The sequence below is a fragment of the Sus scrofa genome, chromosome 6 (assembly GCF_054392235.1).
Source record: "Sus scrofa isolate SSC_HxYL_T2T_F1_AM1 chromosome 6, Sscrofa_HxYL_maternal_Yorkshire_Landrace_v2.0, whole genome shotgun sequence".
Classification (NCBI taxonomy): domain Eukaryota; kingdom Metazoa; phylum Chordata; class Mammalia; order Artiodactyla; family Suidae; genus Sus; species Sus scrofa.
Genome location: NC_139388.1, coordinates 103,091,774 through 103,380,131, shown reverse-complemented (window position 1 = coordinate 103,380,131; position 288,358 = coordinate 103,091,774). Strand labels below are relative to the sequence as shown.

The 288,358-nt window shown below is 39.8% G+C and overlaps 3 protein-coding genes and 1 non-coding gene across 9 annotated transcripts; 3 read left to right on the top strand and 1 right to left on the bottom strand.

The window, feature by feature from the left end:
* The first annotated feature begins 53,873 nt into the window (after positions 1–53,873).
* On the top strand, positions 53,874–87,286 carry NDUFV2 (NADH:ubiquinone oxidoreductase core subunit V2). Its single transcript, NM_001097475.2, has 8 exons — positions 53,874–53,977; positions 63,508–63,573; positions 65,539–65,601; positions 65,687–65,803; positions 70,870–71,038; positions 72,864–72,973; positions 79,615–79,691; positions 87,131–87,286. Exons 1-8 carry the CDS (start codon positions 53,924–53,926, stop codon positions 87,222–87,224), a joined length of 750 nt encoding a protein of 249 aa, NP_001090944.2. The 5' UTR covers positions 53,874–53,923; the 3' UTR covers positions 87,225–87,286.
* A 4,475-nt stretch (positions 87,287–91,761) lies between these two features.
* Positions 91,762–209,261, top strand: ANKRD12 (ankyrin repeat domain 12). 6 transcript variants are annotated; one of them, XM_021096064.2, is made up of 13 exons: positions 91,762–92,048; positions 116,000–116,137; positions 131,490–131,637; positions 140,151–140,219; positions 145,280–145,420; positions 150,271–150,471; positions 152,144–152,286; positions 163,880–164,027; positions 187,462–192,161; positions 199,753–199,851; positions 203,412–203,555; positions 205,343–205,438; positions 206,450–209,261. In XM_021096064.2, exons 2-13 carry the CDS (start codon positions 116,051–116,053, stop codon positions 206,633–206,635), a joined length of 6,162 nt encoding a protein of 2,053 aa, XP_020951723.1. In that variant the 5' UTR covers positions 91,762–92,048; positions 116,000–116,050; the 3' UTR covers positions 206,636–209,261. The 6 variants fall into 6 exon arrangements, 4 of the variants coding, with proteins under 4 accessions (XP_020951723.1, XP_020951722.1, XP_084820177.1 ...); XM_021096063.2 differs by having other exon boundaries at positions 145,280–145,426; XM_084964051.1 differs by lacking the exon at positions 140,151–140,219.
* An 18,881-nt stretch (positions 209,262–228,142) lies between these two features.
* Positions 228,143–277,302, top strand: TWSG1 (twisted gastrulation BMP signaling modulator 1). Its single transcript, XM_003127831.5, has 5 exons — positions 228,143–228,342; positions 229,669–229,825; positions 252,252–252,351; positions 271,886–272,152; positions 274,259–277,302. The coding sequence occupies exons 2-5, from the start codon at positions 229,703–229,705 to the stop codon at positions 274,438–274,440; spliced, it is 672 nt and encodes a 223-aa protein (XP_003127879.1). The 5' UTR covers positions 228,143–228,342; positions 229,669–229,702; the 3' UTR covers positions 274,441–277,302.
* Positions 253,433–253,536, bottom strand: LOC146402716 (U6 spliceosomal RNA). Its single transcript, XR_014808796.1, has one exon. It is a non-coding gene; the product is annotated as a U6 spliceosomal RNA (small nuclear RNA).
* Positions 277,303–288,358: the final 11,056 nt, after the last annotated feature.

Sequence of the window (288,358 nt, the reverse complement as noted above, 5' to 3'; positions counted from 1 at the left end):
GATTTTATGCAGGAGTTTATTGGGGGTCACCACCCAGGAAAGAAAGGGAAGCAGGACTGGGCAGAGGAAGACGGTCAACAGCAATTCATTTGCTATAGAGGCTCTGCTGACCCTGCAGGGAACTGTGGGGTTCCTATGGCCCTTCTGATAAGCTTTCCTTTGCTGGGAATTTGAATTGGCAAGATCAACCCCCATCACAGAGACTTACTAGGGTGTGTAGGAGCTCAGAGGCCCACAGGTTTACTAGCACCTGTAGAACAGACCTCCACCTGGTAATGCAGACAGCGCTGGCTCATGTGACCGCTTAGGGATGCCAAAAATGGTCCATCACAGACAGACCAGGTGTTCAGTGTAACAAGGACACCTGTTCTCCTTGCACGTAGCTCTGGAAACAATTCCAGATGTTATCGAGCACTTCAGAGCTTGATGCTAAAGTTGTAAAAGAATTACTTAAAAGTTGTTCTTCCAGAGAAGGGCCCCCCTAAGGCCGGACTCTTTCTGTACCTGCTTCATGATTGGGAATTCCAGTTAATTTATAAAGATGTGGTTCTTCCGTGCCATTCACATTGGTCTTCTTAGCATTGCTTTGAGCTTACTGCAATATTTATTGCTTGTTTGTTTTTGCTTTTTAGGGCTGTACCTGTGGCATATGGAGGTTTTCATTCTAGGGGTTGAATTGGAGCTGTGGCTGCTGGCCTAAATACCACAGCCACAGCAACACCAGATCTGAGCCATGTCTATGACCTACACCACAGCTCAAGGCAACTCAGGATCCTTAACCCACTGAGAAAGGCCAAGGAATCAAACCACCACCTCATGATTCCTAGTTGGATTCGTTTCCAGTTTCTATCTCTCCAACTACGGGAACTCCTTACTGCAATATTTGTATTGGGATTTTTTTTTTTTTTTTTTTTTTGCAAAAACATGTCTTTATTTTCCCTAAATTAGTGTATATGAAAACAAGGGAAGTTGCTTGCAGGCTGACTCAAATTGGTCTACATTAAAATACTGTTATGGGAGTTCCTATTGTGGCTTACCAGTAATGAACCGAACGAAGATCCTTGAGGATGCAGGTTTGGACCCTGGCCTCATTCAGTGGGTTAAGGATCTGGTGTTGCTGTGAACTGTGGTGTAGGTTGCAGATGAGGCTTGGATCACGTTGCTGTGGCTGTGACAGCTGCTGCAGCTCCGATTCCAGCCCCTGGGAATGTCCATATGCCAGGGGTGCAGCCCTAAAAATGACAAAAAAAAAAAAAAAACCGTCAAAAGATACAGCAGAGTTATCCTAGTACCTTAGGTGTTTTTTGTTTTTTAGGGCTGCACCCCTGGCATATGGAGGTTCCCAGGCTAGGGGTCAAATTGGAGCTATTGCTGCTGGCCTATGCCAGAGCCACAGCAAGGCCAGATCCGAGAGGTGTCTGCAACCTACACCACAGCTCAGGGCAACGCCGGATCCTTAACCCACTGATCAAGGCCAGAGATCGAACCCACAACCTCATGGTTCCTAGTCGGATTCGTTTCCACTGTGCCACGACAGGAACTCCAGGTTATTTAAAAAAAAAAAAAAAAAAAAAAAAAAAAAAAACTTTAAGCCAAGTCTTTTATGAAGACAATAACAAGGGAAAACAATGCACTTAAAAAAATTGCTATATATAAAATGAGTAATTTAATTTTGTTTCGCATGTGCTAACACAAAGCTTGGAGGACTACAACAATGAAAACTAATTTTTGCAGATACTCATTACATTTTTCCACACTGTTTCACTACCAGTGTGTATTATACAAAAGAAAATGGCTTCACAGATGCCGATGTTTTACATTTTCATTTTAAAAATTAATTTTGGAGTTCCCGTCGTGGCGCAGTGGTTAACGAATCTGACTAGGAACCATGAGGTTGCAGGTTCGATCCCTGGCCTTGCTCAGTGGGTTAAGGATCCGGCGTTGCCCTGAGCTGTGATGTAGGTCGCAGTCGTGGCTCAGATCCCGCGTTGCTGTGGCTCTGGTGTAGGTTGGCAGCTATAGCTCTGATTTGACCCCTAGCCTGGGAATCTCCATATGCTGAGGGAGCGGCTCAAGAAAAGGCAAAAAGACCAAAAAATAAAAATTAAAATTGATTTTATGTAATGTAATATATTTTAAAGTTTTCTGGGCAGCTTCTGATGCAGCAAAGTGGTTCAAGTCCCCCTTGAAGGATGCAAAGTATCGGGTTAGTTCTCCATTGCTGCTGAAAAAATTCCCACAAACTTAGAACAACACCCATGTTCACTGTTCTGCAGATCGAAAGTTTGGGTGAGCTTGGCTAGGTCTTCTGCTTGAGTTCACCTCTGCACTCAAGGTGATAGTCAGGCTTGGCTCTTAGCTGGTTTGTTCAGTAGGACTGAGGTTCCCATTTCCTTGCTGGCTGTTGGCCAAGGGGTCACTCTCATTTCTAGAGGCCAGTCTCCAATCCTTGTACATTGCCCTCTCCATCTTCAAGGCCAGCACATGGTGTCATCTTGTTAGCTGTGTGACCTTGGACAAGTTGCTTAGCAGCTCTGTGACTCCATTTCCCCAGCTGTAAAATGGAGGTAGTAATATGTTTTACAGATGTGCTGTGATGGTTAAAGATGCCAGTCCCTGTAAAGATGCTTAGAAAGGCCCAGGCACTCAATAAATGTTACTGCTGCATGAGACAGTTAAACAGTGACTTACATGGAATGTGTAAGCCAATTAAATATTTGTTGCTAAAGAAACAGAACATTTGTACCAATATCATTCTGTTGTTCATTTCCTTCTCCTGGCCAGAGAATAATAATGGTGGGTGTACATGTGTAGTTTCTTAACAGGAAGGAAGAGGACTCAGGTAGATTGAGCCTACTGTTGGCCAGGAACAGTTCTATGTATATTGATTGTTTTACCTTATTCTCACAACAAGCCTGCAAATTGGGTATTTTATCCCCCTTTTTTTTTTTTTTTTTTTAGGATGAAAGTTACCCAAGTGATAGGCATGGAGTAGGATAGTTACACAGGTGGTTGTAGAAGTCCCAGTAGGTGACCACAGATGGGGAACTTTGAGAGACCACTGTAAGTTAATGATACCCCAAGAAAGCCATCAGAATGAAGCAGGCTTGCTTATTAACTCTAAAACCACAAAAGCAGGAAAGGGCATTCCCGTCGTGGCACAGTGGTTAACGAACTCGACCAGGAACCATGAGGTGGTAGGTTCAGTCCCTGGCCTCACTCTATGGGTTAAGGATCCAGCATTGCCGTGAGCTGTGGTGTAGGCTGCAGACGCGGCTTGGATCCCAAGTTGCTGTGGCTCTGGTATAGGCCGGCAGCTACAGCTTCGATCAGACCCCTAGCCTGGAAACCATATGCTGCGGCTGCAGCCCTAGAAAAGGGAAAAAGACAAACAAAACAAAACAAAACAAAACAAAAAAAACCTGGGTTCAAGTCCCAACCAGGATTTTGGCTGGGTTTGAGTCCTAATCTGGGTTTTGGCCAAGTTCAAGTCATAAGCGTTGTCAGTTTCACAAAGTTAAGTAATTTGCTCCAAATCACAGTGCCTAACGGTTCTGGACGTCAGTTGAGTTCTGTCTGACTACAGCAGGCAGTATACCAACTCAGATGTCCAAAGGTCTGCTCTGAATACAGACACCTGACTCCCTGGGGTCACCAGAGAGAGGACATACTGAAACCATTGTGGTTGAGGTAGTTCAGTGCCAGGAAGAGCCACTTTGAGACTTGTCGCTGTATGAGACTTGATGGTTTTCCATTTAAACAGGGCATCAGCCTGAGCGTAATACTCCAGATTAAAGCTTTGCTTCGATTATTAATTGGCCTATTCTAGGAGAAAGTAAGTTAGAAAAAAAAAGTGTGTTGGGACTTGAAGTATAAATTAATATAGATGCCTCAAAACAGGATAAATTAATATAGATGTCCTAAAGTGAGTAGGGTAATAATTTTGGGAAATGTAATGACTAAGAAATGAACTATCACTAGTGTTGAATTTTATTTTTATTCAATCTTTGCAAAAACTACCATTTAGAGAAACCCACCTATTCTCTGTCATTTGGAGGTTTTTTGAAGGCACTGTTTTGTTGTATTTTATTTTATTTATTTTTTGTCTTTTCTAGGGCCGCTCCTGCAGCATATGGAGGTTCCCAGGCTAGGGGTCTAATCGAAGCTGTAGCCACCAGCCTACGCCAGGGCCACAGCAACATGGGATCCGAGAGCCGCGTCTGCAGCCTACACCACAGCTCACGGCAATGCTGGATCCTTAACCCACTGAGCAAGGCCAGGGATCGAACCACAACCTCATGGTTCCTAGTCAGATTTGTTAACCACTGCACCATGACAGGAACTCCCTGGAGGCACTGTTTTAAATGTTCAAAAACAGAAGCAAACAGTATGAGAAAAGTAAATGAAGAAAAAAATGTCTTCTTTTGCTATAGAAGTACCTGTAACAGATTGCTGATTTGGACTAAGGGGCTTGGAATATGTTTCATTTATTTGCTTGTGTAACTTTTATATTGTGGTGAGTAAAGGAAAATTGGAATAAGAACAAGATGATCTTTCTGTTTTGTCCTAAAAAAGAAAACAGCAAGAATGAGTACTGCCCTCTTTTGGTTACACATCTTAGCTTGTTAACCTGGAACAGCTGGCAGAATATGTTAGTCATCACAAAGTGGCCTGGCCTGAGTCAAATTTTAGACTAATTCCTCATAGTATCTTTCTTCTGCAAAGTAATCACAAGGCTTCCAAACTCTAATGTGTCTTTTAATCACAGAGAAACAGTGCTGATAGGCTGTTTAGCTTCTAAGGCAGCCTGCTGACGGTTCTGATTGTGCTTCGCCATTCTAAAGCATTCAGTGTGGACAAAGAGGAGACTAGAAGAACTTATCATTTAATCATTAGAGCCAATTTCACAACCGCCCCAGGGGCCAAGAACTTAACAGAGAGGCTTGATGCCCTTAGAGGAATGCTATGCAGAGGCTGCCAGGTCCCCATGGCAGGGTTTCGTCTACACCAAGCAGGGGAGGAGGAATAGGAAGTCTGGGCTCGGAATATGCACATTCCAGAAATGTTCTATGTTTTAAGGAAACACTGTGCTGCTACTTTAGAAGGAAACTGATAAATTTACCAGGGGGTCCTGTCTGTGGCCGGCCTCTCACTGTGTTAACTGCAGGGAAACATAATCACTGCTGCAATGTGACATGTGTTTCATGAATAGTGGTCCTGAAGAAAAGTAGGTAGAGGTTATATATCTTTTTTTTTAACTGAAATGTAGTTAATTTATAATGTGTTAGTTTCAGGTGTACATCAAAGTGATTCAGCTATACATGTATGTATATATATTCTTTTTCAGATTATTTTCTGTTATGGTTTATTGTAAGTTATTGAGTATAGTTCTCTTTGCTATACAGTAGGTCCTTGGTGTTTTATACATGTATAGTAGTGTGTATATAATTCCAAACTCTCAATTTATCCCTTCCCCCACCCTTTCCCCAATATCACCTTTGGTAACCATAAGTTCCTTTTCTACATCTGTGAGTCTATTCCAGTTTTGTAAATAAGCTCATTGGCATCATTTCTGAGTCTACATATAAGTAATATCATATAACATATTTCTGACTTACTTCACTTGGTATGATAATATCTAGGTCCATGGCTGCAAATGGCATTATTTCATGCTCTTTGCGGCTGAACTGTATTCCATTGTGGCCAGGGATCGAACCCACATCCTCACAGACACTATGTCATATTCTTAACCCGCTGAGCCACATGGGAACTCCTCAGAACCTTTCTAATTAGTCCTGTGCATTTGTGGAAGGGTGACACCCACCGGGATGATGCCCCCCTCCGTGTTCCCTTAGAACACCGGTACCTTCTCAGGGTGCTCTGCGCCCCTCCCCCAGCACCTGCTGTGGGTGTCTGCTGTCTGGTTCCCCTCTGAGCATCAGACCCACCACTGAGTAGGTGAGGGAGTCTCATAACAATGTGAATGGGAAGGTTCAGCACTCCACCAGCCTAGCCAGTCACAAATTTCTTAAAAGTAAGTGCAAAAGGATTCTCTTTGTAAAAAAAAAAAAAAAAAAAAAAAAAAAGGTCTTGCATTATTTGTGCCCTGGCTAAGTGTCCACCCCTAAACCAAAGGAGACTAGGATTCCCTTGGTCTTCAGCAACCCTTATCTGCTACCTTGACTCTGAAACTGATCTTTCCATCTGTTGCCATCATTTACTCAGTCCCAGGGGCCTTTACCACACTTGGTGAGGAAAGGAGTACAAACCAGTTGAAAATTAGCCCAAGTCCTCGGCTCTTCACGGTCACTTCTCTTCATTTTCCCTATCACGTGCTTCACTCAGAAGGCAGGTCCCTGGGAGGAAACAGAACCCCTTCCTTGTTGGTCCTGTGCACCTGCCCTGATCCCTTTTGTTTCACCCTGAGCTACCCCTCACCCCAGAACAGGGCTTTTGACAACTCCTCTGAGAGATGAATCTGTCAAGAAGGGTGAAGGGTCTGAAAAATTACCCAGCTTAGACTCTCACTGTTTCATGGATGCTAGAAGAAGACATGAGACTCTGGGTTCAGAGACAAAGGACTTAGTTCTAATGGCCCTGAAAACAACGTCAGCTCTTTGCATTGGTTCCCTTTGCCCCCACATGACACAGAGATTATGCAGTGGTCCCGAATGACACCTGCCCATGCCCAGCAGCTCAGGGTCAAGTGCCCAGCACGTGATAAGGTAGCAACCAAGCCAGCCCCTCCCTACTGTTACCCATTTAATGGGCCATGTGACCAACCAGAGACACTGCTGTGAGATAGGAGACAGATCAGCCTAGGAGCCAGGGGCCCTCAGCACAAATTTGCAGGGATGGTTAGAGCCAGGAAGGACTGCTTCTGCCAACAGGGCCATGTACATTGTATCATTCCAAGCTTCCCTTCAGCGTTATCTTAATCCCAAGGCCACAGCACCAAACACTCAGCCCTGGGCTGCTGTTGAAGCCCTACCAAACGTTGATTTACTGCTGAAGGAAAAACAGGATGGTGGGTTGTCCATCTGGCTCCCTGTGTTTAAACAAAAACACTTAAAACTTTGCCCCCCCCCCAGTCCTTCCATGGTTTCAGTTCCTGTTGGACTGTTACATAAACTCTCAGTTCCTCTTAGATTGTCATACTGAAAAAGAAACTGCACCTACTCTCCAATCTGGATAAAGAATTCAATATAAAAAGGAAGATATGTGTAATAAGAAACTCCATATGTCCAAAAGCAAACTTCTGGTTCTTTCCAACCTGCCCCCTGTCCTTCCTCCCCAGCAGAAGGCAGCCCCTTCCCCCTTCACAGCCTGCAGAGCGAGTCCACACTCTGACCCACCGCTCCAGAGCCCCCAACAGCCATGCCCCATTACTTCTTTCTTTGTGGCTTCAGTCTTCACCTCTCAGGCTGATTCTCGATCCAGCAGCCAGAGTGGTCCTCTAGCATGGAAAGCCATGTCCTACCATGCTTCTGCTCCAAACCCCCACTGACTTCCAAGAGCCTTCAGAATAGAAAGACCTACTTGGTTCCACATAGCCTGCAGCTCTGCCTGCCCCCTGACCTCTGACTCCTGTCTTCTCTGCCACCACTCCCATCCCTCCGCCTGTTCCCGGACCCACCAAGCCCACCAGTCCAGCCTCTGCTTGGTGGCTGCCCCAGGTGCCAAAGAGCCACCTCTGCTCCCTTTCCGGCCACCCTGTACCCTAGCAGCTACTTTATTCTTCTCCCTGGCACTTGTCACCATGTGGCACTTACTCCCCTGTTGTTATCTGTCTCCTCCCTCAAGAATGAGGGCTGTGAGTCAGGCTTCTGCTCACACGTACCTTCATCCTATATACCCAGTGCCAAGGACACTGCTTGCCCCACACTGGCTCCCAGTAAATGGTTTCTGGATTTATTAACTCAACAAGTTCTAATCATCTACCTCTTCCATTTGCAGTCCAAGGGGGGAGAGAGACAAATCCACATGAGCTCGTAATACAGTGCTCTTAGTGCCACCCTGGAGACGTGTAGGGTATTACAGGGCCATGCGGGAGGCTGCACTTGTGGGGAGCCAGATGGGAAATTTTTTAAAATAAAGACTCTCAGGTGCTCCCACTGTGGCACAATGGGATCAGTGGTGTCTCTGAAGTGCTGGGACACAAGTTCAATCCCTGGTCTGGCACAGTGGGACCAGGCATTGCCACAGCTGCAGCATAGGTCAAAGCTGCAGCTTGTATCCGATTCCTGGCCTGGGAATTCCATATGCCAAAGGGCAGCCAAAAAAGAAAAGAATCTTAAAAATAAAAAGATAAGGGGGTTCCTGTTGTGGCTCGGCAGAAACAAATCTGACTAGTATCCATGAGAAGGCAGGTTTGATCCCCAGCCTCACTCAGTGGGCTAAGGATGCAGTGTTGCCATGAGCTGTGGTATAGGTCACAGATGTGGCTCGGATCTGGAGTTGCTGTGGCTATGGTATAGGCTAGCAGCTGCAGTTCTGATTCAGCCCCTATCCTGGGAACCTCCATATGCCTTGGGTATGGCCCTAAAAAGGCTAAATAAATAAATAAATAAAAAGATAACTCTGAGGAGCTCCCACTGTGGCTCAGTGGTAACGAAACTGACTAGTATCCATGAGGACACAGGTTTGATCCCTGGCCTCCCTTGGTGGGTTAAGGATCCAGTGTTGCCATGAGCTATGGTGTAGGTCGCAGACTTGGCTTGGATCCCATGTTGCTGTGGCTGTGGTGTAGGCTGGAAGCTGCAGCTCCAATTGGACCTGTAGCCTGGGAACTTCCATATGCCGCAGGTAGGGCCCTAAAAAGATTTAAAAAAAAAAAAAAGATAAGGACTCTCAGAGAAGCCCCTGTGAAATCCTGTCTGCCCCAATTTGACACCCCAGCAGCATCCCCACCCATGAAGTTCTGGCGTTTTTATTTTAATTGTGATTGTCCATGTGTCAAAAGTGATAACCAAAAAGTGGGAGGAGGGATAAATTAGGGAGATGGGATTAACATACACAAACTACTATATATAAAATAAGATAATAAGGACCTACTGTTTAGCACAGGGAATTCTACTCAATATTCTATAATAATCTATATGGGAATATATATATATAACTGATTCACTTTGCTGTACACCTGAAACTAATACAACATTGTAAGCCAGCTATGCTCCAATAAATTTTTTTATGAAAAAAAGGTTAAAAACAAAACAAAAGTGATAGTCCAGGAATGAACTAAAACAATGCTAAATCAACTAAAACAGTTTTAAAATAATTGTAAATTAGAGTTCCCTGGTGGTGCAGTGGGTTAAGGCTTTGGCATTATCACTGCTATGGCTCAGGTTGCTGCTGTGGCACAGATTTGGTCCCTGTCCTGGGAATTTCCAAATGCCACAGGTATGGCCAAAAAAGAAAAAAATTTTTTTTGATTATTTTGAATTTAAGTGTCTTTAAAACTTTACTGAGTATATTCCAGTTATGCCAAATTCTCTCTTCTAATTATTATTCAGATGAATGCGTTTCACAAAATTATTGTTGTATGTGCGTAGAACACCGTACACCTCAGACTGGGATTTAACCCATGTGCCAAGACTCAAACCCTCCAGAACCCAGATTAGGACTTGAACCCACTGTATGTTAACTAAAATCACATACCTGGTCGCAGGACTGACTGAAGTTCAGGTTCTTTATGTCTCAGCATAGAAGGGATTCAGGGAGAGGCAAAGTAATAGTTAAGAAGTGGATTTACTGAGAGGTGGGCAGAGCATGGGCCATCTAGGTGGTGAAGTCTTATGGGCTGGGCAATTTCCTAGGGTCATGGGTGGGAGCATTATTCCAACTATTTCTGGGAACGGGCAGAGGGTTTCCAGGAACTGGGTCACCGCCCACTTTTTGGCCTTTAATGGCCTCAGAACTGTGGGTGTGACATTCAGCTAATGTTTACAGTGAGCTACAGTGGAACTCAAGGTCCACTGGAAGCCAGATCATCCACCACGTTGGACCTGGTTGGTTCTGACCAGTTTTTGTCACAGCCTCAAGGACATGTCATTCTTTTAAGGGTTGGGCCCTGCCCTCTTTCCTCCTGTTTCAACTACATAATCTTTAAAATATATCCCTTTTCATGGACCATCGCTTCACTCGCACACACCTCTCCAGTGCACAGTCTGTGTGACTTTCTCACCCTCCTTCATCTGCCCTGTTTTTCTGCCATTTCTGGTGATTGGCCTGTCTTCCAACAGCAGCAGTTCACATAAGCCACCAAACGGAATCTTTGCCTGCAGGCCCAGGGCCATAAAGGCATCTTCTCTCATCATTTCCCTCCATTTCTTTCAGAACTTCCTCCTTCTTTTGTCCTCTGTTCTCAGAGGTTCATGTGTCTTTGTTGGTTGAGTTTGCGGGGTTTTTTGTTTGTTTGTTTCACTTTGTTTGGGGTTTTTTGGGGGAATATGGGGAGTGTATATGGCTTATAATTTCTTTTCCCAAAAGCCCCAGAGCTCTGCCCTGTGCCTCTTGCCCTATCACCACCACTTTGCTGAGCTTCCTCTTCTTCTAGATCCACGGAGGCAGAAATCTTAAAACCATAATCCCCTCAGATTTACTGAAAAGGAGAGCTAGCCGCTAACGTGCATTCAGTACTGAGGATAAGTGCTTTCTGCATACATAGGTGCATCTCCTCTGGGAGGAGTGAGCCCCTTGTCTGAGGACCTGAGCACTGGGTGGTGGAACAATTTTATTTTTCTTTTCAAGAGTAAAAATTTATATTTTTGAGGAACTTCATCTGCACATTTTAAAGAGAGTCCCATAAGAAAGCAAAAATATTAATGTCCCCTTATCCGAGAAATAAATAAGAAGGGCATAAATTTTCTTTTTCTTTTTTTGCCTTTTTAGGCATATGGAAGTTCCCAGGCTAGCGGTCCAATCAGAGCTGCAGCTGCTGGCCTACACCACAGCCACAGCAATGCCAGATCCGAGCCGAATCTGCATCCTACATGGCAGCTCATGGCAACGCCAGATCCTTAACCCACTGAGCAAGGCTAGGGATTGAATCCAAGTCCTCATGGATACTAGTCGGGTTCTCAATCCATTGTGCCACAATGGGAACTCCTAAAGTTTCTTTTTAAATCATGACACTTAGAAGTTTAGCACCAGCATCCAAAATTTAAGGAAGGGAAGAAACTCATATTATATATTTCAGATTCCTCTGGCTAGAGTTCTCCCCATGGGATATGGTATTCCATCTTTCAACTCCTATTACCAAAACAGTAACAACCAGGGAAAAAATACAGACCTAGTGGTTGCTGAAACTGGAAAGGTCACTCCTGTCTTCCTTTCAGGCGTCCCAGTGTCTCAGCGTGCTAGAAAAATGGCTGGCATATTCCTCTTGTAGTTGTTTAAGAATAAAGAATAATCAGGAGTTCCTGTCGTGGTGCAGTGGTTAACGAATCCGACTAGGAACCATGAGGTTGTGGGTTCGGTCCCTGCCCTTGCTCAGTGGGTTAAGGATCCGGCGTTGCCCTGAGCTGTGGTGTAGGTTGCAGACGCGGCTCAGATCCCGCGCTGCTGTGGCTCTGGCGTAGGCCAGTGGCTACAGCTCCAATTCGACCCCTAGCCTGGGAACTTCCATATGCCACGGGAGCAGCCCAAAGAAATAGCCAAAAAAAATAAAAATAAAATAAATAAAATAAAAAGAATAAAGAACAATCATAAACATTCTAAAACCCACATATTGGACAGTTAATCTTCCACTTTGCTGTTTGGGTGTTTCTCTGGTGTTGGTAATAGCAACTTTAAAAACTGAACAATGTGAGAGTTGTGAGTTAAGTTTTATTTGGGGCAAAATGAAGGACTATAGCCCAGGAGACAGCACATCTGAGAGCGCTGAGAAACTGCTCCGGGGGGATGGGGGCAGGATATATAGGAGTTTTGCAACAAAGGGCAGGTAGTAGGAACAAAAGATTAATGTTAATAATAGAAAACCAGGGAGTTCCCATCATGGCGCAGCGGAAACAAATCTGACTAGTATCCATGAGGATGTGGGTTTGATTCCTGGCCTCACCCAGTGGGTTGGGAATCCAGTATTGCCAAAAGCTATGGTATAGGTTGAAGACACAGCTCAGATCCCAAGTTGCTGTGGCTGTGGCCTAGGCCGGAGTCTACAGCTCTGATTCAACAAGGTCTGGGTTCACTGAAATCATTTCTATGTGTGCATCAGTTCTCTGGGGCCGGCATCCTGTGCTTTCTCATCCTCAGGGCTCACCTTGGGGGTGGCTGATGACTGTGACATCTTTTGTTTACAGATAGGGCAATGTTTTATTTCTCAGTAAGGCCACAGTCTTCTCTATGCTTTGTCTTATTTTTTGAATGATTCTTAAATTCTTTCGGTCACCTGTTGATGGTGAAGATGCCTGGGGTCCTGTGTTACTAACCTCCGCTCCAACCACCATGCGCCTCTAGTCAGAGAAGCTACAGGTAACAAAGCCATGGGCTGTCTCGAGCGATCATGAGAAAATGATGCTGTGTAGGATGGCAACATTTGGTCCTTGTGTTTGAGGGAAGGGAATGGGTTACTTTTAGGATGGCTGCTTTCCTAGTTCCCCTGGCTTTGCTCTGGGGTAGCCCCACCCATTGGTTGAGTCGATGCTGGCAAAGTGCCCCAGATTTGGTCCCGGGAAGATTCGGGTTAGCCTCAGTGACGAGCCCAGTAGTGAGGTTCTCAGTGGCTTATAGGACCTGCCTCCCTCCCACCCTCCGTCACGCATCTGACCCAGGACCAGGCTTTCTGTTGTCTCAACAGCCACCTGACTCACCAGGTTCTGCCCTGGTCTCTGGGCTTCCTACATATGAAAGGCCCCAAAGCCTCCTCTCCTGGGGTTCAAGCTAACCTTGGCCTGAGTTGGCCAGGACGAGTCTTCCCTGGAACCCACCGCTCCCGGAAGTGGCTATGGTTCTGGCTCCTGGAAAACCAGAGGCTACTTGTCTTCTCCCTCCACCCCTTTCAGTTTGTCCAAAATACTCATCACCAGAGCCCTTGTTCTCTTTACCACACTGTTTCACTGGCATCTGGGGCCACAAGGGCCCGGTGACCACAGTGGCAGGTGCCGCCATGGGGACAGGGGCACCAACAGCAGCTGCTCTTCCTGTGTGAAAGCTTGGGCCCCGGTCGACCCACCACCAAGTCAGAGTTTCCAGCCCGGGGGACTTTTCTAGTTGTCTACTCATCTGCACAACAGAGATGACACCAAACTGGGGACACCCGAACCCCTCCCAGCCCCAGTGACCCGCTCTCTGTGATGATTCATCTGTGGGTCACACACCGGCCCCACAGGGGACTGCCCTCCGGAAGAGACTGTCCCAGGACCATCTCACAGGATTTAACAGTTTTCACATCTTTCCTATACTGCACTCACAATTTTATCAATGTTTAGTACTGTCTATCCTATTTTTTTTTTTGTCTTTTTTTTAAGGGCCACACCCTTGGCATGTGGAAATTCCCAGGCTAGGGGTCAAATCAGAGCTACAGCTGCTGGCCTACTCCACAGTCACAGCAATGTAGGATCCTTAACCCACTGAGTGAGGCCAGGGATCGAACCTATGTCCTCATGGATATAGTCGGGTTCTTTACCACTGAGCCACGATGGGAACTCACTATTCTTTTTCTTTGAATCAACTCAGCTCTTCACTTTACATTTAAGTTACTTCTGTACTGTCCTAAACAATATCATTTTCAAGATTAGTCATCTGAGGTGCTAGTTATATATTTTCAAGTGCACATTAACTAAACAGATAATTATGAGACCTGGAGTCCATCATTGTCAGTGTGATACAACTGGTTGTTCCAGGAAGTTCTGGCCCAAGAAGATAAGGCTGTAGACCAATAAATAACTTCACTATTTGCTTCAGAAAATTCCTGCAAATGACTTTATTCAGGTGACCAATCTGTTTACCTGAACAAACCATCCTTAGATACCAGTTCACTCCCTCAGACCCTCACCTCACTGTGTCCTCCAGTCCTGAGCCATCATGTCACAAACTGTGCCCAACCCAGTCCAACCTCTGCTTCGAAAGACCCACCTTCAATAGCGTGAGCCCAGACCTCAAAACCCTATAGATATTCTTCCTTGAACTTTTCCTTCTGAGACACAGCTCAACCCATCAAAGTGGTGGTGTCCATTTTTGCAATAAGTCTAGAAACAGCTTTGCTTGCTCAGTGGCTTCTTCTAATGATCTTCCGGGAGCTGAAGGTCAGCAACTAGGAACGTTTACCATGTTCCACTGCACAGCCTGAGCAACAGGAGTGACACTCACTGTGTGTGTCAGGACATCGAGGGAACAGTGGTCCCTCCAGCACTCCTTCTCCCTGCTTCCCACCTCCTCCCTCAGGGCCTCACCACCAAGGCCTCTGGGCACATCACCTCCCCCACCTTCCATGGCTTCCAAGCCCCTGAGAGCAAGACTCAAACTAAGGGGAAGGCAGTTACAGGGGTGAGCATATCATGCTGTAGTGAGAGTGGTAGAGCAATAGGCAGCCTCCATGGTTTTGTTGCCAAAATCTCGGCTGCCTCTCTGCACAGATGCCAAATAGAAACTCGGAGACAGAGCTGGAGGAAACAGAAAAAGTCCCTTTAATTGCAGGCAAAGAGGGGAGCACAGCAGGCTAGTGCCTCAAGGACTTTTCCCCCTCTGGGGGGTAGTAAGAAGTCTTAACAATGTTCAAAGAGCAGGGAGTGATCAGCTCAGGGACATTTTCCTGATTGGTGTGTGACAGGGTGATTAGGAGTCAGCATCATCAACCTTTCGGTTCCAACTGGCCTGGGGTCTACAGGTTCTTGTGGGCAGTATACCATTGACTTCTTCCACCTGGTAGGGGGCTTCAGCACCTGCAAAACAGCTTCAAGGACACAGGCACAGAATATTATCTACAGTCCTTGAGGAAGAACTAAAAGTCCTTGACTTTGTTGAATGGCTAAACTATTATTATTTTGTCTTTCTAGTTTTCCTTGTTCTCTGTATTTTCTCACTTCTCTGATTAAATTGATTCTTTGACCAAGAGTTTTCTATAGACAAAAAAGCAGGCGGAAGACATGAGTGGGGATCCACTCTGGGAAGGCCTCGAAGGGTCTTGCTTAGTTATAGTTTGAAAAGATTGTTGATGTAAAAAAAAAATTGAATTCCCCGGTGGCACAGTGAGTTGGGACCCAGCATTGTCACTGCAGCAGCTCAAGTCATTGCTGTGGCACAGGGTCAGTCCCTGGCCCAGGAACTTCTACATGCCATAGGTGCAGCAAAAACAAACAAAAAAAACCCCACCAAACAATGGATTGTTCATGAAGTCATTACATTGGCCACTCTATGTAGCCAAATTTGAAGGAAATGTGGAAATTCATGACTCTGATACAGAGCAGTACACACCCAGGTAGTTGTTTATATGGTGGGATTTGAGAGTACCAAAAGGGCTCTCTGCCCCAAATTTCTTGCTTTTCTCCCATTTTCCCACAAGGCACAGGTTTTATAAGGTATACAATTTTAACTTTAAGTTAAGGAAAACATTAATTTCTTAACTTTTTAAGGACTGCCTTTATGGTCCTTTGAAGACATAAAATCGGGGGCAATACCATGATACCAACCATTTGTCTTTATTGGTCATCGTCATAGTTTCAGATGTTATAACAAAAGTACTACTGGGGGTTGTGTAAGACTGGGAGCTTAAACAGCAACATTTATTCTCACAGATCTGGAGGCTAAGAGTTCAAGAACAAGGTGCTGGCAGAACCGGTGTCTGGAGAAATTCCTCTTGCCAGTCTTCTCATTGTGTCCCCACATGGTGGGGGGGTGTCTGTGTCTGTTCTTATAAGGGCACTACTCCCATTCATGGGGGCTCCACCCTCATGATGTTATCACCTCCCAAAGGCCCTGCCTCCTAATACCATCACACCAGGGATTAGGCTTCAATTCGTGAATCTTGTCAGGATTCATGGACACAGGTTGGAAAAAGAATTTTCCAGACTCATAGAAAGAGGTGAAAAGAGGAGTTCCCGTCATGGCACAGCAGTTAATGACTCCGACTAGGAACCATGAGGTTGTGGGTTTGATCCCTGGCCTCGCTCAGTGGGTTAAGGATCCAGCGTTGCCGTGAGCTGTGGTGTAGGTCACAGACGTGGCTCCGATCTGGTGTTGCTATGGCTCTGGCGTAGGCTGGCAGCAACAGCTCCAATTCAAGCCCTAGCCTGGGAATCTCCATATGCCCTGGGTGCAGTCCTAAAAAGACAAAAGACAAAAAAAAAAAAAAAAAAAAAAAGAATTTATTGCGATAGGAGATGCTGCTAGCATAGCAAGACGACTTCCTGATGATCAGGGAGAACCAACCCCAGGCACATGGTTGTGCCAATTTTTATAGTCCAGGGAGAAGAGAGGTCTCAGATATACCTGCTGACCTGCTGATTGGTTGGGGAAAGAGGGGTCTTACAATATACTTGGTTGGGGTGTATAAGGAGTGTATATGGGGATAGGGGTGAGGTGAGGAGTGGGCCACATAACTTTCCTAGTAGGGAGTAGGAAGGAGTAGGACAGGTTGCTCAAGGTGGAGAAGGGGACATTACAATGAAACAGGTGGGGACATAAAGGTCTGGTAATTCTTGTCTTGGCCAGAGGCTTGGAGTTCTATCTCCTTGGAGAGACCCTGAAGTCCCACAAATTTGGATGGTGTGGTGGGGTCGGGGGGCCACAAACATTCTGTCCATAGCAACCATTTGCTGTGGCTGGGAACTGTGTCAACATGTCTACCTGTATTGCATGTTTTGATTTTTTTTTTTTTTTGGTCTTAGTTTTTTTTCAGGGCCGCACCCTCGGCGTACGGAAGTTCCCAGGCTAGGGGTGGAATAGGAGCTGTAGCTGCCAGCCTGCACCACAGCCACAGCCATAGCAACGCAGGATCCTTAACCCACCAAGCAGGGCCAGGGATCAAGCCATGTACTACTCGAATTCCTTACTGCTGAGCCAGGACAGGAACTTCCCATGTTTTGATTCTTAAAGCCCCCTGGGAATGGGAGGTACTACTATCCACAGTTGAGAGATGAGGAAACTAAGGCCTCACAAGGTTTGCTTACTTGCTAAGGTGGCCTGCTGGAGTAGCCTTACCAGTTTCCACGTTCCCAACATCCAGTGAATGGATTCACAACATGAAAACATCTGGCGCTGGCGTGACCCCCTTCTTTTAGCGTTCTCCTGGGTTTCTTACTTCCTCATCAGGACACCCCCTGAGAGGGCAAGCCAGGTGCTGTTTTTAGGGACAGACTGTCAGTTCCGGGTTCCCTTGGGGAAGGGAGGAGGAGGGGCTGAGGAGGGAGCCTGCTGAAGGGAAGCGGCATAAAGTGAAGCTGGACTCAGGGGTTCAGAGTGAGGCCTGGGGGGGCCCAGAGGCCGCAGGCAGGCAGGTGAAATAGGAGGATGGGGTCCGAGGCTCAGACTCCCAGTTATAAGACAAATGAGTGATGGGGATGGAATGTGCTGTGTGGTGACCTCAGCGCACACTGTGCTGCACATTTGAAAGTTACTGAGAGAGCAGATCTCAAAAGTTCTCATCATAAGAGAAAACTGCATAACTGAGAGTTCCCATCATGGCTCAGCAGAAACAAATCTGACTAGCATCCATGAGGACCCAGATTCGATCCCTGGCCTTGCTCAGTGGGTCAAGGATCCAGCGTTGCCATGAGCTGTGGGGTAGGTTAAAGATGCGGCTCAGATCCCTAGTTGCTGTGGCTGTGGTGTAGGCCGGTGGCTATAGTCCCAATTCGACCCCTAGCCTGGGAACCTCCATATGCTGTAGGAGTGCCCCCCCCCAAAAAAAAACTGCATAACTATGTGAGGCTACGGATGATAACTAGACTCACTGTCCAAACTGAATGAATCTTCATCTGTCACTTCCTAGTACTACGAAGTGATAATGATCCTGGCCACCATTACACCTGGATCTGCTTATTTACTTAGGGCAGTCTATCATAATAAAATTCTGCCAACAGTTATTATAGGGAAATATGAAAAATTCCTAGCACTGTAGCCAATAGGGCAAGTAAAAGACTATAAAGTGACATACGCAACATTTTAAAGTACTTATTTATTACCATTTTTCCTGCATATATCTCTGTAACCCGTGTACCATTTTTTAGAGGTTTCAGCTGGTTTGTTTATGTTTTTTTCTTTTTTGGCCACTCTGAGACATATGGAGTTCCCAGGCCAGGGATCAGATCCGAGCCACGACCCACACCACAGTTGTGGCAATGCAGGGTCCTTTAACCCACTGTGCTAGGCTGGGGATTGATACTTCATCCTGGTGCTGCAGAGACCTCACCAATCCTGTTGCACTGGGAACTTCTGATTTATTTATTTTTTAAATCACTGCAATAAATGCTTTGGCATAAAAAATTTGAAATTCAGGATTATAAACTAACTCCACTGATATGCTATGTAAGATGAAGCACTCTTAAAAAAAAATTACTAAAGCATTTATAGGAATTCCCTGGTGGCACAGTGGGCTGAGGATCCAGCATTGTTACTGATGGTGGCACGGGTTTGATCCCTGGCCTGGGAAGTTTTATACTAAGGGTGCAGCCAAAAATTAAAAAAAATGTAATTAAATACAAAATTACTGCTCATTAAAAATGCAAAAAAAAAAATGGCATAATGGGTTAAGAATCCGACTGCAGTAGCTGGGGTCTTTGCAGAGGTATGGGTTCAATCCCTGGCCCAGGAATTTCCATGTGCCATGGGTGTGGCCATTAAAAAAAATTACTGCTCTTAAAAATGCAAAAGGAATTCTTTGATTCCAAATTAGGGGTCAGGAAATTTTCTGTAAAGGGCCAGATAGTAAATATTTCTGGCTTGGAGTTCCCGTCGTGGTGCAGCAGAAACGAATCCAACTAGGAACCATGAGGTTGCGGTTTAGATCCCTGGCCTCGTTCAGGGAGCTAAGGATCCGGTGTTGCCGTGAGCTGTGATGTGGGTCGCAGACATGGCTCAGATCTGATTTGCGATGTCTGTGGCATAGGCTGGCAGCTGTACTTCCATTTGACCCCTAGCCTAGGAACCTCCATATGCCTCCGGTGTGGCCCGAAAAAGCAAAAAGAAAAGTTAGGCTTTGCAGGCCAAGAGGAGATAGGGTTTCACAATATTTACAAATATACAGCATGATGTTGCCCACCTGAAACTAATGTTATATGTCAATTATAGCTCAATTTAACTCTTGCAGCTGGGTCGAAACTTCTCCCTGGGCCTGCTCTGCTCACACAGCACCCTGGTTCTGTTCTGGGTGGTCACTCCCCCAGGATGGAATCCCACGTTGAGAAGAAAACCCACAAGAGACCCACGTTCTCTGTAAAATAAAGCAAGCACTAAGAAACAAAGAAACAAACCAGAAAAACACTTCCAATGTAATTATAATAAGTTAAACATAGTCATAAACAGAGTCAGAGAGTGCAGAGTTCAGCTCTCATTGCACTGCCCTGAAGAAAAAACAATCCTTACTGGGATTCAGGCTCCACTGTAGGTTTTAAATTCTTGTAGGGATATTGCAATTCTAAGAAAAATCTAGGGTGATAAGGAAGACAAAAACTATTTGAAATGGTGTCAGTGGAACTTGCTGTTTCTGTCTTTTTTTTTTTTTTTTTTCTTTTTACAGCTGCACCTGTGGCATATGGAAGTTCCTGGGCCAGGGGTGAATTGGAGCCATGGCTGGGGCCTGCGCCACAGCCAGGACAACACTGGAACCATCGACCTACACCGCAGTTGGGGCAATGCCAGAGCAGGGCCAGGGATCAAACCCACATCCTCACAGAGACAATATCAGGTCCTTAACAAGCTGAGCCACAACAGGAACTCCAGAACTTGCTGTTTCTTTTTTCCCCTGGTCTTTCAATTTTAGCATTTCCATTTTTAATTATTTTTTATTTTTATTATAGTTGATTTACAATGTTCTGTCAATTTCTGCTGTACAGCAAAGCGACCCAGTCATACATATACATATACATTCTTTTTCTCACATTATCCTACATCATGTTCCATCACAAATGATTGGCTATAGTTCCCTGTGCTACACAGGAGGATATCATTGCTTATCCACTCCAGATGTAACAGTTTGCATCTACTAACCCCAAACCCCCAGTCCATCCCACTCCCTCCCCCTCCCTCTTGGCAACCACAAGTTCGTTCTCCAAGTCCATGAGTTTCTTTTCTGTGGAAAGGTTCATTTGTGCCATATATTAGATTCCAGGTATAAGTGATATCATATATGATATCATAAGTGACATCATATCATATGGTATTTGTCTTTTTCTTTCTGACTTACTTCACTTACAATGAGAGTTTCTAGTTCTATCCATGTTGCTGCAAATGGCATTTCTTCTCTTTTAAGGCTTAATAGTGTTCCATTGTGTATATACACCACATCTTCTTAATGCAATCATCTGTCAAAATGGACATTTGGGTTATTTCCATGTCTTGGCTATTGTGAATAGTGCTGCAATGAACATATGGTTGCATGTGTCTTTTTCAAGGAAAGTTTTGTCTGGATATATGCCCAGGAGTGGGATTGCTGGGTCATTTGGTAGTTCTATATGTAGTTTTTTGAGGTACCTCCATCCTGTTTTCCATAGTGCTTTAACCAATTTACATTCCCACCAATAGTGAAGGTGGGTGCCTTTTTCTCCACACCCCCTCCAGCATTTGTTATTTGTGGACTTATTAATGATGGGCGTTCTGACTGTTGTGAGGGGGTACCTCATTGTAGTTTTGATACAACTAACTAATCTCTAATATTTAGTTACGTTGAGCATTTTTTCATGTGCCTGTTGGCCATCCATAGGTTTTCTTTGGAGAAATGTCTTCATGTCTTCTGTCTGTTTTTCAACAGGGTTGTTTTTTTGCTGTTAAGTTGTATACTTGTTTTTATATTTTGGAGATTAAGCCCTTGTCAGTTGCTTCGTTTGAAACTATTTTCTCCCATTCCATAGGCTGTCTTTTTGGGGTTTTTTATGGTTTCCTTTGCTGTGCAAAAATTTGTCAGTTTGATTAGGTCCTGTTAGTTTATTTTGTTTTTATTTCTGTTACTTTGGAAGACTAACCTAAAAAAAATTTGTAAGGTTGATGTCAGAGAATGTTTTGCCTATGTTCTCTTCCAGGAGTTTGATGGTGTCCTGTCTTGTACTTAAGTCTTTAAGCCATTTTGAATTTATTTTTGTACATGGTGTGAGGGTGTGTTCCAATTTCATTGGTTTACATGCAGCTGTCCAGTTTTCCCAGCAGCACTTGCTGAAGAGATTTTTTTCCCCCATTTTATATTCTTGCCTCCTTTGTCAAAGATTAATTGACTGTAGGCGTCTGGGTTCAGAACTTGCTATTTCTGTTGGCTACTTGGGTTGTACACCTGCATGTGGTGGGCACACCATCTTATTCACATGTTTCTCATGATAGCTCCCCGCAGTAAGAACTAACAGCTTCCATTCAGATTAAGACGCTGAGGCCAGAGGGGCTGACATGCAGTGAGCAATGTCTGCACTGGAATTCAGTACCAGTCGACCTGCTCCGAAGGCTGTGCCACCTCATGGGGGTGGGGGCCTTCCAGATCAGTCCCCCTTTATCCTCACATCAAAGAGAAGGAATACACTGGGCAGTTCCACCCCTGTGCCAGCTCATTTACTGCCTCAGGGCGTCTAAACCACCTTTTTCAGAAACAGAGAAGTATGTTTACATATAGGGAACCCAATTCATTTGAAATACAACAAAGATTTTAGCTTTCATTTGATTTTTTTTAGAACACCAGAGCAGAGGCTTTTGAACTTTTTTGAACTTGTGCCACAGAATGAAAAGTGCTTTTCCTCATTCCCCAGTACACACAACACACGCGCATGTAACAGAAGTTTCACATAGCAACCAACACTCACTGCACGTGTGAGAAGCAAGACGATGTTTAGATTCTGATCTAGTCTGTCTTTTCTTTCTTCTTTTTGTTCATAGTCTTCCTGAATAATCTTTTGTTTGCTTGTTTGTTTGTCTTTTTAGGGCCACACCCTTGACACATGGAAGTTCCCAGGCCAGGGGTTGAATTGGAGCTGCAGCTGCCAGCCTACACCACAGCCACAGCAACGCCAGATCCAAGGCATATCTGCAGCCTATGCCACAGCTTATGGCAACACTGGGTCCTTTGACCCAATGAATGAGGCCAGGGAGCAAACCCACATCCTCATGGATACTAGTTGGGTTCATTTCCACTGAGCCACAGTGGAAACACCAAGCCTTTTGTGTGTGTGTGTGTGTGTGTGTGTGTTAAAAACACTTGACATGAGATCTACCCGCTTACAATTTTAAGTGTATGTTGTTCATTACAAACACACTGCTGTTCAGCAGATCTCAGAACTTGTTCATCTCATGTAATTGAAACCTGACCTTTTGAACATCTCCCCATTTCTCGCCCGCCCCACCCTCCCCTCAGCATCCACCACTCTCCACTCCAGCTTCTGTGTGTTGGACTATTCTGAATTTCTCCTGTAAGTGGAATCCTGTGATGAAAAACAGTATGGAGACTCCTCAAAAAAATGAAAAATGGATATTTTTATGTTTAAATGCTGGACCCAACCCCCGCGTTGATGTTAGGATCCACTTGCATGTTGCTACCACATTTGAAATACACTGCAAAGGGACCTGAATTTGTTTTTTGCTTTAAAACATACGGTCAGGTTGCCTCAGCTGGTATCAAAGACTTGTGAAGTAGGTAGGAAGAGCTGGGGGAGGAGGACAAAAAAGGATATTTTAAAAATTATTAATGGCAACTTGTCGGAAATATTAACATCCTTATGCATTTTTAATTCTTGAAAAGAGGAAGAGATGCAGCTTATAAATGGGGTTTATTTTTTACTACGCGCTGATCAAAGATTATGAAATACCCGATTTGTATCACTAAACAGACATTTTAAGGCCCAAACTGAAACTAAAACTCAAAGGGGATTTCATCTTCTGTGTCCCAAACAATGTTCATCAGCTCCTTAGTCAACGGCTAATAAGCTTCTCAGAAGCAAGTGCACCACGGCATGGCTATCATTGTCCACTAGGTGGCGATATAGAACAGGAGTAGCCCTTTCCTTATTACTGACACGTAGCCTGCAAAGGAATTTAGAAACCCAGGCTTGTCCAGTAACTCACATGAATTCAGCCTAAAAGTTTACTCAGTGCTCCAGGCATGTTTCTGCCTTTTCTTGGAACATCCCTGGATTTCAGCGTCATTCTTGCTGACAGCCTAGCATTTAAAATTAGTAATGTTTTGGCTATTCCTTGTGGCAGTAAGATACATCATAATGTCTGTACTTAAATCTGCAAATTTCACATATGCCATTAAGTTTTGTTTCTTGCCCCTTCCATGTAACATTTAAGAAATACTGTGGCTCCTTCTGTCCTTTCCCACTGCTATTTCTATCTCTCCTTTCTTTTCTTTTTGCTTTTTCCCTTTTAGGGCTGAACTCATGGCATATATATATATATATCTCCTGACCTCCTGGGCTAAGGGTCAAATCAGAGCTGCAGCTGCCGGCCTATGCCACAGCCATAGCAACACCAGACCCAAGCTGCCTCCCCAACCTACACTGCAGCTTTCAGCAACACTGGATCCTTAACCCACTGAGCAAGGCCAGGGATTAAACCCACGTCCTCATGGGTACTAGTCGGGTTCTTAACCTGCTGAGCCACAATGGAGCTCCAAAAATTTCTATATATCTTAGTTGTTCTACATGATGTAAAGCTCTTAAAATTCGTAATGGATATTCTAGTTCTTATGGTTCAGCTGAAAAGAATCATCTCAAATGCATATCAGCAAGCCATTTTCCATAAAAGAACTAATAGCTGTTAAGTTAGAAATGTATCATAAATGAAAATGTATTTTTTTGCAGTGTGGAAACAGTCTTTTGAAATAATGGCATGTATGAGAGATTTAAAAATTCTCATAAAGTGATGCCTGTTATAAGAAATATTTATGAATTCCTGTTGTGGCTCAGCAGGTTACAACCTGACTAGTATCCATGAGGATAAGGGTAAAATCCCTGGCCTTGCTCAGTGGGTTAAGGATCCGGCATTGCTGTAAGCTGTGGCATAGGTCGCGGAGGGAGCTCAGATTCCATTGCTGTGGCTGAAGTGTAGGCCAGCCGCTGCAGCTTCAATTTAACTCTTAACCTGGGAACTTCCATATAGAGCAGGTGCGGTCTTAAAAAGAGAAAAAGACATGTTTATAATTACTTGGAAATCTTGCTTATTTTTACAACATTTTTGACATTCATAAAGAGAAGATATCGATGAATGATTTTTTCTTGCCATTTACTATATTTGCACATCTTTTGAATTTTTATGAATATATATTACTTTTACAAACAGGAAAGTGAGGATGTTTTTGTTATAAAAGTAGTATGTAACTCTGAAGAAAAACTTAGATTTTAGTATGGCATAACCTGGAGAATTATTACTTGTAGGTCTGTTGAATGCTCACACAATTTAAGTTCTGTGTAAGTTAATCTTAACCGTGAATAGCTGATTTAGGAAATAATATTTCTGAATTTAGGTCACTTCTTCTGTGTTCCTATCTATAATTAAATATCTTCCTTAAAGTGGAAGGAATATCAAGTTGCTCATTATCCTGATGGTAATACAATTAGTGAGACAACTCATATTAGCACATTTCATTGTTAAAAACAGCAAAATCAGGAGTTCCTGTTGTGGCTCAGAAACAGCAAAATCAGGAGTTCCTGTTGTGGCTCAGTGGGTTAAGAACCTAACTAGTATCCATGAGGATGCGGGTTCCATCCCTGACCTCACTCAGTGGGTTAAGGAATCCCAGGCCACTGAACGCTGTGGTGTAGGTCACAGATGTGGCTCAAATCTGGCGTTGATTTGTCTGTGGTGTAGGCCAGCAGCTGCGACTGCAACTCAACCTCTAGCCTGGGAACTTCCATATGCCACAGATGTGGTCCTAAAAAGAAAAAAAAACAACAACAGCAAAATCATTATATTTAATATTTTACCATTCTTCACACCACACAGTGACCCACCCCCACATGGTTGTCGTAGGTTTAAAGCATCAGAAGCACTTTCATTTACATTAGCTCATTTTGTGCCCTAATAGCTGTATAACATCGGTGAGGCCTGTGAAGGTTCTGAAATATAAAACCTCCACATGAGGTCCTCATCTGATGGGTTCCAGAGCCAGGGGAGGACCGACCATGATTCTGAGTTCATGCGCTCTGCCTTTCACTTCCGTGGGGTTGCAGACGGTGCCCCAAAACTCCCTGTGTGCAGATGAGGAAGAGCAAGTCTTTCTAGCAGGGATCTGAAGTAGCAGATGCTCCGTCTTGCTCTTTCTTCACCTGCCTGTGGGGAATGGAGTGGGGGCAGGAAAGATTTAGGACAGGCTCACGTGCCTGGCATGCTTACACCCAACAGGGCGACAGCTGTGGGGTGGGCTACACATGTCCTATTGACCCAGGTGCCCCTGTTGACTTGCAGCTTTGTCCGTCAGCTTTCAACCTGCATCTCCCTGAGGCATAGTCATCTGTTCACCCAGCAGATAAGCATGAAAACGGATCCCCTCCTGTGTGGGGGGACTTGTGTCAGGGGCTGTGTCCCCCATACACAGGGTTGAACAAGCAGATGGGCTGCCTGCCCACACAGACTTTGAAGTCTAGCAGGAGAGGCCGACCAACATCTCGTCAAGTAAAGGCTTTACGAGATGATAATGGTGAGCTATAGTTCAGATAGGGGGAGTGTGTGTCAGGAAGTTTCTCTCAAAAAGCGTTCTCTCTTTTTTTTTTTTTTTTTTTTTTTTTTTTGGTCTTTTTTAGGGCCACAGTTGTGGCATATGGAGGTTCCCAGGCTAGGGGTCAAATCAGAGCTGTGGCCACCGGCCTACTCCACAGCCACTGCAACTCGGGATCTGAGCCGCGTCTACCACCCACACCACAGCTCATGGCAACGCTAGATCCTTAACCCACTGAGTGAGGCCAGGGATCAAACCCTCATCCTCACAGATACTAGTCAGGTTCGTTAATCACTGTGGCTGTTGTGTAAGCCTGAAGCTGTAGCTCTGATTCAGCCTGGGAACTTCCATATGCCACAGGTGCTGCCCTAAAAAGAAAAAAAAAAAAAGTTATGTTTTGTCCCAACCACAGAGACAAGCCATAGATGAGTTTTAAGTAGAGAAGAAACATGATTTGTTTTTAAAAGATATGCTGGCAGCTTTGTGTTTAGAGTGGAGTAAATCTCAGGTGGAGGTAGGCTCAGAGGCACCTGGCAGTCCACAACAGGTGGTGGCCACTGTAGGGCAGTGGCAGGGAGGTGAGGGAATGAGAAGCCCCTGGCAGGGGCTGAACAGCAGGTGGGGGGTGTTCCACCAGTTCAGACACAGATTTCCCAGGGTGGGACACCAGGCGACATCCCAGCGGAGATGTTAAAGAGTCATCTGGACATGAGTCCATTGTTGAAAAGGGGATTAGGCTGGAGCTGTCACTTTGGGAGACGTCATCCTAGAGACGGTACTAAAATCCAGGAAAAAGGGATGAGACCACATTGGGAGAAATAGTGCATGGAAAAGACTAGAAGGCCCAGAACCCAACCCAAAGAAACCTCTACATGAAAAAGTAGGCAAAGAAGAAGGAATCAATAACAGAGTTTGAAAATAGCCCTAGAGAGTTAGGAGAAAATCCAGATGAGTGTGGGGTCTCCCAAGCCAGAGAAGATGCTGATATAGGATTCAGATGCTGCCAAGATGAGGAGGGTGCCCTGTGTCCTGGGAAAGCACATGACACAAGTTCAAAGGGGAGAGCCCTGCATATTAGAAATACAGTTTCAACTGGAAGCAGTGTTGTCCTTCTTTACTTTCAAGGGGGGCCTTTTACTTACATGACTATAAAACTGGCCGGACTGGAATGTTTTGTTTCAGAACATTCAGATTTCAGGGCCTTCTATAGCTGCCAGATTGATACCAACTGTTAAGACCACTTTTTTTTTTTTTTTGGCCACGCCCACAGCATGCAGAGATTCACAGGCCAGGTATCAAACTACACCACAACAATGACCCAAGCCACAGCAGTGACGATGCCACATCCTTAATCCACTGCTCCACCAGGGAACTCCAGTACCACTTTTTTCCCTAACATTCAGTTATGAAAAATGTCAACCATACAGAAACATTGAAGGAATTATACAATGAACACTCATGTTTAACCTGGATCTCACAATTAACATTTTGCTATACCACATGTCTATCCATTTAACTATCCCCCTATCTATCCATAATTAATCTTAAAAATGCTACATTTCAAACTAAGCTTCAGACAAACAGAAGTCCGGAACCAAATGGCTTCACAGGTGAATTCTACCAAACATTTAGGGAAGAGTTCTACCCTTCTCAGAGTTCCTGCTATGGCTCAGAGGGTTAAGACCCAACATAGTGTCCAGGAGGATGTAGGTTTGATCCTTGGCCTCACTCAGTGGATTAAGGATCCAACATTGCCACAGGCTATGGCGTAAGCCACAGATGTGGCTTGGATCTGGTGTTACTATGGCTGTGGTGTAGGCTGGCAGCTGCAATTCTGATTTGGCCTCTACCCCAGGAACTTCCATATGCCACAAATGTAGCTGTAAAAAGGAAAAGAAAAAAAACAAAAACCTATCCTTCTCAAAATATTGCAAAAAATTGCAGAGGAAGAAACAATTCAGAACTTATTCTATGAGAGAGAGAGAGAGAGAGAGAGAGAAAAGCCAGCATCACTCTAATACCAAAAACAGATGAAGATATCACAAAAAAAAAAAAAAATTACAGCCTGGTATTGCTGATGAACATGATGCAAAAATCCTGAACAAAATATTAACAAGCCAAATCCAGTAATACATTAAAAGGATTATACAGTGTGATCAGGTGGGACTCATCCCAGGATGTGAGAATTTTTCAATATTTGCAAATCAATCAATGTAATATACCACATTAACAAACTGGAGAATAAAAACCTCATGATTATCTCAATAGATGCAGAAAAAGCTTTCAACAAAACTCAACATCCATTTATTGTTGTTATTAAAAAAACAACTCTCTGGAATGTGGTCATAGAGTGAACATACATCAACATAATTAAGGCCATATACAATAAGCCCACAGCTTATATCATACTCTACAATGAAAAGCTGATAGCATTTCCTCTAAGATAGGAACAAGGCAAGCATGCCCACTCTCACCAGTCTTATTCAACATAGTATTGGAAGTCCTAGCCATGGCAATCAGACAAGAAAAATAAGTAAAAGAAATCCAGATTGGAAAAGAAGAAGTAAAACTGTCATGGTTAGTAGATGGCATGATACTATACATAGAAAATCCTAAAGATCCTACCAGAAACTCCTAGAGCTCATCAATGAATTTGGCAAAGTTTCAGGATACAAAATTAATATACAGAAGTCTTTTTCATTTCTATACACAAACAACAAAGTATCAGAAAGAGAAATTAGGGAAACAATTTCATTTACCATCACATCAAAAAAAAAAAAAAAAACCCAAAATGCTTAAGAATAAACATACCTAAGAAGGTAAAAGGCCTGTACTCAGAAAACTATAAGGCACTGATGAAAGAAACTAAAGAGGACACAAACAGAAAGAAAGATATACTGTGTTCTTGGATTAGAAGAATTTATTGTGACCATACTACCCAAGGCAATATACAGATTCAGTGCAATCCCTGTCAAAATACCAATGACATTTTACACAGAACTGGAACAAATCATTCTGAAACTTCTGTGGAAACACAAGAGACCCCAAATAGCCAAAACAGTCTTGAGGAGGAAAAAAAGTTGGAGAAATCATGCTCCCTTACTTCAGACTATACTATAAACTTACAGTAATCAAAACGGTATGGTACTGGCATAAGAACAGACACATAAATCAAGCAAACAGAACAGAGAGCCCAGAAATAAGCCCATGCACTTATGGTCAGTTTATCTATGACAGAGGAGGCAAGAATATATAATGGAGAAAGACAGTCTCTTCAATAAGTGGTGCTGGGAAAACTGGACAGCTACGTGAAAGAATGAAATTGGAATATTCTCTGGCCCCATATACAAAAATAAACTCAAAATGGATTAAAGACCTAAATATAAGACTGAATACCATAAAACTCTTAGAGGAAAACAGGCCAAACACTCTCTGACATAAATCACAGCAATATTTTTTTGGCTCTGTCTCATAAAGCAAAGGAAACAAAAGCACAAATAAACAAATGGGACCTAATTAAACTTGGCTTTTGCACAGCAAAGGAAGCCATTGGCAAAACAAAAAGATAACCAACCAGAATTCCTGTCATGGCTCAGTGGGTTAAGAACCCAATCAGTATCCATGAGGATGGGGGTTCAGTCCCTGACCTTGCTCAGTAGATTAAGGATCCCAGGTTGTCATGAGCGGTGGTGTAGGTCGCAGATGTGGATCTGGTATGGTGTTGCTATGGCTGTGGCATAGGTTGGCAGCTGCAGCTCCGATGTGACCCCTAGCCTGGGAACTTCCATATGCTGCAGGTGTGGCCCTAAGAAGAAAAAACAAAAAGAAATAAGATAACCTAGTGAATATCCAAAATATATAAACAGCTCATACAACTCAACATCAAAAAAAAACAACCCAATTTTAAAATGGGCAGAAGACCTGAATAGATATTTTCCAAAAAGGACATGCAGATGGCCAACAGGCACATGAAAAGATGCTCAACATCGCTAATCATGAGGGAAATGCAAATCCAAACCACAGTGAGATGTCACCTCACACCTGTCAGAATGAATATCATCAAGAAGCACACAGGAATTCCCTGGTGGCCTAGCGGTTAGGGTTTTGGCTTTGTCACTGCTGTGGTTTAGGTGGGTTCCATGGCTGGGCTGGGAACTTCCACGTGCCCCAGATGTGGCCCCCCAAAAAATGATAAGAAAAATCAAGAAACAAAAGTTTTGGACATAAGAAGATTTTACAGCTAAGCACTCTAGTGTCTATATCACTGACCAGAATTCAATCTGTTTATGGTTCTGTTTCTTTTCCAGTAAAAATAAAAAAGAATGAAAAGCCCAAACTGAAGTAATGCCTTTTGACAAATGCATACCCTGTCTACCTGTCCTATTAAATTACGAACACTGCCTCACCCCAGAAATTTCGTCGCTGCTGCTGTGTCTCTCAAAGGGGTGCAGGTGATGTAGGTGAGGAGCCTGGTCCTGGAAACAGAGCAAGTGTTAATCCCCTTCTGCCCAGGGACCCTGCCACCCCGTATAGATTCACCCACATTCTCACCAAGATAGAAATAGACACTGAACTCTTCCTAAAAGTGCTTTTGTAAACATTTCACAATACACCCTTTGTAGAGAAGGACAATGGTGTCCAGTGAACCAAGCCCAACCGGGGAAATCATAATTCCTCACCCGAAATCCTGCTCTGCTGGTGCTGAGCAAGCTGATGCCACAGTCCTCTAATCTGTAAAACAGGGCTGGTGACCATCTCTGTCTACAAGGGACAGTTACTTTGCTGTGTTAGTGGAGGAGCTAACAGAGCCCTGGGGAAAGGACACCACTGTCGGCTGGAGCCATTTAGACTAACCCACCCATATGCCCACAGTTGTCCCAGGAGGCCGGCCCTTGCCGCCTCCCTGCCAAGGGGAGCCCTGTGGGGCTGAGGTCCGCATCACGGACAGTCTGTGGGCAGGGCTGCAGCTGCCCAGACTCAGCATGGGAACCACTAATTACGTCTTGCTAGCTCAAAACCTATTGTTAACCCTGGGAGAGGCTGTGGGCTTCATGTCTCTGTTTAGCCCCTTGCTTTTGTTCTCTTTTGTCACCCTGGGTTTTAGGAAGATCCCACAGGAACTGGCTTGATGGGGTGCAGAGAGGGTTTCTCAATCCGCACCCTGCGAAGGATTAAAGGCGCCCAGAGACATAAACTGAAGTACCAGCAACTTTTAAATTTTAATTAAAATTTTCTTGAGCCTTCTTCCCAAGCTCTGTGAGAGGTGTGATGGTCTCCCCAGATTGACTTATTAATTCTTGAGATTTTATAGACTTGCTCTCACATCCAGTTGCAAAATCCTGCCGTTGTTGAACTCGCATCTCTCTTGTCGGCATCTTGTCTCTGCTTTGGAATTCAGCCTCTTTCTTCTCCCTCCCCCATGACGACTTTCCCAAGCAAAGCCTGTGAAAGCCCACCTCCCTCTTGAACCTCCTCTTTCCCTTCTTCTCTCTTGACTCCCAAACTCTGCCGGATGTTTAGATTCGGATTGGTTTAGCTATGACTTGACTGCCTTTCCACTCCCAAGTGGATAATCAAGGTATTTTTCTAAACAAAGGTGGTTGTTGAGAGGAAGTCTGATGCAAATTCTTTGAAATGTATATATACTTCTATATTCATATGTATACACATATGTTCATATACACAAATACACATGTATACACACATAATACATGCACACTTATACATACATCCTCCGTGAACGTTATACACAATACATTGAAATAAATAATTACATGACTGTGTATAATTACATACATAGCAGCCACTATCTGTACACACACACACGTATATATCCTACAACATATGTCTACACAGATCTGATCTACCTTCACTAAGGAACTGGTGAACTCCAGCCTCTGCCTGCTCCTGTTGGAATCGTATCCTCATCTTTTTATTTCTGCATCTCACAGATCCTGCTCTTTGATTGAAACGGATCCCGACCAGTTTGCACTGTTCGGTTTAGAACACAGGAGACTGGAGCTCTCTGTTCAGTCCCTCATTTGTTCAACCACACATCCACTCAACAGGCGATAACACAGCCCCCATGACAGCCCTGGGGTGGGATCCTATAAACGAAAAGTGATGTAAAGGAGGGAGGGGCCCCTGTCCTCAGAGACTTGAAATCCTGCTGCATGTGTGGCCCTTCACACACAAAACCAAGCATCCTCACATGCAGTTCTCATCAGAGGAACAACAAATTGGAGCACAGAGCTGGAGTCTCATAGTGCACAGCAGCGCTGCTGTTTCAGCAGAACTAGCAGGAGGGAAAAAGCCACTGTGGTCAAAAGAAACTGCTGGCTTATGGATTTTTTTTTTTTAATTACAATTTGCATGCTCTTGTAACAGCATTAGTTCTGCTTAGATGGCAGAGTGGCTTGTCTTAGGCCTGTTTAAAAAAGAGGTCAGGTGAAATGACTGTCGTAACAGCACCAAGCTAGTTGAAAACCACTGTGTCTTTCAGATGAGATGAAAAAAAACATACTCTGGAAATTCTTTCCCCACTAAACATCCCTTGAAGTCGTCTCAGAGACACACACAGAGGTGACGTCTTCTTCTCTCCCGAGTAGAGTCCTCAAGGAAAACAGCTTCCCAGCTCTGGGTGGTGGACCAGCCAAGTGCTCCAGCCGCCTGGGTCACTCTGATGTCTGCTACACGGCTGTGTTTGCGGTGAGGGACTTAACCCTTGTGTGGCACTTCCCATCTCTCCCCTCTAGTTCTGCAATTTTAACTGAACTCTACACTGAATCATCTAATCATTTATAACAGTTTTAAACACTTTGACACAGAAATTAGTAATGGCTGGATACATATGCAGAAATCCATGCCATGTTTGTTGCAGGGCCTCTTCATAAAAGCTGAGTAACTTTAATCCTATGTGCTGACAAAGATGATCTATATATGCCCTTGATCATTTTTTTAATTCAAAAATCAAATGTATACTTAATATAACCATAGAGGAATTTACATATGAGTTTCATGACAAATAGCAAGTCTTAAGATACTGAAGGGTGATATTCGTGAATGCAGAGGAAGGATGTGATGGCCTGTTTCTTGACAGTAGTGGCATTTGGTAAATGACTCCAAAATAGAGTGGTGCAGGTATTCATTCACCTTCCATCAAGTTCGTTAGAGCCTTTCTAGGAACCGGTTCTGCTTTTCCGGAAAACTTCTGTGACAAAATTAAAGTTATTTGCTAGAGGCAATATTGGTGGTCTTAATTTGAAAACATTTAGCAAGATGAACCTAGCACACTGAATATGACGCTATGAGACGCTGACTTGTGCCTCGGTTTCAAAAACTGGCAATTCTTAGCGTTATACTCCCCCAGACTGCAGAGAACTGGCTGTTTCTGGGAATTCCTAACTTCTCACATGATGCTTCTTTTTACTGTTTACTTAGTCACACTGCTCAATGAAATGAGGGAATTACGTTCTAACTTGAACATCCTTTGTGTTTATATATAGATACACACACTTTTATTTTTTATTTTTTTTTAGGCCCGTACCCGAGGCATATGGGAGGTCCCAGGCTAGGGGTCGAATTGGAGCTGCAGCTGCCAGCCACAGCCACAGCAACGCCAGATCCAAGCCGAGTCTGTGGACTTACATCACAGCTCACGGCAATGCTAGATCCTTAACCCAAAGAGTGAGGTCAGGGATTGAACCCGCATCCTCTTGGTATTAGTCAGGTTCATTAACCCCTGAGCCATGACAGGAACTCCAAAGCAGATATTTCAAATTCTATAAATTATATCCAGATCCAGTATTAGTCCTTTTTTAAAATTTGTTATTTTTACATATTTTTTATTTTTATTTATTTATTTATTTTTTTGTCTTTTTGCTATTTCTTTGGGCCGCTCCCGTGGCATATGGAGGTTCCCAGGCTAGGGGTCGAATCAGAGCTGTAGCCACTGGCCTACGCCAGAGCCACAGCAACGCGGGATCCGAGCCGCGTCTGCAACCTACACCACAGCTCATGGCAACGCCGGATCGTTAACCCACTGAGCAAGGCCAGGGACCGAACCCGCAACCTCATGGTTCCTGGTCGGATTCGTTAACCACTGCACCACGACGGGAACTCCATATATTTTTTTAAAGATTACCTTCCATTTACAGTTATTATAAACTATTGGCTGTGTTCCCTGTGTTGTATGTACAGTGAGTTGTATGTACAATGTGTTGTATGTACTTGAACCTGTCTTACAACTAATAGTTTGTGCATCCTGCTCCCCACCCCTACACGACCGCTCCCCCTCCCCCATTAGTTTGTTCTCTATATCTGTGAGACTGCTTCTTTTGTGTTATATTCTCTAGTTTTTTGTATTTTTTTAGATGCCACATATAAGTGATATCATATTTATCCTTCTCTGTCTGACTTATTTTACTAAGCCATCTAAGGATGGCCCTCCAAGTCCATCCATATTGGTGCAAATGGCAAAATTTCTTCTTTTTATGGCTGAATAGTATTCCACTGTGTGTGTGTGTTTGTGTGTGTGTGTGTGTGTGTGTGTACATACATCTTTATCCATTCATCTGTTGATGGAACTTAGGTTGTTTCCATGTCTTTGCAATTGTAAATAATGCTGCTATGAACATTGGGGTGCATGTATCTTTTCAAGTAAGTGTGGAGGTTTTTTGTTTGTTTGTTTGGATGTATACACAGGAGTGAAATTGCTGGGTCATATGGTACTTCTATTTTTAGTTTCTTGAGAAACTTCCATACCGTTTTCCACAGTGGCTATAGCAATTTACATTCCTACCAATAGCGTAGGAGGGCTCCCTTTTCTCCACATCCTCGCCAAAACTTGTCATTTGTGTTCTTTTTGATGATGGCTGTTCTGACAGGTATGACATGATATCTCATTGTGGTTTTGATTTTCATTTCCCTGATAATTAGTGATGTTCTAGTATTAATTCTTTAAGTTGGCCTGAATGCTGGAATGTCCTCTCCTTTTGTGATGCTATGTCATAAACAAGAGAGGTAAACAGGGGCTCTCGATAAATGATGTTGAAAAAATCAGGAGTGGCTCTCCTGGGCATTAGGATTTCAGGTGACTTTTGATGTTTAAGAAACTAGTTGAATTCTAACAGTGAGCCTGAATTGTTCATGTAATCAGAAAGATATTTGTAAATAAATAAAATTAGATCCTTACCTAACACTCTTTGCACAGAGAAGTTCCAGAAAGAATAAAGACCAAAGTGTGTGAAGCCAAACTTTTATACTATTAGAAAAAAATGTGCAGATTATTTTCAAGAACTTGAGTTAAGCAGAATTTCTTAAGCCAGAAAGAGCATGAATCATAAAGAAAAAGACAGAACTTTTCTTGTAGTTTTTAAATGATGGCAAAATTAAAGTTTAGCTTAAAAAAACACGCCACAGGCTAGGAGAAGATATTTGTAACATGTATTACGAAGCATCTAAAAACATAAGGAAATAAAATGAATAAGCAGAAAAACAAAACCCCCAATTTTTAAAAATCGGCAAAACATATGAAGAGGAAAGAGAAAAGAAAAACGAAATTCACAAAATATCCTCCTTATTATACTTAGAGAAACACAAATTAGATACCACTTTATATCCCTCTGATTGTCTATGAAATGTCAAACCTGACTATATGCGATATTAAAAAGGATGTAGAAAATTGGAAGTTGCATATTCTACTAATAGGAGTGAAAATGAACACAACTGTTTTGATGTCAAATTATCAATATCCAGCAAAGCTGAAAATGTACATTCTCATGATGTAGAAAGTCCTATGTAAAAAGAGACAGCTACGAAGAGGTAGGAACAACCTAAAATCCATTAGAGGGAAATAAAAAATAAAATTTGTATTCCCAAAAACATTAAAATAGCAGTTTTAAAAAAAATGAACTTGGCCTCTCTGTGTTTACCTTATTAACATAGATCACAAAAACATATTGAGAAGAAAAAAAGAAACAGGTGGCAGAAAATTTAAACAGTATGATAAAAATTATGTAAACTTTAACGAATACTATATACTGAGGATAGATACACATCTGCATAATAAATAGAGCCATTTCCTGGAAGATACAATCCAGGGTTGTCTCTGGGGAGAAAAGCAGAAGAAAGCAATTTAGAAGAGGAAAGCAAAATGGACTTGAATTTTATCTGAATATTATATTATTTTTATTTATTTATTTTTATGGCCCAAACTGCAGCAAATAGAAGTTCCTGGGCTAGGGGCTGATTCAAAGCTGCAGCTGCCAGCCTTCACCACAGCTTATAGCAACACTGGATCCTTAACCCACTGAGCAAGACCAGGGATCAAACCCACATCCTCATGGATGCTATATTGGGTTCTTAACCCACTGAACCACAATGAGAACTCGATATTACTTTTATTAATAATGCCCCTGGTGTATGTTGCAAAACATAAAAGTAATGACTTCAGGCTCTCATTCCTACTTGTCTCAGAGCCTACGCGGCTAACCAGGATGCCCCGGCATGAACCTAGTAGCTAGTGGATTGGGGATTACATTGGAAGGCGTCTGGCTATCAGCACCTTTTGATGAAGATGTGCATCTGTCGGTGTACACAGTGAAACCTGTCTACTGAACGCTGCTATTTCTTCTTTGCAATGCAGGAACTAGAAAACTAAGGTGCAAATCAAATTCCACAGGAGGGTTTAGAGGCCAAAATGTGTTTTCTTTCATCCTGTAATGGCTTAGACTTCCAACGGTTAGGTGACTGTGACATGTCAGTTTTCTGTCGGAGGCATCTGCTCAGTCTGTTTCAGACCCTTCGGCGGTGGAGCTTGCTTTATTTAACCTTGTCCTTTGTGAACTTTGGGGTGCTCTTAGAATCATCATTAGTCTAAGCAAATTTCTGTCTACAGGTTAAAAAAAATTTTAATGGAAATAAATAAATAAATAAATCTGTGCCAAATCCTTCAGAGATGACTGTATTTGCATATGGAAACTTTAGGAGTTCTCTTGTGGTGCAGTGGGTTTAAGGAGTGAAGTATCAATGCGGTGACTTAAGCCACTGCTATGGCTTGGGTTTGATCCCTGGCCTGGGAACTTCTGCAAGCCAAGGTCATGGGCCAAAAAGAAAGTAAATAAACATTTGTGTTCCCACCGGGTTACTGGGGATCCTTCAGTCTTGGTTTAGGTGATATAGTTGCAGCCAGTTGCAGCAGTGGGAAAGGACCCTATTTTCAGCCTTTGTTATTCAAGAGTTGGGAGGGCTTAGGAGGTCAAGAGGCCAAAGCAAGAATATAAGCACCTCTCCAGGACCTCTCTGGACCTTGCTTGGGCAGAGGTAGGGAATGATGGGGTGACTAAAATCTTCTCCCAGCTTTGCTGAAGGAAACCAGGCTGTGCGTTGATTTATAGCTGTTAGCAACTGTTTTCTTTGTCAATATTCTAAAAATGTATTGAGAAGTTTGCATCATTAAAAAAAAAATCATCTCTCAACCCAAAGATAAGGGGAAGATGTACTTAAGTAAAGTAGAGCTTGTATTTTTCCTTTCTAGATTTCTAGGTCAGTTTAAGGGTACTTGATACAAGCATCATAAGTGTGTGATTAAATAGCTACATTTCTCAGAAGAGTCCTCTGTTATTTTGTAACCTCCCCTCCTTCCTAACTGCCTTAATACAAATTTAGCTTTATAAGTGTCTCTTGGAAATGGAACATTCCGCAAGTTCTATGTATTAATTACTACCTGGAAGGAGTTTCTGCCGTGTCAGGACAGATTAGAGGCGTCTCTGGAGCACTGGCCCAGCACAGTCTGTTAAGGATCCACCATTGCCATAGCTGGAGCATAGGTTGCAACTGCAGCTCAGATCTGACCCCTGGCCAGGGAACTCCATATGCCTCAGGGAAGCCAAAAAAGAAACAGGGAAAAAAATGACTTCCTGGGGCACCCACAGACATGTCCTCTTAGAGCCCTTTGACAGGTCCCTGGACACAGGGCTGGGACCTTGCAGGCACGGACATCTCCTCTGCACCCTGGCCAGTCTATCTTTTGTTTTTTTGTTTTTCCTTTTTTGGGTTTTTTTTTTTGTTGTTGTTGTTGTTTTTTTTTTTTGTCTTTTTGCCATTTCTTGGGCTTCTCCCGCGGCATATGGAGGTTCCCAGGCCAGGGGTCTAATCAGAGCTGTAGCCACCGGCCTACGCCAGAGCCACAGCAACGCAGGATCTGAGCCGCGTCTGCAGCCTACACCACAGCTCACGGCAACACCGGATCCTTAACCCACTGAGCAAGGCCAGGGATCGAACCCGCAACCTCATGGTTCCTAGTCGGATTCATTAACCACTGCGCCACAACGGGAACTCCAGCCTATCTTAATCAGTTAGTACCAGAAGGTCATGATGGCACCATCATGAGTCTTGGCAGATTTAGTATTTCAGCACTGACATTTGGTTGAGCCCTTCTGAGGCCACGGCTCCTCCAGCCCCCCTCTCCCCACTGCTGGAGCAATCTCATCCTTGCCACCACCCTTGACCTCCGCCAGTCTCCAGGGCCAGTCAGACATGAGGCTGGAAGCACATGGACCCAGCTCCTCATCACCACGCATTCAGTTCTGAGTCTCTAGTGGGGCTCCACTAGCTGGCACCACGAAACCCTCCCAGCTCTGCTTCCCCACTGCCTCTCTCGGTCCCACCTGTCTGGTGAGCATGCACATGCCTGTTCTCAGACATACCGGCCAGCTCACCATCCCAGTGATGACTCACCCCACGGCTTCCTCCCTCCTCTGCCTGCGATGCCTCATTTCAGCAGAAGCTGGTGGCTGGTACTTCCCTGTACCAGCATGAGTAAGAAAGGATGAAGTGGGGTCCTGGACCATTCGTGTTTCTGAGAACACCCCACCTTCTTCTGTGTTCCAAGTGAGTTCTGCTTCCTGGGGCTGCAATGGCCTCTCGGGGCAGCCCCAGCTCACCCAGGCAGAGGAATAACACATCTACCTCTACTCCCACTCTGCATCCTATTAACACGCTATTTCATTTTTAGCATTTAACTCTTCATTTACATTTCACCGTGAGGGAGGAACCATTGTCTTCATTGTACTGATTAGAAAATGGAGCAGAAAGCCTGGACAGGTCGCCCTTCTGGGAGGCTGGGACCTGAACCCAAGCCAATGGGTTTTCAGAGCCCATGACCACCACCACTGTCCTCAAGGCCCTGGTTGTGGACTTGTTCCTTTTTGCCTGTGGCCTGAGTCCATGTGTTTTCTTGTGGTCAGCATTGTGTCTCTCCAGGAGGGGGGCTGCTCCTCCTCCTTCCATCACCACCCCTGACCCAGTCCAGCTCCCCAGACAGGGTCCCCATCACTGCTGGCTGCCTGGACATCCAGACATAACCTGCACTCACCCTCATGGTGTCACCTGTTGGGTTGGGGACTGGACTCCTGCAGGCCAGGCCTCTCTGGCCAGCTGCTGACATGGACAGTGGGGGCTCAGCCCTGGAGCCTACTTTTCCCTTAGCCCCAGTGTCATCCCACTCTAGTGAGCAAGTCAGCTTAGAAGTCCTGCCCCTCCCACCCTGCCTTCTTCTGTATCACTCTTCATCTCTAGTTCTCCATGTGCTCCAGCAAGATGGTGTCAGCAGCGCAAAGGCAACAAGACTCTGACTTACGTATCCTGTCTTGGTTTATTTGTGCAGCAGGGTATTTAGCTGGGTTTCCCCAGAAGCCAACATTGAAGTGAAAATCTGAGTCCAAGTAGTGAATTTGGATGGTGACCCAAGAAAGTGTACTTGAGTGGATTACCCCTGGGAGTCCCCGGGTTCAGTGCCGCTGGGGGGCTATGGTGACAGCTAGGACACACACAGCACCCTACCAGCCAAGGAGGGTGAGGAAGCCTGGGGATTCTTCCTCCCCGTCACGTAGTCATTGGTCAAGGGCTGCTGCACTTCTGGCTGAAGCCCTCACTGGAGAGCAGTGCTTGCCTGCCGTAGATTATTCTGAAATGTTCTGCGATGACAAGCACTTAGGGGTTCTAAGCAGAACACAGGTGGTAGTAAAAATAACACTCAAACCTGCTGTTTTGGTGATTCTGGAAGGCTTCTCTAGGAAGTATGCAGTGTCACAGTGAATACCACCCATGGAAGTCTTCCAAGGCTTCTTACCTTAAGCTTCTGCCTTGTGCATCAGAGCCTGTAAAGGACTGTTCTGGCTGTCCCCTGCCCCCACCCCATCACACTGGGTCTTTCTAAAAATGAGAGGTCTGGGAGTTCCCGATGTGGCTCAGGGGTAATGAACCCGACAAGTATCCATGAAGACACAGTTTCTATCCCTGGCCTTGCTCAGGAACAGGGAGAATTTCCATATTAGTTATCTATTGCTGCAAACAAATCTCCCTAAAACTCAGCAGTTTACAGCTCAGTGGGTTAAAGATTCAGTGTTGCCGTGAGCTGTGGCATGGGTCACAGATGCACCTTGGATCCCACATTGCTGTGGCTGTGGCCTAGGCCTGAATCTGCAGCTCTGATTCAACCTTTAGCCTGGGAATTTCCATATGCCTTGGGTGTGGCCCTAAAAAGACACACACCCCCAAAAAAAAAAAAAAAGAGAGAGAGAGAGAGAAAGGTCTTTCATGTATATCCTGCTCTTTTACTAATCATGAGGATATAGTTCACATTCATATTTTTGAGCCCTCCCCTCATATGAAAGGGGAGGAGCTGGGTGCTTAAAAGAGCACTAAGTATGAAATACTCTCCCTACCCTCAAGGATCACATCATCTAGCTGGGCTGTACAATAGATATCATTGTTCCTCTTTTCAGGAAGAATATGGGGGTGGGAAAGACTTTAGAGCCTTTCCAGGTAGAAAATCCAGGTGAAAAATGAGAATGGAAATCAAGCATAAGACTAGAAATAAAATGTTGGAATCAGAGTTCCCCCTGTAGCAGCACCAGGATGCAGGTTCCATCCGTGGCCCAGCACAGTGGGTTAAGGATCAAGTGTTGCTGTAGCTGCAGCATAGGTTGCAACTGCAGCTCAGATCTGATCCCTGGCCCAGGAACTCCATAGACTGCAGGGCAGTGAAAAAAGAAAAAAAAAGCCAGAATCAGAGAATTGAGTTCCTGATTTACGTCTCTGCCAATTACTAAAGATGGCACTTTTAACACTGTGTTAGAAGTGTTCTGTGTGACTCCATCTACCCTCTCCACTCCTTAGGAACAGGGAGAGTTTCCATATTAGTTATCTATTGCTGCAAACAAATCTCCCTAAAACTCACCAGTTTACAGCAAGATACATTTATTATCTCACAGTTTCTGTGAGTCAGGGATCTGGGCACAGCTTGCCTGGGTCCTCTTTCTCAGAGTCTTTCACAAGCTGAAATGAAGATGTTGGCAAAGATTTGAGCGAGTCTCATCTGAAGGCTCAATTGGGGAAGGATCTGCTTCCAAGTTCACATGGTTGTTGGCAGGATTAAGTCCCTCATGGGCTGGTAAACTGAGGGTCTCTGTTCCTAGACTTTCCTAACCTAATGGTAGAAGTGACATCATTGCCTTTGCCATATTCTACTGGCCACACTTAACAGGAGGAGATTATTTAAGGCCATGAATGTAAGGAAGTTGGGGTGGTTGTGGACCATCCTTTTTTTTTTCTTTATAGGGCCGCACCTGTGCCATATGGAAGTTCCCAGGCTAGGGGTCAAATTGGAGCCGCAGCTGCTGCCTATGGCATAGCTCACAGCAATGCTGCATCCTTAACCTACTGAACAAGGGCCAGGGATCGAACCTGCAACCTCATGGACCCTATGTCAGGTTCCTAACCCACTGAGCTGCAGCAGGAACTCTGAGGGGAGGCATGTTATAAGTCTGCCTGCCATGATGTACTTACTTATACTAGGTGCTCAGTAATGTTTGTTATTTTGCATCTTTATTATTTCTAAAAGAACAAGTTGCAAAACTGCATCACCGCAAAAAAGAAAAGTTAGATTTCAAAGGGGTGAACCATACAATAGGAGAGTTTGGGGTTGTCCATTCCATTCTCTTCAGTGGACTGATCTACTTAAGAATCTAGTCTCTTTTTTTTTTTTTTTTTTGTCTTTTTGTCTTTTTGCTATTTCTTGGGCCACTCCCGCGGCATATGGAGGTTCCCAGGCTAGGGGTCCAATCGGAGCCATAGCCACCAGCCTATGCCAGAGCCACAGCAATGCGGGATCCGAGCCGCGTCTGCAACCTACACCACAGCTCACGGCAACGCCGGATCCGTAACCCACTGAGCAAGGCCAGGGATCGAACCCGCAACCTCATGGTTCCTAGTCGGATTCGTTAACCACTGCGCCACGACGGGCTCTCCTAGTCATGTATGAATAGCTGGACTGTGAGCTCCTTGAAGGCAGGACTGTGTCCTTAATCTCAATATCATCAACACCTACTGTCCCCTTCCCTGACATGTGAAAGGAGCTTGGCAAACACTGAACAGATTGAACGGATCGAGGAATGGTTTAGTGAATAACCAAGTCTGTTCTTCTTAGGATTTTTTCCACCCGGGTTACACATTTCACAAAATAGTATGCCAATTTAGGAAGTAGTCACGGAAAGAGGAAGCTTACTATTGAATCTAAGCAAATATTTGATTGAATGAATGTCAACAAGGCAGTCCCCACGTTGGCGCTGGCGACTACATTTTTCAAATGTAGTACCTTTCAAAATGCTAATCTGAAAGAACCTGTAATGTGGACAAACAGAAACAGTATCCAGTAAAATCTGCACTTGCTGTTACCACGAGATTGATCTTTATAGCACATTCATTGAGCAAGTAGAATTTAGAACCTAGGTTTATCTAAGGAGGTTCACTAGCAAGAGTTGAGGTGCTGCATATACTCTAAGTTGAAACTTCTCACAAAGAGTTTGAGCTGGAGCTTTGCAGAAGAGTGAATCTGTGTGAAAATCAGATCAGTGCAAACCTTTCTCTATGCAATGTAAACTATACATTTTTGCAAAGCCCTTGGAAGTATGAGGTTGCAGTGGGGTTTAAGAATGTGCTGTTGTTTACTTCAGATGAAATGCTGCTTAGAAAAGGAAGTACTTTTTTTTCTTTTGAGGGCTGCACCCGCAGCATATGGAATTTCCCAGGCAAGGGGTAGAATTGGAGCTGCAGCTGCCGGCCTACATCACAGCCACAGCAACCTGGGTGTCTACAATCTATACTGCAGCTGACTGCAACACCAGATCCTTAACCCACTGACCAAGACCAGGGATCAAACCCACATTCTCATGGATACTAGTCAGGTTCTTAAGCCTCTGAGCCAAGATGGGAACTCCAGAAAAGGAAGTTCTTTTATTCAGAGAAATTAATCTTTGGTCTCAGAACTGATATTGAATTTTTCATTTCTCTCTCTCCCCCAAACCCCCTCTATTTTTCTCTCTCCATCTCTATCATTTCCTCTATCTCAAGGAAGAGTGGTTTCCTGATTCTGTACATATAAGATATGTATGCAAGGTCACAAATATTACTGGCCAATTCAGCCTTCTTATCCTGTTTTGGGTGATTTACACCATGCATATTAATACTCACATTCCTTAGATGTTGATGGATGAGTAAGAATCAGATTGTGTTTTTCATAAGAACAACAGGGGGGTTCCCGAGAGCTACAAATTCTGCAAAACAAATCCCTTAAGTAAATAATGGAAAATGATAGTTTATTTTAAGTCCTTTGAAACGTTGAAAAATGATGCAAAAGGAAAGGGCTCATCTGTTCATAGCCAGCTTTTGACCTTTGACTATATAAACACAAGAAACACATGAGCTCCAGCTAGGACACAGCATTGCCACTCTGCTATCCAGATGAACAAAACAAGCCTTCCCATTAAGTGTTGTGGAGCATACAGGAGCACCATTCCACAGAACATTACATTTATTCTTTATTTTTAAAGAAGAGGGCAGTTATTAAGAGCTTGGCCCACTCAGTAATTTTTTTCAATCTTTAAAGTGAGGGTATTCATAGTTCCCATTGTGGCTCAGCAGGTTCTCTGAGGTTGCAGGTTCAATCCCTGGCCTCACTCAGTGGGTTAAGGATCCAACATTGCCATAAGACGCAGTGTAGGTCACAGATGTGGCTCAGACCCGATGTTGCCATGGCCATGGCGTAGGCCTACAGCTGCAGCTCCAATTTGACCCCTAGCCCGGGAACTTCTATATGTCACAGGTGCAGCTGTAAAATAAATAAATAAAGTGAGGATTGGACCAGATTTTTTCAAATGCTCTCAAATGCTGACACTGGGCTGCCTCAGAATCCATACAACCACTAGCATCCTTCCACTGGCCTGGAACCACAACCCTTTATTGTCTGGACATTAACAACCAGAGTCAACACACATTATGCAATCTTGCCCAAATTGAACTCCTCCCACAAAGGACCATGAAGGCCCAGCCCCAAGATCAAGTGCCTTTGTTACCACGCCCTAAAATGACTCAGTAGGAAGTGGGCCCCAGAGGAAGTAAGGACATGTCTCCTGTGACCTTTCCTATTTGCAGGATCAGTGTAGGAGGTTCATTATTTGCATTGGGGCCTTTCAGCTGCTCTCCAACAATACTTATCTTTTACCTCTTTCAGATAAAAATGTGCCTCTGAGAACCCTATTTATGGCAAATCCCTAGGTAGCCTCCAAATGTCCATCAGCACTAACTCCCTGAGTTTAGACTTGGGCAACTCCTTCCAAATGCCATTCATCTTGCACATACACTCTGTATTATAATCATTTCCCTGCAGAAGTCTTCCCAGAAGGGCCTATCGTTTTCTGCATTGGTATTTTCAGAGCCCTGCTGCCTAGCACATAATAGAGGCTGAAAATACATTTGTGCAACATGTGAATGAATGAAGATCTTTCCTGATCCTTTTCACCCTATTCTGACCACCTCATCACGCAGCTTAGGCTATTTATACCAACCATATAAGAAAAGCAAGCAGGAATTCCCATCGTGGCTCAGTGGTTAAAGAACCTGACTAGCATCCGTGAGGACACGGATTCAATCCCTGGCCTTGCTCAGTGGATTAAGGCTCCAACGTTGCGGTGAGCTATGGTGTAGGTCACAGACATGATCCCATGTTGCTATGGCTCTGGTGTAGGCCAGCAGCTACAGCTCTGATTGGACCCCTAGCCTGGGAACCTCCGTATGCTGCACCTTTGGCCCTAAAAAGCAAAAAAAAAAACCCAAAACCAAAATGTTAATTAAAAAAAGTTAATTAAAATAAATTAGGACAGTAAAGAAAAAATGCAAACCACCTTCAATCCCATCAAACAGAGAGAACTCTAATATTTTGATGTGTACCCTTCTACATTGTTTTCTGTGCACATACAAAAAGCATGGTCATGTTATACACGACATTCTGTAAAATTTTTAAATTCGACTTAACCTATCATGGGCTTTTCTCCTTTATGATAAATACTGATTATTGTTTATTGTTTTTATTTTTTATTTATTTATTTTTTGGCCATGCCTGTGGCATGCAGAAATCTCTGAGCCAGGGGTCAAACTGGAGCCACAGCAGTGACAGTGCCAGATCCTTAACCAGTGGAGTCACACAGGAACTCCTCCTATTATTTTTAAATTTGTGGCCATTGTGTGGCTGTGCTGTAATTTGTTTAATCAATTCGCTATTGATGATGATCATTTACACAGCTTCCAGGATTTCACATATTATGAATAACACCATGAGATACATATGATTTTGTAGACTTTTCCAATCATTTACTTAGAATAAATTCACAGAAGTAGAATTGCTGGATAAAGGGTTTACATATTAAGAAACTGAATACATATTGCCAAATTACTTTCTGGAGAGGCTGATCTTATTTGCATTACTACACTGCTGGATAAAAAATCAGTAATGTATTCCACACATTACCAATACTAGCAATTAGCAGTCTTAAAATTTTGCCAATCTACTAGCCAAACATTATATTAATTGTTATTTAATTACTTTGATGATTTGACTGGAAGCACTGATCAAATTTTAAGAGAAAATTTCACTTGACCCATGTAAGCCATGAGGATTCAGTCGCACATTAGGGAAGTAACAAGTCACCTGAATTTATTGTTATTATTATTATTATTTTGTCTTTTGTCCTTTTAGGGCCACACCAGTGGCATATGAAGGTTCTCAGGCTAGGGGTCCAATCGGAGCTGTAGCCGCTGGCCTACACCACAGCTCATGGCAACGCTGGATCCTTAATCCGCTGAGTGAGGCCAAGGGTTGAACCCACAACCTCATGGTTCCTAGTCGGATTCATTTCCGCTGTGCCACGACGGGAACTCCTGCTTATTATTATTTTTTAAACAGTTTGTTCTTGGAGTCCATGTAGTTAAGTTACTGGCTGTTTTCCCTTTGGTCCCATATATCCAAGGTTAACTCAAGAAGAATTTGAAAAAAAAAAAAAAAGGAGTTCCTGTGGTGGCGCAGTGGTTAACGAATCCGACTAGGAACCATGAGGTTGCGGGTTCGGTCCCTGCCCTTGCTCAGTGGGTTAACGATCCGGCGTTGCCGTGAGCTGTGGTGTAGGTTGCAGACGCAGCTCGGATCCCGCGTTGCTGTGGCTCTGGCGTAGGACGGCAGCTACAGCTCCGATTCGACCCCTGGCCTGGGAACCTCCATGTGCCGCAGGAGCAGCCCAAGAAATAGCAAAAAAAAAAAAAAAAAAAAAAAAAAGAAGAATTTGGAAGCACCCCGTGAAGAAATTATTCACTGTCCTTCCATCCCCTCTCACCCTGGTGTGAAAGAGCATGAAACAGCCCTAGCCCTTCTTCAGTGTACCACTGTGACCAGTGACTCTTCTTTATCCTCAAAATTCCTGCCTGAGGGGCCCCCCTTTCTTAACCCTCAGCTCCTAAAATGCTCTCTTACCCAGCAATAAGCTTGTCCCCTGCTTTTTTCCCTTCCTTTGAGTTTCGACTTTATAACGACTGGCTCTCCATTGCTCTTCTTCCCTGAAAGCAGAACTGGGTCTGCATTTCACATTATTCATTAGAAAACCCGTCGAGGTGGCAGGTTGGCACTGTTAGAGCGGGCAAGTGAGAGGCAGAGAATACCGTGATCTGCCTGAGCCAGCCGTAATAAGTGGGCTGTGGCCTAGGAGATGGTTGTCATTTAGAGTTCCTGACTAAAGTGTGCCTCAGATGGAGGAGACCACCTGTTAGATACTGGAAAGAACTTTGAGCCCAGAACTGCCTTATTCCTTTTCCATAAACTGATGATTTAATGTTCCAATTATTCTTTCCAAAATTAAGAACCAAAGCTTCACAGAATCTATTAAATGATGAGGTCAGAATTCATATCCAAGTCCCTCTGATTACAAAGCTTATGGTTTCCATTATCACTTTTTTTTTTTTTTTTTTTTTTTGTGATTTCTTGGGCCGCTCCCACGGCATATGGAGGTTCCCAGGCTAGGGGTCGAATCGGCACTGTAGCCACCGGCCTGTGCTAGAGCCACAGCAACTCAGGATCCAAGCTGCGTCTGTGACCTCCACCACAGCTCACGGCAACACCGGATCCTTAACCCACTGAGCAAGGCCAGGGATCGAACCCACAACCCCGTGGTTGCTAGTCAGATTTGTTAACCACTGAGCCACAACGGGAACTCCGCCGTTATCACGTCTTTAGTAGCCCTGTTTGTGATGCTTCAAATGGAGAAGGAATCATAGGAATGGCAGTGCCAAAGTTCCCATATGTGGTCATTCTCCTAGACTTTATTCTAGCTTCTCTGGCTCCCAGTCCCCCATCTCCCCCACCCCCCAAAAAATGTACATTCTGTAATTAAAGCGTTAACCACTATAGTTAGGGCTTATGGTAGTAGCACTAACTTAGAATAGCGGAATATACCTAATCAGGCAGCCATAATGTCAATTATATGTCTATCACCAAGCCAACTTCAATCAGGCGTCCAGGGTTAGGCCACGAACATTTGAAATCACAATGTCCATGTTGATCTATGTGCAGAAACAATGACTTTGAAAGTGGGAGGAAGAACAGGGGTTTTTCAAACAGCCCCCACAATTCCAGCCTGAGGACTCTGGGAAGAATAGCCAATTGTGCAGAGGGAGCCTATAGAAAACAAACTCACATTACTGGGTACGAGAGATATTAATCCTGATGTTTGCACTTGAGAAGTATTTGGGTTAATGATAAGCCAGAGTTACCCTGGGCATTGACAAATCTTTTGGACTGGTGAACAGAGTGGTGTCAAACCAACTAAATGCATCTTATTTTCTGTATCATTGTTGAAAAATATTAACAGGATAGACACTCCCTTAACCCTGCTCCTTAATATTTCTTTTTTTTAATAATGATTTTTATTTTTTCCATTATAGCTGGTTTACAGTGTTCTGTTGATTTTCTACTGCACAGCAAGGTGACCCAGTCACACATACATGTATACATTCTTTTTTCTCATATTATCATGCTTCATCACAAGTGACCAGACATAGTTCCCAGTGCTATATAGCAGGATCCCACTGCTTATCCATTCCAAAGGCAATAGTTTGCATCTATTAGCCCCAGATTCCCAGTTCCTCCTACTCCCTCTCCCTCCCTCTTGGCAACCACATGTCTGTTCTCCAAGTCCATGAGTTTCTTTTCTGTGGAAGGGTTCGTTTGTGCCCTATATTAAATTCCAGATATAAGTGATATCATATGGCATTCGTCTTTCTCTTTCTGACTTACTTCACTCAGTAAGAGAGTCTCTAGTTCCATCCATATTGCTGCAAATGGCATGATTTTGTTCTTACTTATGGCTGAGTAGTATTCCATTGTGTATATATACCACACCACATCTTAATCCAATCATCTGTCAAGATGGACATTTAGGTTGTTCCTATATCTTGGCTATTGTGAATAGTGCTGCAATGAACATATGGGTGCATGTGTCTTTTTCAAGGAAAGTTTTGCCTGGATATATGCCCAGGAGTGGGATTGCTGGGTCATTTGGTAGTTCTATATGTAGTTTTCTGAGGTACCTCCATACTGTTCTCCATAGTGGTTGTACCAGCTTACATTCCCACCAGCAGTGCCGGAGCGTTCCCTTTTCTCCACACCCCGTCCAGCATTTGTTATTTGTGGACTTATTAATGATGGCCATTCTGACTGTTATGAGGTGGTTCCTCACAGTAGTTTTGATTTGCATTTCTCTAATAATCAGGGATGTTGAGCATTTTTTCACGTGCTTCTTGGCCATCTGTATATATCTTCTTTGGAAAACTGTCTATTCCGGTCTTTTGCCCATTTTTCAGTTGGGTTGTTGGCTTTTTTGCTGTTGAGTTGTATAAATTGTTTGTATATTTTAGAGATTAAGCCCTAGTCGGTTGCGTCATTTGAAACTATTTTCTCCCATTCTGTCAAATATCTTTTTTTTTTTTTTAATTTCCTTTGCTGTGCAAAAGCTTGTCAGTTTGATTAGGTCCCAATGGTTTATTTTTGCTTTTATTTCGGTTGCTTTGGGAGACTGACCTGAGAAAACATTTGTAAGGTTGATGTCAGAATGTTTTGCCTATGTTCTCTTCTAGGAGTTTGATGGTGTTTTGTCTTATGAGTAAGTCTTTAAGCCATTTGGAGTTTATTTTTGTGCATGGTGTGAGGGTGTGTTCCAGTTTCATTGATTTACATGCAGCTGTCCAGGTTTCCCAGCCACATTTGCTAAAAAGACTGTCTTTTTCCCATTTTATGTTCTTGCCTCCTTTGTTGAAGGTTAATTGACCATTGGTGTCTGGGTTTATTTCTGGGTTCTCTATTCTGTTCCATTGGTCTGTATGTCTGTTTTGGTACCAGTACCACACTGTCTTGATGACTGTGGCTTTGTAATATTGCCTGAAGTCTAGGAGAGTTTTTGTTCCTCAGGATTGCTTTGGCAATTCTGGGTCTTTTGCAGTTCCCTATAAACTTTTGGATTGTTTGTTCTAGTTCTGTGAAAAACGTCCTGGGTAATTTGATATGGATTGCGTTGAATCTGTAGATTGCTTTGGGTAGTATGGTCATTTTTTGCAATATTAATTTTTCCAACCCAAGCCACTCCTTAATATTTCAGGCATTACTCCTCCCGTTCTTTGGTTTTGTGGCTAGGTAACAGAAATCGGGGATTCCTGCTAAGTCCTCATTTACTGTTAGATGTCCAGGAAATATACACATTCTCTTTTTTTAATATATCAGGCGGTTTATTATTTTGAAAGATCTAATTCCTCTTCTTCTTCTTTTCTTTTTTTTTTGGCCGTACCTGCAGCATGTGCAGGTTCCTAGGCCAGGGACTGAACTCATGCCACATCAGTGACCGTACTGGATCCTTAACCCACTGTGTAATACGAGAACTCTGATATACACCTTCTTTATGGATTATCACCTCCAAAGACACAGGTCTACCACGCAAGACCCCATCCCATGCTAATATTTACTGGCACTTGCTCCAAACTAGGTATTTTTTTTTCTTTTTATGGCTGCACCGGTGCATATGGAAGTTCCAGGGCTAGGGGTTGAATCAGAGCTGGCCTACACCAGAGCTATGCCAGATCCCAGCTTCATCTGCAACCCACACGGTAGCTTGCGCCAATGACAAGTCCTTAACCCACTGATCAAGGCCAGGAATCAAACCCCCATCCTCATAGATTTGGGTTCTTAACCCTCTGAGCCACAATGGGAACCCCCTAAGCTAGGTACCTTTTTTTTTTTTTTTTACTTTTTTGGCTTCCCTGCAGCATGTGGAGTTCCCAGGCCAGGGATCCCATCCCAGTTGTCGTTGCAACCCAAGCCACAGCTGTGGCAATGCTGGATCCTTAACCTACTGTGCTGTGTCCCAATGCTCCCAAGATGCTGCCAATCCCATTGTGCCACAGCAGGAACTCCCTAAGCTAGGTACTTTTAAAAGAATGTCATGGGTGTTTCATTTTGTTTCATTTTCCCAGGTATTTCATAACTCATGCCATTCCCATAGTAGAGTCACAACTAGGAAGCAGCCGAGGTCAGACCTGAACCATTAATTTGATGCTCCAGCCTGTTTTCTTTCTTTCTTTTTTTTTTCTAGGGCCACAGCTGTGGCATGTGGAAGTGTTCAGGCTAGGAGTCTAATTGGAGCTGTAGCCACTGGCCTATGCCAGAGTCACAGCAACACCAGATCCGAGCCGTGTCTGCGACCTACACCACAGCTCACAGCAATGTTGGATCCTTAACCCTCTGACCGAGGCCAGGGATCCAACCCGAAACCTCCTGGTTCCTAGTTGGATTCATTTCCGCTGTGCCACGACGGGAACTCCCCCAGCCTGTTTTCTTAACTATCATGGCAGGGATGTCAAGGAGACAGAGAAGTTTGCTGCAGGAACATTTGGGACCCTTCCCAGAAAGGTAAGAGTTCTTTTTCTCCCTCAGAATGTTGTCATCTGCATCTGATCCTTGGAACTGTTGCAGCCATCTTGCAACCGTAATAGGAGTCCCAGCTGAGGATGGTGGAGTAAAAGATAGAAAATGTTAGAGTACCAGGGAAAGAAAAACAGATCTCAAGCAAGATTATTGACCAGTAGAGTGCCTGGGAGCCCTGAGCAAGAGAAACTCAGTGTTCCCTGCCGTTGAGAGAGAATCAGGTTTTATAGGTTGGGGGTCATGTGCTGAGTTCTATAGGTCTGGGATGGCAGAGATCACAATATAAAAATTTAACTTTCTCCCTGGGGCTGTCTTTGTCCTCGGAAAGTTAACCACTTCATGAGCTTGGTTGTTTCACCTGTGGAGGTCTGATAAAGTGGAAACTGAACGTCTGGGTCTGGGTGGGTCAATGAGTCATGCAGTCATCCTTTTTTAGGGCTTCATTTTAATTTCCACCTAAGAGAAAAGCACTCAAGCTTTTAAGGACATCCTTGAGTACCTGAATTGTCTAATCTTGGAACTGCTCTACCTCTAGAATTCTTTTCACGTGAGTTCATGAACCCAGTACTGTTTCATCTACTTTGGTTAAGTCTCCTGTTATGTGGAAAGCACCCTCACTGGATATATATGCATTTAAAGCCCTGGTGACACACAGCCCTCTTAGGCCAATAAAACACCATTTGTAAGATTTTCACTGTCAAATATCCAATTCCTTCCATATGTTATGTACAGTACAGGTTGTTGAACCAAAGTAGTTGGGAAGAGTGGGATCCTGCACCTCTGATGGTTATCATCTGATGGTGATGATAGAGGAGGCCGACTTGGGGACAGTATTACGAGAACCAATCTGGACCAGGAGGTCAGAGAGGGCGCTAACAGAATCTGGTAAAAGCATGCACTCCACATTTAAAGAACCCATGCCATATCAGTCAATAGCATCCATTTGTAGGTTTCTACATATTTAATTTGTGATATGTTTTGATTTTAGTTGTTATATAAGAAGTATAAGAACAGCGTTACATGTATAAGAGTGTTGGGTGTATCCGTATTTAGGAAACATTATAAGAAAATAGCTTCAATCAACATTGAGGCCCCAAATATTTTTCCTTTTTAAATGTGGACTACTGAAGCCAGTTTATTTATTTATTTATTTATTCCTTTTTAGGGCTGCACCAACGACATATGGAGTTTCCCAGGCTAGAGATCAAATCAGAGCTACAGCTGCTGCCTAGAGCACAGCCACAGCAATGCCAGATCTGTGCTGGGTCTGTGACCTACACCACAGCTCACTGCAATTCCAGATCCTTAATCCACTGAGCAAAGTCAGGGATTGACCCTTCATCTTCATGGATGCTAATCAGATTTATTTCCACTGAGCCACGACAGGAACTCCTATTGAAGCCAGTTTAGAAGAAGCTAACTAGTATAAAAGACAAAGCAAAGGAATGGGAACCAAGGCATTTGGTGTGTCTATTTCTAGCTGGCTGGTAGCCCTACATGACTCGAATTCCCTAACTTGTAAAATATGATTCATAGGACTTGCTATGGGATATTTTAGAATTTTTTAAATAATGAGGGATTAAAAAACAAACAAACAAAAAAAACAAAAAACAAACCTGCACTAATGTGAAAGTTCCAGAAATCATTCAGAAGTATATTATGGCAAAGAAAAGAGGCAAAAAGAAGGGAGTGGGTACAGGACATAAAAGGAAAGGCCCTGAAGGGAGAAATCAAGAGGCAGTAAGCGCCTGGTACACCCTCCACAGCAGGAAACAGCACTCTACATATTATAGCTATTAGTGAATAAGCACTTGCTGGAATTTCCAAAGATGACCAAACAAACACCAAAAAGGAAGTGGCTTTTTTTTTTTTTTTTGGAAAGTTTTATTATGGAAAAATTTCTAACATGTTCAAAGTACCGAGAATAGCAATGAGAACTACCACGCGGCTTCAAGTCATCACTCAGGGCCAATCTTGTTTCCTTTCTACCTCCCACTCTGCATTATTCCGAAGCAAATTCCAGATATCTTATTATTTTGCCCCTAAATATGTAAGCATGCATCCCTAAAGCAAAAGAGTGGGAACCAGGGCATTTGGTGTCCATGCCTAGCCCTCTGCGTGGCAGCCAGCCCTCTGTATCTTCAATTCTGCAAATTCTTCAATTTGTAAAATACGATTTATAGGGGGTTGCAACGAAATTTTTTTGTTTTTTAAGGAACTGCAATCAAAAATAAGGTTAGGAGTTCCCGTCGTGGCGCAGTGGTTAACGAATCCGACTAGGAACCATGAGGTTGCGGGTTCCATCCCTGCCCTTGCTCAGTGGGTCAAGGTTCCGGTGTTGCCGTGAGCTGTGGTGTAGGTCACAGACGCGGCTCGGATCCCGCGTTGCTGTGGCTCTGGCGTAGGCTGGCAGCTACAGCTCCGATTCGACCCCTAGCCCGGGAACCTCCATATGCCGCAAGAGCGGCCCAAGAAATGGCAAAAAGACAAAAAAAAAAAAAAAAAAAGGTTAAATCCTGACAGGGCTCCAGTAGGGTAGCCCACCTCATAAACTCCGGTGCGCGGGGCCCCTAGGGGACAACGCCCTTCAGGGCGGGATACAAGGCAACACCCCCCGGGACCTGACCTCCTAGGGCGCCGGCGGGTTCTTGCAGCGGCCATTGGCCTCAGCCGTACCCGCGCGCCCCTGCCGCCCAGGGCGCGCAGGCTGGGCTCGGGGGCGCGCACGCCGTGCGTCCCGGCGCTCGCGATTCCTCCTGGCGCGGTCGGAAAGGCCCGCAGTTTGGCCCGCCATGTTTCTCACCGCAGCGCTCCGGGCACGGGCTACGGGCTTCACCGCCCAGTGGGTAAGGAGGCTCGAATGTGCGCCGGCGCTGCCGCTGCCCTCTCCCTCTCTCCCGGCCTCCTCTAGCGGCCGGCACAGGGCACGCCGGGCACGAGACGGCCTGCGGGCGACGGCAAGGACGCCGCGGCCTTCGCCCGCTCTTGAGGAGGCCGCGCGTCCGAGGACCTAGGGAGGGGCGGTGGGGAGGCCTCCTCAGGACGGGAGGCCCGAGTCAGTGCGCGGGGCGTCCCAGGGGCGTCTGGAACTCGGCGGGTGTCTCCTTGGGCCGCGGGAGGGCGGCACCGGCGTACCCTTGACTGCGACTGTGCTGCGTGTTGGAACCCAGGGCTCCCTGCACCTCGCACCCCGGGCGGCGAAGCCTCTGCCGGCTCCTGAGGTCTCAGAACGTCACGCTTTAGACAGCGACCTTGGAGCTCAGGCTGAAACACTCGCTTGCTCTGACTTAAAGATGAACATTCCAGAAATGACGATGATGATGACGGGGCGCTTACGGGAAAGAAAGCTTTCTTTACCTGCACCAGTAAAATAGAAAGGTTGAGTCAGTTTTCAGCCGAACGGAGGGGTTAGTGCACAGCAGTATAGGATGAGCGCAGGGCCTTGCAGTTAGACCTGAGTTTGGATGGAGGCTTCACCGCCTTTTCTAGTTTTGTGACTGGACTGTTCTCACTTGGTTTCCTCAGTTGTCAAATGGGAATATTTCAATTTGTAGAGTTTAGTCTTTCAGTAAAGTTTGAGATTCTACTGTTCCTGTTGGGTTCCAGGTGTCAAGGTGGAGAATAATGGTAGGTGTGACTGCTTTCTGTGCACCAAGCACTGTGTTATTTACCTTCAAAACCTAATTCGTGAGGTTGGTACTGTTACTTCCCCATATTACAGTGAAATGGATTTAGACAATCCCTGTTCTTGTAGAGTTGATAGTTTTATGGACTAGGAACTTAAGGTAGTAGGTATTGAATAGTGTAAAAGTATAGTTAGGTGACCCTTGAACAGATTTGTACTCAGTGGTCCACTTATAAGCGAGGTCCCCCCACCCCGTAGCAGTAAGTACAGTACTGCAGGATCCTGGGTATGGAGAAACCTCATATTTGGAGGTCTGACTCTTAAGTTATTATATTTGGATTTTCAGCTATTTCGAGGGTCCACACTTCTAACCCTTAGTATTGTTCAAGAGTCAGCCGTACAGTGTTAGAGATATGAATAAGATCATCCAGTTTAGTTTGAAGGTGGTGTAAGATTTTTCCTGTAAGTAATAGGAATAGATTGGGGATGGGGCCAAATGGATAGGGAGGGTGTTCTAGGTGGAAAGGACAAGATAAGAAAAACAATATTAGGAACAGCAAATATAATAAGTTCAAAAAATAAAAATCGCCCATAGTTTTATCAAATTGAACATTAACAAAATGTTAACATTTTGATATCTGCACATAAAGGACCTTACAGAAAAATTTTTTTGTAAAAATCAGATGGTATTGTTCATACAGTTTTGTAGCCTGTTTTCTCCCATTATACATTTTGATTAGCTTTGCTTATGAATAAACTTTTTATTTAAAAAAATTTTTTTATTTTTAAGGGCTGCACCTGTGGCATGTGGAGGTTCCCAGGCTAGGGGTTGAATTGGAGCTGCAGCCGCCAGCTTACGACACAGCCACAGCAATGCCAGATACAAGCCACATCTGCTCATGGCATCGATGGATCCTTAACCCACTGAGCGAGACCAGGGATTGAACCTGCATCCTCATGGATGCCAGTCAGATTTGTTTCTGCTGAGCCAGGATGGGAACTCCCATTTTTTTAAGTTTTTTTAAATTTTTAAAAAAAATTTTTATTTTAATGGCTGCTCCTGTGGAATATGGAAGTTCCCAGACCAGGGATTGAATCGAAGCTGCAGCTTCAGCCTTTGTCACAGCTGCAGAGCAACACTGGATCCTTTAACCTACTGCACTCAGCTGGGGAGCAAACCCACGCCTCCACAGTGACCCAAGTCAGATTGTTAATCCACTGTATCACAGTGGGAACTCCCTATACTGTCATTTTTAATGCTGCATAGCATGCCATTGTGAGGATGTTCTATAATTTATATAACCAGGCCCTTTTAACCCATTACAAATAGTGGAATATCAGAATGACCTAGCAAAAAGCAGGAAAAATGTGAGTAAAGAGGTCTCACTAATAAAGTTCCTTTCCTGAAAGGGAAACTTTTAGGAGTTCTCTTGTTGCACAGCAGGTTAAGGATCCAGCAATGTCACTGTCACAGCTTGGGTTGCTGTTGTGGCATGGGTTTGTTCCCTGACCTGGGAGGAGCCCCCCCCAAATAAAGAAGGCTTTAAGGAAATCATTTTCAAAGAAATTGCGTATTTTCTTGTAATTTCTGCTTTATTAGCTAGTTGCCAGTTATTTTAGCCACAGGCTTTTCATCTTGTCATTGCTTAACAAATACCTAGAATTTAGTACTGTGCCTGGAAGTCACTAGTTATTTGACCTTGAGCCATATTTCTTAAGCTCCTTGAGCTTTATTTTTCTTTTCTGTAAGTACAGTAGTACCTCGTTGAGTGATTGTCAAGAATTGCCTAAAAATTATGAAATATGGAAAATAGGTACTCAGAATAGGTTTATTTCCATCTTTCCTTGAGTAATTGCCCATGGCTTTCTGTAATGTTGACACTATTTTATGGCTCATCATTGCCTCGCTACCAAGCCACTGATTAGCTTTGGAGGAACAAGAGGGTTGTGGTGGCATTTTCAAGGATTGTGTTTTCATTTTGTTCTTTTTTTATAGTTTATACTTAGATCTTTTCATTCATTGAAGATATTTTTCTTTATGTCCTTAGGCATGGTTGTAGCAACTTTGAAATTATTGTTTGATAATCTTGATTGTCTTTTTTCTTGAACATGGGTTATTTTCCTTTTTCGTTTAATGTCGGGTAATTTTGGATTGTATCCTGGGTGTTGTGAATGATCTAATAGAGGCTGTAGATTTTTTAATTCCTCCAAATAATATTTTTTTTTTGTCGCAGGCTGTTAACTTGAACTCAGTCTGCAGTCCAACTTCCTTGTGGTTCAAATATTGGTTCAATTCTTTTAGCAGGACTGCATGAAGTCTGCGTTATGTGCATGCATGGTTTGGAGTCGGGCTTCCTCTCTCTGGCTTTTTCTATTCTGGAATTTCCCACTTGCCTATACCTCTCCTTTTCTAGACCCTCCCGTGGTACTTCAGGACATTAAGGCTGCAGGCTTTCTCTTGGAGTTTTAACTGCCCAACATGGGATAGACTGGGGTCTGCCTTTAGGCTGAGAGATTTGAGGGATAAAAAAGAACCCTCATTGGCTTCTTCTAAGTATAGACTCCCTTCTTGTGTGTGCCTGCATTTGGCGGTTCTTCATTGTCTTCAGAAAGATTTTTGTTTTTTAATTTTTTAAAAAACATTTTGCCGGAGTTCCCGTCGTGGTGCAGTGGTTAACGAATCCGACTAGGAACCATGAGGTTCGGTCCCTGCCCTTGCTCAGTGGGTTAACGATACGGCGTTGCCGTGAGCTGTGGTGTAGGTTGCAGACGTGGCTCGGATCCCGCGTTGCTGTGGCCCTGGCGTAGGCCGGTGGCTACAGCTCCAATTCAACCCCTGGCCTGGGAACCTCCATATGCCGCGGGAGCGGCCCAAGAAACAGCAACAACAACAAAAGACAAAAAGACAAAAAAAAAAAACAAAAAAAAAAAACACACAACATTTTGCCCAGAGTAACCCACTGGTTTGGCCTGGTATCTACTCAGCCATACTAAAAGTAGCGTTCTATGGTGGCATTTTTCTTCATAAAAAATTTTTTTTTCCTTCTTAATGGCCTCGCCTGCAGCATATGCAAATTCCCAGACTAGGGATTGAATCGGAGAGCTGCAGCTGTTGGCCTGCGCCACAGCCACAGCAGTGTGGGATCCAAGCCGTGTCTTCAACCTACACCACAACTCACCACAACGCTGGATCCTTAACCCACTGAGTGAGGCCAGGGATCTAACCCGAATCCTTGTGGATCCTAGTCAGGTTCGTTATTGCTGAGCCACAACGAGAACTCCTTTCTTCCTAAGTTTTAAGTTTTGTAGAATGAAATGTTTTCCCATTCCATTAGAGAATCCATTGATTTTGCAATATCTCAAGGTATCTACATTTTGGCTCAACGACATTAAAGGAGTGCTTAAAAAAGAAAGAAAGAAAAAAAAGTGAGGTTAGGGGGGTATTTATATTTGTTTTCTATTGCTCCTGTAACAAGTTACCACAAATTTGGTGACATTACACGACACAAATTTATTGTCTTATGATTCTGGAGGTTAAAAATATACATACCATGAGTCTCAGTGGGCTAAAATCAAGTTACTGGCAGAGCTGCCTTTCTTTCTTATGATTCTAGGAGATAACCTGTTTCCTTAGTTTTTCCAACTTGTAGAAGCTGCCCTTATTTGTTTGTTCATATCCCCCCTCTTCCACCTTCAGAGCCCACATGGGCAGGTCAAGATCTCACATGACATATATCACTCTGACCCTTCTCTCTCATTTGTGTATCCTCCTGTAACTTTGCTCCCTCCTCTGCATTTCAAGGGCCCTGTGATTACCTTGGACCCATTCTGACAATCCAGAATAATCCCCCTATTTTTAGGTTAACGATTATTAACCTTAATTCCATCTGCAACTGTGCTTGTTTTTTGCTGTGTATACTGACATATTCACAGCTTCCCAAGTTTAGGATGTGGGTATCTTTAGGGCCCCATTATTCTTGCCTGCCACAGCCTTGAATAGCTTAGGGGAAACAGAAAATGGACAAAATTTTGAGAAGCCTATTTGGTGAGGTTCAGTAGGCCACTATTACTATAAATTCAAATCTTTATATTTGAGATGTGAACTCATTCTCCATTTTAAAGATATAAACCAAATGCTAAACACTTTATCTCATTTAATCTTCTTAACACTTTAAGGTAGATACTCCCGTTATTTTATAGATGAGCAAACCTAGATGTAGAGAGGCAGAGCAACCTCCCCTAAGGTATGGTAATTTTTTAGGTAAGACTAACTAAAATGTTTGGACATTTCATTTCTATGAAGTATTCTTCTCCCTAGGACTGTTGAGTGTTATTTGTATCCACAATGGATTTTAGACATGTAAAGAATGCTTTCTTTAAATTATGGGCAAGATGGCTGAAAGTAATCATGAATGTTGTTGCCATTAATATGGTAATCTTAATCTGTAATGCTCCTTTAATACCTGAGTTGTTCATGAAGCTTTGTTGTGCTATAAAATTTGGCCAAATTTTTCTTGTGAATTCTCTCATAATGCTAGTAAAATCACTTATATTTCTTTAATCTGAATTATTGTTTTTAATTTTTAGTTAAATTATTGATGGAACTTTATTTGGATTTGTAAAAAACCCCTATAATAATTGAAAATATTAACAAAATTTTAGTAGTTAATGCATGTCCTCAAGTCAGAAAAACCTGTTTGACTTTTCATTTATTTAGCTGTGATCTAGGGAAAGTTCTTTTCCTTCTGTCTTTGAGCCTTAGTTTCCACATCTGTAAAACAAGGCATGATAATAATACTTACCTGGAGGTTGTTGTGAGGAGTAATGAGTTACAGTATTTGTAGCACAGTATCTGAGACAGAGTAAGCATTTGTGTTATCATTATCCTTGAAATGATTGGCTATTAACCATAATTATTAACCAATAATCTTTTAAATTTTTTCCAATTTTTGGCTACCCCATGTCAGATGGAGTTCTTGGGCCAGGGATCAGAGCCGAGCCACAGTTGTGAGCTACACCGAAGCTGTGGCAATGCAGAATCCCTTAACCTACTCTTGCCAGGCTGGGGATCAAACCTGCATCCTGGCACTGCAGAGAAGCTGTTGGTTCCCTTGGAGACATCATCTACTTTATTAAACTAAAATGCATTAAAAAACTTTTATTCCTCAAGAGTTTTTGATAATGCAAGAATACCTACTCTGTGTGTATCATGGACAAAGACTTTTGGGGGAGCCTTTGGTTTTCTCTGCATACTTTTGCTCTAGACAGCTGAAGGAAATGGCCTTTGCTTGAGCTGGCAGTCGGGGAGTCTCTGGTGATAAGTAGGTATTGAGTAAATATCCGTGAACAAAGGGAAGAAAGTACAGAGGTGGCCGGTGTTACTTTTTCTTTACCAGGAGATGTGACCTCTGTGCAGGTGTAAACATATATTGTTGATTTAATCTGTAAATGTTTGGGGTAGTCTTAAAGGTTTATTTCTTGTCTGTGTTGGTTGCTAATAAAGGAAAAAACTTTTTCAGTTGCCTGGCCTTAGCCCTGTCTTTTTTACTAATTAGGCTACTGATTCTGTCCATTTTGTTTGATAGCTTCCTTGTCCTTTCTTAAGTTCCTCTGGTGGCCTTTTATAGTGCAAATGTCTGATAGAACTGAAAAGTGAGCAGAGTTGGATACTATTAATGTTTGAGCAGCAGAAAAAAACTAAAAGAAAGAATGGGGGTAGTTCCTGTCGTGGCGCAGTGGTTAACGAATCCAACTAGGAACCATGAGGTTGCGGGTTCGATCCCTGGCCTTGCTCAGTGGGTTAAGGATCTGTAGGTTGCAGACGCGCTCGGATCCCGCGTTGCTGTGGCTCTGGCGTAGGCCAGTGGCTACAGCTCCGATTTGACCCCTAGCCTGGGAACCTCCATATGCCGCAAGAGCTGCCCAAGAAATGGCAAAAAGACCAAAAAAAAAAAAAAAGGAATGAGCTCGTGTCCTATTCTTGGGGAGTGGGTGGAAGAATATAACTTTTTTTTTTTTTTTTAATGGTTGCTCCTAGGCATTCAGAAGTTCCTGGGCTTGGCCAGGGATTGAATCTGTGCCACAGCACTGACCCATGCCACTGTGACACTCACGCTGCTAAACTTTGCGGTTTTTTTTTTTTTTTTAGGGCCACACCCACGGCATATGGAAGTCCCAAGCCTAGGAGTTGAACTAGAGCTGCAGCTGCCAGCCTACACTACAGTTTACAGAAATGCAGGATCTTTAACCCACTGAACGAGGCCAGGAAAGAACCTGTGTCCTTATGGACACTAGTTGGGATCATTACTGCCGAGCCATGATGGGAAATCCAACTTTGCAAATTTTATAGCTGTTAACTTACTTAAAATTGCATGTTTTTGGTTAGTAGTAAGTTTATTAACTATTTGATTTCTGTGATGATTTTTCATATTTACCCATTTTTCTTATTGATTTATGATCCTTTCAGACTTAACTTTTTGTCATCAAATGTGTATAAAATGCAAGTCATCAGTGTAGTTAATGGATAAACTCTCAAAGGCAAAAGAGCTGTGGAGGAAAGAACATAGGACAGAACTGAGGACAACCTACCCTGAGGGAGTGGGTAAAAAGCCAGTAAAAAGGAGTTACATCATGGCTCAGTGGTTAACGAATCTGACTAAGAATCATGAGGTTGTGGGTTCAATCCCTGCCCTTGCTCAGTGGGTTAAGGATCTGGCATTGCCGTGAGCTGTGGTGTAGGTCGCAGATGCGGCTTGGATCCTGTGTTGCTGTGGCTGTGTTGTAGGCTGGCGGCTATAGCTCCAATTTGACTCCTGGCCTAGGAACCTCCATATGCCTCGAGAGTGGCCCTAGAAAAGGCAAAAAGACAAAAAAAAAAAAAAAAAAAAAAAAAAAGCCAGTAAACGAAATGTTAGGTTCAGAAGTTAAAAGAGGATTAGATACTTTCCCAACTCTTGAATTAATCCTTCCTATGTTATGAAGTCCTTTGTTTTCTCTCAGAATTTAATTAACTCAACTGTTACTCAAGATAATTCTTTTTTATTGTATTTTTTCATTAAAGTATGGTTGATTTACAATGTAGTTCCAATTTCTGCTGTACGGTAAAGTGACCCACTTGTGTGTATATACACACATACACATACACACCATCCCTTTCTCATGTTATCTTCTGTCATGGTCTGTCCCAAGAGATTGGACGTAGTTCTCTGTGCTGTACCATAGGACCTCATTGCTTATCCATTCATTCTAAATGTAATAGGATTATTCCTTTGATTTAAAATCTTCTCAGCTGAAGTAATGGCAGGGACTGTCTTCTAAATTTTAGCTTCTGTTAATTTTTCAAAGCTTTATGCTGATATTGTTCTTATAGTACTATTTGGAATTTATGGCCTTAATTTTTATGTTTATTTATCTCAGTCCAGATTTTGGACAGCCAAATTAGGGGTATAGACATAACCTTGTATTCAGCACAGATTGACTTTGAAGTGATTTGGGAGAAATTATTAGAAGTATAAGAAAGTAAACTGTGTCCTTTGTTGCATTTATTTTAAAGAAAATTTGTCATATATCTCAGACACATAAAAGCAAAAAAGAACATAATAAACACTGTCTATCCATCCACTTGCTGCCTAAGAAGGAAAACAATATTAACACAGTTAAAACCCCTTTGTATACCACAGCTGATCAAATTCTCCCCCCCACACCTGAAATGGACATTTGTCACTCCAATATTTTATATCTGTGTTTTACATTCTGTACTTGGGTCTTGTTATTAAAGCAAATGTTCCATGTAAACTTATTTTTTCAACTGAAATTTGGATCGAGGGAAAAGAAGATTGTGCTATAGCACTGCTTTTACTTCCTTCTCTGTTACGTTTGCCTTTGAATTGTCCAGCTCTTTGCCAGTTCCATGCTTGGTTTAATCCAGTGTTCTACCATCTGTGGTTAGTAAACTTGGAAATCAGAGGATTTCTGAACAATAGTTGAATTGCTTTTCAGGGAGGAGCAACTGTGCGAAGAAAAGTGAAATGCAATGGAAACAGTAATCAAATGGATTGCTTCCAAAACAACTGAGTATGGTCTATCTGCACAGCATTATAGTTTCTGAAACTGCTTTTATGGCTGAAGTTTCTAAACTGACTTAGTAAAGAGTTGAAAAAGGGGATACATTTGACTCATTTGTGCAGAGTATATGACTCATTTGTACAGAATGAAAACATGTTTATGAAGGTTCACATTAAACAAAATCCGGCATCCAACTTGCTTGAGACAGAAGTGAAAGGCAGTGAATTAATGGTACATGAACTCTGCAGCTGCACTCCAGAAGAATGTAGTAGAAAGGATACGTGACTCGGGAGATCTAAGTTGTCCTAGATGTCCCACTGACTCTTGTATGTGATCTTCCACAAGTTAGTAACCTTAACTTTTTTGTTGCTGTGCCAGTGGCATACAGAAGTTACTGGGCCAGGGATTGAACCCATGCCACAGCAGTGACAATGTGGGATCCTTAACCCACTGAACCACCAGGGAACTCCAGTAAATTTACCTTTGGCTCTCCGTTTCCTTATTCTTCTCTTGAAATAGGTATCAACAGGGTATAGGGTAGTAGGCCATATCTCTTAAGATACTTTACCTCTGTTAAGTTGGTTCTATTTAAAATTTTCTATTTCTCTTATTTTAAATTATGGATCTTAAAGTACTATGAAAAATTTCTTAAGGCTTTTGATTTATTAAGCTTCTTTAAAATTTTAGGGAAGACATGTAAGGAATTTGCATAAGACAGCTGTGCAGAATGGAGCTGGAGGAGCCTTATTTGTGGTAAGTAATTACTTAGATTTCTTCAGAATGGAAAGACTTGGAAATTTGGGCAAATACAACATAATCTTAAACACCATCGTTTTTGGTGTGTACTGGCCATTGTGGGGATTTAAATATAGTTGATAGAATTTACCTTCATTTTGAAAGTGTAGTTCTAACTGAACCTCTCAAGTTTAAATTGGCAGCAGGGCAACTTTGGAAATACGAATTTAGATTATTCCAACATGAAATAACTGAACCTTAACATGATTTCTAGTCACATTTTGGTTTCTTTTCTTTTTTTTTTTTTTTTTTAATCTTTTAACTTTTTTTTTTTAGGGCGGTATGTGGAGGTTCCCAGGTTAGGGGTCCAATCAGAGCTGTAGCCTCTGGCCTACACCACAGCTGCCGTGACAACACGGGATCTGAGCCGAGTCTGCAATCTACACCACAGCTCATGGCAATGCTAGATCCGTAACCCACTGAGCAAGGCCAGGGATCAAACCCAGGTCCTCATGAATGCCAGTCAGATTCGTTTCTGCTGAGCCAGGATGGGAAGTCCACATTTTGGTTTCTTAAAAATCATTTATCTTAGGAGTTCCCATCTTGGTGGTTAAGGAATCCGACTAGGAACCATGAGGTTTCCGGTTCAATTCCTGGCCTTGCTCAGTGGGTTAAGGATCTGGCGTTGCCGTGAGCTGTGGTGTAAGTCGCAGATACTGCTCGGATCCTGTGTTGCTGTGGCTCTGGCGTAGGCTGGTGGCTACAGTTCCGATTAGACCCCTAACCTGGGAACCTCCATATGCTGCGGAAGTGGCTCAAGAAAAGGCAAAAGGACAAAAAAAAAAAAAAAAAAAATTAGCCCACTGAAGATTCTGAGGCTGCAACTTGGGGAATCCCAAAATGACACTGGTTTGACATGCATGAATTTTAGTATTATGGTGAATGTGTTGGCTATTGGCCTGGTTTTGATTTCCAGGCTTTAACTACAGGTAGAGGTCAAGGAATTCCCCAGCTTGGTTTTAAAGTTCAGAAAAGCTCAGATAATGTATCCCCTTTCTGTGACAATGTGTGTTTTTCAGGAAATAATATAGTATTTAAATGAAATTTAGTGAACTTGTATGATGATTTAGAGTTAGTGGTATAGTTTTGGAAAATGAATTATTTCTAGGCTGAATCTTAATAAATTAGTTATTCATACTATTAACAAGTAGATTCCTGTTTTGTATTTTATCTTTGTGTAAAAAGATATTTGATATCATCCAAAGTTTCCATTTTCTTTACTTTTTTATGTCCTTGAAAAAGCAGAAGTCTGAGCATTAACATATTAAGAGATTCAGTTCTGTGTTCACCATACATATAAAACATTAATTGATATAAGTGTTAATCTCATTGTGACTCATTTGATTTCCTGTTGACAAGCCATTTCTTGTCAGTGTTTGAAGAAGGCCTGTTCTTTTTTGGAGAAGAAATAAAGCTTGCTCTTGACTAGTTTCTCTTGTGTGGGGAAGAGATGGTGTTTTTGTAGTAGATAGTGGGTCCCTAAGGTAATATATGTCCTTTGACAATCTGATACACTCTCTTTTGGGGAAAATGCACATATTTTCACACTAGAAAATTTGTGTCTTAATTTATAAGGCTTCAAATAATTGGTAATTTTTTGTAATTAAATTACATTAGGAGATCCTGTTGTCTAATCAGGTTGGATAGTGCTTTTTTAGGTTTTGGCCCTAAAGCTACTTCTCATAACCTATAAAGGGTGATTTTGAAAATCTTTCTAAATCTTTGGATTTTGCTAACATCATACTCATCAAATGTGTATTTAATAATTGCTTTAGCCGTTCTTTTTGATGCAAGGATAAATTGTATATCATGTTGGAATTAAAGTGAAGAGATTAAATGATCAGTAGTAGTAAAGTACAAAGTTACTCACACTTTTGAGAGAATTTTGATAATTTTAGAAAACATTTTCCCCCCTTTGTTTAGCACAGAGATACTCCTGAGAATAACCCAGATACTCCATTTGATTTCACACCAGAAAACTACAAGGTATGACTAAATTAATGTTATAATTAATTTACAAAATATTTAGTGTTTTCCAGACACTAAAACAGGTGCTTTTTCTTTGGTACAGAGGATAGAGGCAATTGTAAAAAACTACCCAGAAGGGCATAAAGCAGCAGCTGTGCTTCCAGTCCTGGATTTAGCCCAAAGACAGAATGGATGGCTGCCCATCTCTGCCATGAACAAGGTACTTTATTTTTGCATTAGTTTGAAAAGAGGAGAGATTGTGCTTGGTAACTTCCTTATGTAGAAATTCCTCTCACAGTCATTAATGTAGCAGTCTAGGAGTTTGGAGCCCTTGAATCATTTGTGTGTTTTATACCTCAAATTACATTTATGTTTTTGTGGTTCCCTTTCTAATGCAGAGATCTGAAAGGGTAGAGCTTTTTATCCTTGCAGGAAATAGTAAAGGTGTTACAGTGAAAGAGATTTTCTTTTTTTCCATCTTTGAGAGAAATGGCAATAGTAAGGTAAAAGGTCCCAGATGTGTGTAATTGGCTGTCAGGATATTCTGAAAATGAATGTACTGTTTAAATGCTAAAATTACAGAGAAAAGGATCTGCTCACAGCTATTGTGAATCTTTTTAATATTTTGCATCTTTGGCTGCAGGCTTTAACAAAAATCCATGTAATACATGGTATTTACAGCATTTGATTATGGCACCTTGGAATCAACAACCTATAGAAATCTTATGGGTGACTCATTTAAATAAAGTTAGTATATTCATGCATACTTTAGGATTCATTTTTTTCTAATAGTATTTTCAGCAGTAGTCCAAATTTCAAGTTTTTTCACATCTTATTAGTATAGGATGGTATTTTGTAACAGTGTATTGTTTACAAAAGTGTCTTACAAAACTTTCTATTATTTGATTTTTATGAGAAGCATACAACCGATAGGCCAATGTGATACAATGGAAAGTATCTTTTATTTTGAATTAAGAGATCTGATTTTTCTCTGGGCTGACTTCTTCCATCGCAATGAAGATTTTAAACTAAGATCTTTCAGTGATCACATAATGATTTCTAAGTGATGGAGCTGGGACTGAATCATTTCGAGTTCTGTGCATTTTCTTGACTGTTGTGGATATTCTGCTATACTTTATTCTCCTTTTCACTTTCTAAGTTTTATTTGGTCTAACTATTAAGTTAGACCACTACGTTATCTTTCTTGGAGTATAGAAATGTCCTCAGTTTATCAAATGGAAACCTGTATGCAAATTTTAGCTCATCGATCTGTTTTTATTTTTGTTTATTTATTTATTTATTTTTTGATCTATAATTTAAAAAAATTTTATTGAATTATAGTTAATTCACAATGTTGTGTTAGATTCAATATACAGTAAAGTGATTCAGTTATACAGAATATCCTGACAGCCAATTACACACATCTGGGATCTTTTACCTTACTATTGCCATTTCTCTCAAAGATGGAAAAAAAGAAAATCTCTTTTTTTCAGACTCTTTTCCATTATAGGCAATTATAAGGTGTTGAGTATAATTCTCTGTGCTGTACAGAAGATCTTTGTTGTTTACCTATTTTTATGTTAGTGTATATGGGTTAATCCAAACTCCTAATTTATCCACCATCGCCTTTGGTGACCATAAATTTGTTTTCTATGTTTGAGTCCATTTCTGTTTTATAAATAAGTTTGTGTCATTTTTTTAGACTCTACAGACAAGTGATAGAGGACATTTGTTTCTTTGACTTAATATGATAATCTCTAGGTCCATCCATGTTGTTGCAAATGTCATTTCATTCTTTTTTATGGCTGAGTAATATTTATACACACAGACACACACACATCTTCTGTATCCATCTGTTGATGGACATTTAAGTTACTATAAGGTCTTGGCTAATATAAATAATGCTGCAGTGCACATTGGGGTGCATGTATCTTTTTGAATTAGAGTTTCTTCCAGAAATATAGGAGTTGGATTGCAGGATCATATGGCAACTCAGTTTTTTTAAGGAACCCCCTCACTGTACAGTACATAGTGGCTGTACCGGTTTACATTGTAGGAGGGTTTTTTTTCTCCATACTCTCTCCAGCATTTATTTTTTGTAGACTTTTTAATGATGGCCATGCTGACTGGTGTGAGGTGGTTCTTCAATTTCATTTCTCTAATAATTAGTAATATTGAGCATGTTTTTCATACGCCTGTTGGCCACTTGTATGTCTTCTTTGGAGAAATGTCTTTTAGATTTTTTGCCCCTTCTTTTTCTTTTGTCTTTTTAGGGCCACTCCTGTGACATATGAAAGTTCCCAGGCTAGGGGTCTAATCAGAGCTGTAGCTGCCAGCCTACACCTTAGCCACAGCAACGCCAGATCAGAGCCAAGTCTGCGACCTACACCACAGCTTATAGAACACTGGATCCAAACCCACTGACCAAGGCCGGGGATTGAACCCTCATCCTTGTGGACACTAGTTGGATTCATTACCACTGAGCCACAATGGCAACTCCTCTGCCCGGCTTTTTATTGTTGTTTTTTTTAATCTGTGTGAGCTATAAATTTTGGAAACTAATCCTTTCCTTGCATCATATGCAGTTTTCTCCTGCACCATAGGTTGTCTTTTGGTTTTGTTTATGGATTCCTTTTAAGATTAATTAGGTCCCATTTGTTTATTTTTGTTTTTACCTCTATTAAGAAGTTGGATTGAATAAAATATTGCTGCAATTTATGTGCATAGTGTTCTACCTGTGTTTTCCTCTAGGAGTTAGTATCTGCTTGTACATTTAAGTCTTTAATCCATTTTGAATTTATTTTTGTTTATATGTGGTGGTGGAGAATATTCTAATTTCATTCATTTACATGTAGCTGTTCAGTTTTCCCAGCACCACTTATTAAAGAGGCTCTCTTTTCTCCATTGTATATTCTTGCCTCCTTTGTCATAGATTAATTGACCATAGTGTGTGGATCATTGATCTCTTATTTACTTTTTACTGTTCTCTAATACTTGTGGACCCTTAGTAATTTTTTTTTTTTGACTGTGAAGCAAGTTTGGCTGGTATTAAGTAAACATAGGTGCTTATTTTTTTCAGTAAACCATGTATATGTTTGGGGTTTTTCTAAATTCCTTACATTATTTTTATAATAGCCAGCTTTCTAAGTAATGCTTTGGGTACGTTTCTAATTGTAGACACTTCTTTTTTTTTTTGCAAAAATTTATGTTTTTAATAATGGCAAGCTTGTTTGAAGTCTTGCTTAGTGGTAAGCTTAGCAGAACAAAATAAATGAGAAACTAATGTTGAGAACATTTCAAAAGTGTTGTTGGAGTTCCCATTGTGGCTCAGTGGTAGCGAACCTGAGTAGTATTCGTGAGGATATGAGTTAAATCCCTGGACTTGCTCAGTGGGTTAGGATCTGGCATTGTTGTGGCTGTGGTATAGGCCGGCAGCTGCAGCTCTGATTCAACCCCTAGCCTGAAAACTTCCATATGCCACAAGTGTGGTCCTAAAGAGCACACACACACACACACACACAAAGTATTGTCAAGTTCTATTTAGAATTAGGTGTGTATGTGTGAGAGGCAAGAAGTAGCATATAGTGAAGATTCTTTCCAGGGGTTGAAGCTGTGACATAACGACCCAGGTCTTTGCAGTGACAATGTCAGGTCCTTAACCCACTGAGCCACTGGGGTACTCCTACATTTGAGACTTTTAATGTTATTCTTTCTTTGGACACTTTCTCCTTCAAAGAAAAGTCCAACCATACAACAAAAACAACATCCAGAGGCTCGTGCATTATTTCCTTAACCATTACTAAGGCATAAGGGGTGCACAGCAGCATCCTGGGGAAGCTTTTTAAAATTAGACACCAGGGCCTTGCAATTGTTTCAGTGGCACAGCTCTAGCATGTGGTTTTTTTTTTTTGTTTTTTTTTTTTTTTTTTTTTTGTCTTTTTAGGGCCTCACCTGAGGCATATGGAAGTTCCCAGGCTAGGGGTCCAATCAGAGCCACAGCTGCCAGCCTACATCTCAGCCATGCCAGATCTAAGCCACATCTGTGGCCTATGCCACAGCCCATGGCAACACAGATCCTTAACCCACTGAGCAAGGCTAGGCATCAGTCTCTCATCCTCACAGATACCAGTCAGATTCGTTACCACTGAGCCACGGTGGGAACTCCTAGCATGTGTATTTTGAGAGAACTCCTCAAATTAGATCTCCTAGAAAGTTGTAGCCAGGATTATAGTCATGATAGACTGTATATGGACCCCCGAGGCAAACAGCTTAAAAACCTTGCTTTCCTTAACAGATTTGACCTGAACAAGAGAGTTGTGCTCAGATAGAGTTTCCCTTGGTCTGAATCTCAGTATGTCAAAACAGATATTTGATGTGCGGAGTTGGGAAGTACTAGTCTATGAGGAGTGTTTTAGTAGGAAATAGGATTGGATTGTTCATGCATGCATGTTTGTGTGTAAACATGTAAACCAATACAAGTTAATAGATGAGCTTTAATTTTCAACCTTTTTTCTGTCACCATACTATCTTCATGCACTGTGTCAGCAGTAAGGATTTTTTACTTACTTAATTGCTGTATCAGTAGCAATTAAGGATTTTTTGAAAAATTCGTGAAAGATTGAAAAAATATGATTGTTTAATTTATTAGAGTTTGGCCTCCAAATTTTTGCTATTTAGTAATCTTAAATTACAAAATATAAGCATTGAAATGATCAAAGTAGAAATTCTTAATAATGAAAGACTTAAAAATTTAGAGAACAAGAAGATCCTTTTGGGGGTTTCCTGTTGTGGTGCAGTGGTTAACGAATCCGACTGGGAACCATGGGGTTTCAGGTTCCATCCCTGGCCTTGCTCAGTGGGTTAAGGATCCAGCATTGCCTTGAGCTGTGGTGTAGGTTGCAGACTTGGCTCGGATCCCGAGTTGCTGTAGCTCTCAGCTCCAGTTAGACCCCTCACCTGGGAACCTCCACATGCCACAAGAGTGGCCCAAGAAATGGCAAAAAGACAAAAAAAAAAAAAAAAAAAAAGATCCTTTTGCAGAGACTAGGAGGAGGAGAAGGAAATGCTATAATCGTTAGGCTATGGACTGTGTGTGGTTTAAGTGTAAAAATTGATGGATGGTCTTACAACCTCTCAGATACCAAATACAGGTGTAGTTTCTGCTTTTGAAGAACTTTTTTGGTTTTTACCAAATCGAGGAAATATTGAAATTATGCTTTGTACAACATACCGAAAGCTCAATTAATAACCATTATAATCATATTATTTTGAAATTTTCTTATTTAGGTGGCAGAAATTTTACAAGTACCTCCAATGAGAGTATATGAAGTAGCAACTTTTTATACAATGTATAATCGAAAGCCAGTTGGAAAGTATCATATTCAAGTCTGCACCACTACGCCTTGCATGCTTCGAAACTCTGATAGCATACTGGAGGCCATTCAGAAAAAGCTTGGTATGAGACACATTATATTTATAACTTTTATGAAAAAAAAATTGTCTTTCTAGATTTGACCTATTTCTACCTAAATTTTCCAACTTTACCCATTATACTGGATCTGTATTCAACAGATAAATTTTTATGTTACTGTGTTTGCCCACCAATGTTTTTTATTTTGTATTCTTCTTTAGTTCTTAATCCTCAAGCCTGAGTTTTCACCTTTTCTAATCATTGAGTATGTTTTAGAAGCTTCTTGAAGTTGTAAGGTTTTATTGTTTAGAAAATTAAGTTTCACACAGTATGTGGTAGCATGTGGCACATTAAGAAGTGACTGTCTTGTCCTTGTGTCCTTCCAAATAAGACCTGGGGCAAACAAGATATGAGAAAAGGAAGTATGCTTCAGGAAGGAAAATTTTGGTGGAATAAGATGTTATTAGTAGCCTTTACAAAATTAAAAGAGAATTTTACTATGTGAACTGCCATTGCTGCATTTACCACTATATATAGTAAATGAAATCAAAGGAGATGTGTCTTAATTTTCTTGTTACTGAGTATAAAGGACTTGCATAATGAAAAAATATTTGGGCAGCATAGACGTATATAAAACAGAAGCTGGAGTTCCTGTTGTGGCTCAGTTGGTTAAGAACCTGACATAGTCTCCATGAGGATGTGGGTTCGATCCCTGGCATCACTCAGTGGGTTAAGGATCTGGTTTTGCCATAAGCTGCAGCATGGGTCACAGATACAGCTCAGATCTGGTGTTGCCGCGGCTGTGGCTTAGGCCTCAACTGTAGCTCCAGTTCATTCCCTGGCTGGGGAACTTCCATATGGTGCAAGTGTGGCCATAAAAAGAAAAAACAAACAAAAAAACGGAAAGCTGAAGTCTGCTCAGAAGTCACACCCCCCGCCTCTGAGGTACAAATTCTAATAACAGTTGGGTATGTTAGATTTAGGTTTTATGTTGTTTTAGTTATTTTCATTATAAAAATACATAAATGTAATATGTCTGTGTTTTCTTCTTGCACTTTATTTTGGCTATAACAATATATCTGCCTCTTTTCTATTTTAAGTTATTCTGTAATTACTTCATATATACATATCTTTGCCTACTTGTCCAATTGTAAGGTTCACAAGAAGTAGAATTGCTGGGTCACATTTTACTATAGTTTTCCAAAAATGCCTTCGCTGAAGATATGAGAGTACCCGTTTTCCTAAAAATTCTTTTTTTTTTTTTTTTTTTTTTGCTCTTTAGGGCCACACATGTGGCATATGGAGATTTCCAGGCTACGGGTCTAATTGGAGCTACAGCTGCTGGCTGACGCCACAGCCACAGCAATGCCAGATCCAAGCCACATCTGCGACCTACACCACAGCTCATGGCAACGCCAGATCCTTAACCCACTAAGCAAGGCCAGGGATCGAACCTCATGGTTCGTAGTTGGATTTGTTTCCTCTGTGCCACGACGGGAACTCCTTCCTCACATTCTTAATGATCTTTGACATTAGCAGTTTTCTGAGTCTGCCAGTCAGATACTATGATTGATTTTAGTAAGTTAATTATCACACATAATTAAATAATAAAGTTAGGTGCACTGCTGTGTAACAGTAAACACTGGAGACGAGTCCCCTGAAATTTGATTGATTTTAAAGGAATAGGTCCACTTAAAACAATCCTTGAATGTTCTATAATAGTTACAGAGTTGTTTTGTTTTAGAAATTTAATGCTCTTAAATGCTTTTCTATATGCTTCTGTAATATGTTGGGTTGTGTTGTTTTTTTCTTAAACTGTATTGCAGTTAAAATAGACCCTGGTCCTTACAGTAATTATTTATATTTTTAGGAATAAAGGTTGGAGAGACTACACCTGACAAACTTTTCACTCTTATAGAAGTGGAATGTTTAGGGGCCTGTGTAAATGCACCAATGGTTCAAATAAATGACAACTACTATGTGAGTATTTCAATTAATAGAAAAGTAGTATGATGTCATATTTAAAATATTTTAAATATTTGGTTTCTTGTCCTGTGGATGTTGGTTTCTGAATTAGTCACTTAGAAGAAACTGTTGGCATAGATATATCTAGGAGTTGGTTTTTTTATTTTCTGGTTTCCAAATTTTATTAAAAATCAACAAGTAGAGGAGTTCCCGCTGTGGCTCAGCAGGTTAATGATCTGGCATTTCTGGGGAAGTTCCAAATGCCATGTAAAAATTAAAAAAAAGTTAATATTTTTATCATTTAGTTCCAAATATTTTTAATTTTTATTTTTTTGTCTTTTTGCTGTTTCTTTGGGCGGCTCCTGCGGCATATGGAGGTTCCCAGGCTAGGGGTTGAATCGGAGCTGTAGCCACTGGCCTTTGCCAGAGCCACAGCAACGCGGGATCCGAGCCACGTCTACAACCTACACCACAGCTCACGGCAACGCCGGATCGTTAACCCACTGAGCAAGGGCAGGGACTGAACCCGCAACCTCATGGTTCCTAGTCGGATTCGTTAACCACTGAGCCACGACGGGAACTCCCCAAATATTTTTAATTTTTAAAATTTTATTTTTGCACAGAGAACTCTACCCAATATTCTGTGATAATCTATGTGGGAGAAGAATCTGAAAGAGAATGGATGTGTATATGCATAACTGAATCACTTTATTGTATAGCAGAAATTTTCACAAACTTGTAAATCAAATATACCTCAATAAAGCTTTAAAAAAATGACCTTTTTTTTTATTTTAATTTTTGGCTGTGGCGTATAGAAATTCCCAGGCCAGGGATTGAACCTGTACTACAGCAGCTATCTGAGCCGCTGCAGTGACAACACCAGATCTACTGATAGCCTACTGTGCCATAAGGGAACACCTAGTTTTGGGGGTTTATTTTTTGGTCTTTTTAGGGCTGCACCACGGCATATGGAGGTTCCCAGGCTAGGAGTCTAATGGGAGCTGTGGCCGCTGGCCTACACCACAGCAACGCCAGATCCAAGCTGTGTCTGCGACCTACAGCTCATGGCAGCGCCAGATCCTTAACCCATTGAGCAAGGCCAAGGATGGAACCTGTAACCTCATGGTTCCTAGTCGGATTCGTTTCCATTGTGCCACGACAGGAACTCCTGAACACCTAGTTCTAATAAATGTTTTTAAATTTGCATTTTGATTTCTTCTTAGATCTGTGTTTTTTAGAAGTGTTCTTCATATGTATGGAATTTTCTAGCCTATCTTTTTTTAATTGCTTATTACCCTAATTATATTACGGGTTTCACTCATAATATCTTGCTAGCTCATAATTCTTAGAAATTTGTTTATGGAGGAATTCCTTTGTGGCACAGCGGAAAAGAATCCAACTAGTATCCATGAGGATGAGGGTTCGATTCCTGGCCTCGCTTGGTAGGTTGGGGATCCAGCGTCGCTCTGAGTTGTGGTGGAGGTCGAAGACATGGCTGGGATCCTGCATTGCTGTGGCTGTGGTATAGGCTGGCAGCTGTAGCTCCAATTTGACCCCTAGCCTGGGAACCTCCATATGCTGCAGGTATGGCCCTAAAAAGTAAAAATAAAATTAAAAAAAAAAAAAAAGAAATTTATTTATGGAAATTCTTTTAGGCTTGCATTGAAGGTAGATTGTTTTTCAAAAAGGGATTCTCTTTGCTTCTCTCTTGCTCCTGGAAATACTACTGGCCCAGAAGAAATCCCCTCTCTTTGTATCCTCTTCCCCCAAAGTGTGAGGTTCTAGATTAGCAGGGTTTTTTTGAAGGACAATTTAATTTTTAATTGACCTTTATATTGAGTGTATAGCTTTTGGGAGTCTTAACTTCCTGTGGTTTGGGCAATCTCTTGTAGCCTGGGGCTTTGTCCCTTGACCCTATAGGCAGTGAAACCCAGAAGCCAAGTTTGTTTGGTCTTCCATTTGTCTCCCTAAGTTTTCGTTGAGTTTTTTAGTTAGCGTTTTGATATTGATAAAATTTTACAGTTTTTGCTTTTTATTTCATATAACATTTTTAGTTATTACAACAGAATGTTGTCAGGGTACCTAGCCTGCCATAATGCCTGAAATAGAACTCTTAATTTTCTTTAATGAAGATGAAATTTGATTTCTAGGCTGTTTTCATTACTTACTTTCTTCATTTTAATGGTCAGTGACTCAAATAGCTTATCTTGTTTCTTTTTCATACTTAAAAAAAAAAAATCCTTGAAAAATATGGGAACAGTTTTCTCTTTCCCACATTTCTACTCTTTGCTCATAATCATGAGGATTTTTTTTTTTTTTTTTTGGCCATGCTTGCAGCAAGGGGAAGTTCCCAGGCCAAGGAGCCAACCAAGCTACAACAGTGACAATGCCAAATCCTTAACTGTTAGGCCACCAGGGAACTCCCATGAAGATCTTAATTTAAGTAGGAATTAGACAGTTAAGGTTTTGTATAAAGCATTGTAAATCTAAATATAGTAGCCTCTTTCCTTACTCTGTGCACTGATGCAGAAAGGTGTCTTAAGAAGTTTCCAGTTAGTATAATGCAATTCTATTTATGGAAATTGATAAGATAATGGGTGAACATTTGTATGCTAGTCTATCTCTAAAATACCTGAAAAGAACGTAAGCCAAAGTATTAACAGTGACTTCCTCTGAAGGGCAAGATTATAGGAGAGTTTCCTTTCTAGAACTCCTCTAATGTTTGAAGATTATAATGAGTTTGTATTGTTCTTGCAACAATAACAAAAAGGTAATAAATAAATTAGTGAAGTAGCCTATGGATTTATGCAAGTGTTTCTTTCAGTTAGTGGTATGGTCTTTGGTAAGGTATTTAACTGTAACGGATCTCAGTTGACGAGTACGTAAAATGAAATAGTCATGTAAACGTTGATGGGATCCTGCTTAGGAAAAAAAAAATCAAATACATTTAGAGGATGCTTGGGGAGATTTGAATGTAGATTTGACATTTGTTTTATTAAGGAATTATTGTTATTACTTAATTGGGTGTGTTAATGGTATTATTTAAGAACATTTAAAAATATTCTTAGGAAATATCTGCTGCAGTTTTAGGGATTAAGTGCTAAGATGTCTACAACTTGCTTTTAAATGGTACAGTTAGGAGTTCTACTGTAGCACAGTGGGTTAATGATCCAGCTTGTCTCTGCAGAGGGCTGGCACATAGGATCTGGCATTGTCACGGCTGTGGCATAGGTTGCAGCTCTGGCTTGGATTCTGTCCCTGACCTGGGAACTTCCAAAGGCTGTGGGTGCAGCTGAAAAGGAAAAAAAATGGCACAGCCAAAACAAAAAACCAAAACCCCTAAGTGCCTATGTGTACATAATTCATATATTGCAAGGAATGTCATTATTCGTTTATCATTTTTATACTGAAGAGTTGGCTTGGGCATAAAATCATTAGACAAATTTAAAGGTTTCTTCTAGATTTGAGGTACTGGGCAACCGTTGAACCCTAAGCAGTTTGAAAACAGCTTTTTATTTTTATGAATGTTTAATCATTCAACACATATTAAAGACCTTTTATGTGGCTAGGCACTGAAGATACAGTATTGAATCATGATTTCTCTAGCATAAAACCAGGGGCCTAACAACATTTTAAGTACTTAACAGCTTTGGAGGGGAGAGGGGATATAATGTAATTTAGGCATTTTTCTCTTAGTTTAGTTTTGCCCCATTCTGTTTGTACTGTCTTTTGATTAAACCTAGGGTGCAGCTAGGTGCAGGAGTGTGTCTGTGTGTTTTTTTTTTTTTTTTTTGGTCTTTTGTCTTTTTGTTGTTGTTGTTGTTGTTGTTGTTATTGTTGCTATTTCTTGGGCCGCTCCCACGGCATATGGAGGTTCCCAGGCTAGGGGTCCAATTGGAGCTGTAGCCACCAGCCTACGCCAGAACCACAGCAACGCGGGATCCGAGCCGCGTCTGCAACCTACACCACAGCTCACGGCAACGCCGGATCCTTAACCCACTGAGCAAGGGCAGGGACCGAACCCGCAACCTCATGGTTCTTAGTCGGATTCGTTAACCACTGCGCCACGACGGGAACTCCTGTGTGTTTTAATTGTACTTGTTAATTTAAATAACAGAACCCTTTCATGAGGTAAGAATTTTATACAGGTGCACAGTATCCAAAATACAGAGCTGCTCTGGTTGAGATGGGAATTGGAGTATCAGGATCATTAAAATAAATGTGTCAAAAATAAGGTTTTTACTTTTCCATTTGAAAATGAAGTTTAAAACAGGGTGAATTTCACCTGGGAAAGAAAGACGTTATCATTGAGGTACTGGATCTTTAGCTTAGGGATAGATATTAGGCATCTCTTTTTTTTTTTTTTTTTTTTTTTTTTTTTTTTTTTTGTCTTTTTGCGTTTTCTAGGGTAGCTCCCACGGCATATGGAGGTTCCCAGGCTAGGGGTCTAATCAGAGCTGTTGCTGCCGGCCTATGCTAGAGCCACAGCAACGCAGCATCTGAGCTGCGTCTGCAACCTACACCACAGCTCGCAGCAACGCCGGGTCCTTAACCCACTAAGCAAGGCCAGGATTTGAACCCTCAACTCATGGTTCCTAGTCGGATTTGTTAACCACTGTGCCACAACGGGAACTGCCTAGGCATCTACTTTTAAGTTACTGTGAGTGCTAGTGCTCATTATTACTATTGATATCTCACTGTTTCTTCAAGGAGAGCAGTTGTTGAGCATGTGCATGGCACTATTCTTTTATACGTTTTTTTCTTTTAATCTTCAAAACCCTCTGAAGTAGGTTTTCTTTTTTTCTTTTTTCAGTGGGTTTTTTCTTTAATTTCCCCAATACATTATTTTTTTTCCTGCTGTACAGCATGGTGACCCAGTTACACATACATGTATACATTCTTTTTTCTCACATTATCATTCTCCATCATAAGTGACTAGACATAGTTCCCAGTACTACACAGCAGGATCTCATTGCTAATCCATTCCAAAGGCAATAGTCTGCATCTGTTAACCTCAAGCTCCAGTCCCTCCCACTCCCTCCTGGTAACCACAAGTCTGTTCTCCAAGTCCATGAGTTTCTTTTCTGTGGAAGGGTTCGTTTGTGCCCTATATTAAATTCCAGATATAAGTGATATCATATGGCATTCGTCTTTCTCTTTCTGACTTACTTCACTCAGTAAGAGAGTCTCTAGTTCCATCCATATTGCTGCAAATGGCATGATTTTGTTCTTACTTATGGCTGAGTAGTATTCCATTGTGTATATATACCACACCACATCTTAATCCAATCATCTGTCAAGATGGACATTTAGGTTGTTCCTATATCTTGGCTATTGTGAATAGTGCTGCAATGAACATATGGGTGCATGTGTCTTTTTCAAGGAAAGTTTTGCCTGGATATATGCCCAGGAGTGGGATTGCTGGGTCATTTGGTAGTTCTATATGTAGTTTTCTGAGGTACCTCCATACTGTTCTCCATAGTGGTTGTACCAGCTTACATTCCCACCAGCAGTGCCGGAGCGTTCCCTTTTCTCCACACCCCGTCCAGCATTTGTTATTTGTGGACTTATTAATGATGGCCATTCTGACTGTTATGAGGTGGTTCCTCACAGTAGTTTTGATTTGCATTTCTCTAATAATCAGGGATGTTGAGCATTTTTTCACGTGCTTCTTGGCCATCTGTATATATCTTCTTTGGAAAACTGTCTATTCCGGTCTTTTGCCCATTTTTCAGTTGGGTTGTTGGCTTTTTTGCTGTTGAGTTGTATAAATTGTTTGTATATTTTAGAGATTAAGCCCTAGTCGGTTGCGTCATTTGAAACTATTTTCTCCCATTCTGTCAAATATCTTTTTTTTTTTTTAATTTCCTTTGCTGTGCAAAAGCTTGTCAGTTTGATTAGGTCCCAATGGTTTATTTTTGCTTTTATTTCGGTTGCTTTGGGAGACTGACCTGAGAAAACATTTGTAAGGTTGATGTCAGAATGTTTTGCCTATGTTCTCTTCTAGGAGTTTGATGGTGTTTTGTCTTATGAGTAAGTCTTTAAGCCATTTGGAGTTTATTTTTGTGCATGATGTGAGGGTGTGTTCCAGTTTCATTGATTTACATGCAGCTGTCCAGGTTTCCCAGCCACATTTGCTAAAAAGACTGTCTTTTTCCCATTTTATGTTCTTGCCTCCTTTGTTGAAGGTTAATTGACCATTGGTGTCTGGGTTCTCTATTCTGTTCCATTGGTCTGTATGTCTGTTTTGGTACCAGTACCACACTGTCTTGATGACTGTGGCTTTGTAATATTGCCTGAAGTCTGGGAGAGTTATGCCTCCTCCTTGGTTTTTGTTGAAGTAGGTTTTCAAATGAAGAAGTAAACTTGGGGAAGCTGAGTAACTTGTTTAAGATTGCTAGCTAGTTAGTAAGCATTGGAACTTGAACTCGAATGCAGAACTGTTTCCTTTCAAAGCATTGCTCTGTATCACCTCTTCAGCTAAAGCTCCTATTTCATAATGCATTTAGCAGTATATATTATATATAGGAATTACTCAGATGCCACTACCTTGGTAACTAACTTGAGGACTGAGACAAATAACAAACTGGTGTTAGGGGTTTATGCTGACTTCAATAATATGTCATTTTAATAAGACTATTAAATTTTTTTTCTAGGAGGATCTGACACCTAAGGATATTGAAGAAATTATTGATGAACTCAAGGCTGGCAAAATCCCCAAACCTGGGCCAAGGTATCCTTTTATTTCTTTTTAATCAATTTTAATGGCTTAAATCTAAATTAGTCTTTCATACAAACTTTTTTTTTTTTTTTTTTTTTTTTGCTTTTTAAGGCCACATCTATGGCATATGGAAGTTCCCAGACTAGGGGTCGAATCAGAGCCACAGCAACATGGGATTCCAGCCACGTCTACAACCTACACCGCAGCTCACGGCAACGCCGATCCTTAATCCACTGAGCTAGGCCAGGTATTGAACCCGAATCCTCATGGATCCTGATTGGTCTCATTAACTGCTGAGCCACAGAGTACTCCCAAACTTAACTTTAAAAATTGCATACCCTAAATTCATAGGAGTTTTTCAGGAGCCTTGAATAGTACCTAAATCAACTTGTCATTTTAAGCAGAGAGATTTTTTTTCCCCTCTCTTAAAACGCTATCAGATAATCATGGTATCTACTTGGATATTTATAGAGAAGGGAAATTTACTACAAATTGAAATCTATTCCACTGTTTAATAAAAGTTCATTCTGCCAGAATTTGACCCAAAGTCTGTCTTCCCTCTTATTTCTACCTAAAGGACCAAAGGTTCTATCCTTTGAACAAATACAAGATTTTTTTTTAATTGATGTAGCTGATTCATAGTGGTGTATAAATTTCTGCTGTACAGCAGTGAATCAGTTACACATATATATATTCTTTTTCATCCTCTTTTCCATTACAGTTTATCATAGGATATTAAATGTAGTTCCCTGTGCTCTACAGCAGGACCTTGTTGTTTATCCATCCTATATATAATAGTTTGTATCTGCTAACCCTAAACTCCCAGTCCACCATCTTCTACCCACCCCACCTTGGCAACAACAAATCTGTTCTCTGTGAGTCACACCCAAGATAATTTTATCTTTTCCAAATGACAACTCTTTTGTACATGAAATACCTATCTCATCTTCCACATATCTTTTTCTCAGGTTTAATATCCACGGTTGTTTCATTGATTTTCCTCTTGTGACATAGTTTTGGTCTTTCTCCTTTGTAAGTCTTCTAGTTGGCTAATGGCTCTTAGTGTGACACTTAAACTAATCCCAGTACTTGGAAATACGTACTGAGCAGTGCAGAGCATTGTCTTCTTTGTTCCAGACATTCTCGTAACAATACAACTTAGTTATAGCAATTCTGCCTTTAGATACATTACACCATTAAATTGTACTTAGTCATTCAGAATGGCTAGACCTTTTTCAACATAAGCAGTGTTTATCCAGCTTGCACCTATCCTGTAGTTGTATTATACTAATTATTCTTCTTTCAGTTGTGAACTTGATGTCTTCCTACTTTTTGTTATAAACAGTTCTCTGGGGTTGAATTATTAGTTCAGGAGGTTATGCATGGTTCTGTAGTCTGCAAGAAGTACTGAGAAGTACTCAGCCATTGTTCTGGCAGACCCTACCTAATAAGAAATAATAACACCACCTAATAAGAAAAAGAGGTCAGTTCAGGATAACTTTAGTTTATAGTAAAGGCAAGCTGGCCCCTAAGAAACATACACTTCTTCCAACACTTGAATTTGCTTAAGAGGTTTGGCATTCTCATCATAGTTTCTTACTTTCATGGGTTATACTTAAAACATTTTTAGGAGTAAAAATTGCCATTTAGGAGTTCCTCTTGTGGCTCAGTGGTAACAAACCCAGCTAATACCCATGAGGATGCAAGTCCCTTTGCTTCACACAATAGGTTGAGGATCTGGCGTTGCCGTGAGCTGTGGTGTAGGTTGTAGACTAGGCTCAGATCTGCTGTGGCTGTGGCGTAGGCCAGCTACTGCAGCTCCGATTCAGCCTCTAGCCTGAGAACTTCCATATGCTGCCAGTGTGGGTGAAAAGCAAACAAAACAAAACAAAACCAAAAAACAATGAAGAAAAATAAACAGGTTAGGGGCTAGAGAATGATCGGAGTACATTTAGTCAGGAGATACTTCTCTCAGGTGGTGATTTAATGACCTGAGTAATAGGCCCAAAGGAACCAAAGATCTTAAGGAACAGCATTCCAGAGGGAGGAGAAAGAGGATGTACTAAGATCCTGGAGGAAAAATAAGTAACAGTATCATTTGAAGTGAGGTGATGAAGGAAAGTGGTAGAAGATGTCCGAGAGGTAGATGGGGACCCAGGTAATTTGGGAATGATATGAGTGATCCTATTAAAATTATCATCCTAGTTGCTGTGTAAAGTATACTTTAAATTAGTGGTTGTTGTGGGGCAGAGGAATTATGAGTGATTTTTAGTTTTTTGGTCTGAGCATCTCAGTGTTTCCTTTAACTAAAATGGAGATTTGGGGTAGAGCAGGTTTGAGGAAGAAAAGTCACTTTGTTTTGGACATGCTAAGTTTGAGTTGCTTACTTGGACATCCATGGTGGAATGCTGAAAGGGAGATCTGAGTTTGGAATTTAGGGAATAGATTAGGGAATTATTGGTTTCTCAACCTATTTTTATTTCCTACTTATTACGTCTCATTTAAGAAGCTGAAATAAATCTATTTAGCTTTAAGTAATTGCAGAGCATCCATCAGTGGTATATGTAAAGATTGTACTTGGACATGGTAATTGTAGAATGTCTTCCCAGCATATGAAAACAATTTTCCTTCTCCTTCCCCAAGTTAATTTCTTGGATATTGAGAGAGACTGTGATAATAGTAATAAAAAAAAGTACAGTTACAGTTATTCTTTAAGTTAATCAAAGCTAATTCTTTTTTATTAGTATTTGTGCAATAAAGCTCTCTGCTTAAATATTTGAAAGAGCAGCTAGTTGTGAGTTTTTGATTAATGAGAGAAATTAAACTGGTTCAGTAGTAACTGATTTCTCAGTGCCACCATCAGGTGTACTCTGGCCAGAATTAATAAAGATTGCTATCTCTGTGGTTAATAATAAAAGAAATGCTTTTTTATTATTTTTGGTAAATGATGGCTAGAAGGAAAATATTAAACTGATGGTCTTTATGTTGATGTTAATAAATATTTGCATGCTAGACATTGTTCTTATTTTCAATTAAAGTACTGAAAATAATTTGTAAAATTGCTTTAAAGTTACTAATAGAGGTTTTTTAGTATGGATTAGCAAAAAATAATTTTCTTTTATTTTTATGTTTTTGCTTTTTAGGGCATCACCCATGGCATATGGAAGCTCCCAGGCTAAGGGGTCTAATTGGAGCTGCAGCTGCCGGCCTGCACCACAGCCATAGGAATGCAGGATCTGAGCCATGTCTGTGACCTACACCACAGCTCATGGCAACACCAGATCCTTAGCTCACTGAGCAGGGCCAAAGATCCAACCCCCAGGAACTCCAAGAAGTACTTTTTTTAAACCCATAAAAGAATGTACAAAGGCCAAGTTTTCTAGAATGTAAATGAGTTAAAATGATGAATGTGTAAATGTTGTTGGAATGGCTGATAAATCAGATTCACCTTTTGAATTGTAATGAAGAGAACAAGGTATTTAATATATGGCATTTTAAGCATACCAGGGAAATCACTTTTTGTTTCTTACTAAGTGAAAATCCTGGTGTAAACCGTGGTTGTCAGGTGAATGGATAGGGCTAGATCACTGCCTTGCTGGTGTTCTGAGGCATGTTTACAGATAAAATAGGGAGGAGGTTATATGATTAGTAGTGAGTTTTTAGGCTCTACTGGAGGATTTTATAACCTTTTTAATATTGTGCATTTTGTGAATGGTGAGGGCAGGAGAAAGTTTGCAGGTAGGCATAACAGAGGGCTGGAACCCCCGTTTTTCCTAAAGTATGTTAATGGGACTAATTTCATGGAACAAACTGTGGGAAACTGGACCAGATTATTCTTTTTTTTTTTTTTTTTTGTCTTTTTAGGGCCACACCTGTGGCATATGGAGGTTCCCAGGCTAGGGGCTGAATTGGTGTTGTAGCCACTGGCCTACACCACAGCTCATGGCAACACCAGATCCTTAACCCACTGAGCAAGGCCAGGGATCTAACCTGTGTCCTCATGGACATGGATACGAGTCAGATACGTTTCCACTAAGCCACGATGGGAACTTCCAGATTATTTTTTATTTATTTTATTATTATTTTTTTTTTTTTTTTGCTATTTCTTGGGCTGCTCCTGCGGCATATGGAGGTTCCCAGGCTAGGGGTCGAATCGGAGCTGTAGCCACCAGCCTACGCCAGAGCCACAGCAACGGGGGATCTGAGCCGCATCTGCAACCTACACCACAGCTCACGGCAACGCCAGATCGTTAACCCACTGAGCAAGGGCAGGGACCGAACCCGCAACCTCATGGTTCCTAGTCGGATTCGTTAACCACTGCGCCCTACGGGAACTCCAAGATTATTTTTTAATTTACTTTTTTATATGAAATTCCATAAACCTGTGAAGAGATAATGTAGTATATATATGATTAATTCTGTTTATTGTTCTGGGAATTTGAGCTTTTTTTTTTTTTTTTTTTTTTAATCTTTTGTCTTTTGTCGTTGTTGTTGCTATTTCTTGGGCCGCTCCCGCGGCATATGGAGGTTTCCAGGCTAGGGGTCTAATCGGAGCTGTAGCCACCGGCCTACGCCAGAGCCACAGCAACGCAGGATCCGAGCCGTGTCTGCAACCTACACCACAGCTCACGGCAACGCCAGATCCTTAACCCACTGAGCAAGGCCAGGGATCGAACCCGCAACCTCATGGTTCTTAGTCGGATTCGTTAACCACTGCGCCACGACGGGAACTCCAGGAATTTGAGCTTTTTAATCCTTGTGTTGTTAAAGAGGGTAGCTGAGCTTAAACTACAAGAATGAACCTAGTAAAGAAGATGAAAGTTTCAAAATTGACTAGTCCAGGAGTTCCTGTTGTGGCTCAGTGATTAAAGAACCTGACTAGCAACCATGAGTATGCAGGTTCAATTCCTGGCCTCACTCAGTGGGTTAAGTATACAGTGTTGACATGAGCTGTGGTGTAGGTCGCAGATGAGGCTGGGATCCCAAGTTGCCGTGGGGTAGGCCAGTGACAACAGTTCCGATTAGATCCCTAGCCTGGGAACCTCCATATGCTATATAGGTGGGTGCAGCCCTAAAATGACAAAAGACAAAAAAAAATTATTGATTAGTCCATTATTTCATTGACAAAGAGCACTAGATGTAGCTGTATTGCCAGTGGACATTAAAAAAAACAGGAATTCCCACTGTGGCACAGTGGGTTAATAATCCAACTGCAGGAAGTTGCTTTTGTGGGTCACCAGGTTATGAACCTGACTCGCATCCAGGAGGATGTGGGTTCACTCCTTGGCCTCACTCAGTGGGTTGAGGATCCAGCAATGACGTGAACTGTGGTGTAGGTCAAAGATGAGGCTCGGATCTGCTGTTGCTGTGGCTGTGTTGTAGGCTGGCAGCTCAGCTTAAATTCCACCCCTAGCCTGGGGACTTACACATGCCAAAGGCATGGCCCTAAAAAAATGCAAAAAAAAAAAAAAAAAAAAAAAATCCATCTGTAGTGGCTGGGGTCACTGCAGAGGTGTGGGTTCCATCCACTGCTCAGTTCAGTGAGTTAAAGGACCTGGAGTTCTTGGAGCTGCCGCATAGTCACAGCTGTGGCTCAGCTTCAGCCTCTGGCCTGGGAACTTTCCTATGTCATGGGTGTGGTCATTAAAAAAAAATTGCAGATACAGCAGAAATTGGCAAAACATTGTAAATCAACTATACTTAAATTAAAAATTACACAGGGAAATACTCTTTATTAAAGTTAAGTATCATTTTGCTACTTGCCCTACAACTTTAATTTTAGGCTCTGACAGCAAACAGTGACTGCTTTTTGATCTGATTTCCATAATGAACTTATAATGTAAATATATTAACTAATTGCTGACTTCATAGGTATTCTTTAATAACACTTCCTAATTACTTGCATCATGTAATAGCTTGAAAGATCTTATAAATGATCATTTATTTTCCTGTCCCCTCAACAAATGATTTTCTAGGGCTCTAAAAATAGACTTATAAGATTGATGACAGAATGTGAAGGGCAAAGCCAGAGGGAATAGAAAGATTTAACTGAACAAGTTCTTCAACTAAATTCTGTGGCAGAAACAAGGTAAATGAACAAAGCCAGGGAATAGGGTGAAATAGGAGTGGGTGTTGAGCTGAGCTTCAGCAGCAGAGGTCATACAGAACAGAGGTTGAGTTTGAATAATCTTGTGAAATAATCCTGAGAAAGTCTTGTATGGGGGTGAAAAGATGGGTTCATCAACTTATACACTGCCTCTCTTCATAGAACTACATGAGGACCTGTTCCTATTACCTTTTTTTTGTGTGTGTGGCTGTTGGAGCCACCCTAATCTGGAACCTGTTTTTGAAAAATTAATACTAACAATTTAGCCTTTAAAAACACAAAACAGGAGTTTCCATCATTGTGCGGCTAGTCATTGGGGAGGTGTGGGTTCGATGCATGGCCTGGTGCAGTGGGTTAAGGATCTGATGTAGGTCAGAGCTGTGGCTTGGATTCAGTCCCTGGCCCAAGAACATCCATATGCCACAGGTATAGCTATAAAAGTAAAAAAACCCAAAAAACCCCATAAAGACAGATTTTTGTCCTCACTGCTTCTGAAAGACATCCTCTCAAATCTTCACATCTCTTAAGTAATCCAGTTTTGTTTGTTTGCTTTTGGTTGGCTGCACCCATGGCACGCTTAAGTTCCCAGGCCAGGGATCAAACCCATGCCACAGTAGTGACAATGCTGGGTCCTTAAGCTGCTGAGCCACCAGGGAATTCAAGGAACCCAGTTTTTGTGTTTCCAAATATAGTGTATATTCCCTGTGACAGTGGATTTCAATCAAAATAAAATTCAAATATAAAAGAATAAATGTAATGCTGTAGTTTATGAAAACTTTTTTTTTTTTTTTTTTAATGTCTTCTTGGAGTTGGGGTATTTTGCAGTAGTTCTTAGCTCTGATCTTTTGGGCAGATACTGAATCCCCTAAACTTGGTTTCTATATCTGTAAAATATTTTGGTCAGTATCATGGCATTGTTCTAACGATAAATGAGCTAGTGATGTACGTACACTGCTCAGTGAACTAGTTTTAGTGTTATTTTTATACTGTTCACATTTCATATTTTTAAATATGAGTTTTTATATTTAATTTTAGGAAGAGAAAATCTAGCAGCATTTTTAATGTTTGGATTAAATAATCCATGCTAAAGAATCTATAGATGTATGTGTAACTGGGTCACCATGCTGTACAGTAGGAAATTGACAGAACACTGTAAACCAGCTACAATAAAAAAATCATTATATAAATAGCAAATAAATAAAATAAAAATAAATAATCCATCCTAATTCTTAGGGGAGAAACAGTTAACCAGGTTGTTGTGAGGTAACAATTACAATATGTTTTTAAGTAAAGATTTATGAATGGTAATCATTAACTGTTAATTTAATGTTACTTTTCCTTTCAGGAGTGGACGCTTCTCTTGTGAGCCAGCTGGAGGTCTTACCTCTTTGACTGAACCACCTAAAGGACCTGGGTTTGGTGTGCAAGCAGGCCTTTAATTTATATTCAGCTGTAAATATGTCACTGGAGAAATAAAGTATGAACCTCCTGTCTACATAAATTTTTTATATTATTCATTTCCATCTGTGTACACCTTAGGGGTAATCTGGCACCATGTCAGAACTTCAGAGCACCATTTTAAAGTCTTCTGCTATCTTTAGCTAATAATAACTATGAAGACATTGCATAGTCTAGTAAAATTATTTCAACATCACCCATTTTCAACTGCCCTGTCACTAATCAATAATAATAGGTTATCGTGAAGTAAAAATTCTGTCAAATTGCAAACACATTTTGCTCTCCCCATCTTAAAACATAGCCAAATCTTTTTTTTTTTTTTTTTTTGTCTTTTTTAGGGCCACACCCGTGGCATATGGAGGTTCTCAGGCTAGGGGGTCTAATGGGAGCTGTTGCTGCCGGCCTACGCCAGAGCCACAGCAATGCCAGATCTGAGCCATGTCTGTGACCTACACCACAGCTCATGGCAACGCTGGATCCTCAACCCACTGAGCAAGGCCAGGGATCAAACCCGCAACCTCATGGTTCCTAGTCGGATTCATTTCCACTGCACTATAATGGGAACGCCCCACTATTAACATTTTATTATGCATTTCTCTAGTCCAGCTTTTCTCACATACACATCTGTGACCTACACCGCGTTTTATGGAAACGTTGGATCCTTAATCCACTGAGTCAGGCCAGGGATCAAACCCCCACAACCTCATGGTTCCTAGTTGGATTCGTTTCTACTGCGCCACAATGGGAACTCCCTGTTCATCATTTTTGAAGTAGAAAAGTACAAAACACTTGACATCATCTTGGCTATTCTGATCCTGCAAGTATACAAAAACCAATTGGGGAAGAAATTGGAAATACAGTTAGGAAGATCAGTGGATGTGTGAAATACACCTTTCAGTTGCAAGCATATATTACAGCTTATAAGATGAATACATATTACAACTTACAAGAAAGAATAAAAGTTTGTGTATTATGTTCAAGAAGCTAGCTATGAGTTTTGCATGAAAAAAAATTAATAGGCAGCTTTAATTCAAGGATAAATCTAATCCATTTGTTTCAGGATTTCTCAAAGTCACTATTTGGCCTTGGTCTTATGACAGACTAAGTGTGATGATTATTTATTTTTAAGACTGTGTTTAAAAATTAATTTTTTATTTTTACCTAAGAAGGTAAACAGTAATTTTTCAAGTGGTACAAGGTAACACAATGAAAATGCCTCCCTGCTGCCCTAGAGACTTCAGGTCTTCTCACAGGCAACTACTTTTTACTATTATTTTTATTTCTTTAAAAAATAATCTGTTAGCTATTAAGCTTTTAATTTAAAATTATGAAAACACATAGGTACTTCATTAAATTAAAATTACCATTGTAAAAAGTGTCTTACACTCTGACAAATTTTTTTTTAACTACATGAAAAGTTAGGAGTGGGAGGTTTCAGATACTGGGTGATAAAATAAGTTGTGTTTTCAAGATAAGCACTGGCTATTAACTTTTGGAAATCCTTTCAATTTTAATACAAGAGCACTTATTTTAATAATTAGAATTTAATAATTATAAGATTAGCTTTTAAAAACACCTGGCAGGTAAAAGTTCTTTACTATAATCCAAGAAGATTCCAAGTGTAGATAAACAGACTGATTAAAATTTCCTCAGAATTACTTGCTGTAACTGGATGGAGCTACTGCCCTATAAATCCTACAACACATAACAGTCATAAGAGTATTCACTGCAAAAGCATTACATCTATAGATGATCAGATGGTAAGCCATGATCAGAGATTGTGTTTTTCATTTATTCATGAAATAGGGCAAATTTTTTGAATGATATAACTGGATGTAGTAGCCAAACATAATAGTAGTTGATTCTAAAGGTGAGAGAACTAAGTTGAAAGTAAATTCTCCAGATGCCTTCTAGTTATATCTCAAGTATACACATTTTAAGTGTCTGCTAGTAGTAACCCTAAATAAATGTGATAATACTTAACTTTGGCTAAGAGTGATGTTTAATGCTTGGCACAGTGGGTTAAGGATCCAGCATTGTCACTGCAGTGGCTTGCTGCAGTGGTGCAGGTTTACTCCCTGGCCTGGGAACCACATGCTGCAGGTGAAGCTAAAAGTAAATAAATAAATGAAATAGTAAGAACTAAATAAATGGGGGGAGAAAAAACCCAGTTATTTTGCCCACTTGCTGAAGATAGATTCCAGGACTTGAGCCAAAGACAGAACTATACAATTAAAAGCCTTAGCAATTTACTAATCAACTAGTCCCAGCTTCTTTTGAGGCCTCTAACCACAGTATCTATAATAATTTATTCATACTTCTAGTTTTATACTGAAAAGGAAAATTGGCTCCTCTTCCCTTCATAAATCGCATTTGGACCTTTCCAATAACAAATGTTGGTTCATAACTGTCGCATATAATCTTAATAGCTTTATTTTTTTTTTTTAATTTTTGGGAGTTCCCAGCTTGGCTTAGCATAAAATGAATCTGACTAGTATCCATGAGGCTTCAGATTCAATCCTTGCCCTTGCTCAGTGGGTTAAGGATCTGGCATTGTCATGAGCTGTGGTGTAGGTCAAAGACTTGGCTAGGATCTGGCATTGCTGGGGCTGTGGCGTCAGCCAGTGGCTACAGCTCTGATTCAACCCCTAGCTTGGGAAGCTCCATATGCAGCGAATGTGGCTCTAAAAAGACAAATAAATAAAATTTTTTGGAGTTCCCATTGTGGGCTCAGCTCATTAAGGACCCGACCTTATCTCTGTAAGGATGCAGTTTCAATCCCTTGCCTCAGTGGGTTAAGATAGGTCATTGAGGTAAGCTACAATGCTGCTTACATCCTTGTTGCAGTGGCTGTGGCGTGGGTTCCAGCTGAAGCTACAATTCGACCCTTAACAGAGGAACTTCCATATGCCAAAAGCGTGACTGTAAACAGAAAAAATTGTTTCCAACTTAATTTTACATGAATTTTTTTTAATATACAGATAGTGCTCTCTTCAAGTAGTCAACACAGTGCCTTGGATTACGATTGTCTTTTGAGTTTTTCATGTGTTCAGTGATTTTTTATGTAATAAGGTTGTGTGTATACTTGCCTTAAATTATGGTTAATTTCAGCAAATTCAAGATTAGCTACCTTTCAGTTTTGAACTGAAACTCGTTTACCTCTGTAGAAATAGCGAATGTTACAGCCACCTACTTCCTATGACAAGGAATCAACGATTTGAAGAGAAGTCAGAAAAGAGTTGGTTACTTGTATGTTTCTTTCCTTTGTATTTCAAGCCATAAATATCCAAATTAAATGTAACAGTGTTCCACTTCTAGCCACAAGGTGCTCTCTTACTAGTCATACTGAACCTGAATGTGGGAGAAATGAGGAACCTAGGAAAGGAAAAAATAATGATCTTTAATGCAAGTTTGTGCTTTATATAGTTATATGTTTGGATTCAGCTTCCTCCTGTCAAGTATGAAATACATCATATGCTGACTTAATGACATAAATTTGTAAATGCACTCATTAAGTCACAAAGGCAGCTGTAGTTTTAAAGGCCACAACCATAGGGAGAAGATGGTTTCCCTCCAATTACACAACCCTTTTGGTCGTTAAAGGCATGCGCAAATTCTCGCGGATTAACCTCGATGTAAATAAAAAACGTCCTGAAGAAACTCAGACTGAAATGGTTTCCCTCCGATTATGTAATCCCTTTGGTGGTTAAATAAGGGCATGTACAAATTGTCGCGGGTTGACCTCCCGAGGAAGTCAGGGTGCCGAGGCGGCGAGTTCTCCCCACGCGCTCTTCTACAGCCGGGCAGTTCCCGTGGGTGGCCTCTCGGAAAGGATAAATGCACTTAAACTCGTCTGATAAGGTCATCCGAAAGTGTCGATGGGGAGGGGCGTACTGCAAAGCCTATGCCATCCCCACAGGAGATGCACGCTGCCGCGCTTGCAGGACGCGCGCCCAGGGCCCCGCTTGGAGCAGGTGAGGGGTGCGGCTGGGGCCCGAGGGGTCCCTGCTCCCACAGGTGCGGCCGGCTGGCGCGCAGGCGCACTACGCCCGCCTGGCCGGACACCCGCCTCCGCCTCCAGCCGGCCCGCTGCTCGCTAACTCGGCTTCCCGCCCCGCAAAAATAACGTGTGAATACCCTCTGTGGACAGAGCCTCTTCTTCCTCGCCGCTGCCTCCGCCGCCATTTCCAGAAGTGGCCAGTCACAGCCACGGCCATGATCGCCGCTGGGCGCGACCTCCGCCCGCGCCGCTCCCCGCAGGGGTCCCTCCCTTCTGGGGCAGAAGACAGCGGCGCGCGGGGTTCCGGCCCGCACCCCCGCGTCCATTTGGTACGCCCCGCTCCCCGCCCCCGGCTCGGGAAGCTTCTCGCGGCGCCGCCACAGCGGCGGGCCCGGGGAGGGGGGTGGCGAGCGGAAGGGGCGGTGGGCGGGGGCGGGGCGGTCACGCCGCCCATCCCGTGCCCGCCGTGTCACGTGCCCGTGCCGCGGCCAATCGCCGGGCGGCGCTGTGCGGGGAGCGAGCAGGCTGTGGTGAGGGACGGCGGAGACCGGAGATGTTTTCGAGCCCGGCCTCGGCGGCGTTCGTGGCGGTTACGGCGACAGCGAAGACCACGACAGAGACGGCCGCGCCGAGGCCCTCGTACAGGGGGTAAACCCTCCTGCGCCGGCCGTGCCTTGGGTCCGTGAGGGCGAGGGGGGCGTGGCGACAGGCGAGGAGGAAGGAGGGGCGCGGTTTCGAGCCCCGGCCCCGGCGCCCGGGAGGAGCCCCCCAGTCGCGCCCGCTCCCGTCCCCTCGGCAGAGCGAGGTAGGTACGTGCCCGCCGCCCCGCCCACGCTAGCGGGACGGGGGCCGTAGTCGCTGCAGGCGGGAGCTGCTCGGGCGGGGGGGGCGGGGGCCCGGGCGGACGGACGCCGCGCCGCTCCCGGAACATGGCGGGGCCGCGGAGCGTGTGCGTGCGAGGGTGCGCGGCGGGAGGGGGCGGGGCTGGGCGGGGCGGGGGGCGCGCCGGCCGGGGCCCTGCCGCCGGGTGCGCGGCGGGGTCGTGTCCGGGCGCGGCTTGGCGGGCGCGCGGGGCCGGGGCTTCTGGAGCTCGGCTGGGCTAACTCGGTGCGACGCCTGCTCCAGGATCCCCAAGCGTTGAGTAAACGCTGGTACAAAGAGGCCGCCGAAGCCTGGCTGACAGCTGTTTTAATAATAACAGGGAGGGACAGTTTAGCACGGGAAGTTGACACTCGCACCGGTCGAAACCGTAGGAAACCTTTCTAGCAGCGTACCCATCAAGATCGGTTTCCACTAGACTCCCGCGCCTACCTTGCCAACGCGGGGAAATGGGTTGGGGTCCAGGCATCTGGAACGCCTTGGAACCGCCTCTAATCTTCAAGTAGAAGTGGACCAGTGTTATTTTAAGACGGTTTATGTAAATTATAAAAGAAGGCGAACTGGTAAAATAACTACTTTAACATAAATTGACTGCTGATTAAAAACATATGCTTCTTTAGGCCCTTAAAAATCTTGAGCTCTGATCTGTTTCAGTTTCTTCAGTCGTTATACAAAGGGTTTCCTGGAGATTAGCTCAGAACTGGCAGAACATACGCTACATTGATGCCAAGTGGCTTAAAAAACAAAATGAGATAGTGTCGACTGTGTAAGATCAAGTCGTTGTATTAACTAGTCTTGTTGGGAAAAGTCTTTAATTTGGGCTAAACGCAAATACATGTAAAAATGTTCCGTAGGCAAGAGGGGACGGTTTTACTACTTAAAGATCATTTATAGTTGACACAAGCACTGACTCAATTTCTAAAGGTCCGCAGACGGTTGACTAAGTAAGGTCAAGCTTAACTATTCAGGGTGTGTGTTCTGTTTTAGAGATAGGAAGAGTGTTAAAGTGAAGTAAAAAATGTTAAGGAATATTCGTGGAAGGAAAAGAGTAGAAAAGCAGGATGCCTGTAATGTTCTTAATCTTTATGGTTTCCATAGTTGTTGTTAGGATGGTTTTATGAAAAAGCAGAGCTGGGAGAGTGGAAATCTCTGGGTGTGTATTCCATGAAGACTGAGGAGGAGTAAAGAGGAAAAAATACTTAGATGAGAAAAAATTTTGTAGGTGAAAATAATGTTGTGCAGTCTTTGGTTTTAGTTCTTTAATATCAGGAAGGGGGGAAACTTGAATTTTGTTTGAAATTGAGTGCCCAGCTGGTGGAATTTAAAAGGAAGATATTTTTATCAAGATGCTTATATGTTAAATTTTTTATAGAAGTTGAAAAATGTAACTGATATTCTTCTGAGGTAGGCTAGAGAAATAGTAAGGATATTTAGGAAACTTCATTGGAAAAAAGGTTTTTATTTTAAAGAATAAAAATAATAGTAAAAATGTTCAGTTTTTTGGTATTAGTTGACTAGCAGTTAAATTTTCTTTAAACTATTCTTTTATTTTACCAACATTGTTTTAATCTAAAAAGAGAATGTTTAGTGAGATTAATCATTTCCATCATAGTCCATAAGAGGTATAGACAGCTTTATGTGAATAAACTTGATGCTACTGAAGCAGCATGTATCAGGCCTGAAGAATTTATCCAGTAATTTCAGTAGATTGTTTAAGAGCTATTGACACTATTTTCTAACCTGGAACTTGTTGCTAAAGCTGACATCAACACATATTTGTAAAATGCTTATACTCCGTAAGGACGCTTTTTATTTACATCGAGGTTAATCCGCAAGAATTCGCTCATGCCTTTAACTACCAAAGGGGTTGTGTAATTGGAGGGAAACCGTTTTCTCCCTATGGTTGTGGCCTTTAAAACTTAAATTTATCCTTAGATCCGAAGGGACCTCACATTTTCTAACCTGTTTCCCTCGTTTTGCAGATGAAAAAATAAAGGCCTGCTGAGGGGAAATGACTTATTGAAGTCAGCCCAGTTAATTGAAACAATCTGTGGTTTGGCCTAGAGATTTTGTGAAGATGCTAATCTGTCCATTTCTTTAAAAAAGTAGTTTTATAGAGTAGTAGAAAGAACAGGGAAAATAAGTGAGGAGACAGGAATTTAAATTCTTGATTTGTCACTTTTTAACTGGTTTTTGACAAATCATATTAACTTTAAGAACTGTGCCTTTGTAATCTGCAAAAAAATAATTTTCCTACATAATTTACAGGATTGTTTGATGGAACATGTGATTATATATGGAAAACACATTACATACTGTAAATTTTTATACATACAAAAAATGGTGATATTGTTTTTGAAATAAATACCGTCCTTACTACATTATCTAAGGTGTCTAGATCCCTAGGTTTTTGCTTAGCCTTAGCTTCATTGTTTTAAGCACCTGCTGTTTTATAGATTATAATTCCCTGTAGATACATTTTCTGATTCCTACTTAGTTCTAATCTTAGTAAAGCCTCTTATGAACATTTTAAATATTGCAGTTGTTAGAGCCTAACTTCCTCTGGAGAATATGAAGTTTATTCATGTAACATTTGAAAACATTCTCATATACATTCATGCATGCATAATGTTTCTTTAACAGACAGTGGCTTTTAAAAAGTAATAGTGAAAGTATCTTAGTAGCGATGTTAATTTGTCTGTTGCTACTTACCAGATATGGCAATAACTGGAGATTATTTCCTTCCCTTAGCTTTTGAATAGTTCATGTTAAGGTTATCTTGTAGATCTAAAATATATGTGTAGAAATGTTAAGACAGAGTTTTTGTTTGTTGTCTTTTGCCATTGGGTTTAAAGACCTTTACTTTTGCTTTAAATTCGTAATACTGGAAACCAGAACATCAGTATTGAAGTATTTTGTAGTGTTTCATGGGTTATTTGTAACCTTGAAGCTCAAGATTATGAGCACTTAGAATATGCATGTTTCTGTGTTCACAAGTTTTAAATGAAATATTTCAGATAATTTTCCAGACAACCTCATAAAGAAGATACTATGGCTGAGGAAAATGAGGCTTTGAACTGTTTATGTGGTGTGTAGATATTCGTAGACCTAAAAAAGTGACAGACTCTGCTCTCCCCACTCTTAACCATTTCTCTGCTCTGCCTCTCATGGAGAGTGTTTAGCTGATTTTGAAAAGATTTAAGGCAGTTTTGTTTGTTTGTTTTTCCCAGACTTTGTGAAAAATTCATGGGGTCAGGATTCTACCTTCTGCTGTGTTGGTGAAAAAGAAAAGGAAAATACCTTATGAGAATTGTGGAAGATAGGCAAGCCTTTTTATGAGCTGTTGATACTGGGTTTTGTTTTTTGTTTTTTTTTTTTTTAATGTTATTTGTTCAGAAGTAAATTAGTCTTACCAGCTACAGAAGGACTACAATTATCATTATAAGAGGTTCTTTTAACAGACTCCACCTTGATATTGATCATTGTTCTAAGAAAATGTACTTTAAACGGAGTGACTGAAGAAAAAAGTTAGCTAACCAAACTCATTTAGGACTTTTATAAAGGAACTTTAGGAAGGATCCAGGCAGAGTAAATATGAGCTTGTTCAGGTTAGAAAGTAGCAACCAAAACTAGATTTTCTGATTAGTGAGAATCTTCACAATTCTAAGAAATTCAAATTCAGACTTAAATTCTTTGAAAATTAGGTTTAAACACAAATGTTTCCAAATTGAGGTAAGCAGAAGTAAATTATGAAGCTGCATAATATAAAATCATTTCTTTTTCTTTCGCATTTAAAAATTGTGTCTTCTTTGTCCAGTCCCTTAATATTTTTTTTATTGCACTAAAAGTTTTTAAAATATATATAGTGGTTTATATTTCTCATTATCAGTTTGTGTTTGGACTACAACTGGAGGAAATATCACAGATAAGAGTAAATGCTATATTTTTTAAACTACCTTATTGCTTGAGAGTGTTGTGAGAATCCTGTAGCTTCGCACAGTTCAGATTGTTGTTCTTCCTACATAGGAGTTTTGTTGGTATTCTGACTTCTAATAGAGAACAAAAACCATGCATGCGTGGTTTTCACTTCCTAGAAATAGCTTGTATTAACCCATCATAAAAGATAATGATACATGAAAAATTACAGTGCTTTGTAGTTCATGAAGTACTGTTTATATCCGATCTCCTGAATTTCACAATTATTCTGAGATCAGCAAAACTTCCACTCATCTGATGATATTGAACCTTGGGTAGGGTCCAGGTGAAACTTCTCTGTAGTAATGCTAGATTCCTTTGAAATTCACTCATGAAAGAGAATCCTTAGCAAATCTAAAGGAAAAGGAAAGAAACGCCTACTTTTTTTTCTCTTTTCCACCAAAGCCACATTGTACACAGCTTTCTTTCAACTGTATTCTACCACTTCTGAACAAGAGCTTGTTAAACAAGCAGGGTAGAAATAAATACTGAAAACATTCTTTATACTACTTTACTGTGGTTTTAACTAATGATGTCCTCTAGATGAGGAAATTAAAAATTTACAGAATTTGCACAAAAATGTTGTAACTCGGAGTAGAGCCTTGGCTTGCATTTCAGTATTATGTACTAAAGTCTTGCAGCCTCTGAGTAAAAATAAGTCCTTTTTACCAGAGTTTAATTTTGGCTATTTGGAAGTTACTTGGTGATCAAAGAAAAAAACTTACATTGAGTTCTGTGCTCTAGGTACTTTCAAATGTGTTATTTTAATGTATGATAAGAGTAGATATCTAATTACAAAAAAAACTTCATAAAGTTGTCACTGGAATGTCTCCAACTCTAAATACTGTTACTCAAGAACTAACTTGGAATTTATAAGTGCTATATAAATGTAAATCTCTTACTTTGAGAGAAATTTTTTAAGATCAACCCAGTTCATTTGTAGATTGATAATTGAGGTGATCACTCTGTAGTGGTTGTTCAACCTTCAGAAATTATCTCTGTCTTCCAGGATTCATAAAAATGTCCCAAGGATGAAGATGAGTGTTCTCTTTAAGCTGCAGTCAGAAAGGACAAAAAAATAACTCTTTACCAAGCTTCTGTTTGTCCTCGTGCTATTGAAAGTAAACAGGAGTATTTAACAGTAGATTGGCTTACTCACTCTTCCTTTCCTTGTCCTTTTCCCTCTTCTTGGCTCTTCCTTCCCCTTCAGGTTCAATTGCTCTTTTGCTTTGCAAACATCCAATGAAAGTAAATCCTTACCTTTCTGTTATTTGTTAACAATTTAAATTTGTGTCATTAAAATTATTACATTACCACTTTTCATTTTACATTCAAGGCTTTCATCTTTGATTGTGGTATGAACATATTTGATTTTAGCTTCAGGAATTTGGATCATTAGCTAATACATGGAGAAATAATCATTTGCCTTTTCTCCTCTGTGAGAGATAACTTTGTATCCTTTGGTCAGAGACATACTACCAACATTCTGTGATTGATAATGGGCTCTCCACATAACCTTTCATTTGCTCATTATCATGACCTTGTGAGGTTTATCTTATTCCCATTATACAGATAAATTTAAATCAGTGACGGTATTGCTCTCTTACTGCACCTTCAAAGAAGTTGTTATTATTAAGAGAAAAAGGATAACACTATAGATAAAATTTGAGCTTTTGGGGGAAAATGGTTATTTTGTGTTTTGTATTATGGATTTTAACATGAAGTGAAAGGTCAATACAATCTAAAAATGTTGCAGAATATCTCTGGGTGTTGAATAGGAAAGTAATTGGAATTTTTATTTTTCTGTATTTTCAAATTTTGCCACAAGCATTATAGAGATAATCAATTATTTTATTTTATTTGTCTTTTTAGGGCCACACCCATGGCATATGGAGGTTCCCAGGCTAGGGGTCGAATTGAAGCTGTAGCTGCCGGTCTACACCACACAGCCACAGCAACATGGGATCTGAGCCACATCTGCAACTTGCACCACAGTTCACGGCAATGCCAGATCCTTAGCCCACTGAGCTAGGCCAGGGATCAAACCTGTGTCCTCATGGATACTAGTCAGGTTCATTTCCACTGAGCCACGACAGGAACTCCAGAGATAATCAAGATTTTAAACCACACATGCTTAGTTAAATTTTAAATAAATGTTTCTATTAGTGGTATTGCATTTAGTCTTATTGAGGCAGGAGTTTAGGAATATGTAAGCAGAGACAATATTATAGTTTGTTTTTTTGTTTTTTTTTTTAAGGGTTTACACTCTGAACAAAACATAGACATGTGAAATTAGGAGGGCAGTATTGTTCTTTAATTATCCAAATTGTTTTTTAGTTGGTGTGGAAAGGAACACCGTGAGCCCTTAAGGAACTAGATCATGCCTGTCTTGTTACTCTTGTACCCCAGATTCCATAAAGGATCACCCCAATGCTAATGACAGGAAAATGGTCCACCTGGCTTAAGAGGATGACCCCGGACCAAGGGAGAAAAGAGGGGTAGCAGATGAAGGCCATGATTGCTAGGAAGCAAGGCTTAATACAAATGAATTTTCAAGATGGGGAATAATGTAATATAGATTTTTTTAGAAAATATTTCAAGAGGTTATATAGAGTTCACATAGGAGACAAGAGATCATTGATAAGGTGCTTCGGTTTTAAGGCTTTAGGTGCCAATGCTCAGCATGTATCTGAAGACATTCTCTGCTTGTATAGACCTTAAAATATAGCTGGAAGAGATGATTACTTCAAACAAAGAACCATAGTAACAGGTTTGGTAAACATTTTGAAGTTACATTGCAAGGTCTTCAGTGCAGAGACCTATGGCTTTCGATTCTGAGATAGGTCTGTCCAAAAAAGACTAAGAATCACTGATTTAATTTTGTTGTAGAGCTAATTATATTCTTAATGGTCCTAAACTTGTGGTTTTAGCTTTTTTTTTATAGTATATTTCTTTTCATAGATAAAGCTGTTTACTATCAGTATCATCAGTGAAATTTGCCTTTTTTACACCCAGTTCATGACATTTATTTCAGGAAATGTTTTATTTTGAAAATAAAACCCAGAGCACAGTATTCTTTGCCATTGGGGTTCGAGTTTTCACAGTACTGCTCTTGTTACTTACAGCTGTTAGAATATAGTTAGTTTACTCTGTTCTGGTCCATATTGCTTATTATTTGTCTCAGCATACTTTGGTGGAGAAACAGTTTATAATCCTAAATTGCCCTGACTGAAAGAGCTACCGATAATACCTATTACTCTCCTAAACCAGTTTAGCGCATGTTTTCTTTTAAATGCCCCACATGTAGTAATTCTGAATTCTTTTTTTAATTGAAGTATGATTGATTTACAATGTTGTATTAGTTTCCGGTGTACAATTTAGTGATTCAATGTTTTTATGGATTATACTCCATTTAAAATGGGCAGTTGTCCTGAATTCTTGTGCATAGTATAATAAGTAGGTTTATTTTGGAGTGTGCACAGGTTACAGAGGTAGCAGATCAGAACTGAAATGAGGCCCAAACAGTTCAGCCCTGGTGTGAAGTTGTATGGAAACTATAATTTTGGCCATAATAGAAGTAGTGTTGGTAGCTCACACTATTGTTGGGTCAGGGTGGGAATGGTGTGATATGTGGATCAGAAATAATACTTCCATAAGCACTGCTCTTGTTAGGGTACTGATTTCAGCTGCCTCTAAGTGCATAAAGAGTTTGGGTGTAGATAGAGATGATTTTAGGATTTCAGGCTTATGTTGCAGAAGCTATGGTTATCATAAACTAGTCTGGATTTCTATGTCCTGCCCTTCATCCCAAGTCTCTCTGATTTTTTGTGCTACTATTCAAACTACAAGCAATTATCTAAACAACTCAAAGTCCTTTCCTTTCATTTAAGGCTAAAGTATGTATCATTTTTAAAGAAAGCAGTAAAAATGAGTTAAGGCATTACTTGGTATTAATCTGTGGGTAGTGCTGAGTATGATGCCAGATGTATGTATGATCTCTGCATAGATTGGCAGCTTGTCTTTTGAGGGGCAAAGTTAAAATACCAAAACCTTTTTTATTTTGAAATATATCAGATAACCTAAAAAGTACAGGAGTTACCTGGTGGGTCAGCAGGTTGAGAATCCAGCATTGTCATTGCTATGACTCAGGTTGTTGCTGTGGCTTGGGTTCATCCCTGACCTGGGAATTTCCATATTCGGGAGCAGCCCCCCCCCCAAAAGTGCAGAAAATAGCATAATGAGCCCCTGGTACCCCTCCCCAGCTTTAAGAATTAAACATTACAAATTCATTTGAAGCCCTCTGTGTACCTTTCTTGAGCCATTTCCTCATTTCCCCAGGGAATTTGCTCTCTTCCTTTTTGCAGGAACTTTTCCAGGGGTGGCTTTTCCCTTTCCCTAGACCTGTGTACATTTGTTTCTTTCTTCAGAGGTCACCACAGTCACCTTTCCATTTTAAGTCTATTGCATGTTGTATGCAACAGAGCAGTCTGACCAGGGGAGTTGAGAATAAGTATACATGAGGTAGAAATCTACCTTAAAATCTAGACAGTGTAATTTTAGGCTTTAGCACTGCACTATATGCAGAACAAAATGGGCAAAGTAGATGTGAGAGTAACCTAATGAAATAATCATTTTAGGAAGATTAGTTTGGTAACACCAGTGTGGAGCAGCGGTCTGAAAAGGAAGTGTGAGTTGCTAACTGATTTTTTTTCCCTTCTGATAACCCTTTGTTAGTGAGATTTTGTTCTGCTTCCAAACACTGTCTTGCAAGAAGAGAAGGGAACTGGTGGCAAAATGCTTAATTAGGAGTGTTTTTCATTTTCGGGATTTGGGGGATTGCTTCTGCCCTGTTGACAGTGAAGTGAATACGTAGTGGCTATTAGATTTCTACTTTCAGTATTGGTGATTTTTCCATGTCCCAGTGCCAGAGATGCAAGTCAAGCTGCCTGACCATTTTCTTTGGGCTGTTGCAGCCCTCTGCTGGTCTACAGAAGTTGCACAGTTTAGAGCCTTGTAGGGCTGGAAAGAGGTCAGTAAGCCCAGCAACTCATTTTTAGAAACGCAGAGCCTTAAAAGTCATTTATGCCAACTCTCTCCATTGCAGAAGAGTTTTTATATACTGACCTTAACAATTCTGGAAATAAATATATATAAAGATAGCTATCAAAGGCAAATAAATAATTATAAATACAACTGCCTGTATTTCTTTCTTTAAAAATTCTAAATGTATTGTTAGAATGTAATCTTTTAAGGTCCAGTGTTTGACAGTAAAAAAAATCTTTTTGCCACTAATCTCTTTTGTAACATAATCTAATGAAGTAATGAGAATTTTCTTTTCCTTTCTTTTCTTTTTTTTTTTTTTTTGGTCTTTTTAGGGCCATACCCGTGGCATATGATGATAGTTCAGAGCTATAGCCACTGGCCACAGCAAGAGAAATTTTTTTTTTTTAATTTGAGGTATTGTTAATAAAAAAATGAAAAAGTAATTTAAAAACTTGAAGTATTGTTAAGTTGTTACTATTAGGTAGATTACTATTAGGGGATAAATATAACAGATAAATGCTAATTGCTTCTTTTAAATTATTGTCAAAGCATTTTTACTTCTTGTTGCTAGAGCCAGAAACTTGATGGTCATTCTAGCCGCCTTGCTCTTGTTGACTCCTTCTTTCCACCACACAGTCTGGTTGTTACACTTGTCCCTGTCTCTCATCTAGTTCCTCTTTAGTCTGAATTCCAAAGTTTCACCAACAGCACCTTTTAAACATGCTGCTCAAATTGTGCCACTACCCTTTTTTAAAGCCTTAAATTGCTTTTATCAGAGTTATCCTGTGGTGCAGTGGTTTAAGGATCCAGCGTTGTCACTGCAGTGGCTTGGGTTGCTGCTGTGGCTTACTTAGGTTTGATCCCTGGTTGGGAACTTCCACGTGGCACAGGCACAGCCAAAAAAAAATTTGCTTTTGTCATTACAAAGACAGTGACAAGGTGCTTCATGTTGTGATCCCTTCCTCCTTTCTTAAGCCTCATTTTCTACCCTACTGTGCTTTGGTTTTTGCAGTCCTTTCAGTTCGGCCTGCTCTCCTTTTGTGGGCGTGTGTTATTTCTTGGTCTGAAGTACAGTCATCATTTTCTTGTGGTAACATGTTGTGGAATAGCTGCCAGAAAACATTGTGCTGAAAATCAACTGTGGCTTACTTTGGGACGGTATGATAAAGCAAGCATGAACCCTTGGTTGTTTATATCTCAAGCAATTGCATTGTCTAAATATTATTGTTTTATACCTTTGGTTTACCTTTGTGGAATTTTGGAGATAATACACACATAGAGCTAAACTAAATTGACTGTTTACAGTGCATATGCTTGGTATAGTCTTCTGAATTGACTGCCATGTTCAGATTCCTAAAGATATAATACATAGGAGCACAACTGAAAGTGCAGCTGTATTTACTGGATTGAGTATTTTTTGCTTCCTTTCCTGTTCTAGTGGCTGGGTTAAAAAATAAAAAATACACAAAAGTACTTTTACCTCTTTTCCTCTACCTCTGCCTGAAGCACTTCTCTCACCTTGGGTTCTAACTAGGACACTGCAGTTCTCTAGAGCAAACCAAGTAGAAGTCGACTTGTTTATTATTTTTTGAATTTGTATTTGCACATTATACAAGTAGTACATGTTCATTATAGAAGCTGTGTAAAATGGGCCATAAAAATTCCTTAAGGACATGAAAAAATATTGTCTTAAGGACAGTGATGAAGACAGTTTATGTGGATGTTTTCCATCTTTTTCAGGTTGGTTAAATTTGTGATTTTTATGATACTAATTTCTTGGTCTGGAACACAACCATCATATTCTTTTGAGAAAATGTTATAGAACTATTACCAGAAAACATTGTGGTGAAAACCAACCAAGGCTTACTTTAGGAAGGTGTGATAAAAGCAAGCACAAGCCCTTTTCATGGACTGAATTGTCACTTGAATTGTTTTAAGTAGTTGTAGTGATAGGGGGTCCAGTTAATATCCCAGAAGCATGGTCATTTATCTTGCGGCTTTTCCATTGTTTTTTAAGACCATTTTTTAAGTGTAAGGGAATTAATTAAGCCTTTGGTCTTTGTTAAAGTAGGAAATATTTAGTATTTATGTCTAATGGTTTATTCTTTTTTTTTTTTTTTTTGCATGGGGGAACACATCAGTAAAGATGTCATAATTGTTTAATAATTTAAGCTATCACTTTTGTATTCATAGAAAAATAGAATGGAGTGAAATTGTTTTAAACCTCTTATTCTGGAATCAGAATTTTAGAAAAATAGGAGGTCCTTTATGTTATCTAGCCTAACTTTATTTTCAAGAAGAAACAGAAATACTGAGCAGTGATGAAGGTCAATCAGAAACGTCAGTGGTAGATCTCAGAATAGAATCTTGGACTTCAGGCTCCCAGATCAAATCACGGAGAAAATAATAGTCACTTTCCTAACTGAATGGCTCTTAAGGATCATTGAATTCTGTTGCTGTAATTCAGTCCTTTACTAGTGACTTTTTTTTTTTTTTTTTTTTTTTTTTTTTTTTTTTTTTTTACCCAAAATAGTTTTAGAAGAAGCATTTTTACCCTCAGCATAACTGCAGCTCAGTGGAAGCTGGAACTGGAAAAAAGTTAGGCATTTCTGTTCCATGCTTATGGTTCTAGCTTTACTATCCTTGGGTAGGATGTAAAATTGGTGGTAAATTTAGAGGGCAGCATTTGAATATTTTATATGTACCAAGGACTATATGTACCAAGGACTATTATGCTAGGGTATGATTTTATTTACTTCTCCTAGCTTAATTATTTTGAGCTTTACCATTTCATAATATAGATGAAGAAAGTAAGATTAAAAAATTAAGTACATGTTCTGGGACTTCTGGACTACATGGCAAACTGTGGACACTCCTTTCGTTTCAATAATGTGATGGAAATGCTAGATGAAAATAAAATATTTTTAAAACACAGCTGAGCTTGAAAGCAAAAAAGAGGAATCTGCAGGTGTCTGAAAAGGAAAAAGAACTCAAATGTCATAATAGGAAGTAGAAATTGAAGCCCTCTTCTGTAAGGAAAATAGATAACTTGTTAGTGTGTGAGCTTTAATGCAGCACTGGAATTCACAGGCCCAGGATTGCCAGGAGCTGTACCCAGACAGAAAGGGTCTGAATTATTTATGAATGGGGCCTAAAGAAAAGCCTGTATACCAACCTGGGGTTATATTCCCTGGTACCTCTTCCTATCCTTTTATTGTCAACCATTTTAGTATCCTATTTTGGTCTCTTTTATAAAGTCAGTTGCTGAATCTCATTTTTATCCAACCTCAGAGACCCTTTTGATCAATGAGTTTAATCTATTTTCATTTATTGTAATCACTGCAATAAATTTATTATAATAACACATATATTGGAAATTATTTACCTTCTTTTTACTATATTTCTGCTTATTTCCCACGGTTTCTTAATTTTACAATATATATTTAAATGTATATATTTTCTTCCCTTTGAATAAGACAAGTACTTTAACCACTTTCTCACTTTACTCTTACATTGCTTTTCGGAAGTTCTTATGTCAATTTGATTTCTTTTCCTGTGTGTGACCTCCAGTTCCTCCCTAGAAGATTTTGAAATTTTTTGCTTGCTTATCTTTTTCAGTTTATAGTGTGTCTGGGTGTAGTTCAATTTCTGTCTTACTTGGCACTTGGATTCATATTCTCTTTCTTTTTCTGTCTTTCTTTCTTGTCTACTTTGCACCAGATTGTATTCCAAACACTTTAATCTGAGAGGTTTTTTTTTTTTTTTTTTTTTTGTCTTTTTGCCTTTTCTTGAGCTGCTCCCACGGCATATGGAGGTTCCCAGGCTAAGGGTCGAATCGGAGCTGTAGCTGCCAGCCTACTCCAGAGCCACAGCAACACAGGATCCGAGCCAAGTCTGCAACCTACACCACAGCTCACAGCAACGCCGGATCCTTAACCCACTGAGCAAGGCCAGGGATCGAACCCGAAACCTCATAGCTCCTAGTCAGATTCGTTAACCACTGGGCCACGATGGGAACTCCTCATCTGAGATTTTTTATCTTTCTTCAGTTCTGGAAAAATATTGGTTATTTTTTCAAATATTTTGTTTTCTTTCTTTTTTTTTTTCTTTCTGGAAATTCTCTTATATGAATTCTGTCACTTCTAACTTCTCTCCATATCTCTTAACTTTAATATTTTCCTTTAAAAAAAAAATCCTTTCCTGATGCGTTCTGCCACTAACTTCTGCCTGATCTTCTAGCTCACTAAGTATTAAGTCATTCTTTGGTTTAGCCATTCTATTTGTCTAATCTGTAGAGTTCTTTATTTCAATTATTATACTTTCATACTCTTGTGTTTCTTCTAGGCTCTGTTTAGTTTTGTTGCATATTATCAATCTTTTCTTTTTTTTTTTTTTTTTGGTTTTTATGGCCACACCTGCAGCAATTGGAAGTTCCCAGGGATTGAATTGGAGCTGCAGCTGCTGGCCTACACCACAGCCACAGCAACGTGGGATCCGAGCCTAGTCTGTGACCTGCATCACAGCTCACAGTGATGCTGGACCCTTAACCCACTGAGTGAGGCCAAGGATTGAACCCACATCCTCATGGATACTCGTTGGGTTCATCACTGCCAAGCCACAACGGGAACTCCTCTTTGAGGATTTTAAATGCTTTAAAAATATTCACGTCTGTTTCATTATTTCTTCATATAATACAGATAGTTTAGGTTGAGTTTAGATTTTATTCTGAGTTATGTGGGAAACCAGTAAAAAAAAATTAAGCAGGGCAATGGTATCATCTGATTTTTGATTTTAAGAGATCTGAGAGTTCCCTGGTGGCTTTGCAGTTAAGTATTTGGTGTTATAGCTGTGCCTCAGGTTACTGCTGTGACTCGGGTTACTGCTGTGGCTCAGGTTTGATCTTTGGCCTGGGAATTTGCACGTGACGTGGGTGAGGCCAGAAAAAAAGAGAGACAGAGATTTGATCACTCAGATTGCTGCTTGTAGAAGAGTGTGTGTGTGTGTGTGTGTTTAAGAGAGAATAGGGTAAGAATAGAAGCAGGGAGGCAAAGTTTTTGCACTAGCCAGTCAAGTGATGGTGGTGGCTTGGGGTGTAGCAGTTGAGATGGAAAGACATAGATTTAATTTGATGTATGTTTTAGAGATGAAGTCCATGTTTCTGAATTTTTGGCCTAAGTAACAGATGGATGGTCATGCCATTTATTGAAATAGAAGATGGTTGGGTGAGTGTGGAGCAGGAAATTTGACCGGGGAAATAAAGATTTTTCTATGATTTTTTTTTGTTTGATATGCCTATTAGACATCCACGTGAAGATGTCTAGGCAGTAGAATATATGAATATGGAGTTTTAAATGAGAACTAAAGATACAGATTTGGAAGTCCGTGGTACTTCAGTTGTATTTAAAACCATGAGCTTATGTTATTTAGGGAGTGTGTTGGAGACTAGAAAGGGATCCAGGATCAAGTCCTGAGGTATTCCCAACATTTAGAATTTCTGCATAAAAGGAGAGGTCAAGAAAAAAAGGGATTTTTGCATAATTTTTAGCATAAAAATGTGCTATACTTTGTTTAGCCTTTTTTTTTTTTTTTTTTTTTAAGGCTGCACTGGTGGTGTAAGGAAGTTCCCAGGCTAGGGGTTGAATTGGAGCTGCAGCTGCTGGCTTACACCACAGCCACAGCAACACAGGATTGAGCCACATCTGCTCCTACGTGGTAGCTTATGCAATGCTGGATCCTTAACCCACTAAGTAAGGCCAGGAATCATACCCATGTCTTCATGGATACTAGTTGGATTCTTAACCCATTGAGCCACAGTGGGAACTCCTATTCAGCCATATTTTTGTAAATGGATATTTAAAGTTTTTTTCCCCAGTATTTTGGATAACTGCGTTTGTATAGTATATATGTACGGTTAATACTAAAAATTGAATTATTGGGGCAAAAGGCTGTGCTTTTAAATTTTAATAGTTTTCCCAGATTCGTCTCCAAAGGGTTATCCCAGTTTCGTCACCACCAATAATGTATGAATATTCCAGTTTTCCTGAATCCTTGCCAATATAGCTTCAGTCATTGTCAGTCCTAAATTAAAAGTCTTCTCATCATTTTGTAGTTTTAAAGTTGATGAATGATCTAGCACTGGGAACTATGTCTAGTCACTTATGATGGGGCATGATAATGTGAGAAAAAAAGAATGTATAGATGTATGTGTAACTGAGTCACCTTGCTGTACAGTAGAAAATTGACAGCACTGTAAACCAGCTATAATGGAAAAATAAAAATCATTATAAATGAAAAGTTAATGAATGATTTGAATATGTCTGTATGTTTACTCCATGTTTATATTTCTTATTCTTTGAACTGTCTCTTCATTTCTTCTGGGTTTTATTGTTTTGTTATAACTCTTTGGTTACTATTTTTTTCATATGTGATACAAATGTTTTCACTTGTCATCTGTTTTCTGTTTATGATATTTACATTTCTAGTTTAAAATTTTTATTTAGAACTTCTAAAAAATGACTTTTAGCTTTTATTTCATGTTTTAGGAGGATTTACTCTATCTTAAAATAGCGCCTCTGTGTAGTTTAATTTTTATGTTTATTTCTTTGACTCGGATGTCAACATTTTTAACTTGTCAAAATTAATATAAAATTTATTTGGCGAGAAATGGCAAGATAGATTTTTTTTTCTCTGTCTTTTTGCCATTTCTTGGGCCGCTCCCACGGCATATGGAGGTTCCCAGGTTAGGGGTTGAATTGGAGCTGTAGCCGCTGGCCAAAACCAGAACCACAGAAACTCGGGATCCGAGCCGAGTTTGTAACCTACACCACAGCTCATGGCAATGCCAGATCCTTAACCCACTGAGCGAGGCCAGGGATTGAACCCACAACCTCATGGTTCCTAATTGGATTCGTTAACCATTGAGCCACAACTCCGCAAGATAATTTTGAAAGCGAAAAATTATGTGGCACAAAAATGTATTATAAAGCTATGTAAAAATATAAAATGTTAAATATTCAAATGCAAAAACAGAAAGCAGGATAACATTGGCATAAGAATAGAAACTCAGTGTGGTGAAACAGACTAGAAAGCACAGAAATATACTTGGGTATATAAAGGAATAAAGATTGTTGTTAAAAACTAGCATTACAGGAGTTCCCATCGTGGCGCAGTGCTTAATGAATCCAACTAGGAACCATGAGGTTGTGGGTTCGGTCCCTGCGCTTGCTCCGTGGGTTAACGATCCGGCGTTGCCGTGAGCTGTGGTGTAGGTTGCAGACGCGGCTGGGATCTCGCGTTGCTGTGGCTCTGGCGTAGGCCAGAGACTACAGCTCCGATTGGACCCCTAGCCTGGGAACCTCCATATGCCGTGGGAGCGGCCCAAGAAATAGCAAAAAAAGACAAAAAAACAAAAAAAACTAGCATTACAGATAGATGGGAAGAGTTAAATGTTAAAAGAAGTTTAAAGGGAATAAAAGTGAGTATATTTTCTGATCTTAGAGTAGAGATAGTTTAAGCCTAAAGGAGAAGAAAGAGTTCATAAACAAAATAGAGACATAAAATGTATTTTTGTTATTTATTTGTTTTTTGTCTTTCTAGGGCTGCACCAACGGCACATGGATGTTCCCAGGCTATGGGTTGAATTAGAACTGTAGCCACCAGGCTACACCACAGCCACAGCAACACCAGATCTGAGCCATGTCTGTGACCTACACCACAGCTTATGGCAACGCTGGATCCTTAACCCACTGAGTGAGGCCAGGGATTGAACCTGTATCCTCGTGGATGCTAGTCAGATTTGTTTCCACTGAGCCACAACAGGAACTCCAAGCTGTGAAAACTCTTAAGTGTGTTTTTGAGAGTGGCATGCATGTATGAGGAACAGTGAGAAATGGCACTAAGTATATAGAATGACTCAAGATAATGCTATAAGCCAATTAGAAATATTCACCCATCCATTACTCCACACTATGAAAAGAGAAATTAAGAAAGCATTCCATTTACAGTGCATCAAAAAGAATAAAACACTTAGGAATAAATTTAACCAAGGAGATAGAAAATCTGTATACTGAAAAGTAATAAGACATTGATGAAAGAAATTAAAGACATGAATAAATGCAAAGATATCTTGTGTTCATTGATGGGGAAGAGTTAATATTAAATGTCCATACTACCCAAAATAATCTACAGATCCAGTACCATCTCTATCAAAATTAGAAGTAGAAAAAACAATCCTAAAATTTGTATGGAACCACAGAAGACTTTGAATAGCCAGCACAATCTTGGGAAAGAAAACTAGAGGCATCACACTTCCAGATTGCAAATTACATATACTATAAAGCTTTACTAATCAAAACAGTATAGTACTAATGTAAAAAGACACACAAAGACCAATGGAACAGAATAAAGGTCCCACAAATAAACCCCCGTGCATATACAGTGAATTAATCTTTGACAAGGGTGCCAAGAACCCTAAACCGGGAAAGGATAGTTTTATTTTTAGTAAATGGTGTTGGGAAAAGTGGATATCTACATACAAAAGAATAAGATTAGACTCCTGTCACATGCAGAAATCAGCTTGAAATAGATTAAAAGCTTAAATGCAAGGCCTGAAACTGTAAAATTCCTACCCCCCAAAAAAAGGAAAAAATAGGGAAGAAGCTCCTTGACATTGTTCTTAGCAGTGGTTTCATGGATGTGACACCAGAAGCATGGGCAACTGTGGTAAAAATAACTGCATCAAATGAAAAAATCTGCACAGCAAAGGAAACAATGAAAAGGCAACCTACGGAATGAGAAAAAAATTTGCAAAACATACAAGAGGTTAATAGCCAAAAAATAAAAAGTCGGAGTTCCCATTGTGGCACAGCAGAAATGAACCCGACTAGGAACCACAAGGTTGCGGGTTCAATCCCTGGCATTGCTCGGTGGGTTAAGGATCTGGCGTTGCCGTGAGCTGTGATGTAGATCGCAGATGCGGCTCGGATCTGGCGTTGCTGTGGCATAGGCCAGTGGCTACAGTTCCGATTAGAGCCTTAACCTGGGAACCTCCATATGCCGTGGGTACCGCCCTAAAAAGGAAAAAAGACAAAATAAATAAAAAGTACCACTCAGTAGCAAAAAAAAAAAGCTTCAACAATGGGCAAAGGACCTGAACATTTTTTTCCAAAGAAGACATAGAGCCAAGAGTATGAAAAGGTGTATTGACCACAGTAATAATGAAAATGCAATTCAAAAACACAATGAGGTGCCTCATGCCTCTGAGGGTAACTATTACCAAAAAGACAGGAGATAGTAATAGTTGGTGAGGGTGTAGCAAAGAGTCCCTTTCATGATGTTGGTAAGAATGTAAATTGGTACAGCCACTATGGAAAACAGTATGGAGGTTCCTTAAAAAATTAAAAGTAGTACTGCCATCTGATCCAGCAATCCCACTTTCAGGTATATATCCAAATAAAATGAAATTAGTATTATCTGGATTCCCATGTTCATTGCACCTGTACTCACAGTGGCTAAGGTATGGAATCAACCTGTTGATGGATGAATGGATAAAGAAAATGTTGATCCTTGAATGGCATGAGGGGTGGGGACACGAATCCTCTGTGCAGTCGAAAATCTATAACCTCACAGTTGGCCCTCTGTGTCTGTGGTTCCACATCCTCCGCTTCATCCAACAAGGAGTCATATAATAATGTAGTATTTACTGAAAAAAATCGGTATATAAGTGTTCCATCGCAGTTCAAACCTATTGTTCAAGGGTCAACTATATATAATTACAATGTCATTTAACCATTAAAAAAAATCCTGCCATTTGCCACAATAGGGTTGAACTTGGAGGATGTGCTAAATAAGTAAAATAAGCCAGGCAGAAAGATAAACACTGTATGATCTAACTTATGTGTGAAATCTAAAAAGGTTGAATTCATAGAAGCAAGAAGTAGAGTGGTGGCTGCCAGAGCCTGGCAAGTGGGGGAATTGGAAAAAGGCTGGTCAAAGGATACAGACTTTCAGTTATAAGATGAATATGTTCTGAGACTCTTAACTATGGTATGGTTACTATGGTTAGTACTCTATTCTATACTTGAAATTTGCTGAGTGGATTTTAAGTGTCCTTAGCACACACAGAAAATGCTCTGTGAGGAGATGACTATGTTAGCGTGGTTGTGCTAATGCTTTCGCAATGTATATACTTACAGTCACATTGTATATCCTAAATATATACAATTTCCCCCTCAATAAAGCTGGGGAGAAAAGTGATGAGAGTGAACTTCCTTGCCTCATTCTTAATCTTAGGAGGGAAAGAAAGCATTCAAGTTCTGTTCTATTACTAGTTCGCTGAGAGTTTTGTCAATAATGGATGTTAAATTTTATCAGATGGTTTTACTGTAACTGTTGAGATGGTTATTTCTCCTAGTCTGTTAATATAATGAATTACGTAGATTTTCAAACATTTAGCTGTCCTTGAATTCCAGGTATTAAATCCCACTTGGTCATGATGTATTATCCTTTTTTATGTAGTAGATTTCATTTGCTAATACTTCATTGATTTTTTTTTTCTTATGTGATTATGAGATATATTTGTCTATGGTTTTCTTGCAAAAGACTATTCTGGTTTTGGTATCAGGGTATTGATGGCCTCATTAAATATGTTCTCTTTCCTTTTTAGCAGAGTTTGTTGTAGGTTTGTTATTATTTCTTATGTGCTTTGTAGAATTCACCATTGATGCCATCTGGAGTTTTCTTTGCTTTTCAATATGAAATCAGTTTCTTTCATAAATATTGAGCTATTGGCATGATTTCTTCAGTTAGCTTTGCTGTTGTGTGCCTTTCAAGGAGTTAGTATATTTCATTTAATTTGTTGAATGTATTGGTATAAAGTTTGTAATATTCCATTATTATCCTTTATATATTTGTAGGATCTGTAGTGATATTCTTTCATTGTGTATTTTGATTATGTAGCTCTTATATTTTATTTCTAATAGGTCTAGCTGAGAGATAAGTTTTTTTTTTAAAGAACTAGTTTTCAGCCTCATTGATTTTTCTGTTTTTTTTTAAATTTGGATATATTCTTATTATCTTTCTATAATAGATTCTGATTTAATTTCTTTATTGTGTAAGAACAAACTTTGTGTGATTTTAATTATTTTAAATTTATTAATGTTTGTTTATGACCCATGATGTGACTTATCTTGGTATGCCCTTGAAAAGAATGAGTATCATTCTGTGTGCCCTTGAAAGGAATGAGTATTATTTTGCTGCTTGTTTTGCAGATTTTTCTATTAATGTCAATTAGAGCCAATCACTTTCTTTTTTTGTTTGTTTGTTTGTCTTTCTGCCTTTTCTAGGGCTGCTTCCCACAGCATATGGAGGTTTCCAGGCTAAGGGTCGAATTGGAGCTGTAGCTGAGGGCTTTAGCCACAGCCACAGCAACACCAGATCTGAGCTGTGTCTGCGACCTACACCACAGCTCACGGCAACACTGGATCCTTAACCCACTGAGCAAGGCCGGGATGGAACCCGCAACCTCATGGTTCCTAGTCGGATTCATTAACCATTGCGCCACTATGGGAACTCCTAGAGTCAGTCACTTTGAATTGATGACATTTTTTTCAGTTCTTTTATATCCTTGTTGATTTTCTGCTTTCTGAGTGGGTGAAGACTCCAGTTGTAACCATCAGTTTGTTTATTCCTGCTGTCAGTCTCATTGGTTTTGCTTCCTGTACTTTGAAGCTCTGTTGCTAGTTGCATACACATTTAGTGAACTGGTCCTTTTATCAATATATAGAATGTAATGTCCCTCTTTGCTTTGAGATCTGTTTTGTCTGAGATTAATTATTCCAGCTTTCCTTTGGTTATGCTTGTATGACATAGCTTTCTCCATTCTTTCACTTTTAATCTACTCATATTATATTTGAAGTGAATTTCTTATTACTTGTTTAGAGTTTGGTCTTTTTTTTTCTTTTCTTTCTCTCCTCTGACAATTTTTTTTTTTTTTTTTTTTTTTTTTTTTTTTTTTTTTTTTTTTTGTCTTTTTGCCATTTCTTGGGCCACACGTGTGGCATATGGAGGTTCCCAGACTAGGAGTCAAATCGGAGCTGTAGCTGCTGGCCTACGTCAGAGCCACAGCAACATAGGATCCGAGCCGCATCTGCGGCTTACACCACAGCTCATGGCAACACCAGATCCTTAACTCACTGAGCAAGGCCAGGGATCGAACCCGCAACCTCATGGTTCCTAGTTGGATTTGTTAACCACCGAGCCATGACAGGAACTCCTGACAATCTCTTTTTTAATTGGTATGTTTAAACAATTTGCATTTTATAGAATTATTGCTGTGTTTGGGATTAGGTCTATCATTTTATTACTGTTTTTTTTGTTCCCTCTATTTTTCATTCCTCAGTATTTCTTTTTCTCCCTTCTTTTGGGTTATCTGTACATTTTAAAATAATTTGAGTTTAATTTACCTAATGTAATTTTTATTATTGCTTTGTGTAGTGATTGTTCTAGTGATTACATTGTATATTGTGGGCCCAAAACTTTATTATACATCAAATGCTTAGTCGACTAAAGTAGTATTTTTGAAATCCAGTTGTGATTTTTTTGTTAGTGCTGAAATTTTCTGAATAAAGTTATTGAAAAATAATATAAACTTTTTCTAACATACAGTCTATTAATATATTATTGCCATGTGTAATTTTCTCAAAAAATACATATGACACTCCTACATTCTCCAGTGACTTGCTCTGTCTTCATAGTCTCGCCTAGGTTAATGCCTATCGATACCATACACCTCAGTTTTGCTTCTGAGTCAGAATTTTTATTTATATATGACTTGTAACTCCAACTCTGTAAGCTTTATACGAGCTAGCTTTTAGGAGAGTGCTAAGTTTAAATGATTCTGCTTATGTGATAGTAGTTGAAACAGTTAAATGACCCCAAAGAAAACTGCCTCTTGTGTGTAGTGTCAAAATTTTCCTTTATTTCTTCAAGTTTGTTTCCTCCTCTCTAAAATGAAAGATTTGAACTGCTTGAATGCTGGCAGTTTTTTGTGTTGCAGTATACTCTAATTTGGCTATGTCCAAATTAATTTAATCTAGTTTTGATAATTTACCAGTTAACTCAGTTAATTTAAAGGATTTTTGGCTTTGTTTCTATCAAAATAAATTCTTTTTTTTTTTTTTTTTTTTTTTTTGTCTTTTTGCTATTTCTTGGGCCGCTCCTGCGGCATATGAAGATTCCCAGGCTAGGGGTCCAATCGGAGCTGTAGCCACCGGCCTACACCAGAGCCACAGCAACACGGGATCCGAGCCGCGTCTGCAACCTACACCACAGCTCACAGCAGCACCGGATCGTTAACCCACTGAGCGAGGGCAGGGCTGGAACCCGCAACCTCATGGTTCCTAGTCGGATTCGTTAACCACTGCGCCACGACGGGAACTCCCAAAATAAATTCTAAAGCACTAGTAGAACAATTTAAAAGAATACAGAAGATTTTACAAATTTTCTGTTCAAGGTGTCTGAGTTTTAATAATTTATACAGATACTGGAATGTAGCATTTTTAGATCTCTGATACCCATTTATAGGAGATTTATGGCAAGACATAGTTAGGCTTGTTGGTCATCTATTTCTTGTTGTGGCCCCCAGTCATGCTCCTGTTGGCCAGCAGCCTCAGTCCAGGCCAGTGCTATGCCATAGAGCTTTCTGTGATGATAGAACAGGTAATAGTGCATACTATACAGATGCGCAGTGTAGTATAGTAGCAACATTAATTAATTTAACAACCACATGTAGCTAATAGGTCATCAGGCAGCAACATAATGGGTCTAGCCTCATGGCTTCTTTTATATGTAAAACCCACTTTTTGGAATTTTTTTCTGGATCTCTTAAGCAAAAGTGATTACATCAGCTTGTAGAGCAGGAGACAGAAGGCTGAACAGGTTGGAAAGAAAATGATCCGTGAAGTGATAATTACCATATAGTATATGGATTAAATCACTGAATAGATTGATAGAATAACTAAATATCTGAGGGTGTCTGGAAGTTCAGTGAATGAAAATAAACCACTCTGAGGTATTTTAAGTAGTAAAGGCTTAATTAATTTGATTAAAAATAGAATTAGATGTTGTACTATTGCTGATCAGACTTATCAAGTTCTTGGTTGGGTCTTTAGAAATAGTCTCCATACTGGAGTTCCTGTCATGGCGCAGTGGTTAACGAATCCTACTTGGAACCATGAGGTTGTGGGTTCGGTCCCTGGCCTTGCTCCATGGGTTAAGGATCTGGCATTGCCGTGAGCTGTGGTGTAGGTTGCAGACATGGCTTGGACCTGACATAGGCCCATGGCTACAGCTCCGATTCGACCCCTAGCCTGGGAACTTCCATGTGCCGCTGGAGCAGCCCTAGAAAAGGCAAAAAGACAAAAAAAAAAAAAAAAAAAAAAAAAAAGAAAGAAATGGTTTCCATACTAATTCAGAACTACCAGAGAATCTGTTAGGAGCTCCTGCCACTGGAGCCATGCTTGGTGGGGTGACAGACACTTTGCTTCCACCTGGACTGCTGCCTGTTACCCAGAAAACGTAGGTTAGGTATTAGTCTAGAAGATGGGAAAAAAAACATAAAACTAGGTAGGTCTCTTTTCTTCTTTTCAGTGACAAGCTTAATGGACTTGAACAAGAGAACTTTAATTAGAATTTCAAATTGTTAAATGGAACTTATTTTAGACTAGGATAGCCTCTCTGAGAAAATAAATTAACTTATGGAGACTTGGAGAAAACCAAATTGCACTAATTGTGTTGCATAAACTTTAAGCAGGTTTTATTGCATACATATACAAATAACCCTTATATATCCATTCTTTACAGATCCAGGATGAGAAGACTGATAAAAGAAGAAGCTAGCTGAACAGCTGTAAGATGCCCAAATCTGGGTTTGCAAAACCAGTTCAGAGTGAAAATTCTGACAGTGACAGCAATATGGTAGAAAAATCATATGGAAGAAAGGTATACGATTATACTAAAGATTTGTTGACTGTTTGGAAATTGTGAAAAATACTTCTGATTTAGTATTTTTAGTAATTACTTATAAAGTCAAAATTAGTATGGGACTTCCTGCTGTGGTACAGTTTGTTAAGAATCTGCCTGTAGCAGCTGAGGTGCAGTTTCCATGACCAGCCCAGTTTTGCAGTAGGTTTTAAAGGATCTGGCGTTGCCTTAGCTGCATAGGTCAAAGCTGTGGCTCGGATTCAGTCCCTGGTCTGGGAACCTCCATGGACCACGGAAATAGCCACAGAAAAAAACAAAAAGGCAGTGTGGGGCCAGATCCTGGGGATGAGATTGTTTTTCATTCCCTAAGATAACATAATTACTAAGATTGCACAACCACTTGAGAAATAATCATGGGGTGGGGTGGGAGGGAATCCAAGACCTCATAGTCATTTGTCATTTCTTCCTTGTGATCCCTGGTAGCAAAACACAAGTATGCAGTAGCTGTTCACTTTTTTCCTTGTCTGCTATAACTTCGGATAAATTCACATAACATTTCCAACTTCAGTGTACTTCTGTGATAGAGGACAATAGTTACTGCTTTATGGAATTATTGTGACAGTTAAATGTCTTAAATATTGTACTTAATATAATGCTTGGTACATAGAAAGTGCTTAATAAATGTTAACTGTTTTTGTTATTAGGGTTATAATTAGTATTATTATATTAGTGTATATATATTATCTACATATTAGTATAGATATTAGTATATAGATAGTATATGTATACTGTAGTATGTATATGTAGTATATATTAGTATTGTATTAGTTTAGTAGTTAGTAGTAGTAGTAGTAATAATAATTAGTATTATTGCCATCAACCCATGATTCTCTTCTTTCATTCCTGTTTAATTTAGACCCTCAAAAGGTTTATTTAGACTTCTGCAGTTGTTTTGTTTGTTTGTTTGTTTGTTTTTTGTCTCTTTGCCATTTCTAGGGCCGCTCTTGCAGCATATGGAGGTTCTCAAGCTAGGGGTCCAGTCGGAGCTGCAGCCACTGGCCTACACCACAGCCACAGCAACACCGGATCCAAGCCTCATCTGCAGCCTACACCACAGCTCACGGCAACGCTGGATCCTTAACCCACTGAGCAAGGGCAGGGATTGAACCCAAAACCTCATGGTTCCTAGTCGGATTTGTTAACCACTGAGCCACAACGGGAACTCCTGCAGTTGTTTTCTAACTGATCTCATTATCCCTAGTCTCTGCTTCATCTAGTTAGTTTTATACATTATATTTGGATTTTGTTTTCTTTCAAGTCCGTTCCTTCCCCTAAGTCATTTTCTTGTTGAAGGACATCTGAAATGTTTCTGGTTTTTGGCTAATATGAATAAAGATGCTATAAACATTTGTGTACAGATCTTTTTAAAAACAGCTTTATTGGGGTATAATTTATATACCATAAAATTCACCCATTTACTCTACAATTCAGTGTTTTTTTGTTTTTTTGTTTTTTTTTTTTAGTAAGTTTATGGAGTTGTGCAACCATTGTCACAGTCAATTTAGACTATTCCCATCATTGCTAAGAGATCCTTGTGCCCATTTGCATTGTGACCCTGTTCCTGCCTCAAGCCCCAGGCAGCTCCAAATCTGGTTTCAAAATCAGATTTTCACCTTTGTTCTTCTCAAAAATCCTTTTGGCTATTCAGGGACCTTTGCATTTCCTTATAAATTTGGGGGTTGGCTTTTCAGTTTCCACAAAAAAAAAAAGTCTGGTGGAATTTTTATAGGGATTTTATTGAATTTGTACATTGAATCTGTAGATCACTTTGTTTTGTTTTGTTTTTAGGGCCCGCACCTGTGGCATATGGAAGTTCCTGGCTAGGGGTTAAATCAGAGCTGCAGCTGCCAGCCCATGCCACAGCCGTACAGCCACAGCAACACAGGATCTTTAAGCCATTGAGTGAGGTCAGGGATCGAAACTGCATGCTCATGGATACTAGTCAGGGTCATTTCCACTGAGCCATAATAGGAACTCCTGCAGATCACTTTGAATAGTATTGTCATCTTAACAACATGTCTTCAGGTCCATCACCACAGACTCTTTCTCCAGTTTTTTAGATTTCCAATTTCCCTAAGCAATGCTTTGTAGTTTTCAGGGTACAAATCTTGTCCTTCCATTGTTAAATTATTAGTATTTTCTTCTTTTGGATGCTTTTGTAGATAATTTCATTTTAGATTTTTCACTTCTAGTGTATAGAAATGCACGTTTTTGTGCAGTGGGTCTTGTACCTGTGACCTTACTAAACTCATTTATTGATTCTAAAAATTTGTGGATTCCTTAGGATTTTTAACATATGGCATTATGTCACCTGCTTGTAGAGATAATTTAACTTCTTTTCCACTATGAGGACTTTTTTTTATTTTAGCTTTTTAGGGCCGCACTCACAGCATATGGAAGTTCCCAGGCTAGGGGTCGAATCAGAGCTACAGCTGCTGGCCTACGCCACAGCTACAGCAACGCTGGATCCAAGCAGAGTCTGTGACCTACACCACAGCTCATGGCAATGCCAGATCCTTAACCCACTGAGCAAGGCCAGGGATCAAACCCACATCTTCATGGATCTTAGTCGGGTTTGTTAACCACTGAGCCACCTGAGCCATGAAGGGAACTCTTCCGATATGAGTACTTTTACTTCATTTTCTTGCCTGATTGTACTGACAGTCTCCTTTCTGCAGTGTTTAATCCACTCACATTTAATGTAATTATTGATAAGATTGGATTTATATCTGCCATTTGCTCTTTTTTCTCTGCCATCTTTGTTGCTTTTTTGAAGTATATTTTTCAGTGTGCTATTTAAATTTCTGATTTTTAAAAACTACTTTCTTGAATTATATTCTTAAAATGTTGATTTAGGGATTATAATGTGCATGCTAATTACTACAGTTTAATATTGAATTAATTCCAGTAAAATGTAGCATCTTTATTCCAGTATAGCTCCATTTCCTTCCCTTCCTCTGTGTTGCCTATGTAATATATCACCTCTACATTTGTTATTAACCCAACAATAGTGTTATAATTATTATTTTATGTAGTCTTATTTTTTTAAAGAGAAATATGTATGTGTATTTATACAGTTATTGGTTTTTACCTACTAACTTTCCAATTTTGGTGCTCTTAATTTCTTCCTATGAATTCACGTTTCTGGTCTGGTGTCATTTCCTTAAAAGTCTACAAGAATTTCAAAAAAAAAAAAAGAGTTCCCTGGTGGCTCAGTGGGTTAAGGATCCAGCATTGTCACTGCTGTGGCTCAAGTCACTGCTGTGGCACTAGTTTAATCCCTGGCTCTGGAATTTATGCATGCTGTGGGTGTGGCTAAAAAAAATTTCATAGTATTTACTGTACGACATCTTCAGCAGTGATTTTTCTCAGTCTCCATTGATTTAGGAATATCTTGATTTTGCCAGCTTTCTTGAGATATAATTCACATACCAGTTTACTCATTTAAAATGTGTAATTCAGTAATTTTTAGTATATTTACAGAGTTGTTCTGTCACTTTTAGAACATTTTCACCTGAAAAAGAAACCCTGTGTACCCATTTGTAGTCACTCCCCATTCTCTTCCCAAACTCCATAGCCCTAGATAGCCACTAAATGTACTTTCTGTCTCTATGGATTTGCTTGTTTTAGATATTTAATATAAATGAAGTTATACTATATGTGATCATTTGTGACTGTTTACCTTTATTTTGCTATAGAATTCTTTGTTTTTTCCTTTCTTTGGCCGTCCTGCGGCATTTGGAATTCCCAGGCCAGAGTTGTGACCTCTGCTGCAGCTGTAGCAGCTCCAGATCCTTAACACACTGTGCTGGGTTGGGGATTGAACCTGCATCCCAACACTGCAGAGATGCCAATCCTATTGCACCAGAATGGGAACTCCAGCTATAGATTTTTTTTTTTTTTTTTTTTTTTTGCTTTTTAGGGCCACACTTGCAGCAAGAATTTTTATTTGACCTTTCTCCTTTTAGTAGATTGTCATCCTACTTCTTTCTTGTTTTAAGTGTTTCCAATGAGAAGTCAGCTGTTAATTGTGATTTTTTTTTTTCCCGTTCTGTTTTCTATCTTGTACTTAAACAATTTGACTGTGATGTGCTTAGGATCCCTTTGTGATGATCACACCTAAGGTTTGTTGAGTTAGTTTGTCTTTTTTCTTATTTTATGATTTTTTTATTTTTTCCATTATAGCTAGTTTACAGTGTTCTGTCAATTTTCTACTATATAGCAAGGTGACCTAGTTACACATACATGTATACATCATTTTTTTCTCACATTATCATGTGCCATCGTAAGTGACTAGATACAGTTCCCAGTTCTGTACAGCAGGATCTCATTGCTTATCCATTCCAAAGGCAATAGTTTGCATCTATTAACCCCAAACTCCCAGTCCATCCCACTCCCTCCCTCTCCCCGTTGGCAACCAGAAGTCAGTTCACCATGTCCATGATTTTCTTTTCTGTGAAAAGGTTCGTTTGTGCCGTATATTAGATTCCAGATATAAGTGATATCATATTGTATTTGTCTTTCTGACTTACTTCACTTAGTATGAGAATCTCTGATTCCATCCATGTTGCTGCAAATGGCATTATTTTGTTCTTTTTATGGCTGAATAGTATTCCATTGTGTATATATACCACATCTTCCTAATCCAATCATCTGTTGATGGGCATTTAGGATGTTTTCATGTCTTGGCTATTGTGAATAGTGCTGCAATGAACATATGGGTTCATATGTTTTTTTCAAGGAAAATTTTGTCCGGATATATGCCCAGGAGTGGGATTGCTGGGTCATATGGTAGTTCTATGTATAGTTTTCTATCTTGAGTTTATTAAATCTGTAGATTAATGGTTTTCATGAAACTTGGGGTATTTAATTTACTGACTTTTCTTTTTCTTTCCTTCCATCCTTTTTCTTTTGGTCCACCTCACATTTGCTGTCGAACATTGCCTAATACATTTTTAGTCACTCTACTTTTCAAATCCAGTATTTTCCATTTGGCTCTCCTTGTAACTTTTCTTGAGTTATATTTTCTATGTGATAAGTCATTGTTGTCATACTTTAATTCTTTAAACATTGTTTTTTTTCCTTTTTAATTTAAAGTCTTTGCTAAATCTGATTATCTTGGCCCACTCAGAGAAATGTCTATGAATTCTTTTTTCCTTGCTTTTCCGTCTGTCTTAATTTTTATTGAAAACTGGACACTTTAGGTCATATATTAATAGCAACTCTGGATTCTCATTATTTCCCACCTAAGAGTTATAATTGTTGCTATTTTTTTTGTTTTTAATAAAATGGCAGGTGTTTATTTGTAGTTTTGTCACTTTGTCACAACCAGTAGTGTCCTTTTTTTTTTTTTCCCCCCAGTCTTCCTAGGAGTTGCCCCATGTCTGCATGTATCAGTTAGCAGCCACTGATTGGTTTGGTCAGAGGTTGTGCTCAAACACCATGAGCCACTAAGACTTGCACTGATAGTTTTGCATGTGTGTTGAGGTGTTCAGTGTTCAGGCATTTTTTTTGGTCTTTTATGTCCACACCTGTGGCATTTGGAGGTTTCCAGGCTAGGAGTCAATTCAGAGCTGTAGTTGCTAGCCTATACAAGACAGCCACAGCCACACCAGATCTGAACTGCATCTGCTACCTACACTATAGCTCACAGCACCACTGAATCCTTAACCCACTGAGCGAGGCCAGGGAATCAAACCTGCATCCTCATGGATACTAGTCAGATTCGTTTCTGCTGAGCCATGACGGACACTCTCTATTCAGGCATTTTTCAGATCTGCCCTAGGGTTTACTTTCTGTCAGGCTCACTCAGGTCTTCTCTCTTGTGTGCAGCCTCCTAGTCAACTAAGGATGGTGTGGAGATCTTGGACCCTCTTGGACCTCCGTGCATGTGCAGTCTCCCAGTCACTAAGGAGTGTGTGCAGAGCTTAGCCTTTCTCAGTTCTTCCCCACATATGGCTTCTTTGTCAGCGCTCCTATGGCTCTAATTTCTGCAGTCTCCCTGTTAAATTTCTGGCCTATCTACTGGCTGCTGCTCCCCCACAGTAAGACCATAGCAAAGGCTAATAGAACTATGTTGTTTTTCCCCCCTCCATTCGTTTCATACCAGGTTTGGTGTATTTATCAACATTGTGACTGGGTGGTGAGTTTTTGGCCTGCTTTATCGATTCAAGTCAACTCTTCCACAGCAAAGATGCAGGTTTTCACTGCACGCCCCACTCCGGAACCATTTCATACAAACTAAGTGTTAGCCAGGGAGTGAGAACAACCCCAGGCAAGAATGACAAAGACACTCACTCTTCTTATGCAGAGTTCAGCAGTTTTTCTTGATGAAAATGCTTCTCAGTTTTTTGTTTGCTTTAGTTCAATTTCTAGAGCCTTGAAATTTCTAGAGCCTTTGAAAATTGTCAAAATTGTTTTTTGACAATTTTGTCCTGGATTATAGTTGCTTTGGGGTGGGGAGAGATAAGTTGCTAGTATCTTCATTCCACTATAGACAGAAGTTTCCCCAAATGTAGTTTAATGTGCCAAACCTTAAAAAGAGTGGTTTCATTAATTTTATTCATCTTATCCATTAAACCTTATTTGGGATTCTGTGACCCTTGGAATAAAACAAGTGGTTAAGATTCTTAACTAGTTGATCTACCTGTGTCTGAAATGTTTTGATCTCAGGACCTCTTAATACTCTTCAGCATAACTGAGGAGACTTACAGGCTTTATATATGTGATGGTGTTTACTGAAATTTACAAAATAAAAAATTGAAACAAAAATTTTAAATGTTTATCAGTTGGTTTAAAAACCAGTAAAACAGTTACATGTTAACTATATATTCTAAGACAGGATCAGAGAGATTGGTTTTGCATGTATCTTTAATGCATGGCTTAACAGAAGATAGCTAAATTCTTTATTAAGTCTGTAAATTTGGATACTTGCCACATGGTCTCTAGAACACTCAAATACACATTCTTTAAAGAATGAAAGAGAGAGATTCACTAACATCTTAGTGTTATTGTGAGCATATCTGACCTTGCAGGTCCCCAGAAATGGTCTCAGGGACCATACTTTGTGGATTTCTGTACTAAGAAGCACACTAATGAAAATATTTGAGTGTACGAGCAATCGTTCCTAGGGCTTCTTAAGCTAGATTCTCAAGGATAAGTAAGTATGGACCAGCAGGAAAATGGAATTAAAGGGTAATCTAAGAAGGAGATGTGAAAAAGACAAGACTCTTTTAAAGTAGTGAATACAATATTGGATGTAGCCTGTGAAGGATGGAGGATAGGAAATGAACATTAGACAAGGCCATTTCATTGTGACCTTGTGTCTTGCTAAATATCTTGAAATTTATCCTTTGGCCAGTGAGCCACAAGGGAAGGGCCATAGCAGAGACCAGTTAAGAGTATTATTTAAAATTCCAAGCAGAAGACAATGTGGACAGTCACTGTGAGCATGGAGAGAAGTTGGCAGATCTAAGACATTGAATTAATTAAGCTTATTTGTGTATGTAGAAAAAGTAGTCTGGGTCCACCCTGAGGTTGATTGGATGATTCCTTGAGAGAGCAGTCAGGACAAGGAAAAGGTTGTTTGAGAAGAATGTTTGCTTTGCACTTGTTGAATTAAATTGGCCTCAGAACATCCAAGTAGAAGTATCAGGAGTTCCCGTTGTGGCTCAGTGGGGTAAGAACCTGACTAGTATCTATGAGGATGTGGGTTCGATTCCTGGCCTTGTTCAGTGGGTTAAGGATCCGGTGTTGGTGCAAGCTCTGGCTTAGGTCATGGATGCAGCTTAGATCCCATGTTGCTGTGGCTGTCGCCATAGGCGGGGCAGCTGTATCTTCGAATCAACTTCTATATGCCTTAAGTGTGGTCCTAAAAATAAAAATAAAAATAAAAAAAATAAAATAAAGAAGTACCAGTAGGCAGTTAGATGACTCTGGAGTTCACAACAGCTAAACTGGAAATGAATATATGAGGATTTGTGGAAAACTGATCTATGGCTATGAGATGTCTCCCAAAGAGAGTGGGGCAAGAATGGAAGGGAGTGTACCCTGAGGAATTCAGATATCTTAGGTGTAGGGAGAGGACAGAGAGAAGCAGGAGACATTACCCTGGGGAAGAAAGTGGCGAAGGAGTCTCTTTGCCAAATGCCAAAGGAAAGACAAGGCCATTGGATTTTGTCAGTAGATACACCTTACAGTGTGACCTTGGTAAAGATAATTTCAATGGAGTTGTTGGGACAGAATACAATGCTAAATTTGTGGAAAGAATTAGAACTTCTATTTCTCAATGTTAAAATACAATGAAGGTTACATTTGTGAAATTACATTGTGTTTCTGCATTTAAATTTATAAGGCTGAAGTTGTTGAAACTTTGTTTCTTCTGGGTACTTTGTATTATTTTTTGAAGATTGCCACTGAATATGCAGTAGTCCTGAGCACTGTATTCACAAAAGTGTGATTTCTTAAAAGTTAGAGGCAAGCAAAAAGCAAACACTTTTTACTAGTGTATTTCTACTCAGAACAATGATTAGATAAGTCAAGAACACTTTTTCATCATTAGATTTATATATAAAATAAATAGGAAAACTACAGACTGTTAAATTCCTTATTTATTAAAACATTTGGTTTATTGGAGGGATATATTTAACTGTTTTTGGTCTCATTTTATTCATTTAATGTTTTTTTCAAGATTTCAAGGGTAGGGGTCCAAAGCTCTTCTGAGGCAGTATGCTTGGTGCTTACTGCTGTACTTTGAAATTTCCAAGCAGCTCGGCATCATATGCTGTTATTAGAAGTAGTTTTCTTCCATTTCAAATAGGTATTTGACTGCTTATTTGCACCTTAATAGAGGAAGGGCCATAATTTCCATTCCAAATTTCTTGCCTATAGACCATGTTACTGCTGCTTCTTAAGACAAAATTAAATTGGAGGAGAGGAGAGAAGACAGAATGACTGTCTTATTCACTTAATTGTTTGCAAAGCATATTCTTAGGATTTTCTCTTTAGGCAGTGATTGGCCTTGAAGCCAGCCTCTAGCTTCTGCTGAGTTTTTTGTCCACAAAATTTTCAGAAATGAATTTATAGGTGTTTCTTTATGTAAATAGGGACCTTATTTACAGTTTCATATGATGTAGACATTGCTGTTAGAGTTTCTAAATTAAAAAATAATCTGAACCAAAATTTAATTTCTTAAGTGCATTTAAATAGACCATAATTTTAAATAATGATCACATTGTACCGTAATATGCTTTTATATAAAAATGTATTCATTACCTCATTAAGTATCACAGTAGGAGGGGTTCATCAAAAGGGTCTACTCAAGGGAATTTCCGTCGTGGCTTAGTGGTAATGAACTCGACTTGTATCCGTGAGGATGAGGGTTCAATCCCTGACCTTGCTCATTGGGTCAAGGATCTGGTATTGCCATGAACTGTGGTGTAGTTGCACATAAGTCTTGGATCCTGTGTTGCTGTGGCGTAGGCAGGCAGTTGCAGCTCCCATTCGACCCTTAGTCTGGAAACTTCCATATGCTGCAGGTATGGCTGTAAAAAGCAAAAAAAAAAAAAAAATGTGTCTACTCAGAATCCTTCAAATATTTTATTCTGTCACTGCTAACATGTGGGATTTCTCTCCTCATTGGTTTTAATTAAGAAAATTTTCCACTGAAGTTTTTAGCTATAAGTTAGTGTTTATAATTTGCAAAAGATAATCTTAAAACCTTTTTGGAAAATCTAAAATCCAGGTTAAATTCATTAAAATGTGAGAGCGTGGAGGTTCATTACTTACCTTTCTAAATAAGTCTCTCCTGTCCTTTTCCTCATCAATATAATTCAGACCTTCATTATCTCCTATCCACATGATAATCAAAATTTTTTCTTTTATTTTTCAAGAAATGAATGCAATACATGTTCCATGTAGCAAAATTAGAAAACTTATTTAAGAATTATGAACAAAGAAATTTCCATGTCAAAAACCATGAGGGAGGATCTGAGATTTTATCCTACCCTACTTGCAGCTAGTTTCTGGATGGATTCTGGCAGAAGAGACTCCTGGATCAGTTATAAAGGAAAGGTTTTTTTTTTCTTTTCATAACAACAGCTGTGGCCATGTATCAGTATTTGTGCCTGGACCCTGAGCCCTCTTTCCCACAAAGGGATTCCAAGAAGGCCAGCTGAAAACTACAGTTACAGTGGATTTTATTACTGTAGAGGAACCTTATCTTTTATAATAGGCAGTAAATCTATCCAATCTTTGCCATACAGGGAGAAATTACTTATTTTACTGAATGTTGGGCAGATCTGATTGACCCTTTGCTCCAGAGGGAACCACTGTCTCTGTTTTCTAAGACTACTCTTTATACAGATATCCATGAAAAGATAGTCCAGAAAAAAAGGGATTTAGTGCTTCTGCTTGCAGGATGCACAGAAATGCAAGAGAGCCATGGAGAATTGTCTCCAAAACACCTGTAATGTTATTATCCACAGATAGCCATTAACATTTCAGTTTATACCCTTTAAGAGTTTTATATATTTTTTAAAATTTTCTTTTTTATTCTAGGTGAATTTTTACCTTTTTTAATTTATTTTACTGAGCTGGTAAAGGCTACCAGCACATTGTTTCGTATCAGCAGTGATAGAAGGTTGTTCTTGTCTTGCCATTAATGTTTTCATTACTATATATGGTAGCTATTGTAGGTTACTGAAAGAAAAACTATTAATATAAATGAAAAATATTTTAACATTTTAAAATAAATAGGGTTTTGGGGGGTTGCTTTTTTTGGCGGGGGGGGGGCACATCCACAGCATATTGAGGTTCCCAGGCTAGGGATTGAATTGGAGCTGCAGCTGCTGGCCTACACCACAGCAACACCAGATCTGAGCCGCATCAGCAGCCTACACTGCAGCACACAGCAATGCCAGATCCCTGGCCCACTGAGCAAGGCCAGGGATCGAACCTTGATCCTCACGGATACTAGTCAGATTCATTTCCACTGCACCATGACAAGAACTCCGGTTAGGCTTACTATGTCATGGATATGAAAGAAGAATGTTCCAGTGATTTTCTCTTGACTATTTATACCATTTGATAGTATACAAATTTCAAGACAATCAGAAGTCTTGCCTTTGAAAATAACTTTCCCCATATCTGAAAATAATTTTTAAAGCATTGAGATTCTCACAAAAATACTTCGAGTAACACTTTCAATGACAATTTTATTTCACAGAGAATGGAGTAAGTTGGTAGCAGTCAGGAATGTTCACTAATCACTGTATTACACAGGAGAAGATACATTCTTGTGAACATTTTTCATTTAACATATTAACAAATTGGTTTCTTTGGTTTTTTTCACTTTTCAGGGCCACCCCTGAGGCATATGGAGGTTCCCAGGCTAGGGGTCAAATCAGAGCTGTGGCCGCCAGCCTACAGCACAGCCACAGCAACGCCAGATCTAAAGCTGCATCTGTGACCTAAACCACAGCTCACGGCAACGCTGGATCCTTAACCCACTGAATGAGGAGGCCAGGGATCGAACCTCATGGTTGCTAGTTGGATTCCTTTCCACTGTGCCACAACGGGGACTCCTACAAATTTTTTTTTTGACTTGTTGTATGCCACGACAAGAATCTTTACTTACATAGCTGCAAAGAAGAAAGGCTATTTTAATGTTTTTCTTAGATTCTTTTGTTAATAATGAAAATTAGTATTTTTAAGGCAACTCTCTAGATGTTTGTTGGTTAACCTTTTTATTAATTATGACTTTTTATTTCTGATGCTTTGATATCTGAGGTCTGCTAACTCTGCAGAGACTGCCCCTCCCAAGAGCTAGGCAGTTACCAGAGAGTAAACAATTCGTTTGTGACCATATCTTTCATATGCAAACCAATCAATCCAGAATCCTTTCCCAACCACCAGCTTTATCTAGCTCTCACACTCAGGGCCACTATCCCTCTGCCTTAAGAATCATTCTCAGGGGAGTTCCCGTCGTGGCGCAATGGTTAACGAATCCGACTAGGAACCATGAGGTTGCAGGTTCGGTCCCTGCCCTTGCTCAGTGGGTTAACGATCCGGCGTTGCTGTGAGCTGTGGTGTAGGTTGCAGACGCGGCTCGGATCCCGAGTTGCTGTGGCTCTGGCGTAGGCTGGTGGCTACAGCTCCAATTCGACCCCTAGCCTGGGAACCTCCATATGCCGCGGGAGCGGCCCAAGAAATAGCAACAACAACAATTTAAAAAAAAAAAAAAAAAAAAAAAAAAAGAATCATTCTCAGAGCCAGATACCAGAAAACTAGAGAAACAGAGACCGCTGACATTATTCAGAATAGCCAATCCTAAACCTGCTTCCTCTGCCTTTCCTTTTTCTTCCTGTGGGAACCACAATAAATAAAAACTTTGGCTCTCATTTCTTTTCTCTTGGTGCTTTTGGTGCTTGCCTGGCATGCCCCCTCTTTTTGGGACCTGTGAGTAACAGTCTTCTCAGAGGCGATGGTCTTCTGATCTGTTAGCCTCACCATACTGGAATAGTAATAAAAATCAACGTTTTAAAACAACCTTATAAGCAGAAGACATGCCCATGAGAGCTCCATTTCATTACCAGAAGTGAAAAAAAACAGCTCAAGAGGATTTTCCTTTAGAGCTGGGAAGTAAATAATATGAGGCTTCTATTCTTCAGTAATCTTTATCACTTAAGATATAAAAGTTATATTTTCTTTGTAATTTGATCAAGAATGACTGTAGGATCTATTCAGGGTTTTTTTTGTGTGTTTTTAGGGCTGCACCTGTGGCAGATGGAGGTTCCCAGGCTAGGGGTCTAATTGGAGCTGTTGCTGCTGGCCTGTGCCAGAGCCACAGCAATGCCAGATCCTTAACCCACTGAGCAAGGCTAGGGATGAACCCGAAACCTCATGGTTCCTAGTCAGATTCATTTCTGCTACGCCACAACGGGAACTCCAGATCTATTCAGACTTCATTGTCACCTATTAAGATGTGATTTTTTAAAAAAATCTTTTGATAAACTGAATTGTCTTGAGGTTTTCTTATAATGAACTATTTTTATATGGTTTGAATGAACCCTGCTTGATTATGATAATAATATTATCTTTCCTTTTTTTTTTTGGTCTTTTTAGGGCTGCATCCGCAGCATATGGAGGTTCCCAGTCTAGGGATCGAATCTGAGCTCTAGCTGCCAGCCTATGCCACAACCACAGCAATGCTGGATCCCAACCCACTGAGCAAGGCCAGGGCTTGAGCCCATGTCCTCATGGATACTAGTCGGGATCATTATTACGCCACAACAGGAATGCCTTTCTTTTTTTGGGGGGTGGGGGTCTGTCTTTCTAGAATACTAAATTTCATTGGACAGTTTATTTTTTTGTTTATTTCATAAGCCATTTAGTCTCTAATTTCTACCTTGTACTCTTCCTTGGTGTTTTATTTTCCACTTGTAAAATGAATTCTAATCTTATTTTCATGTTGTAGTATTGCTTATATGAAATGAGAACTATCTGTTCCCTGAGGGTTTTTTTTTTTTTTATTAAAAATCTCTTGTAGGATATTCTGGGATAGGTACCCTTTTTAGACAAAATCTTTAGCTGTGGTTTTATTGTCTTCTGTAAACATTGCTCTGTTCAGGTTTTCTGTTTCCTTCATAAGCCAATGTTTAGTAATGCATGTTTTATGAGAAAATAATCCATTTTTTCCAGGCCTCAAATTTTTAATATTAAAATGAATATAGTGGGAGTTCCTTGGTGGCCTAGCGGTTAAGGATCTAGCATTTTCACTGATGTGGATCTGGTTCAGTACCTGGCCTGGAAACTTAACACATGCCAGGGGGTGGCCAAGAAAAAAAAATGTATCATATTCTTTTGTAATTTTTTTAATACCTGTCTGGAATTCTACTTGGGTCTCAATCCCAACCTTTTGTTTGTTTGTTTGTTTTTTCTTATTTTCATGATTAGACTCACTAAGAGTTTTACAAGAAATGCTCTTTTGAATCACCTTTTGGTTGATAAATTCTACTTAAAAAAAAAAATTCAAGAGTTCCCGTCGTGGCGCAGTGGTTAACGAATCCGACTAGGAACCATGAGGTTGCAGGTTCGGTCCCTGCCCTTGCTCAGTGGGTTAACGATCCGGTGTTGCCGTGAGCTGCGGTGTAGGTTGCAGACACGGCTCGAATCCCGCGTTGCTGTGGCTCTGGCGTAGGCGGGAGACTACAGCTCCGATTGGACCCCTAGCCTGGGAACCTCCATATGCCGTGGGAGCGGCCCAAGAAATAGCAAAAAGACAAAAAAAAAAAAAAAAAAAAAAAAATTCAGCATTATATTTTTTATGCCCCTTCTTCCCAGTCTTCTTTCCTTTATTTTCTTGTCTTGAATTGAAAGCTAATGTATTCTGCAGTCTGAGTCTAATTCTTATTTGCTTCTATAATTACGATAATCCTATTATCATAGTTTTTTTCCCCTACAATATCAGTCTTGCTATTTTTTTGGTTTCTCTCAAGGTATATGGAAATTTGCAGGCCAGGGATCGAATCTGCGCTGCAGTTGCAACCCGCACCACAACTGTGGCAATGCAGGATCCTTAATCTGCTGCACCACAAGGGAACTTCCTTATTATCATAGTTTTTAAGCTCACCTGCTGAAGTGGTGTGATTTAGTTCTTAGTATCTAACATGTTTTTCCAAAGGAGGTCATAGCCCAGTTAGATGTGCTGTATCAGTTTGGATATTGGATTATAAGAGTGATTTTGGTAGTTGCTGTAGACCTTGAGGGTAAGATATTTAATCTAAGTGAATGGGCCCGTGGTATTAATAAAACACAATCTGCTTAATTCATCCTAAATTAGGATCAGTTTTTCAGATTTATTTATTTATTGGTAATAACGTCTTAGACATAGAGTTCTGTTATATTCAAGATATGTTGTTTTATTGTTATTTTTAAATTATATTATTAAGTAAAAGGGAATATGAACTAAGTAGAAAAAAATGTTACAGTTGTTAAAAATGGGTCTTGATGTTGAGGACAATGGTTTATAATACCCTTTTACTTGTATGAATATATGTTTGAAAATTTCCTTCATAAAGTTTTGTGGGTTTTTTTGTTTTTTTGTGGGTTTTTTTTTTTGTTTGTTTGTTTTTTTTTTTGCTGGCCTGTGGCATGCAGCGTTTCCAGGCCAGGGATCAAACCTAAGACTCAGCAGTGACAATACCAAATCCTTAACTGTCAGGCTACCAGCGAACTCCATAAAGTATTTTTTAATACCTTATTACTCAGTTAAATTGTTATAATCTTAATTCATATTTGATTTTTTTAATAGAGTAAAGACAAGATCGCATCCTATAGCAAAACTCCAAAAATTGATCGAAGCGATGTGGGCAAGGAGATGAAAGAGAAATCATCCATGAAACGTAAACTTCCTTTTACTATCAGCCCATCAAGAAATGAAGAACGAGATTCAGACACTGGTAAGATAAGTTGTTGTTTTGTGGTAAAATCTTAATCATTCTTTTACTCTGATTTTCCTTAATATTCCTCTTGCACTCCATTTTATAGAGAAATATTGGTATTTCAGGTTTATCATCTTGGGGCAGAAATTCATATATTCCTCACCCAAATGTGAATTTTATCATCAATAAAAACAGTTTGCTTTTTTCTGTTAGTTTCAATGTCTACTACAGATCTCTTGCCATTTTCAGAACTTGACTTTCTTGGGAAGCATTTCAGTGATGAAAATTTACTCAGTGATATGGAGTATTATAGATTTGAGAAAAAGTTGTTGAGTTTTTGTGGACAAATTGTTACGCCCACCAAAAAAATAGAAGTTTAGACTTTTTTGTTGTTGTTGTTGTACTTTTTAGGGCCGCACCTGTGGCATATGGAGGTTCCCAGGGTAGGGGTCGAATCAGAGCTGTAGCTCCTGGTCTATGCCACAGCCACACTAGATCTGAGCCACGTCTGCAACCTACACCACGGCTCATAGCAATGCCAGATCCTTAACCCACCGAGCAAGGCCGGGGATCGAACCTGCATCCTCATGGATGCTAGTCAGATTTGTTTCCACTGAGCCATGACGGGAACTCCACTTTAGGCATTTTAGATTTAGAAGTGAATCAGAAATATGTCCCTGCCAACAAAAGAAAAATATTGAGGCTGCCTAAGTACTTTTTTCTCAAAACTCTTGCGTATATTCAGGAATGATACTTGACATTAGTCAATCCTAGTTATTCATAATAGATTAGAACCATATAACCACTATCAGATAAATGCCCAGGTTGTAGTTTAGCCCTGCATTAATCAATTCTTGAAACTAATATAAACTTGAATGTTTGTTTATATGCTTATCATAATTGTTTTATCTCCTCAACAAAATATTAATAATGAGCTGTTCTTAATGTTTTATCTTCTCCATTCATAGGAAGTCAATGTTTATATTCTAAGTTTATGTACAGAGAGCCTACCCTACTTTTATCTTTCTAGCCATCTTAGTCATCTTGACTCCAGAATCTGTGAAAACACCCTCAAGACTTTTGAAGTGTTTTGTGCTAATAAAGCTTTAGAAAATACTTAATTTGAATAGGTAGGCTTCCTTTTGTGTATCCTGCTGTCTCTCTTAGCATAAACTAGAAATTTTTCTTAAACACTCATGACATTTTTAAACCTTGAAAAGGTTTTGTTTTTGGGTGTTTTTTTTAAGGCCACACCCATGGCATATGGAGGCTCCTAGGCTAGGAGTCTAATTGGAGCCACAGCTGCTGGCCTATGCAACAGCCACAGCAACGCGGGATCTGAGCTGCGTCTGCAACCTGCACCACAGCTCACGGCAATGCCGGATCCTCAACCCACTGAGAGAGGCCAGGGATCGAACTGAAACCTCATGGTTCCTAGTTGGATTCATTTCTGCTGTGCCACAACGGGAACTTCTAAACATCTTTTTTTTTGAAGCCTGACCCTTCCTATGAGTATTGTTCTCCATCTATTTATTACTAGGCCATTTAGCTAAGAAGGTGTTATGTGCCTTCACATATACACAATTTAACTTTTCTCATACTTCTTTGAAAGTCCTTTTGCTAGTCATTTTTAGAGTACGTACATTAACCAAGTTTTGATTTCCAAAACAGTGATATTCCTACTAGTAGTTTGAGGAAGGAACTTAGAAAAATTCAAAGAATGTTAAATATTTAGAAATATATAAGATTTCAGAATAATACACTTCCCATAAAACCTTTGTTATGAGATCACGTGGGTTATTTATCTTTTTTTTAGTGTAAAATAAAGACTTAGACATGGACTTTAGGCACTGAATAAAGATAATCTAATTTGTATTTTATTAACTGGATTATATGCTTTTCCCCTGCTACAGTCTTTGCACTATTTGAATTTAGTGGGAAGTTGTAGCTGTCTCTAAGGCTGTTTCATAAACTCTTATTTTTCTTTTGAAAAGATTACGTGCTAATATTAAATGAGATTTTGATGGCTTAAAACATATCTATATTTTTGGTAGGCTGAATTTATAAATTTTACTAAATAACAGATGAAGGCTTTAATTTTCCCACACACACAGATATATACAGAACCAAAGCGTTAAGAAGCATTTCCTGGAGTTCCCATTGTGGCTTAGCAGATTAAGAACCCAACTAGTATTCATGAAGATGTAGGTTCAATCCCTGGCCTCCTTTAGTGGGTTAAGGATCCAGTGTTTTACTGCAAGCTGCAGCATAGGTTGCAGATGTGGCTCAGATTCCACATTGCTTAGGCCGTGGTATAGGCCAGCAGCTGCAGCTCCCATTCGGCCCCTAGCCTGGGAACTTTCATATGCCACAAGTGTGGCCCTTAAAAGAAAAAACAGAAAAAGAAGCATTTCATCAGGCCTAAGGCAAAATGTCTTATTTATAAGTTGTCTTATTTGCATAATTTTAAAAATAAGGTAGAATCCAGAGTACCATTAACTGATATTTTCCAAATGAAAGTTAATTATAGTACACAACCCCATGTTTGACATTGATCTTTTTTTAATAGTTTATTGCTGAAACTATAAAGAGTAAGTATAGATGGGAGAAATATTTATAACATATGTGACAATCTTTATCTTAATATAATTAGTAATTAACATTCTCTTAAATGAGAAGATAAAAATAAATGGGAGAATAGACAAAATATACAAGCAGGTAGTTCAGAAAAGCAATTACAATTGGCAAAGAAATATATGAAAAATTTTATTGACAGTATTCAGAGAAATACAATTTATAACAATTGACAAAATTGTGATTGGCTTAAATCGTACAACATGGTTACTGGTTTGAAATAGGATCTCTCTTTTAGTTGGTCTAAATTATGGAAATACCTTACCGAAGGTAGATATAACAACATCTGACTTATTCTTTCTTTTGGCATTTATTCCATATAAATAATTATTGATGGGAGATAAAATTATCTTCAACTGAGTTTATCAGCTTTCTTTATAATAGCCAAAAAAAAAAAAAAAATCCAGGAAAATAGTGTCAAGTAAAATAGGATTTGTTAAATTATGCTAAATCCAATGAAGAAATGTGATCTTTTACCCTTGAAAATAGCATTGTAGAAGAATACACAGTATGGAAAGATGTGAAGTGAAAAAATAATACAAAGTGAAAAAATAGGTTATGAAATGATATGTACTGTTTGCATTATATTCTCTACATTTATCTGTATGCATATGCACATAGGACATATGTTAACATTAACACACATACAGAAAGATCAGATTGTTTAAATATAAAGACTGTTTCATTGTAGAATTAAGCCTAAACCTACTGGGTTTATTATGGGTTCCTGAACAAAAATGTAAATACTATAAACCTGATTTAGTGAAAAATAAAAGAACAGGGAGTGGGGGGCGGAGAAAATGCTAATAGTGCTACTAAACTCATCATCTCTCATAGCAGAGATTAACTAATATTGTCTAAAACTGAAATTTTTTTTTTTAAATTACTACTTGGGAGTTCCTTTGTGGTGCAGCAGATTAAGAATCTAGCATTGTTATTACATCAGCTCAGGTCGCTGCTGTGGCGCAGATTTAATCCCTGGCCTGGGAACTTCCACATGCTACAGGCATGGCCAAAAATTTACTACTTAAAATTTTTAATCTTTCTGTTTAAAAATTTTTACCTGTATGTTTATATGTATGTGTACATGTTCATATTTTAGTATGTGATATCCCTTAAAGAGAAGGAGCAATTCCTTTAGTTTCTTTTCTTATGTTGGATTAAACTAAAATTAATCTTACAGATTTTTGTTTAAAGATGGTGCGTATATATATTTTCTTATTATTACATAAATTGATTTCTCTCCCTTTCTACTAGTTCCTCTTTCTTTATGTATGTTTAGAAGGATGCTTTGCATGATGCTCATGAGATGTTAACATTTTATTTCCAGGATTTGGGATGGCTTGTTACTTTATTCTTTGTTTTTTATTTGTTTGTTTTGCTTTTCAGGGCGACACCTGTGACATATGGAGGTTCCCAGGCTTGGGGTCAAACCAGAGCTGCAGTTGCTGATCTGCACCACAGCCACAGCAATACGGGACCTGAGCTATGTCTGAGACCTACACCACAGCTCATGGCAACGCCAGATCCACTGAGCGAGGCCAGGGGTTGAACCTGCATCCTCATGGAAACTAGTCGGGTTTGTTACCGCTGAACCATAATGGGAGCTCCAGCAGTCTTTTTTTTTTAAGACATTCATATTGTTCAAGGAAGGTTCAGTGGTCCTTAAAATCAGCAGTAATGCCATCAACTGAATGAGTCATTCTTCCTCATTTTGAGACATCCTTGAGTGTCTTAAACTTTATAAATTCTCAATTATTTAATATTTACTATTTTTTTTTTAATACGACTTTTCAGAAAAGTAATGCTTGGCTAAACAGATAAAATTTGGGGGGAAATTACAACACAATTTGAAGTCATGCCAGTGAGTTCTTATAGCTGTATCATAATACTATTCATGTCTACAAATCTCTAGTTTATCTACTTATATCATTCCTGTATCTATCCCACGTTGTCCTATCCTGTTAGAGAATTCCCATAAATTTTGTCTGATGAAATTTAAGGCCAGTGTATACAATAACTCGCTGAGCTTATGGAAGCAACTACTTGTCTAGAAGACAAATTATTTCTTACACTACTACATCAGCTTGCTTTATCGCTTATTTTTAGCTTTTACTTTCAATCTTTCCTAGTCTAGAATCTTGACAGAATCAGATATTGTAATTGTAACAGAGGGAACTCATAGCATGTTCATTATCAGAGACCTTGGAGTCTGACAGACCAGTGTTGAGCCCTCTGCTAGCCCTGGCCAAATGTGTTTTCATCATAAGCCACAGTTTTCTCATCTATGAAAGTGCAGGTAATACCAACCTCAGAAAATTGTGACCTTTAAGTAACATAATGTGTAAAATCAGTTTGTGATACATTTGTTAAAACAGAAAACTAACACTCTGTTAGATAGGGACTTTTTCATCTAGTGCAGTAAGACCAGGCCTAGGTGGTCCAGGGTTGATACACCATGCCATCAGGGCCTGGGCTCTTCTTATCTTTCTGCTCTGCCACCCTTTGCTCATGCATAGGCTTTGTCCTTAAGCGTTTTGCCTCTTTGTCACAGGATATCCTTCCTGGGCAGAAAGTAGTAGAGGAAGGACCGCAAACAAAATATCTTTCTCCCAGTGAGACTTTGCCTTTTTACTCATGAAATAACCTCTCTAGAAACTTCTGTCTGCATCTCTCTGGTTAGGCTCCCCAAGTTGCACAGGAGTCTGAAAAATCAAATACTTTTTTTAGCTGGGCATGTTGTCACTCTGATCAAAATTGAAATATTCCTGAAAGAATGGGAGAACGAATATTTAGTAGGAAATGTATAATACTGATACTGTATGTAAAATTTTTAGCGTAGTAATTAATACTGGTAACTGCTGTTATCTTTAATAGTTATTGTTTTTACCTAGGATAACTTTATTCCTGCACTTTCTGTCATAAAATCATACTTATTTCCTTTCCTGGTCTAATGTCATCTAAGGGAAAGCCACAACCCCTTAACACAAAAGTACTGAACCATGTATCTTGAGGCTACACATAAGTGAGTCTCTTCTTGGCCCCAAACTAAATTTACAATTATTTTGTTATGAGTAATGCCATAAGAGCATTTTTGCAGGTTGTATTTTTGTTATACTGTGAATTATTACGTGGTAGAAGATGCAAGGAGTCAGAGTATGATCTATTCCCAAAGTCCATAGCTGCAGTTGTGGAGTATGTTCACATGTTTTAAACTAAATCTCTGCCACCCAGCCCTTAAAAGTTCTACTTTCCTGGGGCTTTATATGCCATTAAAGGTTTTACCTTCAACTTAATGATTCAAGCAAATTTAGAGAGGGAAACTTTTTTTTTTTAAAGAAACAAATATAGTTTTTCTGGTAACTGTGTTAAAGTAGCAGGTAAAACCAGTGATTTGCTAAATAAGGATAGTCATCTTTTGGTGATTTTCATGAAGATTATTTCATCCCTTACCCCTGATATTATAAGAATTTTCTAACATATACAATATGCACACTTTTAAAATCATTCTTGATAATTTTTAATTCTCTCACAACCCACAACAGAACATTTACTTTAAAATACAGCTTTTTACAACAGAGATATACTGTACAGCACAGAGAACTATATTCAATATCTTGTAACAATCTGTAATGGAAAATAATCTGAAAAAATATATATATAACTGAATCACTTTGCTGTACACCTGAAATCAGCACAACATTGTAAATTTACTTCAATAAAAAAAAAGATGGAGAAAAAGGCAAATACTATATGATATCACTTGTGTGTGAAATCCAAAATACAGCACAAATGAATATATCTGTGAAAGTGAAACAGTCATAGAGAACAGACTTGTGGTTGCCAAGGGATAGGGAAGGGGAGGACTAGGAGTTAGTGATTAGCAGATGCAAACTATTACATATCAAATGGATGACAAGGTCCTACTGTATAGCACAGGGAACTCTGTTCAATATCCTGTGATAAACCAGAATGTGGAAAAGAATATATATGTAAAACTGAGTCACTCTGCTATACAACAGAGATTAACATTGTAAATCAACTATACTTCAATAAAATTAAAAAGAAAAAAAAGGGTTTTTTTTGTTTTTTTGCTTTTTAGGGCCACACTTGTGACATGTAGAAGTTTCCAGGCTAGGGGTCGAATTGGAGCTATAGCCACTAGCCAGCATCACAACCACAGCACCGTGGGATCTGAGCCGCATCTGCGACTTAACACCACAGCTCACAGCAACACCGGATCTTTAATCTACTGAGCAAGGCCAGGGATTGAACCTGCATCCTCATGGACACTAGTCTGGTTCCTAAATCACTGAGCCACAACAGGAACTCCCAAAGATGGCTTTTACAACACAGGTTTTGCTTGTCTTGCCTTGCTGCAAAGAACATATCAGGGAGAGAGAATTGCTCTGCTTAGCACTTACCATTTTACAAATACCTCATAGATAGCAATAGTTTCATTATGGTCTAGTCTTAGTTATAGCACTGAAGGAAGAAGTGGTTGAATAAAAGGACAGAATGTAGAAGCTTTTAATTTTGTAGCTTCCTAATTAAATCCTTATAGAATACACATTCAGATTCCCCAGATATAAACATACTTGTTGGTGTAAAAGCCAGAGGATGTGTGGGGTCAGGATGGGTTAATTACTTCCAAAGGAAGGTTTGGATAAACTGTTAAAGTACTTACATTAATGAATATAATTGAAAGTTTGTTTTATTCCCTGTTCTTTAATCTGTAACAGTAATCTGATCTGCTTTCAGTCATCTATTTAATTTGTTGGTCCAACTTAATAGTTGGCAATTTGCTTTGCAACCTATGAAGGCCTTTTTAAATTTTTGCTTGTCTTTAAATAAAATGTCAAGTATCTTTCGTGTAATTCTTTTAGTTGCTAACTTAATGTGTTAAATTTTGAAATATAGGTGTTTATTGAAAGGCTGTAGTTTAATACATTTACCCACTTGCTCTGGAATTACTCTAAATGTTATTAATTATTTCCCTTTTAATTAAGTGAGCCTTCTCATCACTAAACTTTTAGGCTCATCTTTAAACTTTTCAAATACTATGTTTAGGAGTTACTTGTTCTGTACATTTTTTTTTCCAAACACTTTTGTTTACTTATACCTAACTGGACTCATGAATAATGTATATAATAATCACCCTGGAAAGAAAAGTGTAAGCCAATAGATTGGAAATGTGAAGATCAGAATATTATTATTTTGAGTTAAAATGACACATTGTTTCCAAGTAAAAATATTTGCTTTGGCTCTATTGCCAAAAGTTAGTTCTCCATATTCTTATTTGTCTTATTTGTTGTTAGGCACCATTGCATGTTCTTAGCTGATAAATTTTGTATTGATTTAGGCTGCTTTCTAAGAGTCTTTAGGAGCGGTCAGTATAGTAATTCATACTGTTTGAAATGTGTATAAATTATAGAAAGGTCTCTGTCTAGAATGATACTAAAGTCCAAAATGCCCTATTGTCTTCTGAGTAGTTTTGGCACTCATAGAACAGAAAAGATAATGCAAGTCCACTGTTCAGGTTTTCTGAAGACAAATTCTAAACAGAAAAGAAGTGATAGAGTACTGTCTCTTTTATCGTTATTCAAAGATTAAAAAATATATCCTCAAAAGAAATAATGTTTTAATACGCAACATCAGTGATGACTATTATCATAAATTACATGGTTGACTCTCTCAACTTTAAGATTGAAGAAACTGAAATCTTAGGTATTAGCCAAACCTGTGTTTTAAATGTACTTTTGGCTTTACCTTAAACACAGTCTTTTGTGAGAACAGTGATACATCATTGTGGTCTTTTGAAAAATGTTGGTTTGTTGAATTCTGCATTTCCCTTCGTATGCTTTTTTTCTTTTCTCCTGTCTCTTCTCATTCTGTAGATTCAGATCCAGGACATACAAGTGAAAATTGGGGGGAGAGACTTATATCTTCTTACAGGACATACTCAGGTAATTAGATTATCAGGGGCTCCTGTTTAGCCAGTGGTTTCTGTCACATTTATAATTAATTAATGTACTCTAAATGATTTATTTTCAAACCAGTGTATAGATATCTTTGGTTGAATAAGTGAACTGAGTGACATGAAATTTTCTAGTCTTCCTTTGAGATATCCAGTACATCATATCCGAGACATGTTCTGTATGAACTAATGAGCAGGACTACTGCATACAGCCATTCCCGTATGTGCAACACAACCTGGGGGCACCGTTCACATAGAAAAGTGCGCAAGTCCTGCCCTTGGAGTTGTGCAATGCAGTGACCCCTGCGGGAAGGTGCCGGGGTCCTTCGTCTCTTTGCTGTACACCCTTCACAGGATATACCACGTGTACTGATTTTGGCAGACAGTGCCCTCTTACTCTATTACACATGCAGTTTAAAAAAAAAAGTGTAAGTTGACTTCTTTAGTCTATCGATTTGCTGCCCATGTTGATTTAAAAGTATATTAAAACATTAGGTTTCCTGGAGAAATGCCATAAAAGAGGAAATGTATTCTCTAGTATGTGGAAACTAGTTAAGTTTTTGATTGTCTTTATTTTTCCTTTTTAATGAACTTGTATTCTTATTTCTGAATTTTTTATATGTAAAATATTCTTTAGTCCCGGAGTGTCCAGTTTTTAGCATGACATTTAACTATAAAAACTGAAATAAAATTTTTGTTTCTGATATACTTTGTATTTACTTTATGAATTTCTGGGGTTCACATAGAACCAAAAAATTATTCTTAAAATCCTGAAAGCTGCTAATTGAGCTGATAAGTCAACAATACGTAGTTATCAAAATTTGGGGGAGGGGTATGTTTATAAGCAGTGTTAAATCTACATTTACAGTAGAGCTAGGTATACTTCTCTAAACTGGGGGCTCATAAGTACCAGGGTGCACCTAAAAGAGATGTAGTGACGAAGCTGTCCTCAGTCAGAGTGTCATTGCTGGAAATCAGAAGATACAAGCACCCGGCTGTCAGAAATTGCATAGCTATTTCAAAACCAGAGAGTAATGGGCATCGTTTTTCCTCGCAATTGAAGTATGTACATAAATTGATTTAATTATGTTCATCTGTATTTGAATTGTAGCTCCCACTGTTTGATTCTTTATACAGTGACTGCCTTGAGGGAAAACATCTGTTTTCTTTAGTTTTTGAGACACTGATAGGTTTATGAACCAGTTCCCAAGAAAAACATTTTTATCTCTCCTTAATATACTTAATTGGGGAGTTCCCGTTGTGGCTCAGTGGTTAACAACCCGACTAAGATCCATGAGGACTCGGGTTTGATCCCTGGCCTGGCTTAGTAGGTTAAAGATCCATCATTGCCGTGAACTGTGTAGGCTGCAGACATGGCTCGGATCTGAGGTTGCTGGGGCTGTGGCTAGGGCTGGCAGCTATAGCTACGATTTGACCACTAGCCTGGGAATCTCCATATGCCAAGAGAGCAGCCCTTAAAAAAACAAAAGACCAAACACACACACACACACACAACTGGGATGTGACAGTGTTGAGCTTTCTGTTTATTCTGACAAAATTTGGAAAGAAAGCACTAATTTCCAAGATTATAAGACTGAGAAATCTCATTATGTATAATGAAGATCCTCTGAACCTTGAAATGTAGTATGTTGGATTAGAAAAATCTTTTGTCTGTATTTAATCTTAAGTGAATCACCTGGGTTTTTATTTAAAAATCTCTTAAAGTAACTGAGTGGAATTTCAAGTTTATGGTAGATTGTGCTGAATGAGTACGTGTCAGTATTCCTGTGTTTAAATTTTTAAATTATAATCTCATTCAAAGAAATAAATACATAATTTCAATTACTGAAATTTGAAAATGTAACTTTTTCAAATATATAGCATACGATCATTTTTTACTTATGAAAAGTTCTTCACAAGACAGATCCCAAATAGTCAAAATTTTGTTGAATGTTTTAAACTTGAAAAGGCACACTACGATTTATGATTTTGAAAAATGGTGTATAGTTATCTCTAGCTGTCTTCTACCAGCTACTGTTCACTTACCTTTTTTTTCTATGTTATATAAAGCATGAACTCAGACAAATGACTGAGGTAAAGAAAAAATAGAGTTCAAATTAGATGCTGTATCTAATTTAAATTTTTGCTTAACTATTTGGAGTATATCCAGTTTGTTTATTAAATGTGAAAATCATATCTTTGTTCATTTGACAGCATGGAATCTTAATAATTCATAAGCATCTCACTTTTTTCTCTAAATTGAGTATATATAACTTTAGAGCATTTTCTTTTTAAAAGATTCTGTTAAGGGAGTTCTCTGATGACCTAGTGGGTTAAGGCTTCTATGCTTTCATCGCTGTGGCTCGAGTCACTGCTGTGGTATAGATTCAATCCCTGGCCTGGGAACTTCCACATGCTGCAGGTGTGGCAAAGAAAAAAGAGAGAAAGATAACCATCATGGCTCAGTGGTAATGAACTTGACTAGTATCCATGAGGATGCAGGTTCATTCCCTGGCCTTGCTCAGTGGGTGAAGGATCCGGCATTGCCGTGAGCTGTGGTGTAGGTCACAGATGCAACTCAGATCCCCTGTTGCTGTGGCTGTAGTGTAGGCTGGCGGCTGCAGCTCCAATTCAATCCCTAGCCTGGGAATGTCCGTATGCCACAGGTGCAGCCCTAAAAAGACAAAAAAAAGTTTAAAAAAATCTGTTAAAATGCAATTAATACCAAAAGTCAATTGTTTTGCAAGTGAGAAAATAAAACAATTTTTCCAAACATTTTAGAAAATATTTTAAAGATAGATACTAGTATTTTTTTATTTTGCTTTTTCTAATTACTGAACTTACTTTCCTTAAAACAACTTTTCCACTTTAAAGTTTTCACACTTTTAGGAGTTTTAGGTGAGAAGTACTTTCATTATATTTAAAGATTTGTTTTTCAGATGGAAAACTATTAGAACAATAACAATTGTGATTCCTCATTAAATCTGAGGACAGAGGCACATAGAATATTATTAGGAGAAAGTATATCTTTCAGAAAAAAATAGACGTTTCCAAAAGACCTCTTTTGGGCTTTATAATAATTTAGTAAGTTAGATGAAATACTGTGCTGAAACTGGATTTATACTAATTGGATCATTAATGATAATTAAGAAAACAAAAGAATATATTTGAACTATTAAAGGCTGACTTAAAATCTTGAAAATTTTTGGAGTACCCGTCATGGCGCAGTGGAAACGAATCTGACTAGGAACCATGAGGTTTCGGGTTCAATCCCTGGCCTCTCTCAGTGGGTTAAAGATCCGGTGTTGCCATGAGCTGTGGTGTAGGTTGCAGACTTGGCTCGGATCTCATGTTGCTGTGGCTGTGGTGAAGGCCAGCAGCTGTAGCTCTGATTAGACCCCCTAGCCTGGGAACCTCCATATGCCATGGGTGCGGCCCTAAAAACCAAAAAAAAAAAAACCAAAAAAAAACCCTTGAAATCCTTTTTGTTTTTATGTAAAATTTGGAAACATCAATAAAATGGACATTTGAGGAGCTATTGAATTTTGAGTGATTCGTGGTTAGCAAACCTCTAATTTTTTTTTTGGCCATAAATTAAGAGGCCAGTTTTTCCTAACACAGCGAGTTTTTATGCCTTAAATAATACATTGGGAGTTCCCTTTGTCACTCAGCAGGTTAAGAATCCAGCTAGTGTCCATGAGGATGTAGGTTCAATCCCTGGCCTCACTCAGCAGGTTAAGGATCCAGCATAGGATCCTACCACAAGCAGCAGCATAGGTCACAGATGCAGCTTGGATCTGGCATTGCTATCTATGGCTGTGGTGTAGGCCAGCAGCTGCAGCTCTCATTCAACCATTACCCTGGGAACTTCCATATGCCACAGAAGCAGCCCTAAAAAAAAAAAAAGAAAAAGAAAAATAGAGTAACATTTAAATAATATCAAAGTTTTATTAGTTTCTTGAAACTTATAGGATCAATAAATACTTACCTCTTGGAATGATCTAACTTTTCCTACCTGCTGGCCGCATCTGCTGAAAAAAATCCCACAGTGTTGACTACTAAGCCTTTCATTCATTTTTGCTGTGTTTTACATTTATGTAAGATTTTTACTTATTTTTGTAGCCCTTATTTACACCTCAAACCTGGATTAGTAAATCCCAGATGTTGATATAGAGTTTCTCCAAAAATAGTTGCTTAGTTAATAGGCAGGTCCTCTCACAGAGCCACCTGAATTAATTCCCAGAGAACTCCTAAAGGAAGGAAGAACAGACACCTGTATTTCTTTGATATGTGGAATCTAGTTCCATCTGAATTTTCTTGCACTTAATGGGGAATGCTGGCTACATTGCAGAGATTTCCCAAATAGCTAAATCTGAAAGCCGACTGTGAATGGATCAAATCACTGAAAAATCCTTAGACATTTTTGGATCTTTGCAGTATCTTTATTGGCCCCCTTCTACACATTCAAAATCTTTAATTTGCTCAGTTTTAACTTTGATTAATACTATTTCATGTTCATGCATCCAGTGACTGGAATAAAATGATTTGGTGCTTTTTTTCAGTAATTACTCTGTGTGATGTGATTTGTCTTAAACACTTGCCTCCTTAGAAGAATGCACAAATTATTAGTAGAATTAGGAAGGTAATGTGAAGGTACATTGCCGTATAGGCTTAGCAGTAATTAAGAATAAAATTATGAATGAAAGAAGAGTTTCAAAGATGTAAAACTAAGGAATGTTTGAAATGTTATTGAAAAGTTAAATTTTAATAGAACAAATCATTGAAATACCAATTTTCTTAGGACCAAGTTTCCAAATGTTATTAATTTTCTGAAAATTACACACTTAGGATTTTTTTTTCAAAGCATTCAAGAAGAAAAATTACTTGCACAATGAAAGTCTAGTCCTCTCATCTTTCCACTGCTAAGTTGTCTATTATCCACGCTTCTTGTATATATGTATACCATCTGTTTTTAAAAAATCATCTTAAGCTTTACTCTTGAGAGCTTAAATTTGTTTCAGATTATTACATATTTATTAATAATTCCAGAGAAAGAAGGTCCAGAAAAGAAGAAAACAAAAAAGGAAGCTGGAAATAAGAAGTCCACTCCAGTTAGCATTCTTTTTGGTTATCCACTCTCAGAGCGAAAGCAGATGGCACTTCTTATGCAGATGACAGCAAGAGACAACAGTCCAGGTGACATTTACCATCATTGAGTTCATGTGTATTCTTTGTTTTCCTCACACTATAGCTTTGTCTTAACAGTTGCTTGTAACTACTTTAAATTTTTATCCTTTCTTGGGTTTACTCAGAGTTTCTCATAAGTTTGTAATTTTACATTTATTTGTGTGACAGTTGTTTATTGTCTCTGTCATCCACTAAATGAAAAGCTATGCATGTGCAGAAATTTTTGCACTTAGTTGGACTTTCAGTAAATATTTCTCAGCTAAAATGAGTATAGTTGACCCTTGAACAGCACAAGTTTGAGCTGCTGGAGTCCACATACACATGGATTTTTTTTTTGGTAGTAAATACTATAGTATTACACAATCCATGGTTGGTTGAATTCAAAGCTACAGAGCTGCCAGTATGGAGAGCCAGCTGTAAATTGTATACTGATTTTCAGAGGTGAGGAGGGTGAATATCCCTAACCTCTGAGTTGTTCTGGAGTTAACTGTAATTTAGAAATGAGTCAGTTGACATGAGAAATCTGTTGTAGAACTGTGTGTGCTTTTACCTTACTGCTGAAATTTTTACACCAGGTTCTATAAAGCTGCTTCTCAGTTTATAGGTTACTTTTCATTTTATTAGCACCTTACTGTAAGCTGGTAATGTTATCATATACTTTTAGAAGCAAGAATGAATCCATGTTTTATTGTTTTAGATCTGCTAAAATTTATTTTTAAAAAATTATCCTCAGTATAAGGTGTAAATTTATTTCATGTTTCATGTCACTTCCAATTAAGATGTTGTGCTACTTGTGTGTGTGTTTATTCAAGTACTTTACCTTCCAAAAATAATTGAAGGTGGCTCACCAGCAGGACCAAAATAAAGAGGGAATGGACAAATCAACCTTCTAATTTAATAAAAGGGGTTTAAAAGGTAGATAAAATCCAGATGGCTAGGCTGAGATAGTTATCACTATTGAACATTGAATTAAGCCATGCATTCTGGTAGCTAACAATACAAAAGAAAAATTTTAAGTTGTATAGTTCTCATTGACCAAAACAAGAAGAAAGTAAATTACCTTTGTTTAGAGGAAAAAAAAAAAATCTGTTTCTTTTGGCTCTGAATTCAAGATTCTTTATATAAGACTTTGGGTAACGTAACAGACCCTGTAGAAATGTGTTAAAAAGGATACAGTTTTTCTAGTGAATTTTTTTGGTATTGGCTTTTTTTTTTTGTCTTTTTGCCTTTTCTAGGGCCACTCCCGCGGCATATGGAGGTTCCCAGGCTAGGGGTCTAATCGGAGCTGTAGCCACTGGCCTACACCAGAGCCACAGCAATGCGGGATCCGAGCCTCATCTGCAACCTACACCACAGCTCACGGCAATGCCGGGTCCTTAACCCACTAAGCAAGGCCAGGGACCGAACCCGCAACCTCACAGTTCCTAGTCGGATTCGTTAACCATTGTGCCATGACGGGAACTCCAGTATTCGCTCTTTTTTAAAAAAAATGAGACAACTTGGTAATTTTTTTAAGAATTTCTCTGTATTATAGCTTCCATCAAAGATTAAGGGTATCTAATCTTTTTACAAAAACATGATAGAGCTTTCTGCTTATTTATTATTTTCTGTAAATGTGTATTTACAAGATAGAACCAAATTTCTCATAGCTACTTATTAAATTTTAGGTCTATTGAATTGATTCTTTTTAGAACAAATTTGCATAAAGAGAATGTGATCACAGAGAGCTCAATTTAGACATTTTTAAAAAAACCCTGAAAGTTACTAAACAAATAATAGAATTGTAGTTACAGTCTCTTCTTCATAACTTAAAGTATCATTTTTCATGATTTAGAGTAAGGTAATGCATGGACTTCTGTTTTTTTCAAATTGTTAAACATTTTAAATAGGAAACAACCAACAGATAACTTAATAATTCACCTTTCTTTCATTTTCGGCTCGGAGAACACTCCTGCCAGGGTGAGAAATCACTAAAGATGTCAACAATTCTGGATTTGTTAAATTTAGTTAAATAGCCCGATTCCATTAAAAAAAATTAAAGAGCTGAGGTGGATTACTTAGCAACTGTTTTAGTTTTCTATTGTTATGTCACAAGTTATTGCAAATTTTCTGGCTTAAATATGGAAATATTTTAGTATCTCACAGATTCCCTGGGTCAGAATTGCAGCAGATTTTAATTGGGTCCTCTACTCAGGGTCTCAAAAAGCAGAAACCAAGGTATCAGCCAGCTGAGTACTCATCTGGAGTCCTAACTGGGGAAAGATGTGTTTCCAAGCTCCCTTGGGGTTTTGGCAAAATTCACTTCCTGGAGGGAGGAAATGAAGGTCCCCATTGCCTTGCTGGCTATCAGCATGGTCACTTTCATCCTCTTGCAGACTGCCAGGTGGCCTCCTGTCTCCACAACATATCATTTCCGTCATGTCAGATCCTCCTTACACTTCAAATCTCTGGTTTCCTTTTTCACTTTCTGCTTTTTTAAGTAGAGCATGTTTTGGTTATTCTCCTGCCTTTGCACCTAGAACCTGGGAAAGAATGTGACCAAATTAAAGATATTTACAGTGTTGAATATAAAATGTTTCTCTAAAGTATTGACTTTGAGTGAGACTTAATAGTTAGATGGGGAGACTGTTATTTTTTAAAACTTTAAAATACTCTGAACCTCTATCCTTAGAGTAGATTTAAGAATTAATACAATCAGGCAAAAAGCTAAAGTCCTCGCTTATTTCCAAGGACCTCCACCTTTGAGAGGCAGTCACTATTAACAATTTTTTCTAGAAATTTTTGCGACATAAACATGCAAATATATACCTTTTGTTGTAGTTTGTTTTAAAATACAAGATTATATTATAATACTGTCTTTTAATTGGTTCTTTTCATTTGAAGATACATTTTAGTCTCTTTATTAATCTATGTAGAACTAAAGTGGAAAATCTTTTAAATATCAAGATGTTTGCCAGCTTATAATACCTGGAGATTAGAGTTCATTGTTTTATCTGTTACAGAGTTCATTTTCTACATTTTTGTTACATTTATCCTGTTTGCCATTATGGATAGTACTACTGTTACTTTGTCTGTGTGAATATTATTTTGGTATGGCTAACAAAATTTTATATGAATTAATTCCTTGCAAGTTGTTTGAATTTAAAAATGCCTTTTTGTTTTTAAAAAGTTCAGCTGCTCATTTTCTAAAGAATTTGACTATAAAGATTATAATAAAAATGATGTATTTATTCAGCAAAAATCATGTATTTATTCAGTAGTACTGTTGCCTGAGTACTACTTAAGTATCAAGAAGTCTTCTAAGCAGTCAAGATACAATGATGATTAGGTAGACAAAGTCCTTGCTCTTCTGGAGTGTACATTGTAGAAATCCACTGATAGGAAACTGTTACACAATGTACTTTAAAATCTAAAAGGTCAATTTTAAACTTTTTCTTATTGAGAAAAGGGTGATAATACTTTAATTCTATTGGTTTGCAAGGAAATTATTACATAATACTAGAAAATTACTTTCCATAGACTTTTTTCTCTTAGAGCCATTGTTTCTTTCTTTGTTTCTTTCTTTTTTTTTTTTTTAATTGCTTTTTAGGGCCACACCCATGGCATATGGAGGTTCTCAGGCTAGGGGTCGAAACGGAGCAACAGCTCGTAGCCTACACCACAGCCACAGCAACACAGGATCTGAGCAGCGTCTGCAACCTACACCACAGCTCACAGCAATGCCAGATCCTTAACCCACTGAGCAAGGCCAGGGATAGAACCTAAAACCTCGTGGTTGCTAGTCAAGATTGTTTCCACTGTGCTACAACGGGAACTCCAGAGCCATTGTTTCTTTTAAATAGTTGTAAATTTTCAGAGTTAAAATTGTACCAGTGTACATGTGTACATGTGTCTCACATCCTTAATTGATTGAGAAACCATTTCTTTGGTTGCTTCCCAGTGCTGAAATGAGAAGGAGAGGACTCTGGGCATCTCTTTTTTTTTTTTTTTGGTCTTTTTAGGGCTGCACCTGAGACACATGGATGTTCCCAGGCTAGGGGTCTAATCGGAGCTGTAGCCGCCAGCCTCTACCACAGCCACAACAACACGGTATCCAAGCCATATCTTCAACCCACACCATAGCTCACAGCATCGCCAGATCCTTAACCCACTGAGCAAGGCCAGGGATCGAACCCGAATCCTCATAGTTCCTAGTTGGATGTGTTAACCACTGAGCCACGATGGGAACTCCCTGGGCATCTCCATTTTAACTTTCTTGTTTTTGATATAGAAACTAGAACAAAAATCAGAAGATAAGAATCAAAGCAAAGCAGATTTTTTTCCTTTCTTACCAACCCACTTTTTAAAGGCCTTTTTTTCCAGACTGTTCTTATTTCTTACAGATCTTAAGCTTCATTTCATATTAAGATCATCTGTGACCTTAATTTGCCCCTAACAACAGAATAGAACTCCAGTATTTTGAGTCAGAAGTGTAAACTTTAGCTTTCAATGTCATTTCGTGTAATCTTGAAATAATATTGTAATATGCTGTGAAAATAATATTTTTGCAGTTTATCAAATTTTTCATTGAGCAAACGCTTTTAGGGTATACTGATACTTTATTATTATTTTAAACCAATTTAATGAATTGACAGAATAAAACATTTTTTTCTTAATTGGCTCATGCAATATTTGATAACCTTAAAGGAATGTCTACTCCATGTAACTAGGCCAAAAATGTATCATGCAAGTCAAGTTTCAGATTGTTTGAGAAGATACTCCCCTGGAAATCATAACATTACCTATAAAAACCTTTAAAGGAATATACAAAATATTTAGCCTAGAACTTCTGTTAACTTTCTTCTTTCTTATAGATTCCACACCAAATCATCCATCGCAGACAACACCAGCCCAAAAGAAAACCCCCAGTTCCTCATCTCGACAAAAAGATAAAGTTAATAAAAGAAATGAACGTGGAGAAACCCCTTTACACATGGCAGCTATTCGAGGAGATGTGAAACAAGTCAAAGAACTGATAAGTTTAGGGGCAAATGTGAATGTGAAAGATTTCGCAGGTAAGACTAGTAATTAAAAACTAATAATCAGGTTAAGTAGGAAAAGGGCAGTATATAGGATATATAGGATCTACTCTTTTTTTTTTTTTTTTTTTTTTTAGGGCCGCACCCGAGGCATATGGAGGTTCCCAGGCTAGGGGTCTAATCAGAGCTATAGCTGCCAGCCCACGCCACAGCCACAGCAACGCCAGATCTGAGCTGCGTCTGTGACCGACACCACAGCTCATGACAACACCAGATCCTTAACCCACTGAGCGAGGCCAGGGATCAAACCTGCAACCTCATGGTTCTTAGATGGATTCATTTCCACTGCTCCACTACGGGAATGCCCAGGATCTACTCTTGAAGATGAGATTTTAAATGTATAGCATTATCCATTCTAAAGGAAAACTTGATGTTATCTATCAGAAAGCCCCCAAAATGTATTTTCCTTTGATCTAACAATTTCACTTTTAAGTACATATCATCGTAAATATTTAATCATGAATATGCATGAAGATTTAGATGTAAGGATATTTGTTATAGCATTGTTTCTAATATTTAAAAATTAGAAATAATCTAAATGCCCATTAATGGGAGGTTGTTTATTTTTTTGTCTTTTTTTTTTTTTTTTTTTTGCCATTTCTAGGGCCGCACACACAGCTTATCGTGGTTCCCAGGCTAGGGGTCTAATCGGAGCTGTAGCCACCGGCCTACACCACAGCCACAGCAACACCGGATCCTTAACCCACTGAGCAAGGCTAGGGATCGAACCTGCAACCTCATGGTTCCTAGTCGGATTCATTAACCACTGAGCCACTACGGGAACTCCAATAGGAGCTTGTTTAAATAAATTATGGTATATCCAATCAGCACAATCCTATGTTGAAGAAAAATGTAATGACATGGGGGATTATTTTCACTATAGAAAGTAGAAGTACATTGGAGTTCCCATCATGGCGCAGTGGTTAACGAATCTGACTAGGAACCATGAGGTTGCAGGTTCGGTCCCTGGCCTTGCTCAGTGGGTTAAGGATCTGGCATTGCCGTGAGCTGTGGTGTAGGTTGCAGACGCGGCTCGGATCCCACGTTGGTGTGGCTCTGGCATAGGCCGGAGGCTACAGCTCCGATCTGACCCCTAGCCTGGGAATATCCATATGCCGCAGGAGCGGCTCAAGAAAAGGCAAAAAGACAAAAAAAAAAAAAGAATTATGTTAAACAACCTACAGAAGTTAAGTATAAATGATAAATTTACTTCAGTTAAAATAATTATTAAGGAGTTCCCGTCGTGGCGCAGTGGTTAACGAATCCGACTAGGAACCATGAGGTTGCGGGTTCGATCCCTGGCCTTGCTCAGTGGGTTAATGATCCGGCGTTGCCATGAGCTGTGGTGTAGGTTGCAGACTCGGCTCGGATCCTATGTTGCTGTGGCTCTGGCATAGGCTGGCAGCTACAGCTCCGATTAGACCCCTAGCCTGGGAACCTCCATATGCCGTGGGAGCGGCCCAAGAAATGGCAAAAAAAGACAAAAAAAAAATAATAATAATAATAATAATTATTAAGTCCAGTCGAGTTCCCATTGTGTATTGTCTGCATTTAGAATCAGTGTGTCACATATAGTTAAGTTTATAAAAAGCATATGTTTTGAGTTAGAAGAAGTAAACCATATGTTCAATTAATATTCTAACTTTAGGTTGGACACCACTGCATGAGGCTTGCAACGTTGGATATTACGATGTTGCTAAGATACTTATAGCGGCTGGAGCAGATGTTAACACACAAGGATTAGATGATGACACTCCACTCCATGATTCTGCTAGTAGTGGGCACAGAGATGTAAGTACAACAGAAAGATCAATAGTATACATTTTCAAAATATAAATTTAACCCAGCGTAATTTAATTCACTTCTTAGTCATGCAGTCTCATGTCATTATTTCACTCATTGCCTGATCAACTCATCTTTATTTTATTTAAACTTTTTTCTGCCTGCTAATTGCTATCATATATTTAGCATTATCTTTTCATAAAATATATTTAATTCGATAATTAGTTAAAACAACTTGGCAAAATTTTTCTTTTGAAGGGCCATTGTACTGTCAGATAATTAGATGTAGTGGTTAAAGCAGATTTTACTTAATAAAAATTTTACATTGTTATTCTGCCTTTTTTTTAAAGACTTGTTTATATTTAATGATCCCTCTGTACATAACATTTGTTCCTCAGTTTTAGCTGATGTTATTTATTTAATATATTCTGATGACTTATGTGTATAATAATAAAACATAATTTAATCAAACATGATTATATATGCTTATGAGTTTAATGGCACTTTAATTTGTTTTGATGTAATATTATGAAGCATGCTGGGTTTTAAATTCCATCTGCATTTTCAGTCTCTGACATGTTAATATCAAAGCCTGGTCTTTGTTGTAATGAAGCTCGTGTTGTAAGTGTGTTTAATGCTTACTTCCTTTGCTGTAATGTCCTCATAGCCAGAGCAGATCAACCTGGGGTGTTGTTAGCAATGGCTCTAAATCATGATTTTGTTTATCAAATAATAAATAGTTCTTCTCTTTTACTTAATTTTTACTTTTATCAAAGAATACTTGTACATAGTTTTAGAAAGTTGAAAATAAGGACAACACAGACATTGTTTTTCTCACCTATTCCTCCATCATGTTCTATCACAAGTGATTAGATGTAGCTCTTTGTGCTATACAGCAGAACCTCATTGCTTATCCACTCCAACCCAGTCCATCCCACTCCCTCCCGTTCAGCAGCAAGTCTGAGTTTCTTTTCTGTAGATAGATTCATTTGTGCCATATATTAGATTCCACATATAAGTGATATCATATGGTATTTGCCTTTTTTTTTTTCTGACTTACTTCATTTGTATGAGGGTCTCTAATTCCATCCATGTTGCTGCAAATGGCATTATTTTGTTCTTTTTTATGGCTAAGTAGTATTCCATTGTGTATATGTACCACGTCTTAATCCATTGATCTGTCACTGGACATTTAGGTTGTTTTCATGTCTTGGCTGTTGTGTATAGTGCCACAGTGAACATATGGGTGCCTGTGTCTTTTTCAAGGAAAGTTTTGTCCAGATATATGCCCAGGAGTGGGATTGCTGGATCATATGGTAGTTCTATATTTAGTTTTCTGAGGTACTCCATAGTGGATTGTACCAGTGCTTTTTCAGTTTCTAGTCACTAGTTATTGACCTCCTACAAAGGATTTTAATAAACATTGCTGCTTGGAGACTCATAGAGTATACTGTAATTGTATTTTCCTTTTGGATTTTTATTTATTACCATGGGTAATACACTGCCTATTTCTAATTTTTCTTACCTAGTTTTCTATGTATCTATTTCTGTACTTTCTTACTTTCTCTGACCTGACTTTAAAATGTCTCTGAGTAATGTTAAATACATTGATCAGGTTATTATTTTTGAGAATACCTTGTGTATGAGATAACTTATATCCTGCACTATTGGGACTAGCTGCTCTCTAGATCTGTAGCATAGATGCTGTACAGGGATTTCCCTTTGCCATTAATCTCACATGAGATTCTCAGGCTTTCTGTGAGATTTCCAGCTTCTGAGTGCCCATTTGAACTGTCTGAGGATATTAATTTAAATGATTTGTTGTGCTTCCCACATGATCATGGATTTCCCCAAGATCCTTCTAATAGCTCTGTTTTGTGTATTTTTCAAGTTAAAGTTCTTTTGCCAACTTGTGTTCATTTATTTGAATGAAGCTCTAAAAATCCTGATTGACAAGATGTGTGATGTATAGAGCTTATTGACTGGTGATTTCTCTGTAGTGTGTCTGGAAGACAAGATGGCTCTTTTGTCGCAAGTGTCCTTAACATCAGTATTTGTAAGCCCTTCCTTTGTACAGATAGTTTTCCCAAAAAGAAATACTCTCCATTCTTGCTGGTGACATAGAAACATTTTCCAGCATCCTGGAATCCTAGAAGAGTTCTTAACATGACAGTGATTAGGGGGACCAGGAACTGATTCTCCTGTGGAAACTGTTAGTCCTCCTGATTTTTAAGTACTGTAATGTTCTCCACTGTGTTGACACCTAAACCAAGAAACTTACTCTTATTTTGAGAATAAACTTCAGTCCTTCATGGATGGAGAAGGTGCATTCATCTGGCTGTGAGGCTTGATAAGAATCTCATAATCATTATAATTCTTGTTTCCCTAGTTCCTGTCAAAGGCCTGTGAAGTTTCAACAGTTGCACAGCCACCGTATGCCAGGGTTATCAGTACTCCATCTCGTGGCCAGCCTTCGTGTAGTCCAGCTCAAAAATCCCATTTTAGAGTTTTTAGATTTTGGGCCCAGGACCAGTCTCAGCAGCATCTTCTGTAGGTTTGGTACCTTGGAATTCCAAAGCAGAAATCTGCACATGATTGCAGAGATTGGAGGCGGAGGAACATGATCTCAGGATCAAACCTGTAAGGATGTGCCTGCAACAGGACAGGACAAAGGGAGAAGCTGAAATGTGGCGCACCGTCTACAAAGACCTCAGCCAGGCTTACAGGGGTTTTTGCTCCTAGGATGCCTTTCCTAGATAGTCTGGTTTGGGGTAAGAGGGTCCCCATGTGGACCAAGCTGCTGACAGCAGGGTGGTATAATCTTTAACTGATGCTGCTGTTTGGCAACAGCGGTCCCTGTTGAGAAACTTGGCCATACTTCAATGCACACTGTACTCCTAGCACTTGGAGAAGTAAGTTATCTTGGTCCAGAAGACGGGAATCTGAGCAGTGCACAGTGTCTGTTGTATACTTTGTCTGGAAGCTTCTACACTGTCCTATTTCCTGGCCTTGTGGATCTATTTGCAGGTGCCTCTTGGCTCTGGTCTACTGTATAGGCTTAACGCTTGGAAACATCATTAATGAACATGCAAATCTGTTTTCAGGACCATCCTCCCTCCATGCTTTGATATCAGTACCAAATCCAATTAACTTTTCAACCTCAGGTTTCTCTAGGTGAGCCCCAAAATCCAGACACTCAAATAAAACTTTATTTCCGTGGTGACCTCAAGCCCAGGTGCCCCACATTTGGTGTAAGGTCAGGAGATTACCTTTAAAACAGTTTCTTCATACATTGTCTTCCTGTATGTAGAGACTTCCCAGTGGTGGAGATTGGAGAAGGGAAAGAGAGGATTTGGATATTCTTAAGCAAGTCTGGCAATGTCTGCAGCATTTCTCTTTAAATGCTCAGCTTACCATCATATTTAATACCTCATTATACTCTGAGTTCCATGAAGTCAGCAGTTTCCTCTCCTTAAAACTTTGCTGTGAATAATGTTTTCTTTGAGAAATATTTGAACAGTCTGCATGGAAGTGAACATAGCTCTTCTTTTATTTGCAATAAAGATATAATTGCTTGTTGATTCAAACAATATTTGGAATTTTACTGAAATTTTTTCATATTAAGAAAGACCCAGTGATAGAGCATCACATAAATTATTATTTACCGCACTTCTGTATTTTCAAGTAGTTGCATTTGTCTTATCTTTGTGTCAATAGACTTTAGTGAGTATTCCCTTAAGTCAAATAATGTAATATGACAGTAGGTGGCCTTAGGCGATGATAATGGAAATTAGTTTCTACAATAAGAAAAACACTTGTATTCACATGATAATATGATGACTGGGGTATAAAGCTGAATATTATGAGTAACTTGTTCTTTATGATAATTTATTTTGTGTTTGTGAACTGCATTACATTAACTTTTCATAGTAATGTTTGTGAGTTTTCACTATGGGATAAGAAGTGTTTTTCCTTTAAAAAAGAAGGAGTGGCACAGTGGGTTAAGGGTCCAGTGTTGTCACTGCAGTGGCTCAGGTCACTGCTGTGGTGTAGGTTCTGACTTTGACCTGGGAACTTAAATGTGCTGTAGGCACAGCCAAAAAAAAGAAATGTTGTAAATGCTTTATATATATTATTTTAATCACCATAGTAAGTGGACAACCTACTGGTGTCTCTTGTTGAAACTTTATTGCCCATTACATTGTAATACACTCAGCCTCTCCCAGCCCATGGAGAAACAAGGACACAAGAGGGCCCACAGGTCTAAGATACCCCCAAGTTTATTAAACTGGTATGAGTCCATATTAAAGAACTAAAAAGGATAAATATCAGTATCTTTTTAAAACAAAGTGAGATGATAATTCATTAATCTGGAAGAGTTATCATTCAGTACACTGTCTCTACTCTCTAGTGAATAACATGGGACATACTTTGTAATGTTCCAGATGAGATTTTGATATCATCTCATACATTCTGTAAAATCCGTTTTTGTTCTCTCACTAGCAAACATTCTCTGCCCTCTTTTTTAACACAATAAAATTACAGTGTCACATTGCCTATCTTTTACAAGCCATTTTACTTTAGTTGAGGAAAAAATGGAATTTGAAATGAATATAGATACTCAGTTCTAGCCTGGTCATTTTGCCATATGTGTGCCAGGCAAGTTACTGTTTTCCTCTCAACCTCTGTTTCCTCATCTTTAAATCTCATAATACATAATACCTATCTAGCAGGGATATTTTGAAGGAAAAAAAGACACCATGTGCATAAACATACCTTGAAATTTAAAATGTGATAGAAAAGTCGAAAAAGGTTAAGAGGTTACTTTTGTATTATTATTTTTCAAATATAACTCAAATATTTTGAAAACTAAAAATGCCATTTTTCTAATTTTTATAAGGTATTTTTCATAATTCTCAAAGAACTTCTAATTTTGAAGAAAAATGTAACCTGTAATGTTATTTTTCTTCGACTGGTCCTTGCTTACCATCATTCTAGTCTTTTCTGCTGCCTTGACAATTCATACTTACCTAAAGATAGCACATACTATGCAATTGTTTACTCATGTACTTCTTTGTTTTCTGCATTGAATTTTGAGTACCATGCATACAGGCTTTTTGTACTCTTTTGTGTTTGTGACCCTTGAAATCAATGAGTACATAATAAATTCTGCACAAATACATGTGTAGGTACATGGATGGGTGGATGAATATGTAACTGACTGAGATAGGCGGAATGCCAAAGACTTAACCCATAAGACCTAACAATATGTAGGGTATGTTTCCTTTTCCACTGAATTTGTTATAAATTGTTTATGTTCTGGGTATGATATTTTAAATACTGTACTTAATGCTTTTTAAAGCTTTATTGATAGTTTATCACAGATCAGTAGTTTTCCTTTAAACATTGTATTAAAAGATTTTCTGATTTCTAAATGTAATGTTAAAGAATTATGCCTTATGAGTAAGACATGTTCTATGAATACAAGTTTCTAAATATGCATAGCTGCAAAATATTTCCAGAAGCTGACCTTTGAGCTCATGTACTTACAAGGACTCAAACACTATTTCCAGTCTCTTTCCAGAGGAAGACTGGCATGCTATTTTCAAGAGACCTTTGCTTTTCCTCCTACCAACATGCCTTGGATAGTAGGAGTTACAATTCAGAGCTGTTGAGGGCTATTTTCTCCTTGTTCTTTTACTTGTCTTCAAGGAGGAAGAAGGAAATGAGAGCCACCAAAAACTCACTCATATGTATATGTACCATGTATTATGCATCTTCACTAAACAAATGGATTTCTTTCACTCAGTACTACTCATGACAACTTTAGCAATCCATAAAACATTTCTAAAGTAGGAGAAATAGGAAGATAGCAGTTCTGTAGTCTGTTCTAAGTTATTTGGAGTCAAGATTAACAGAACCTAGTCTGTGGCCTACCTTTCATAATATATGCTTTTATAATAGCCCTTTTCCTACTTGAGATACTACCTATCTTTACTTTCTTCTTGTCTCATCATTTTTATCTACCTCTAATCTGCTGTGTTTTAAGTAACTTTAAGTTACTTTAAATTCTTTTTAGAATAAGGGTTTTTTTTTGCATGTGAGGATGATCTGTAAAGTACTCATTACTTATGTTAGGGTTTTTGTAGCATCCTTGCATGAGTCGCCTGTCTCATTTTTGTCATGTAATTTTTTAAATTATTATTTCCTGATGGGTATAGTAACTTTTTAGCAGTATAAAGATCCTTTATTCTGTTTTCTCGTTCTAGGACTCCAGCCTAAGGAAATAAGCCTAAAAATGGAAAAAATTTCAACTTAGAAAGATGTTCATTGTAGCATTGTTTATAATAATTACAAGGTTTTTTTGCTTTTTACTTCAGTTACGTTCTCAAACCCTTAAAATGATAGTAAGGAGAGATTTTAAAGGACATAGACCCACAAGGACAAACAGCAGAAGAAATCAGAAAAACCAATATTTAGGAAGATAGAAATGTGAGCAATGAGTGGCTACTAACATAGAACAGAGTTTGGCAAACTTTATCTGTAAAGGGCCAGATAGTAAATGTTTTAGGCTTTGCAGGCCGCATGCCTCCTCTACCACCTCCTCCCTTCTCCCTCTTTCTCTTCCTCTCTCCTCCTCTATACTTCTCCTTTATCAATTCTTCTTTAAGTATTTTATAAGAATATAAAAACTTCGGCGTTCCCGTCGTGGCGCAGTGGTTAACGAATCCGACTAGGAACCATGAGGTTGCGAGTTCGATCCCTGCGCTTGCTCAGTGGGTTAACGATCCGGCGTTGCCGTGAGCTGTGGTGTAGGTTGCAGACGTGGCTGGGATCTCGCGTTGCTGTGGCTCTGGCGTAGGCCGGTGGCTACAGCTCCGATTCGACCCCTAGCCTGGGAACCTCCATATGCCACAGGAGCGGCCCAAGAAATAGCAAAAAGACAAAAAAAAAAAAAAAGAAGAATATAAAAACTTCTTAGCAAGCCAGATTTGGCGTACAGTCCAAATCCAGTTCCTGGTTTACAAAACCCAAGAAAATTGAACCCAAAGCCATTTCAACACAAAATCCCAGAAAAACTGAAGCTCAGCAATTAATGGCTTGGTGCCTGATGAATAAGACTAAAAACAAGAAGATTGGATCAAAATGTTTTTGACCTTCACATTCCTTTCCTAACCCTTCGAAGCCCACAGAGGACTTGGACAGCTCCTCGGCAGATGATTGGAGGCTGATTTCCTGACAAGTATAAACTTTACAGCCTAGACTGACATATCAAAAGAATAGTTTGCTATAGCTGTGAAATAACAACTGAAGGCATTAAGTAAGGCACAATTAACAAATTTTAAAACAAAAACCAAAATTGCTGTTGGAAATTAATTAATAATATGGTAGCAGAAATGCAAAATGGAGTATTGAGATTGAAAGATAAAGTTTAAGAAATCTTCCAGAAACTTGGAGACAAAAAGACAAAGATGGAGGAGGGGGAATGAGAAAAAAGAAGATTAATTCAGGAGATCCATTATCTTAATAAGAGTTCTTAGAAGACAGAACAGTGAAAACATCAGACATTCTCAAATAATTTTCTCAGAACTGAGGGAACATGGGTCTTTCAGGTTGGAGGGGCAGTTGAATACTCAGCACGATGGATGTTAAAAGCCCAAGACCAAAATTCATTATCCCGAAATTTCAGAACAATAGGGGCAAAGAATTTCCTCAAGCTTAGCAAGAAAAAAGGCAAGTTGCATATAAACATTAAAAAAAAAAAAAAAAAAAGAATGGCATCAGACTTTGCCTAATAACACTGGAAGCTAGACTGTAATGATGATACCTTCAAAACTGGGAATGAAATTATATCCCTCCAAGTATTAGGTAACTAAAACTCTATATCCACAGTAAGTGTAATCAAGTAAGGGTGGATGAAAGGTATTTTCTGACATGTTAAAATCTCAGAGTATTTACTTTTCCTCAGAATATCCTAGAGTTAGTGCTTCAACAAAAAGAGGGAGTAAACCAAGAAAGAAGATAGGATCCAAAAAATCCAAAGCAAAATTGAGGGAAGGTATTTCTAGAATAATAGGATAAAGGAAGATGCCAAGATGACAACTCAGAAGCAAATTTAGAGAGCAACCAGTCTGTTTTAGAGCAAGTTAGAAGCCTTAGAGAAAGAAGTGTAACAAAAAACAGTTGTATATTGATTTGAAGAGATCTCTACTTGTAGCAGATGAAACTTGCTGGGGATACGTTAAAGATGAGTATGTAGAAAACGAAGCAAATGAAAAGTCCAGATAATTAAGGTAAAATGAAGTTGTGTGAGAATAGATGCAACTAGAGATTATCATGCTAAATGAAGTAAGTCAGAAAGAAAAGGACAGATATCATATGATCTAACTTATATCTGGAATCTAAAATAGGGCACAGGATTTCCCACTGTGGCTCAGTGGACGGCATCTCTGCAACACCAGGAGGAAGAAGGTTCAGTCCCCAGCCCAGCATAGTGGGTTAAAGGATCTCGTGTTGCCACAGCTGCGGTATAGATCACAACTGTGGCTCAGATCTGATCCCAGGCCCACTCCATATGCCGTGGGGTGGCCAGAAAAATAGATGAAATAACCTATCAACAAAACAGAAACAGACTTATAGAGAACAGACTTGTGGTTGCCAAGGGGCTGGAGGGAGGGCGTGGGATGGACTGGGAGTTTGGGGTTAGAATAGACGGTAATGTCCTATTGTATAGCACAGGGAACTGTATCCAACCTCCTGGGATAGACCATGATGGAAAATAATAGTTTTTTAAAAAGAATACACACACACACACACATATACACACATACATATGTATATATATATATATATATCTCCCCACACACACACAATATGTATGTGTGTGTGTATATGTATGCATGACTAAGTCACTTTACTATGCAGCAGAAATTGGCACAACAGTGTAAATCAACTGTAATAAATTTTTTAATAAAGAGTGGAAATTTAGTAATAGTGTACTACTTCGCCCAACATTTATATTAATCATAATGTAGAAAAAAATAGCTATATTGGAAAACTAGGAGGAGGGAAAAGTGGATGTGTACAGGAGGAGAGGGATGGGAGTTGGTAAAAGAGAATCTGCATCTGCCACTGTAAGACAATAGACAATGCCTAAAACTGAAAAATACAGAAGCAGCAAGCTGAGTATATTACTTAAGTATATGGAGATAGATATTAGGGACGATTGTCCTTCACCAAGCCTTGAAAAGCTACTCTATCTTGTAAAATCATAAGCATGTATAACTTAGTAAAAATTAGTAAACAGAAAGGGGAATTTAATACTAATGGTTGGGGTCATGAATAATTTGTTTCCTTTGTGTAAGTTCTTACATTTCAAGTGTTCTATGTTGATGATTTATTCTTTCATAGTCTAGAATTTTTTTTTATTATTTAATTCATTGTGAATCTTTATTATTCTTAAGTACTTTCATTTGTTAGAAATTCCTAATTTATAGCATCTTGTTTAATATTGTTTCTTCAAAAAGACATATTTCCTAAGTATCAGAAAACACCAAAGTGTTGGGACTATAAAAATGAATAAAAACTTAATCTCACTTGAAGTGTATCATCTAAGATAAGGGGAGCATTGTGATAATAATTATAGTGCAGATTTACCTAAGACAGAACACACTCATGTCAGTGGAAATAGAAGCATAAAACAAGAAGCGACAATAGGGAAGCAGAATTAATAATACTTGGCCACCTATTTCATAGTGTGAGTGAAAAACACCAGTCAGTGATGACTCCCAGCACATTTATTGAACTCTGGGACCTATTGGTTCCAGCTGTTACATTGAAATATAGTATATTCAGTTCAGTATATCCAGGGAACATTGGGATGTTTGTTTTTGAAACTCAAGAAGAGGGCTGAGAAAGAGCAAGCAAGAAAATGAAGATGAAAGAGTGGATTCCACAATTTTCATCACATTCCAACAGAGTGGGTGAGATTTCCAAAGGGATGAGGTAGAGCACTGACAGTGAGTCAGAGACAGAGCCCTAGGGCACAGTCTGTGGCTTAGATGTTTACCCAGCTTAGGACATTCATCTCATTGGAGATAATTGTAGGTAGAAGAGTGAGGTGACGGGAGCACTGACAGTCAGGGACAGAGCCCTAGGGGACAGTCTGTGTCTTAGATATTACGTATTTTAGGACACTCATCTTATTGGACATAATCGTAGGTGGAAGAGTGAAGGGCCAATGGAAGTCAAGACTACAAGGGTAAACATCTTTGGGGCTTGACTGTAAAGGAGAGAAGAGAGATTTAGCTAGAGAAGGGGAATATAGGTTTGAACTTTTTTTTTTTTTTTTTTTATCTGTTTCATTTCTCTATCATCCTTAGTGTTTTAAGGCGAAAGAGACATGAACTGGAAAAGATGGCTTCTAGAGAGAAGCCAGTCAAAAAAGAGATTTGAAATATAGAAAGGAAGTGGAATAAAGCAACAAACAAAAGAAACAGGAGTTCCACTTGTGGCTCAGAGGGTTGAAAACCCCTCTGTGACAATGTGGGTTCAATCCCTGGCCCCATCAGTGGATTAAGGATCCAGCGTTGCCGCAAGCTACAGTATAGATCACATGCAGCTCAGATCCAGTGTTGTTGTGGCTGTGGTGTGGGCCTCAGCTGCAGCTCTGATTTGACCCCTAGCCTGGGAACTTCCATATGCTGCTGGTACAGCTATAAAAAGGAAAACAAAAAAAGAAATGAAATGATGACTGATCAAGTACATATTGGTTTTGTTGGAGCCCAAAGTTTACATAATTGGGAGGATGGGAGGTTCTTTATGAAATGAATAAAATAATTTGTTATAGGGCCCTGTAAGGGGACTGTGAAAGTGAGGAGTGTTAAAATATAAGCTTCATTAGTTCTAAGGAAACCCTCGTCAGTTCGTGATAGTTTAAATTCCTGGGGTATGGGGGAGGGAAGATATTAAGAGCATTGGTGTGCTAAACCATTCCTAGATGACCTGCTTTTGGGTCAGGATTTCCTATGTGTAGCAGAGTAGCTCCCTCACTGCCAACTATTGAAAGTCGGCCCTTACTAGGGTTTGTAAAAAGAAGAAACAAAAACAAACCCTCAAAATTAAAAAATAAAAAGAAAAAATCAAAAAAAATATTTTGTTAAAATAAATTTTTTTAAATTAAAAAATAAAAGCATTGGTAGTGATAGTAGCCTTAAACAGGGGAGATACTTCTTTTGAGACTTTCTATAGCTTTTACATTCCTGCAGGCTACGGAGCTTGTTATTCTGTTCATTGGTTTATCTGCAGAATTTGGAGTAGTGCTTGAAAATAGGTACTCAATAACTATGTCAAATGTATGAAGAAAAATGAGATTGAGTGCTAAAATAGCCCAGCTTAATTTTTAAGGAGCAAATTTCTTTGTAGTAGATAAGAGCATCCAAAAGGGAAGGGCCGTGAACATGGAAGTGGAAGAGAGTAGTCGTGATTCATGATGGACACTGAGGGGCAGGCAGAGTAGGGCGTAGGAGAATTGTCAAGAGAGTGGCTGAGATCATGCCATCTATGAGAGGACTAATCTTCCTACTGTTTAATGATATTGCAGATAGTGAAATTGCTGCTTCGTCATGGTGGAAATCCCTTTCAAGCTAATAAACATGGGGAGCGTCCAGTGGATGTTGCAGAAACAGAGGAGTTGGAGTTGCTGCTAAAAAGAGAGGTGCCTTTATCTGATGATGATGAGAGTTACACAGGTTTGTTCCACATGGTGTACATTCATCTGTTTACTTGACATCTGCTTCTAAGTACTTTACATAGTGCTATCTAGCAATTAAGAATGGTGAATTTAGTAACCTCAATTTAGTGTTTGCTACAGGTCCTCTCTGTTACCAGAGTCATAATACTGTTGCCCTATTGCTGTGATTACTTTTCCCCACAGATTGCTGGTACTACATGCCTGCTGCAGACTTTCCCCATTAGCAGCTACCACCACTGCTAAACACTAGCACCACTTGCTACACCACTTTTGACTTCTTTTGAATCATTTATACATAGCTACTCTCCAAGCCCTTCCTATCTTTTTCTGGAACTGATGAGTCTTTGCATTTTTATTTTTATGATTTAGGTGATTAAACTCTGGTCATTGTTGCAAAATAAGGCACAGTTCTACAAACACAGTTTTTAAATGAAAAGATCCTGAAAGAGCATTTCGGAAAACTTTTGGCATACTCAGAGTTTAAAAAAAAAAAAAAAGCAGTTAAAAATATAACAGAAAAATCTTTGCTGTATTAAAGAAAGTCTTTTGTGTACAGGTGGGAAGGGTTCACCATGTTTCAGGCAAAAATCCATGAAGAACTTATAAGTCTCACAACTGGCCATAGACTTACAGCATCTTAAACAGCTCCTCTAAGCAATTAGGTAATACTGCTCTTACATTGTTATATGTAAGCAAATAAAAGCAAACCATACTCATTTTATTTCAGACATTGCAGCAAGGCAATAGAACAACAACTATAGTTTTAAAAGAGAAAGGTCTACCATTTACTTTTTTTTGAGATATAATTGACATATAACATTGTATTAGTTTCACATCTTACAACATAATGATTAACTGTTTGTATACATTACAAAGTGGTCACTACAGTAAGTCTAGTTAATAACGGTTACCATACATAGTTACAAAGCTTTCTTTTAATGAGGACTTTTAAGATCTACTCTCTTAGCAGCTTTCAAATATGCAGTACAGTGTGAACTGCAGTCCAGTACACCGTCATGACTTCATAACCAGAAGTTTGTACCTTGTGATCTGCTTCACCCATTTCACCCACCCCCATCTCTGACAACCACAGTCTCTTCTCTCTCTCGATGAACTTGGTTTTTTGTTTTTCACATTACACATATAAGTGAGATCATATGATTTGTCTTTCCCTGTCTCATTTATTTCACTTAGCATATTGTCCTCAAGGTCCATCCATGTTTTCCCAAATGGCAAGATTTCATTCTTTTTTATGGCTGAGTAATATTTCAGTGTATGTGTGTGTATACCACTTCTTTATCCATTCATCCATTGATGGTCACTTTGGTTGTTCCTGTATCTTGGCTATTATGAATGATGCTGAGGTGAACATGGGTGCAGATATTGTTTCAAATTAGTGTTTTCATTTTCTTTGGCTAAATAACCAGAGGTTGAATTGCTGGATCACCTGGTGGTAGTTCTATTTTTAATATTTTAAGGAAACTCCAACATGTTTTTTTAATAGTGGCTGCACTAGTTTACATTCCTACCAACAGTCCACAAGCATTCCTTTTTCTCCACATCCTCAAGCCCCAGCACTTGTAATTTTTTATCTTTTTGGTGATAGCTGTTCTCACAGGTATGAAGTAATATCTTGTGTTTTGATTTGCATTTCTATGATGATTAGTGATGTTGAGCATCTTTGCATGTGTATGTTGGCCATCTATACATCTTCTTTGGAAAAATGTTTATTCTAATCCTCTGCCCCCTTTTAAAATCAGATTGTTTGCTATTGAGTTAAGTGAGTTATGTATTTTAGATATTAACCCTTTATCAGATACATGGTTTGTAGAGATTTTCCCCTATTCAGTAGGTTGCCTTTTCATTTTGTTGATGATTTTCTTTGCTGTATAGAACTTAAAATCCCAATATTTTATTATGACATGTTCAAACATACGGTAAAATCCAAAGAACTGTACAGTGAACACACTGTACCTGCCAGCTGAGTTTTGCAGTTGTTAACTGTTTGCTGTATTTCCTTTATTACATGATCATATGTCTGTCCATCTACCCATCAATTCATCGTATTTGATACATTTCTGATTAAGTTGCAGACACTTCTAAATAATTTAGTGTGCATTTCATTATAACTAGAGTTCAATTTTTATGTATGACTTTTAGGTAATATTTATATTTGTGAAATTAATAATAATTTAATAAAGCATTCTTTGAGTTTTGAGAAATGCATAGACCTCCATAATAAAACCTTATCAAGAGACAGAATATCTCCAGTACTCCAGAAAGTTCCATATGCACCTTCCTAGTCAGTGCCCACCCTACCTGATCATTTTATGCCCATCATGGTAAAGATGGTTAGCTAAGACTCACTAATGGCTGGTAAGTCTACGGGGAATTTTTTTGATATAAGGAGATATTTTCATGGCCTTTTCACACGACAAGAGAGAAGAAAAAAACAATCCAGAACCATCTGAACTGAGTGATTAATATTTACATCATCAAGGGAGGGACAGGTCATGTGCCTCTAGATAGCAACCTGAGAAGGATATAGCATCACTTGCGGCATTCTCGCTGAGGGTGAATAATCATGAGGAATGTTCTATTTCTTTTTAAAAGCCAGTGTCATCAAAGATTAAGAAATGTCAGAGCCACGAAAATCAGTAAAGGCAATAGAAATGTTCCAGGCTGTCCAGTGAAGTAATACTTGAAGGTAGTACCTGTTCCTAGACTGGTTCCTGTACTGGAGGGGGAAGTGATTGTAAAGGGTATTATTAGATCATTTAACAAGCGATATGGACAGTAGATTAGTGTCATATCAGTAAATTTATGAAGTTGACAACAGTACTGTGGGAATAAGAAAATATGTCTTAGGAAATATTTTCTTAGGATAATGAGCCGTGATATATGTAATGTATCCTCATATAGTTCAGGAAGAAAAATGTGTATATACATGTGTATAGAAAGAGAAATTATAAGGCAAGAGGGTGAAGTATTAACAATTAGTACATCTGGGTAAAGTATATATAGTGTTTAGTATTTTTTCTTTTTCTAACTTTTCATGAGTTTGAAATTATTTCCAAATAAAATTTAAAATATATGCAGGAGTTCCCATTGTAGCTCAGTGGGTTAAGAACCTGACATAGTGACCATGAGGATGCAGGTGCGATCCCTGGCCTCGATCAGTGGGTTAAGGATCCGCGTTGCTGCAAGCTGCAGCATAGGTCACAGATGCAGCTTGGATCTGGAGTTGCTGTGGCTGTGGTATAGGCCGGCAGCTGCAACTCTGATTCAACTCCTAGCCCAGGAGCTTCCATATGTCATGGGTGTGGCCGTTAAAAGAAAATTAATTAATATATACAAATACATAAAAAAATTTTTTGCTTTGTCCATTGAGAAGATCTAAAAGAGTGACTAGAATAGTAGCAGTAATCTTTAGAAATACCCAAATTAAAATCTGAAAATATTTTCTCCTAAAAGAAAACTAAGATTTCTTGGAAAAATGGATGGTGCTAATCTGGGGCAGGAAATATATAATAAGATGGGCCTGGAGCATCTTGTCATTGTGAATTTTGGGTCTTGTCAGAAGGCCTTAGGGAACAATTTGGAATAATACTACAGTAGCCAAAGATGGATAGTTTGAACTTAAGTGAGGGTGTTAATTGCAAAGATTTGAAACCCATCAAGTATGCTTAAGGCCCTGAATCTGTGATGATAAATTTTTAAATTAATTCATCATCAGACTAGACAGAAAAAGAGGAAAAAATCATTTATTTTGCCTTTCCCCTGTAAACTCTTATCACTGGGTAACCTCATTATGGGTGAGGAAAAATGTTTTTGATGAGCTTAATTCAGCTAAAAGAATGGAAAGAAAAGTTGACCATTTTGCAACCCCCAGTTAGTTAATGTATGGGAGCATTGAGTGTCTACAATTGATAACATTCAGTGAAAAAAAGAGAAAGGAAACATTGCCTGCCCCCTGCTGGAGGGATGCAGTACCCTCCACTCCTCAGTCTTCAGGTCAGAGGAGCAGGTGGAACTGCGCCAGGCAACGCCCAGACTGTAGGAAACCCCAGCAGCATCATTGTTCAACAGATCAGTTGTATGGAAGTGGAAAAGAACCACCTGTAGAAAAAAAACTAAAATGACTTCAAAAGCATATCAAACTTTAAAAAACAGGTAAGACTGAAAAATTAAGCCCGTATTTAACAGATGATTTATATTTCTCTGGGAGAATTTTGTACGAAACTCAGTTAAGATAAACAGCCCATGAAAGATTTAGAATACTGGGCTTTTTAATACTAAGGAACTTAATTAAGGTGATGTTAGGGGAAACACCTGATAATGCTTTTAATAGTTTTGAGAAGGGGCCAGCAATAGTGATAGCTTCTTTATTTCACTTAGGAAATGATTGAGGCTTCTACTTACAACCCATCCAGGAAGTTCTTATTGTGGTTCAGTAGGTTAAGAACCCAGCATAGGGTCTGTGAGGATGTGGGTTTGATCCCTGGCCTCACTCAGTGGCTTAAGGATCTGGTGTTGCCACAATCTATGGTGTAGGTCGTCAGTGTGACTCAGATCTGGTGTTGCTGTGGTGTAGGCTGGCAGCTGCAGCTCTGATTGAACCCCTAGCCTAGAACTTCATATGGCACAGGCGTGGCCCTAAAAAAAAAAAAAAAAGAAAAAAAGAAATTAAAAATAACTATGATAGAAGGGGAACTGATTATAAGATGAGACGCAGGGGGAGGGAGGAATAAAGAGAAAAAATATTGATTGGTTGACAGCCATATTTGGTAGTGGGAGGGTTAAATGATGAAGCTAAAACTGTAGGTAAAATTGTAAAGGTGGCAGCTTTTCTTTTAGTGTCTGTTTTCACTCCTTCTCCTTTCAAATAATGTGAACTAAAGTGTTTGGGACATAGATGTTAGTCAGTAAATAACTTGTTCAATTGGTGGGGAGGGGCAATTTACCTTAGGGATTATGCCAGAACCCTCCACCCCCCCCCCAAGCCCCCATAAATCCAAGTTAAACCTGTAGGCTGAGTTCATCCATTACTGAGGATGGGAGGGTTTGAGAAGACCTAGTCCAGCAACTGGGAGGTTTCATCCTAGTGCCTCAGCTTTGACTGGCAGTCTCGCGGGGAAGGCCACCCTCATTTCTACCACTTTCAGAGAGATGCCTCTTGGACTGTTTCAACAGCAACAACACAATGAGTAATTAAGAAAATTCAAGCATAGCACAAAGACTTTTTGGAGCTAATTTTTAAAAAGGCATGATCATACATGTAGACAACAAAGTAGATGAGCTGAAATAGGACCCAAATCCTTACAACACAGCAAAAATACAAAGAAAAAAGAATTCTTGCTGTGATACAGTGGGTTAAGAACCTGACTGCAGTAGCTGAAGTTGCTGCAGAGGCTCAGGTTTGATCCCCGGCTCAGTGCAGTGGGGTAAAGGATCTGGTGTTGCCACAGCTGCAGCTCAGATTCAGTCCCTGGCCCAGGAACTTCGATGTGACACAGGTGCATCCAGTTAAAAAAAACAACAACAAAGAGAAGGACAACGAAAGGAAAGATAAAAGGCTTGGGGAATAGCTCTAGTAGATCTAACATATGAATAATAGCTATTTATGGAAATTTAAAACGGAAAAACAGAAGCAGCTAGAGAAGTCTTTACTTACAGAAAAAGGTGTCCCTGAGCTGAGGCAAGCCTGAGTTTATCACTTATAAAGCTCAGTGAGCTCCACGTGAATGATTTAAGCACACAGACATACCCCTGTACATATGATCTAATTCCTTGTAAATTATGGATGTAACAAGTTACCCACAAGGAAATATAGTCACACTGGCTTTGGACTTCTAACTTTCACCAGTGGAAGATAGACTACAGTTCTTTTCTCTCAGTAGTCTAAGAATTCTGTACCTGGCCAAGGTGTTCACCTGTCAGGGTAAAAGAAAGATACTTGGAGACATTTAAGGATTTAAACGGTATTGTCGATGTATTTTCTTACATCTTTAAAAAAGAAATTACGGAAGAATAATCCAACAGTTTATAAAAGTGGTTACCTAATAGGAGGGATTAAAAAGAAAGGATTGTGAATTGCTAGTCTCTTTGAAAAACAGTCTGGTGACAATTAACAAAATACGAGAGCTCTCTCTTTTAGAGAAATATACTGAAATATTTCTGAATGAAATAATATGAATGGGATGTGCCTCAAAATGATACAGGAGTACAATGAATAGAGGTGTGGATTGGCCAGAGATCAATAGCTGTTGGAGCTGAGTTATGAGTACATGAGGCATCAATGTAACTTTCTGTCTACTTTAGTGTGGATTCAAAATTTACCATTATAAAAATATCTAGAAATACTCATACTCCTTCATGTAGCATTCACCCTTCTGAGAATGCTCCATGTTTATTACAGCACTGGTTTCAATGGCAAAAGAAAAATGTATAATTATACAGGGAATTTGTTGCATAAACGAAGGTGTATAGCCACACCATGGACTATTGTACAGCTGTGAAAAAGTATATCCTAATTCTGTGCCAGTTACTTGGAGAGATTTTCATAAAATATTGTTGAGTTAGAACAATCAGGATGAATGATCATAGGGAGTTCTCTTGGTGAGTTGTCACTGCTATGGTGCGGGTTCAGTCTCTGACCCGGAAACTTGTACGTGCTGCCCATCAGCCAAAAAAAAAAAAAAAGATGAGTGATTATAATATCTCATTTTTGTAAAAAAAATGAACATTTAAAAAAAAATCTATACATGTGTTTGCATATGCATGTGTATTTTTATAAAATTATGAACAGAATCTGGAAGTATGTATCCTATGAGCAGATGTGAGGCATGTGTTGGGAGCAGAGGCAGTGGTGATTTGGGTGGAAGGCAATGAGATATAGTCGGAGGTGATCACAAGGTAATTAGAGGGTTTGAGATTAGAGCAGTCTTCTCTTGCTCTGCATACCAGTTTATTTAATCCCCATGCCCTTCCCTTTATAGCCGAGCTTTGTGGTGCTTTAAGTACCTTCCATCCAAGTTGTTTACTGACAGCACGTGTGGTCCTGTCACTGCCAAACCCCTCTTCTTAGTCTGTGTAGGATTTGAGTGTTGACTGCATTCTTGCTAAAATCCTCCTGTCTTGACAGGTTTTAGAGATATAATTCTCTCCTGGCTTTCTTCAGTCTTCTCACATTGTTGCTTCTCAGTTCCCTTCTAGATCTCATCTTCATTTCTTTCTCATTCCCTTCCCATACGCCCCTGTGTTGATTTTTCCAAAGGTTTTGTTTTTTGGAACCCTCTTATACTGCATAATCTCCCAAATAAAGTTCACTCCCACTTACAGTTTTAACTACCATCTAAATGGTGAGGCCTTTTAAATATTTCTTTAGTCTGTACTTTTCACTCAGTGCTTCACGTGTGTATATTTAGCTGCCCTGTGGATATCACCACTTAGAATTCCCACAGAAATCATGTACCTGAATAGAAAGTCGTCGTCGTCGTCGTCCCCCCCCCCCCCCCCCCCCCGTTTAGACCTCTCTTGTTTCTCCTCTTTCAGATATTGACGGGATCATTCAGCTGTATGCATGTCATAAACTTAGTAGTCATCCTAGATTCCTCTTTATCCTTTTCCTTCTGCTCAATAATTCAACTGTTTTTGTGCACCCATTATTTGTTAGGCATTGTTTAAGCACTGGGGATATAGCTGATTAAGAAAGTGGAGATGCTGAAGTTCCCACTGTGGCGCAATGGGATTGTCAGTCTCTGCAGCACCAGGACACAAGTTTGATCCCTGACCCAGCACAGTGGGTTAAAGGATTTGGCATTGTTGGAAGTCACAGCTGCAGCTCAGATCTGATCCCTGGCCTAGGAACTCCATATGCCCCAGGGCAGCCAAAAACAGAAAATGGGGATACTAACATAGTCATCCACTAACTCCTTTCACTTTATATTTTCAAAATATTTGTAAATCCATCTACCAGTTATAAGCTGAAAGTCATTTGAACATCTTTATGCTATATGAAATAAGGATTATAATAGCTGAATTATGTTGGCTTCCGTAAGAAAGTGAGAAAAATAAGACTCGATAAATAGAAATTTTTTATATAGTATGTTAATTCTCCCATTTATTATGGCAACAACTGTATCGTGAACTCTTCAGAAAACCGTAACTATGAAAAGCAGCTTTGCTTAAAAAACTTACTGTGAGAAAGAAGTGCTGCAATAAATTTTTCCTGTGGAAGAAATTAGGTGTCTTATGAACTTACATGTTTCATTAGAGTGAAACACACTAAAACCTCTTTTGACTTTTTACTGATAATGTTTCATATGTTCATCAGCTATGTATTGATTTTTTCAGCATATTTATTTTCCACATGGTGAATGTGCCTGAATTATTGCTTGATCAAAGTCCCTCAAGAAATGATGCAAAAATCATCAGTAAAAATCATCCGTAAGTATCATACAAAGATTTTGAAGTTGCTGAAAAAGGCTGATGAAAATACCCAAATTTATTACTTAATTTACATGAGGTCCTTGTTAGACTTAACATCATCTAATCTAAATTCAGGGTGTGTTAATGTTTAATCAAGTATTTATCTTACTGCCCCTGGATGTTTGTACACGTAAAGTCTGATAACAGTGTTACCCATCATATATGTCATGTCATCCATGTGACAGATACACTTTAAGTGCTGCAGAGTTGGGGAGCATAACTGACGGTGGATTTCAGAACTAAATAAGCTTGGAATAGATAAAAGGTATTATATATGTAACATTTTAACATATGGTTTATGCCATTAGGCATTGCGCTTTATTTATGACAGTACAATTCAGAGTAGCTGTTCTGCAGACTCCTACTGGTCCTCAAGGTGAGGAGCTTGTGCCGGGATGTAAATCAGTGCACTACTTTCTATATCACAAAGGGAAAATGCTATGAAAAAAACGTCAGCTGAATTAAGAGTGACATAAGTGGTTTCTGTTTCTGGTGCAAGCCCTTTATTTCATCATGGATTAGTAATAAACAGTTTGCAGACTGGCCGAAGTTCATGGGCCACACTGAATAGCAGTTTTATGTCATACATGTCAGACATTTATGATACTGTTGCAAGAATATGTGTCCTGGTTAGTACAGCTTATTTCTATACCAATGTGTGGCTCTTTTAAATTTGCGTAATTCCAAAGTTCAGAGTTACAAACCCAGTTAGTATCCATGAGGACATGGGTTCGATCCCTGGCCTTGCGCAGTAGGTTAAGGATCTGGCATTGCCGTGAGCTGTGGTGTTGGTCACAGACGCGGCTTGGATCCCACATCCCACATTGCCGGCAGCTGCAGCTCCAATTCAGCCCCCAGCCTGGGAACTTCCATGTGCCATAGGTGTGTCCCTAAAAAGCAAAAAAATAAAAATGAAAAATACATTTGCATAATTTTTAGTCTTCCCCCCCACCTCTGCCCTTTTTCGACAGTCTTATTCTACATTACCTTCCTTACAGAAATTCTGTCTAATAATAGTATTTGCTACAAATAATTGCTTCTTGCTACCCTGCTAGAAACTCAGTCATACTCAGAGCTCCAGATCATGCTCATAAAGCATAATTATGACAAAGGAGAAGTGAGTAACTCTGTCGCATAGTGTCCCCCTCCCCCAGTACTTCCTAACACTTATTAATTGCCAAAGTTGAGATTCTCCTGCATGTTAGCAGACCCTGGTTTTATCACTTAGAATGCCCAGTGGATGAAGTTGAAAATGCCAATATTGCTACAGTAATTATTCCCCTTTATCTTACTTTGACTGCCAGTAATCTGGCCATGTTTATTAAGTAGCTGCTACAAACTTTCCTTATTTGCATACTTCAGCTTAAGCAAGGAAATGCCCATTATAATAGACAAACTACTTTTTGAGTCTATCATAAGACAAATGGGAAACTTAAAAAGACAGTGATATATTGTTACCTTCTGGTGTTTACTGAGTACACTTCTATATCATAGAATACACAAAATGACAAGTATTTTGAAGCCTTATTTTCTTAATGTTAAAAAATAGTAGATTGTAACTAATCTAAATATATTGTCATATTTGTTAAACTCTTTTCCTCAGCTTTATATTTCAAGAGCCATGAAAATACATCTGTTGATATATGCACATATGGAGTTAAAACAGTTAATAAATCAAGATACAAAAACAATTACTTAAGTCAAAATATACCAGAAACTTTTATTAAATGGATTTTGTGATGCTAACAGTTTAACCATAAGGAAGAAGCATAACCTTTCAAAGTTTTAAAGCAAACCTTTTAATCTTGGAAGCATAAAGACTACAGTAGAAATTACATAGGATGCTTTCAGAGTCAAAATATTTATCAGCACATTTGATCATTAGGAATTTAGACTTGATAGAGCATCTTATAGGGTAAAGGAATTTGCATTATTAGTATACCTAAAGTTAAAGATTGCTCCATTTAACATGTAGAGTGTTTTACCTTCTTGTTTTCCAAATGGCATTTTTAATTCACTTCTAGTATATACAGTAAGTAACAGCTTAGGCCTAGTATGGAAAATTGTAATCCATTTATAACCCAAGAACCTTTTTTTATTTGATCAGGACTGTTAGCAGCCTCTTTGACTGAAACTTTCTGAAGTTGCTGAGTAGTAGCAAGCACCATATTTGGTATTTAGCGATCTTCATTTTTCTCATCTCCCTGTGGTTTAGGTACTTAGAAGAAATGAAGAGGCACTTAAATATTTGTGACATGCAGGGGGGTGTGCATACAGCACAATAAGCAATGATGTATTCTTTAATTTAATGAATAACTAAGAGATTCCATCACAGTGTTTTACATACTCTTACTCTCTCTCCCCTGCACTTTACACCCATAGCTCTGATGTTAATTTTTCAAACTTTTTTCTAAATATCACCAGCTACTTGTACCTGAATCTTAAACAAACAAAACCTCTCTAATTCTCTTATTTGAAAATCAGTACTTATAAATCAGTATAGATTTTATCATGTGTTTTATGTCGATTGAGTATATCAACCTAATTCTAAAGCTTAAGAATAGGTTGAGTGGGAATTTTTTTAAAAGAAAAATATGGGAGTTCCCATTTTGGTGCAGCAGAAAGGAACCTGACTAGTATCCATGAGGTTGCAGATTCGATCCCTGGCCTCGCTCAGTGGGTTAAGGATCCAGTGTTGCCATGAGCTGTGGTGTAGGTCGCAGACTCAGCTCTGGTATGGCTGTGGCGTAGGCTGGCAGCTGTAGGTCCGATTCGACCCCTAGCCTGGGAACCTCCATATGCCATGGGTGTGGCCTGAAAAAAGAAAAGAAGAGAAAAATAATATATGTCAAATCTTAAGAGGAGAAAAAGGGAAAGAAATTATGTATACCTAAATTACTATATGCTATAAACACTCTTTAGAAGTGTTTATAAAAATTACATAGTTCTATATTTTTTACTTGCTCATGTATCAGAAAAATGAATGAGAAATTGTGACTGCACTGAGATGTTCTTTGGATGTCTGCAAATGAATGTCTTTAAATTTTTATGTTACATAAAATAATCTGCTCAATAGCTCTTTGAAGTTTATGTAAATATAGTGGTCAAGAAATTTTGTGTATTTGCCCAAAATATGTAAAATTGTTTATTGCAAATACCCAAACTAATAGTTTTTTTTTGTTAAAAATGTTAGCTCAGTGGTTTTCCTTAAAATCTGAATTTCTACTGGTGCCTAGCAACTTAAAGTGAGTCTGTCACATAATTATAGTCCTTGAGCTGTTGCTGAATATTTAAGACTAAAACTCTATGAATGGTACATTTGGGCAGAACCCTCAAAAAAAAAAAAGACTTTGACTTTAAAATATTACACTTGCAGCCTGTTAAGTGAGTTCAGCCTTAGCTATTTCATCTTGTTTTATCTAGTCATGGTTTAAAGGACCTCTGTATATACTGATGGAAAACTGTGATTGGGTGATTTTTGTCAGTTTCCTTTAGTGACATCAAAATTTTTGTAGTGATACCAGTCATTTTCAGAGGGGAAAGATCTTAATTAATTTATGCAATCTGTTTCTGTGTTGCTGACATGTTAGTAAAAGGGCTGTATATAACTAAGGGAATGTATGGAGTGGTGTGGTACTTGGTTTTATTTTTTATGTAAATTTTGCTTTTAGACTTAGTATTTTCAACTATTGATTTTATTCTCTTCACCCCCAATTTCTTAACTAAAGCTGTCTTATCTGTACCTGTTGCTTTAGGAATACAGTGAAAATATGTTCGGTCATGATATACTTACTTCCAAATAAATGTGTGACTACTTTTCTCCTATATTGTAGAATTAAAATACCTGGTCTTTACTTAGGAAAATTGAAGTTTGGAAATGGAGATTTAGAAGAAACTACATTAAAAATACATAATATTTTATTTTCCTGTCTCTGAACTGCATTTCTCAGTTTATCAAATCCGTAAAGATTTGTTTCTTAAATCTGATTAAGTTCACTGGTTTATATAGTCACTTAAAGTAGTGAAGATATGGTTTTTTCCCCTAGCTTTATTGGATATAATTGACGTATAACATTGTATAAGTTTAAGGGTACACTGTAATGATTTGATTTATGTATATATTGCAAAAAAATTACCATAGTAAAGTTAGCTGTCACAGTTACAATTTTTACATAGTGATAATTTTTAGTGTTTGAGAGTCCCGTCGTTCCCCCCCCTCCCCCAGCTTGATGATTAACAAACCTGACTAGGATCTGTGAGGGTGTGGGTTTGACTCCTGGCTTCACTCAGTGGGTTAAGGATCCGGTGTTGCCATGAGCTGTGGTGTAGGTTGCAGACATGGCTTTGATCCAGTGTTGCTGTGGCTGTGGTGTACAATGGCGGCTACAGCTCTGATTTGACCCCTAGTGTGGGAACCTCCATATGCCACAGGTGTGGCCCTAAAAAGATTAATAATAATAATAATAATAAATTTTAGTGTTTGGTAAGAAGTTTTCAGTCTACTCTTATCTTTTAGATACACAGTACAGTATTGGTTATTTTGTTTTGTTTTTATGGCCACAACTGGGGCATATGGAAGTTCCCAGGCCACAGACTGAATCCAAGCCACAGCTGTGACCTATGCTAGATCCTCGCGCCAAGCTGGGGATCAAACTTGCACCTTCGCAGCAACCCCAGCCACTGCAGTTGGATTCTTAACCCACTGTGCCACACTAGGAGCTCCCAGCATTGTTAACTGTGGTCGCCATGTTGTATGTTACATTCTCAGAACTTATAAATGGGAGTTTGTACCTTTTGACCACTTTCACCAATTTTTCCCAATCCACTGACTTTTTTTACTTTATAAATTGTATTACTTAATAGTCCTAAATGAGATGTTTTTAATCTACCTTGTTTTGTGTACTTATGGACTATATAAATTAAAGTATTATATATCTAGGATGTGGATATCTCAAAATCAAGCAGAGTAGACAAATAGCAAGTTCTTATTTGAAATTCAACTTTAACCTCAGGTGGGTATGTACAGAGCTTTATGTTATTGATATTTTAACAATGCATTTTACATGAAAATTAACATTTTCATTTAAAATACTTTTAGAACCTAGATTTCTGTAGCAGAGTTGTTTTCTCAGTACACGCACAGTGAAATAAATGAAGTAGAAGATACTCATTTGAATACTTAGGAAAAGATCGCAATTTATGGCATTGTTTTGCTGGGTCTTTATGTAGTCTATCTTGGTTTTCTTTAGTACCTTTTATGTACTCAGAAGTAACATAGTGTGATGGTTCTGAGTATGTTTCTCTCTTTGGAGTCAGAGAAACTTGGATTTGAAGACCTAGCCCTGTCACTTAATAACTGTGTGGTCATGGACAGATTGTTATTATTGTTTACATTGTTATGTTGTGTTCTTTTTATAAGGTGGATCCCAAGATGAATGAGACTTTTTATAGACTTGCTTAAATTTGGTATTATTCATGTTAAGCTTTCACCAAGGATTATTTTCAACAAAAAGTTCTCTTCTACTTGTTAAGTTGTAGAAACTTAAAAAAAAAAATCATTACATGACATTAAATTGCAGATAGCAATTGAAGCAAAGTTTATATAATTGTGTCCCATTCCTACTCCATCCTTATTTCCACTTCCCCTTCTTTGAGGAATACTAAAAGAAAATTACATAAGTGGTTGTAATCATGACTAGTGCTTTTATGTATAAAAATAAAAATTCCCCCAGACACTGATATAAGAAAATTGTTTCTCCGTTCACTCTCTTTCTCTTCCTTCATTGCCTCTCCTTGTGAAAAGTCTTTATCTACATATGTCCCTTGTTTGCTTGAAAGGCCGGTAGTTTCTCCTGCCCTCATTCTAAAGGATGATGTATCTCCATTATATGCCCAAATTAATTCTAATAAGTGCCTTTTTTGTCTTCAATCTTCTGATGTAGAGTTAAGCAAACATGAAATGTTAGAAGAGTCAACTTTAGCTTTCTTTGATTAACATGTGCACTTTACTGAATCTGTCAGTATTTGAGGTTATACATACATTTCGTTTAAATGCTTCTAATTTAATAGTACATTTTTTCTTTTTTTTCTAGACAGTGAATTAATATTTATCACATGCTTGGAATGTGCCAGGATATGTGAGGCACGTTACATAAATTAGTTTATTTAATCTTCGCAGCAGCCTTTTGAGCTAATCACTAATTACTGACCTGTTAAGTAGCAGAGCAAAGATGTGCCTTCGGCTAATGGCAGAGCCTGTGTACTTTGCATCACACCGTGCTGGTTGTTCCTGAGCATGAAACGTTCAGAGTCACATGGCCCAGATGTTAGCATATAACCACAGTGTGAATTTAGTGTGTGTTTCTTTAACTGAATAACATGTTAGAAGTATGCCGTGATGAAACTCGTCTTCATTATGTGTGAGTAGAGTACCTTCTATTGGACAAAAGCGGTTCCGAAAATGAAGTAAAGTAGCTGGGTTGGTGTTTTGTTTTGTTTTGGCCAGAGAGCCTACCATTAACTAATTTAAAATCTTTAATGAAAGAGTATATTTTCATATGTATTCCTGAAAACATGCTTGCATGTTACCTGACTTTGTACTCAGAAAATTAAGAGAATTATTTCTTTTTTTTTTTTTTTTTTTTTGTCTTTTTGCTATTTCTTGGGCAGCTCCCGCGGCATGTGAAGGTTCCCGGGCTAGGGGTCAAATCAGAGCTGTAGCCACCGGCCTGCGCAGAGCCACAGCAACTCGGGATCCGAGCCGCGTCTGCAACCTACACCACAGCTCACAGCAACGCTGGATCGTTAACCCACTGAGCAAGGGCAGGGACCAAACCCGCAACCTCATGGTTCCTAGTCGGATTCGTTAACCACTGCACCACGACGGGAACTCCAAGAGAATTATTTTTTAAAGCTTCCTTAGTATATATGTTTAGGGTTTGGGGGCTTCTTTATTCTGTACATTGCAAGATATATTCATTATCTAAAATATTTTAAACAGATTTAAATCTAATCATAAGCAGATTAATATTTTTACTTTCATTACAGAAATTTTCAGTTACATGCAGAGTAGAAAGAGTAGTATTATGGGCCCATATGTACTTATGAGTCAGTTTTTCTTGTTTGTTTTTTTTTTAAGTCTTGTCTTTGTTCTAGGGTCATACCCGAGGCACATGGAGGTTCCTAGGCTGCGGGTCTAATCAGAGCTGTACCCACCAGCCTATACCACAGCCACAGCAACGCCAGATCCATCTGCAACCTACACTACAGCCCATGGCAACACCGGATCCTTAACCCATTGAGCGAGCCCAGAGATCAAACCCCAACCTCATGTTCCTAGTCGGATTTGTTTCAGCTGCGCCACGACGGGAATCCGTGAGTCAGTTTTAATCATTAACATCCTATGGCCAGTCTTGCTTTGTCCCTCTCCATCCTTCCCTGCCCTGTCATTTTGAAGTCATTTAATTGGAAGATATTTTAGTAGGTACCTCTTAAAAGGTGGGAATTTTTTTAAAAGTATAACCATAATGTCGTTATCATACCTAAACTAGCTAAATTGTATTACTAGTAAATACTTGATTATTATTCCAAGTTCTCATTGCCTCATAAAATTATGGGTTTTTTAACATTTCAAAATCAGAATCCAAATAAAGTCCATGTAATACAATTGGGTGACATGTCTGAGTATCTTTTTATCTATAGGTTTCTCCTTCCACTCTCACAGTCTTGCTTTTTTGTTGTTGAAGTAATGTGATCATTTGCCTGGCAATTTTCCCCCAAAGTCTGGATTTTGCTCATTACATCTCCATGATTTTTATCAAGGAAAACCATTTTCCAAGTATTTTCTTACCTCAATTTAAAATTTTCTTTATTTACCTACAGTGAGCTTAATGGAAGGAATGAGTTGTTTATGGTGATTACAAAGGGATTCTGCCCAGGGCCGGGGCAGGGGGGAGCAGGAGATTATTTTAATGGTTCTGATCAGATTTTTTAGTTTTTGTCAGGACAGTGGCGAACCTTACACTTATTTTGAAACTAATCTAGGACTTAGTACTGGCATAAACTCTGTATGTAAGTCATTTAAATATTTTACATGTCCTTTTTTCCATAATTTTAAAACCTTATTTTTCAAAATGCTCACACACACTAATATCTAGTATTTATATGGGTTCTCTGATTTTCCTTTGCTTCACAGTTGAACAGTACTTCAGCTTTGGAGGAGACCAAAGCTTTGCTGCTTCTGTTGCATCCTGCAGTTTTACATCTTTATTGTATTACTAGTTTCAGCAGTATTTCCATTTTCTATAAAATACAGAGTACATATACATGTACTCAAATAATTGTAAAAACACCACTCTACAGAGATGATGCCATTGTTTAAAAATAAATTTCTGACTAAGAAATCTTCAGCACCTGATGTTTGGAAAGCATGAGCTCGGCATAGGAAGAATAGAAGACGTGTTCATGCACAAGGTGTGGAAGTGCAGGCTATATAAGATCTAGGGGTGGCTTAAAACTATTCAAGTGACAGAACTGATCTCCACATGATCGGTGATACAGAAACTGGTACCATGTGGGTGAATGTTCACCACCTTTTCAAGTTTAACGAAGACTCAGGGAGTTCCTGTTGTGGCGCAGTGGTTAACGAATCCGACTAGGAACCATGAGGTTGCGGGTTCGATCCCTGCCCTTGCTCAGTGGGTTAACAATCCGGCATTGCCGTGAGCTGTGGTGTAGGTTGCAGACGCGGCTCGGATCCCGTGTTGCTGTGGCTCTGGCGTAGGCCGGTAGCTACAGCTCTGATTCGACCCCTAGCCTGGGAACCTCCATATGCCGCGGAAGCGGCCCAAGAATAGCAACAACAAAGACAGAAAGACCAAAAAAAATAAAAAATAAAAAAAAAAGAAGACTCAGCAATAAATTAGCCAGATCATAGTCAATAGCAATATTATTTGCCACTTGGATACTATACAGAATTGTAAAGTGGGTAAATTTGTATTTCAAGTTTATATTCTTTTCTGCAGTCCTCCTGGCCCACCATATGTACCCCCAGTTGATTTCTTTTTTTTTTTTTTTTTTTTTTTTTTTTTTGTCTTTTTGCCATTTTCTTGGGCTGCTCCCACAGCACATGGAGGTTCCCAGGCTAGGGGTCCAATCGGAGCCATAGCCGCCAGCCTATACCAGAGCCACACCAACGCGAGATCCGAGCTGTGTCTGCAACCTACATCACAGCTCATGGCAACGCCAGATCCTCAACCCACTGAGCAAGGCCAGGGATCGAACCCCCAACCCCATGGTTCCTAGTCGTATTTGTCAACCACTGCGCTACGGCGGCAACTCCCCCAGTTGATTTCTTAATGTCTTAATCCAGTTCTGAAACTCCCCATTTGTACACTCATTCTACATTTAGTAAGCATCTACATGTGCTAGGTATTATGAAAGTCCCTAAGTATAAGTCACACACTTATATTTGAAGTATCTGTTGAATAACGTGAAAAACAGAAAATTACAGCTCCCTCACTAGAGGTTACCTTCTCACAAAGGATGCCCAAATTCCATAAATAGGCCTTTTTTTTCTTCATTAAGCACACTACCATCCCAGCCATCCCACAGATAGACAATACCTAAGTCTTTCATTCTCTGAATGCTGTAATGTAGGCAGGTGCTATTAATAAGGTACAAACAGAAGTTCCCATCGTGGCTCAGTGGTTAGTGAACCCGACTAGCATCCGCAAGGACTTGGGTTTGATCCCTGGCCTCCCTCAGTGGGTTAAGGATCCAACCTTGCCATGGCCTGTGGTGTAGGTCACAGATGCGGCTCAGATCCCACATTGCTGTGGCTCTGACGTAGGCCAGCGGCTACAGCTCCAATTGGACCCTTAGCCTGGGAACTTCCATGTGCCGTGGGTGCAGCTCTAAAAAGACAAGACAGAAAAAAATTAAAGTGGTAACATAAGTTTACAAGCTGAATTGTGTGTGTGTGTGTGTGTGTGTCTAAGTACTTACTCATCTAGAATAGGTGGAATGCATTGGGGATGTTGTAGAATAGATAACCTTTCCTTTGCCACTTGTCTTTTCTGGGAAACAGACAGTCTTTGACCTTCCACATCCTAATGATCAAAATAGCAGTGATAAAATTCATACATCTTTGGGATGATCTCAAACAAGTGATGTTCCCCGAAGGTAAATGAGGTTAACTTCCTTTCAGATCATTTCAAATAAACATATGACGTAAGTAAATACCAATGTAAACTTGCCTCAAGACAAGTCCCTACCCAGCTTCCTGCCCACAGCAGATTACCCTTCCTAAAATATAAGTTCTTGAACTACACCTCTCCCTGACTGCTAATTTAAAATATCTCCTAGTTAAGTAAGTGGAAAGTAATGAAGAGCAACTGATCAGATAAATATTTTATGATATCACTTAATATGTGGAATCTAAAAAATTCATACAGATGAACTTATCTACAGAGATGAACAGACTCACAGACATAGAAAACAAACTTACAGATACCAAAGGGGAAGTGGGGGAGGATAAATTAGGAGTTTGGGATTAACATATGCACACTGCTATATATAAATAGATAACCAACAAGGACCTACTGTATAGCAGAGGCAATTATGTTAAGTGTCCCGTGATGAACTGTGATAGAAAAGAATATAAAGAAGAATATATATATACACACACACACACATTTGTATATGACTGAATCAGTTTGCTGCACCTGAAACTCGTGCAATATTGTAAATCAACTACAATTTAAAAAGTAACTGATCAAAATCTACATAAACTGCAAAGAAGTTTTGGGAATAGGAAGTAGTGTTCCGGTATGGCGAATGTGTATAGCAGGAGGGCATGAGAGATGGAGGCAATGCAGAACACCCATGGAGGCAGACGAAAGCACCCTGGGCTCCAGCCCCTAATAGCGAGGTGGCCTTGGACAAGCTTCTTACTGGTTCTGACTCTGTTTACATGTCTTTTAAATGGGAACAATAATTGCTGTTTAATAAATGGTAGTGCTAGAGATGGTGTTTTAGATTTTGAAAAGTCTTAGACCGTCATCATCAGAGGCGGGAGCACTCATGAGAAGAAATATAGCACGACCTGTGATTCTGGCCACGTTGTGGTTTAAAATGATACCTGATCTAGGCAAAAAATGAGAACCTGAGTTGGGGCAGTGGTAATGGAGTCAAGAGAAGATGGACTTAAGAGGCAGTCCAGAGAGCAAGCACAAAACTTGAAGAGGTGAATTTGGGAGTTGAGGAATTGAGAAATTTGAAAATGACCCTGAAGTTCTTAGTTTGAATAAGTGGGTTGTTGTTATGCTACAGAGGTGGGAAATGCTGGCTTTAAAGCAGCAAGCGGAAGGAAGCTGTCGTGGGGGGGAAAAAAAAAAAAGTAATGAGTTGAGTATTTTCAGTCCTGAATTAGGGTGGTTGAAAGGAGTCCAAGAAGTTCCAAGTTAGGCAGTTGAATATCAGGAAAAGTAAACTTGACTGTAAGTTCTTTAAGTTTAGGGTCATGGTATATTTAGTTTTGTATTATCATCACCCACTCTTAAAATATATGTGATATTGTTAAAACAGGTTTCCTGAAGATAACATCATTAATATAATTCAGACCATTTTAAAAGCCCAGCATCTATTGGCTTTTTTTTTTTCTTTTTGCCGCACCTACGGCATATGGAAGTTCCCAGGCTGGGGGTTGAATTGGAGCTGCATCTGCCAGCCTACACCACAGCCATAGCATTGTAGGATGCAAGCCGCATCTGTAACCTACACTATAGCTCACCGCAATGCTAGATCCTTAACCCACTGAGCGAGGCCAGGGTTTGAACCTGAATACTCATGGATACTAGTTGGTTTCATAACCCACTGAACTACTATGGGAACTCCTGTTGACTTTCTTATTAGTTGGGCATGTGAAATGTAGTTGCTTTGTCAAATGTATGCTGGCTATTTTGGAGAGATTTTGAAGGAGGAAGGATTTTCTATATATACATACTGTCGTCTCCCTGCATTGGTCACATCTTGTTCATTCTGGATACTATACAAGGTAAGAGGGAAATTTACAGTAGCCTCAGCAGGGGAAAGTCAAGCCTAAGGATAATACTGATTTCAAATAACATTTAGCTATTTTTTAAATGTCACTAGTGTTACTTGCAAATATCTGAGAGCACCTGTGGTGTACAAGAACAACTTTCAAATGTATTTGTGTTATTTAATCAGTTACGCTTCATTTTGTTATATAGCACATTTTCACGGAGAAGGAAAATGCTTTAAAGAAAATTTTGTTTTAATGATCTTTAACTTCTTTCTCACTTGCCTTTCTAGTTTCCCAGATAAAATTGAGATAATAAACAAAAATTTTTAAAGAGCTTTTTATCAGAAATAATTTAATGAAATGTTTTAAATACAAGTTCAAACTTAGTAACTAGATACTAAAGAACTAAAAAGATTGGGTTAAAGGAACCAGTGTTGCTGAGAGCTTCGGTGTAGGTCACAGATGTGGCTCAGATCTGGTGTTGCTCTGGCTATGGCATAGGCCAGCAGCTACAGCTCCAATTTGACTCCTAGCCCTAAAAAGAGAGAGAGGAAGGAAGGAAAGAGCAAACGTTTTCTTAGTTACTGCTGCACTAGCATGACAAGGCCATCTTAATAGATCAAAAGGCTTTAGGATTCAGCCTGGTCTGCCAGAGAGGCTGCATCAGAGGTGCGGTACCTTTGCTGAGATCACAGGCTCCCCAGCGTCTCAAGAGCAACACAGGGTTGCTGCTGCCAGTGCTGAGAATCAGTATGCAGAGAGGGGCAGGGAACTTGAATTTCACATGGAGAGAATATCGGAGAGCTAGATTACTTTAGAGGAAGTTTAATGTATTAAAATAAATTTATAACTTTAAATATTTAAACAAAAAAGTGTTTGGTTGCCTTTTTTTATAGTGAGTTTGGTTTTTTCCTACCTTGGTCAGAGTTCTCTTTCTTTCTTTTTTAGAGGCCTGGGTTTTCTTTTCAGTTATATACATATGTATACAACATATGTTTCAGTGAAGAAAAAAATGCCCATCTAGGAAGAAAAAATTTTTTTTTTCTTAAAAATTATATAATGAAGTAGACATTATATAATGAAATAGCAGTGCTTTGGCTATATTTATACAACAACTTAGACGTAATTACATTATTGTGTACTTAAATGTTAATGTCCTTTAAAGTACATATGAATTGAGCCCATTATTTTCTCCATTGTACTAAAATATAATTAGTATCAAGTTTATAAATAAAAAGCTAAAGAATGAATAGCTTTTTTTCAAATTATATATCCAGTCAGTATATCTGTTATAATCTTGGTTATGTAATTTGGGGATATATAGATATATATCTATATATGTCATACCTCTTATATAGTCAAAACCATTCACCTTAGATGCTCCCTGGTGGCCAAGTGGTTAAGGACTTGGCATTGTTACTGCTGTGACTCATTCTCACTGCTCTGGCTCAGGTTCAGTCCCTAGCCCAGGAACTTCCTACTGCTATGGGTACAGCCAAAAAAAAACCGTTTACCTTTATTCAACTTTTGTTCTTTATGGGAATCATTTGATTCTTTATGCTTTCACTAATGAAAAATTCTGGGAGTTCCCATCATGGCTCAGCAGTAACAAACCCAGCTAGTGTCCACGAGGACAAGGGTTCCATCCCTGGCCTCACTCAGTGAGTTAAGCATCTGCATTGCCATGAGCTGCAGGGTAGGTCACAGACAAGGCTTGGATCCTGCATTGCTGTGGCTGTGATGTAGACCAGCAGCCACAGCTGGGATTTTTTTGTGTGTGTGTGTCTTTTTTTTGTTGTTGTTATTGTTGTTGCTATTTCTTGGGCTGCACCCGCGGCATATGGAGGTTCCCAGGCCAGGGGTCGGATCGGAGCTGTAGCCACCGGCCTACGCCAGAGCCACAGCAACACGGGATCTGAGCCGCGTCTGCAACCTACACCACAGCTCACGGCAACGCCGGATCGTTAACCCACTGAGCAAGGGCAGGGATCGAACCCACAACCTCATGGTTCCTAGTCGGATTCGTTAACCACTGCGCCACAACGGGAACTCCCACAGCTGGGATTTGACACCTAGCCTGGGAACTTGCACGTGCCATAAGTGTGGCCCTCAAAAGACAAAAAATAAAATTAAAAAATCTGAAATATATGAAACAATCTGTGATGTTTACTTAATCCTTCAAATTAGTGATTCTTAACCTTTTTTTTGCTTTGAAGAATTTTACATAAGTATTCTCTCTCTAGGAAAAAAGTACATAGATGTAAAATTTTATGCAACATTAGTAGCCAATGTTTCCCCTGAATCTAGTCTCCTGAGTTATGAGCCTCTTCATTGTATTATACATACATTTTAATATTAGATTAGGAGTTCCCGTCGTGGCGCAGTGGTTAACGAATCCGACTAGGAACCATGAGGTTGCGGGTTCGGTCCCTGCCCTTGCTCAGTGGGTTAAGGATCTGGCATTGCCGTGAGCTGTGGTGTAGGTTGCAGACGCGGCTCAGATCCCGCGTTGCTGTGGCTCTGGCGTAGGCCAGAGGCTACAGCTCCGATCCGACCCCTAGCCTGGGAATATCCATATGCCGTGGAAGCAGCCCAAGAAATGGCAAAAAAAAAAAATAATAAATTAAATATTAGATTGTTTTTATTATAAGTATCATGAATTCAGTATATTGTATGCTTTTTAAAAGGTCAAGAGAATCATCCTGCAGAGATTCTCTATAAAGCTTTTCCACAAAGTGGTAGCAGAGTTCTTAGATATTTCTATTGCATTATTTGCATACAAATCTGAAATGTTTTTTCTGAATTGTTTGAAATATTTGCTGTACGTGCTATATTTTTCTCTCAATCTTATTTTTCTGACAGCTGTCTTTAACTAACAGATTTTCTCTTCTTATTCTAGATTCTGAAGAGGCTCGGTCTGTAAATCCTTCCAGTGTTGATGAAAATATTGACTCCGAGACAGAGAAAGACTCTCTTATCTGTGAAAGTAAACAAATAGTTCCCAGTAAAGCACCTCTTCCATCTGCCCTTGATGAGTATGAGTTCAAAGATGATGATGATGAAGAAATAAATAAAATGATTGATGATAGGCATATTCTTAGGAAAGAGCTACGAAAAGAGAATGAATCTGAAGTAGAAAAGAATAGTTTATTTGCAAAACAAGAAAAAGCTTTCTATCCTAAATCATTCAAAAGTAAAAAACAAAAGCCATCTAGGGTTTTGTATTCAAGTTCTGAAAGTTCAGATGAAGAAATTCTTCAGAACAAAAAGTGTTCTACTCCAAGTTCTGTTCCTGAAACATCAAATTCTGATATACAGACCAAAAAAGAATATGGCATTTCAAGTGAACACAAACAGAAAGGCAAAGTTAAGAGAAAATTAAAGAACCAGAACAAAAATAAAGAGAACCAAGAGCTGAAGCAAGAAAAAGAGGGCAAAGAAAATACCAGAGTAACAAACTTGACAGTTAATACTGCAGTAGATTGTTCAGAAAAGGCCCGGGAGGAGGGGAATTTCAGGAAATCTTTTAGCCCCAAGGATGATACTTCGTTACATTTATTTCATATTTCCACTGGTAAATCTCCCAAACATTGCTGTGGACTCAGTGAAAAGCAGTCAACACCACTAAAACAAGAACATTCTAAGACATGTTTATCACCAGGCAGTTCTGAAATGTCATTACAGCCTGATCTTGTTCGGTATGATAATACAGAATCTGAATTCTTGCCAGAAAGTTCAAGTGTAAAGTCTTGTAAGCATAAGGATAAAAACAAACATCAGAAAGATTTTCACTTAGAATTTGGTGAAAAGTCAAATGCCAAAGTAAAGGATGAAGATCACAGTCCAACATTTGAAAATTCAGATTGCACGTTGAAAAAAATGGATAAAGAGGGTAAAACATTAAAAAAGCATAAATTGAAACATAAAGAGAGGGAAAAAGAAAAGCATAAAAAAGAAATTGAAGGCGAAAAGGAAAAATACAAAAATAGGGATGGTGCTAAAGAGCTGCAGCGGAGTGTGGAATTTGATAGAGAATTTTGGAAAGAGAATTTTTTCAAAAGTGATGAAACTGAAGATCTGTTTTTAAATATGGAACATGAGTCCCTAACATTAGAAAAAAAATCAAAGTTGGAAAAAAGCATAAAAGATGATAAATCAACTAAGGAAAAGCATGTCTCAAAAGAGAGGAACTTTAAAGAAGAACGAGAAAAGGTTAAAAAGGAAAGTGAGAAATCTTTTAAGGAGGAAAAAATAAAAGATTTAAAAGATGAGAGAGAGAATATACCTACAGATAAAGAAACAGAATTCAGTTCTTTAGGTATAAGTGCTAGTGAAGAATCTGTAGGGTTTCATTCAGTGGAAAAGGAAATAGAAATTGAAAAACATATAAAAGAAAGTAAGGAGAAATTTGAGAAACGATTTCAAACTAAAGAAAAGGACATTGAGAAGGCTGAAAGAAAAAATTCTGAAAAAGAGAAGAAGATAAAACATGAGCATAAGTCAGAGAAAGACAGATTAGATCTTAGTGAATGTATTGACAGAATAAAAGAAAAAGACAAGCTATATTCACATCACACAGAAAAATGCCATAAAGAAAGTGAGAAGGTAAAAAACTTTACTACCATTAAAAAAACTGATGACAGAGATAAAAGTAGAGAAAAGATGGATAGGAAGCATGACAAAGAAAAACCTGAAAAAGAGAGACATCTAGCAGAGAGCAAAGAGAAGCACTCAGTGGAAAAAAAAACCAAACAATCAGATAGTGGTGACTTTGCTAGATCAGAAAAAAGCAAAAGTAAAGAAAAGGATAGGGAGGTAGATAAGAAGGAAAAATCTAGAGATAGTGTAAATATAACTAACTCCAAACACTTCCAGGAAGAGAGGAAGTCAAGTATAGCAGACAGTAATAAAGCACAACATGAAAAAACCTTATACCTTAAAGAAAAGACAAAAGATGAGCCTTTGAAAACTCCTGATGGAAAAGAAAAAGATAAGAAAGATATAGACAGATACAAAGAACGAGACAAACATAAGGATAAAATTCAACTAAACAGTTCACTCAAACTAAAACTGGAAGTAGAAAAGCCTAAACCTAAGTCATCACCAGCATCAAAAGATACTCGACCCAAAGAAAAGAGGCTAGTGAATGACGACTTAATGCAGACCAGCTTTGAACGGATGCTAAGCCTTAAAGACCTAGAAATAGAGCAGTGGCATAGAAAACACAAGGAAAAAATTAAACAAAAAGAAAAAGAACGGTTGAGAAATCGTAACTGTTTAGAACTTAAAGTAAAAGATAAAGAAAAAACAAAGCATTCGCTAGCTGAGTTCAAAAATAAAGAGCTTACTAGATCAAAAAGTTCAGAGTTGACTGATGCTTATACCAAGGAGAAACAATCTAAAGATGCTATAAGCAACAGATCACAATCTGTTGACACCAAAAATCCAGTGAGTTTAGGGAAGTCCTCCTTTGTTTCAGAAAACAGCTTAAATAGATCTCCTAGATCCGAAAGTGAAAAGCTGGGTCTCAGCTCCCGGTCTGTGTCCATGATTTCTGTGGCTAGCTCAGAAGATTCCTGCCACACTACGGTGACAACCCCAAGGCCTCCAGTTGAATATGACTCAGACTTTATGTTAGAGGGTTCAGATTCCCAAATGTCCTTTTCCCAGTCACCGTTTTTGCCAGTTGCCAAATCTCCTGCCCTTCATGAGAGAGAGTTGGATAGCCTGGCAGAACTACCTGAGCGGATTAAAGCATCATATACAAGCAGACTTCCAGCATCCCATATCCGGTCAGCTTCTGTAGAAGATGTGAAACTAGTTCTAAGTGAGGGGAGACCAACTGTAGAAGTTCGAAGATGTAGCATGCCCTCTGCCATTTGTGAACATACAAAACAATTCCAAGCAACATCAGAAGAAAGCAATCAAGATGGCTTAGCCTTGCCAAGAGAGGTTTGTGCTTCTCCCAGACCTGAGGCTTCCTCAAATGTGCCTGAAAGAGAACTTTCAAGTGCATCCAACATACATTCCAGTTTTGCAGCCTCTCCAGCTATGTCTGTAAACAGCAAATATACTTCTGCTGATATAAATGTTATCAAGAGTTCTGCTCCAGTGGTGACCTTGGTGGACAGTCCTATACATTTAGAGCCATCTAATCAGGTTGGTGTGATCCAAAATAAGGCATGGGAGATACCTGTTGATAGGCTGGGGCCATTAAGCACTAGTGACTTTATCTGCTCAAATTCTTGTACACCTGATCAAGATTCTTCTGTCCAGGGTTTTTGTAATTCTGAAAACAAAATATTGAAAGAACAGAATATCGATTTTTTACCTTTGCACCAGACTGAATTGCCAGGAAACACTTGTGCTCAGGATGCAGCGTCTTTTCTGCCTTCACAGCAGCCTTGCTCTTCTCACAGCCAATCACTTTCAGATGCTGAATCTATTTCTAAACATATGTCTTTGTCATATGTCACCAGTCAAGAGCCAGGTATTTTACAACAGAAAAATGCAATTCAAATGATCAATGCTGTTTTAGATACTGATAATGAATCTACAAAAGATAGGGAGAATACTTTTGTCCTAGCAGATGTTCAAAAGACAGATGCCTTTACCCCTGTGTACTCTGAAAGCACTGTCCAAGAAGCAGCACCAAATTTTGAGAAAGCTAATAGCCTGCCTGTTTTACCATTAGAAAAAGACTTTAATGGAAGTGATGCCTCTTCTCAGCCAAATACACATTATGCACTTAGCAAACTCTTGTATAAGTCTTCCAGTAGCCATGAGGTTGAAAATAGCACTTCTGATATTCAGGTTATTTCACATGAAAAAGAAAAACTAGAGAGCGTGGTTTTGACCCATCTGCATGTTAAATGTGACTCTGATTTATGTGAAATAAATGCAGGGGTGCCCAAAGGAAACCTACATGAACAGGATAATCCAAAACACTGTTCTGAAAGTTTAAAGTGTTTGCTTTCCATCGAAGATGAAGAATCTCAACAAAGCACTTTATCAAGTCTGGAAAACCATTCGCAACCATCAGCTCAACCAGAAATGCATAAATATGGTCACTTAGTTAAAGTAGAATTAGAAGAAAGTGCTGAAGATGATAAAACTGAAAACCAGATCCCTCAAAGAATGACGAGAAATAAAGCAAATACAGTAGCAAATCAAAGCAAACAGATTCTGGCCAGCTGTCCACTGTTACCAGACAAAGACAGCGAGTCTTCATCACCTCGAGGAAGAATAAGGTTGACTGAAGAGGATGATCCTCAGATTCACCATCCACGGAAAAGGAAGGTGTCACGTGTACCTCAGCCTGTGCAAGTCAGTCCCTCTTTACTGCAAGCGAAAGAGAAAACGCAGCAGTCTCTGGCAGCCATTGTGGACTCTCTGAAACTAGATGAGATCCAGCCGTACAGTTCAGAGAGAGCAAATCCATATTTTGAATACTTGCACATAAGAAAAAAAATTGAAGAAAAACGCAAATTGTTGTGTAGTGTTATCCCTCAAGCACCTCAGTATTATGATGAATATGTGACATTTAATGGATCATATCTCTTGGATGGAAACCCTTTAAGCAAGATCTGCATCCCCACAGTAAGTAACATCACTTGATGCACGTCTGCAGCTTTCTTCCATGGGAATGTAATGCAAGTCACATGCATATTTTAAATTAATTTTAATATTCAACCCAGTATATCTATCCATAGGTCAGTACAGACAAATTATGGAGATATTCTGTGGAGCCTTGTTTTTTTCTTTGGTACTTAGCATTTGAAGTCCATGGGCTTAGAGAACCTCTCGGTTGAGACCAGCCCGGTATCAGTGAATGCTCAGTAGCCGTGTGTGACCCCATGGATGCCTTACTGACCAGCACTGGTCAATAGTATTTTTTTTTTTTTTTTTTGTTACCTGCTTTTTCTTTCACCCCTAAGGAGTTACGCTTTTATGTCTCTGAAGGATTTTTTTTTTCCTTTGTCTTTTTGCCTTTCTAGGACCACTCCTGCAGCATATGGAGGTTCCCAAGCTAGGGGTCTAATCGGAGCTGTGGCCACTGGCCTACACCAGAACCACAGCAACTCGGAATCCGAGCCATGTCTGTGACCTACACCACAGCTCACAGCAACACTGGATCCTTAACCCACTGAGCAAGGCCAGGGATTGAACCCACAACCTCATGGTTCCTAGTCAGATTTGTTAACCACTGCGCCACGACGGGAACTCCTGAAGGATAATTCTTTTACATGTGCTTTTGATCCCAGTTCCCTCTGGAACCTTCATCTATTAAAATACTTTTTGTTAGTATGTTTTTTAATTTCCTCTCTCCACTGGACTTTATCCACCCACCCTGAAAATACTTGGATTTCCTTCACCTTGGGGAGAAAAGTTACCCCTTGCTTGTGCCAGATGTCAAGCTCACCCTCTCTGTCACTGCCACACCCTTGGTGAGTGGTCTGTGCCTGATATTTCCTCTCTCACGTTCTGCTCATCCCTTCACCCTTACGTGCACTGGCCAAAGTCATCGGTGAGCTCCAAATTGCCTGATTCATCGACTTTTTCTCCTTTTTCTTCCATCTTGATCTTGGTCATATTTGATGCTGTGACCATCTTGTTCTCCATGAAGTTCTCCCCTCCCTGGTCTCTTGTGATGCTGCACTCTTCTGGTTCTCATGCCTCGCTCACTAATCTTTTTCTGTCTTTCAATAACTCTAGTGCCTACCCCTTAACCATCACTGTTCTCTAGGAATTAATTCTCTGGTCACTTTTTGGTCAGTGTGGTCCTGTCTGTTTCTGTGCTTTCAGTGGTCTTCCACATGCCAGTCTTCCTCAAATTCTGTCTAGCGGTATTATGTCTATTGACCTCCTGGGCATCATTACCTAAATGACCTCGGACACCTGTCATAGATTTGCTTCCCCAGGAGCTGACTCTGGGGTTGTGTGCAAGAGGTTTGTTGTTGAGGGCTGTCAGGAACAGTACCTAGAGGTGCGAGAGGGAAGCAAAATCAGGCAGGGCAAGAGATTGAGCTGAAATAAGTGCAGATGCAGCAGTGACCTCAGCTGGACCGCCAGCGTTCTGGGGCAGGCCAGCCCTCTGGCAGGCAGTCTGTACTCAGGGAGGGAACATGACCCTCCCACCTCTTCCCTGAAACTCGGTTCCTAGCAAGGACTCCAGCTGTCTACCACCAGCCCCCCCATCTCAACGGAGAGTCTGGCACCTGCTCTGGCCTCACGCTCACACAGACTGGAAGGAATGATAGCCCCTACTCCCTTTGACAACCCTGCAGTAGAAACTTGTCAGCCACCAAATTTTAACCATCTTTCTTTAGACTGCATTCCAGAAATTGTACCTTCTGTCACTGCCTTGGTTTAGGGCCCTCATCATTACCTCTCAGTTCAAGCGTTGCAGCAAGTTTTTTACTTCTTTTTTCTCCTAATTTCTTTCTGCTAGAGCCTTCTCTTTTGTTGTTAAATTTATGTCCCTTTAAAAATAATAAAAAGCAGTTTCCCTACTTACGTATCTCAGCTGTGATTAACTGGCTTCCCATTGCCCACAGCATAAAGCGCACATGTATGTAAGCACGGCATCGTCATTCACCTCACAGTCTGACCCCCATTGGCCCCTCCTGCATCTCCGGTCACCTCATACAAATCTCCCAGTCTTCAGCGAAACTGAATTCACTTTGCTATAGTTGGGGTTCTTTGGCAGTGCTGTTTTCTGTACCTGAAGTGTTCTCAGTGTTTCTCTCCTCTTCCATCCTGTGTGCCAGCTGTGATGACACCTCAGTGCAAAGTCTTGTCAAAGCACAAATGTTGGTGTCTCTTTATACCTCCCCTGTGAGGTTGTGGTGATCTGGTGGCATATCTGTTTCTCCCTCTGTGCTGTGAGTCTAGGACACTTCTGGTCTCTTGTAGAATGAATCCTGCGTCCATCTTCAGCCCTGAGTGTAATACTCATTTCCATAACCTTGTTTCTAGCTGCTTCTGGACATCTCCTGAATGTCCCACAGTAGCCTTACAAGCATTATGTCCAGTACCAGACCCATGTGTCTTATCTCAGAAGTGCTCTTTTTTGCTCTCTGCTTCAGTTAACGTCATTATCTGCTATCTCATTTTCCAGGAGACCAACACTCAGCCTTCCCTTTTTCCTTCCTGTCATATCAGTCACTAAGTCGTATTGATTCATCTCACTTCCTTTCCTCTTTCTCACCATTGTCATGCAGAGACCTCGTTACCTCCTTAGGCTGCTGCATAATCATATACACACATACTTATACGTACACACATATAATTAGATATTCACAATACTGCATGTCCAAATTGTTCCCAACTGTGTGCTGAGCATTGTGCTAACTGACTATCAGAAATGAGCAAACAGGGAGTTCCCATTGTGGCGCAGTGGTTAACGAACCTGACTAGTATCCATGAGGACTTGGATTCAATCCCTGGCCTGGCTCAGTTGGTTAAGGATCCAGCGTTGCTGTGAGCTGTGGTGTAGGTCACAGGCACAGCTCAGATCTGATGTTGCTGTTGCTGTAGCAAAGGCCGGCAGCTATAGCTCTGATTAGACCTCTAGCCTAGGAACCTGCATGTGCTGCGGGTGCGGCCCTAAAAAGAAGAGAAAAGAAAAATGAGCAAACGGGAGTTCCCATTGTGGTTCAGTGGTAACTCACCCCTCTAGTATCCATGAGGACACAGGTTCCATCCCTGGCCTCACTCAGTGGGTTAAGGATCCTGCGTTGCTGTGGCTATGGTGTAGGCCTACAGCTGGAGCTCCAATTCGACCCATAGCCTGGTAACTTCCATGTGCCGCAGGTGCGGCTCTGAAAAAAAACAAACAAACAAACAAAAAAATAGACATAGCAAAACAGACATACTGAACAGATGCAATAGGTCCTGGTCTGTCTCTTGTCAGTCTAGCCTCCTTATTTTCTGGGTTCCTTGTGTGAAACTCAGATCTGATTCTGTGACTACCTAGCTAAACATGCCTTTGCACAAGCTCCTGTCAAAGCCCAATTTAGAGAAGATCAGAAAGTTAAAGGATGGCTCTTTATTCCCATTTTCACAGAATATGCCTGATGCTAGTACCTTTAAATCTTAGATTTTGATATTATGCTACTAATAGTAAGTGGTAGTAGTAGATTTGAAAGAATAGAATTATAAATAAATATGTCATTCTTTCATATTCTTTCAGCAAAATAATGTTAACGATTCAAAGAATATAAAGCTAATTTCTTGTTTCCTTTATTTCTTCTTAAAGGATAGGAACTTTGAATCGAACTGTGTTGTATCATAGATTTAAAATATAGATAAAGCTATAAGGAGCACATTAAATTAGGAGTTTGTACTTTTACTAAATATTTTACTAAAACGGTATCTAGTGAACTAACTGTGTTAAGTTGCCCTTTTGACACTATCTGCCAGTTGATATGTATGTATTTATGTGTACATGTGTGTAGTGTGACACATCCCTGTGTTATGCATACCTGTGTTGACTATAACCTTTGCATAGTCCTGCAAAGATGATGAAACAAAAGCTTAATTCATGGGGATATAACTTCAACTAAATTAGAATCTCGTTTTAATTGAGTATTATTTCAAGAAGGGCTGTACCAGAGCTGAGAATTATTTCTGGATGTAGTGGAGAATTTCTTCTTTGTTTTTAATGAGAATTAATAAAGTAGAGAAACACAACATAACATAGTAAAAAGAGTAATAGGTTTCCAAGTAGCATGCATGAGTTTGTCTAGATTTTCCTGCAAACCAACTGCATGATCTTGAATAATTCACTTCCCTTCTCTGATCCTTAATTTTCACATTTGTGAAACAGTCATGCCTGTCCTACTTCAGAGCAGGTTAAAGTAGTATATGCCATAGCCCATTAAAAACTAAAACATTTCATTTGTTATTTTATCCAGCTCAAAATTACTTCCACAGTCATACTTACTAGAACTAATCTCTGGACCCCCCAGCTTTTGCTCATAAAAGGCTGTGCTTTTGAGTTTATTGAACTGAAACTCATTTATTTGAAACTTGGTTTCAAAAATAATAAAGACCAGATTAGCAAACATCACTTTGTTACATTACTTTTCCTCCTTACCAATATTTTATCCATTTGTTTCCTCTCCGTCAGCTAATTGCCACTTTCTCCAAGAGATCTCTGCCTAGGTGTTTGATCTGGTTATAGATGGAGCCCATTAGAAATGGGAGATGCCTGCAGAGTCTCCTTACATGTTGATTCTTATGTTGCCTGTTTTTTCTCATAATTTAGCCAGAATGCTACCATTGTTCTAGAGGAAATAAAGAGAAGAAAAATAAAACTTGAGGTAAAGTCCCCAAAAATCAAATGAACATGGGGAGGAGAAAAAGAAAAAGACTTGTCACAGGCTGGTATCTGCCAATACACAGAAACCCTGCAGAGGGACCCTGGAGTGAGTGATGAAACTAGAGCTCATCCCTGAGAAGCTGTCAAGAGGCTTCTCTTCCAGAGACTTCTGGGCCCACAGGTGCTAGAAAAGACAGAAATCTCCAAGCATGATTTACTCAAAGGTAGATGAGGAAAACAGCAAAAGGAAGCTTCCTCAGAAAGTCTCCATTTACTCTGGTGGCTGTACCATTTCTCTGTAGGTGGGCAAGTGTTGAGAGTTCTTACATTTATATATTCTGCCCAAACCTCTCTCCTCAGCCTCTTTGCTTAACTGGATAGCTCTACAGATTCAACCTTTCAGCACTGAGCTTGCCCCAAACCTGCTTCTTTTTCTCTGCTCGTGTCCCTTGCTGTGGTCTCCATCATCAGCCATCCAGTCCTCAGCTAAAGGTGCCACATGTCCTTGGCTGTGCCCTCTTTTTATCCTGAATCGGTCATCCCCTTTTTAGACCCCCTTCCCTTTCACTCCCTCCTGAATCTCAGTGTAGCAGTGATCTGCTTATTTAACTCCTTGCCCTCAGTCATGTCCCACTAATATCAGTCTTCCAGTAGAGCAGTGAGCTGAAGACCTCTCAGTCATTCCCCATCACATACAGGATTTACTCTGATGTGTTACACATACTGTTTGTTCCACAGTATGTTAATTAAATACCTTCTTTGGGGGGAAGAAAGGGTATCTTTCATGATCTGGTAAGTTTGGGCAACACCATTTGTCTAAAAATAAATAGATTTCTTTACTGTAGGACTTCTGGGAACTATTACAATTCAATGTGTTAATTATAAGATACCTAAATAAGAACATATATACACAGTCTTTCCCAAATGTACTTATTCTTGGAACCATTTCCCGTGAATCATCTCTGTTGGCCCAGTGTTCTGTGGGTCATGGTTTAAGAAGGTTTATAGAACAGACTACAGCTTTTATTCCTTTGCCCTGCTCTCTTCATCCTGCCCTCAGCTTGGGTTCCAGGAACTCAGGACTGCCTGGAATCACCTCCGCACACCATACTGTCTCTCTTGTTTCCCTTTCATTTTCCCACAGTTCATTTCTCTTTACTCTGGCTCTTCCCTTAGACAACGCAGGCGTTAACCTCTCAAAGAAGCTTTCTCTGACACCTTGCCCCTGAGGAGTAGACACTGCCCTCTGTGCCTCTTGAGATGCCTTAAGACCTGCAGAACTGAAATGACAGCACCAGACTCTACTCTTACATCTTCCTGTTAAATTTAAAGAAGTTTACATGGGGGTTCCCATTGTGGCTCAGCAGTTAATGAACCCAACTAGTGTCCATGAAGATGCGGGTTCGTTCCCTGGCCTTGCTCAGTAGATTGAGGATCTGACATTACCATGAGCTGTGGTGTGGGTCGCAGACACAGCTCGGATCCAGCATTGCTGTGGCATAAGCTGGCAGCTACATCTCCAGTTGAACCCCTAGCCTGGGAGCTTCCATATAACATGGATACGGCCCTAAAAAGATGACCAAAAAAAAAAAAAAATTTTTAAAGAAGTTCACAGACACAGAAGTCAAGCAAATGTATTGTTGCAATTAGAGACCTGAAAAATGATTAGCCCCAATAGGTTATTTGTATTGTGGAATTTTCTGCATTGATTCCACTGGTTGAGTCCCTGTGATGTTATTTAACATGTTTTTCAGTTCCGCATAATTCCTATAAACTGTTGACTATAAATAGAGTCTTGATTTTTTGGCAAGATGTTTCATATATGGTACTGTGTAATTCCTATAGCACCACGTCAGGATGTGTACAGTACCTGCTTGCTCCCCCTTTAGCAGAGCCCACAAAGTTCATGATAAAGCACACTGTGGTATCTTATTTCACTCTAATATGCTCACAGTAATTAAAAGCTACAAGGGAGGCAGAGGTGGATATAGATACTCCGGGGTAGAGGGAGAATATTCAGGGATCACAGACAATTACTTGGCTCTCTTTATATTAATACTTGAGTGTGTGCACAGGCTGAGCCTGATTTCTTATCTTCCAGCATCTACTAGAAAGCACAGGTCACTGTAATGATCAGATTAGAAATGAACTAATAACAGGCTTTTGGGAGTGTGGATAGAGTGAGTTGTTACATATAATAAACTGGAAAACCACAAATCTGTACCAAGATGGTTTGACCTATTTTCATAAGACTGAATTCAGCAGTTTATGTTTGAGTTTTATCATGTCCACAGAGACTTTGCTCCCTGTACACTTAGACTGCCGTAACCTTGAGGGCTGTGGGCCTATGCTGGGTGTGTTTTATTACTCCTTCATCTGTGAACTGTCACTCCCCGACGCTCTGAAACATGGTCTCTCTGGTAAATCACTCCCTGAGACCTTAATGGCTTTTTGAAATTTGCTGTGGCCATAGGATTAAAAAATATCTATGTTTGGGGAATTCCCGCTGTGGTACAGTGGGTTAAGGATTTAGCGTTGCAGCAGCTGTGGTGTAGGTTGCAGATGGAGCTCAGATTCAATCCCTGGTCTGGGAATTTCCATATGTCTCAGGTGCAGCCAAAAAATGGAAGAAAAACCCTACATTTTCTAGAATGCCCTGCTATGTTTTGGATAGTTGAAATTGAGAAGTAACAACTGGTTGTGTAGCTGCTATATATTATGTAATTATTAAAATCATGTAATTGCTACTGTATTATTTAATTATGTTTTCACTAAGTTGTGTGCTAAAAAGGTTTAATTTTACAGGAATAGCCGATTATTGTAAGTAAAAATCTAATATTTTTAACTATGTTTTTTAAAAATTAGATTACACCACCACCGTCACTCTCAGATCCACTTAAAGAGCTTTTTCGACAGCAGGAAGTTGTAAGGATGAAACTACGTTTGCAACACAGTATTGAAAGGGTAAGAAGTGTCTAAGTTTACATTTTTATGTCAAAAATGTTTTAACAATAAATTATAATGACCTTTGGGGGGTTTTAAAGTGACTTTCCTTATGTGGAACCATTTTAGGAAATGGTTTGATTTTATCTTGTGCTTATGCAATAAGATGGAGAATTTTCAAGCTTGTTTTGGGGTATCTGCTCCCATGTTACAATTAATGTTGAGTATGTATTTGATATACAAAAATCTCCAATAATTTCTCATTCAATTCATTTGCTGAATTTACAGAACTAGAGCAGTGAATTCCTATTTGGATATTTGGATTTCGAAACATTGGAATTTTTGCTTGGTTCCAGCTACCGTAGTGCAGGATTTTACAAAGCCCGTGCTTACTGGTCCTATTAGGTCTGCCCTAGCATTCCAGCTTATTGGTGGTTAGTTTTGGCATGGAATGACAGGGGTAAAAACCTATCTAATTATTTATGGAAGTCATAAAAGCAACTTGGATTGACAAAAGTAATAACACCTTCTTATCTCTTGGGAGGGTCAGGGACTTTCTGAAAAAAAGAAACCTAGTATGTAGTTTCTTCATAGGCGATTCCTTTCCTAGGGTATAGGTTCTTAACCTTTTTTGTGCCATGGATTCCTATAACAATCTGATAAATACAAAAATCTTTACCAAAAAAAAAGGCTGTTCTCAGAATAATGTTTTTAAATAAGTAAAATCGTAGCATAATAATGAGGAAAACAAATTTAAAAACCACTGAAACAGAACTTAAAACACTGCATGACCCATGTCAATGTACAACTTGTTTGCAGTAAGAAATTAGGTCATATAACACACATCAGTAGCTGTTTCAGCCACCAGGAATGTTGTGAATTTACCTGTTAATTCATCTGTGCATCTAACCATGTTACAAAAGCCACGATGCCTTTCAGGCAGTTAAGACTTCTCATTTGAACTATGCAGTTTGCAAAACTTTAATAGCAAAAATGACTTATATCTCCCCATATGACCAACAAACAATTTAGAATTCGAGACTACAAGAAAGTAACTTAGAAGTCTGACCAGTGTGGGAACAAACAACTGCCATTTGGATCTGCAGTGGGAAGAACGGCTTCTTGATAGTTGGCCAGCCGTGTTGCACGGGTGTCTCTACACAGAAAAGTTGTAGTCACGTGTCATACAGCAGTAGATCTGATAACTGTTGGAATTTCAAAGAAGAAATTATATAAAAATTGGGCAATAGTGCAACAACTATAATAGGAGTTGAAAATATTTGTGATTTTCTTGAATGACAAAGTTGCAGATACTACTGTGTATTTGGATACAATGTGGCCAGCATTCTCCTACAGGGGAAGGATAAATTTCTTGTCCATTGAGGGCAAAATAGGGAACATGGTTGGGAGAGAACCAGCCACATTTCCCGTGTTCTCCCAGCCCAGCTTTCCAAACAGAAATAACAGATTCTGCAGCTGGGTCCTGGGAATGCTGGTCTGCTAAATGCAGAAGATTGCCTGGGTCATTTCATAACCTGATGATAGACTGACTCTGTATATTACATAATTGGAAGTTTTGGATCCCACTTAACCCACTAAGGCAGGAGTGTACCATGATTGTCTTACAAGTACAGTTGACGCCTGAACGACACATGGGTTAGGGGTGCCAACCCCTCACCCAGTTGAAAATTGGCTTATAACTTTACAGTCGCCCCTCTCTATCTGCAGTTCCACCTCCATGGATTTGACCAGCTATGGATCCTGTAGTGCTGTCATATGTGTTTATAAATACTCATTATAAAAGTGAAGCTGCCACCACAGTGGCATACCACTTCAGAATAGTTAGGCTGGATATAATAAAAAAGACAGATAATAGCAAATGATGGCAAGACTGTGAAAAAATTGAACTCCTATATACATTGCAGGTGAGATATAAAATGATACAACTGCTACTAAAAACATTTTGGCACTTCCTCAATAACGTAAACGTAAAACTACCATTATGCCCTAGCACTTTCACTCCTAGTTATTTACCCAAGAGAAATAAAAATACACATTCAAATAAAAATTGAGCACGAATGTTCATAGCAGCCTTATTCACAATAGCCCAAAAGAAGACAGCCCAAAAAACCATCAGCTGATGAATGGATAAAAAAAAAAAAAATGCATAGAAAGAAATGAGATACTGATACATGCCCCAACACAGATAAACCCCGAAACATGTGACATGAAAGGAGCCAGTCACAAAAGACCACATATTATATGAAATATTCATGAAAGGTAAATCCGTAAGAACAGAAGAGTAGAGACAGCAGTTGTCGGGTAGAAGAGGAGTATCAAGTGACTATTGATGGGTGTGGGGTTTCTTTGTGGAGTGATGAAAATGTTCTGGAATTAGTGGTAATGGTTGAACATCTTGGTGAATATGTAGACCCTCCATAGCTGCAGGTCCACATCCATGGATTCAACCAACCATGGATCAAAAATACTAGAAAAAAAAAATTCCAGAAAGTTCCAAAAAGCAAACCTTGAGTTTGCCACACACCAGAAACTATTTACATAGTATTTAGATTGTATCAGGTATTGTAAGTAATCTAGAGACAATTTAAAGAATACAGGAGGGTGTGCATAGGCCATTTGCCAGTATTAAACCATTTTATAAAAGGGACTTGAGCAGCCATGGATTTTGGTATCTGGAGGGGTCCTGCAACCAGTCCCCTGCAGATATCAAGGGACAGCTCTATGCTAAAAGCCGTCATTGTGCACTTTAAAAAAATAGTTTTTAGGAGTTCCCAGTGGGATTCGTGGCATCTTGGGAGGGAGTACTAGGACACAGGTTCAATACCCTGCCCAACACAGTGTGTTGAAGATCTGAAATTGCCACAGCTGTGACTTAGATTGAAACCATGGCTTGGATCTGATCCCTGGCTTGGGAATTCCATATGTTGGGGATCGGCCAAAAAAGAGGGGAAAAAAAAATTTATTTATTTATTTTTTTTAATTAATTTTTTTTTTTTTTTTGCTTTTTAGCGCCGCATCAGCGGCATGTGGAGGTTCCCAGGCTAGGGGTCCAATCGGAGCTACAGCTGTTGGCCTACACCACAGCCACAGCAATGCCAGATCTGAGTCGTGTCTACAACCTCCACCACAGCTCACAGCAACACTGGATCCTTTAACCCACTGAGCGAGGCCAGGGATCAAACCCGCAACCTCATGGTTCCTAGTTGGATTCGTTTCCACTGCGCCACAACAACAACTCCAAAAAATATTTTTTAAAAAGAGACTACCAACTTTGAAAAGGAAATTTACTTCTGTTTTTACAACACTCGGAATTCTCAAATTTCTCAGGCTTACTGTGAAGGAAAACCTTCTGGCCAGGACTGTGGGGTTAAGGACACAGTGTAACTGCAACTCAGATCTGATCCCTGGCCCAGGAGCTTCCATATGCTGCTGGGCAGCCAGAAAAGGGGGGAAAAAAAACAAAAAAGCTGCTCTGAGATTCACATTCTTTAGCACTTGAAGTGATTTGATTTATTTGAAAAACAAATGGTTGAAGAGTTGCTCGTTCTTTGTTCGCCCAGGAGAAGCTCATAGTGTCCAACGAGCAGGAGGTCCTGCGGGTGCACTACAGGGCTGCCAGGACGCTGGCCAACCAGACACTGCCCTTCAGTGCATGCACTGTCCTCCTGGACGCCGAGGTGTACAGCGTGCCTCTGGACGCTCAGGTAAGGGGCCTGCCACTGCAGTCTTGGGGCCTTTCACACAGCGTGCCTGCTTTGTAACCTGTTCCTCAGGAGAAATTTGAAAGCAGTAAAGCTCAAAGGAGAAAACAACTCTTTCAGACTAAAGTACTTGCAAGTCACCTGGTCCTCTATTTTCTAAAATCTTCTAAATATTAGGTTTGTGCCATAAAAACAGATAATTATGAAACTTAAGCACGTGCTTAGGATAGTGTCATTTTAAACATAACTTGTAGCGTGTTTCTGAAGCAGGTGTTTATACCTTGACTCTGACCTTCACACAACTGGAAGCTACAGGCAGTAAGAGGGGACAGCAGGCAGAACCTCGGTGCAGTGTTGAAATAGGCCAGGCTTTGAATCCTGGGTGTTACTGGGATAAATTAACATGCTTGCGAACAAAATGTATCTATTTCTTGAAAAAGTTTACTGTCACCTATAAATTAAATGAATTCAGAACCAGACATCAGTTGTCAGAATTTTTTTTGTGCTTCATAAACCAGAATAAAATTTATTGGTCATAAGAGAGAATATAAAAGTGTGAATACAGATAATGAAGGATTATCACCAAAAAAGTCTAGGAAATGCTGTTTCAAATCAAACTATAGAAACACAAGGGCATAAGGTATATTACAAAGAAAGTTCTCTCTGGATTTTTTTTTTCATCTGTTTAAAAAAAAAAAAAAAAGAAGGCCCTAATGGGTTATAATTTCCAAAAATAAGTGAATTTTCCCACACTTAAGAGAGCTGCCAAAGAGCAGGATGGAGCAGATCCCAAGTGGCAGAAGACAGAAAATGGGGCATCAGTGTGAGCCCCCTACCAGTGAGCTGGGGTGGGAGGCCCCTCAGAGTCTGGAAGTGGGGATGGTGACAGCCTGAGTACAGCCACTCTTCACCAGGCTCCCTGCTCTGGGCCCTGCACCGAAGCAGCCACCTTCTCGCTCCCCAGCTTTCTCATGTCGCCCCTCCGGTCACTGCTCCCTCCATTCTCACTGCCATCTTCCACCTCCTGACCTCCTCCATCTGAGCTTCCCAGCTGGTCCCCAGTTGCCTGCTCCCTCTCCCTCTCCTTTCCTCCAGCCCATCCCACTCTCCTCTGGTAGCCTCTCCTTCTTAACCCCTGCATCCCTGTCTCGCATCCTGCCCATCCCTACCCTGCCTGACCCCTGGGTCTCCCTCAGATCCCCTTCTCTCAGACAGCACCAGGCCAGGTTTGCCAAGCCCCACAGCTGCCCTGCTCCTCTCCCCTTTTTGTATAACTTAATAAAGAAATGGTCACGCTTCTGTTTAAAAAAAAAAAAAAAAAAAAAAAAGTATAGGTATAGAATTTCTTTATGAGCATTCCAAAGTATTGGTCCTGAAAGAAATGTCAGACACAAAAGCCTGTCTCCTTCCTTAACATTTTTTCTCCCTACATGTGGTAAGCTGTAACATTAAAATTCATTTCATAATCAATTGTACTTTAATAAGAATGTCACAGGCATAATGCTTTGTATGACAGGCCTTTTTTGAGACATTTTTGACTCACAGAGGGGTAGGATCTATTTAGTAACTAAACTCAGCATTCCTAATAATTCTCATAACTAATCTGTCTACTCAGTATGAAATACCCTATCAAAATTTTTAAACATTTGCATTATATTTTATCCTTCTTTGAAACATTTACATCATTCCTTTAAAAGTAGAATGTACCATAAAAAGATAAAATGGAAAATGGACTTTAAAGGGCATTATTTTATTTTATAATATTCAACTACTTTAATGTTCTCTTTCAGTCTGATGACAGTAAAACTTCCGTGAGGGATCGCTTTAATGCAAGACAGTTCATGTCTTGGTTACAAGATGTGGATGATAAATTTGACAAATTAAAGGTATGTATGTTTAGAAGTTCACTTTAAGTGGATGTTGCACCTTTGTAAACAGAAACTGCAGCTTTGCTAGAGAGGAGTGGTCAGGAAAGGAAATGCTGGTGAATCTTTGAAAGATAGACACCCATTTTTCAGGTCCAGTTTACCGTAAAAGGTGCAGCTACCATTGGAAAAAGCAGTTTCTAATGGGGTCTTCATGCTTATTATCCATTGTGCAGTCTGGTTATAGTTTCAACACATAAAAGAATAGGAGAATGAGGAGTTCCCATTGTGGTGCAGCAGAAACAAATCCAACTAGGAACCATGAGGTTTCGGGTTCTATCCCTGACCTTGATCAGTGGGTTAAGGATCTGGCATTGCTGTGAGCTGTGGCGTAGGCCAGTGGCTGTAGCTCCAATTAGACCCCTGGCCTGGAAACCTCCATGTCCCGTGAGTGGGGCCCCAAAAAAAAAAAAAAAAAAAATCATTTCTGGGAGTTCCCATTGTGGCTCATTGGGTTACGAACCCAACTGATATCCATGAGGATGTGGGTTTGATCCTGGCCTTGCTCAGTGGGTTAAGGATCTGGCGCTGCCGTGAGCTGTAATGTAGGTCACAGTCATAGCTTGGATCCAGTATGGCTGTGGTGTAGGCCGGCAGCTGCAGCTCCAATTTGACCCCTAGCCTGGGAACTTCCATATGCCACAGGTGTGGCCCTAAAAAGAAAAAAGAAAAAAAAAAATCACCTCTCCTTAGATTTTCATGATTCTTCTGATAATTTGAAATGTTATTGCTCGAACAAACAGTTTCAAGTTTCAAATTAAAGTCTCTTTAGATGACTGGGAAGTTGCAGACCCATGGGAAGTTGCAGACCCAGAGGTATTTGGCATATGGATAAAACAGGGTGAAACAGAAATGGACTGTAATCCAGAAATTTGATACACCCCTAGCCCTGAAGAAATGCTGCATGAGATTAATTCTTACACAAAGCAAATTAATAGAATAACCACTTAATTCTTCTCTTCTTTTAAATAGACCTGTCTTTTAATGAGGCAGCAACATGAAGCTGCAGCTTTAAATGCCGTCCAGAGGTTAGAGTGGCAGCTCAAACTCCAGGAACTTGATCCTGCCACCTACAAATCCATCAGCATCTATGAAATTCAGGAATTCTATGTTCCCCTTGTTGATGTTAACGATGACTTTGAATTGACTCCTATATAGCAGCCGTTACTTCCTGGTGGGTTGTCTTAAAGGAATGAGTCTCAAGAGCGTTGTACTGTGGAAAACTGCCTTTTGACAAAAATACGATGTCATGCCTTCACAGCTGTTAGTAAAGTTCAGCTAAAGTTGGTTACGTAGTAAACACTGTCATTTTATTAAAAATGGAACTTGGATCTTAGATCCAAACAGTTCTAAATAAAAACTATTATTTATATAGGTGAAAGGTAATTGTTGCGTTCGAGCTTGTTGGCAGACTGTGATAGATATTTAAAAAGTTGAGAATCTGCTGATGGCGCTGGAAGTTGTTAGCAGTCTAAGTACAAGATAACCACTAGTGTTCAAATTGCATTCAAGCTTTATTAAAATATATCAGTAAACTAAAAGGTTCAGTTCCTACCAAATAGTTTCTAATGTGGAAGAAAAACTTGGCACAAAATTTCTTCAGTTTATTTTATCTGTAAGTTAATTGTACAGCTTTCCTTTTGAAAGTTTTAATATTGTCTTCCTTTTTAATAACTTATTTTATACATATTGTGCAGATGTAAATCTTGTAATTAATGGTCAAAAATGTATACAAAGGGATTGGTAGTCAAAACATATACAAAGAAATAATTGTAAAACTGTTTTGTCTGATATTTTATTGGACCAAAGTTGTAGTTTGTATGGAGTGTAGTGATTGTGTGTTCAGATAGCAGAACTTTTAAAATAAGGCATGCGTGTTTGAGTTAGCTTGTGTCCATCACCATAACCGTGAAGATTGTGACGTCGCTGCACTGCATGCTCCTAGAGTTCAGCCCTCCATGGTGATGCCTGGAGCTAGTGTAAGGAGTTTCACACCAGTCTCCCAGGAAGTACCTGTGACTTACTGTGTTGAACTTTTATTTAGAATTAGTCATGCAAAGACAACAGCTCTTTCTTCATCTCACAATGGAGCCTATTCTTCTCTCCTCCCCAAAAATGCCTTTGAATGAAAATTCCAAAATTGTAAATGTCTATTTTAATACTCAAGTATGAAAGAATCTGTGAATATATGTAAATATGTTTAATAAATTTTGTTGGTCATGTTAAATCATTGTAAAACTTTTTTACATTGCTTAAATAAAATGTTTTAAGCTTAATAACCTTTGCACTTTTAAAATAAAAACGGAGTACTCAAAAAGATATTTGGTAGTCAAAATAAGTTAAAAAATAGGCATATTCTGATTGATCTCTGCAATGTTTATGAAAAATTAATATGTTGTATTTTTTCCTTGTATCAAGATACAAAACATAATTTTCAGAATTTTATAATTAAAATAATATTTGGTATGCTGTTTTTAATAAAATAATTAGCAATATGCTTAGAAAAAGTCCAGTTTCTCCTATAAATTAAATATTTAGGAATGTTTCAGATCTGAAACCTGCTGCTAAACTTACATGTTTTTGAAAAGAAAATTAGGTTATATGTAAAATTGATCATAAGTATATGAGATAAAATTTACAGAACTTTCCACAATACTTTCTTGAATTATAAAATAGTATTGGATGTTTTTTATACTGGTAGAAAAAAGCAAAAAGAATATATGAGGAATAAAGTGATTTAAATTCACCTTGCAAGTTGGAAATCCCAGCTAATGGGAAGGAATGTAAAATCAGAGTTTTTGAGTGCAAAGGTATATATTAAGCTTCAGGATTTTTGAATTTTTACATCAGTTTATATTTTAATTCATTCTGTACCTGGCATGCGCAATAAAGCAGCACGTGTGAAAAAATACACAGTGCAAGGACTTTATTATAAAGATTGGATGTAGTAGTCGTTAGAAATTTAGATGGACGATTTTGGCCCTCTTTATTGGATAAATGGGGCCAAGAAAGGCAGGGTAGATTTTGAAGCACTGGTTTTGTTGAAGTTAAGTTTATTAAGGCTGGGAACATGAAAAGCTAATTTATAAAAGCAATACTTTTTAATATGAAAATGCAAATTTTGTTTATACTTTTGCCTAAAAATAAGAAACCAGATAATTGAGCATTAAAGTCATAGAAAACATGAGAGGGATAAGTTTATACAGCATTTTGTTCTGATGGTTCAACCAGAGAAAGGAGGCAAAAAGAAAAAATCACTGTTTGGCCAAACAGAACAAGCTGCAGAAGAGAAAAAGTAAGCAAACAGAAGTCTGGCGTGTTTTAGTCACACTAGCTTTTTAGTACTAACCATAGTTCTCACCCTCTTCAATGGTACCTCAAGTTGCTGGAGCCTATCTGCCATGGTTCTGCTTCTACAGATTTCCTTTGTAAAGTGACTCAAAGCTAATCGGGATAGCTTAAAAAAAAAGTGTATGCCTTCTCCATGGGAATTTATACTTAAGTAGTTAAGGGCTTTTGATATTAAAGGTATTCTGAAGCTCTGAAATGCTAGAAAAAACTTGGAATGGGGTATATGCTAAAAAAGAGGATTCTGAAAGAAATAAAGGATGGTTAGTTTAATCAGTGATTCTTTTTAAACTATTCAAATATCATGAACAAGATACTAAATTGTACCTAAGGATTTGTATTTCTTCAAATCTTGTTCTAAATGATATGTTTAATAAATGACTAGTTGATATTTGTGCATGTTATTTAATAAAGAGTTATATTTTTATAGAAAAAATAAGAGTGAAATGTGTGATAAGTGTTTTGTTTTCCACTCTCATATGTCTCCAAGCCAAACACAGTGTTTACTTAGGCAGCTAGAAAAATTGCAAAATACACATTTGGGGAAACAACCTCTGAAGAATTAGCCTTTCAAGCTCAAGTCTATTCAGTAATGAGGTCTCAAAAATGAATTTTAACTGTTAGACATTCTGCAGCCTTAACTGCAAAAATCTGAGGCAAAGACCCCATGAAGCTCATTTTAAGAGACTTGAGAATTATATACTTACTCTAGAAATTGAGTGCAATGCTAAATATGTATTTTTTCTTAGTTATCTGTAAAGTTAAGAGCATTTTTATTCTAGCTCTGTTACTCTGACACAAAAACCCAAAATTTTATGTAGAGGAAATTATCTTGTTTTTTGTGGGTTTGTTTTTGTTTTCTTTGCTTTTTAGGGCCACACCAGCACCTGCAGCATATGAAAGTTCCCAGGCTAGGGGTCGCATTGGAGCTGCAGCTGCTGGCCTATGTCACAGCCACAGCAGTACGGGATCCAAGCCATGTCTGTGACCTACGCCGCAGCTCATGGCAACATCACATCCTTAACCCACTGAACAAGGCCAGGGATTGAACCTACTATATCCTCATGGATACTAGTCAGCTTCATTACCACTGAGCCACAATGGGAACTCCCCATTGATAAATTTTTAATGTATATTTTTAAAAGTTACATGCTATATGTAGATATTCGAGTTGTACTATATAAAAAGCTTTTAGGTAAACGTCTTTTTCATCCACTTCTAAAGAAAATTTGCTGTTGATACAGAGATTGAGACATATGTAGCATATGTTTATAGGGTAAAAAAATACCACCACTGTGCCCATAACTTAGCTTAAGAGCATTATCAGTACCTTTCTATTCAGTTTTTTTTTTAATTGTATAATTTGTATCCAATAAAAATGCCCACATCTGAAGTAGGGAGTTTGATAAATCCTAAAAAATGCATACACTGATGTTACCATCACCCAAACCAAGAAGTTCCCTTGAGCCCTCTTGCAGAGTACTGCACCCCAGAGTCCTATCACCACATGTTTCCTGTACTTGTTCTTGAACTTTGTGTATATGAACTCAAATGGTATGTACTGCTTTGTGTCTGCTTTCTTTCAACATAAGCTTTGAAATTCCGAAGCTGCATGTGTCAGTAATCCGTTCCTTTTTATGAATGAGTGGGAGTATTTTGTATAAACCTGTTTATTCACTCTCTTGTTGGTAGACACTTAGATTGTTCCCAGTTGGGGGCTTTCATGAATAAAACTGCTCTAAACACGCTGGTCTTTTTTTGTGTGTGTGAACACATTCTTTCATCACTCTTGGGTCCATACCTTGGCTACAGTCACCATGTCGTAGTGCATGGGTGTATATCTCACTTCAGTGGAAGCTGCAGTTCTCAAAGTGGCTGTAGTTTTACACCCTTCTGGCAACTGTGAGAGGCCAGGTTCCTTTGAGTCCTCATCAATATTTGGTGGTGTCAGTCTTTAGTTTTAGCATTTTAGGTGAATATGCAATGGTTACCCTCTTCTCTGATGCCTAAGAAGGTTGAACATACCTTGTAGTATGTTTAGTGGCCATTTGTACATTCTGTTTTGTGAAATGTCACATGTTTTGCTCATTTTTCATTGTGTCGTCTTTTTATTGATTTGCAGGAAGTTCTTTTCTCCACACCAATCCTTTGTCAGGTCTGTCCTAAATATTTTGACCTCGTCTATAGCTGGCCTCTCCATTTCTCTTCATGACTAGTTTCCTCACTTTCACAATACTTCTACACTGTCATGACTTTTTCAGAATACAGAGTCGATGTCCTATCAGCTGCCCTCCAAAAATGTTCCCTTCAATTACTAGCAGCTCAGCAGCCACACAGATATGCAACCATAGCTTTCAGCTTCTTAGCAACACTACCTCTATTTAATTGTAAAGCCAGTAATATTTGAGTATCAGACGTCTTGAAAAATCCTCTCCTGAATTAACCTACGGTTGTCTTGACACCCTTTACATCTTGTCTAGGTTGTCAAGCTCCTCTGTGCAGTTCCTAGTAATGCGCTTGCTTGCTTGTTCAAGTGGCATGTGGATGGACTTTAGGAAGCAGGTGACTTGTCTGAACTGTGTCCTGTTGGCAGTTTCCAGCTCTTTTGCTGATTTACACTTGTCTGTTATTCATGGGCTCAGCCAGCACACACTTGGTGGTACATGAGCTGTCCCAGGGACTGTGTCTCTTGAGAATTTACACAGCATTTACCTGGGTAATCAGTTTCTCAAACCTTTTGGTCACAGGACTTGTCTGGACTCCAAGAAGTACTCTGAGAGCTTTTGCTTATGTGCGGTATCAACTGATATGTGCCATTGTTGAAAGAGTTTTTTGGTTTTTTAGGGCTGCATTTGCATATGAGATTTCCAGGCTAGGCATCGAATTGGAGCTTCAGCTGCCAGCCTACACCACAGCCACAACCATGCCAGGTCGGAGCCACATCTGCGACCTGCACCGCAGTGCACAGCAACACTGGATTCTTTAACCCACTGAGCGAGGCCAGGGATCGAACCCTCGTCCTCAGGTATAGTGGTCGGGTTTGTTACAGCTGAGCCACAATGGGAACTCCAGTTTTTAAGGAATTTGTTAATAAATGCTTTTCATGTTGATTATTATGAAAAATATATTTCCAAAAATAAAGATCAGGAAAGTGCATTATTTTAAATTGTTGCAACTCTCTTTAATATCTGGCCAAAAAGAAGAAAGCTAGAATTTTCTGTCTGCTTCTGCACGCTGTTGTATCTGTTATTTGTTCTGTTTTGGGGTTAGTTTGGTTTGGTTGAAGAAAATCTGGTCTCAGTAGGAAAAGGAATATTTTAATAGATTTTCAGATAACTCTGGGCATTTATTCTTGAGTCCTCAGCAAATGTATATGTTTCTAAAACAATTTGTTTCATGGAATCTGAAACTATACCTGTGAATTCTTCGTAACTGTATTATGTTGAAATCCATTGATCTGGCTTGTATTTGGAATGGGTCTTTTTAACATGCATGATCTTGTGACATCATGTATTGATCATTTTGAGAATATTGGTTTACTGAGTTATTTGTGTTTCCCAAGTGTTGACACATTTCATTATACAGTACAAAAAAACCCTCAGCTTGTTAATATCACTTCTGATTTCATCAGAAATGGGTCTTTTAAGTTGTGAAATTCTAGGTGACAGATGCAAGTTATCCAAAATTCTAATTTTCACTTAAAAGCCCAAACATCATTGGCAACAAACATTGTCACTTGTTTTCCTTAAAGAGACAACCTCACTTTATGTATATGAGACTATAAAATGCCAGGAAATCAAATATGAATAACTATAGCTTGTCATCTTTTCAAGTAAAAATGATATTCCATGGAAAAAGCAGTTCAGCTCGAAACTCAAGTGCTTTTTTCCTCCAATCGTTTTACTTTGGTATGCCACAAAAGTATAGTATGAATTCTCCCCTTCTGTTACAGAGAATACTAAAAAGACATGTACTCAAAAGTTGAAATTTAATCTGATTTTTACTGCTTTATCAAGGACCTACTTAAGTGAAGTCGGCCTTTTTTTTTTTTTTTTTTTTTTTAAACTGAGTGTTTGGCGCTGGCTCCCAGTACAGCTGGGTACATCTGCCTCAGTTTGTTTTAAGGAATCAGCAGTTTTACAGTTGTGGCTTTAATAAAAAGGCAACACAGTTTAAAAGACAAATGCTGTCTTACCATTACTGTGAAAGTGCTTTGACTTCACAGGTCCCCCAGGCTTCTCCAGGGATCCCTGTGCATCTGTGGACTGCATTTTAAGAAGGGCTGACCTACATGGCCACTTGCTCAGTGTTCACTATGAATATGGACAAGAGGAAGCAACTAAATTATGTGGTTGGTTAGTCTTTGCTGATGACAGCAGAAACCTAAATTTATCCCAAACCAATTCCTTCATGATCATTGGTGCTTGTATAAGAATTAAATCCCACCCCCCCCCATGGCTTCCTGAGTTGGAGATCTGACAGTCTTTGCCTTAATTTTAAATTGTAGTATGAGTTCTAAGTTACTTCTGGACAGCTTTGACTATTAGAAAACTTAAAAAAAAAAAAAAAAATGAAGAGCCTAGGAGCTCTCGTTGTGGTTCAGTGGTTAAGAATTGAACTAGTATCCATGAGGATGTGGATTCCCGGCCTCACTCAGTGTGTTAAGGATCCAGTATAGCCATGAGCCCTGGTGTGGGTCACAGAGACAGCTCGGATCCTGCATTGCTGTGGCTGTGGCTGTGGCATAGGCCTCAGCTGTAGCTCTGATCCTGCTCCTAGCCTGGGAACTTTGATCTGCCACAGATGCAGCCCTACAAAGAAAAAAATAATTATAATAAAAAGTGAAGAGCCTAAAACTCCCCTTGTTGACACTCTACCTTCTGGAGCAACACTTCTAGGAAGAGAAATACTCCATAGATTCATTATATAGCAGGTAATATAAATTATCCATGGCTTAAATGTAGATTCTCTAATGGGATAAACATAATAATTTCATATTTGTGCAGAGCAAATCAAATAGAAGCAAATACCCCCTAAGATAAATACCCCTGAAGATGAAACATGCAGACCGCATCACTCAGTGTAAGCAAATGCGTTAGGTTCTTTGAGGGAAGACAATTTGTGTAGAGAGGCTGCCAATAAGCCGATGGGTCCTGGGTTCCCTGAAGAAGGGAGGGATCATGTTGTCAGTGAAGGAAAAGTCATGGAGAACAACCAGAATCCCAAAGGAAACCGGAAGAATGGTTGTGCTGACCCTGCTAGCCATGAAATTGGATGTTCACCATTCACTAACTGGTCTAACCCTCCCCAGCGTGGACATGCTTTTCTCACCTTCCCAGGTGAGGAGTCAGGCTTGGAAATGATGCTCAATTCCTGCAGTAATGCAGCTAATAGAGCAAATACACTGGGACACTAGCTGGTTTGGTGGCAGGCTTCATTTAAGGTCTGTGGGCCTCTGAGGCCCCCCACTACCTGGTGCGGGCCCTCCACCCTATTACCGACTGGGACTTGCCCACCAGCCCTGTCCCCAGCATCCTGAACTGGGGCCATCTGGTGAGGGATTGGGCTCAGAACCTGGTCTTGGCAGCTGAGAGAAGCATCTAGACTGTGACTGAGGACCGGGACTAGGACAGAGAACAGACAGGTCCCTGAGGAGTGGGAACCAGGCAGCTAAAATGTGCACTGTGCCCAGCTGGCATTTTACCAGACCTACCGTTTTTTAAGTCCACCTCCATCTCGTTCATTGCCAGCTTTTTCAGGACAAGGTCAGTGTCCTTTTCATCCTACATGTACAGGATCGCAGCAGGTACTCAACAAACATTTATCTAATTGGTGAATAAACAATTGTGCTAGGGAACCCAAGTAAAGGATTGATTAGAGAGGAGAGCACTTCATTAGGTTAAGGTTATGATGTCTGCAAATGTGAAATGGAGACAGGCGGTAATAAAATTAGCATTTAGTAAACACTGTGTGTGTTCTTATACATTATCTCATCGAAATCTGAGAAATCACAAAGGAATCCTCAGGCACAGCTTAACTTTGGTAAAAACAGCTAAGCGAACACCAACACAAGTAGTTGAAAAGCTGGAGCTAGAGTTGCCATCATGCCTTAGTATCCATGAGGACTCAGGTTCCAACCCTGGCCTTGCTCAGTGGGTTAAGGATCTGGCATTGCCATGAGCCGTGGCGTAAGTTGCAGATATGGCTCAGATCCGGCATTGCTGTGGGTGTGGTGTAGGCTGGCAGCTACAGCTCAGATTCAAACCCTGGCCTGGGAACCTCCATATGCCGAGGGTGTGGCCCTAAAAAAATAAATAATTAAAAAATAAAACCTGGAGCCAAATTGAATTATATCCTGGCGTCATTCATCCACAAGCCCAAGAAGGGAGAGTGGAGAGGAAGCATTCTGACCCCTGTGTGCACCATACTTGTCGGTCTTCATTAAAATCCATACAAACTTAAGGAAGGTAGGAACATCCATGCATTTAGGTTTTCATGAAACAAATTCAAGGCAAAGAATTCTGTCTTTGCAAACATCCTTAATATAAGCAGTGTTTGCTAAAATAATTCATAGTAGTATATTTTTAACTGTCCATCTAATAATGCTTTAATTAAACTGCTTGTGTAACTGCCCCAATTGGAATATTTAGAAAGTATATATAAATTAGGTGTTCCTAAAATGGAACGAGAATCATAGCAACATAGTTTGTGAAATGGGAGTGGTATTTAAAACTAAAGAGATGCAGAAAATCAATAAGACAACAGAGATCCTAGATGACACTATAGAAAATTAGACTTAATTGACATTTTCAGGACATTACACCCCAAAAAATAAAAATATACATTCTTATCAAGGGCACATGGAACATTCTCAAGGATCAATTACATACTGGGGCACAAAGCTAACCTCAACAAATTTAAGAGTATATAAATTATTTCAAGTATCTTCTCTGACCACAATGGCATGAAACTAGAAATCAACCACAGGAAAAGAAATGAGAAAAAACTAACTACACAGAGACCAAACAACATGCTACTGAAAAACCAATGGGTCAATGAGGAAATCAAGAAGGAAATTAAAAAATACCTGGGGACAAATGATAATGAAGACAAAACCATTCAAAATCTATGGGATGGCAAGGAGTTCCTGCTGTGGTGCAGCAGAAATGAATCTGATTAGGACCCATGAGGTTTCAGGTTCAATCCCTGGCCTCACTCAGTGGGTAAAGGATCTGGCGTTGCTGTGAACTGTGTTGTAGGTCACAGATATGGCTTGGATCCCCAGTTGCTGTGGCTGTGGTGCAGGCCAGCAGCCACAGCTCTGATTAGACCCCAGTCTGGGAACCTCCATATGCGTCAAGTGTGGCCCCAAAATAACAAAAGACAAAAAAAAAAAAAGCCGCAAAATCTATGGGATGCCACAAAAGAAGTGCTCAGAGGGAAATTCATAGTGATACAGGCTTTCTCAAAAAAGAAGAAAAATCTGGGACTTCCCGTGTGGCTCACAACATAACCACTGGGCATTGCTTCTACAGTGGCTGTGGCTCAACCCCTAGCCTGGGAACTTCCATGAGCCGCAGGTGCGGCACTTGTTTAAAAAAAAAAGAAGAAGAAGAAAAATCTCAAATTGACAACTTAACCCACCGCCTAAATGAATTAGGAAAAGAACAACAAACTAAACCTAAAGTGAGTAGAAGGAAGGAAATCATAAAGATCAGAGAGGAAATCAATAAAATAGAGATTCAAAAAACAATAGAAAAAAATCAATAAAACCAAGAGCTGGTTCTTTGAAAAGGTAAACAAAATTGACAAACCTCTGGCCAGACTCACCAAGAAGAGGAGAGAGAAAACCCAAATAAACAAAAGAAGAAATGAAAAAGGAGAAATCACAACAGATACTGCAGAAATACAAAAAGCCATAAGAGAATACTATGAAAAATTATATGCCAACAAATTTGACAACCTAGAAGAAATGGACAACTTTCTAGAGACTTACAGCCCACCAACACACTGAATCAAGAAGAAATAGATCAAATGAACAGACCAATCACTAGAAATGAAATTGAATATGTCATAAAAACACTCCCTACAAATAAAAGTCCAGGATCAGATGGCTTCACGGGCAAATTCTACCAAACATACAAAGAGGAACTTATACCCATCCTCCTTAAACTTTTCCAAAAGGTTGAAGAAGAAGGAACACTCCCAAAGACATTCTATGATGCCACCATCACCCTAATACCAAAACCAAAGATACTACCAAAAAAAGAAAACTATAGGCTAATATCTTCAGTAGATATAAATGCAAAAATTCTCAACAAAATTTTAGCCAACCGAATTCAACAACATGTAAAAAAGATCATGCACCATGATCAAGTGGGATTCATCCCAGGTTCGCAAGGATGGTTCAACCCACACAAATCAATCAACATCATACACCACATTAACAAAAGAAAAGTCATAACCACATGATCACCGCAATAGATGCAGAAAAAGCATTTGACGAAGTCCAACATCCATTCATGATAAAAACTCTTACCAAAGTGGGTATAGAGGGAACATACCTTAACATAAAAAAAGCCATTTATGACATACCTACAGCAAATATAATACTCAATGGAGAAAAGCTGAAAGCCTTCCTGCTAAAATGTGGAAGAAGACAAGGATGCCCACTCTCACCACTTTTATTCAACATAGTTTTGGAAGTCCTAGCCACTGCAATCAGACAAACAAAAGAAATAAAAGGTATCCAAACTGAAAGAGAAGAGGTAAAATTGTCACTGTATGCAGACGACATGATACTATATATAGAAAACCCTAAGGACTCAACACAAAAACTACTTGAACTGATCAACAAATTCAGCAAAGTATCAGGATATAAGATTAACATTCAGAAATCAGTCACATTTCTGTATATTAAAAATGAAATATTAGAAAAGGAATACAGAAATACAATACCTTTTAAAATCATACCCCCAAAAAAAATCAAATACCTGGGACTACACCTGACCAAGGAGGTGAAAGACTTATATGCTGAGAACTATAAAACATTAATCAAGAAAATTAAAGAGGATGAAAAGAAATGAAAAGATACTCCATGCTCCTGGGTTGGAAAAGTTAATATTGTAAAAATGGCCAAACTACCCAAAGCAATCTACAGATTCAATGCAGTCCCTATCAAATTACCCATGACATTTTTCACAAAACTAGAACAAACAATCCAAAAACTGATATGGAACTACAAAAGACCCAGAATTGCCAAAGCAATCCTGAGGAAAAAAAACTACACAGGAGGCATAACTCTCCCAGACTTCAGGCAATATTACAAAGCCACAGTCATCAAGACAGTGTGGTACTGGTACCAAAACAGACATACAGACCAACTGAACAGAATAGAGAACCCAGAAATAAATGCAGACACCTGTGGTCAATTAATCTTCGACAAAGGAGGCAAGAATATAAAATGGGAAACAGTCTTTTTAGCAAGTGGTGCTGGGAAAACTGGACAGATGCTTGTAAATCAATGAAATGAACACACCCTCACACCATGCACAAAAATAAACTCAAAATAGCTTAAAGACTTAAACTTAAGACAAGACACTACCAAATTCCTAGAAGAGAACATAGGCAAAATATTCTCTGACATCAACCTTACAAATGTTTTTTTAAGTCAGTCTTCCAAGGCAACAGAAATAAAATCAAAAATAAACAAATGGGACCTAATCAAACTGACAAATTTTTGCACAGCAAAGGAAACCATAAAAAAAAAAAACACCCCAAAAAGACAACCTATGGAATGGGAAAAAATAGTTTCAAATGATGCAACCTACAAGGGCTTAATCTCTAAAATATACAAACAACTTATACAACTCAACAGCAAAAAAGCCAACAACCCAATTGAAAAATGGTCAGAAGACCTGAATAGACATTTCTCCAGAGAAGATACACAGATGGCCAAAAGGCACATGAAAAAATGTTCAACATCACTGATTATTAGAGAAATGTAAATCTAAACTACTATGAGATACCACCTCACACCAGTCAGAATGGCCATCATTAATAAGTCCACAAATAACAAATGCTGGAGAGGGTGTGGAGGAAAGGGAACCCTCCTGCACTGCTGGTGGGAATATAAGCTGGTACAACCACTATGGAGAACAGTATGGAGGTAACTTAGAAAACTATACATAGAACTACTTATGACCCAGCAATCCCACTCCTGGGCATATATCCAGGCAAAACTTTCCTTGAAAAAGACATATGCACCCATATGTTCATTGCAGCACTATTTACAATAGCCAAGACATGGAAACAACCCAAATGTCTATCGACAGACGAATGGATTAAAAAGATGTGGTATATATATATACAATAGAATACTACTCAGCCATAAAAAAGAACAAAATAATGCCATTTGCAGCCACTTGGATGGAACTAGAAACTCTCATACTAAGTGAAGTAAGTCAGAAAGAGAGAGACAAATACCATATGATATCACTTATATCTGGAATCTAATATACAGCACAAATGAAACTTTCCACAGAAAAGAAACTCATGGCCAAGGAGAACAGACTTGTGGTTGCCAAGGGGGAGGAGTGGAATGGACTGGGAATTTGGGGTTAATAGATGCAAACTATTGCCTTTGGAATGGATAAGCAATGAGATCCTGCTGCGTAGTACTGGGAACTATATCTAGTCACTTATGATGGAGCATGATAATGTGAGAAAAAAGAATGTAGATGTGTATGTGGGACCGGGTCACTTTGCTGTACAGTAGAAAATTGACAGAACACTGTAAACCAGCTGTAATGGAAAAAAATAAAAATCATTAAAATAAAAAAACTAAAAAATAAAGACGTAAATGTGACATCCATACTTTCATTGTATAAATTTTTTTTTTTTTGGCCTTTTTTAGGCCGCACCCACAGCACATGAAGGTTCCAAGGCTAGGTGTTGAATCAGAGCTACAGCTGCTGGCCTACACCACAGTCACAGCAATGACAGATCCAAGCCACACCTGCGACCTATACCACAGTTCGAGGCAACGCTGGATACTTAACCCACTGAGGGAGGTCAGGGATCAAACCCTCATTCTCATGGATATTAGTAGGTTTTAGTAACCACTGAGCCATGACGGGAACTCCTAAATTTTTTAAATTTATTTTTTGTCCACTGCATGCAGCAGTTTGATGTGGGCTCTCAGTTCCCAGACCAGGGACTGAACCTGGGCTACAGTAGTGAAAGCGCTGAGTCCTAGCCACTAGACCACCAGGGAATTCTCACCATTCATATTTTTAAAAAACATGAAGAGGAAAACGGAAAACCTCAGAACTTGTAAGTCTGGCTTAAAGGCAAAATGCTGAAATTATTGATTAAGGGCAAAAGAATAGAAAATCCAGAGAGGTACAGCCTAATCAGTCATACTTCAAATAGAAGCCACCTGGTTCCGTAAATTAATGACACAGAAGGCTAGAATTGGTGAAAGGAGCATGGAAAGGCGGACTCTCTGGGACAAGTTAGCACGGGGAGTGAGTTTCAGGAGGAAAGAGTCACTGAGCAAAAGTATCCGATCAACACAGAGGCAGACAAGCGTCAGGTCCAAAGACATCAGTAATCAGAGGCTCACAAGCCGCCGGCAACAAACAGGTAAGAGCAATGAACCTTCCTGTGGTTTGTTTCATTGTGTTTCATCCTCTCCAACTAAACTGATCCTGAAAGAGCTCTTGCTTCAGAATTGCTGTTTCAGGAGTTCCCGTCGTGGCGCAGTGGTTAACGAATCCGACTAGGAACCATGAGGTTGCGGGTTCCATCCCTGCCCTTGGTCAGTGGGTTAACGATCCGGCGTTGCCGTGAGCTGTGGTGTAGATTGCAGACGCGGCTCGGATCCCGCGTTGCTGTGGCTCTGGCGTAGGCCGGTGGCTACAGCTCCGATTCCACCCCTAGCCTGGGAACCTCCATACGCCGCGGGAGCGGCCCAAGAAATAGCAACAATAACAACAACAACCACCAAAAAGACAAAAGACAAAAAAAAAAAAAAAAAAAGAATTGCTGTTTCAGGTCAGATAAACCATCAGCAGGGCTGTGGTGTCCCCTCCTACCCAAGCCACTTCTGCAACCTATTCCACAGCTTCCAGCCACGCTGGATCCTTAACCCACTGAGTGAGGCCAGGGATCAAACCCAAATCCTCATGGAGACTCTGTAAACTCCTTAACCCTCTGAGCCACAACAGGAACTCCTCCCAAAGGCAATTTTTTTTTAATTTATTTTTTATTACTCAAATGAATGTATCACATCTGTAGTTGTATAATGATCATAACAATCTGATTTCACAGGATTTCCATCCCATAGCCCAAGCACATCCCCCCACCCCCCAAACTGTCTCCTCTGGAGACCATAAGTTTTTCAATGTCTGTGAGTAAGCATCTGTTCTGCAAAGAAGTTCAGTCTGTCCTTTTTTCAGATTCCACATGTCAGTGAAAGCATTGGATGTTGGTGTCTCATTGTATGGCTGACTTCACTTAGCATGATAGTTTCTAGGTCCATACATGTTGCAAAAAATGCTGGTATTTCATTCTTTTTAATGACTGAGTAATATTCCATTATGTATATATCTTCTGGATCCACTCCGCTGTCGATGGTAATTTAGGTTGTTTCCATGCCTTGGCTATTGCAAATAGTGCTGCAATGAACATTGGAGTACATGTGTCTTTGTGAATCGTGATTTTCTCTGGGTAGATGCCCAGGAGTGGGATTGCTGGATCGAATGGTAGTTCTATTTTTAGTTTTCTGAAGAATCTCCATACTGCTTTCCACAGTGGTTGCACCAATTTATAATCCCACCAACAGTGTACTAGGGTTCCTTTTTCTCCACACCCTCTCCAGCACGTATTGTTTGTAGACTTTTGGATGATGGCCATTCTGGCTGGTGTCAGGTGGTACCTCAGAGTGGTTTCAATTTTCATCTCTCTAATGATGAGTGATGTTGAACATCTTTTCATGTGTTTCTTAGCCATCTGTATGTCTTCTTTGGAGAACTGTCTGTTTAGATCTTCTGCCCATTTTTTGATAGGCTTGTTTGTTTTTTTGGAATGGAGCTGCAGAAGTTGTTTATAAATTTTGGAGATTAATCCCTTGTCAGTCAATTCACTTGCAAAGATTTTCTCCCATTCTGTGTGTTGTCTTTTTCCAAAGGCAAATTTTAAGTTACCTCTGCGGTAAGTTAAACAGAATTAAAAACAAGTGCAAAAGAACCTGTTTAAAGAAACTTGGAAGTTGCAGGATGTTGGTAGACTGTTTTGCAAAGACACCATCATGTCATCTTTCATCCCACATGGTGTTCTTACTAAGACACTCCTTTCACCTGGTGGGGCACCTAGCCTTGGAAGTCACATGGTATCATTTCTGCTGTAGTCCCATTGTGACTGTACTAAATGCCACTAAGTTGCACACTTGGGAAGTTAGAAAGGTAACTTTGTTGGTATGTGAATTTTTACACACATGCACATACACACACACTCGGAACATCTTTCTGGTTGCCGAGGTGCAGCTCAGCCTCTCAGGGGCTGGGGTCCTCCTATGTGTCTGGGCTGGGACCCTCCTCCTCCATCCTCAGCCTCACCCTCATAGTCTCCTTCTCCTCTGCCCCTTCAAGTCTGACCTCCAAGCATAAGCCTCTAGGTGCTTCTGGATTAATCTAGATATTTCCTAGTCTCTCAAAGTAACTGTTGAGCTCTTGTCTCTCTGCAGCCTTCTCTTCCTCTGCTGGTTTCCGTGCGTCATCTCTGCTGTCATTTGGCTAATTCAGGTTAAGACTACAAGCCCTAGTCTTTGCGGCTCTTCCAAGAGCCTCTCAGTCTCTGAACAGAGTGAAATGATGCCTTCACGACAGGATTTTGCCCTGAGAGAGTGTCCAAGTTTAGTTGAGGGAAACAAAATCCATATATACTAAGAGTGAAAGGTCAGTGCACATAAATGCTTTAGGAGCTCCTGGGGGCTTCAGCTGGGAGAGTCACGCATTCAATTGATTCATTCATGAGCATTAATCAGGCACTTACTATGTAGCAGCCTTGTCTTGAATCATGCAAGGTGATGCCTGATATTTGAATAGGGTTTAAAGAGTGCATAGGGATTATGTAGTCATTAAAAAAAAAAAAAAGAATCCTGACCCATGAAAAAAGAAAGAAGTGCAGAAGACAGGAGTGGAAAAGTACAAAGCATGACAACAGACCAGCTTGGCTTGATGGAAAGGATCTGTGTATACTGGCATGTTCTAGGTTTGCCAAATGGGTAAAAGCAATTTGCAGTAACATATTCTTAGCATAATTTCATTTTTTGCAAGCATATGTTAATACGTGGGACTTCAAAAAGACAGACTCTCCACAAAACTAGGGGCAATCACTAGGGGCTAAAAGGGCCAGAGGCACTCATGAGGTTCTGTAATTTTAAAATTCTGTCATCAGAAAAGAAAAAGCTTAAATGCAAACAAATGAATAAATACTTTAAATAAATAAACTATGAAGTTTGGACTTAGTTTGGTAGGCAGCAGTGAGCCATGAGTAAATATTGGATTTTGCGAAGCTTTAGGAGCTTTTGAGAACAATCTGTAAATCCCTCAATAGCCGCTGAGAGCCCTTTGCAAACATCTTCTGCTGAAACAGCATTTTCTCCCCGCAGGTGGGGTCCGAGGGGCCTTGGCAGCCCCAGCTTTGAGGCTCAAGAAAGCCTGCCTATGTGTTATTTTTGTCTGATGGATTTAAACCGTTCATAGCAAAGGGAATTACAAGGATCTTCAGAACTTGAGATAGAACAAAACAAAACAAAAATAGCCACTAGATTTTCCACAATTCTTTTTGTTTATACCATGAAGAGTTGAGAGGCCTTGGGAAGTAACCGTATTTCTTTCCTAAGTCTTCTGAGAGCTTTGGGGTAACTCCCACAACAAAGCAGGAGGGGCCGGAGGATGGAGGTGGGGAGAAAGGCAGTTTCTCCTCCCAGGGCCTTCCTTCCCTGATGGTCCCTCCCTCGCAGCAGGCTGAGGCTGGTAAACTGTGGCTCACTTCAGTTCAAGTGTGTAAAAAATCAGCTCATTCAGCTGAGTCACTCGGGTGGAAAGAGTGAACAACAGGACGGTGGATTCCAAACCAGAATCCCCAGCCTGCCCAGTAGCTGGTTCCCTGAGACATAGAGTAGTTTTCCTGTCCCAGGCTAGATGCCTCCTCCAGGCAGGCTCCCTATCTTGCCTCCTGTAGGGAACAGCGACAAGAAGCCCAGACCAGCCTGGAGGGCTCCCCTGCGCCCCTGTCTTCTGGGACTCACTGGCACCAGCGAGGGAGACCCAGAGGTGAGAGTGTAGAACCACCACCTACAAGAGTAACTTCTAGACCAGACGTTCACACTGCAATAGTCCTTGTTATCCAACAGCAGGATAACGCCCCCTCCCCTAACTCTCTTCACACACTCACCTTACCCCCAGCCCAAAGAGATGTCCACATCCTAATCCGGAAAACCTGTGGATGCTGCTTTACGTGGGAAAAGACACTTTGGAGATGTGATTAAATTGCAGATTTTGAGATGGGAGATTATTCTGTTGTGGGTTGGTTGGTTTGTTTCTTCTGGCCACACTTGCAGCATATGGAAGTTCCTAGGCCAGGGATGGGACCCTCACAACAGCAGTGACAACACTAGATCCTTAACGCTCTGAGCCACAAGGGAACTGCAGAGCACAGCTCTTCTGATCGAGCCTCATTTTAGGACTCAGGAGTCAATTCTCCAGAACACTAAGATAATAAATTTGTGTTGTTTTACAGCAGTAAATCTATGCTAATTTGTTAGCAGCAACAGAAAACAAGTCACTTCCTCTTCACTGTGGTTGGCTGGGAGTCAGCCACTGATGCATCTCTATCCCTGTGTAGGTTATGTGAATCTGTCACATTTGACCTTTCATCAGCTCTTACAAAGAGGCTTTATTGCACTGATCATAAAGGCTTCTGGTAAAATAAAATATCCATTAAAACCACCCCCGCAGCTCTGAAACTACCAAACAGATCCAAAACCATTTAATGTCCACCGGGAGGCTCAGCCAGCATTTGACCTTCTAGGGCATATCAAAGAGGATCTTTATATAGAGAACAGACTAGTGGTTGCCAAGGGTGGGGGGGATGGAGGAGGGATAGGCTGAGAGTTTGGGATTTGCAGGGGCAAACTATTCTATATAGGATGGAGAAACAACAAGGTCCTAATGTATAGCACAGGGACCTCTATTAAATATTCTGTGATAAACCATAATGGCAAAGATATGAAAAAGAATACATATATGATAATATGTATGTACACTTTTCTGTGCAGCAAAAATTAACACAATATTATAAATCAACTATACTGCAATAATTTTTTTAAAGAGGATCTTTTTATTGTTAACCTTTTTTATTTTTAAGTTTTATGGCCACACTCATGGCATATGGAGGTTTCTGGGCCAGGGATTAATCTGAGCCGTAGCTACAACCTGCACCACTTCTGTGGAAACACCGGATCCTTTAACCCACTGTGCCAGGCTAGGTATCAAATCCACATCTCCATAGCCACCCAAGCTTCTGCGGTTGGATTCTTTTTTGTTTTGTTTTGTTTTTTAGGGCTGCACCCATGGCATATGGAGGTTCCCAGGCTAGGGATCCAATCGGAGCTGTAGCTGCCGGCCTACGCCACAGCCATAGCAACACCAGATCTGAGCTTCATCTGCAACCTACACCACAGCTCAGGGCAACGCCAGAGCCTTAACCCACTGAGCAAGGCCAAGGGATCGAACCTGAATCCTCAAGGATCCTAGTCAGATTCCTTTCTGCTGAGCTGGATTCTTAAGCTATTGCACTAAGGCAGGAACTCCCTAAAGAGAGGATCTTTAAATAAAAAAAGTGTTTTCTTCTTATTACCAAAGTATCACAGGCAAATATATAAGAACAGGTGGGAGATCCCACTGTTGCTTAGAAGGTTAAGAACCTGACATAACGTTGGTAAGCACGAGGGTTCAGTCACTGGCCTCAGTGCATTAAGCGTCCGGCATTGCCACAAGATTCAGCTCAGCTCTGGTGCTCTGGCTGTGACATAGGCTGGCAGCTGCAGTCCTGATTCAACCCCTATCCAGGAACTTCTGTGTGCTGCATGTGTGGCAGTAAAAAGAAAAAAGAAAAAGAAAAAAGAAAATGCAGACACGTGCAAAGAAAATCATCAATGACAAAAAATCACTCATAATCTCAACAAGAGATAACCACACTTTATACCCCATGGTTCTCTCTCCAGGCGTTTTAAAATAACAGTATTCACAGTTTTTAATTTTCTTTCTTTCTTTTCGTCTTTTTAGGGCCACATGCTCAGCATATGGAAATTTCCAGGCTAGGGTTTTGATCAGAACAGCTGCTGGCCCACGCTATAGCCACAGCAGTGCCAGATCAGAGCCACGTCTGCGACCTATACCACAGCTCATGGCAATGCTGGATCTTTAACCCATTGAGCAAGGCCAGGGATTGAACCTGTGTCCTCATGGATACTAGCTGGGTTTGTTACTGCTGAGCCACAACGGGAACGCCTACAGTTTTTAATATTAATCATTTGAAAAATACATATACTACTTTAAGATGTTGATATATTAGGAATATCTTTCCATGTGCTCAAAACTACTCATTTTGATTCTAATAAATTATTTGCCTTTCCATTCTCCTCTCACAGTATAGTTTTTTAGAGGGTACATAATACACAATATTGCAACAGTCTGAATGAAAATCCAGTTGCCTTCTATTATTTGACATTAAATAAACTGACGTAAAACAATATCACTTTTGTCACTTTTTTTGTTTTGGGATATACATACTTATTTTTCATAAACTATGTATTCATATTACCATATAGCAGAGTCTATTATTTTTAAATGAAATAATGAATAAATATTTCTTAAATTTCTCAGTTTTAATTTCAAAACTCTGAGATGTGGCATACGTAAACAAAACCTCTTTGGAGCCCTGATTAATAAGCGAGTGTGAAGGGGTCTTGAGACTAAAAAATTTGAGAACATCTGATCCACCATATTATTTTTTAATAGCTGGTTTAGCCCATTGCATGGGGTATCATAATTCATTTAATCAGTAAGCAATACCAAGAATAAAACCCTTAAAGATAAATTTGTGTTCATTCAATTATTTCTTTCAGATAATTTTCAGGGATGATTTTTAAAATGTATATTTACTTCCTGTACAAAAACGGACTAACATCAATAATTCAATCCACCCCCTCAGCCAGTCAACTCTTGCCATTCTTTCTGTTTTCCTCCAATGAAGCAAGGGCGATGTAGGCACTTAAGATCCTACCAGCTTAAGACTTTAGTTCTAAGTCAGCATTTCCCAGAGGGAAGTACTTCTGGATATTTTAGCCCGGTGGGCTCCAACTGAATCTCTCTGGAAACTTTAAAAAGCAAATTTCCAGGGTTGTGGGGAAGAACAGAGGGCCATTCTCGACCACCTTTATCTACATGCGAACTGTCAGTCACGGTCACACATGCTCCAGCAGCCCTCTCCTGCCACCTGCCCAGGTGTCCCCTGGTCGGTGTCCTTCTGGGTCAGCACCCCCGCGCCCCTGCTCTCTTCCAGGGCTGAGCACAGGGCCAGGCGCCCACTACGTGAACTGCTGGACGAAAGCTCTACTCTAGGAGATCCTTATTCCGGAGGTCTGAGGCAGCTCCCAGAAGTCTGAGCTTTTAATAAATCCTGCCTCCGTGAAGGGGTTCAGGTGTCAGCTGTACTGGGTACCGACTGGGTGCCTCAGTCTGGCATCCCTATAACCCAGCCAAGACCAGCTCCTTCTCAGGGTTCCTGTGAGGACCCAGCTCTTATGACCAGGATAAAGTGAATCCGAAGAGGGCTAGACCGAAGGGTCTGCAGGAGCCGAGGCCGGCTGAAAGGCGCAAGAGATGCGGGCGTGGAAGGAGGCGGGAAAGCGCTCTTGGGCGCCGGGGAGCTGTGTCTGGGGCGGGGTGTGGCTGTCGTGGGAGTAACCGCGGACGGGGCTGGGGGTCGAGGGCGTGGCGAGGCATCTTGTCGGGGCGGGTGAGAGCGTGGCCAAAGTCGGGGGTGGGGCCACGGGGCCTTAGGGCGCGCGGGCGGGGAGGAGCGTGGCGGGACCGGCGGGGCGGGGCCGTGGAGGAGCTGGTGGGGGCGGAGCCTGTAGGGCCGGGGCGTGGCGGACCAGGCAGGGGCGGACCAGGCAGGGGCGGGCCAGGCCGCGCAGTCCGGAGCGCCGGGGGGAGTGAGAGACGCCTCCTGGCGGGAGCTGGCGGCAGAGGGAGGGAGGAGGTAGAGGGAAGCGGGCCCGGGCACAGGCGGGGCGGCGGCGGGCCGGTGTCTGCGTCTCTCAGCGCCGAGGCTCGCGGGCGCTGCGCGGAGGACGGCGTGGAGGCGCGGCCTGCCTGCCTCCACAGCCCGCGGCGACACGCCGGGGACTAGGGCCAGGCGGCCTCGCGGCGCCGCGGCGCACGGTGAGCGGGCGGGCGGGCGCAGGGCTCGGGGTTCGGAGGCCGCGCGGACCGCGGGGGCCGGGAGGAAAGGAAGGGCCCGCGCGGCCTGGGCCGCGTCCGCGGGGAACGGCGTGGGGCGGGCGTCCTCCTGTCAGCGCCGCTCGCGGATGCGGGGCCGGCGCTTTGTTCCCCCTTGAAGGCTGCGTTACCTGCTGCGCCCGCGCCGCGTTTCCTTGAATACCTGTTCCGGGGAACTTGGGGAGTGGGATGAAGACGACCTTGGGAGGGGAAAATAATCCCCTTTTAGTGGCCGTGGGAAGGGAACGGTTCTGGAAAATGCTGAAATGCCTTCCTCCGCAGACTGGACTTCGCTTGCGGCCCCCGGCCCCCCAGCGTTACGCGAAGCCAAGGGGGCGCCTAACGGTCCTGGGGCCGGGGGCTCCCCGCCTCGCGAAGCCGAGTCCTGGACAAAGCCCTGGGTTCTCCTCCCCTTCTCGTTGCCTTTGCCTGGCTGTGCTCCCTGATACTAGAATAAAGGTTTACAGTAACCATAAAGGCCCGCAAAAGCACCTTTATCCGTCCTACTTCAGTAATTTATTTAATTGATTCTATTTTGGGGGTGCGCTTTAAACCCCAAGAAGTTACAGCTTCTCCTTTAAAGTGTAATGACCACGTGGGTTGTTTATCCACTGTCAGAATTTATGCTGGTCTTTTTTTTTTTTTCTTTTTGGACTTTAATATGTTCTTCAATAACTAGAATTAAAAGAATATCTTCACATTTTAATAAATTAGTGTCCTTAATGCAGTTAAGTTTACTCTTCCTTCTTTTATTCACTACTCCCACTGAACTGCTTTACTCTGGCTTAATTAATAGGCAAAATGAGAGAGTAATAAAACACTGGAATAATTTGGATTTTAAAATTTTGTTTTAATTCTAAGAATTAAAATATTGTAAAATGTTTTAAAATTATAATACAGTATTAATAGTATTGTCTTTACTGGCTTAAAGTTGAATCATGGGCCTGAAATCAAAGCTGAATAGTAGCAGTTTGGTAAGAAACTAGTTATTTGCTTAACATGTACATATACACACACACATTCACTTTAACTTTCAGTCACCATTTCTGAGTAGTCTGAGGAATTTCAGAAGCCTGTATTTTTGAAGATGGTTAACAAGATATTACTGTATAAAATTGTAGCTTTTTTTGATTCTTTCATCTTTCATTGAGAATAATTTTTAAACAGTCACTTTTGCCTTTTAACAAACAATGGGTCTTGGTTTATTTGTTTTACCCTTGCCTTTGAATTAAAGGTTGTTTTTTTTTTTCTTTTTGTTTGTTTGTTCAGCTTCCTGGGAGTTACTGAGTGTCTCTGAAGAAACATGAAGTCACTCTCTGTTGTTATGCTTACCCTGGTCATCCTGGTATTCCTGACATGGGTCCCTGTGTCCCTGAGTTGTAACAAAGCACTCTGTGCTAGTGATGTGAGCAAATGCCTTATACAGGTAGGACTAAAACTACTTTTTTACTACTATTAAAGTATATCAGAGTTCTCTCTGTGGCTCAGCGATAAGGAACCTGACTAGTATCCACTAGGACTAGTCAATCCCTGGCCTCGCTCAGTGGGTTAAGGATCTGGTGTTGCTGTGAGCTGTGGTGTAGGCTGGAAACTACAGCTCTGATTAAACCACTAGCCTGGTAACTTCCATATGTCATGGGCGCAGCCCTAAAAAGACAAAAACAACAACAACAACAACAACAAAAAACCCACCACAACCAACAGCAAATCAGGTATATTGTAGAGCAGATACAAAGTGCATATATACAGATAGACAGTGTCTGTAGAATACAGTGTAAGGGTGAATAGTAGGTCAGGGCCTGAGGTGCTGAGCCATGACACAATGGTCTGGGTTTTGTCCCCAGAATTCTTCTGCATACAAGCAAGGTCAGACTCAGGAAGTTCAGTACTGAAAATAATATTAAGCTTTGTAAACATGCCGTTACAAGGTGATGAGCATCTGTTCAGATGAATTAAAGGGTTTCCTTGTATAATCTACTTTATGTAGCAAAGAGTCTCACTCTATTTAGAAAAAAAATTTAGCTTGTCAGATCACAGACAAACTACCCAAATATAATGTACCAGCTGTCTGTTCTGTGTAACAAGCTACTCCAAACCGAGCAACTTAATGCAGCAAACATTTATTATTGACACAGTTTCTGAGAGTTGGGAGCCTGGGAGCAGCTGAGCTGGGTGGTTCTGGGTCAGGGTTTCTCAAGATTTCAGTCATTGGAGACTCTGTTTCCAAGATACTTGACAGTGATTTCTCAGCTGTCAAGGCAAGCCTGTGTGAAGAGAAAAGCGAGTTTAAGTCATTGGCTTAGTTCATGAAGCTAGTAAGTGGCGGTGGAGCGTGGCCTTTGTTTGACCCTTGAAGCCTTTGGCGTTTTTACCGCACATACTGGTTATTATTGTCCATAAAGTTGTGTTAATTAGTGGTGAACGTCATGTCTTTTCTAGCTGTTCTCCCCTTTCTCCTCTTGTTTAGACTGTTGGCAGTCTTGTGTCTTTTGTGTGTCTGTATTTGTTAGCCTCCCTTCTAGCTGTTGGCTAAGAAATTCAGTAGCCACACATACTAGAATTGTGTATAAAGTGTGACTCAGCTAGCTCTGGGCTGTAATCCTGACATGAAAGCATTTGTGTGTATGTACTAGAAGTGATCATGATTTCTATAGATGAGAGGCATTTTGTGCTGCTTTATGATGTTTTGGTCCTCACTGATAGTTAAAAATCTGGGAATCCTGGCCTTTGTGTGAGTGTGGTTACCACCATCTCATACTCTGTACTCTCACTTTGCATTTTACAAAAAGATTTAACTAGAGAAGTTGGTTGTTTCTTGTTTTTGTTTTTATTTTTTTACCGTGGATGATTCTAAGCGTAAATAGAAGAGAGAGAAGACTGTAGTGAACAGCAGTAACAATCAGCACTTATAGCAACCATTAACTCAGGGCTCCCCTTGTTTCACCTGTATTCCCCTCCACTGTCCACTCCAGCTCTGTTTAGTTACAAGCACATCAAATCCCTGATATTATTTTATCATAATTCCAATGTCTATCTCTTATTAAAGATAGAACTTTTGGAGTTCCTGTTGTGGCTCAGCAGTAATGAACCTGACTAGTATCCATGAGGATGCAGGTTCAATCCCTGGCCTTGCTCAGTGGGTTAAGGATCTGGTGTTGCTGTGAGCTGTGGTGCAGCTTGCAGACACAGCTGGGATCCTGCATTGCTGTGCATCTGGTGTAGGCCGGCTCTGGTTTGACCCCTACCCTGGGAACCTCCATATGCACTGGTTGTGACCCTAAAAAAGTGAAAGAAAGAAAAAAGAACTCTTTAAAACATAGCTATTAGCAATTTTTAAAAATACCAATAATTCTTTAATGTCATGCAGTTTTACATGGCATATCTGCTTAGGCTTGTGCTGGCTGAAAATTTTGTAGTCTTTATTGAAGTCCAACTTTGTACTGTGGTCAGAGGGGAATCAGTGCCTCTTCCCATGTTGTTTTAATGTAACTTCTTTATTCATTATTAGAACATCTCCTAACAATTGCTATATTCATATTTAAGTGGAAATCCACTTAAATCTCAAATTATTTTTTGACTCTACAAGTCTACAATTTCCATTTAATTTAAATGGTTAAAATTAGAATTTATCTAAAAGACCTTGCTTGGTAAAGGTAAGGGCTGCATACATTCTTACCACCTTGTGTGTGAATTCTAATTTCTCTGCATCCTCACCAGCACTTGTTATTATCTGTCTTTTTTCTTATAGGTATCTTGGTGTAAAGTGGTTTTGTTTTGCATTTCTGTAATGACTAATGCTGTTGAGCATCTTTTCATGTGCTTCTTGGCTATTCATGTGTCTTCTTTGGAGCAATGTCCATTTAGAAGCAATGCCCATTTTTTAATTGACTGACGTCTTTTATTGTTGGGTTATAAGAGTTGTTTTATAAATTCTGGGTTTGAGTGCCTTATCAGATATATGACTTGCAAATAAGTTCTCTCACCCTATGGGTTGTCTTTTCACTTCTTAATGATATTATTTGCAACACAAAAGTTTTCAATATTGATGGAGTCTAACATTTATTTGTTGCTTGTGCATTTGGTGTTCTAGCTAAGAAACCATTGCTTAACTCAAGCTTATAATATCTGCTTGTGTATTTTCTTCTAAGAATTTTATAGTTTTAGCTCTTATATTTAGGTCTGTGATTTATTTTGAGTTGATTTTTATGTATGGTACGAGGTAGGGGTCTGACCTTATTCTTTTGTGTATGGATATCCAGTTGTCTCAGCACCATTTGTTGAAGAAATTATTTTTTCTCTATTGCATTATGTTGGCATCCTTGTTGAAAATTATATTTGACCATAAATGTAAAAATTTATTTCTGGACTCTCAGCTGTATTCCACCGAGCTGTATTTCTATCTTTATGCTTTCTATCTTGATTACTGTAGCTTTGTGGCATATTTTACAATCAGGAAGTATGAATTTTCTTTTTTTTTATCCTAAATGATTCTTATTTTTTCCATTATAGTTGGTTTACAGTGTTCTGTCATTTTTCTATGGTACAGCAAAGTGACCCATTTACACATACATATATACCTTCTTTTTCTCACATTATCATCCTCCATCATGCCCCATCATAAGTGACTAGATACAGTTCCTAGTGCTTTACTGTAGGATCTCATTGCTTATCCATTTCAAAGGCAATAGTTTGCATCTATTAACCCCAAATTCCCAGTCCATTCCACTCCTCCCCCTTGGCAACCACAAGTCTGTTCTCCTTGGCCATGAGTTTTCTTTCTGTGGAAAGCTTCGTTTGTGCCTTATATTAGATTCCAGTATAAGTGATGTCATATGGTATTTGTCTTTCTCTTTCTGACTTACTTCACTTAGTATGAGAGTCTCTACTTCCATCCATGTTGCTGCAAATGGCATTATTTTTTTCTTTTTTATGGCTGAGTAATATTCCATTGTGTATATATACCACATCCTTTTTTTTTTTTTTTTTTTTTTCTCTTTCTTTCTTTTAGGGCTGTACCCATGGCATATGGAGGTTCCCAGGCTAGGGGTTGAATCAGACCTACAGCTGCTGGCCCACACCACAGCCACAGCAATGCGGGATCGGAGCCACATCTTCGACCTACACCACAGCTCACGGCACTGCCAGATCAACCCACTGATCGAGGCCAAGGATCAAACCCACAACCTCATGGTTCCTAGTTGGATTCGTTTCTGCTGTGTCATGACGGAAATTCCATATACCACATCTTTTTAATCCATTCATCTGTTGATGGACATTTAGGTTGTTTCCATGTCTTGGCTATTGTAAATAGTGCTGCAATGAACATATGGGTGCATATGTCTTTTTCAAGGAAAGTTTTGTCTGGATATATGCCCAAGAGTGGGATTGCTGACTAGGAACCATGAGGTCGCGGGTTCGGTCCCTGCCCTTGCTCAGTGGGTTAAGGATCCTGCGTTGCCGTGAGCTGTGGTGTAGGTTGCAGACATGGCTCAGATCCCGCGTTGCTGTGGCTCTGGCGTAGGCCGGTGGCTACAGCTCCGATTCAACCCCTAGCCTGGGAACCTCCATATGCTGCGGAAGCAGCTCAAGAGATAGCAACAACAACAACAACAACAAAAGACAAAAGACAAAAAAAGACAAAAAAAAAAAAAAAAAGAGTGGGATTGCTGAGTCATAAGTAGTTCTGTATGTAGTTTTCTGAGGTACCTTGATACTGTTTTCCATAGTGGTTGTACCAGTTTACATTCCCACCAGCAGTGCAGGAGGGTTCCCTTTTCTCCACACCCTCTCCAGCATTTGTTATTTGTGGACTTATTAATGATGGCCATTCTGACTGGTGTGAGGTGGTATCTCATAGTAGTTTTGATTTACATTTCTCTAATAATCAGTGATGTTGAACATTTTTTCATGTGCTTGTTGGCCATCCACATGTTTTCTTTGGAGAACTGTCTATTCAGGTCTTTAGCCCATTTTTCAATTGGGTTGTTGGCTTTTTTGCTATTGAGTTGTATAAGTTGTTTGTGTATTTTAGAGATTAAGCCCGTGTTAGTTGCATCATTTGAAACTATTTTCTCCCAATCCTTGGTTGTCTTTTTGGGTTTTTTTATGGTTTCCTTTGCTGTGCAAAAGCTTTTTAGTTTGATTGGGTCCCATTGGTTATTTTTGCTTTTATTTCTGTTGCCTTGGGAGACTGACGTAAGAAAACATTTGTAAGGTTGATGTCAGAGAATATTTTGCCTATGTTGTCTTCTAGGAATTTGATGGTGTCTTGTCTTAAGTAAAAAGTCTTTAAGCTATTTTGAGTTTATTTTTGTGCATGGTGTGAGGGTGCATTCCAGCTTTCATTGATTTACATGTGGCTGTCCAATTTTGAATTTTCTAATTTAATTCTGTTTCAAGATTTGTTTTTACTACTTTAGGCCCTTGTGTTACCATATGAATTTTATTTTATTTTATTCTATTCTATTCTGTTTTATTTTATTTTATTCTATTCTATTTTATTGCTTCTTAGGGCTGCACTCTCGGCATATGGAAGTTCCCAGGCTAGGGGTCTAATCAGAGCTGCAGCTGCTGGCCTACACCACAGCCACAGCAATGTGGGATCTGAGCTGCGTCTGTGACATACACCTCAGTTCATGGCAACTCAGGATCCCCCACCCACTGAACGAGGCCAGGGATCGAACCCGAATCCTCATGGATACTAGTCAGATTCTTTTCTGCTGAATCACAAAGGGAGCTTAGCATATAAATTTTAGAATCGGCTTGTCAGTTTCTGCAATAAGACCAGCTAGGATTTATATATATATATAAATGCGTATGTGTGTGTGTATGTGGTTTTATTTATTGGCATAGTTTTTGGTACAGTAAAAATGAGCGGAAAGTTCAGAGAGATCCCTTGTAACCCTTTCCACTACACTCACCCATTGTCTCCCCTACTATTAATATCTTTCATTAGTTAGTACATTTGTTAAATTGATAAACCGATATTGACATACTATTATTAACTAAAGTCCACAGTTTATGTTTGGGTTCATGCTTTGTGTTGGACAGTTCCATGGGGTTGACAAATGCATGTCTTATATCTGCCATTACAATGTAGTATGGAATTGTTTTGTTGCCCTAAAAATCCCCTTTGCTTCCACATGGCCTCCCCTCCTCTACTCCTTCACCCCTTGCCCCTCAAGCCCCTGGCAACCACTAATCTATTTTACTGTTTCTGTAGTTTTGCTGTTTCTAATATGTTTTATAGTTGGGATTATACAGTATGCAGCCTTTCCAGGCTGGCTTCTTTCACTTAGCAATATGCATTTATGGTTCCTGTGTGTCTCTTTTGTGGTTTGATAGCTTATTTCGTTGTATCCAACTTATGAATGTACCATAGTTTGCTTGCTAGTTTGATTGAGGGACATCTTGAATGCTTCCAAGTTTTAGCAAAAAAATAATAAAGCTGCTACCAACGTCCATTTGTAGGTTTTTTTCTGTTTTTTGTTTTGTTTTGTTTTTTTCAGGGCCACACTCGCAGCATATGATGGTACCCAGGCTAGGGGCTGAATCAGAGCAGTAGCAACTTGGGATCTGAGCCTCATCTTTGACCTACACCAGAGCTCACGGCAACACCTCATCCTTAACCCACTGAGTGAGGCCAGGGATCGAACCCACATCCTCATGGATACTAGTCAGGTTTGTTAACTGCTGAACCACAACGGGAGCTCAACTATGTGCAGGTAGGTTTTTGTTTGGACATAAATTCTCAGCTCATTTGACTAAATACCAAGAAGCTTAATTGTTGGATTATCTGCTAAGAGGATGTTTACTTATTATTATTATTTTTTTGCCACACCCACGGCATGTGGAAGTTCTCAAGCTTAGGATCGAACCTGTGTTGCAGTTGTGACCTGCACCACAGCTGTGGCAACATGAGATCCTTAACCCTCTGTGCCTGCCACACGGGAACTTTCCCAGAGTATGTTTACTTTTGTAAGAAATGGCCAGACTGTCTTCCAAAGTCAAAGAATTTTGCATTCCCACCAGCAGTGAGTGAGAGTTCCTGTTGCTCCACATCCTTGACAGCATTTGGTTGTGTCAGTGTTTGAATATTCACCATTCTAATAGATGTTTATTGTATCTTGTTTTAATTTGCAATTCCATAATGACTTTGTGCTGAATTTTTTATATGCTTTATTTGCCACTTGTATGTCATCTTGAATAAAATAATCTTTTTGTGTCTTTTGCTAATTTTTAAATTGAGTCATTCATTTCCTTACTGTTGAGTTTTTAGGAGTTATTTGTATCTTTTAAATAGTAATCCTTTATCAGATTCAGGTGTTTTCTCCCTGCAAGTGGTTTGTCTGCTTATTCTCCTGACAGTGTCTTTTGCAGAGCAGAAGTTTCAAATTTTAGTGAAGTCCAGCTTTTCCATTTTTTTCTTTCATGGATTGTGCCTTTGGTATTGCCAGCTAGGATTTTGATAAGGATTACATTGAATCTATAGATCAATTTGGGAAGTATTGCTAATTTAACAGTATTAAGTCTTTGATTAATGAACAAACAATGTCTTTCCTTTTATTTAGATTTCCCTTTAATTCTTTCAGTAGTATTTTATAGTTTTTACTATATGAGTCTTTTACACTAAAAAATGTCTTGTACATCTTTTGTTAAACTTATTCATAGATATTTTTTGATGTTGTTCTCCTGCTTCTCTGTCCTTTCCCGATTCCTAAGACATCTGAATTCCTCAGAGTACACTCCCCTTAATTCTTGCCCCACTCTCTTTGGGTGACATCTCCATACCTATAGATCCATTTTCCACAAATCCTCATATATTCATCTCCAGTTCAGCTGTTTTTTTTTTTTTTTTTGTCTTTTTGCCATTTCTTGGGCCGTTCCTGCGGCATATGGAGGTTCCCAGGCTAGGGGTCTGATCGGAGCTGTAGCCGCCAGCCTACGCCAGAGCCACAGCAACGCGGGATCCGAGCCGCGTATGCAACCTACACCACAGCTCACAGCAACGCCGGATCCTTAACCCACTGAGCAAGGGCAGGGACTGAACTCGAAACCTCATGGTTCCTAGTCGGATTCATTAACCACTGCGCCACGACGGGAACTCCTGGTTCAGCTGTTTTGAGCTCTAGACTCTTCTAACTGCCCACTGGTACTTCTTTTTTTCTTTTTAGGGCTGCACCTGTGGCATATAGAAGTTCCCAGGCTAGGGGTCGAATCAGAGCTGCAGCTGCCGGCCTACACCACAGCCACAGCAATGCAGGATCCCAGCCGTGTCTGCGATCTGCACCATAGCTCATAGCAACGCCAGATCCTTAACCCACTGAGCGAGACAAGGAATTGAACCCCATCCTCATGGGTACTAGTCAGGTTCGTAACCCGCTGAGCCACAACAGGAACTTCCTGGAATTGTTTTCTTAATTTTATTTTCAGATTGTTCATTGCTTGTATATGGTGTCATAGATCTTAAATCTGTTTTCACTTCATCTGCATTCTGGGAGAGTTCTTTGACTGCCTTTGAACCCTTTATATTGAACTTTTATAGCAATAACTTTTAAATTTCACCTCTTATTGTCTGACAATATTTCTTATTATCACTTTACTTGTACTGTTTTCTCCGATGTCTGGGGATACTTGTTGGAGGTTTTATTGATGGAGATGAGGTATCTTCCACCCCTCATCTCATTTTCTTACCTGGATTTCTCTTTCTTCCAAGATTATTATTATTTCTTTCAGTTTATATCTCTTTTATGCCAGAGGTTTTTCTCTAATGTATAGCATTTCCTAGTTGTCCATTTTAATTAAGAATGAAGCATAGAAGTCTGACGGAGAGGCTGTTTGTGGGCAGGGCTGACGTATACAGGCTGGAGGTATGGCTTCAGGGGCAGGGAAGCTCTTGACACTAGAATGTGTTCTCTATTCTGAGGCTGACCCTTTCCCTGAAGAGAAGTTTTAGGTTGTTTATTTTGAATGGCTGGTTTTCTTAATGTGGTTGTGGTGGATGGTTGTTCCATAGATGCCTGGTTCTTGTCTTTTTACTGTAGGTTGGGGCAGTGGTCTGATAGAAGCTTGAATGTTAATGCCCTCTTTTATTCCTGTTCTCTTCAGTTGAGGAACAGATTGGCTATTAGTGTTTCCTATGAACTGGGGTCCTTGGACCTTTAAAGGCTCCTCTTAAAGGGGATTCCCCAGAATTATATTCAGATTTGCATATGTACAGTTTTCTAAGAAAAAAGTCCATACCTTTCAGAAGGTTATCATAGTGGTTGATGGCCCTGAAAAGGTAAAGAATTTGTTTGTATCACACATACCAAATTATTAAAATTCTGCTTTCATATTCAACAGAGTACAAAGCACATTGAAATTTTAGATGGCAACAATAGCTTTCTCCTCAAACTTACAGAAGAAGGTGCACAGAAATGAAGGTGGGAGATAAGAAAGGCAATGTTATAGGCATGTAAAGAAACTTCCTTAGCGGGAGTTGAGATTTTATTTTTGTTATTTCACTTTGGTTTGAACAACATCTGTAGCATTGAAATGATGTACTGTGAGGATAAGTTAGAACATTTGTTTATGTTGAGCCTTGGTAACTTATGAAATAACTAAATATAAAACATTTTCCCTGGAAGCTCAGAGCTGTGTAAATGTTTTTTTCCCAGTGTGGTCACAAGGCAGCACAGTCCTTCCTGCCCCGCCTATAAGCTGCTACGCAGAAGGGTGGGCCCCACGTAAATATTTATTTTGTGCTTCTGACAGGAAAGAAATCTAATTTTAACATCAGGAAAGTAAAATTGTCATCTTGGTGTATTCCTTTGCTCATATACAGTGATTTAGCTGTCCTATTTTGCTTTTCACAGGATCTTATTTTTTCTTCTGCTTCTGTAAAAAGAACATTTAGGAGTTCCCGTCGTGGCGCAGTGGTTAACAAATCCGACTAGGAACCATGAGGTTGTGGGTTCGGTCCCTGCCCTTGCTCAGTGGGTTAACGATCCGGCGTTGCCGTGAGCTGTGGTGTAGGTTGCAGATGCGGCTCGGATCCTGCGTTGGTGTGGCTCTGGTGTAGGCCGGCGGCTACAGCTCCGATTAGACCCCTAGCCTGGGAACCTCCATATGCCACGGGAGCGGCCCAAAGAAATAGCAAAAAAAAAAAAAAAAAAAAAGAACATTTAAAATTTGGATCACAAGTTCCCTCCTGGCTCAGTGGGTTAATGATCTGGTGTTATCATTGCTGTGGCTTTGGGTTCGATCCCTGGCCTGGGAACTTCCATATGCTGTGGGTGTAGCCAATAAATAAATAAATAAATAAATTTTGAATCAACATTGTGCTTCTACCTCAGAAATCTCAAGACCCACAGTTCTCTTTGTAGCTCAGCGGGTTAAGAACCCGGCATAGTGTCCAGGAGGATATGGTTTTGATCCCTGCCCTTGCTCAGTGGGTTAAGGATCCCACGTTGCTGCAAGCTGCAGGTGTAGGTTGCAGATGCAGCTTGGATCTGGTGTTGCTGTGGCTGTGGCATAGGCTGGCAGCTGCAACTCCGATTCTACCCCTAGCCTGGTATGGTTATAAAAAGACAAAAAAAAAAAAAATCTCAAGGTCCATTTTGTATTAAGAACTGAAGAAGGAGTTCCCGTCGTGGCGCAGTGGTTAACGAATCCGACTAGGAACCATGAGGTTGCGGGTTCGGTCCCTGCCCTTGCTCAGTGGGTTAATGATCCGGCTTTGCCGTGAGCTGTGGTGTAGGTTGCAGACATGGCTCGGATCCCGCGTTGCTGTGGCTCTGGCGTAGGCTGGTGGCTACAGCTCTGATTCAACCCCTAGCCTGGGAACCTCCATATGCTGCGGGAGCGGCCCAAGAAATAGCAACAACAACAACAACAAAAGACCAAAAAAAAAAAAAAAAAAGAACTGAAGAACCCTTAATTGACTTGTGAGTACTTTTAGTTAATATTTATGGTCTTATTTAGCATGATATGAACATTATGTTTCATGAAGATATTCAAACTTAGATTCAGAGATAATGGATGTGGTCTTCTAGCATTTTACTGGTTATCTGAATATTTAGGACTTTAAATGTACTGAATTGGCAGTCTGCTTTTTTATTCTAAAAATTGATTTAACTATTAAATAAATCTTAGGTTATCTGAAATAATTTGGGATTTCAAAACAGTTTCTTATTAATAATTCTAGTTTTTTAAAATGTATTTTGTTTTAACTTTAAAATGTAGGTAGTTCACATAACTTTAGGGCTTTCTTACCGTAGTAAACTACAGTATTAACTTTCTTTTCCTTTTTATTTTTGGTCATGTCTGTGGCATGTGGAAATTCCTGGCCCAGGGATTGAATCCAAGCCACAGTGACAACACTGAATCCTTAACCACTAGGCCACTGGGGAACTTCTCTTTCGTTTTTCCTTACTCAGTGCTAATTAAATTCCACATTAGTTTCTTGCAAGAGTTATTTTGCAAGTAATATGCTAGTAATTTATGTTAGTAACATTTTGGTGTATAATAACAATGTCCCTCTTTCCTCTTATAAACATTACCTTATTTTCCTATAGTGTTTTCTCTCTTCTTTTCTACTTCCTTACTCTTAATGGTTGTGGCTCTAACTTATTTTTTCCTGTTTTTCTTCATTTAACAGCTCATGAAAATCTTTGAAATTAATGTCCAAAAATAATGAGTTAGACCTGATAAAATTTTCTTTTTTTTTGGCTGTGCATGCAGCCTGTGGAAGTTCCCGGGGCAGGGGTTGAACACATGTCACAGTAGTGACCCAGATTGCTGCATTGACAATGCTGGATACTTAACCCACTCTGCCACAAGGGAATTCCTAGACCTGATGTGATTTAAGGGAAGAATAAGTCATGTTAGCAGTTAGAATAACTGCTTAAGTTTATAAATGGAGACTAAAATTATTTTCACTGGCTGTTTCATTTGTTGAATTATTATATTAAAATAAAGGTGAGGATTTTGGAGTTCCTGTTGTGGCTCAGTGCTAACGAACTTAGCGTATCCATGAGGACATGCTTTCGATCCCTGGCATCGCTCAGTGGATTGAGGACCTGGTGTTGTCTTGAGCTGTGGTGGAGGTTGAAGATGTGGCTGGGATCTGGCGTTGCTGTGGCTATGGCATAGGCTGGCAGCTATAGCTCCAGTTCAACCCCTAGCCTGGGAACCTCCATAGGCCACGGGTGTGACCCTAAAAAATAAAAAAAATTAAAAAAAAAGAAACAAATGTGAGGATTTCATTGGGACACTTTGAAGTTTTCAGATATATATCTATTTTAATAGGGAGAATAGTAAAATAACTCCCCATTTACCCATCACTCTGCTTCAACACTGATCAGCATCTGGCCAGTCCATTTCCCTCTATGCCTAACCCCTCTTCATCCTATTTGGGTGATTTTAAAGAAGTGCTTTGAGGTACTTTTAAAGTAAGTAGGATTAAAATTTTGTTTTGAGTGCTATTGGATATATTTTGGTAGCTCATAGATATATATAAACTTGTAATTCTGATTTATTTCGCCAGAAGGATAAATTTTGCTTTCTGTAGTGTCAGTAGTATTTCACTTAAGTTTATGTTATTTTCTTTTTTTCCTCTTTTTGTCTTTTTAGGGCCACACCTGCGGCATATGCAGGTTCCCAGGCTAGGGATTGAATTGGAGCTATAACCGCTGGCCTACACCACAGCCACAGCAATACCAGATCCGAGCCAGGTCTGCAAACTACACCACAGCTTATGGCAATGCCAATCCTTAACTCACTTGGTGAGGCCAGGGATCAAACCTGCGTCCTCATTAATACTAGTCAGAGTCATTTCCACTGATCCAAGACGGGAACTCCAAGTTTATATTATTTTCAAGGCAAAAATTTGCCAATTAGAGTTTATAAAGAACAACGTGATAAGATTTGGTTTAGGTATTTCCGTTCTGAGTTTGAAAGTCTCTCTGATGTTTTCCTTTAAAGGTATTAATATGTCAAATAGATTTACTGCAAGTAGCAATTATAATTATGTTTATTCTTTTAAATCAAGACTAATTGTTTGAGGATGTTGTTTTATTATTTGTTTTAAATCCCTACATGACCTAATAAGGGTTGTGAAAGTAGTACCAGCACAGGTGCAGTCTAGTGCCATGTTGGTTCATCTTCATAATTATCTTTGTTTTTATTTATGGGGGTTTTAAGTCAAGATATTACAAATACTTAGAGTTTCTTTGATTTAATATTTAAGGACCTTAGTTTGTGGTTTTGAGTGTTTTTTCTTCCTTCCTTCCTTTCTTTTTTTTTCTTTTTTGGCCACCCCGCGATATATGGAATTCCCAGCCCAGGAATCACATCCAAGCTGCAGCTGCAGCCTAAGCCAGAGCTGTATTAACATTGGATCCTTAACCCATTGTGCCAGGCTGGGGATTGAAACTGCATCCCAGCACTGCCAAGATACTGCCCATTCCGTTGTGCCACAGTGGGAACTCCTTGAGTGTCTTTTTTTAATTGTACAAATTAAACTGCATCTTTTTTTTTTTTTTTTTTTTTTTTTTTGCTGCACCTATGGCTTATGGAAGTTCTTGGGCCAGGGAGTGAATCCAAGCTGCAGCTTTGATCTGCAGCACAGCTGTTGGAACACCAGATCCTTAACCCGCTGCACTGCATTGAGAACTCCTAAACTGGATCTTAAGAAGTCCTACAACCTAATTAAAAGTTTACTTGCCATTATAAAAATACTTTGTACTCAAAGGGAATCCACAAAATACATAGAAGTAGAAAAAGGAAAGTAAATCATTTATAGTTCTATTTTCCAAAAACAGGCTACTCTTAATATTTCGATACAGTCCTTTCTAGGCTTTTATTCTGTATTTAGGTGATTTTAACACCTAAACATAGAATATAAGTTGTATGTTGTATGTACAACTTTTTTGTTCTGTGTTTTTCGCCAGCCTTATTTTTTATTCTTCTTTGTGAAAAAAATATATGTTTGGAGAACTTTAGGTTTAGCTTGAAAGTAGAGAAATATACTATCAGAGTTAGAACTGTCTTCTACTTTGCTTTCTTTAATACTAGTTTATGTATAATGCTTTACATTTCCCTTTTTCTTTCTTTTTTTTTTTTTTTTTTTGTCTTTTTAGGGCCACATCTCGGCATATGCAAGTTCCCAGGCTGGAGCCCAATAGGAGCTGTAGCTGCCGGCCTACACCACAGCCACAGCAATGCCAGATCTGAGCCACATCCACAACCTACGCCATGGTTTGTGGCAAGGCCGGATCCTTAGTCCTCTGAGCAGGGCCGGGAATCAAACCCATGTTCTCATAGATACTAGTTGGGTTCTTAACCATTGAACCACAGTAGGTACTCCTATATTTTTCAATTCAGGTTTGTTATATTAATAAATTTATGGACCACAGTGTAGCATGTTGGTCTTTCAAAGATGAGATAAAGTATATCTCCCAAAGCATTTTTGGGGTCAGATTTATTGAGCTGTAATTCACATACAGTACATTTCACTCTTCTTAGGTGTACATTTCTATGATTTTTGACAAACATATGCTCATGTGACCACTACTACGGTCAAGGTCGGGAATATTTTCATTTAGAAGTTCCTTTGTGCCCCTTGTAGTCAAGACTAGCCTCCTTCCCAGCCTTATCACCTCTCCACGACACTGATTGATTTCTCTCTATATAATTTTACCTTTTATAGAATGTCTTATAACAGGATCATACAGTTTGTAACCTTTTGTGCCTGTCTGGCCTCTTTCAGTTAGTATAATGCCTATGAGATTGACCTGTTTAGTTTTGTGGATCAGGTGGTTCTTTCTTTGGTCTTGCTGAGTAGTGCTCTGGTATATGAATGTACCACATTTCATCATCTGTTCACTTGCTGATGGACATGAGTTGTTTCCAGTTTTTGGTGACTATGAATGAAGTTATTTTCTTTCACATATAAGTCTTTATGTGGATGTATGTTTTCATTTCTCTTGAGTAAATACCTAGGAGTAGGATTGCTGGATCATAAAGCATCTGAAAAACAGATTTGGTGTTACTTGCTACAGTTTTCAGACTAGGACTTGAATCCAGATCCTGTAAATCCAAGTCATAGACTGTCTGCTAGACTATAATGTTGTTTTCAATGGTAATATTTCCCTTTTTTAACAATAGTGCTAACAAACCTCTTAGGTTTTGGCAATAAAGAATGGAAGTGTTTAACAGTAATTGAACATCAGAACATAAATAAAATTTTTCCTCAAGTTATTAGTTTTCATCTCTGGGCTAAAAATTTAGAAGTTTATAAAATAAATTTTAACTCTTAAAGTCTAGGCTTAGTCCTAGATGAACAACTCTCCCCCTAAATTTATTTTGTTTAGAGGATTAAGATCTCATCAGAAGTTAAGTTATATAGAGAATAAGATTTTTCATTAAAATTGATTGAATAATTATGTAAAATCTGTCTGCTGGCATAAAAAAATGAAATTCTTGGAGTTCTCATCGTGGCTCAGTGGTTAACAAATCTGACTAGGAACCGTGAGGTTGCGGGTTTGATCCCTGGCCTTGCTCATTGGGTTAAGGATCAGGTGTTGCCGTGAGCTGTGGTGTGGGTCACAGACGCGGCTCGGATCCTGAGTTGCTGTGGCTCTGCTGTAGGCCGGCAGCTACAGCTCCGATTCGACCCCTAGCCTGGGAACCTCCATATGCCACGGGAGTGGGCCAAGAAATGGCAAAAAGACAAAAAAAAAAAGAAAGAAAGAAAATTATCTGTCATATTCAAGATTTTCACTAATACAAATGTAGTAAAGTGCATCTGAATGATTAGACTCTTCCCACAACTTTCCATTTTACCAGATTTTCATTTCACATAAGATTTTTAAGCAAATTGCTAAATTATCTCTAAATACTCATACTGGTCAGTATAGGATAGCCCACGAGTATAGATTTCTGTTTTCCATGGTAAATGTATTGAATAGTGTGATCACCAGATTTTTTTTTTTTAATCAGTAAATTTTTTTTTTTTTTTTTTTTGTCTTTTTGCCTTTTCTTGGGCTTCTCCCGCGGCATATGGAGGTTCCCAGGCTAGGGGTCCAATTGGAGCTGTAGCCCCCGGCCTACGCCAGAGCCACAGCAACGTGGGATCCGAGCCATGTCTGCAACCTACACCACAGCTCACGGCAATGCTGGATCGTTAACCCACTGAGCGAGGGCAGGGACCGAACCCGCAACCTCATGGTTCCTAGTCGGATTCGTTAACCACTGCGCCACGACGGGAACTCCTGATCACCAGATTTTAAGAACATCTAATAGGGTGGGAATTCCCTTCGTGGCAGAGCAGAAACGAATCCGACTAGAATCCATGAGGATTTGGGTTCAATCCCTGGCATTGCTCAGTGGGTCAGGGCTCTGGCATTGCTGTGAGCTGTGGTGTAGATTGTAGACAAAGCTCGGATCCCACGTTGCTATGGCTGTGGTGTAGGCCAGTGGCTACAGCTCCTATTCGACCTCTAAGCCTAGGGGTGGCACAGGTACAGCCCTAAAAAGCAAAAAAAAAAAAAAAGAAAAAAAGAAAAAAAAGAAAAAGAAAAATCTAGCATGATATGTCACACAAAACAGATGTCTACATGTCGCTCTGGCCCTGACACGCAGAAGCAGTGGTGGTAGGAACAGCCTTGAGTCACAGTACCGTGACCTCTGGTGAGTAGCTGACTCTCTCCTTCCAGCCTTTCATCTCTACCAGGAGCAACACCCACACTTTCCCTGAGACATGCAGACCAGGGAGGCAGATGATAGGATCATTAACTGGCCAAAGCAAAAAAAAAAAAAAAAAAAAAAGAATTAAGTGTGAAATCCCAACTCACTGGTTTTGCAGCTCTTAGTGAATGATACTTATATTACCTTTACAAACAATGATTAACTTGGGCGACAGCACTTGTAATTGTATTCAGGTACTGAGAGTGAAAGATGTAATAATGCCTTTGATTAAATAACCTCAAGGATTAGCTAAATTTAATTATGGGCTCATTCTCTCTAAGAAAGTAATAACTATAATTATTAAAAAGCTAAATTAATAAGAAATAAGCTTTATATTCTCATTTTAATGTTTAAAAAGCAGGAATAGCTATCCAAAACAGGGGTCAAATCTCAGCCACTTACTAATTTAATAATGTACAAATGTCATAACCATATATGAAGATAAATAATACCTTGATAAGGGCTTTATGAGTTTCAAGATAATGCCTTTAAAGCACTTTAGCACAGTGTCTATTAATGTCACATAAAACCCGCTTAGGAACTTTGGGGGAGGTAGTGGCAGGAAACAAGGGGAGGCACTGGCTCAGTCTTTCCTTTCAACTCTGTGAACTTTGTGTTTGGTTGGGTTCCCACGTTCATCCAACTGAGCGGTGCTCAAGGTTAGTTATAGGGAGGTTAGTGAGATTCATAAACAGCGGTCCACACAGAAATCCCACATCTCAGCACAACCTTCTTTATAGTTAAGAAGGGAGACTTTAAAGTAGTAGTAAAATTAAAGATAATAATGAGTTTCTGAAGGTGGTGATAAGGAATGAAAACATGGAGGAATGAAAGGAATCAAGAATTTAAGACCTCTTTCTGAATTTTGGTAGATGGAATGTTCTGTTATGCAGCTGTTAAGTTACATTGGCAGATTTTTTTCAATATGAAAGTACATACTTTTTAAATCAAGAGAGTATGCAATCATTATTTTACTAGAAACACAGGAATTTACCAAGGTGGGCTGGGTGTTTTCTCCTTCTACTCTAGTAAGTTTTGTTGTTGTTGTTTTTTTAATGGCTGCACCCTTGGCATAATGAAGTTCCAGGGCTGGGATTGAATCAGAGCCACAGCTGCGGCAGCACCAGATCCTTAACCATCTGCACTGGGCTGGGGATTGAGCCTGAACCTCCACAGGGACCTGAACCAGTGCAGTCGGATTCTTAGCCCACTGTGCCACAGCAGAAACTCCTACTCTTATTAGGTTTTCTTTCAAAGTCTTTTATATTTAAAAAAAATACCTTGAAAATGTAAAGTATTCCTTTTATCTTTACTCTAGCCTCTTCAGCAAAGCTTTTTTAGTTACCAGAGATCCTTTATGTCTTCATAACTGCAACAACTAAATTAAAGGTTTCTTTTTAAGTTTTCTGAGGAAAAGATTATACCTAATTTAAATGGAGTAGTTTTTCATGGCTTTTTTTTTATGATCCTTGATTCTTCACAATTACATTTGGTTTTTTTTTTTCTTTTTTATTTCTAATTCTTGACTTACTTATGTTCTTTGTATTTGAAACATTCATTCCCAACTGTAGTATACGTGCTGTCAAATAATAAAAATACAAATTTCCAAATGTATTTATGACCAAACATTCAGTAGTGGATTTTGAAAGACGTATAAAGTGAATAGAATGGATTGCTTGATGAGCTACCCATGGTTGTTATTCATAGAAATTTATTGTTTCCATTTTCCCCTTAACTTTAAAATAATAGAAACAGTGTAAATCATTTCCACACAATTTTGCTCTCTAGATTTGCTGCTAGGTTTTTGACATCTTAAATGCCATCTGTTACTTTGTATATTATTTTTCTCCTGGCAAGTGAGAAGTTAAATGTGTAATGCTGGCTAAAAAGTCTGTTTGAGGATTTTGTTTTCATTATTTTCTAATCTCCTGAAAAGAATGCTAGCATGAATCTTGAAGAATACAGATTATTTGATACATTTTGAGGCTTATTTACTATAAAATTTCATAAAATGAGATCAGATTTGCTTTATTAAGACAGATTTTTCAGTCTTTTCTGTAGCAAGATGGAAAGAAAATATTAGCTAGCATTCAACCAGTTTTAACAGTAATTTTTACCAATAAAATCTTAACCTGAATCTTTGTCTTTTTAATAGTATAGTAATAAAAGCCTGTGTTTAAGTCATTTCTCCCATGTCCTGGCTTCCTATAGCCTCTCACTTTGTATTCTATCAGTAAATTAAATGTCATTAAACATGTTATTAAATGCATTATTCTATCACACTGACATGTAAAATACCACATAAGCATCTATTAAGAGGGTGTGAGATACATTTAATCTTGAGCGGTAGATAATCCAGGCAAATTCAAGCAATTTTCAGTAGTCTTGGTTTTAACCTTCCATTAAGTTGGAAGTAATCTGGTATTATCATCCACCCTTTCATTCCAATTGAAAACACCTCACAAATACCTGACAGTAGAAAGCATAGTAAATGTTCTAAAATTTCAAATTTCTTTAATAGAAGCCTTTATTTATTTATTTTTATTTAAAAAATTTATGGCTGTATCCACAGCATATGGAAGTTCCTGGGCCAGGGGTTGAAACTGAGCTATAGTTGTGACCTACGCCACAACTGTGGTAATACCACATCCTTTAACCCACTATGCTGGGCCAGGGATCGAACCTGAGCCTCTCTAGTGACCCAAGTTGCTGCAGTCAGATTCTTAACCCACTGGGCCACAGCAGTAACTCCTCTAATAGAAGCCTTTAAATTGACATTCATTTTAAAATTATTTAGCATGATATATAGTAATTCACATAACAAGCTACCATTTGAAAGCTGTGGTAGGAAAAAGAGACTTATTCTTGGAATAAATTTGTTACTTTCCTAATTTGTTTCTCCTGAACTACATAGATAATGTAAATATACATAACTAAGACAGTAACAGAATAGTTCTATGCATAATGTAAATTAAAATTTTTAAAAGCTTTATTTCTTGTGACTAAGTGGCAGTCTTTTTAAAACTAAAAAACAAAGATTAATCAGTATCCTTAACACTGAAGGTGTCTTTTGAAAAATGTATATTAAGAAAATATTTTCTCAGTCCAAAGACAGAACAGGCAGGTTTTTAATGGAGAAATGAATCACAAAATACAGCTTTTATTTTATTTTTTGGTCTTTTTAGGGCCACACCCACAGCATGTGCAAGTACCCAGGCTAGGGGTCGAATTGGAGCTACAGCTGCCAGCCTGTACCACAGCCACAGCAACACAAGATCTGAGATGAGTCTGTGACTTACGCCACATCTCACAACAACATTGGATCCTTAACCCATTGAGCAAGGTCAGGGATCGAACCCACATCCTCATGGATACTAGTCAGGTTCATTACCACTGAGCCACGATGAGAACTCCAACTCTCTTTTTTTAAATTTCCAAATAAATTTGAGCTTATCTGAATCAAGCATCTGCAGTTTTAGGATGAAGAGTCTATATGTCTCAGGAAGTCCCTGCCTTTTAGTCCCTCTCTTTCAAACAGGTGTAGCAAAGTTACTTAAGGCCTGCATTACATGAATGTGGCCTGAGTGTAGAATTCCTTGGTACTAAAATATTGTAATTTGTATATATTATATCACAGGTATATAGTGACATCAAACTAATGAATTAGAAAATAGCACAGATGTTGATCCTTGAAAACGCTGTGTAACTGTGTAATAGCTAGGAGACATTTGGAGAAAGCAAGGAATTAAATGCTGGTTTTGCTATATCTGATAAGGGATAAGTGGTTAATATCCAAAATATATAAAGAACTCATCAACTCAATAGCAAAAAATCCAAATAATCCAATTAAAAAATAGGCAGAAGACCTAAATAGACATTTTTTCCAAAGAAAATTAACAAATGGCCAACAGGTATATGAAAAGATGCTCAACATCACTGATCACCACGGAAATGCAAATTAAACCCACATTGAGCTATCACTGCATACTTGTTAGAATGGCTGTGATGGCCACCATTAAAAAGACAAGAGATAGCAAGTGTTGGTGAGGATATGAGGAGAAGGGAGTCCTGGTACACCGTTGTTGGGAATGTAATTGATGCAGCCACTATGGAGAACACCGTAGATGTTCCTCAAAAAATTAAAAATAGAACTACCATATGATCAGCAATTCTACTTCTGGGGATATATTAAAAAGAAATGAAAACCTAACTCCAAAAGGTATCTGCACTATCTTGTTCATAGCAGCATTACCTAAAATAGCCAAAATATGGAAACAGCATAAGTTTCCATGGATGAATGAATGGATAAAGAAGTTGTGGTATATATATAAAGTGAAGTACTATTCAGCCATAAAAAATGAGGAAAGCCTACCATTTGCAGCAACATGGATGGACCTTGAAGGCGTTTTGCTAAGTGAAATAAATGTAAAAAACTCCCAACAAGCACATAGAAAAAGAGATCATATTTATGGTTACCAAAGTGGGGGTATGGGGAGAGGGAATTGGAGGAGGGTGGTCAGAAGGTACAAACTTGGCATTATAAGATAAATAAGTACTAGGGCTGTAATGAACAACATGATGACTGTAGATATTCCTGCTGTATGTTTGACATATAGGAAAGTGAAGGGAGTAGATCCTGAGAGTTCTCATAAGGAGAAATTTTTTTCTTTTTAGTGTATGCATATGAGATGATGGATATTAACTAAACCTATTGTGATCATTGCACAATAAATGTAAATCAGACCATCATACTGTATACCTTAAACTTATACAGTGATATATGGCAATTATTTCTCACTAAAACTGGAAAGATATCAATTTGCAAAAAATTGTCATATTAAAATGAGGGATTGACTCCAGTAGTCTCAAAACATAATAAGATGAATTTAATAGAGATAAAATTATATGCTGTTTTTTTTTTTAAATATGTATATCTCATAAACCAGGAAAAGCCAAGTACACAGTGTGATCACAGACTTTCTCTTTAGGTTGGGTTTGTTTGACAGTGGCTGTCTGGTGGCCGGGGAGGGGGCAGAGGGAAGGCTAAAGGAATTGCCTCGTAGCCTTGTTTACAAAGCAAGCCATATTAATTAGTTTTCATGAGAAACAAACCACCTCAAAGCTTCGTGACTTAAAACAATAATCATTTATTTAGTTCTTATTTCTGTGAGTCAGCAGTCTGGGCCTGTATCAGCTGGTTCCCTTTTTCTGGGCTTATTCCTGTGTCTTTTGTTACCTGCTAATTAGTTGGTGGCAGGTCGAGCTGGGATGACTTCAGATGAACCAACTTCTCCCAGGCTTCATGTGGCTGCTGGGCAGAGTTCTAGGAGAAGCAATGGAAATTCTCTAGACCTCTTGAGGCCTAGATGCAGATTTGACATGAAATCACTTCCACCAAATTCTGTTGATCAAAACGAGTTTTAAGATCGCTTCCATTCAAGGGGTCTGAAAGTAGACCCTGTCTCTTGATCAGAACAGCTGCAGAGTTACATGCAAAGACGGAGACAAGGCAGGAGAATAATTGCTGCCTTTTGTAAACAGTCTGCCACACCAAGCACACTGTTTAATGTAGTGTAAATTAATAAAAATAGTTTTAAAAGATGCTTTTATTCACACTTTACATATTGAGAAACCACAGCTCCCACTCTATGTCACCTGGCTGTGCATTTAGGTTATTTGGACAGTGTAAGAAAAAGTAGGTTTTGTTCTTGTGCTGAATTATTTGTTAAGGTAGTAGGGAAGGTAAAGTTATGGGTTATAAAGTAAAATATTTTTGTTTTTTCAAAATAAAAGGGTCTAAAATATATTCACTATGTCCAAAAGAAGATCTAAATCTACTTGACATTGTAGATATTTATGTTCGTACAGTTAATGATATTGAATTTAAAAATTACTATAAGTGCAAATATTATAGTTTTTTGCTACAAAATATTAACGTTTAAGGGAGTTCCCTGGTGGCCTAGTGGTTAGCACTTTCACCGCTACAGCCCAGGTTTGATCCCTGGTCTGGGAACTAAAACCCCACATCAGGACTCTGCATACCATGGCCAAAAAAAAAAAAGTTAACAATTGTAAATATAGTTATTTAGAAATTTAGATTTGAACATCTGTCTCATTTCTAGGAGCTCTGCCAGTGCCGACCTGGAGAAGGAAATTGTTCCTGCTGTAAGGAGTGTATGTTATGTCTTGGGACACTTTGGGATGAATGCTGTGATTGTGTTGGTAAGTTGACGTAAAATAAAGTTTCTTAATATTTTTTATCACAGAATCCTTGACTTTAAGAGACTTTAAAAAATATAATTGTGTTTTAAGTTTGTAGACTAGGGTGTATTAAGACATAGGTGTTTAGGATGTTGTGTTATTGAGTTTGCTTGTATTGAATAGTATTTACGTATATATTTTTTATTTTTATAGAAATGGCCTAGGAGGAAATTAGAAGTGCTCATTCTTTTTTTTTTTTTTTTCCTGCTTTATAAGGCCACACCTGCAGCATATAGAAGTTCCCAAGCTAGGGGTTGAATCAGAGCTACAGCTTCCAGCCTATGCCACAGCCACGCCAGATCCGAGGTGTGTCTGCGATCTACACCACGCTTACGGCAATGATGGATCCTTAATTCACTGATCGAGGTCAGGGGTCGAACCCGCATGCTCATGGATACTAGTCAGATTCGTTTCCCCTGTGCCACAACAGGGGCAACCTCATGGTTCCTAGTGGGATTCGTTTCCACTGCACCATTTATCATATTGAAATAAACTTCAATTCCCTCTATATCTGCTTTGTTGAGAGTTTTTAATCATAAATGGATGTTGAATTTTGTCCAGTGTTTTTTCTGTATCTATAAAAGTGACCATGATTTTTATCCTTCATTTTGTTAATAGGGTAGATACGATATATTGATTGATTTGGAGATGTTGAACAATCCTTATGTGCCTGAAATAAATCCTATTTGATCATGGCATATGAACCTTTTTATGTATTTTTGAATTTGGCTTGTTAATATTTTGTTGAGAGTTTTGCATCTACGTTGTGTGCCTGAAATAAATTCTGTTTGATCATGGCATATGAACCTTTTTATGTATTTTTGAATTTGGCTTGTTAATATTTTGTTGAGAGTTTTGCATCTATGTTCATCACAGATACTAGCCTGTAATTTTTTTTTTTTTTTGTGGCATCCTTCTCTGGTTTTGGTATCAGTAATGCTGGCCTTGTAAAATGTATTTGGAAGAGTTCCTCTTCTAACTTTTCTGAGAGTTTGCAAAGGAATGATTTTAAATTCTTTGTGTTTTTTTGTTTGTTTACTTTAAAAATATGGAATGCTTCATGAATTTGTATATCTTCCTTGCACAGAGGCCATACTAATCTCTGTATCATTCCAATTTTGGTATATGTGCTGCTGAAGTGAGAACTATTAATTCTTCTTTGTATGTTTAATAGAATCACCTATGAAGCCATATGGTCCTGGACCTTTGGAGGCAGTGGTGGTGGGGCTTTGATTACTGATTCAAACTCCTTGCTAGTGATTGGTCTTTTCAGATTTTCTTTTTCTTCATGAGGTCCGTATTTTTAGATTGTTTGTTTATAAGAATTTATTCATTTTTTTTAAGTTATCCAATTTTGGTGTATAATTGTTCGTAGTTGTCTCTTATGATCCTTTGTATTTCTTTGGTATCAGTTGTAATATCTCCTCATTGTAGTCCTCACTCTTTTTTTCTTGGAGAATCTAGCTAAAGGTTTGTCAATTTTATTTATCTTTTCAAAGACCTCTTAGTTTCATTGATATTTTCTCTTGTCCTTTTTATATTCTGTTTTATTTTTTTTCTGCTCTAATCTTTATTTCCTTTATTCTACTACCTTTGGGCTTTTCCCCCTAGTTTCTTGTGTTGTAACATTAGGTTGTTAATTTGAGACATTTCTTTTTTCTTGAAGTAGGCATTTATTACCATGAAATTCTCAGAACTGCTTTTGCTGCATACCATATATTTTGGTATTTTCATTTTCGTTTGCAAGATTTTTTTGTCTATTTTTCAGGGCAGCAGGTGTGGCATATAGAAGTTCCCAGGTTGGGGTTGAACTGGAGCTTCAGCTGCTGGCCTGCGCCACAACCACAGCAATGCAGGATCTGAGCCACATCTGTGACCTGCATCACAGCTCATGGTAATGCGGGATCCTTAACCCGCTGAGCAAGGCCAGGTATTGAACCCTCATCGTCATGGATACTCGTCAGATTTGTTACAGTTGAGCTGCAAGGGAAACTCTGTGTGTGTGTGTGTGTGTGTGTGTGTGTGTTAACCAACACACAGTGGTAACTGTGCCGTTTGGCTTGTTCCAGGAAAAAGAGTTGTGCAGTTCTTATCCTGAGAAAGAATGATTATACATGTTCATATCTCTACAGTTTTGGAAGCCACTGGTGTGCTTCTTAGCCAGTTACCTCCCCCAAGATATTATTTACCTTTAAGAATTTAATGGCCAGTTTTAAACTTTGAGCAAATTTGTAATGCACCATTATCTTTCACTTTATTTAAAATTATAATTGATTTATAATGGGCCAATTTCTGCTGTACAAAAAAGTAACTCAGTCATTCATATTTATATGTTCCCTTTCTTATCTTCCATCTTGGTCTTTCCCAAGAGACTGGATATAGTTCCCTGTGCTATTCAGTAGGACCTTGTTTATCCACTCTAAACAGAATAGTTTGCATCTACTAACCCAGAACTCCCAGTCTATCCCACCCCCTCCCAACTCCCCCTTAGTAAACATAAATCTGTTCTCTATGTCTGTGAATCTGTTTCTGTTCTGTAGATAGGTTCATTTGTGCCATATTTAAATTCAACATATAAGTGATATCATACGATATTTGTCATTCTCTTTATGATTTACTTAACTTAGTATGATTACCTCTAGTTGCATCCATGTTGCTGCAAATGGCTTTTTTTTTTTTTTTTTTTGGTCTTTTTGTCTTTTTAGGACCACACCTGAGGCATATGGAGGTTCCCAGGCTAGGGGTCCAGTTGGAGCTGTAGCCACTGGCCTGTGCCAAAGCCACAGCAACTCAGGATCTGAACCATGTCTCTGACCTACACCACAGCTTATGGCAGCTCTGGATCCTTAACCCACTGAGTGAGGTCAGGGATCGAACCCACATCCTCATGGATACTAGTCGGGCTCATTAACCACTGAGCCACAATGGATACTCCTATTTTGTTCTTTTTAATGGCTGAGTATTATTCCATTGTGTATATGTACCACATCTTCTTAATCCATTCATCTGCTGATGGACGTTTAGGTTGCTTCCATGCCCTGGCTATTGTGAATAGTGCTGTGATGAACACAGGGGTGCATGTATCTTTTTGAATTGTAGTCTTGCCCAGATATGTGCCCAGGAGTGCGATTGCTGAATCATATGGTAGTTTTATAGTTAGTTTTCTGAGGAACTCTACACTGTTTGTTGTAGTAGTATATCAATTTACATTCCACCAACAGTGTAGGAGGATTCCCTTTTCTCCACATGCCCTCTCCAGTATTTGTTATCTGTAGACATTATGATGGCTATTTTGACCAGTGTGAGGTGGTACCTTATTGTATTTTTGATTTGCATTTTCTAATAATTAGATGTTGATGTTGAGCATTTTTTTTCATGGGTTTACTGGCCATCTGTTATATCTTCAGAGAAATGTCTATTTAGATCTTCTTCCCATTTTTCAATTGGGTTGTTAGTTTTTTTGTTGTTGAGTTGTATGAGTTGTTTATGTATTTTGGAGATTAAGCCCTTGTCGGTTGCATCTTTTGCAACTATTTTCTCCCATTGTATAGGTTGTCTTTTCATTTTTTTAATGGTTTCCTTTGTTTTGCAAAAGCTTGTCAGCTTGATTAGGCCCCATTTGTTTATTTTTGTTTTTATTTCTATTGCCCTGGGAGACTGCCCTGAGAAAATATTTTCTGGTTTATAAAAGAGAATGTTTTGCTTCTTCTAGAAGTTTTATGGTGTCATGTCTTATATTTAAGTCTTTAAGCCATTTTGAGTTTATTTTTGTGCATGGTGTGAGGGCATGTTCTAGTTTTATTGATTTACATGCAGCTGTCCAGTTTTCCCAGCACCCCTTGCTGAAGAGACTTTTCCCCATTTCCTTTATTGAAGATTGACAGTAAGTGTCTGGGTTTATTTCTGGGTTCTCTGTTCTGTTCCCTCGATCCATATGTCTGTTTTTGTACCAGTACCTCACTGTCTTGATAACTGTAGCTTTACAATACTGTCTGAAGTCTGAGAGAGTTATGCCTCCTGCTTTGTTTTTTTCCTTAGGATTGCTTTGGCAATTCTCGGTCTTTTATGGTTCCATATAATTTTTGGATTATTTGTTCTAGTTCTGTACATCTTTCTTTTTTTTTTTTTTTTTTTTTCCCTGTCTTTCTGCCTTTTCTAGGGCCACTGCTGCGGCATATGGAGGTTCCCAGGCTAGGGATCTAATTGGAACTGTAGCCACCGGCCTACGCCAGAGCCACAGCAATGCGGGATCCGAGCCGCGTCTGCAACCTACACCACAGCTCACGGCAACTCTGGATCCTTAACCCACTGAGCAAGGCCAGGGATCGAACCCGCAACCTCATGGTTCCTAGTCAGATTTGTTAACCACTGAGCCACGATGGGACCTCCCAATCTTTCATTTTTAAATTCGGCTAATCTTACTACTTTCTGAGATAAAATTTAGATGTTTCAGTTTGATTTGTATAGCAGTTCTGTCTTTCTTATAGGCAGTTCTTGTCCACGTTGGTTTCTCTCGATGTCTTCTGCAGACCTATGGCCACCCCTCCCTGCTCAGTTGAAACACTCCCTCTATTTTTTATGTCTTGGGCACAGACCTCAGAGAGGACCCAAATTAGAGGACAGCCTTCCTGTCCTATCTCCTTCTGTAGACTTGTAGTGCATACTTTGTCTAGCAGGCTTTTTTCCTCCATCAATGTTGTGTTAAGAGAATCTGTTTCATTTTATGGTTTTCTCTAAAGAGTAACTGCCTTGCTCATTTTTTCTGCTGTCTAGCGTATTCCTCAAATTCTGTGGTTTTTAGATCCTAGATCTTAGATCCCTGCCTGAAGGATTTGTTTTGGGTAACTGTTTTGTTTGTATTTTTCCAAATATGCACAAAATAGAAAGTACAGGGAACTGCTTTGTACCTCCTTCCCAGTATCAACAGCCATACTTATTCTGTCCATTCATCTATCGCCCCCTTTTTATGATTTTTCCGTTATAAAGTACATACGTAGATTTACTATACCTCCAAACTACTTTAGTTATTCATCTCAAAAAAAGAATAAATTGAAGTTCCTGCTGTGGTACAGTGGTTTAAGGATCTGATGTTGTCTCTGTGGCAGCACAGGTTTGACCCCCAGCCCTATGCAGTCAGTTAAGGACCCAGCATTGCTGCAGCGGCAGCTTAGATTTGATCCTTCACCTGGGAAATTCCATGTGCTGTGGGTGCAGCAGGAAAAAAAAAGGAATAAATTTCCTTACATAATACAGTGTCAGTACTATACCTAACATGGTTAAGAAAACTTCCTTAACATCTAACACCCAGTCCTATTCTGCCCTAATTATTCAAAGCAAGATCCAACAGAGTCCACTTACTATATTTGGTTATTAGGTATCTTTAGTTTCTTTTTTTCTAAAAAAGAAGTTCATCACCTTTTAAAATTCCATTGACTTGAAAGAACTAGTGAGTTATGATGGAAAATATGCCACTTTCTGGATCTGGCTGATTGCTTCCTGTGGTTCTTTAACTTGTTACTCTGTTCTATTTCTTATAGACTGGAAGTTAGATCTAAAGACTGATTCGACTCAGGTTTAGTTTTGTGATGGTGGACTGCAGTGTACAGTGTACCCATTAATAATATCTAGTCGTTTTGCTTTTAGTGATGCTAAACTTGATGTGTGGGTTCACGTGGTGAAAAATCTGATCTGCTTATGGTAATTTCCTCACCAGTGTTTCACCTGCTGTTTTCACCCATGTCTTTTTTATATATGTTTGATGTTTTAATCAATTGTTGTCATTATTATTATCTTTGCTCAAATTGTCTCATCTTTCATTAATAGGAACCTTTTTAACTTGGCTCTGGAGTCCTTTTGACATGACTTCTGTCATATTTATTAGTTTCAGACGGGCTATTATCTCATAAGTAGATATCTTATACATTTTATACATTTGTATTTGTTGTAAAAACATTCATTTGTTGTATAAAACATTATACCTTTTGTTTTTTTCTTTTCTTTTTTCTTAGTTGAATGTTCCGGAATTTCTTCCACATTAATATCACTTTTTTGGTACCTACATAGAGCCTATTGTCAGCTATAACACTTTATGTATACTCATTTATCCACAGGTGAACATGTGGTTGCTTCCAGTTTTTTTGTTTGTTTGTTTCTTCTTTTTTGGCCACCCTGAAGCATATGGAGTGCCCGGGCCAGAGATCAGACCTGAGCCGAAGTTGCGACCTGCGCTGCAGCTGTGGCACGCCCGAGCCATAACCCACAGTGCCAGGCTAGGGATCAAACCTGCATCCCAGTGCTCCAGAGACACCACTGATGCTATTGTACCACAGCAGAAACATTGTAATGCTACCATTATGAATAATGCTATGGTGAATAACCTCATATAGATAGTTTAATGTTGTTAGGTATTGTCAAATTCTTCTCCAAAACAGTATGTCATGTACATTCTCATCCACATGTGTAGCAGAACACCTATTCCTCCACAACATTATCAAGAAATTGTGTTGCCAAGTTTTTGTTCCATTGTTGCCAAACTTTTTGATTTTTGTTAGTCTGATAGGTAAGAAATGGTATAATTTTAATTTTCATTTCTCTTATTACTAGTGAGACTGAGCATCAATTCATATATTTAGGGACAGTTTACATATATTTTTTGTAATTGTTCATGTCTTTTGTCCATATTTCTACCTGACTATTGGGTTTTTATTCATTATTTAATTTTAAAAATATATACTATGGATATGGTCCAAATGTCTGTGTTATAAGTTATGCATTATTTTTCCCCAGTTGGTCATTTGTATTCTAAACTTTGATATTTTTCATCCTGAAAGTTTCTTATTTATGTAATCAACTTTATTAGTGTTTTATTTTATTACTGCTAGATTTTGAGTCATAGTTAGATTTTTCTCTCCTAGATAGTACTCGTGTGATTTTCTTTGTTTACATACAGCTCTCTAATACATTTGAAATTTATACTGGTTTATGTGTGAACTATGGATCCACTTTTTAAAACAACTACCCCTGTTTACTTTATTATTTATAAAGTCCTGATACTATTTATTGAAATGTCTACCTTTCCCCTAGTGTTTTGAGATTCCTCCTTTATCATATACAGTTTGCTGCATTTTGGGTTTTCTGTTCTATCCCATTGGTTTCTGTGTCTGTTCCTACACTGTTTTATTTATAGAAGCCTTTTGAGTGTTTAATGTTTAGCAGGACTAGGTTCCCCTCCCCCACTACTGCTCCTCTGCCCTGAGGGTTTTACATATGTACAGGGTGTACTAGGGTTGGTAAGAGGGTTCTCTTCTTCCTTTTGGGTCTGTGTGTGTTCTCTGTAAGACTTCCTAACCAGGCTTAGCTCTTAAAAACTGATTCTCCAGAAAGTTATTAATGTGTTAGACAAAATAAAGCAAAAACAACTGAATCTGACCTTTTCTCCTTTCTTTTTTTTTTTTGGCTGTACCAGCAGCAAATGGAAGTTCCTTGGTCAGGGATCGAACCTGAGCCACAGATTTGGCTGATGTTGAATCCTTAACCCACTGTGCCAGATCCCTAACCTGCTGCACCACAGTGGGATCTCCAGGGTCTGACCTTTGAAAAGGAGCCATTAGCCAGGACAGCAGTGTGATTTGCCTGAACTAAATCTAACCTAAAGTGGCTTCCTGTTTGGACTTACATTTTTGTTTACTTACCTGTTTTAGAGCTCCTGAACCTTTATTCCCATTTTATGGCTATTGTTTTGATTTTAACTGCTTAAATTAACTTTGCCTGTTCTATAATTTCTTGTAAATGGGATCATATGCATTTTAAAAAATGCTTTAAAGAAAAAAAAAAAACTATAACATCACGCAAGCTTTTTTTTTTTGGCTTTGCCTGCAGCTTGTGGAAGTTCCTGGGCCAGGGTTCGAACCTGAGCCACAGCAGTGACAATACCTGATCCTTAACTGCTAAGCCACCAGGGATCTCCATGCATGATTTAATAATAGACTCTTTTAGAAAGTATAACTTTGATCCATTAAATGTGCATTAAAACTTGAATTTTGTGGCAATTGCTAAATTATATGAAAAATTAATAACTTACGCTAATGAAGGAAAACATAACAACCATTAACTTTTTCATCTTGGAACTCTTGTTTAATATCTCGAATTAAGCAAGAGAATTCAGTGGTACATTGATCAGGTAATGTTGATTTGTAAATATTAGATTCTTTCTGGTACTGTGGTTACTTTCAGTACTTAATGAAAATATTATAGGCTGTACAACTATGCTAGGAGGCTGCTGAAAACCTGCTTAGCCACAATTTGCTGATCTACTTTGGCACACTGTCTCACAGATCCCAGATCACACCCTGGCAAGAGGCGAAAGGGGCGTGAGTAAAAGGCCAAGGAAGGTGGGAGGGGTCAAGTTTTAAGCAGTGCCTGCAAAGTCAGGGAAAACAAAACCAGGCAGCTAGCACTTGACACTGGGACACAGCCTTGAGCCTTAGGTAGGCTCTGCTACTCTGCTGATCAAATGTTCCTTTCCCAATCCTGCCCCTTTATTTGCCTTGAGAGTTCCTTGAACTCTGGTTCAGTCCATGCACTAGTTCTAGTACCAACCTTGATTGGATCTTAGCATCTTCTTTTTGGGACATCCAGCCTCGTGATTATGAATGTGCCCTTTTATCTCAGATAAGATCTAGGTGTTGCCTTCAGCTCCCACATGGAATGGATTTCTGCCTTGCTTCATGTCCATCATGTTGCTTTCTAATTTTAAAGAACAAATGTGTGCTAGGAGTTCAGTCAGGCTACCAGTATGGTAAATGTTTATTTTAAATTCTTAGTGAAAAATACAGGTTTCCATTTTGTTCTGATAGCTCTTCCATTAATATTTAGATACATCATTGTCTCTTCCAAGTTCAGTGATTGTAAATTTGCATTTGATTGAATACGTATGCCAGAATTGATATGCCAAGGATATGTGCATTTCTGTTGGGTTTTATTTTGCTAAAGATGTTTGGTCCAGATGTTTATAATTGCTACTTAACAAGTACTTAAGGACACCAAAGACTAGAGTCATTTGTACCTGTTTAACACTGATGCATTGATTTAGAAAACTGATAGGAAATAAAACTGAATATAACTTATCTTTTGGGTCAAATAGCTCAGGACATAATCCCCAAATGACCCCAGCTACAAATGTTTTCTGCTAGTAATCTAGTCGTACCTCGGTATCTGTAGGAGATTGGTTCCAGGACCCCTGCAGATACCCAAACTCACAGATGTCAAGTCTCTTATATAAAATGGCACAGTAAGGTGGCCCTTGGTGTCCATGGTTTAACTCAACCAGCCAAGAATCTATCTGTGAAAATCAATTGGTGGTTGGTTGAATCTAAAGATAGGGAAACCATGGATCTGGAGGGCTGACTGTAGGCTCTTCTTTAGAGTGAATTTTCAAGGTTAATAATTTTTTTAAATATCCTCCCTTTTTTCTTTTTTTACTTGGAGCCCACCAAAATCTGGTAGTTATATCAAGTACAAGTCATAGCATAATATTCAGAAACAGTCCTTCTTTTCCAAAGTAAAGTGTTAGGTGATTGTTTTTTAACTAAGGTCATTTTTTTTTTTAAGTAGCCAAAATGGATTAGCAGTGGCTTAACTTTGAGGTATTTCTCTCAAACTTAATGATAAATTAACCTTAAAAAAAAAAAAAAAAAGAATCTCTTTTGCAGTACACATTGGGCTATTAGATTGGTTTAACTTTCCTGCTTCTTAGCAATATAATTGGCCTTACATTTTTAAAGCAGATTGCTTCTCATTCAAAAGACCCCTAAGCTGTCATAAAATAGGTTTGAGGGTTCCATTGTGAATATTTAGAATTTTTTTTGCTTTTAGTATTTGTATATGACCTCAACTGTGAGTCCTAGCCAAAACAAGAGGCCTGCTCTGCTTTAAAGGATTTGTTCAAATGATTTATGTATGTAGATCACCTTTCTTATCCAAGAAGGAACTCTGACTTTGCATGTAATGTATGTCCTTTGTATCCTCTGCCTTTTAATGAGACATATTATTTTATTTTATTTTATTTTATTTTATTGTCTTTTTAAGGCCACACCTGCAACATATGGAAGTTCCAGGCTAGGGGTCAAATCAACAGCTGGAACCGCCAGCCTATGCCATAGCCACAACAATGCAGGATCTGAGCAGCATCTACGACCTGCACCACAGCTTGTGGCAATACCGGATCCTTAACCCCACTAAGCAAGGCCAGGGATTGAACCCACTTCCTCATGGATGCTAGTTGGATTTGTTACTGCTGAGCCATGATGGGAACTCCTATTGGGACCGTTTTTTAAAGATAGCAGTAGCAATGAGCACCAGATCTTGGTTTCCAATACTGTACTCCAATAAGAGGAAGCAGGGCTCCTAGGAGAAATGTCTGGTTCTGACACTGAGGCAGGAAATGTATAAGATGAGCCTCAAGGAGTTCCCTTTGTGGTTCAGTGGTAACAAACCTGACTAGGATCCACGAGGATGCAGGTTGTCCCTGGCCTTGCTCAGTGGGTTAAGGATGTGTGTATGTCACATTTATACAGGAGCCAACCAAAAGCACCAAAAGAGCTAGAACAATTTAAGTAACAAATAAGTAGCATTGGATTATAACCTTGAGTATAAAATAAATAGTTGTGAGTCCATACTGAAATTAATGAATTAATAAACTAATGAATAAACTGAAATTAATGACTTAATAAACTAATTAATAAAGTACTTAATTAATATCTGAAGAAAACAAAAAGACCTAATTAAAGGATACAGTCACCCCATGCTGTTCATAGCAGAATTATTTACAATAACTAACATATGGAAGCAACCTAAGGGTCCATCATGAAGTGAAGGCATAAAAAAAATGTAGGGTGTGTGTGTGTGTGTGTGTGTGTGTGTGTGTGTGTCTATGTGTATGTGTATATACACACTGAAATACTACTCAGCCATAAAAAATGAAATTTTGCCATTTGCAACAACATGGATAGACCTGGATAGTATTGTGCTTAGTGAAATAAGTCAGACAAAGATAGATACTGTATGTTATCATTTATATGTAGAATCTAAAATAAAGGATGGGAGTTCCCGTAGTGGGGCAGTAGAAACGAATCTGACTAGGAACCATGAGGTTGTGGGTTCCATCCCTGGCCTCACTCAATGGGTTAAGGATCCAGCGTTGCCATGAGCTGTGGTGTAGGTCACAGACACGGCTCAGATCTGGCATTGCTGTGGCTCTGGCGTAGGCTGGCAGCTGTAGCTCTGATTAGATCCCTGGCCTGGGAACCTCCATATGTGTGGAGGTGTGGCCCTAAAAAGACAAAAAATTACATTACATTAAATTAAAAAATAAAAATAAAGGATGAATATAACAAAAGAGACAATAGTTCCCTTGTGGTACAGTAGCTTAAGGATCCAGCATTCTCACTGCAGTGGCTCAGGTCACCAACTATGGCGCAGATTTGATCCCTGGCCCAGGAACTCCCACATGCCACTGGCACAGCCCAAAAAAAAGAGAGGCAGACTCACAGATCTAGAGAAAAAACTAATGGATACCAGTGGGAAAAGGGGAGGGGCAAGAGAGGGGTAGGGATTAAAAAGTAAAAATATGTATAATATAAATAAGCTGCAAGGATATATTGTACACCACAGGGAATATAGCCAATATTTTATAACTGTAAACAGTATAGTATATACAAATATTGAATCACTATGGCATACACCTGAGACTAATATAATATTGTAAGTCAGCTATACTTCAGTTTAAAAAATGCGAATGTAAAATAAAAACATTCTTAGATAAGCAAGAACTCAAAATATACTTCTCACACACCATATTTTAAAGGCGCGATGGAGGATTGATCAAACAAAATAGGGCAGAAGACCAAGAAAGAGAAAAACATGGGTTGAAGGAAATAATAGCTTTAACTGGCATTTTAAGGATGGTTATAGCATGCTGTGTTCTTTCATGTGATGATCAGACAGGTACAGCTGCAGAGGAGACACAGGAGAAGCTCAGCAAACAGTGTTGATTATACTCCCAGGTCTCAGAGCGGGTGTCACTGCATGCCTCTCAGGGTCACAAGTGAAGCACCAGGTTTTGGTCTAGTGGCAAAAGACAGGAGTGAGAGGAAAGTCTAGGCAGAGTCTTTGTTTGGGTTTCTGCAGAAAAGGCAAAAAGAGGCAGAACAGTGTAGTGTGAGCTAGCTGGAATAATTTTGGTGGACTGTAATCTCTAGCGTGGTCCCTAGCAGTCTGGCTCCTGGCCCAAGATGATGAAGGCAGAGGAATATTGCCTCCTGAGAGTATACCAGACAGAGGGAGTACTATGGCTCTGGATTGGTTAGTTTGCCTGATTGGTTAGTTTGCTGGATTGGTTAGTTTGCTAGGTAGACATGGCTATCCTAAGAGGGGCAGTTTCTCTTCTGCCAGAAAGGCTTTTTCAAGATGTCACAACAGCAGGAGTTCCCATCATGGCTCAGTGGTAATCATCCCTACTAGTATCCATGAGGACAAGGGTTTGGTCCCTGGCCTTACTCAGTGGATTAAGGATTGGGTGTTGCCATGAGCTGTGGTGTAGGTCGCAGATGTGCTCGGTTCCTGAGTTGCTGTGGCTCTGGTGTAGGCCAGTGGCTATAGCTCCGATTAGACCCCTAGCCTGGGAACCTCCATATGCTGCAGGTGTGGCCCTATAAAGAAAAAAAAAAAGATGTTGAAACAACATACTATACAGAAGATTTAAAGTATCAATAATACAGAGACCTAGGAGACAGCTAATCTGACTGAAGCAAGAAGTAGAGGTTCTGAGAAGGAACTGTGTCCCACAGGGTATTGGGCATGTCATTGAGAAGCAGAATGATTTTTCAAGATATGCTGAAAGCTTATGTATCGTCCTCAAGATAAGAAAATACCAAGCATAGAAATTTAAAGAAGAAAATTCAACAAGAAAATATTAGTCGTAAAGAATTAATTCATGTTCTATTATGGAAATTTTCACATGTACACAGCAGTGGAGAGAAGAGTGTAATGATTCCTATATACCTGTCACCAACTTGTAGCAGTTCTCAAGACATCTGACCTTTTTTATTCTTTTTTCTTTGCATGGATGTATTTAAAAACAAGTTAGAAACAGTAAATAATTTTTACTCTTGCCCCTTTCAATATCAATCTCTAAAGTAAATTCGGGAGTTCCCGTTGTGGCTCAGTTGTTAATGAACCCGACTGGTATCCATGAGGACGCGGGTTCAATCCCTGGCCTTGCTCAGTGGGTTAAGGATCTGGCTTTGCCGTGAGCTGTGGTGTGGGTCGCAGACATGGCTGGGATCCTGCGTTGCTGTGGCTGTGGTGTAGGCTGGCAGCTATAGCTGCGACTCATCCCCTAGCCTGGGAACCTCCATATGCTGTGGATGCAGCCCTAAAAAGACCAATTAAATTAAATTAAAAATAAATAAATAAATTCAGACACTTAGCCTTTGTAATCATAATGCCATTTTGACACCTGACAAAATTAACAATAATTTCTTTGTATAATCTAAAATTCATTTTATGATCCTGCTTCTCCTGATGTCTCAGAAGTATTTGTGTAATTGAATTGTTCAAATGGATCCAGACAAGGTCCTTGTGTTGTATCTGGTTGCTGCGTCTGAGTCCTCCTTTGACTGGTCACTGCTCTTTTTTTCTCGTTCCATTTGACATACTGAAAAAGCTGTACCAGTTTTCCTGTAGAGTATCCCACATTCAGGATTTGACTGCTTGTTTCCTTATATAATTTAACTTGTTCCTCCTGTTCCTCTATATTTCCAGTCTTTTGGAGCTAATATTATAAAAGTTTGATTAGATTCAGGTTTAATAATGTTTTGCCAAGAAGACCTCATAGTAATGCTGTGTGAAATGTAGCATGGTTTTCAATATTTTATGGAATTCAAAGAAAAGTTCATTTTATCTTGAAATTAGAAATGTTTTCCTTTGGTGGAGTGACATTTGACAAGGAAATTCTATCACAGAGTCGTCTGGAAGTCAACAGTGTTCATGGGATTATGTTAAGGTAGCTGTCGTTTGCTGGTTTTCTGTGTTCAGAGTCAGTGTTTAGTAAGACAAGCAGATCTCATTGTGCATAGGCAGCAGAATGTAGTTATCAAATTTGTTGATGTCAAATTTAGGAGAAGTCGAGTAGAGAAAGTAGAAAGGTGTCAGTATCCTTATCTGCAAATGAGGGAATTAAGCAATGTGGAATAAAAAGGAGAATTTTTAGTATATTCAAGATTAAAAAGGAAACCAATTATAGTATTAGAGGAATATAATTATTAGAAATACAGGAGAGAGGAGGAGTTAGTATTAAGTGAACTTCATCTTTTGTGTAAGAGGATTAATAGACAATGTCTAAAGTTGTTTTTAATACTACTCATGAATTAATCAGTTTTATTTGAATTCTTATAGCAGTAACCACCAGAGACCCATAGAACAGACTTTAAAAGTGGCAGTATTGGGGAGTGGAATCAGAGGTGGACTAGGGGTGGGAGCTTGTAAGCTCCTCTGGACTCTGTTGTGGCTCCATGCATGCTCATTAAAGAAAGGAATAACTCTCTTGCCCCTTAGTGTTAATCTCTACCCTAAAATGTGGTTTTATTGAATAAGTTCTTAATTTGACATATCCTTAGTTTTCAAATGTCTGATGAAATAGGTCAGACTTATAAAAGAATTAAGCACAGATTAAAAAACACCTTCGTGGGAGTTCCCATCGTGGTGAAGTAGTTAACAAATCCGACTAGGAACCATAAGGTTGCAGGTTCGATCCCTGGCCTTGCTCAGTGGCTTAAGGACCCGGCATTGCCGTGAACTGTGGTGTAGGTCGCAGACGTGGCTCTGATCCCGCATTGCTGTGGCTCTGGCGTAGGCCAGTGGCTACAGCTCCGATTAGACCCCTAGTCTGGGAACCTCCATATGTCACGGGAGCAGCCCAAGAAATGGCAAAAAGACAAAAAAAAAAAAGAATGAATAAAAATAAAAAAATAAAAAACACCTTCGTTTAGGGTGACACCTACAGCATATGGAGGTTCCCAGGGTGTACCAGAGCTTCAGCTCCCAGCCTCCGCCACAGCCACAGCAATGTGGGTCCGAGATGCATCTGCAACCTACGCCACAGCTCATGGCAACGCGGGATCCTTAACCCACTGAGTGGGGCCCGGGATTGAACCCACATCCTCATGGATATTAGTCGGGTTCTTAACCCACTGAGCTACAATGAGAACTCCCAAAATAGCTTTTTTTTTTTTTTTTTTTGGTCCTATCAGAGAAGCAATGATTAGCAAAAACATATCATGAGGATATTAGGAAATTGTTTTTCTTATATACTGCAAGTAAAAATGTAATATGGCCCAAGTTTTAGAGGGAAAATAGTAATATTTCTAATTATAGAAAATGTAGGGTCTTAAATATCTAACAATAAAGTAAATTGTTAACATCCATATAATGGAATGTTTTGTATCCTTATAACTTTTTAAATAAGAGGATTAAGAATATTTATTTGCAGAGTAATAAATTATACCAGTAAAAGCAAAAAAATAAAAAAATAAATAAAAAACACCTTCGTATTTAGTCCCTGTCAACCAAGAGCACGATAGCCGAGAATTCTGGCTTGCTCAAAGAAGTAGTAGGAGGATTCTGGGCACCTAAAGGATTTGAGGTGTTGCCTTTTTAGTTGCCATTTGTTTGCTGATTTTAGCCTCCCTGACTGTCGTGAGCGGAGCCAATTTCTTGAAAAATTTTAGTATAATTAATATTTCAATTTTGATAGTGAAACAGCCGCAAAGTAACAAACTTTCTCAAGAAAATGATCATGAAGATAAACTACAGAAAAGCTATGTAACAGTGATAAACTTTGGGACTGTGGCAAGATGCTTCCCAGGAAGGCTTTACTAACCAGTTTAAACTATGGATTGTTGGTAACTCTCCAAACAGAAAATGATCCATTGTGCATAGTGAATATGGACAACTAAAGAATTTACATAAATTTCAAAAGGTTACATTTCCTGTGCAGGATAACTCCCACACTTCCTTTGAAGTTTATCAACATTGAAAGGATGCAGAATCTAAAGAATGCTTAGTGTGGAAATAGAGGGTCAAAATCTGTATTTCCTAGAAGAGTGTCTAGTGGTGATCTCTGGATAAAATCCTAATAAAAGAAGCCATATGAAAGTTTTATGATGATGCCATAAAATATTACCAAGCAAGTATTTACTTCATGCTTCCTGGTTTTATTTTTATTTTATTTTTTTGTCTTTTTGCCTTTTTTAGGGCCACTTCCTGCAGCATATGGAGGTTTCCAGGCTAGGGGTCTAATCGGAGCTGTAGCCACTGGCCTACGCCAGAGCCATAGCAACACATGATCCGAGCTGCGTCTGCGACCTACACCACAGCTCACGGCAATGCTGGATCCTTAACCCACTGAGCAAGGCCAGGAATCGAACCTGCAACCTCATGGTTCCTAGTCGGATTCATTAACCACTGTGCCACTACGGGAACTCCAGTACTTCTTGGTTTTAATGCAGTGTATTGAGATAAGTTTGTTAAATACACAAAACTCAAAAAAAAATTTTTTTTTTAATGTAATGAAATCTCTGGAAATGAGCCCTGAAGTTTCTTCAAAGTCTCAGTATATGTTGAGTTTAGCTCTTCTAACCATTGGCCTCATCAGTTCTTTACTCTTTCCTCTCTGATTACTAATTTTCATTCATTATAGAGTCTGGTGGAAGAATATATTATGTCTATGTGCATAATATAGGTATTCTAAGTGTTATTTGCTTCTCAGTGGCATTTAAAATTTATTGATGGAAAGTGATTATTAGAGCAGTGGACACAAAATTAGGCTGAATCATAGTTGGCTCTAATCCTAGATTATGTAACATTGGACGAATAACTTATCTAGGTCTTTTTCCTCTTTTATGAACAAAGGAGTCAGATTTGATCATTGAAGCCATGATTCTGTCATGCAATCTAAATCATAAAAGTTCAAATTATTGAAAGATTTTACAAAAAGAACATTCACACCCTTGTTATCTTCAGCTCTTGCCTTGTTCCTTAAACTAACAAAATATGAAATACACGAGCTGGTTTTTCCTCTTCCTTAAATATATAAAATACAGGAATTTATAAATTTGGTAAAACTTTTCAAACTTCTAATCTGAGGAAAAGGAAAAACTCCATATTAGACCTAGTAGATGCTAAACAAAAATGAAACATAATATGGAGTTCCTGCTGTGGCGCAGTGGGTTAAGAATCTGACTTCAGCAGCTCAGGTTGATGTGGAGGCACAGGTTCGATCCCCAGCCCAGCATGGTGAGTTAAAGGATCTGGCGTTGCCACAGCTGTGGCATAGGTTGCAGCTGCGGCTCAGATTCAATCCCTGGTCCAGGACTTCCAAATGCCACGGGTATGGCCATTAAGAAAAAGAGAAAGAAAGAAAAGAAACAGTTCAGGTTTTTAAAATGTGATGTTCACAGAAGGATATCCAGAGGATTCAGTCCCAGTTATTATTGCTTAGTAAACAACCTACACCAAAATGTAGTGGTTTGAAATGCTGGTAATCATTTAATTAGCTTATAAACCTACATTTTGGGCAAGGTTCTTTGGGGTAGCTCCTTTCTGCTCCACACAGTGTCAGGACAGCTCAAAGGCTGAGGCTAATTAAACATTTTCTCAGCTCTCCCCTTTATAGAAGAACTCCTTGGGAATATTTTCTATAGTGACTACTTCTTTTGTGCTATTTTCACTTTTAAAAATAATTTTTAAAAAATCTTTTTAGGGGAGTTCCTGTCGTGGCGCAGTGGTTAACGAATCCAACTAGGAACCATGAGGTTGCGGGTTTGATCTCTGCCCTCGCTCAGTGGGTTAACGATCCAGCATTGCCGTGAGCTGTGGTGTAGGTTGCAGATGCGGCTCGGATCTCACGTTGCTATGGCTCTGGTGTAGGCTGGCAGCTACAGCTCCGATTAGACCCCTAGCCTGGGAACCTCCATGTGCTGCGGGAGCGGCCCAAGAAATGGCAAAAAGACAAAAATAAATAAATAAATAAATAAATCTTTTTAGGGCTGCACCTGTGGCATACGGAGGTTCCCAGACTAGGGGTCGAATTGGAACTGCTACTGGTGGTCTGCACCACAGCCACAGCAACCCAGGATCCGAGCTGTGTCTGTGACCTACACCACAGCTCACAGCAATGCTATATCCTTAACCCACTAAATGAGGCCAGGGATTGAACCCACATCCTCATGGATACTAGTTGGATTCATTACCGCTGAGCCACAATGAGAACTCCTAAAAATAAAAAAAAACTCTTTTTTTTTTTTGGTGGTGGCGCTGCGCCCACAGTGTGTGGAAGTTGCTGGGCCAGGGATTGAACCTGAGCTGCAGTTGCGACCTGTATCACAGCTGCAGCAATGCTGAATCCTTAACCCACTGCACTACATGGGAACTTCCTAAAAATAATTCATTTTGAAGCAATTTCCAATGTAGAGAAAATTTACCAGAAAGGTAAAAAGACTCCCCAGTTATTAACGTTTTATTGCATTTGCTCTATTACTTAGTACCCCTGTCTTTCTCCCTCTCCCTACACACACGCACACACCACACTCAAGGGCACACACTCCTATAAAGTCTTTGTGAACCTTTAAAAAGCAAGCTTACATAATGTCCCATCACTACTAAACAACCTTTTCTCCTTTGCGCATTGGTCTGCCAGATTTTTCCTTGTTAAAGACACCATTAACCAGAATTAATGGTGGAGGGTTTTCCAAGAGTACATCAATATGTTCCTTTTTGAACTTGTACCCACCAGTCTTAGCATCCATTGATGACTCCCATCTGATCAAACTCCTCTGTGGTGGTTGCCAAATGGTGATTTTCTCTTTCCTTCATTCCTTCAACATTTATCCTTTGACATTCTGCTAAAAGGAAGACTTTTCCTGTCTCCTCCATTTACTTATTCATTTGTTTTTAATCTGAGGACTCATCAGTTCCTATTTTATTCACAGGATAGTAATCCATTACTATCAATATTTAATTTTAATGTTGAAAGTGTCTGGCCAGTGGGAGCCCCTTCAGGTTGCCTCATTTTTTTTACATGTTCCATCATTCATTGATCACTTCTTTACTTTCTGGCCCAGAAAGGTGTTCCAGGGTCATTTTGTCCTTTCCCTGATCCAGCACTGGAGTCAGTCTTTTCTACAGGGAGCTCTGTTCCTCTTAGCCATGGAGAGGTATTTAGAAAACAAGATCTGTGCACTTGGTATACTCAATGCTGCTAGGGTGTCATTGCCTCTAGGCCCTCTCAACAAGAATGCTAGGAAAGTATCTATGTCTAATGTTAGAAAGCACCTGATTTTAATGTGTTGAAGCTTGGATTACACAACAGCACTTAATAATATGTCATGATGTTTCAATCAGTGAGAAAAATAAACTTTTATTCTTTCCTCACCCCCAGGTATGTGTAATCCCCGAAACTACAGTGACACACCTCCAACTTCTAAGAGCACAGTGGAGGAGCTTCATGAGCCTATCCCTTCACTCTTTAGGGCTCTCACAGAAGGAGACACTCAGTTGAACTGGAACATCGTCTCCTTCCCTGTTGCAGAAGAGCTTTCCCATCATGAGAATCTGGTTTCATTTTTAGAAACTGTGAACCAGCCACACCACCAAAATGTGTCTGTTCCCAGCAATAATGTTCATGCGCCTTATTCCAGTGACAAAGGTAATTGCCAATGGTTGACTTTTTCTCTCTTGCCCCCTCTCTTTCCATGTGGTCTGGGAAGCCTATGTGATGGTGATGTGTTAGAGCGGCTTTTTGGTTTTGAATGTGCATAGCCTTGTAAGTGTAGTAACCCCAGTCCCTGAGTAGACAGGAGGACTTGTTCTCACAACTCCTTCAGACTCGGTAATAGAGGCCATATTGGAAAATAGGTAACCTGGATCTAATTTTGATATTTATTGGCATTAGGCTTTGACTGCCCTTTTCATGAGATGGCAACAGAGCTGCTTTTACCTATTGCAGAGTTGCTTGTCGTCAGTATATGGAGGGTCCTCGGAGGTCAGGTTTCTTTGAAGTGCTGGTGCTACAGATGGTGCCCAGTCATCAGCTGAATTTCTCAGTGAGCAAGTTGGTGTTACAGATACCTGATGTAGGTGTGTACTAACCCAGCCAGTTCTCTGCCAATGAGCTCTGTTGGTCAGAAGCAAAACTAAACAAGAGAGTGACATGTACAACTAGGAGAATGTGTTAAGGAACATTTATTAATGAGGACAGGTCATACCTTATCATTGGAATGTAAAGGGCATGTTCATAAAAGTCTGTGATGTTTTCAGATGAAGGGCTCCACACAATTTCCCTGTGGAAGCATGAGACAATTATCAATATTGCAGTTATTTATTAAAATATGAGATAAATTATGCACAAACAGTATAATTTGTGCTTTTTTATTTGGCTTTTTTTGTTGTGTCCTCCATTACAACTCTACCTATCTAAAATAGCATGAACTTGGGCCATTAGTAGTAAAAGCAAAACAGCTTTTGTGTTTGTTTGTTTTTTTGTCTTTTAGGGCTGCAATGGCGGCATATGAAGGTTCCCAGGCTAGGGGATGAATCGGAGCTGTAGCCGCCAGCCATAGCCACAGCCACAGCCACAGCAATGTGGGATCTGAGCTGCATCTGTGACCTATACCACAGTTCACAGCAATGCCAGATCCTTAAACCACTGAGCAAGGCCAGTGAGTGAGGCCAGGGATCGAACCCACGTCCTCATGGATGCTAGTCGGGTTTGTTAACCACTGCGCCACAATGGGAACTCCCTTTTTTTTTTTTTTTTTTTAGCTTTTGTTAATAAAGAATAAGAATTCTTAATTCCTCTTAGGTTAAAGTCCTTTATAAGATAAATTCTAGGTCTTGGAAAACATCAGAAATGTACAGAATGTGTCTTGCTATCACTTTCTATTATAAAAATGTAAACAATCAACATAATACTAAATGATTCATACATTTTTCTCAAAGATTATTCAAATTCATGAATAAGCAGGGAGCCAGTTCCTAGAAACACCAACCCAGGTATTTTCTAATAGCTAATGCTGGATTATGCCACATTGCTAACCACATTTGCATCATTCGAATTACTTAAGTTTATTTTATTTTACTGTAAATTCTCAGTGTAACTTTAGAACAATATTTTCAAACTTGTTTTAGCTGGAGAATTCTCTCCTCATGGGAAATCTTATCAGAAATGCCCAGTTTGAAAAGTGAAGCCCAGAAGCATAGCAGTTGTGGTTAAGCCCAGTCATTTCCTTCCAGATCAAAGTCTGAAATCAGATGAAGTGGTGGGAGAAGCCCTCTGCGTCTGAGCTGGAGTAGGCAACTCAGGCTTCCTTCTCCATGTGATTAACAAATGTGATCTTTTCCTCATACCTCACTCGTTGTCCTGTGCTGACCAGGGGCAAGAGAGCTAAGATAAATAACTGGTTTGGGCTTTTTTTTTTTTTTTTTGCCTTTTTAGGGCCATACCCATGACATATGGAAGTTCCCAGCCTAGGGGTCAAATCAAAGTTGCAGCTGCCAGCCTACATCACAGCCACAGCGACACAGGATCCAAGCCATGTCTGCAACCTACCCCACAGTTCAGGGCAACACCAGATCCTTAACCCACTGAGAGAGGCCAGGGATCAAACCCACATCCTCATAGATTCTAGTCAGTTGTTACCACTGAGCAATGATGGGAACTCCTAAATAATTGTTAATAATATTCAGCTAGGTATTGATGTATTTCCTACTTTTCCTACTTAATGCTCTGAAATCTTAACCTTTTATCTTTCAGAGCACATGTGTACTGTGGTTTATTTTGATGACTGCATGTCCATACATCAGTGTAAGATATCCTGCGAGTCCATGGGAGCGTCCAAATACCGCTGGTTCCATAATGCCTGCTGTGAGTGCATTGGTCCAGAGTGCATTGACTACGGCAGTAAAACTGTCAAGTGTATGAACTGCATGTTTTAAAGAAGGAACAGAGATGTAAACCCAAGCAGTTTATCTAAGGTGTGAAAAGCTATGCAGTGGTATCTACTGGTTGCATCTGAATGCCAGCAGATTAAGAAGATGTAGAGAATTTGAACTGAGTTACTTTTGAAGTATGAAAAATCCATGATTGTGTTAAATTATGATTATAACTGTTCTATTTATCTTACTGCTCGCTGCTACTAATAAGCCCTTTCTTCTTAAACTCGTGTACAACTTTGGTAACATGAGAAGCAGATGCACAGAGAATGCCTTGAGAGAGGTGACGTTTCTAACACAAAGCCTGGTGTCATTTTCTTGTCACATTCCAAAAGGCTTTTGTGTTGGAGGTCTAGAGTATGTTAACCTTAGTTTTAGTTTCTTCATGTGCTACTCCTAGGACACTGGCTTTTTAGGGTTGTTTGCCTCTTTTCACTGTGCCTGGTATTATTTTCTGTTCCATAAATAGGGTAGATATTCAAATATATCACCCTGAGAATTCACAAAAAAATCCACATAAAAAGCTTAATTTCAGACCTCTTTATGTTGGTTTTAGAAGGTAAATGCTTACTGTAGTTTAACCTTACAGAAGAGAATCCACCCTACACATACACATACTGGCAAAGCTTTAGGGAAAGTTTCTCCTCCTCCTCCATCCCCTGCCCCAAGTGCTGATGTGGGAAGTGCCGAAGCATCTTCATGAAGGCTTGCAAGGCACACCTGAGACTTTGAGAACTACTCTGCTGGGGTAAGTAATTAGGAAGGGAGAGCTTTTTTCTGACTTAAGGTGCTAGCCTAAAGAGCACCAGGAGTGGGAAAAACTGCTAAACTGGACTTTGGGAAACATGCCCCTTTTATGGAAATAGGGAAGCTGTGCTCACTGGGCACGAGGACAAGCCTGCTCAGCCTTAGTGCCACGTTCTGCAGTGGATGGACAGGCGGTCGATCAGAGGCGATGAAGCAGAGTTAGCAGTATGAATGGAAAGGGTTGAAAATGCTGGGGGTTCTAACGGAAACAAACTTAAGATTATTTACATTAATTATTGTGTTAGTTTGTAATCTTTCCTTTAGGTTTACATCTAGATCAGATGTTCTTGTTAAACAAGGATAATCACACAGTAGGAGGTTAAAATAATGAACCCCCCCCAAATTCTCTATTTAAGATGATGTTAACTCTAAATATACTACAGAATGTTTTGTCAGCTTTTCATATAATGTTTCAATGAAGATAAGCTTAAACTGTATGTGCCCCTCATGGCAATAAAATCCCGATCTTCAAGCATGAACCTAAAGTGTAAATATTTATATTCAGAGATTCTTAACTTTACAAAATTTCTCAAATAGTACATATTTGAATTACAAGTAACCTTTTAGGAATACCTCTTTGTATATCTAAATATTTTAGTATATAAAAATAGGTAATACTCTTGGACACTTTGTATTCATTATCTGAATAGTAGTTTCAAGATCATGTGTAATATTATAATTAACTATCATGAAGTGTAAAGACTTGATACCTTTTCTGCTCTTTCAGATAACTCTGAGGTTATCTGTAACACTCAAGGTACTTTTTTAGACTTTTAAAAAGTTGAAATTTAGTCCTGGATGTATTTTTTTTTTTTTGATAGGAAAACATCGAGATGTCCTTTTCTTACTTTTACCTAGAATGCCTGTTTACAAGTGCCTTGAAAAAAACATAGTTCCCTGTCTTCATTAACACCTGTAAAACTGAAGGTTTTCTTGAACTTAAGAGAAAATTTTAAAGGAGTCTGCAGCCAGCTGCTTCATTTCAACTTTGCTGTTTTTCAGAGTAATTCATACCTGTGAATAGAGGAAGGCTTTTGTGTTTATTGACAACATGCTTAATGTTTCCCTAAATATGTCAGCAAACTTTTAAATACTGTATTTATCATCTTTTTTAGGACTTCTTTCTTAAATTTTAAAATATAATATTTCTTATTGGAAGAATAATTTCTTGAACCATGTTATGTTTTAACTGATTTTTCTTATCTCTATTTTGCTCAGTAGAAATTATCCCTAAATGTAATGGTTTTATATTCAAATTTTATTTAATTTTTCTGGCTTATGAAGGAGTTAGAAGAAAGCATTCACTTAAAAGATTCCATTTCCAGTTCTATAGTGTATTTCAGGTTTTAAATAATCACATTTTTCCAAATTAAAAGAATTTGGAAATTCTTTTCCATTTCCCAATTTCAGTCAAATTTGGGAAACTGATAGCCCCACTAAAATTTACTCCTTCTAATACCAATCTAAGCACAATTCACTTCTATATTGATGCTGTGCTTAAAAAAATTAATCAAAAATTTATACTTAGATCAAAAAAATTAAATCAGTAGATATTATAAAAGCCATATATATAAAGGTTTCTTTCCTTTAGTAAGACATGAACTTGCTTATTGGTTTTTCTGTCCCCCCCCCCATAACATCTGATTATTAACCGAAACTGTACTCACAACTGTGGCACCAAAACAAATGATAATTCAAATACAATAAGTCTTTATTTACATAGATTCTGTAAGAGAAGTCTTTATTTATAAATGCAATTTCTAAAGTTTTAGAAAACAAAATTGATAAAATGTTAGACTCTTTGAACAGTTATTTATAAATCAGAATAGCATCAAAATGGAGAAAATAAACTAAGACTTCTGAAGAATGAGGTAAATATAAATAAGCCAAAGATTTAAAGCTTTTTATGAAAGCTTCTTTGAAGATTTTTAAATCTATTCTCCATTCCCAAGAGTTTGTTTGTTATATTTTACATGATCTACAACTCTTAAAGTTTTGTATTGTTTCTTTGGTTTTCCCTATAAACAAAAAAGTATTTTAATAAAAAATTGAAATGGGTGTGTGATGTTTTTTGTTAACTTCAGCAGAGCAAGCAAAAATAAGTTTGCTGTTTGTGTATAGTGAGGTTATTGTTTAAGGGATCAGCTAAAGCATGTCCCCCTCTCTGGAGATCCCTACAGATGCTATTGAAACAAGGGATCTACAACAGTCTGCTTTTTGCTTTTTCATGTGCCTTATTCCACTATGGGAAAGGCTTTGAAATGAAACACTCACATTTTCCTTCTTCAGCAGGCCTTTCAGTGCCAGCCAGGCTCACAAGAACTTCATGATGGCAGAAGGAGTTACCAAAAGGTCCAGGTAGGAAGGTGACTCCCCGCCCTTCCTGGCAGGGATCCTCAAAGGCAGTGTTACTGGAATGGAGATCCCTAGGCTGTACCCTCGTGGTGAAATCACGTGGTGTTACTTCACAGGCTCTACCTTTAGACAGCGTAGTAGAGGGGGGATCGGGAGAGGGGGAGATTCAAGGGGAGAGTCAGCCTGACTGACTCCAGGGATGATGGATCTGAGGAATAGAATTAGTTTCAAAAAAGATAGTTCATTTGACTGGGAAGGCTGTTCTTTTGCTGATGGGTGTCCAATGGCGGGGAGTTGCATGGAGCTGAGAGGCAGAGTGGGTTGGATTGGGAGGGGATGTCTCTAAGCTTGAGAAGTCAGCAAGGACCAGACTGCCGTGCATGTGTGAAGCCGCCAGACATACCTGAAGCCTGTGGGTGTCAGGAGTCGTGACTCTCAGTGCTCGGAGATTGTTCCCAACCAGCAAAAAAAAAAATTCATTTTACATCCTTTTATTTTGAAGTCTGTACTAGAAGGAGGGAATCGGCAACAGCTGCCTTCACAGCTTTTCTGCATCCCCTGTTCCTCCCACCCCGAGAGTGGGGGCCCCCGGTACATTCTTGAGTTGGAATGTCCTTGCTCTTGCCAGTTTTTATAAGGAGCTCAGCACATTTGGCAGAACCTAGCACCCCAGGAGGAGGAGGAAACACAAGAGTGTAATCATTCTAAGGTAACTGTTAATTTATTAAAGCAAACCTTGTCTCTCAGGGTGTTCACAACTCTGCCTTTTGTGAGTTGTTCTGAGTGGACATACCAGACTTCCTGTGATGACCTTGGAACAAAGAGCTCGGTCCAGCAGGGGCCAGAGCACAGACTCTCACATGATTCCTGGCCTATGGCAGGTGGCCAGGCAGGCTCAGGCTCCAAGTTCCAGAAATGGATCTGACCCCTTGAAAGAACATATTCTCTTATCAGTCAGGAATCTTGAACAAAGTTCAACAGGTGCAGGTGTTCAGCAGTTCTGGAGATGAAATTCAAACAGCAGAGCCTGAGCTGCAGGGAGGGGCCATTTCCAGCACACGGGTCACCTAACAACCACGTCTTTGTGTGCAAGACTCTGCCATTCTTTTTCTCTCTCAGATTTCTAGATAAAAGGAAAAATAAACATCCACTGAAAGTAGGGGAAAGGAGAAAACTATTCTTCATTTAATGCTTGAATTCCTGGTAATAATGGATTAAAAAAGGACCAGCCCATGATTCAGTCATTTCTCAAATTCATATACTTCTCCTGAGAAATGGGGGCACTGAGCAGGTAGTCCTGGCAGTCAAGGCTGGGGCTTTTCTGGATACTTCCAGGCCAGACTAGATGTAGAGCAAGACAGTGGCAGGAAGCCCACCCTCACTGCACACTCGGCTGGACATAGGGTGCAGTAGCGGGTATCTGCCTGCTGGGTCTGGATCCCGCAGGTAATGCCTGCCCTGCAGGGCGGAGCCCATGGCACCAGTGTGGAATGGCATCTCCTGTCCTGCAGGATGGTAACCTAATGTTACCGTGTCTTGTGTATTGTCTGATCACCCCTGAAATGGCTGCACCAGTCACAGCACTGGAGGCCCAAGTCAGAGTAACGTGGAACCTGAGCACTTTGAGCGCTGGACCAGGAAGTAGAGGTAGCCCAAAGCAGCCTGCTTTCCACTGGCCAGTCTGAGAGTGAGGTGGACCTCCCTGTTCTCTCCCAGGTACAAGGACCAGGAGCATCTGGCTGAAAGAATGCAGCCTGAGGGTCTCATGCAAGCTGAAATGGTGAAGGGACAGAACGTCTAAGTAGAAGCCGTGAGAAAGGGGATCAGTACAGAAAGCGGTGGGGGAGGCTGTCCCGTCACAATGCAGAGCAAAGCCTCCATAGACAGGCTCTGGACCTGCCAGGTTCCAGGGAAGTCTTGGCCCCATGTTTTCATCCTTTCCTGTTCCTTGGGTGAGTGTTCCCTTGCAACGAGCCAATATTCTTGAGAAATTCCAGTGGGTGTCTGTTCTTTACAGCCCCAGTCCTAAGGAATACAGTGTTCCCCTGGTGTTTTTTTCTCTACTCAAACGAACCTGTGTATTTTTTCTAACAAAACTGCATCAGAGTGAAATGCTGTTTTTTAACTTGACAGTATATTGTGAGAATTCTCATAAATATCACAAAACTTCATAGAACTTCCTTGAGGTATACCCAGACTTCTGACAGCTGTCGTCACAGAGCAAAGTCCAGTTTGCTACCCTCCTACTGTAAAGCATCTGCCACAGAAACCCACCATCCACTTGGGCGAAGTTGTCCCCAGAGCCTGTCCAGCCCAGTCCTGGCCACTACCCTCTTCACCTTCCCCCCCACCCCCCACCCCCCGAGAGTTCCAGAACAATCCTTACTTTCTTGGGCCAAATCCAATTTTTCAAAAGCAGAAACATACTGGAACTGTTGAACATGAAACGAGGCACAAAAAAGCATGAAGCATAACAGTTCTACTTGTTCTGTGACATTTTAAAAAGAGCAAATCTGTCATCAAGATAAAAAACTGAAACAGAAACCAAGCGCTTTGGTATCGAGTGTGTCATGCCATGAAGATGGCCCTGCAGCTGAACCATCCCAGTAGGCCATCCAGCGATATGGCTGGTCGCCTGCCCGCAGCTCTAATGCTCCAGGGCCTTTGAACATCTTCCCTGAAGCATTTTCAATAGCAGCTGTAGCCGGGAGATGCCTTGGTGTCTCTGTGGCCTGGGACACAAGAATCCTAATGCAGGGTGCCCAGGGACCCCTGTCCGCCTCTAAAGCTGTGTGGTGGCCTCTCCCCTGGCCGCTGTTGACCTGGGCTGAGCTCCATCCTCATCTCTGTGCTAAATGCCCAGACACTGTCACCACTGGCACTGTTGCTTATCCACGTTTGTTCCTGACCCTTCTCCCTTTGGGACCTCTCTAGGGTCATTGGAGAAAAGAAAAGAAAAAAAAAAAAACCTGCCAGCTACCAACTCTGGCTTTGTTTCACGGCAGCGTACCTCAGGTATATGGCAGGAAAAGAGAAGGAAAAAGTTCCTCACCCCACAATGGCCACACCTGGAGTTACCTGTCAGTCACCAACCTCGTGGTCATGTGCAGAAGATGCAAATAACCAGCCTGAGCTCCTTGGGGCCACGGTCCCCCAACCCCTACACCATCTCTAACTTGGCTGATGCGCTTCCTGCTGGCTGCCCCTCCGCCTCTGATCTTGCCACCTTCAACCCTTCCCCGCGACATGACCTGTGTAAAATGCAAATATTTCCAAATTTCTCCTGGATTAAAATCCTCAGTCACTTCTCATCTACTACTTAGAGGATAAAATCCACATTCTTGACTGTACAACCCGCCTCCATGAGTAACTCCTGCCCACCTTGCCGGTCTCAGCTCTCATCACTGCTGGACTCCCATTTTGTGCTCCAGAAATGTAAACTGCTTGTAATTCCCTTAATGCCCTGCTTGCCTCCAGCTGGAAATGCCCGTTCCAAAATCACCAAATTAGAATTGGTGCCAGGACAAACACATACTATGCTTATGGGCTTCTAAAACAGTGGTCAAGGTTTATATTTTCACGTTAAATAGGGACCCATACCCATTTTCATGTGTGAGCCAGCCATGACGTGACCCAGGCAGGGACCACAGGCTGTCCTTGAAGCCCTAGTGTTGCCCTCGACTGACTGCACGTCGAGGCCTGCTCACCAAGCAAGTCCAAATTTCATTTCCTTTTATGTGAAACCAGGGTTACCAGCGGCTGCTGTAGAGAAGGAGGAGCCACAAGCTGCTTGATGCCGTGAACTCTGTAGACTGCAGTGCTGCACAGATACATGCTGAGCTTAAGGGGATTACCTGGTGGTGTGTGAAGGAGTGAACACATAAACAAAGGTTTTTTTCAGGGGAGCTGCTGGAAAACCTTAGCTTCAATACCCAATGGAGCAGTATCCTACTGCTCTTGTTAAAAATTAACCTCCACAGGGAGTTCCCACTGTGGCACAGTGTGTTAATGATCCAGCTGTCTCTGGATTGGACCTCTGGTGCTGGTTCGATCCCTAGCCCAGTGCAGCGGGTTTAGGATCCAGCATTGCTGTATCTGTGGTATAGGTCACAGCTGCAGCTGGAATTTGATCCCTGGCCTGGGAACTTCCATATGCAGCTGAAAAAAGAAAAAATTTTACCTCCACAAACTCAGGGCTTAAAACAACATATATGTGTGGATTTTTCTGGTGGCTCAATAGGTTAAGGATATCACAGCTGTCATTGCAGTGGCTCAGGTCACTACTGTGAGGTGGGTTTGATCCCTGGCCCAGGAACTTCCTCATGCCATGGGGGTGACCAAAAAAGGAAAAAACCAAAAAACATACATGTGTTTTCTTCTAGTCCTGGAGGCCAGAAGATCAGAATCAATTTCAATGGACCATGGTCAAAGCATCAGAAGGGGAGGGGAGGCTAAGGGAGGATCCTTGCCTTTTTCAGCTTCCAAGGGCCACCTGCATTCCTTGGTTCACATCCCTTCCTCACCCTCACTCACTCCAGCCTCTCCTTCTCCCTCCCATCACCTCCTCCTCCAGCCCTGCCCCTGCCCCCACATCCTCTTCATAAGGGCCCTTCTGTGACATCAAATCTACCAGATAGCCCAGGAGATTGTCAAGACCCTCAGTTCTATCCCACCTGCAAGGCCTCTTCCACAGGAGGTGATATTCACAGGAGATGGGGACAGGATTGACTTTGGGGTCATCGTTCAGCACCTACCACAGTGTAGTGTCACCAGAAGCACCTGGCTGGTGGTCCAGACCAGTTCAGCCTTCTCAGGCTGAGGTGTGTGTGCCCAGGGCCACAGGGCCAGCCTGAGTTGACTGTCTTTAGCCACAGGAACCCTGCAGTGCAAAAGCTGCTGGCTCCAGCTCCTCACTTGACAGACCAGGAAGTGGAAGCCCAGTGGCAGACAACTTACTAAGAGCACTCAAGTCAGAGTGAGGGCCGAGACTCAGCCCCCTTCTCCTGGGAGGCTGCTGTGTGTTTATTCCAGACACGTCAGCCCAAAGGACCGAGACAGACAGTGTGTCAGTGGCACTGGCCGAGAGGACCATCTGCCTCCAAGACCGATGGTGCCCTGGGGTCTCTGAAAGGCGTGTTTTTTCAAGGGGAAACAAATAGGAATGCAGAGCATGATTTGCCTAACTGCTAATGGTTCCATTTCCCTGGGGGGAAAGCTCAGCAGTGTTGTGGATTGAATGTGTGTCCCTCACATTCAAGTGTTGAAGCCCTAACTCCCAGTGGGTTGGTATTAGCAGGGCCTTTGGGAGGTGCTGGAGGTGGATGAGGCCGTGAGGGTGGGGCTCCTGCTACGAAGAAGAAGAGATCAGAACTCTCTCTGCCTATGATGCAGCAAGCTGGCCTCTGCAGACCAGAAGATGGTCTGTACCAGCCGTGGAATCTGCCATCATCTTGATCCTGGACTTCTAGCCACCAGAAGTGTAAGAAATAAATCCTGTTGCTTATGCTCCCCCACGTGTGGTATTTTATCTATCTGCTCAAGCTGGCGAAGGCAAGCAGGATCCTGATGGGACCTATACATGTTCACAGACGCTCGTATGGGAAGCACTTAATGATGCTTATTGGAAAAGAGCAGCTTTGACTCTAATACCAGTTTTCCTCTGGAAGACCTTGTCCTTCAGGGTTTGACAATTTTGAGACGGTAGGAAGTCCACAGTCTGGGACTCCTCATGCTGTCTTCCTTCTCCTCTCCAGAATCTTCTGCATTCCTTTTGTGCTCCCTAAAGCAGTGACCCTCAACCAGGGGAGTGAGGGTCTCTCTTTGGAATGAGATTTATTTAGGAGACAAGTATATAAAATGCAGACTGGGCTGTGACAGTATAAATCACAAATGGACGCAAGCCTGGTCCACAAATGGACCACTCCCCATGGCGCATAGTTGCCTGGTGATTATTTTTAATCTAAGGTGACTGGAACCAGTGTGTTGTGAGTGACAGAGCAGAAGCAGGGATGAGCTGCTTCCAGCCAGGTGGTTAAAGCTGAATGTGCCTGTCCACACTCAGGTGTCTTGTGGCCCATGCACAGTTGCATGGCTTGGAATGCCAAGGCTTCCTTTGAATTTAGTGAGCTTCTGACCATTGGTGCTTTAGGAAAATGTTACTCCCTCAAAAAGACTCCCTGTGTCTCCAAACAGCTGTACCTTTTGTGTGCCAAATAGAAGACACACAGAGAACAGTGATGTTGGTTATCATGGTAACCAAAGATATTCCCAAAATCCTGGAACCAAAATATGGAGGGTGAGGGGAAAATTGCTTTGATCCAATGCTGATCTCCAGCCATGGCAGATTGGAATGCCCTTGGGTCAAGGATCCTTTCAAATTGCAGTATTTGTGAGTTAAAAAAAAAGGAACTCAATTCAGTAGCTGAAAAATTACTGAAAAGGTGGACATTGGCAAATAGCAAAGAGAAAGAGAGAGAAAGAAGAAAAACTGTTAGGAGTACAAAAGAAATTTTGACCAGCTCCCTTGTTTAACAGCCTGAGCCATTTCAGAATTTATGAGGTCCCCAAAATTAGGCTCTCATGATGAACAATCAAAGCATCTGTGAAGTAGCAAACACATTGAAATCACGTTCAGAGCAAAACCACATTTGCGTGACGAATGCTGGAACATTACTCTCAAAAAAGGCTTGTCTCTGGAACTTGATGAAAGCCCAGAAATGCACAACAGTGTGGATGCTTGGAGCAAATGAGGTCAATGGCAAGATGGTGAACAACTCCAAGTAAACAGGTCTTCCTTTTTAGATGCTTCCACACCTAAATACGTTATGCACATTTTGCATTCTTTTTATTTTTTTGACTGTGTCCCCGGCATGCAGAAGTTCCCAGACCAGGGATCAAACCTTTGCCACAGCTATAACCAGAGCCACACAGTGACAACATTGGATCCTCTTTTTTTCTTTTGAGGGCCGCATCTGCTGCATATGAAAGTTCCCGGGCTAGGGGTCGAATTGGAACTGCAGCTGCCGGCCTGCACCACAGCCACAGTAATGCTGGATCCTACACCAGAGCTCACGGCAATGCCAGATCATTAACCCACTGAGTGAGGCCAGGGATTGAACCCATGTCCTCATGGATACTAGTCAGGTTCATTACCACTGAGCCACAGTGGTAACTCCTGGATCCTTAACCTATTGCACCATGAGGGAACTCCACATTTTGCATTCTTAGCCCAGGGAACTTGGCCATCCCTACAACAACCCCATGGACCACTGTGAGAAGGGGAGTCCCTGTGCCAGGGTGTGAAGCAGGTCTCATTAATCTTAACTCTCTCCATGTAAGTGGCATATGATCATATAGTCGCTTTTTTTTTTGGCAATGTTTGATACAGTTCATGACAATAATAAAAGTAGCTACATTTGCAAATCACTAATTCGGCCTCTATTTTTCATTTATTAAATTGATTTTATTCACAAGGAGTTTAGTTGTGTTGCCTGCATTTGATTTCACTAAATTATTGGGTGCAAGCTCAATATTTACTTTCTAGATTCATTGTCCATAGGTGATATTTTGCATATTATTCAAATTTTGCCATATTGTTACCAAGCAAGAGCTCATTGCCCAACACACAAAGGAGTCAATACTATGGCATCAGCCTTGAGAAAAGAAAGAGGTTTACTGCCAGGATAACCAGCATGGAGACAGGGAGCAAGGCTCAAATTTGTCTCCCTGCTGGTTGACCTGGCAATAAAGCCCTTTCTTTTCCCAAAACCCGGGGCTATAATATTGGCTTCTATGTGTGTGTGCCAGGCAGTGAGTCCTTGCTTGGTAACAATTTTGGCAACCACAAGGGGACTAAAGTCTTGTGACTCCTGTAGTCCCCAGTGAGGGCTACCATCTTTGATCCTGAGTGGCCACCTAGACCGAATATGCCTACAGGTTGGGTTGTTGGGTTCTTGCTTCCCCACCATGATGCTCCAGGCTCCTCAGAGCTACTTTCATTTTTTTTTTTTTAAACTTTGGACTCACTTGGTTTTTGTATAAATCCTATGGAACCAAGGTTGTGAGAGTGACCCTCCAGACCAGTTGAACATTTTCTTTGGCCAAACATCCTGAAGGTATCACCAGCTAGGGACCAATTTTTGTTAATTCATCAGTTCAGGAATTCTTTTTTTTTTTGTCTTTTTGCTATTTCTTGGGCCGCTCCCTCGGCATATGGAGGTTCCCAGGCTAGGGGTCGAATCGGAGCCGTGGCCACCGGCCTACGCCAGAGCCACAGCAACGCAGGATCCAAGCCGCATCTGCAACCTACACCACAGGTCACGGCAACGCCGGATCGTTAACCCACTGAGCAAGGGCAGGGACCGAACCCGCAACCTCATGGTTCCTAGTCGGATTCGTCAACCACTGCGCCACGACGGGAACTCCGAATTCTTTTTTTTTTTTTCCTTTTCAAGCCCACACCCGTGGCGCATGGAAGTTCCCAGGCTAGGGGTCGAATTAGAGCTGCAGGTGCAGGCCTACACCACAGCCAAAGCAATGTGGGATCCAAGTTGCATCTGTGAGCTATGGCATAGCTTTTGGCAACGTCAGATCCTTAACCCAGTGAGTGAGGCCTGGGATTGAACCCACATCCTCACGAAAAAAAAGACTATGTCGGGTTCTTAACCAGCTGAACCACAGTGGGGATTCTTATTTTTTTATTTTTTATTTTTTTGGCCATGTTCCCGAGCCAGGGAACGAACCCACACCGCAGCAGCAACTCAAGCCTCTATAATGGCAACACCAGATCCTTAACCTGCTGTGCCACAGGAGAACTCCACAGGTGTGGTGTTTTTTTTGTGTGTGTTTTCTTTTGTTCCATTTTTGGCCACCCTGTGGCATATGGAGTTCCTGGGCCAGGTCAGGGATCAGATCCGAGCTGTAGTTTCGACCTATGCCTCAGCTGTAGCAACAGTGGATCCTTAACCCACTTGTGCATCCCATAGCTGCAGAGATACCACCAGTCCCGTTGCGCCAGAGCAGGCACTCCCACAGGTGTGTATTCTTGATGGAACCAGCCCTGATTACCTTGTTGGGGTAAGAGGGTAAAGGGAAAATAGGGACTAGGAGAAATCAGCTGTTTCTGAATGGATGGTCAGCATGGATTAAGGAGCATGGCTTTGTGTCTTCAGATTGATTTAAAGGCAGAGATTAAAGAGAAACAAAACAGGTATGACATTTTTAGGCAGATATTTAAGAAAGGTTGAAGTTGTTGGGACAGTAACAGAATAATCAGGAATTTTATATAATTACTTGCAGTTTAAATTTAAAAAAATATGTTAGTCAAAATTGGCCTGCATTTAGCCAAATGTAAAACCTATGCAAAAAAATCTTCCAAAACACAAAACTTCATTTGAAACGTTTTAGTGGGCTTGTTGAAAATAGCTTTTAAATGTTAAATACGTCTAGAGAATGGCCTGAGGTTGTAGTATTTTGAAGATGGAGACCATGTTTTTAAAGCAGATAATATCTAATTATCATTTGGATAAAGAACTCTACCGGTAAGTTTAGGCTTTGCCCTATACCTGTCCTTTCTGATCACATGTTCCTTTAGCTCTATGCTATTGTGCTACAAATTTTAACATACCATATTCTTGTTCTGTATGATATCTGACTGTATATGGTATACTGGGGTTATGAAAAAGAAGAAAATCATTTTCTTTTGGTAACACTACCTGCCCCCAGTAGCAGCTGGAGTCAGGGGGAAAATGGCCTGAGACTGGGTCTTGGAATTATAATATTGCTTTACAATTACACAAGAGAGGAGAAATCAGGTAAGATCAGCTTTATCCCTGTTTCTTGCAAGGGAAGAGCCTTTGTATAATTGGATACATTTGGGGTTTTTCTCACTGACACTTGTAACCCTTGTTTATGTGAGCCAAACTAGCAGTGAATTAAAATTAAACTGCTTAAGTGTGAACACATATACAGTATACAGTATGTTAAAAAGGAAAGTCTGCCAGGAGGTGCAAATCTTGGTGGTGGTGCCAAAGGCCGAGGGTTTTCTGGAAGCTTTGGGCTGAGTGTGGTCTACCTGGAATTGCCTGGATGTTTAGATTAGCTTGTGTGTGATCTCTGCTGAGGAGGAAAAACGTTTTTGTCATCTATCAAGATTAAACCCAATATGCTCAGAAAGGATGTGACAGCTTGAGTATCTCAACTTGTCTACTCCTGAGTTCCACCCAAGTATAGCCCTGAGTTGAGTCTAAGACAGCCCCTCACTTCGCTTTCTTCAAGGTGACACCATTACCTCCTCCGCCCTCCTACTCATCAGGTAAGTTTTCCAAGATAGTGAGTGAGACAGAGTCTGGACTCTCGGAGGTTCTCCTGTGACCCCAGGCTGGCTCTGCGTGCACACATGGGGAAATTATTAGGAGCCGTGACTGCATTGGCTACGGTCTTGGAACTGCTGGGACAGGTGGCATTTGGGTTGCATACAAGACCATCAGACTCCCGTTCTTGACACTCTCCTCCAAGGGAAGACTCATGCTTAGAGCCCCATGTCCAAGCTGCTCATGATTGAGGCCGTCCCTCCTCCTGGGAATCCTTACAGCCAAGCTGTGGGTCGTCACCACCGAAACCAGACTAGGAAGTAAGCTTAGTGCCTAAATCCTAAAGTTCTCTCTACTTTTTTGTGGTGGGGAGGGAAGGCCGTTGTCCAGAAATTTGCAACCCACAGACTGTTTGCAGCCTGGGGTGTTGACTAAGCCTGGGGCTGCTT

Coding starts and splice junctions, on each gene's coding strand:
- ANKRD12 (XM_021096063.2), top strand. CDS start 116,051: ATGCCCAAATCTGGGTTTGCAAAACCAGTTCAGAGTGAAAATTCTGAC. Junction 150,472..152,143: donor GAATGTGAAAGATTTCGCAG/GTAAGACTAGTA, acceptor TTCTAACTTTAG/GTTGGACACCACTGCATGAG. Junction 199,852..203,411: donor TGCAACACAGTATTGAAAGG/GTAAGAAGTGTC, acceptor TTGTTCGCCCAG/GAGAAGCTCATAGTGTCCAA.
- NDUFV2 (NM_001097475.2), top strand. CDS start 53,924: ATGTTTCTCACCGCAGCGCTCCGGGCACGGGCTACGGGCTTCACCGCC. Junction 63,574..65,538: donor CTGGAGGAGCCTTATTTGTG/GTAAGTAATTAC, acceptor CCCTTTGTTTAG/CACAGAGATACTCCTGAGAA. Junction 72,974..79,614: donor AAATAAATGACAACTACTAT/GTGAGTATTTCA, acceptor TTTTTTTTCTAG/GAGGATCTGACACCTAAGGA.
- TWSG1 (XM_003127831.5), top strand. CDS start 229,703: ATGAAGTCACTCTCTGTTGTTATGCTTACCCTGGTCATCCTGGTATTC. Junction 229,826..252,251: donor TGAGCAAATGCCTTATACAG/GTAGGACTAAAA, acceptor TCTCATTTCTAG/GAGCTCTGCCAGTGCCGACC. Junction 272,153..274,258: donor GCCTTATTCCAGTGACAAAG/GTAATTGCCAAT, acceptor TTTATCTTTCAG/AGCACATGTGTACTGTGGTT.